Source organism: Emys orbicularis, chromosome 15 (genome assembly GCF_028017835.1).
Source record: "Emys orbicularis isolate rEmyOrb1 chromosome 15, rEmyOrb1.hap1, whole genome shotgun sequence".
Lineage (NCBI taxonomy): Eukaryota > Metazoa > Chordata > Testudines > Emydidae > Emys > Emys orbicularis.
Genome location: NC_088697.1, coordinates 2,166,933 through 2,443,320, shown reverse-complemented (window position 1 = coordinate 2,443,320; position 276,388 = coordinate 2,166,933). Strand labels below are relative to the sequence as shown.

The following is a 276,388-nucleotide window of genomic DNA, read 5'->3' as shown; positions in this document are numbered from 1 at the left end:
GGTTTGGTGGGTTGTGTTGTTTTTTTGGTGTTTTTTTCCCCCCCGTCTCTCATCTCTGTTGAATGTTTCTTTGTAGCTCAGCAACTGTCAGAGGGAGACCACTGAAGAAACATAACATGTCACTAACAGAGAAGTCATAGTGTTTATCAGAATGGTTTGCCCACCGCATTTTGTCTTGCAAGAGGATCAAAGAGCCGAGACGGCCATACCCAGACAGCACTTCCCCCAAGGGAACGGCCTCTGTTTGCACTGGGAAAATCTTTCAAGATGACTGCCATGGCCTTGGCCTCTTCCCCGCTGGTTTTCTATATCGACGCTTTTTTCCCCTCTCTTTAATAACATGTTAAAGTTGTGTGGTGACCTGTAACAATGGGGGAATGCCACGTTCAACCCTAAAGAACCAGAGGGCAAAATGCTGACCCCGGTGCAGTTAATGGGAGTTTGGCAGTGACGGGCCATTTTTGCACACATGAACGAGCCTCTTCTGCTACATACATGTGCAGCGCCCAGCATAATGGGGCTAAGATTTTGACTGGGGCCTGAAGAACTGTAAGTGAATTCTGGCTTAGGATTTATTACCATGGATTTACTACAGCGAGTAATTCTACTGTGGAGCTACTCAGGGTCATATGCACTCCAGCTGATAGTAAACAGAGCAGTCACTCACTTGCAGTAGGCTTTAACGGGTGCGTAGGCCATGGCCTCGCCTTCTGTACAGGGGTGGATTTTAAGGCTGACAAAAATAGCACCTTAATGTTACCATATAGATGTGAGCTTACTTTGGTAGTTCAGTGTACTGTTCTGGGACTTGGTTTCCATATAAATACAGTATAAGTTTTTTTTTATTTTGGAAATTTAAAAAAAATATATATCTTTGGAAAGGTTGTCAAACCGTGAGCTGGAAAAATTCCAGGATGTGCCCAGGTTTGGGGAAACGGGTAGATGCCGCTTTGCTTCTCAGCATGGAGTGTGCGTCATTCTAACCCCTGGCTCTAACACTCTGCCCCTCTATGGCACCGTTCCCCTCTCTGTGAAACAAAAATGATGATAATTACTCACCTGTAACAATACACACCGGTGTCGTGGTGAGGATTAATTAGGCAGTAATGCAGTGCACTGAAGATTAAAGGTTGATGTCTCAGATGGTGTAAACTGGTTACTTACACTGACTTTGATGGAGCTATGTGGGTTTACATCAGCTGAGGACCTGGCTGTAAAGATGTTCTAGAAATGTTAAGTATTAATACCATCAGAAAGATCAGAGCAGCAGCTTCTTCTTCTTCTTTAAACTATTTATTTAGGGAACTTTAAGAAGTTTACAAATCCTTGCCACGTAAATATCAAAAACAAGACAATCATCACAACAGTTAGGTTTTGTTTCAAGAGACATTACACCGGAATATAGTCATCTGATCTTTTTATATTTAACAAGGTGTCACTATATTACAGAGAAAGCACCAATAACGAGGTATGTCTATCTAATGTTAATATTCAAAAAAATTGAACAGGTGTGCTTTTTTTTGTTTTGTTTTTTGGCAAATGAATGTACTTTGAGTACTGAATAAAAGATAACCAGATATCGAAGTATCTATCTGTCCTCTGTTATTTTGCTGGATACATAATTGGTGTGTTAATTTTTCCATAACCACAAATCTCCAATATTTCTTTGAAACATTCCTCGATGGTTGAACTGTTTTTCTTTTTCCAACGACAGGCTACCACTGGTCTAGCAGATGAGAGATTCATTCTTCATTTCCTTTTGTGTGACCATTTCTACTGGAAAGTCCCAGGTAGATCAACCAAAGGGTCGTTCCAAAGCAGCTTCTTTTGGAAACATAGTGAAAGACCCTTCTATTAAAAGTGCGTAAATAAATTTAAAAAATATGTGCAAGATTGCCCGCCATTTTTAAAAAGCAGAACAGCTATATTTAAGGGTATGCTGAACACCCAAGCAATCATAGAATCATAGAATATCAGGGTTGGAAGGGACCTCAGGTGGTCATCTAGTCCAACCCCCTGCTCAAAGCAGGACCAACCCCCAACTAAAATCATCCCAGCCAGGGCTTTGTCAAGCCTGATCTTAAAAACCTCTAAGGAAAGAGATTCTACCACCTCCCTAGGTAACCCACTCCAGTGCTTCACCACCCTCCTAGTGAAAAAGTTTTTCCTAATATCCAACCTAAACCTCCCCCACTGCAACTTGAGACCATTACTCCTTGTTCTGTCATCTGGTACCACTGAGAACAGTCTAGATCCATCCTCTTTGGAACCCCTTCAGGTAGTTGAAAGCAGCTATCAAATCCCCCCCCTCATTCTTCTCTTCTGCAGACTAAACAATCCCAGTTCCCTCAGCCTCTCCTCATAAGTCATGTGCTCCAGCCCCCTAATAATTTTTGTTGCCCTCCGCTGGACTCTTTCCAATTTTTCCACATCCTTCTTGTAGTGTGGGGCCCAAAACTGGACACAGTACTCCAGATGAGGCCTCACCAATGTCGAATAGAGAGGAATGATCACGTCCCTCGATCTGCTGGCAATGTCCCTACTTATACAGCCCCAAATGCCGTTAGCCTTCTTGGCAACAAGGGCACACTGTCGACTCATATCCAGCTTCTTGTCCACTGTAATCCCCACGTCCTTTTCTGCAGAACTGCTGCCTAGCCATTCAGTCCCTAGTCTGTAGCAGTGCATGGGATTCTTCCGTCCTAAGTGCAGGACTCTGCACTTGTCCTTGTTGAACCTCATCAGGTTTCTTTTGACCCAATCCTCTAATTTGTCTAGGTCCCTCTGTATCCTATCCCTACCCTCCAGCGTATCTACCACTCCTCCCAGTTTAGTGTCATCTGCAAACTTGCTGAGAGTGCAGTCCACGCCATCCTCCAGATCATTAATGAAGATATTGAACAAAACTGGCCCCAGGACTGACCCTTGGGGCATTCCGCTTGATACCGGCTGCCAAGCATAGGTTATGGATAAAGGAACTGGATGGCTCAGATAATTAGGGTTGGGCTACAGGGGTTTTATCTGCCTCTAGATTGTGGATTTGAATCTGGACCCAAAAATTCATCCTCAGCTGACAACTCTTTGGCATCTTGTCTGTAGACTGCATCCTTGTCTGCATGTTTGGCGCTTGTCAACCAGGACACATCTCATCCAAGAAATGAAGGACTGACTAGGCCCCGGCTTGTGAAAATTCTTCTTGTGCCAGGTTAGATTGTAAATTGCCCCGAGTCTAGGGGTCCAATCCATTTGCTGCCACTCACCTGTTGGGTGACCATGGACACATATTGGACTGGAAGTGATCTTCTGGATCAAGTCCAGTCTCCTGCTATCACAGGCCACCCCAGCCATATCACCCCGTTCCTCAATTTATCAAGCTTCATTTTAAACCTTCATTTCCCCTCCCCCAGTTAGTCTGCCATGTCTATTCCAATTGTAGGGACTGTCTCTTACTATGCGTTTGTACAACAGGGCTCTGATTCCAGTCGGTGCTATCGCACTAATCAAGGACACATGGCTCTTTTGCAGGTCTGTAAAGTGCCTAGCGCAGTGGTTCCCACGCTGAGGTCCATGGAGAGCTGGCTGGTTATGCGATGCTGGCTCTCCTCCTTGTCTCCAGTTGCTAAATCATCCCAAAAGCAGCTAAAAATACACAGAACATTTCCCTAACATCACTTTTCCATGCCAGCGCCTGCCGTAGCTGTAAGGGGGACGCTCATCAGTGGTGGCAGAGGTGTCCAGGAGTCAAGCTCAAAACCATTTGACCCCCTTCCCGGCGTTTTTGGCTTGCCTCACTGCTGTCTGTCTCACAGATGGGATGAACTCTCCCTGAAGTGACAGAGCCTGGCAGGTCCAAGCCAAGAGACATGTCCGCCCTTCAAATTGCATTTTATCAGCGCACTAGACCCCGGGCTTCCCCGTGGCTCAAAGGGACCACGATTCCCCAAAGAGGGAGGAGGGGAATCTCTCGGGCCCCAGTCAGTGTCACCAGGCTGGGCAGCATCTGGATGTGCCGGTGCTAACCAGCTGCTCTTTATCCCTACTAAGAAGCCACAGCTGACAGCTTTGCTTACGGGATTGTAAAATATAGCAAGTTAGGGTTGTTTCTGGGGAGTAGGCTCAGTGAGTGCAGAACAGGGAGCTCCTGTTCAGAACAGCATCGGCATCATGACAAATCCCAAAAGGATTTAGCCTCCAAGAGAGCCACCTGGGTAGATCTCTAGCGAGGTCCTGGAGGTGGATATTCAGTTTATGTCCATCATTGGCCTGTTCGATACAGATCACCTAAAAACAAGCTGTGCCTTAGAAAAGAGAAGGCATTTAATTCTGCTACAGTTGTCATGTGCCCTATTCCCTGAGTGACTGTGAAATGCTCAGGGAAAATCCAATAATAATAGGGGATTTCAACTATCCCCTTATTGACTGGGAACATGTCACCTCAGGACGGGATGCAGAGATAAAATTTCTAGACACCATTAACGACTGCTTCGTGGAGCAGTTAGTCCTAGAACCCACAAGGGGAGAGGCAATTCTTGATCTAGTCTTAAGTGGAGCACAGGATCTGGTCCAAGAAGTTAATATAGCTGAACCGCTCGGTAATGTAATTAAATTTAACATCCTTGTAAGAAGAAAATACCAAAGAAACCCACCACGGTATTATTTAACTTCAAAAGGGGGAACTACATACAAATGAGGAGGCTAGTAAAGGGAAATTAAAAGAACTGTCACAAGAGTGAAATGCCTGCAAGCTGCATGGAAACTTTTAAAAAATACCATAATAGAGGCTCAAACTATATGTATATCTCCCCTCACAAAAAAGCCAGTAGGAAGACCAAAAAAACCCACCGGCATGGCTAAGCAACAGAGAAAAAGAGGCAGATAGAGACAAAAAGACATCCTTTAAAAATTGGAAGTCAAATCCTACTGAAGAAAATAGAAGAGAGCATAAACTCTGGCAAATCAAGTGTAAAAGTATAATTAGGCAGGCCAAAAAAAAAATGCGAACAACTAGCAAAAGACAAAAACTAAGATCAAAATGTTGTTTCTAAGTATATCAGAAGCAGGAACCTGCCAAACAATCAGTGGGGCCACTGGACGCCTCAGGTGCTAAAGGAGCACTCAAGGAAGACAAGGCTGTTGCGGAGAAGCTAAATGAATTCTTCGCATGGGTCTTCACTGCAGAGGATATGAGGGAGATTCCCACACCTGAGCCATTCTTCTTAAGTGACAAATCTGAGGAACTGTCCCAGATTGATGTGTCAATAGAGGAGATTTGGGAACAAATTGAAAAATTAAACAGTAATAAGTCACCAGGATCAGATGGGATTCACCCAAGAATTCTGAAGAAACTCAAATATGAAATTTCAGAACTACTAGCTGTGGTATGTAACCTATCACTTAAATCAGCCTCTTTAACAGATGACTGGCGGATAGCTAATGTGATGCCAAGTTTTTAAAAAGGCTCCAGAAGAGATCCTGGAAATTACAGTAATTTCAGTACCAGGCAATTGTCAGACACATAGATGAACCCAATGGTGGGGAAGAGTCAACACGGCTTTTGTAAAGGGAAATCATACCTCACTAATCTATTAGAATTCTTTAAGGGTGTCAACAAACGTGGACAAGGGTGATCCATTGGATATTGTACTTGGCCTTTCAGAAAGCCTTTGACACGGTCCCTCACCTAGGGTGATCAAACAGCAAGTGTGAAAAATCGGGACGGAGGTGGGGGTTAATAGGCGCCTATATAAGAAAAAGACCCAAAAATCGGGACTGTCCCTATAAAATCGGGACATCTGGTCACCCTACCCTCACCAAAGGGTCTTAAACAAAGTAAGCTGTCATGGGATAAAAGAGAAGGCCCTCTCATGGATCAGTAACTGGTTAAAAGATAGGAAACAAAGGGTAGGAATAAACAGTCTTAACAATGGAGATAGGCAAATCGTGGTGTCCCCCAAGGATCTGTACCGGGACCAGTGCTGTTCAACATTTTTATAAATGATCTGGAAAATGGCACAACAGTGAAGTGGTAAAGTCTGCAGATGATACAAAATTATTCAAGATACTTAAGTCCAAAGCTGAAAAGTTACAAAGGGATCTCACTAAACTGGGTGACTGGACAACAAAATAGCAGATTAAATTCAATGTTGATAAATGCAATGTGATGCACATTGGAAAACATAATCCCAGCAATGATGGGGTCTAAATTAGCTGTTACCACTCAAGAAAGAGATCTTGGAGTCATTGGGAATAGCTCTCTGAAAACATCCGCTCAATGTGCCGCGGCACTCAAAAAAGTGAACAGAATGCTGGAACCATTAAGAAGGGGATAGATAATAAAACAGAAAATATCATAATGCCACTACATAAATCCATGGTACGCCCACACCTTGAATATTGGGTGCAGTTCTGGTCACTCCATCTCAAAAAACATCTATTAGAATTGGAAAAAGTGCAGCGAAGGGCAACAAAAATAATGAGGGACATGGAACAGCTTCCATATGAGGAGAGATTAAAAAGACTGGGACTGTTCATCTTAGAAAAGAGACAAGTTAAGGGGGATATGACAGAGGTCTAGAAAATCATGACTGGGGTGGAGAAAGTGAATAAGGAAGTGTTATTTACCCCTTCAGATAACACACAAACCAGGGGACACCCAATGAAATGAATAGGCAGCAGGTTTAAAACAAACAAAAGAATTTCTTCACACAACGCACAGTCAACCTGTAGAACTCTCTGCCAGGGGATGTTGTGAAGGTATAACTGGGTTCAAAAAAGAACTAGATAACTTCATGGAGGACAGGCTCGTCAATGGCTATTAGCTAAGATGGTCAGGGTCACCACCCTATGCTCTGGGTGTCCTCAGCCTCTGATTGCCAGAAGCTGGGACTGGTCGACAGGGGATGGATCACTCGATAATTACCCTGTTCTGTTCATTCCCTCCAAAGCATCTTACACCAGCTGCTGTCGGAAGAGGATACTGGGCTAGATGGACCATTGGTATGACCCAGAATCTTCCTACACGCACTATCTGGGAAGGCACAGTGCAACCATGAGCATTATGGGCAAATCGGGCATTGCTGAAAGAAGGCAGAGTTAAGGTTAATTAAGTTTTGTGTCAGTGAATTATTATTCATGTGACATCCTCTTGCCATATCCACATCTTACATCACCGCTGCACCGTCTTTCCTAAGCATGACTTTGTGTGTCAGGGAAAGGACTGATTGTATGACCGTAGGCAAATAACTCACAAAGATTTTTCCAAATTTCTGATTGCCTCGATTCTTAGGGGACAGATTTAAGGATTTTAGGGCCTGCTATTCAGAGGTGCTCAGCAACCCCAGCTCCCTGTGGAGTTTTGAGCCTCTGAAAATCAGGTCTAAGTGTCTCAAGTATCCCATTATTAGAGGACACTTGAAAAGATGGTTGTTAATCTCTCCGGACTGCAGTTTCCTTATTTGCAAAATGGAGACAATATCACAGCCTTCCCTGCCAGCTGGGAGAATCGTGAGGCTCCATTCAGCCTTGCCAATAGTTGATGTTTTTTTCTTAAAGCTCCCGGAGTCACGTGATTCTGAGAGACTCACAGCTTTCGCTTAAACAGAAAAAAATAATCATACATTTCTAGCTCTCGTTGGCGAGGAAAAAAAACTTGAAACCCCCACAGCGGCTCAAAACTCACAAGGCCAATCAGAAGACCCCAAATGTATTATTTTTTAAAAAGTCTCATGATTTTTCAAGCCAATCACATGATTCTGGGGTCCTGACTTGGGGTATTCGGACGACCGGGGCTGGCAAGAAAGTGGGTTGATTCCTCGTCACACCCAGCCAGAAAACATATTCTCGTCTCGGTTGGGGTCTTGGATCTCACATACATCATTTGTCTTGCACATCGGAGCAAAAATGTCCCCTGCCAGATGCTGCCTTGTGGCAATAAAACCTGGAAAGGTGGTAGAAAGATGGCCGGGGGGGAGCAGATAGAGAGATAGTGAGCCAGACAGACGCACGCCTGGGAGATGTAAGGACTCTTCGCCACATTTTGAACAGCGAGAGATTTTTTTCCCCCCCTTCACAGAGCTGTCTCTTTGCAGACAGACACAGGTCAGTGGGCAGGGAGCCCGGCTGCCGTTCACTGAGACAGAAACACCCACTGAGCAATTATCGCACGAGCCCAGTCATCACAGAGGTTACACTGCTCACAGCCTGCCACCACCAGCCTCGCCTGGCTCCTGTCTAACCTCCCCTTTCTCCGGGTGGTCCCCAGCGTGCTGAACAGATGTTTCTTTCCCACGCTCTGGGCCTGGTTATTCTTTGTCTCTGTGGAGCAGATGTCCCTGTGTGGGTAGCCTAGCCTGCCCTCCCTCCGGCAGGAGCCACAAGGTCTATTGGTGTGATCGCCAGCTTGGGAGATCCCAGACGGTGGGTTTCGTTGCCCCCCCCCCCATTGATCCATTGACTTCTTCCACTCTTGCGCCCTGCAGGAGATGATGAGCAATCACGCTCCTCCTAATTGATCCTTCCCTGCAGCTGCGACTTCTGCTGGCCGAGCTCTGGCTCAGCTGTTCAGACATTTTCAGAAGCAATCCCTACCCCCGTCGGCCTTTCCCTGCAGGGCTGAATGAAGGTGATCTGGGGCTCCAGAGTGGTCATGATCCACCCCATGTACAGTGGCAGTTCACCTCCCAAAGAGGCATGAGCCTGCTACCTCACCCCCAGGAACATAAGCGGCATCCTCTTTCCTCCTGGGCAATAGTGGAGGGCCCGACTCCTTGCCAGAGGCAAGCCAGAGCGTATCTGTTTGGGTGGCAGAGTGATTCGAGCCTGCTGCTTTCTCTCCTGCTGCTCACTGAGACCCATGGCAGGGGATGGGGCTCAGGCTCTCTGTAGACTCAAGCAGGACTTGCTGGGTCCGTTATTTTCAGGGCTGTTACCCCCTTCTCAGAGCGATGAGCTCAGGCTCTCTGCAGACTCAGGCAGTGTTGCTACATTGGTAACAGTTAGGGTCACATTTTGAAGGATTGTTTCACAACCATCCCAGCTAGAGATTTACTTCTCCTTCTTCTCACTGCCTGTGATCTGTATAGGCAACACGGGAGGGCGGGAGAATTTCCTTCGCACGCAGCCCCAAGCGAGGTCTCTGAGGACCTGATTTGAGTAGACATCCGGGTTTTCCAGTTTGACGATTTTCACCCTCATCAAAAGGACGTTCTGCCAACGGACGCCTAGAATAGGCCCTGACATTTTGGAATTGATCGAATGCAGTTTTCAAAAATGACTGCATTACAAACAGCCAAACAGAGAAGCGCTATCGAATGTAAGACTTAACATTGCTCAGCCAACGAGTCTCACCCTGTTGGTGTTTTTTTTCACGTAAGGCTCCGGCTCCTGGAGTCACGTGATTTCTCTTTTAAAAATGACATTTCTACGCTTCATGGTGGTGGAGAAAATTTGGAAATTTTTCATCACTTCCTAGATTCTAAGGGCAGAAAGGACAATTGTGATCATTTATGCCTTCTATAACACAGGCCATTGGGCTACCCTGAATTCATCCCTGGTTGAACTACAGCAGGTCTTGCGGAAAAACATCCAACCTTGATTGAAAAACTGCCAGTCATGGAGAATCCACAATGACCCGTGGTAAATTGTTGCCATGGTTAATTCCCCTCAGTGCTAAAAAAAAATGTACACCTTAGTTCTACTCTGAATTTGTCTGTCTTCCACTTCTAGCTTTTGTTAGACCTTTGTCTGCGAGCTTGAAGAGCCCGCTATCGTCACATTTCTGTTCCCTATGTAGGTACTTAGAGACTAGGATCACGTCACCCCTTCATCTCCTTTTCGTTGAACGCAACAGATCGACCTCCTGGAGCAGAGGTAGTCAATAGGTGGACTGCGGGCCAAATTTGGACCACCAGATGCTTTTGAACGGACCCTGAAATCTTTTTATTTCCTTATTATCCTTATTATTTTTTTATTATTTTCTTTGGAGTCTGGACCTTGACCAAGAAATTTGGACCTTGACAAAAAAATAATTGACTATCCCAGGACCTCTCATTCTAAGGCATGTTTTCCAACCCGTTAATCATTCCTGTGGTTCTTCTTTGAACCCTCTCCAATTTATCAACATTTCTTCTTGGACTGTGCACACCAGAACTGGTGCCACATACACAGGGCATGGTATTGAAAGGGTTTTGATTCCTAAAGGGTCAAAAACCGGAAGGAAATATACGAAGAACCCCAGCTTTATTATTTTTTAACACGCTCATGGATTTTAAGCCAATATTGTGATTTTCAGGGCTCGGATACAGGATCTTTGAATGCTTGGGTTGGTGACACTGTATCTTTGTAATATTTTTAGGAACGCTATGCCTGACTCGGTTTCCCCACTTGCTGGGTGTGAAGTGTTTAATTTCTCCTTTGGGACAGAGAGGTAAGGGATGGGCATGGCTAGGCTGGTACGAATGAAGTCTCAGGAACAGAAGATGAACTCCAGGAAGCTTTGGAAAAGAACGCAAGATGATTCGGCCAACACGGACTCTGAGCAAAACTTTGCTTTCCCAGACTAACCAAAAGGCCCCTTTGCAACAGCTGCCCTGGGTCACTGGTTCCATCGCTCCCTAAAGGGGTGAAGTCTCTATCAGAGCAGTCTGGACTCACGTGAATCTGCTGGGAGAATAAACAGCTGCAAGAGGGCCTGGTTTCGGAGTAGTAGCACTGTAAATGGGGTGCTCCCGGAGAAGTTGGACTAAGATCGGAGGCACAGTACCCTGCAAATCTGTGACTACGCATCCCTGATCCCTTTCTGTCCCATTGCTGGGACACCTCAACCGAAACCGCAAAGCATCACCGATGGTGCCACTCACAGCTCATCCGACCCCGATACGCCAGCATCGATTTGTAGTAACGTCTCCCATCGGTGTCCGCATCGACGCTGCTGTGAGTGAGATCCTGCCTCTCTGTTGGTTCTGTGGAGAACTGGGAAATATATTATTTCTTAATAAATACCATTCGCCCCTCAGTGGATAGGTGGAATATTGTCCTGCCTGACAATAGAGAGCAGTGGTTTTCAAACTTTTTTTCTGGCGACCCAGTTGAAGAAAATTGTTGATGCCCACGACCCAATGGAGCTGGGGATGAGGGGTTTGGGGTGTGGGAGGGGCAAAGGGCTGGGGCAGAGGGTAGGGGTGAGGGCTGCGGGGTAGGGCCGGGAATGAGGGGTTCAGGGTGTGGCAGGGGGTTGGGGCGCAGGAGAGGATCAGGGCTCTGGACTAGGGGTGCAGGCTCTGGGGTGGGGCCAGGGATGAGGGGTTTGGGGTGCAGGAGGGGGCTCTGGGTTTGGGGAGGCTCAGGGCTGTGGCAGAGGGTTGCAATGTGGGAAGGGGTCAGGGTTCTGGGCTGGGGGTGCAGGCTCTGGGGTGGGGCCAGGGATGAGGGGTTTGGGGTGCAGGAAGGGGCTCTGGGTTGGGGGGGGGATCAGGGCTGGGGCAGGGGATTGGGGCGCAGGGTTGGGGCACGGGGTTACCTCAGGCAGCTCCGGGTCAGCGGCGCAGCAGGGGTGCTAAGGCAGGCTTCCTGCCTGTCCTGGCACCGCGGTGCTCGGGGTGGAGGCAGCACGCGTAGCCCTGTGGCCCCCCCACCTAGGAGCCAGACCTGCTGCTGGCTGCTTCTGGGGTGCAGCGCAGTGTCAGAACAAGTAGGGACTAGCCTGCCTTGGCCGGGCAGCACCGCCAACGGGCCTTTTAACGTCCCGGTCAGTGGTGCTGACCAGAGCCACTACGACCCAGTGCCTGATATTCCGCGATCCGCTTCTGGGTCGCAACCCACAGTTTGAAAACCGCTGGTATAGAGTTAGCTCAAAAGGAGCTGTTAGCAGAAACCAGGGCAGGATAGGTAAAACAATGACCGAGTTCAAGAGCATCCCCTCAAACGTGTATAGCCAGGAAGGGCTTGGCCCCAGCTCTGTTGAAAGGGCTGTTGGCCAAGGCTGAGTCTGCAGCGGGCAAGTTGGTGTCCAGGGGGAGGAGAACTCACTCCCCTTGCACAGTAACTGGAATTCTTCGAGATGTGTCCCCCTTTGGGTGCATGCGCCCAGGGGTGGCGGAACAGGGCACCCCCCCACTTTTTACCACCTGTAAGGGCGAGTGACTGGGGGAGGGGCGGAGAGGAGCGAGTGGGGGGATTTTGGGGGGTACAGGTGGTGTGGGAGCAGGGCCTCGGGGAAAGGGGCAGTGCAGGGGCAGGGCCTCGATGGAAGAGGTGGGGTGGGGACGGGGCCTTGGGGAGAAGGGGCAGTGCAGGGGCAGAGCCGCGGTTTGGGCGCCAGCGGCCCACCCACTTTTAGGGACCTTCTGCCACTCCCGCATGCGTCCCCATGTGCCTTCGATCAGAGATTTTCGGTAGCAGCACTCGTTCGACCCGAAGACGCGCCCGACACGTCCTCGTGCGCCGTACTGAGGATATAGAGAGCTGCGTGGGCACACCGCCCTCAGTTCCTTCTCTACCGCAAAGTCCTGCCGAGGAAATTCCGAAGCAGAGAGGAAGGAGGACTGGGAGTGGTGCACCCACAGGGGGACACATTTCAAAGAACTCCAGTTACGGCACAAGGTGAGTAACCTCTCTTTCTTCTTTGAGTAGCGTCCTTGGGGGCGCTCCCCTGACTGTCGAGCAATATCCCCACAAAGAAGAGGGAGCTTTTGACAAGAGTCTACTACCAAAGACAGCACTGCATAGCCAACTGCAGCATCTGATCTAGATGCATGAACTAAAGCACAGAGGTTGAAGAAAGTATGTACTGAAGTCCAGGTTGCAGCTCTACAAATTTCAGTAGTTGGAATATCCTTGAGTAATGCCAGGGAAGTAGATGATGACCTTATCGAATAGGCTAACACCCTAGAAGGGAGCTGAATGTTAATAGGAGTCATAACATTAAATAATACTCCCATCTCAAGAGTCTCTGGGTGGAGATTATGGATCTTTTGGATCTGTCCGCAACTGAAAAGAAACAGTCTGGGAGACTTTCACAAAGGTTTGGTTCTGCCAAGATAGAAGGCTAACATCCTTCTGACTCCAAAGTATGGAAGGAGCTTCTTGCCTAGTCTGATGTGGTTTCGGGGGAAAAAAAACAGAAGATGAATGGTCACGTTAATATGAAAGTCCGAAGATACCATAGGTAGAATCTCGGCATGTAGTGGTAGCAATGCCTTTTCCTTGATAACCAAGGTAAAGAGATAGTCTGCCATTAAAACCCCCAGTTCTCCGATCCTTTAGGCAGAAGTGATGGTCACCAAGAAAGCTGTTTTCATGAAACAGGTGAAGCAATGAACACATAGCTAATTGCTCAAATGGATGTTTCATAAGGCAATTAAGGACAAGAGTCAAGTCCCATACTGGAGTAGGTTCTCTAATCTGTGGGAAAAGTTTAATCAATTCTATGAGGAAGCTTTACTTTGCAGGATGAGCAAAAATCGAAAAACCTTCCATAGACAAATGAAAGGCTGTAATAGTGAACCTAAACAGAACCCAGAGGGAAACCTCATCTTTTTAATCCCAACAGGTAGTCCAGGATAGTGGAAAGAGGAGAGTGAACTGGAGAGAGATGCCAGTGGCTACACCAGTGGTGAAATCTTTTCCATTTCTGAAGGGAAGTATTTCTCATCGGCGTACTTCTGCTGCTTACCAATAACAGTTGTACCTCTTTTGAACAGCAAGTCTCCACCCCTGAGAACCATCCAGAAGCCACGCCTGGAGTTACAGAACTTCTAATTTGGGATGAAGTGTTGTCCTGAGACAACAAGCAGCAACTGATTGGAAGCATCCGGGTTAGATGTTTGACGAAGTGGGGGATTTTCTTGTTTGTTTTCTTGTTTTCGGTGGGGTTTCAGTGGTTTGCATGCAGAGGGGGTGGGACTCAGTTTCCCCGGGTGTTACTGGTTTAACGAGGTGAGGGGAGAGGGAGTGTGTTTTGCAGAGGACCGGAGAGAGAACTTGGGGACCCAGCCGATGGCCGGGAGGATGGATACCCCAGCGACCGGTGACCTGGCGACCTGGTGACCCGGAGGCCCAGCTGAGGAGACACAGCCGGTTCTGGCCAGTGGGCGGACAATGGGCTGCAGAGTGAGGACCCAGTGACCTAACCAGCCGGTTCCAGCCAGAGGACAGAAGCGAGGAGAGGAGGCCCCAGTTTACAACCCTGTTTACCTGGAGAGAAGACAATGGACAGAGGCGGGGCTTGGGGCCGGGGATCTCAGATGCCCAGCTGGGAAGCAGGGGGGCTCTGGGCTGGAGAGGGGGAGCAGGCAGAGCCCACCTGGATGCAGAGAGACTGGGATGTGCTGGGCTGAGGGAGGCCAGGCCTGAGGCCCTGAGAGTTTCCTGTGCTGTGTTCAATGCTCAATAAATCCTCCTGTTTTATGCTGGCTGAGAGTCACTCCGGTCTAGAGAACAGGGTTGCATCAACCCCTTCGGGGGTGGAGCCCCCGGGGGTCCAGAGCGAGTGGACTCCCTGAGGGGGCCCACGGCAGAGATAGACGTGCTAAGGCTCAGAGAGGTGTGGCTCCAGGAGGTGGAGGGGCGTGACCCTGAGAGAGAGTGGACCCCCAAGAAGGGCTGTCGCACTGAAAGGGGCACCCCCCACGGACCGCATGGGGCCAAGAGTGGGCACAATCTGTGCGTCCGTGACAGATGTCAAGCAAGACAAATCAGGTAAGAATACCACACCCTGTCTTAGCCAAGTCAATGCCATCAAAATGACCTTGACTTTGTCCTACTGGATCTTGTTGAGAACTTTCAAGAGCAAGAAACCCCCTTGCCTATGAAACAAGGAAGGTCTCTCCTATGGATTGAGGATCGGGCAAAAATTTTTGCACTTTGTGGGCAGTGGCAAAGAGGCTCACTGCTAGAAACCCCCAGGTGAGAAACGTGCTGTTGAGGACTCGTAAATCCAACTCCCATTCTTAATTCTGGGAGACGTGCCTGCTCAGGTTGTCAACCGTGGAGTTCTGCATACCCAGGAGGTAATAAGCTGAGATAACTATCTGGTTAGCTACGCACCAATACCAGAGTTTTATTGGTTCAGCACAGAGTGAAGGGAAGCATGCCCTGCCTGATGACCAATGTAGAACATGCAGGCCGTGTTTTCTGTCGTGATCTTGACAGATTTGGTTCTGATCAGTGACAGGAAGTGAGTGCAAGCATTCCTGACTGCTCTCAACTTCAGAATGTGGATGTGCAGAAGACATTTTTGGGGAGACCATTTGCCCTGGATGGTGCATGATCCTAGATGTGCTCTACCGTTTTCATTAACTGCCTCAATAACCAGGGAATTTGGTGTTGGGTGTAAAAATAAAAACTCTTGAGTCCTTTGCTGGAACATATTTGTTGTCGGCACATTTACAAGTAGGAGGGGCCATAGCTGGAGTCTGCCAGATGGTGCTAGCAGGTTCTAGCAAAGATTAGTTCACAAGAAGGGCCACACATGCAGAAGCTGAAGTATGTAAAATGTCCAGGAGTTTATGATGAGAATTCTGGACCCCTTCTTTGAAGTGTACCAGCGACATGCTTCATCAGCTCCTGGAATTGTCTGAAGTCATCTGCCATGGAAGGTGGTGGAGTCAGTATAGCCTCATCTGAAAATGATGAAATATTTATGTAGCCTGCCACATTCTTATCAACCCTTGCCTTCTGCTCCTCAAAAGTCTCCTCTAATGATTCAGGTTGACAAGGTTGGAGTGAAGGCTGAGAAGGCTCTGTCTAAGCTCCTTACAAGAGTGACTCAGGGCACTTACGACTGTTGATGATATAGGGCTCAGGGTCTCAATAAGGCCACTGGGGGTCCCCATAGGGCATAAGAAGAGGCATCCAACATTGATCACGCCAGAATTGGTAGAAGAATTGCATCTTGCAAAATAAACAGGAGAACCCTGTTACAAAATCTGGTAGCTGGAAGAGTCATCATCAACATATTTCAGGAGAGGTGATAATTGTTCACCCTGGATGGTCAAAGTCCTGTATAAGGAGGTTTCGATGAAAAAATGTGGAGTCAGTGACCCAGAAGATCTTGATACGGACAGCTGTCTGGTGCCGGTAAGTAATGAGGACTCTGGCTTATTCGACCCAAGGAGGTCCTTTGAGTATCTAAACTTCTGCAGTACCAACGGTACGTAGGTAGTTACATGAGGAGGCCAGCTTCAGTACCAAGGCAGATACCAATCTTGAGAGCATCGGTGCTACGGGCCCCAAACACTTGCTATGAGTTCAGAGTCAGACTCTGGTGGCACTGATCTAGAGGTACAGGATGATGGTATAGGTACGGGGATGCAGAAGTGTATGAAGGCATACACTTTTTTGATGTAGACCTACTAGTATGGATATGACCACCCGAAGCTGAAGATGACTTTGGTACCCAATCCTGTTTTGTAGTAGTAAGGCTCTTAGAGGAACTCTTAGATATCATCACGGTGCTGGACCCACTCGGAGCCTGTTTAGAACTCCAGCTCGGACCTGCGATCTCTGGAACATTTTTCTCACTCGGTGACCGAGACTTCTTAGAAGGAGCTCTAGCACTTCTACTTTTCTTGTCAATACCCAGAGACTTTGAACGTGAAGCTCTCTGTACTGCAGTCACTGATGCAGCTCTGCCTCCCCCGGGGTTTTCAGTGTCTGAGACCCAGATGTAGCAGCGATTGTATCCCTTGAAGCTCTTGGTGACCGGGATCAAGCACTAAGTGTGCTCGGAGGCCGGTATATGTGGGCATTCTCAGAGCCTGGGTCAGAGGCTGGTCTTAGGCCTTTCTCTTGAATTGATCTCTCTGTTTTTCCTAGATCTGCTTTTGAAGGAGGAGCAGATCTTACGTTCACCCGGGATATGAGTGTCTCCCGAACAGCAGAGGCACTGGAAACGGCCATCATTGATGGGGATAGTTTCCCAGGAGGAAAGACGCCGCTTAAAGCTTGGCATAGCGCAGAACAAAAAAAGTCCAGAGAAACCCCTCAATTGGAGAAAATAAAGGAACCAAAGGAAAACAACCACCCCAACTAACAACTAAACCAAACTAGTGAACTGTACTAAGTAAAGCAGGCACGCTCGATGCTCCGTCTCAGGACAAAGGCGGAACTGAAGGACGTTCGCCCACACAGCCCTATATGTCCTCAGTACGGGGCGCAAGGAGGTGTGGGGCGCATGCGCAGATCAAACAAACACTGACACCAAAAATCCAAGGCGTATGGGGATGCATGCGCACCTAAAGTAACCGGGAGTGGAGCACCCATAGGGACAGAAGAACGGAGAGGAATGCCGAGTGTGTGGGTCTCGGTTATTTTAAATCCGCTTCTCTGAGCGGTGTGTACCTTGGGGCAAAATAAACCGTGCTTTGCTCTGGAGAACTGGCTTCTGTGTCACTGTATACTGTTACCGCCCCTGGGGTGAAGGAACACGGCTGGAGACTGGCAGGGCATAACCTGGAGAGCCCCTCTGAGAGCAGCTGGATTGCAGAATCCCACCCCAAAGCTGAGGGGAGCATGGGGACCCCGGTGTGTGTGGTGGGGGGGAGGGGAAATGGGGCACACTGAGCCCCCGGCAGCGGGGGAGGGAGAAATGGGGGGCAGACAGAGCCTCTGGCACAGAGGAAGGACTGGGGGAGTTGCAGGGGGTCCCTGAAATAGAGGAGGGGGATGCACAAGGAGTTAGTGGGGGGGACAAGGGATACCAGGAGGGTATGCATGGAGCTTGGCCATCAGAAGCTATGAAGTCCGCACCCCCCAGCTGTCAGATCCAGCCCCAGCTGTCAACTGTGACAGCTGCGGGAGAGGGAGAGGGGCTGGGGGTCAGGGATCTCTGGCAAGGCAGCTCAGTGCTGGCAGATGGATGCTCAGCTGCTGCCATCTAGCGGCCAGAGCAGCTCATTACCTGGCACAGTGGGCGAGGCCTGTGGAAGTGGAAGTGCGTAGGGCCCTGGGATCCCAGCACACATCCAGGATCCATAGGTCAGGCCACTAAACAAATCCACGGGCGAGATGGGCTCACGCATCTCATCCGGGGCAGCAGAGAGGGGCCGGGATACTGGGCTAGATGGGCCCACGGGTCTGATTTAAGGTGGCAGGGAAGGGGTGGGTTATTGATAGGTCCTGATGTAGGGTGACAATTCCTACCCCCCCATCCCACAAGAAACGATCATAACGTCAGTATCGTAACAAAGATTTTATTTCCGTTATGAACATGATAAGTTGGTACAAAACAGCCCCACGGTACCAGCACCGCAAACAGTAACCCTGCATCCGACGTGGAATGGGAGCGACCATTTCAGCTCCCGAACCAGGGCCAATCCTTGGAAGAGCGCAGCACTACACTGTCCGGCGCCTAGGACAGAAAGAACACGGAGACCGTGACGCCTCACTCAAGGACCATCGAGAGGTTGTTAAGAGCAACCAAAGGAAATACCTGCGTAGAGAATGAAACTGTCCCGGGGGACTCTCTGCCACAAGATACCGAGCTTAGAGCAGATTCAGCAAAAGAGTCAATATGGATAAATGAGCACATCCTGAATTACCAAATGAGCTTGGGACGGGCTTATAAACCCTAAACTAAGGGGAACGTCTCCCCATGGGCAGGCTATGCCACAAATGTCCACTAGGGAACATCTCACACCTTATTCTGAAGCAATTGGCCACTGCCACAGATGGGATACCAGGCTTGATGGGCACATGGTCCAATACAGTTTGGCTTGTGCTTTGCGTGAGAGTTGGCAATGCTGGGGGTGGGATAAAGGGGGCAGGACGGGATGAAGCCGGGTGTAGGGAACTCTGCGGAGCTTCGTCCTGCTGCCCGCCCCGGCCCAGCAGGGCTGCGCTACAGCCTTTGAGCTCAGAGAATAGGGTTTTCTTTAGCTCAGCTTCGAGAACCGCAAGCGTCTCCGTGCCAAGGTTCCGGGTTCAAGTCCAGCAGACAGAGCGACCCACCCAGCGGTGCTGCATGACGCGAGCAGGTGGAGAATCCAGGAGGAGAACTGAGAGCTGTTTCCCGGCTTGGGTAGAAATCTCCCCAAGGAAAGGGGCAAACGGGTGGCCCTGACCCCGAGCGGCCCTGTTCCCTGGTGGCCCCGCCCCCGTTACCTAGAACTCGGTGAGGTCGTCATTGAAGTACAGCAAGATACCCGGCGTGTACAGGTCGGTGTCCAAGTTCAGCCGGTAGAACTCTGCGTCCTCGTCTGGGATCTTGTTCTGCTCCAGCGTCTTGTCCATGTCCAGGTTGACGCCCTCGTACTTCCAGGTGTAGCTGGCGGCGTGGGTGTTGTGGGGCAGGTAGCGCCGCAGGATTTCCCACATGGACTCCTCCGCGCACACCTGGGGGGGGGCGGCGTTAGAGACTTACCGGTGCTTGGGGGACTGTTGCCTGCTGGACTGACGGGCCCTCGAGCAAATATTTCTTCCCCCAAACCTCCACCCTCACCCCCCAGGTCAACGAAAGCACCATCTCCCCCCCTGCCCCCGGCGCCCCCTGCTGCTCGCAGGGGAGTTTACAGCCTCCCTAACCCAGCGGCACCAGCCTTGCATAAAGTGGCTGCTGGCTCAGACCACCAACTCCCCCGGCTCCGTGTCCCACCCTGACCTGCTTCTTATATCCCTCCTTCCCAGCATGCCTTGCGACCAAGCCCTCTGCCTCAGGGACTACAACTCCCAGAATCCCCCTGCATCTGGGGGAAACGGTGTCATGGCCGGCCTTAAAGGGCCAGCATGCTACCTCATCATGTGTATTTCAGGACAGGAGCGGCCTCTAAATTGATTAGAGACCCCACTTAGCGCCCCCGCCCCCAATGTCCTGGTAACTCAGGGCCCCCCAAATGGTGCGTGAGGATGGCAAGTTTGCCCAGTGTTGCCACTTGAGCCCCCTGCCCCTCGGTGTGAGGCCCAGCTCACCTCCAACACATGCTCCTGCGAGGTCAGGGTGTTGACGATGCGGACACGCCGGGTCTTAGAAGCCAGGATCCCCACCTCATACTTGCTGTCCTTCCACCAGGGCAGCTCGAAGTCGTTCGCCCAGTCGGAGCGGGGCAGCTGGGGCGGGATGTGGATGAAGCGGCCCTGGGGGGTGTAGTACTTGACGCAGCCCGTCAGCGGGTCCACGTGGGTCTGGATCTGAAAGGCAGGTGGCTCCATTATCAGGGTTAAGGGGGGAATCTGGCTGCACCCCCGGCAACTGCCTCCTAGGTCAATCGACGTATTACAGGCAGAAAAGAATCACAAACTTGCTTAAAGCTGATGGGCCTGCTAAGCGCCATAAATGGAAGGAGCAATTAAATACCCCCTTTGCATAGTAAGAGCTGACTAGGAAGCCACCGCCCAAGGCCTGAGAGCCAAAAGGTTTCCCTGCGACTGGGATATGGATTGGTTGCAGTTGTGCCTGTGCAGGGGTGAGGAAGAAAGCTAGGGGAGCCGTGCTGAGGGAGTCAGCAACGAGGCAGAGCTCTTTGGGGCACAGGACTGGCTGGAGAGGCAGGCTTGGGGATTTCTGAGCAAGGAAACTGCCTGCTGTTTGATCCCAGAAAACAGGATTGCACTACGGTCTTTGCCTGCACTACCGAAATCCCTGACCCGCAGCATCCGACGGGAACAACCCTGAACATCGGCTCATGGCTTGGGCGAAGGGGGCAGCCCCAGGATCCCACCAGATCAGCTGGTCCCAGTCCCCACCGACAGCGGATGATGGATCCCAGCCTCCCACTCCCTCAAGAAGAGCCGCCAACAGGAACATGAGTGTGGGGTTCATGGGGGCAGGGGACAGAGGCATCAGACCCTGAAGCCCCAACGGCTGTGGATCAGGACCCATCGGCAGGTCAGAGAGCCACCTCTGGGGCAGGGCCCAGCAGCTGTTTAACCACATCACAACGGTTTCAGACAGGAAGTGAAGGAGAACCCTGCGCCCATTTCGAACGACCCCATGCTCCGCCAGTTCTCACGTCTCTGGTCTTGGGGTTGAACCAGTGGCTAATGTCCTTTCCCGCCGCTTCCAAGATGGGCCTCAGCAAGACGTCCCCTGGGGGAAGACAGAGCCAGGGGTCAGATGGTGTATGCGGTGATGTGGCGGGCATGCATCCGTGTGGGGCCAGGTTCACGTGGGTGGATGGGGGTGCAGTGGAGGGGAATACGGAGGAGTGCCGCAGGGCATTGTGGGGTAGGGGGTCCTGGCCCACCAGTGTGTGTTGGGGGGGGGGTCCCCCAGTGAATGGAAGGATTCTCATTACCCTTGTGCTATAGGGCCAGTAGGTTCAGGTCAGGCTCTGGGGCAAGGAGGGTCTGGGGGGGTCCCCTGTAGTGCACTGTGGGGAGGAGTGCCAGGAGCATTTTGGGGCTTGGGAGACTCTATGAAGGGTGGAGTGAGTATTGTGTGTGTGTGTGGATCTATGGGAGGCGCCCCAGTGAATTGGGGGGTCTATGGGAAGTGCCATAGTGCAATGTGAGGGGGCATATGGGGGTGCCCGATGGACTGTGGGGGGAGTCCAGGAGCAAGCTGCAGTGCATTGTGGGGGTGCCGGGGGTTGTGGCACCACAGTGCATTGTGGGGGTGTCGGGTGGTGGTACCATGATGCAGTGTGTGTGTGTGGGGGGGTGCTCAGGGATGCCGTGGTGCATTGTGGGGGGGTTTGGAGGGGTTGCACAGCGCATTGTGGGGGGCTCAGGGGGCGCCGCGGGGCATTGTGGGTACAGACCCTTGTGCTGCCGGACCAGCGGGCTCAGGTCATACACGCGGCCCAGGTAGGACACCCAGAGGTCCCCGGGCCGCGCGTGCGCAGACACCTCCCGCGGGGTGAAGTAGCGGGGCTGGAACTTCTCCATCGCGCCGCCCGCCGCCCGCGCTGTCAAGGCAACCGCCGCCCGCCCGCGCGGGGCCTGCCGGAACCCGGAACCCTCCCTCACAAAGCACCACGCGCTCGGGCCACGTGACACTGGAGTGCGCGGAGCCTACCGGGTAGCTCCGCCCCCCGCCCCGCGCAAGGGCCGCTGGTCCCGCGCTGCGCTCGCGAGAGCCGGGCGGGGCGGGGATGGCGGCGCCGGCCGGGCAGCGCGAGGAGAACGGGTGCTGCGGCCGCGGCCCGCACGGGGGCGGGGGGAGCCCCGCGGTGAGAGGGCGGGGCCGGGGGTGAGGGGGCGGAGCTGAGAGGGCAGTGGGGGCGGGGCTGGGGATGAGGGGGCGGGGCCGGGAGGGCAGTGCGGGCGGGGCTGGGGTGAGGGGGCGGGGACGGGAGGGCAGTGGGGGCGGGGCTAGGGTGAGGGGGCGGGGCTAGGGTGAGGGGGCGGGGCCGGGGCTGGGAGGACAGTGGGGGCGGGGCTGGGGATGAGGAGGCGGGGCCGGGACGGCAGTGGGGGCGGGGCTGGGGATGAGGAGGCGGGGCCGGGACGGCAGTGGGGGCGGGGCTGGGGGGGACCGGAAGGGCAGTGGGGGCGGGGCTGGGGGGGACCGGAAGGGCAGTGGGGCGCGGCTGGGGATGAGGGGGCGGGGCCGGGAGGGCAGTGGGGGCGGGGCTGGGGGGACCGGAAGGGCAGTCGGGTGGGGCTGGGGATGAGGGAACCGGGAGGGCACTGGGGGCAGGGCTGGGGGGACCGGAAGGGCAGTGGGGCGGGGCTGGGGATGAGGGGGCGGGGCCGGGAGGGCAGTGGGGGCGGGGCTGGGGGGACCGGAAGGGCAGTGGGGCGGGGCTGGGGGGACCGGAAGGGCAGTCGGGTGGGGCTGGGGATGAGGGAACCGGGAGGGCACTGGGGGCGGGGCTGGGGGGACCGGAAGGGCAGTCGGGTGCGGCTGGGGATGAGGGAACCGGGAGGGCAGTGGGGGCGGGGCTGGGGGGGACCGGAAGGGCAGTGGGGGCGGGGCTGGGGGGACCGGAAGGGCAGTCGGGTGGGGCTGGGGATGAGGGAACCGGGAGGGCAGTGGGGGCGGGGCTGGGGGGACCGGAAGGGCAGTGGGGCGGGGCTGGGGGGACCGGAAGGGCAGTCGGGTGGGGCTGGGGATGAGGGAACCGGGAGGGCACTGGGGGCGGGGCTGGGGGGACCGGAAGGGCAGTCGGGTGCGGCTGGGGATGAGGGAACCGGGAGGGCAGTGGGGGCGGGGCTGGGGGGGACCGGAAGGGCAGTGGGGGCGGGGCTGGGGGGACCGGAAGGGCAGTCGGGTGGGGCTGGGGATGAGGGAACCGGGAGGGCACTGGGGGCGGGGCTGGGGGGACCGGAAGGGCAGTGGGGCGGGGCTGGGGGGACCGGAAGGGCAGTCGGGTGCGGCTGGGGATGAGGGAACCGGAAGGGCAGTGGGGCGGGGCTGGGGGGACCGGAAGGGCAGTCGGGTGGGGCTGGGGATGAGGGAACCGGAAGGGCAGTGGGGCGGGGCTGGGGATGAGGGGGCGGGGCCGGGAGGGCAGTGGGGGCGGGGCTGGGGGGACCGGAAGGGCAGTCGGGTGGGGCTGGGGATGAGGGAACCGGGAGGGCACTGGGGGCGGGGCTGGGGGGACCGGAAGGGCAGTGGGGCGGGGCTGGGGGGACCGGAAGGGCAGTGGGGCGGGGCTGGGGATGAGGGAACCGGGAGGGCACTGGGGGCGGGGCTGGGGGGACCGGAAGGGCAGTGGGGCGGGGCTAGGGGGACCGGAAGGGCAGTCGGGTGGGGCTGGGGGGACCGGAAGGGCAGTGGGGCGGGGCTGGGGATGAGGGGGCGGGGCCGGGAGGGCAGTGGGGGCGGGGCTGGGGGGACCGGAAGGGCAGTGGGGCGGGGCTGGGGGGACCGGAAGGGCAGTCGGGTGGGGCTGGGGGGACCGGAAGGGCAGTGGGGCGGGGCTGGGGATGAGGGGGCGGGGCCGGGAGGGCAGTGGGGGCGGGGCTGGGGATGAGGGAACCGGGAGGGCACTGGGGGCGGGGCTGGGGGGACCGGAAGGGCAGTGGGGCGGGGCTGGGGGGACCGGAAGGGCAGTCGGGTGGGGCTGGGGATGAGGGAACCGGGAGGGCAGTGGGGGCGGGGCTGGGGGGACCGGAAGGGCAGTGGGGCGGGGCTGGGGGGACCGGAAGGGCAGTCGGGTGGGGCTGGGGATGAGGGAACCGGGAGGGCACTGGGGGCGGGGCTGGGGGGACCGGAAGGGCAGTCGGGTGCGGCTGGGGATGAGGGAACCGGGAGGGCAGTGGGGGCGGGGCTGGGGGGGACCGGAAGGGCAGTGGGGGCGGGGCTGGGGGGACCGGAAGGGCAGTCGGGTGGGGCTGGGGATGAGGGAACCGGGAGGGCACTGGGGGCGGGGCTGGGGGGACCGGAAGGGCAGTGGGGCGGGGCTGGGGGGACCGGAAGGGCAGTCGGGTGCGGCTGGGGATGAGGGAACCGGAAGGGCAGTGGGGCGGGGCTGGGGGGACCGGAAGGGCAGTCGGGTGGGGCTGGGGATGAGGGAACCGGAAGGGCAGTGGGGCGGGGCTGGGGATGAGGGGGCGGGGCCGGGAGGGCAGTGGGGGCGGGGCTGGGGGGACCGGAAGGGCAGTCGGGTGGGGCTGGGGATGAGGGAACCGGGAGGGCACTGGGGGCGGGGCTGGGGGGACCGGAAGGGCAGTGGGGCGGGGCTGGGGGGACCGGAAGGGCAGTGGGGCGGGGCTGGGGATGAGGGAACCGGGAGGGCACTGGGGGCGGGGCTGGGGGGACCGGAAGGGCAGTGGGGCGGGGCTAGGGGGACCGGAAGGGCAGTCGGGTGGGGCTGGGGGGACCGGAAGGGCAGTGGGGCGGGGCTGGGGATGAGGGGGCGGGGCCGGGAGGGCAGTGGGGGCGGGGCTGGGGGGACCGGAAGGGCAGTGGGGCGGGGCTGGGGGGACCGGAAGGGCAGTCGGGTGGGGCTGGGGGGACCGGAAGGGCAGTGGGGCGGGGCTGGGGATGAGGGGGCGGGGCCGGGAGGGCAGTGGGGGCGGGGCTGGGGATGAGGGAACCGGGAGGGCACTGGGGGCGGGGCTGGGGGGACCGGAAGGGCAGTGGGGCGGGGCTGGGGGGACCGGAAGGGCAGTCGGGTGGGGCTGGGGATGAGGGAACCGGGAGGGCAGTGGGGGCAGGGCTGGGGGGACCGGAAGGGCAGTGGGGCGGGGCTGGGGATGAGGGGGCGGGGCCGGGAGGGCAGTGGGGGCGGGGCTGGGGGGACCGGAAGGGCAGTCGGGTGCGGCTGGGGATGAGGGGCCGGGGCGATGGAGGTGGGGATGGAGCCAAGGCTGGGCGGGCAGTGGGGGCGAAGTTGGGGGCTGGTTCATGGGGGTCAGTGGGGCTCTGGGGCTGTAGGGAACTGGGCTGGAAGTTACTAGGTCCCTGGCCTATGGAGTGCGGGGGAGGGTCGGGGCGCCAGGAGGTCAGTGGGCGCTCAGGAGGCGGGGGAGGGTAGACGTGCCAGGTGCGGGGCACGGGGGCCCCAGAACCTTTCGGGGTCTCTGGGCCTGGCGGTGCTGAGCTCCCCTCTCCCCCCAGGACTCGGACGGGGAGGCGCCCGACTCCCCCTACGCCCGCGCCCGCCACAAGCTGGAGACGCTGCTCAACAGGAACATGCGGATCCGCATGACGGATGGACGGACGCTCGTCGGCTGCTTCCTCTGCACCGACCGTGACTGCAACGTCATCCTGGGCTCCGCGCAGGAGTACCTCAAAGCCAGCGGTGCGCCGGATGCCAGGGTTTCCCCGCTGGGGGGTGGGAGGGCTGGGAGCCAGGACTCCTGGGTTCTCTCCCCGACTCTGGGAGGGGAGTGGGGGCTGGTGGTTGGAGCAGGGGGGTCTGGGAGTCAGGACTCCTGGGTTCTCTCCCCGGCTCTGGGTGGGGAGTGGGGGGCTGGTGGTTGGAGCAGGGGGGCTGGGCAGGGAGTGACTGTCTGACCCCCCCTCTCGTCCCCAGACTCCTTTGCGGCCAGCGAGCCGCGCGTGCTGGGCCTGGCCATGGTCCCCGGCCACCACATCGTCTCCATCGAGGTGGAGCTGGAGAACCTGGGCAACCCCCAATACCTGTGAGACGCGCCCGGCGCAGGGACCTGCCCACGGGGCGCAGCCGGGCACCGGGACGGGCAGCCGGGCCTCGCTCTGCGCATTAAACCTGGGGGGACCCCGTGCAGCCGCCGCGACCTCCTTTGTGCCACGCGGGTCTCGGCGTCACAGCCCGGAAACAAGCCGGTTCCTTCACTCTGCCCCTCACTCCCGACCCACAGCCCCTGCCCCCCAGCCCTGCCAGCGCCTCTCACTCCCGACCCGCAGCCCCTGCCCCCCCCAGCCCTGCCAGCGCCCCATACTCCCAACCCCCTGCCCCCTAGCCCTGCCAGCGCCCCTCACTCCCGACCCGCAGCTCCTGCCCCCCAGACTTGCCCCCCCCCAGTCCTGCCGGTGCCCCTCACTCCCGCTTCGCAGCCCCTGCCCCCCCAAGCCCTGCTGGTGCCCCTCACTCCCGACCCGCAGCCCCTGCCAGCCCAGCCCTGCCCCCACCCCACCCCTGCCGGTGCCCCCCCACTCCCGACCCACAGCCCCCTGCCCCCCAGCCCCTGCCGGTGCTCCTCAGTCCTGCCAGTGCCCCTCACTCCCGACCCGCAGCTCCTGCCCCCCAGACTTGCCCCCCCCAGTCCTGCCGGTGCCCCTCACTCCCGCTTCGCAGCCCCTGCCCCCCCAAGCCCTGCTGGTGCCCCTCACTCCCGACCCGCAGCCCCTGCCAGCCCAGCCCTGCCCCCCCCCGAACTCTGCCGGTGCCCCTCACTCCCGACCCGCTGCCCCCTGCTAACCCAGCCCTGCCCCCCCCAGCTCTGCCGCTGCCCCCTCACTCCCAACCCGTAGCCCCCTGCTAGCCCAGCCCTGGCCCCCCAAGCTCTGCCAGTGCCCCTCACTCCCGACCCGCAGCCCCTCCTGATTTGTTTCCCCTGCTCCCCCCTCTCCCCAGTAGCACTGTTAACCCCTTCCTGGCCATTGCTGCCCCTGCAGTCCAGGGCTGGGGGACCCCGCTGCTGGCTCCCCAGCTTGGTGGCCTCGGGCCAGGCCTGGCCCCCAGCCCAGCACCTGCTGTTCCCATCAGCGCCGAACAATGGGCCGCTCTGTGCCCCCGGCCTGCCCTTCCCCTGCCGCAGGATGCGCCCCGGGGGAGCCGCTTATCTTATCCCCAGCTGCTTCCCATGTTCCCTGCAGTGACGCCAGCCCCGCCCCCCCCCCTCCCCCGCCAGCCGGCCTGCTCGAAAACATGCCGAGCGGGGACTGGAGCCTGGACGCCTGGGTTCACTCCCCGGCTCTGGGAGGGGAGTGGGGGCTGGTGGGTTAGAACGGGGGGGGGGGGGGGCGCCGGGAGCCAGGACTCCTGGGTTCTCTCCCTGGCTCTGTCACTGATTTTCTGTTGCTTTGGGCACCCATCACTTCCCTCCCCCTCCGCCTCCCTCTCCCCGCTCCTGGCCCCATCTCACCCCAGTCCCTTGTCCCCTCCGCTGGCAGGTTCCCCGTCCTCGGACCTGACCCCTGACCCCCCAGCGGGGGCAGGGCTGCGCGTCCGTGGGTTGCAGGCCCCCTGGGTGGTTCCGGCCCCGACCCCAGCGCCTGGGCCCTGCCTCTGCTCCCTCCAGCCATGGAAAACTTGAGTGTGTTTCCCCGGCGGCTGTTTGCCGTGGAGCCGGGCCAGCCCCCGAGCGGAAGGGCAGGCGGGGGTCAGGGAACGGCCATGGGGGGCTGGGGGGGCGAGGCCGGCGGCAGAGGGTCTGGGCAGCGCCCGGCCCAACGGAGTCCCCGGGGAATAGGGGGGAACCTGCTGGCAGATATCCTGTGGCAGGGAGTTCCACAGGCCCAGCCTGCCTGCCCCCATGGTGGGGGGCAGAAGGGGAACCTACAGCAGATGGGGGGGAGCTCCCCATGGCTGGACCTGAGGGTGGGGGGGTGCCCCCTCCCTTGAGTGACACACAAACATTGGCGGGGGGAGAGAGGAATGAACCTGCTGGATAGAAAAGGATTTTTATTGATAATAAAATGACCCCCCACACATCTGCTTCGTTTGAAGGCCCCACTGCAGCCACCCTAGCCTGCCCATCACCCTCAGCCCCCCACCCCATCCAGCTCAGACCCAGCCCCGCCCCTCCACCCCAAACCAGTCCAGTCCCAGAGACCAACAGCCCCCCCAATCCAGACCCACAGCCCTCCCTAGATTGCCCCTAACAGCCCCTCCCCCAAACCCCAGGCGCAAACGCTGGCCCCCCAACACATTCCCCCCCCCCCCCGAAGCAGCCAGCGGCAGAACGAGGGGGTGTCGCTCACCCCAAACCAGCAGCGATTCCCCTGCCCCCCCAGTCTCCTTGGGGTGTCAGCGCCAAGGGGGGGTCCCCCCAGGCTGCATCTTGCAGGGTGCTCCTCGTTCGCTGTGGGGAGTGGCAGCAGGGCGCCCTCCGGTGTCTCTCGCCTGTGGGGGGGGTCACAGCAGGGCTCTCCGGGCCCCCTCACACCCAGACCTTGTCCCCCGGGGCGTGCGCACGGGCCCGGGGGCAGCACCAGGCCGCCTGGTGGTAGCGGCCGGCGGGCAGGTGCCGGTAGACGGCCAGGCTGTAGGGCAGCAGGCAGTAGCCCAGCTGGAGCCGCCGGGCCAGCCGGACGAAGGCGGCCAGGCCCAGCACCAGGAGCGGCAGCAGCAAGGTGAAGCCGAGCACGAGCAGGGCCGTGGCACCAGCGTCGTGAAGATGGGCCTCGCACGGGGCCACCTGGGCATGCAGGAACTGCCAGGGGGAAGGGGAAAGAGTCAGTGCGTGTGCGACAGGCATGCAAACCAGCCCTGGGTCAGTGTCTGCCCTTGCACGTTTCAGAGCTGGCAGCCGTGCATGCACGCCTGCCGCCAGGGGCTGGCACATGCATGCATGAACGTGCAAAGAGCGGCGCCCTCTTGCCCCCATGGCTTGCACACGCATGGGCACTGAGCGCTTGCACAATTGTATGCAGGTGAGGCTTGCCCTTTGCACGCACATGTGCAGAGGCCTGCACCGCCAGGCAGGGTCCTACTCTCACACACCCTCCGGGCATCACACGTGCAAAGGGACTCGCACGCCGTGTAACTACAGTTCCCCACACGCGTGTGCAACCAGCGTGCAGGAACAGGGGCCGATGTGCAAACACACACACCCGCTGTCTAAGCTCCCCTCACCAAATGCCTGAATGGGTAGCAGCCCCCCCGCCTCCCTTTGTCAGGACTGATCACACTGGGGGGGTCGGCACCAGGAGGCGCTGGCTGCGCCGGGACGGGCTGCCCCGGCCCCATGGGGTTATCGGCCACAACCAGACCCCCGGTCTGCACTTCGTCAGCTGTCAGGCGGGATCGGGGCGGGGGAGGGGAATGGCAGGACGCCTGGGTTCTCTCCCTGGCTCCGGGGCCCGGTGGGGGCTAGTGGGAGCAGGGGGGAGTGGGAGCTGCTTGTCTCAACCCCCCCAGCCCGCCACTGCATTTCAGCCGCACCATCTCCCCCCCGGCCCCATTTCTGGGGCTGCTGGGAATTTAACATTCCTGCAGGGGGCCTGGGCTGGGACCACCCAGAGCATCCGGCAGCTCCATGGGGTGGGGGGGCCAACCCCCCGCAGGAATCCAAGGGCAGCGATATCGTCCCTCCCCGCAGCTCTGCCGGTGCCCCTCACTCCCAACCCGCATTCCCTGCCAGCCCAGCCCTGCCCCCCTCAACTCTGCCGGTGCCCCTCACTCCCAACCCACAGCCCCTGCCAGCCCAGCTCTGCCGGTGCCCCTCACTGCCGACCCGCAGCCCCTGCTAGCCCGGCCCTGCCCCCCAGCTCTGCCGGTGCCCCTCACTGCCGACCCGCAGCCCCTGCTAGCCCGGCCCTGCCCCCCAGCTCTGCCGGTGCCCCTCACTCCCGACCCGCAGCCCCTGCTAGCCCGGCCCTGCCCCCCAGCTCTGCCGGTGCCCCTCACTCCCGACCCGCAGCCCCTGCTAGCCCGGCCCTGCCCCCCAGCTCTGCCGGTGCCCCTCACTCCCGACCCGCAGCCCCTGCTAGCCCGGCCCTGCCCCCCAGCTCTGCCGGTGCCCCTCACTCCTGACCCGCAGCCCCCTGCCAGCCCTGTTCTGTGGGGGGCCCCGAGAGTCTCACGTTGGAGGGGCCCTGGGGGGGTCAGAAAGGGGTGGCTCTATGGTGGGTTGTGGGGGGGTAAGGGGGCACAGAGGGGAGAGGGCTCTGGTGGGTTGTGGGGGGGTAAGGGGCACAGAGGGGAGTTGTGGGGGGCACAGAGAGTGGCTCTGAGGCGCACAGAGGGGAGGGGGCTCTGGTGGGTTGTGGGGGGCACAGAAGGGGGCTCGGGGAGCTCACCTTGGAGTGGCAGAGGAAGCCCAGCCCCAGCGCGGTCCCCGCGGGCAGCAGCGCGGCCGCGCAGACCAGGGTGCAGAGCAGCGCGCAGAGCGCCGCGGCCAGCAGGTTGTGCGCGCTCAGCAGGACGGCGCAGGCCAGACAGTCCAGCGCCCCGCGCAGCTCCGGCTCCGGGCCCCCCGCGCCGTACGGGGGCGGCGGCACCGGGCTGCCCCCCTGCGCCCCGCCGGGCTCCTCCCGCCCGCTCGCCGCCAGGGAGCAGGACATGGCCGGGGGGTCCCTGCGCGGGCGCTGCGCGCTGCCCTTTATAGCGCCCGCGGGCGGCCCGGCCCCTCCCCCGCCGCGTCTGCCCGGCCCCCGCCCCCCCCCCCATCCAGGGGGCAGCAGTGGAGGGGTTGGGGGGGCGAGTCCTGGAACAAGAGGCGAGGGCGGGGGTGATTTTCCTGGCTTTGCTGCCTGGCTCATTCCCCTCCCCCCCTCACCTCCCCCGCCCCATGTGCAAAGGGGGGGCAGGAATTTGTCCTGCTCAGATTCCAAGGATGCTTCTAATTGATCCGCTGCCTGTCACCTCTTCCCCTCAGCCCCCTCCCCCCCAGCCCTGTGCCCCCCCCCCCAGCTCTGCCGGTGCCCCTCACTCCCGACCCGCAGCCCCCACCAGCCCTGCCGGTGCCCCTCACTCCCAACCCGCAGCCCCTGCTAGCCCAGTCCTGCCCCTCCACTCTGCCGGTGCCCCTTACTCCTGACCCGCAGCCCCTGCTAGCCCAGCCCTGCCCCACCCCAGCCCTGCCGGTGCCCCTCACTCCCGACCCACAGCCCCCTGCTAGCCCAGCCCTGCCGGTGCCCCTCACTCCCGACCCACAGCCCCCTGCTAGCCCAGCCCTGCCGGTGCCTCTCACTCCCGACCCACAGCCCCGTGCTAGCCCAGCCCCCCAGCTCTGCCGGCGCCCCTCACTCCCAACCCACAGCCCCCTGCCAGCCCAGCCCAGCCCTGCCCCCCCAGCTCTGCCGGTGCCCCTCACTCCCGACCCACAGCCCCTGCTAGCCCAGTCCTGCCCCTCCATTCTGCCGGTGCCCCTCACTCCTGACCCGCGGCCCCTGCTAGCCCTGCTATACTAACTAAAAATAAAAGTAAAAATAAAGTTACTTTGTTTTCTATGATTAGTGTTGTGTGCAGGGGGAGGGACCCACGCAGGAAAACCGCTTGACCCACGAAGGCTCAGGCTCAATCTGGCACTGACCTGTGTCCGCTCAAGAGAGATCTTGGAGTCACTGTGGATAGTTCTCTGAAAACATCTGCTCAATGTGCAGCAGCGTCAAAAAAGCGAACAGAACGTTGGGAATCATTAGGCAAGGGATAGATAATAAGGCAGAAAATATCCTATTGCCTCTATATAAATCCATGGGACGCCCACACCTTGAATACTGTGTGCAGATGTGGTCGCCCCAGCTCAAACAAGATATATTGGAATTGGAAAAGGTTCAGAAAAGGTCAACAACAATTATTAGGGGTCTGGAACGGCTTCCGCATGAGGAGAGATGAATAAAACTGGGACTTTTCAGCTTGGAAAAGAGATGGCGAAGGGGGGATAGTACAGAAGTTTATAAAATCATGACGGGTGTGGAGAAAGTAAATAAGGAAGTGTTATTTCCTCCTTCTCATAACACAAGAACGAGGGGTCACCAAATGAAATGAATAGGCAGCAGGTTGAAAACAAACAAAAGGAAGTATCTCTTCACACAACGCACAGTCAAACTGTGGAACTCCTCACCAGAGGATGTCGCGAAGGCCAAAACTATAACAGGGGTCAAAAAAGAACTAGAGAAGTTCATGGAGAATGGGTCCATCAATGGCTATTTGCCAGGATGGGCAGGGATGGTGTCCCTCGCCTCTGTTTGCCAGACGCTTGGAATGGGCGACAGGGGATGGATCACTCGATGGTTCCCTGTTCTGTTCACTCCCTCTGGGGCACCTGGCATTGGCCACTGGACCTTTGATCTGACCCAATATGGCCGAACTTATGATCTTATGGCAGTCATGGGCAGTTATTGCTTTAATGATGCCGGGGTAGTTTCAGGTCAGAAGATCCACTTGATCATCCCCTCTGACCGCCCGGGATTTCCTCCCCACGTAACCACAGTCCCCACTGGAGATACTCCGGGGACGGAGCCCTGGGATCCTTTCTGTGGCTTCTTCTCCGCCCCCCTCACCACTTTTTTCCACTGGGCCCAGTGCTGCTCTCAGCTGTGAAGTGGATTCATAGATTCATTAGTAGGGTTTGGCCAAAGCATCTTCCGGGAAATGTTTGATTTGAAGCCACCAAGAGACGGCGAAGACCACGTCACGGCCCAGAGACTTATCGCCCAGCTCCTGAGCTTTGGAGCGTCAACGAAGAAACTCGCCGTTCCGTTTGGAACAAAAAGCAACGAGGCCTTTTCTGTATCTCTGTGAGTTAATTTAATCTTTTTTACATTTACAAAATAAGATTTTTTTTTCCTTTGTCGCCTTACAGTACAGTATAATCCAGGAGGACCCAGACTTCCGCTTGTTTCGTTCAGTGTGTTGGCGAGATGCTGGGATAGGAGGGGGGATTTTCTACAAGGGGAGGGGAAAAGGGACAAGATTCCTCAAAAGGAAATGAACAGAAGTCCCGATCGCACAGTGATTATGGAATTCAGCACCATGAAAAGAGGCAAAAGACTAGAACAAAAAACCCCGTCTCACGATGCCGGGGACGGGCCGAGCTTAACATTAAAAACCAAAAAAAACCGAACGAAAAAATTCCGGCGAGAAACAGACAAATACACACGATTAAAAAAAAAAAAAGGACATTTAAAAAAACAACCCCCGAATGTTCAAATCAACCCCTCAATAGCAACCAATAAATAGAGAAATCATTACAAAAATGATGTATAAATAAAAAAAAATACACAACAACAGAGGACAATTTACAAATTGCAAAAATCTGAGGCCTGGAGGTAAAAAAAAAACAAAAAAGAAGAAGCACCCGACGTGTTTCTGGTTTCAAAACAAGTGAGAAGTGGAGAGGTGAAACCTGGCCGGCGGGGGGAGTTAAGGCAGATTTCTGTCCTGCCGTCCTGGCTCAGTTTCTGTGGATGACCTGAGAGAAGTGTAAATCACGGCTGCGATTGTACGAAACGCTTAACCCAGGGGAAGGCAGCTCCCGGGCGCAGGGTTCCCGCGAAGTCCTGCGCACAGGGCTGGAATCCGAGCACGGTTCCTTGCTCCCCCTTTGCACCATCGTTCGCACAATCGGAGACCCAAGCCGGCGGGAATTGGCTCCTTCACATGAGTTCAGAAGAGAAAAAAAAAGCAAGCCAGGAACACATCGAATAAAAAGACTCCCAAACCAAGCGGCCAGGATATCAGAAAGCAAAGAAGAGTGAGTATCAAACCACGCATGCCCACACAAACCGCCCGCCCCGCGCCAATATATATATAAACCAATGTACAATCTCCCACGGCCACAAACGCACAAAGAGGAAACAAAGGGAAATTCCTGCGTAAAAAACCCGTATTTTTTTTGTTGGTGGTTGGTTGTGTTTTTTTGTTGGTTGTTTTTTTTTTTTGCTTAATTTGCTGACGAGAAAAATGTAAAAAGACGACAAAAAAAAAACAACAACCCAACCCCCTTTCCCCGCTGCTGCCAGTTTCTCAGCCCCCCACCCCGCCACCCGCCCCGCTTCTGCAAAACGAACGAGTTAATGCTCCAAGAGATTCTGGCTGAGCTCCAGTCCGTGTTCTCCTGCGTGCGGCCAATCTCCTGTCCCCGGTTGAAGGCCGGCGTGTGTCTGTCAGGGAACCGCCCGGAGGGCTCTGCCGGCCCCTCCGAGCTGCCCAGGATCCACGTTTGTCCTTTTCCCGTCTCGTGGGCGGGATTTTCTCTTCTTTTTTTTTTTTTTTTTGTGGTTTTTATTATTTTCAAAAAAAAAAAAAAAAAATATTTTTTTTTAAAAGTTTCCCCGTCTCCCCCAAAGGTCATTTTCAAGAATAAATTAAAAAGTTCATTTGTTTGAGTTTCTGTATTCACAGGCTGCTTGCAGATTCGCTCCTCGGATCACGCAGAAGATTGGCTGCTTCTGGGGCTCCGCCCCCTCCCCCTCGTTTCAACAGCAAAGCTGATTGGGCCGGAGCGGTTCCGGTGTAAACAAGAGCTTGTCTGCGATTGGCCACTGGGACAGGCGGTGCCGAGATGTCCCCTCCTTTCCCCAGCGGGGCAGGGGGGCACCGGGGAAGGGGGAGCTGATTCCTGTCTCTGCCCAGGAAGTACCTGGGTGAGGTCTGGCTCATCTGGAGCTGGGGGATCCAGCCTGCAGGTGGGAAGGAAAGAAAGGGTTAATGGGACCCAGGAGTCCTGTGGGTGGGAGCAGGGCACTCCCTCCCCCCAATACCTATCTATCTATCTCAGGGGTAGGCAACCTATGGCACTCGTGCCGAAGGCAGCACGCAAGCTGATTTTCAGTGGCACTCACACTGCCTGGGTCCTGGCCACCAGTCCGGGGGGCTCTGCATTTTAATTTAATTTTAAATGAAGCTTCTTAAACATTTTAAAAACCTTATTTACTTTACATACAACAATAGTTTAGTTATATATTATAGACTTAAAGCAAGAGACCTTCTAAAAACGTTAAAATGTATTACTGGCCCGCGAAACCTTCAATTAGAGTGGATAAATGAAGACTCGGCACACCACTTCTGAAAGGTTGCTGACCCCTGATCTATCTCATAGAACTGGAAGGGCCCTCAAAAGGTCATCGAGTCCAGCCCCCTGCCTTCACTAGCAGGACCAAGTACTGATTTTTGCCCCAGATCCCTAAGTGGCCCCCTTGAGGATTGAACTCACAACCCTGGGTTTAGCAGGCCAATTCTGAAACCACTGAGCTATCCCTTCCCCACCCCACCTTTACGTTTACTCCTGGGGGAATTCTGCACCACTGCGCATGCGCAGAATTCATCTGCCACGCAGAATTCCCCCCCCGCCCCCCCGCAGAAAAAACATTCTGCCTTAAAGGTGCTGCAGTCAGCCCTTTTGCCCACCAGGGGCTGCTGTGGCACAAGAACAGAGAGCAGCTGCTCCCAGGAGGGAGCAGGCCCAGCTGCCGATAGGGAAGAGAAAGAGGATGCCTTCTTCACAGCGCCCTGCTTCTGGGCCAGGTCAGGAGACAGGTGATATGGGGGGACGGACAACATGGGGCACATGGGGCTGCTGGGGTCACAGATGGGGCTTCAGAAGGGCTAGTGGGGGGGGGACAGACTGGGGCAGGAGCTGAATGGGAGTGAGAGTGTGGGGACACATGGGCACAGGGGGAGGCAGGGGGAAGGACACATAGGGATGGGGGAGGAGGTGCAGGGCCACATGGGACGAAGGTGATGGCTAAGTGGGGGCACAGGGACACACGGGGATGGGGGAGGGAGTGGCTGAGTGGGGGTGCAAGGACACATGGAGACGGGGAAGGGGGTGCAGGGTCACATGGGGATGGGGGTGGGATGCAGGGACACATCAAAAACACAGCGCCTGATTTGTTTCTGTTGTATCATTCAGACGTACTTGCTGACAGGTATTTTGAAATAAAGGTCCAAAATAATTGAAACCAGCGAGATAAGATTCTGTGATTTTTCACAATTAAAATATTAAGTTTAAAATATTGACCACAGAATTTTTAATATTTTGGTGCAGAATTCCCCCCAGGAGCATACGTTCCAGTGAGTCACCAGGGAAAAAGGGACCCCAACTGGGAAAATGTGCACCCTGCAGCCCAGTGCCCCCTAGCGCCGCCCTGGGGCCAGCCCTGCCTGCCAGGGGAGAGCGCCCCCTGCTGAGCCCCCCGCCCCGCTCCCTGCCCCACAGCGCCCCCTAGCGCCTCCCCCGCTCCCTGCCCCACAGCGCCCCCTGCCCCTCACCAGGGTGAAGCTGTCGTAGATCTGCATCAGCTCCTCGGTCTTGTACTGCTCCAGCACCACCACGCCATGCAGGGCGGTGCTGCGCTGGCGGGCGCAGTCCTCGCAGTGCACCAGGTACGTGTTCTTGCTGCCGTTCTCGCTCGTCACGAACAGGATATTGAACACCTCCACCTGCAGGGGCGGGATATACGGGCATGAGCTCCCCCTGCTGGCTGCTGGCTGCACCGCGCCTGTCGGAGAGGAGGGTGGCGTAGCACCAGGCCACCGCCCTAATGGAAACTGGGGGCAGGGTAGAGCAAGAAATGGAACCCAGGCGTCCTGGCTCCCAGGTCCCTGCTCTAACCCACCAGTCCCCACTCCGCTCCCAGAGCCAGGGAGAGAACCCAGGAGTCCGGGCTCCCAGCCCCCCCTGCTCTGACCCACCAGCCCCCACTCCCCTCCCAGAGCCAGGGAGAGAACCCAGGAGTCCTGGCTCCCAACCCCCCCTGCTCTAACCCACCAGCCCCCACTCCTCTCCCAGAGCCGGGGAAAGAACCCAGGTGTCCTGGCTCCTGGCTCCCAGCCCCCCACATCCTTTGCTGTGTTAATGAACGTACTAGAGCCAGTCCACAAACCCCGCTCCCTCCAGTGCGCAGTCCCCCACCTCCCCGACCCCATCAGAGGCCGTGGGGCTCAGGCTGGGTGGCCTGGATCATGGCGGTGATTGGGGCACCAACAAGAGAAGCAGCCGGCGCAGTGTCGGGGGAGAGAGCTTTATTTGTACGCTTTGCAAAGGTGCGTTCATAGCCACCGCGGTTACGGGTACAGGCCCCCCCTGAGCCAGGAGCGGAACCCAGGAGTCCTGGTTCCCAGCCCCCCCTGCTCTAACCACCAGCCCCCACTCTCCTCCCAGAGCCGGGGAGAGAACCCGGAGTCCTGGCTCCCGCCCTGGTGCTTTAAGAGGCACATGAGACACTGCGGTCGCACAGCGATGGTGCCAGATGCTTTGCACACTAGTCCGTGCTCTGCAGGTGTCAGGTCTCTGGAGCCAGGGGCTCTCCCTCGATGCCGAGCCCCACGGAGGGTCCCCAGGGATCCCCGGCAGGGTGAGCCACGTCACATAAGCTGGGCTGCGTTTAAGAGCCGCCCGGCCGCTTCTTCCCCTGAGACTGGCTCTGCAGCCGGCCCTGACTGCTGACGGCCGTCTCCGATCCCATCCGGGGCTCCGGCATCCCCCTCTCTGGACACCAAGCGCCCGGTCCTCCTCCTCTTCTCTCAGTTCATCCCTCTTCACCCGTCGCCGATTCATCTGCACCACGTTTAGCCCAGTTGCTCATCCGTCTTCTCCCGGTGTGGCCGCGCGGCTAACCCAGTTCTGCCGTGCGTAGCCAAACCACTCACCTGTCTGCATGGCGGGAAGCCACGCGGCTAATCCATTCCTGCCGTGGTTAGCTAAGTCGCGAATCCACCTGTGTGGCTTTGCCCTGAGTGGCTAATCCACCGGCACCCCAATTACCCGAGTCGCTAAACCGTTTACGCCGTGTCTGACCGGGTTGCTCATCGGTCTGCACAGCATTTCACCGCGTCGCTAACTCTCTGTGTCCCGTTCTGTGGAATCACTAATCCATTTAAACTTTGTTCAGCTGGTCACCAATCAATTTATGCCACGCTGACCAGATTCACCACATGTAGCCGCTTGGCTAATCCGTGCTCATCCCGTTTAGCCAAAGGACGAATCCGTTTTCGGCCTGTTTAATTGCTAATCCACCTACGTTAACCAAGTCACTAGCCACTCTGCCCCCCATTCTGACGAGTCGCTGATCCGTCTGCATCCTGTTTGTGCCGTTCGGCTAAATTCTTTATCCATTTACTCCATATTTAGCATGATGGCTGATTCTTTCACACCACATCTAGCCAAATCTCGACTCCATTTTCTTCCCCTTACGACGAGTCAGTAATCCATTTCCTTCCCATGTAGACAGACTCCTCGCTGATCTGTTTCCACCAATTTTAGCCAAGTCGCTAATCCGGTTTTGCCCCATTTCATCGAGTCCCTCTCGTCATGTTCCTCTTCTGCATTTCGCTGAGTCGTTCGCCCGTTTGCACCACGTTTTGTCGTTGCTCCATTTTTCCCCCATCCGGCCGAGCCGTTCTGCCATCTTCACCCATGATTACGATCCGTCTCTTCCTTTTTCAAAGGCAACGGGTTTGCGGCCACGTGCCCGGGGTATCCAAAAATCGCGAGCTGCCCTTTTTTCTCTCTCTTTTAAACAAACCGCGTTTCATACTCACTGTTTCTGGCTTTTAGCCCATTACGGACCCGTCTCTTAGTGCGGACGAGGTTGACGCCGCAACGAAATCCCAAACTGGATGTGGGACAGGAGGCATTTTACAGAATAAACAAATCTCATGCACAGAGCTCAAACTGGGATGTTGTATTCCCTGCTGCCCACAAAAGTGTCTTTCCTTAACCGTGGATTTTATTAACCATAAACCCTGTCACAGCGGAATCCGAGCTGGGTCTCTGCTGCAGCCACCTCCGAGAGGAGGCGCAGCCAGACGGCAACTCTGCCCAACAGTTCAGGGACAGCAGATCCCATCTCCGACTGAAACGGCAGGTTGAAGATTTGGAAGCAGAAGGGTGCGGGTCGGGCCGGGTCGCCAGCCCTCGAGGCCGAGGGGTGTGGCTGTCTCGGCCGAAGGACGGGAAATCTGGCAACACAGCGACCTCTAGTGCCCTGAGGGTGCTAGAGGAGCTGGCCAGTAGCTAGCGGCTACAGGGGGACCCCCCCTCGCAGCCCCGGCACTCACGTCACACTCGTTGCAATAGTACGCCGGCTCGTCCTTCACCCGGCCCTGGTAGGCGATCTTCTTCCCCGAACGCACCAGGGTCTCCCGCAGCACCTGGCAGTGCTTGATGGACTGCATGAGGCAATACCTGGCAGGGAGAGAAGACGGGGAGCGAGTGAGTGGGATGGAGAGGGAGCGAGACGCAGGCAAGCGCTCAGAGGGGGGAGCTGCCCTAAGTGTCACCGACGCTGCCTGAGTCTGCCGAGAGCCTGACCCTATTTCTCTGAGGGGGGGAGCTGCCCCATGCATCTCAATGGGGTGGTAACTCCCACTCCAATTTCTAGGGGAACCCCACCAAGCCCACCAGCCGGGCTCACAGGGCAGGAGGTAGGGCAGGGTGGGGAGGAGTCACAGGGGCGCCGCTCACTTGATCATCTTGTAGAGGTCGGGGTCGCTGATCTTGACCGTCCGGGCGACGTTCCACGAGACATGGATCATGGGCACGATGGATTTCACGTTCTTCACCTCGTTCCACTCGTAGCGCTCCAGGGCCAGCTGGTATTGATAGGCTGCGGGAGGGGGAGAGGGTGAGGCAGCGTCCGGCAAAATCCTACCCCAGACACAGCCGCAGCCCTGGGGGGGACAGGCCCCGTGCCCCATTCCCCGTCCCCCCTGCAGCCAGCTAGTCCCTGCCCTGGGGCCGGACGGGAGCCGGCGCCCCCTAGAGGGGACAGGCCCCATGTCCCATTCCCCACCCCCCTGAGCCAGCCGGTCCCTGCCCTGGGGCCAGATGGGAGCCGGCGCCCCCTAGAGGGGACAGGCCCCGTGTCCCATTCCCTGCCCCCCTGAACCCACCAGTACCCTCCTGAGGCTGCAGTATGCATTTCTGCCACTTGGTGGAGCCAAATACATGAGAGAAGAACATAAGAACAGCCAGATTGGGTCAGACCAAAGGTCCATGTAGCCTAGTATCCTGTCCACCAACAGCGGTCAATGCCAGGTGCCCCAGAGGGAATTAACAGAACAGGGAATCATCAAGTGACCCATCCCCCGTCGCCCACTCCCAGCTTCTGGCAAACCGAGGCTAGGGACAACATCCCTGCCCATCCTGCCTAATAGCCAATGATGAACCTGTCCTCCATGAACTTCTCTAGTTCTTTTTTGAACCCTGTTATAGTCTTGGCCTTCACAACATGCTCCGGCAAGGAGTTCCCCAGGTTAACTGTGCATTGTGTGAAGAAATACGTCCTTTTGTTTGTTTTAAAGCTGCTGCCTATTAATTTCAGTGGGTGACCCCTAGTTCTTGTGTTATGAGAAGTAGTAAACAACACTTCCTTATCTACTTTCTCTATGCCAGTCATGATTTTATAGCCCTCTGTCATATCCCCCCTTAGTCATCTCTTTTCCAAGCTGAAAAGTCCCAGTCTCTCCTCATACTTAATCTCTCCTCATACGGCAGCAGTTTCATGCCCCTAATCATTTTTGTTGCCCTTTTCTGAACCTTTTCCAATTCCAATATCTCTTTTTTGAGATGGGGTGACCACATATGCACGCAGTATTCAAGATGTCCCTGGAAAAATCATGGAGCAGGTCCTCAAGGAATCAATTCTGAAGCACTTAGAGGAGAGGAAAGTGATCAGGAACAGTCAGCATGGATTCACCAAGGGCAAGTCATGCTTGACTAACCTAATTGCCTTCTATGAGGAGATAACTGGGTCTGTGGATGAGGGGAAAGCAGTGGATGTGTTATTCCTTGACTTTAGCAAAGCTTTCGATACGGTCTCCCACAGTATTCTTGCCACCAAGTTAAAGAAGTATGGGCTGGATGAATGGACTATAAGGTGGATAGAAAGCTGGTTAGATTGTCGGGCTCAACGGGTAGTGATCAACGGCTCCATGTCTAGTTGGCAGCCGGTTTCAAGTGGAGTGCCCCAAGGGTCGGTCCTGGGGCCGTTTTTGTTCAATATCTTCATTAATGATCTGGAGGATGGCGTGGACTGCACCCTCAGCAAATTTGCAGATGACTCTAAGCTGGGGGTAGAGGTGGATTTGCTGGAGGGTCAGGATTGGGTCCAGAGGGACCTAGACAAATTAGAGGATTGGGCCAAAAGAAACCTGATGAGGTTCAACAGGACAAGTGCAGAGTCCTGCACTTAGGACGGAAGAATCCCATTCACTGTTACAGACTAGGGACCGAGTGGCTAGGCAGCAGTTAGGGGTTACAGTGGACGAGAAGCTGAATAGGAGTCAGCAGTGTGCCCTTGTTGCCAAGAAGGCTAACGGCATTTGGGGCTGTATAAGTAGGGGCATTGCCAGCAGATCGAGGGACATGATCATCCCCCTCTATTCAACATTGGTGAGGCCTCATCTGGAGTACTGTGTCCAGTTTTGGGACCCACACTACAAGAAGGATGTGGAAAAATTGGAAAGAGTCCAGTGGAGGGCAACAAAAATGCTTAGGGGGCTGGAGCACATGACTTATGAGGAGAGGCTGAAGGAACTGGGATTGTTTAGTCTGCAGAAGAGAAGAGTGAGGGGGGATTTGATAGCTGCTTTCAACTACCTGAAGGGGGGGGTTCAAAAGAGCATGGATCTAGACTGTTCTCAGTGGTGGCAGATGACAGAGCAAGGAGCAATGGTCTCAAGTTGCAGTGGGGGAGGTGTAGGTTGGATATTAGGAAAAACTTTTTCACTAGGAGGGTGGTGAAGCACTGGAGTGGGTTACCTAGGGAGGTGGTGGAATCTCCTTCCTTAAAAACCTCTAAGGCCCGGCTTGACAAAGCCCTGGCTGGGATGAGTTAGTTGGGATTGGTCCTGCTTTGAGCAGGGGGTTGGACTAGATACCTCCTGCGGTCTCTTCCAACCCTGATATTCTATGATTCTATGTGGACGTACCATGGATTTATATAGAGGCAATAGGATATTTTGCGCCTTATTATCTATCCCTTTGCTTATGATTCCCAACATTCGGTTCGCTTTTTTGACGGTGCTGCACACTGAGTGGATGTTTTCAGGGAACTGTCCACAGTGACTCCAAGCTCTCGGTCTTGAGTGGAAAGAGCTAATTTAGACCCCATCACTTTATATGTATAGTTGGGATTATGTTTTCCAATGTGAATTACTTTGCATTTATCAACATGAAATTTCATCTGCCATTTTGTTGCCCAGTCACCCAGTTTTGAGAGATCCTTTTGTGGCTCTTCGCAGTCTGCTGGGGACTTAACTATCTTGAGTAGTTTTGTATCATCTGCAAGTTTTGCCACCTCACTGTTTACCCCTTTTTCCAGATCATTTATGAATATGTTGAATAGGATTGGGCCCAGAACAGATCCATGGGGACACCACTATTTACCTCTCTCCAGTCTGAAAACTGACCATTTATTCCTGCCCTTTGTTTCCTATCTTTTAACCGGTTACCGACCCATGAGAGAACCTTCCCTCTTATCCCGTGGCAGCTTACTTTGCATAAGAGCCTTTGGTGAGGGACCTTGTCAAGGGTTTTCTGAAAATCTAAGTACACTATATCCACTGGATCCCCTTGGTCCACATGCTTGTTGACCCCCTCAAAGAATTCTAGTAGATTGGTGAGGCATAATTTCCCTTTACTAAAACCAGGTTGACTCTTCCTCAACAAATTATGTTCATATGTGTCTGACAATTTTGTTCTTTATTATAGTTTCAACCACTTTGCCCGGTACTGAAGTCAGGCTTGTAATTGTCAGGATCACCTCTGGAGCCCTTTTTAAAAATTGGCATCACATTAGCTCTCCTCCAGTCATCTGGTACAGAAGCTGATTTAAATGATAGGTCACAGACGACAGTTAGTAGTTCTTCAATTTCACATTTGAGTTCCTTCAGAACTCTTGGGTGATACCATCTGGTCCTGGAGATTTATTGCTGTTTAATTTATCAGTTTGTTCCAAAACCTCCTCTAATGACACCCCAATCTGGGACAGTTCCTCAGATCTGTCCCCTAAAAAGAATGGCTCAGGTTTGGGAATCTCACTCACATCCTCAGCCGTGAAGACTGATGCAAAGAATTCATTTAGTTTCTCCGCAATGGCCTTATCGTCCTTGAGTGGTCCTTTAGGATCTCGATCGTCCAGTGGCCCCACTGGTTGTTTAGCAGGCTTCCTGCTTCCGATGTACTTAAAAACAATGTTGCTATTACTTTTGAGTCATTGGCTAACTGTTCCTCAAATTCTTTTTTGGCCTTCCTAATTGTATTTTTACACTTCACTTGCCAGAGTTGATGCTCCTTTCTATTTTCCTCACTAAGATTTAACTTCCACTTTGTAAAAGAGCCTTTTTGCCTCTCACGGCTTCTTTTCCTTTGTTGTTTAGCCACGGTGGCACTTTTTTGGTCCTCTTGCTATGTTTTTTAATGTGGGGTATACGTTTATGTTGAGCCTCTATTAGGGTGTCTTTAAAAAGTTTCCATGCAACTTGCAGGCATTTCACTTTTGGCGCTGCACCTTTTAATTTCTGTTTCACTAACCTCCTCAGTTTTGTGTAGTTCACCTTTCTGAAACTAAATGCTACAGTGTGGGGCCGCTGTGGTGTTTTCCCCGCCACAGGGATGTTAAATTTATTATGGTCATTGTTACCAAGCGGTCCAGCTCTATTCACCTCTTGCACCAGATCCTGTGCTCCACTTAGGACTAAATCAAGAATTGCCTCTCCTCTGGCGGGTCAGGTGGTCGGTAATATATCTCTCCCGCTATATTCTTACTGTTCGAGCGTGGAATTACTATCCACAGAGATTCTAGGGGACACTTTGATTCACTGACGATTGTTCCTTCATTTGATTCAACGCTTTCTTTCACATCTAGCACCACTCCCCCACCAGCACGACCTGTTCTGTCCTTCCGATAGATTTTGTCCCCCGGTATTAATGTGTCCCATTGATTATCCTCATTCCACCACGTTTCTGTGATGCCTGTTATATTGATAGCCTCCTTTAACACGAGGCTCTCCAGATCACCCATCGTGTTATTTAGACTTCTGTATCCTTTTGGCTGTCTGCCATTACACGCTGTAATTGAACGGGGTTCTTTTTTAGTGGACTGTTTCTGATCAGACGCTGCCTGTATTTGATCATTTTCCGTCCTCACTAGGACATAGAGACTCTCCATTAATAGCTCCTCCCCCAAGGGACGTCTCTGTCCGAACCACGGGCTCGTCCGCACCCGTCAGATGGTTTGAGGCAGGGAGATCCTGCCCTGGTGAGGGGGGGGGGGGGGGGCTCCAGATTCCTTGCCCCGCAGCGTGAACCCCAGCCCCCTCTGCTACCCTCCTCCCGGGCCCCGCAGCCACCAATGTCCCACCCTCTGAGGGCCCCCCCGGTCCCTCTGCCCGCACCTGTGAGGGGCCCGACGTTCCAGGCGATGTTGTTACACCAGCCCGTGGCCTGCACCCAGTGCACGGTGCCTGCGTTAATCCACACCAGGTCCCCGGGGCGCTGGATGAACCGGTACACGGGGATGTTCGACTTGTACAGGTCCTCCAGGATGGGCCACCAGGAGCCCGTCAGGTAGTCCACGCCGTGCCTGCCGGAGGGGGCGAGGGGGTGAGACTCGGAAGGGCAGGGGTCACCAGCACAGCCCCATGGCTCCGCCCCCACCCCTGTGGCCCCGCCCCTGTGGCCCCTGCACTCAGTGCAGAAGGTGCGGATGGTTTCCCAGTAATGCCCCGCCCCAGTGACCCTGGCCCTGCCCCCGATGCTCTGGCCCTGCCCCTGACCTGTCGCAGAAGGCGCTGATGGTCTCCCAGTAATGCCCTGCCCCCAAGGCCCTGGCCCTGCCCCTGAGACCCTGGCCCCGCCCCTGACCTGTCGCAGAAGGCGCTGATGGTCTCCCAGTAATGCCCTGCCCCCGTGGCCCTGGCCCCACCCCCGAGGCCCTGGCCCCGCCCCTGACCTGTCGCAGAAGGCGCTGATGGTCTCCCAGTAATGCCCCGCCCCCGAGGCCCTGGCCCCGCCCCTGACCTGTCGCAGAAGGCGCTGATGGTCTCCCAGTAATGCCCCGCCCCCGTGGCCCTGGCCCCGCCCCCGAGGCCCTGGCTCCCCCCCTGACCTGTCGCAGAAGGCGCTGATGGTCTCCCAGTAATGCTCGTGCACCGCGAACCACTCGCAGTCGCCCGGCCCAATGTTGATGTTCACGGAGCAGAAGTTGTTGTTCTCCTGGTGGCCTGAAGGGGGGGAGTGATGCGCGATGTGAGGAGACCGTGCGTGTTAAGGGGATGGAGGGGGGGGCATTAAGGGGACAGAAGAGGAGAGTTAAGGGGATGGGGGGATGTTAAGGGGAAGGAGGGGGGGCGTTAAGGGGACAGAAGGGGAGAGTTAAGGGGATGGGAGGATGTTAAGGGGATGGAGGGGGTGACGGACCCCCCCCGCCTCCAGGACACTCCGACCCGGCCCAGCCTCTGCTCCCCGCCCCCACACTCACCTGGCGTCCGGCTGCCTGGCACTTTCATGTAGAGCTGCACCGTGTTCATGCCCAGGATGGTGTGACCCACGTGACTCAACATGTTGCCCGTCGACGTGACCCGCATGAAGGCCGGTAGCTTCAGCAGCTCCTGCAGCTGCGGCTTCCACCTGGCAGCGAGGGGGGGAATGTCAGACGGCGTCCTCACCCCCCACCCCACCGAGTTCCCTCTCCCCACGGGTCCCCCTTCCCCCCCACAGAGTGCCCCCCGCCCGGCCCAGTCCTCCTCTCTTCCTAGGGACAGCCTGTCAGAGGGGGGCTCTGCAAACCCACCCACCCCGTGCCCCCAAAGGAGCCGGGCAGGTGCGTCGGGGTCAGATCTTCCCCCCGCCTCCCTGCCCCCCACCCCGGCCCCTCACCGCTTGGCGTCGGACAGGTCGATGTTGGTCCCGAATTTGATGATCTGGTGGGATTTCTGGTCCGCGTTGCTGCTGGGGAGAGAGAGGCTTTATGGGGGTGCGGGGAGGGGTCCCCCGGCTCTCCCTTCCCTCTGTCCCCCCCCCCCTCCAGCTCAGGGATAGTGCTCCCCCACCCCGAAGCCCCGTATCCCTCCCGCAATGAGCGTGGAGCGATCCCCACACAATGAGGTCACGACTGGCCCTGAACAATGGGTCGTGTCCCTCCCCACCCCCACTTCCCTAGAGCGCCCCAAACCTGGGAGTCAGGCCCCCTCCGCTGCGATCCCCTCAAACGCCAGGCAAATGTTGGGACACATCTCCCCACAGACTCCCCCAAGCACAAGACTGCAGCCCCCCTTCAATATTGGGGGTCACTGCCCCCCAACCCGACAATACTGGGGTCACAGCCCCCTGCAATATTGGGGTCACAGCCCCCCACAGCCCCCCCAACACTGGCCCACTTCCTGCCCAGAGGATAAAGGAGCAGGCAGGGCAGGGTATGTAGGGGGGCACCCCAATTCCCTCCCCCCACCCCCATGCTCCCATCGTACCTGGGGGGCGTCTCCGTGGTACTGTCGGGTTCTTCGGCGTCCTCCTCGTCGCTTTCCTTTTCCTCCTGCTCCAGAGAGAGTGCGTCAAACCGGCCCCACCCCACACAGCCCCCTGTCGGCACAAACCGGGCCCCCCCCCACACACCCAGCTCCCCGTCGGCACAAACCGGGGCCCCCACATGTAGCCCCCCGTCGGGACAAACTGGGCCCCCTCACACAGCCCCCTGTCGGCACAAACCAGGCCCCCACACACACACCGTCCCCCGTCGGCACAAACCGGGCCCCCACACACACACAGCCCCCCGTCGGCACAAACCGGGGCCCACACACACACAGCCCCCCGTCGGCACAAACTGGGCCCCACACACACACACAGCCCCCCGTCGGCACAAACAGGGGCCCCCACACACACAGCCCCTCGTCAGCACAAACCGGGGCCCCACACACACAGCCCCCCGTCGGCACAAACCGGGCCCCCCCCCACAATCCCCCATCGGCACAAACCGGGGCCCCCCATCAGCACAAACCAGGGCTCTGCCATGGGCACCCGGCACCCCCCTGGAGATGGGCTCCCCCAGGCGTGCTGACGGAGGGGCCCGGGCCCCCCATTCCCCGCCCCCCGCACTGACCTGCAGCGACTCCTGGAAGGAGGAGGCCTGGTACTGGGCGTACTTGGCGATCGTGGTGTGCGAGCGGCTGCTCTCGCACGGCCACACCTGGCGGGTGCCTGACAGGTCCCAGTTCTCGTCCGAGGGCTGCTGCACCTGGGTGCGGACCTCCACGGCGTGCTCCCCGCTGGCCTCCACCAGCGTCTTCGTGCTGAACAGGCCCAGGTCTGGGGGCGGGGGGATATGGGCGTGGGAGAGAGTCACGGGCCGGGCTGGGCCCCCGTCCCCCAGAGCCCCCCTGTCTGCATCGGCCGTGGGAGAGAGTCACGGGCCGGGCCCCCGACCCTCAGAGCCCCCCCGTCTGCATCGGCCGTGGGAGAGAGTCACGGGCCGGGCCCCCGTCCCCCAGAGCCCCCCCGTCTGCATCGGCCACGGGAGAGAGTCACGGGCCGGGCCCCCGTCCCCCAGAGCCCCCCCGTCTGCATCGGCCACGGGAGAGAGTCACGGGCCAGGCCCCCGTCCCCCAGAGCCCCCCCCCCCCCCCCCCGTCTGCATCGGACGTGGGAGAGAGTCACGGGCCGGGCCCCCGTCCCCCCGAACCCCCCCGTCTGCATTGGCTGTGGGAGAGTCATGGGCCGGGCCCCCGTCCCCCCTGCACCTCCCTCCCCATAGCTCTCCCCCCTCCCTCCCCGGTGAGGCACTCACTGAGGCGCAGGGAGCCGGCGAGCCCCCGGATCACCGTGATGGGGTTCTTGGGGTCGGTGCAGAACTGCAGCAGGACGGGCGAGAAGGCGTCGCGTTTGCTCTCCAGCTGCCGGGGGGAGGGAGCGTGAGAACAGCAAACGTCCAGTATCCCCGTCTGCTCCCAGCCCCCTCCAGTAACCCCAGCCCCCTCTGGTATCCCTGTCCCCCCGGGTATCCCCATCTGCTCCCAGTCCCCTCTGGTGTGTCCCCCGGGCCCCGCCGGTATCCCCGTCTGCTCCCAGCACCCTACGGTATCCCCAGCCCCCTCCGGTATCCCTGTCCTCCCCGGTATTCCCGTCTGCTCCCAGCCCCCTCTGGTATCCCCGTCCCCCCCCCCCGGTATCCCCGTCTGCTCCCAGCCCCCTCTGGTATCCCCGTCCCCCCGGGTATCCCCATCTGCTCCCAGTCCCCTCTGGTGTCCCCCCCGGGCCCCGCCAGTATCCCCGTCTGCTCCCAGCACCCTACGGTATCCCCAGCCCCCTCCGGTATCCCCGTGCCCCCCGGTATCCCCGTCTGCTCCCAGCCCCCTCCACTAACCACAGACCCCTCCGGTATCCCCGCCCCCCCAGACCTCTCCGGTGTCCCCATCCCCCCCGGGTGCCTCCGGTATCCCCATGTGCTCCCAGCCCCCTCCGGTATCCCCAGCCCCTTCCGGTATCCCCGTCCCACCCGGTATCCCCTTCCCACCCCAGCCCCGTCTGTTATCCCCCTCCGATATCCCCATCTGCTCCCAGACCTCTCCGGTATCCCCGTCCGCCTCCAGCCCAGACCCCCAAGCCGGTATCTCCCCCCACATGAGTCAGATCCCTGGGCCCCCGCCCCCTGGCGGCGTCACTCACGTAGATGCTGGGCGTGGGGGGGTTGAGTTTCTCCCGGGGCAGCTTCTCCTCGGCGTTGATGAGGGGTTTGACAGACTGGGCGGCCGACAGATACGACTCCTTGAACTTCCCCTTCACCTTGGCGTGCCTGGGGGGAGAACGCAGCCCGTTGGGGGCGGGGCACGTCCTGGGGCTGGAGTGGGGGGGCTATGGGGCAGGGGCACATCCCAGGGGCCGGGGTGGGGGTGGGTTTGGGGCAGGGGGGGTCCCAGGGGCTGGGGGGTTATGGGACGGGGGCGTCCCAGGGCCCGGGGTGGGGGGGTTATAGACTCATAGACTCATAGACTTTAAGGTCAGAAGGGACCAATATGGTCATCTAGTCTGACCTCCCGCATGATGCAGGCCACAAAAGCTGACCCACCCCCTTTCCCTTGAAGTCTTTAAATTAAGTCGCAGAGAATCCTCCAGCCTGCGACCCCTGCCCTATGCTGCGGAGGAAGGCGAAAAACCTCCAGGGCCTCTGCCAATCTACCCTGGAGGAAAATTCCTTCCCGACCCCAAATATGGCTATCAGCAGAACCCCGAGCATACAGGCAAGATTCTACAGCCGGACCCTTATTTTACCAGCGATGGCTCGTTAATGCCTAATGGACTAAAATCACGTTATCCCATCAAACCATTCCCTCCATAAACTTATCTAGCCTAATCTTGAAGCCAGGGAGGTCTTTCGCCCCCACCGTTTCCCTCGGAAGGCTGTTCCAAAATTTCACCCCTCTGACAGTTAGAAACCTTCGTCTAATTTCAAGCCTAAACTTCCCCACGGCCAGTTTATATCCGTTTGTTCTAGTGTCCACATTAGTACTGAGCTGAAATAATTCCTCTCCCTCCTTGGTATTAATCCCTTTGATATATTTAAAGAGAGCAATCATATCCCCCCTCAGCCTTCTTTTGGTTAGGGTAAACAAACCGAGCTCCTCGAGTCTCCTTTCATAGGAAAGGTTTTCCATTCCTCGGATCATCCTAGTGGCCCTTCTCTGTACCCGTTCCAGTTTGAGTTCGTCCTTTTTAAACATAGGAGACCAGAACTGCACACAGTACTCCAAATGAGGTCTCACCAGCGCCTTGTATAACGGAAGCAGCACCTCCTTGTTATGGGGCAGGGGGCATCCCAGTGGCTGGGGTGGGGGGGTTATGGGGCAGGGGGCGTCCCAGGGGCTGGGGTCTGAGGATCACTGCAATGAAGGGGGTGTAGTGAGCCCCGCTGCCCACTAGGTGGCTGCCTTGTCCATCACTGAACCCCGCTCTGTCCCCAAGATGTTGGGGTGCAGGGCCCAGCGCCCCCCACCCCGTTCCGGCACAGGGCTGGCACCAGGGGCCCGGGAGGCATGTGGAGGTGTTGGGTCCCTGTGTGTTTGGGGGGGGGTTCGAGTGGGGATCTGGGGGTGCCAAGAGGGGGTATGTGAGAGCGCTGCGGGGGTGCTGCATAGGCAGGGGGGAGCTGGGGGTGCTGGCGGGAGGATGTGGGGGTGCAGGTGGGGGGATGGGGCGCACAGGCAGAGAGGACCTGGGGGTGCTGGTGGGTGGATGTGGGGCGCACAGGCAAGGGGAGCTGGGGGTGCAGGCGGGGGGCTGTGGGGGTGCAGGCAGGGGTCTGCAGGGCGCAGAGGCAGGGGGAGCTGGGGGTGCTGGTGGGCAGATACAGGGGTGCAGGTGCGGGGATGGGGGGTGCATAGGCGGGGGGGAGCTGGGGGTGCCGGGTGCCATGGTGGGGGCTCTGGCGGCGGGCGGGGCGCACACAGGCAGGGGGAGCTGGGGATGCTGGCGGGGGGCTGTGGGGGTGCTAGCAGGAGAATGGGGGCGCACAGCCAGGGGGACTGGGCGGATATAGGGGTTCACGCGCACAGGCAGGGGTAATCTGGGGGTGCCAGGCGCCGCGGTGGGGGCTCCGGCAGCGGGCGGGGCCGGAGGGGGGCACTCACTTGCTGGCCCGCACCACGTCGGCGGCGCTGTGGGCGATGGTGAGCTCGGCCAGCGGGAGGCGCCGCTCCTCCACCTCGGAGGCGATGAAGGTCTCCTTGTCCCCGCTCTCCACCTTGATGAGCCGGATCTTGAGCTCCTTGGGGGGCCCCTCGGTGAAGGAGCGCAGCTTGAGCAGGTCGGCCGGGCACACGCCGGCGGGACCCGGGCCCTCCTCCTTGCGGGCGGGCGGGCGGCGCTCGGGCTGGGGAGCGGTGGGCGGAGGCGGCTTGCTGGCTCTGCCCGCCTCGCCCTGGGCACCGTTCTCCCGCGCCTGGCAGTCCGTGCGCTGCGGGTCCAGGTTGCCGAGCACCTGCCGGTTCTTCTCCTTAGGGGCTTTGCCCTCCCGCCGGTGCCGCCGCCCGTCCTTGCCCGCCCGCCGGTGCCGCCGGTGCTCCTTCTCCGGCCGGCGGGGCGGCGTGGCCGGGGGGCGTGGGCGGCCGGGGGGCCGGGCTGGGCTCCCGCCCCGCCCGCTCCACCAGGGTCTCGCAGGCCCGGCTGATTTCTTCCAGCACCTCTGACTCCGTCTTGGGGGCCCGGGGCTCAGGCGAGGCCCCCGCCGGCACCTCGCCCCGGGCGCCCCCAGCCCAGGCCTGGCTTGAGGTAGAATACGGCGAGGAAGACGCCGGCGGCAGCGGCGGTGGCGGGGCCGGGGGCTTCTTCGCCCCGGCGGGGGGCTTGGGCCGGTAGGCATGTTTCTGCCCCTCCAGCACGCTGGCCAGCGACCGCAGCAGGCTGGCCGTGCTGGGCGGGCCCTTCCCTGCCTCCTCCCGCTTGCCGAAGGGGTAGAGCCGGGGCGGCTCCGGCTTGGGGTACTCGAACGGGGGGGCCGGCGGTGGCTTTGGTCTGGCCAGGGGGGGCGGGCCGGGCAGGAGCGGGGTGGGAGGGGGCGGGAAGCCAGGGGGGGGGCCCGGCCTCCCGTTCCTCCTCCTCCCGCCTGATTGACTCGTCCAGCATCTTCATGATGTTGGCCAAGCCGTCGGGCAGGATCTTGGAGAACTCGGGGGGCTCCTCGAACTGGTCCTCCAGGGGCGGGCCGGGGAAGTCGAAGAGGCGCCGGGCCGCCCCGGGGGGCGTTTCAGGGGGGGGGCCCCGGCTCTGGAGGCAGCGTCTTTGGGTAGGAGGCCCTGGGCGGTGGGGGCGGGGGGCTCGGCTGGGGCCTGAAGTTTCCTGAGGTATTTGGGGGGCCGGGGGAGGCCTTGGGGACCCCCTCCCCGCCCTCCGGCGGCCGAGCTTCGCGGGGGGGCGTCTCCAGCCAGAAGTCAGGGGGGCCGGGGGGCTCCTGCTTGGCAAAGGCGCAGTGGTAGGTGGGCGGGGGCGGGGAGGGGGTGGGGGGCGGCGGGGGGCTGGGTTCGCCCTCCCGCCGGGGCGCCCCGGCACCCCTACTCCCCTGGCTGCTGGTGGTGGAATCCTGGAAGCCCCCCCGGGGCCCGGCCGAGTCGCAGGGACCCAGCTGGGGCTCCCCCCCGCACCCGAACAGGATCTCGTCCAGGGGGTCCCCCCCGGCCGCGCCCTCCCCCTGGTCCCGGACGCCTGGGCCCTTCAGCCAGGACAGGGGGGGCGGGGCAGGGCCCGGATCGGGGGGCCCCCGGCTGGCGGAGGAGGGGGGCGGGGGGGGCGCAGGGCCGGCTGGAGGAGGGGCGGGGGGCAGGGCCGGGGGGCGGGCACTCCACGCTCTCCGGGGCCGGGCTGGACGGCGCCGGGGTTTGGTAACGGTCAGGAGCCTGCGGGGAGGAGCAGAGAGATGGCAGCCGATCAGACACCGGGACTCCAGCCAGAACCCCCACCCAAGACACCAGGATCCCCCTGCCTCCCCCAGACACTGGGACCCCAGCCACAACCCCCCCACCCCCCCCAGGCACCGGGACCCCAGCCAGACGACCCCCCCCAGACACTGGGACTCCAGCCAGAATCCCCCGTCCCTCCCAGACTCCCACCCAGACACCGGGACCCCAGGCAGAACCCCCCCCCGCCCTCCCCAGGCACCGGGACCCCAGCCAGAACAACCCCCCGGGCTGGAGAACCCCCCTGCCTCCCCCCCCCAGCCCAGTCCCCCCGTCCCCCCCCAGCCTCCACTCACCAAGCTGGGGCCCGGCTTCCCCCGCAGGATCTTGCTGGTGGGGGGGCCGGCCGGGGGGGGGCCGCGGGGCGTAAGGCACGCAGGTGACGCTGGCTGGTGAGGTGCTGGGGTCCGGCCGCCCCCGGGGAACTCGGCTGGCTCTAAGGTCACTTCCAGTGGAGCGGGCCTGGCTGCCGAGGCTCTCTCCGGAGGGGCGGGGGCCGGGGGGCGCGGGGGGCAGGCGGTGGGGGGGTGGGTGCGAGCCGTAGGCGGGAGCCGGGTACGGGAAGGGGTGGGCGACCGAATTCCTCGGCTCCTGCGGGAGGGAGAGAGACAGTGAGAGAGAGAAAGACGCGGGGGGCGCCGGCTCCCCTCCAGCCCCAGGGTGGGGACTGGCTGGCTCAGGGGGGCGGGGAATGGGCACGGGGCCTGTCCCCTCTAGGGGGCGCCGGCTCCCCTCCGGCCCCAGGGTGGGGACTGGCTGGCTCAGGGGGGCGGAGAATGGGGCAGGGGCCTGTCCCCTCTAGGGGGCGCCGGCTCCCCTCCGGCCCCAGGGTGGGGACTGGCTGGCTCAGGGGGGCGGAGAATGGGGCAGGGGCCCGTCCCCTCTAGGGGGCGCCAGCTCCCACCCGGCCCCAGGGCGGGGACTGGCTGGCTCAGGGGGGCGGGGAATGGGGCAGGGGCCCGTCCCCTCTAGGGGGCACCGGCTCCCCTCCGGCCCCAGGGCGGGGACTGGCTGGCTCAGGGGGGCGGGGAATGGGGCAGGGGCCTGTCCCCTCTAGGGGGCGCCGGCTCCCACCCAGCCCCAGAGGCGGGGCGGGCAGCAGAGAGCCAGGGTTGAACAAGGCCGTGAGTCCGAGGCCCCCCTCCCCTGGGGGCTGCCCCCTGTGGGTTAGGGGGCCCGGGAGGGTGTGGTGGCCGGGGGGACGAGAGGGGGGGTTACCTGTCTCTCCGGCGCAGCCACGTTCTTGCGCTCGGGCCCCCACGTGTCGCCATGGAGGGGGTTCCACAGCCCAGGCTTGGGCTGCTGGTAGTGGGGGGCTCCTGGGGGGGGCTGTCCGGTCACGTTCCCGCTCTGCTTGGGGGGTGGGGAGAGGGGGTGAGCGGGGCCGGGCTCTGCCCTGCACTCAGCCCTGGGCAGCTCAGGGGAGACCCCCCCCCTTAGGGTTCCGCCTCCCCCTCCCTACATCCCCCCTGGGATCCCCCGCCCCCCGCTACCTGCCCCGGGACCCCCTCCCCCTCCCTTCCCCACATCCACCCTGGGATCCCCCACCCCTCCCCCACCTGCCCCTTGAGTCCCCTCCTCCACCTGCCCCTGGGACCCACTCCCCCTCCCTTCCCCACAACCACCCCGGGAACTCCCTCCCCCTCCCCCGCCTGCTCCTGGGGTCCCCCTCCCCCACTCCTCTGCCCCCCCCCAGGCTACCTGCTCGGGGCTGGCACTCCTCCTCCTCTTCATGGGGCTGGGCAGCTCCTCGCTGTGCCCGGGGTGGGGTGGGTGCTGGGCGGGGGGGATGGGCTGCACCACGGGAGGCTCCATGGGGGGCGCCAGCCGCTTCAGCTGGGGGCTGCGCTTGGCTGAGAAATTCCGCTTCTGTGGGGGGCGGGGGGAGAAGATATGGGGGGCGGGGGGGTGAGAGCCACACCCTTGAACCAACCCCAGCCCCCCGGGGGGGGAGCCAATCCTCCCCCCCCCCGCAGCAGCCACCACCCCACCCCCCTCCCGCCGGTCCCCCCAGGGGCTCCCCTCCCCCGCCAGTTCTTCCACAGGTCCCCCCACCTCCAGGGGCACCCCCCCCCGCCAGCTGCTCACCTCGAGGTGCAGGAGGTTCCACACCTGCTGCAGGGGGGGCAGGGCCTTGCTCCGGTGATGGGACGAACCCGAGTGGAAATTCCACAGCTGAGCCTGGCGGGGGGGTGGGAGAGACGTGGGTCAGGGGGGGAGAGTCCGGCGCCAGGGTGACTGACTCACCTCCCACCCCCCACCCCACCAGCACCTCCCTGACCGGTACCCTCCTCCCACCGCCTCCCACCCCCCATCTGTCCAATGGGCCACTCCAGCCCAGAACCCCCCTCCCCCAATCAATCCAATGGACTCACCCGGCCCAGAACCCCCCTCCCTCAATCAATCCAATGGGCCCACCCAGCCCAGACCACCAACCCCCACCCCCCACTCAGGCCAATGGGCCCACCCAGCCTAGAACCATCATCCCCGGTCAGTCCAATGGACCCGTCCGGGCCAGAACCACCCTCCCCCGATCAGCCCCATGGACCTACCCGGCCCAGAACCATCATCCCCGGTCAGCCCAATGGACCCACCCGGGTGTTGCCAACTCCACATAGCAGTCGCTAGGTGTCGCTGTCTAAGCTCTCAAAAGAAGCCAACAATGTCACTGAACAGAATTTCCAGAGAATTACACAGAGAACGACACCCACGCACCCATGCACACACTCACGCACACACCCACAGCCAGGCAAGTACAGTCACAACATCATTCACAACCAGCTCGGTCGTGTTCATCAAATCCGTTCCGCGCTCTTCTGGGCGGTTAATTTCAGCCGAGCCTCCTTTGCTTGCCAGGCAGGGCCCAGAGCCCGGGGTGTTCGCCTGACCTGAGCTCGCCTGACATGAGCTCGTTCGCCTGACCTGACCTGAGTTCGCCTGACGTGAGCTCGTTCACCTGACCTGAGCTCACCTGATGTGAGCTCGTTTGCCTGACCTGAGCTCGTTCGCCTGACCTGAGCTCGGTTGCCTGACCTGAGCTCGGCACTGCAGCCGGCCCAGTAGATTTAAAAATAAAAATCCGCTAGCCGGACCCCTTCCCAGTCCCCGCCTGCTTCCAGGGTGTGATTTCTGACAGCAGCCGGGCAGCTACGCCCAGGGGACAGAGTAAAGGGGAGTCGAAATCAAGCTAGCTCCACTTTTGATCCTGCAGAAAGGGCTTCCGCCCTGGAGGCACGGGGCCCCCCGCCCCACCGGGGCCCATGGCCCTGTCTCATCCCACCCCGCCGTCCGCCCGTGCCGGGCTCCTCGCTGCCTAGCCTCCGGTTCCAACTACGGAGCGGTGAGAAAGACGACGTCTGGGTGCGAACGGGCCGCCCGCTCCCAAAGCACGCCTGGCTTGAATTAGCCCCCCCACAAACATCTTTCCCTCGCCTGCGGGTTCTGGTGACCTCAGCCCAGGAGACGTAACATTGCCCGGGCGTGCGACAGATGGTTGACGAGTGCGCTCGAGCTGCTGGTGAACGCTTCGGCGGACGGCGATGGTGATTTCTCACTGCACAGGCAGAGATTTCGCACGGGGTCACTGGCACACGGATTTGCTCACGCGGGAAAACCAAGAACTCACTAAACCTCGTGACGAAGCCCGGAACCACCACATCCGATTCATGCAAAGGGCCTCTGGGCCCAGACCCCCGCCCCACCGCCCCAGATCACTGCAACGGGCCCCTGGGCCCAGACCCCCCCACCCCAGATCAGCGCAACGGGCCCCCGGGCTGCCCCACCTGCTGCAGGCGCCCGATGCGGGCGCTGATCTCACTGTAGTTCCCATAGTCGCGCTGGTAGCGGGCCGCATTCTGGTAGCACCGCACGGCCTCCTCCCAGTCCTGCTCCGACTCGTAGACCTGCCCCAGCTGCTCCCACAGCTGCGGCTGCACCGGGTCCCGCAGCAGGGCCTGCACGCAGCCGTGGATGGCCTCCAGCTTGCCATGCAGGGGCCGGGGGGCAGAGCTCCTGCGGGGGTGGCAGGGACCGCGTCAGACTCAGCGCGCCCGGCGGGGGGGGGCGGGGCAGGACTCCTGGGTTCTCTCCCCGGCTCTGGGAGGGGAGTGGGGGTCTGATGGGTTAGAGCAGGGGGGACTGGGAGCCCGGACTCCTGGGTTCTCTCCCCAGCTCTGGGATGGGCTTCCCCGCACCCTGTGTCCGGAGATCGAGAGCAGCAACACTTACCCAGAGGGGAAATAGGGTTTGTTGGGGTGCCCGATATTAGTGCCATGAGGTGACGGGAGATGTGGGGGCAGCTGAGACTGTCCGATGCTGGCAGAGCACCTGGGGGACAAGGAAGGAGAGACGGTTAGACAGAGAGAGGGTAAGGGATGAGGTTTCGGGGATGGGGCCCGGGGCCTGTCCCCTCTAGGGGGTGCCAGCTCCCACCCGGCCCCAGGGCGAGGACTGGCTGGCTCAGGGGGGCGGAGAATGGGGCAGGGGCCTGTCCCCTCTAGGGGGCGCCGGCTCCAGCCAGTTCTGTGCCCCCTCCCCCCTCGGGGCCGGGGGGCGCTGGCAGATGGGGCGAGCTCCCCCCGGGGTGGGGGGTGTCCCGCGGACTCACCTGCCGCCCGGGAGCCATGGGCGGGAGTGGCCGGGGTTCCAGGCCCCGCCGCAGCTCAGGCTGCTGAGAGCAAAGGGATCCCGTCCGGCCCGGCCCCCCAGCTGTTCCACGGTGCGATGCATCCAGCCTGCCGGAGACGGGGAGCAGGGCAGGGTTACACGGTGCCTCCGCCACCCCCAGGCAGGGCACACGGTGCAGCCTGCCCCCCCCAACTCCTCCATACCCCCCTCCAACCCTAATATCCCCTCCCCCACCCTCATCCTGCCCCCTTTCTGCCCCAACATCCCCACCCCTCTCCCTGTCCCATCCCCAGAAATCCCCTCCCCCATCCCTCCTCCCACCTTCCCAGACATCCCCGCCCCACCAGACATCCCCTCCCCCCCTCCTCTCCCTGCCCCCAAGTCCCCTCCCCCTGCCAAGTTCCCTCCCCCTGCCTGCCCCCACATCCCCTCCCCCATCCCTCCTCCGACATCCCCTTCCTCACCCAACATCCCCCCCACCCCCTCCCTGTCCCCACATCCCCCCTCCCACCTGCCCCGACATCCCCTCCCCCACCCCTTTTTTTTTTTTTAATGGAGATATCCCATCTCCTAGAACTGGAAGGGACCTTGAAAGGTCATCGAGTCCAGCCCCCTGCCTTCACTAGCAGGACCAAGTACTGATTTTGCCCCAGATCCCCAAGTGGCCCCCTCAAGGATTGAACTCACAACCCTGGGTTTAGCAGGCCAATGCTCAAACCACTGAGCTATCCCTCCCCCTCTTCCTGCCCCCAAGTCCCCTCCCCCTGCCCCCCACATTCCCTGACATCCCCTCCCCCACGTGCCCCCCCACGATCCCCCTCCCCTCTCCGCCCCCCCGTTCCCGGGCCGGGCCTGGCCTCACCACTTCTGCTGCACTGGATGCCTCTGTCCCCCCCTCCGCCCCCTCCGGGGTGCGAGCGACGGGCGGCCCCCGCGGCTCCTTCTGGCTGAGACTCCCCCGGCGCCGTGGGGAGCCGTCACAGCCTCATACACCACTGTGGGGAGAGCGGGGGTCAGCCATGGGGGGGCTGGAGTCACCTCAGGGGGGAGGGGAGAGGAGGGGGAGGGGGGCTAGAGTCACCTCAGGGGGGAGGGGAGGGAGTTGGATCACCTTGGGGGGGAAGGGACGGGGGCACAAATGACTTGGGGGGCTGTTGGGGGGCTGGGGTGGGGGTGGACTCCCCTGTACAGACCCATTCGGGGAACCCCCACCCCTCCCCCACCGCCCCAACTCTTCTCCCAACTACCGAGCACAGAGCTAAAGGGGGGTGGGGTCCAGGCCGGGACGGGGTTAATGGGGGGGGGGCAGGCCAAGACGGGGTTAATGGGGGGGGGAGGAAGTGGGTCCAGGCTGAGACGGGGTTAATGGGGAGGTCCAGGCCAGGACGGGGTTAATGGGGGGGGTAGGGCGGCCCAATTGAGGCACAATGTGGGGGGGAGGGGCAGTTTTACTACTGGCTCCACCCCCCGGCGCGGGGTTAACCCCTTCCACCCCACCACTCCCCCCACCTCCAGGACCCACCTATTGCGACTCTCTCCAGGAATCCGGCCAATCATGCGGCGCCCCCCCTCTGGCTGTCAATCATCATCCCCATCCGTCCTCTAGCGCAGCCTGGAAGAGACCAATGGGAAGCCAGACGGTCACTGAGGGGCGGGGTCCAGGGGCGGGAGAGCCAATGGGAACCGGGGGAGGAGCAAGATGCAACCAATAAGGTGAGTCCGCTGAGATGCAGAGGTGGGGGCGCTTCAGGGGGGCAAACCAGGAGGAACAGCAGGGGCGCCGTGGGGCAGGACTGAGGGGCAACAGGGGGGGCCGTGGGCGGGACCGAGGGGCTGCAGGGGGGCTGTAGGGCAGGACCGAGGGACTGCGGGGGGGCTCGGGGGAAGCTCAGGGCTGGGCTAGCAGGGGCCATGGGGCAGGACTCAGGGGCAGCAGGGGCCATGGGGCGGGGCTGAGGCGCAGCGGGGGGGCATGGGGCGGGGCCAAAGGGCAGTGGGGGGCCCGTGGGGCGAGACCGAGGGGCAGTGGGGGGGCCGTGGGGCGGGGCTGAGAGGCAGCGGGGCGCTGTGGGGAGGGGATGAGGAGCAGTGGGGGGCCGTGGGGCGAGACCGAGGAGCAGCAGGGGGCCGTGGGGCAGGGATGAGGAGCAGTGGGGGCGCCGTGGGGTGGGACCAAGGGGCAGTGGGGCCCTGTGGGGCAGGGCTGAGGAGCAGTGGGGGGCACCATGGGGTGGGACCGAGGGGCAGTGGGGCCCTGTGGGGCAGGGCTGAGGAGCAGTGGGGGGCACCGTGGGGCGGGCACACGGGGCGGACGAAATGTCACAGGGCGACGCAGACAGCGAAGGACCCACACATGGGCTCTGCCCCGGTGCAGCAGGTGGGCGGCGGGGGGGGCAGCCGCCGCCACCACCGCCTCTGTCCCTCCCCGGCCTCCGTGACTCACCCCAGCCCCGTCATGCCAGGCGGATACCGCCCAGACGACACCCCCCCCCTCCACCCCCAACCCCACGGCCCGTCTGCTTCCAGCTCCCGCCCCCCGGGCACCGGAGCGGGGCAGGGGGGGCAGTGGGTGACAGACGTGGGGCACGTGGGCAGGGGGTGCCCCCGCTCTGGGCCCCAGAGGGAGGTGACGCACATGGCTCGGGGGGGGGTTGGGGGCGGAGCGGAGCTAAAAGCGGCTGCGGCCGGGGGGCTAAGTTTGGGACCAGAGCAGGAAGCGGGCGGGGCGGGGCGGACGTACGCTCCCAAGGGAGACCCTGGCGGGACGGCTGCTGCCCGGCACACGCCAGTGACATGCGACACCGCCACGCGTGGACACGCTAACACCACAGACATGCCAACCAGTGACGAGGACATGTAGACACGCCAATGACACATGTGGCAGGGCCGCGTCATGTACTCAAGGCCCCCAGACTCTGCCACCTACTCACGCCCCGGGCACTCTCACTTTCACACACGCGTGTGAGCTCCTTGGGCACGGCGGCACGCTTGTGCGCTGCATGTTTACACACATGATCGTGCCGTGCCCAGCTGTGCACACGTGCTTGGCACATTCACACGCGCCTTCCTCTCCCCCTATATTCCCCCCACGCCGTTGCCATCATGGCCCATCCCGCGCTGTGGGGATTTCGGGGCTGGCCCATGACGCGTGTGCGAGCAGAGAGGAATCGTGCAGCACGACGCCCGTGTCAGACGTGCTTGCTCCGCCCCCCTCCTCGTGACAGTTTATTCACATCCCCTCTGGCCGGCGGCAGGCTTCCAGAGCTGGGGGGCATGACAGGGGGCGAGGGTGTGAATGGGGGAGTCAAGGGGGGGTGGGCCCACAGGAAACCACTTCCTGTGCAAACAGCTGGACACACACACACACACACACACACACACACACATCCCAGCAGGGGGCAGCGCCGGACACACAAACACACACACCCGAGCTGGGGGCAGCGCTGCGTGGACACACATAAACAAACACTCACACCAGCAGTTGGCAGCGCTATGCGCACACACACACACACACCTGCGTGAACACACACACACACACTGGCAGGGGGCAGTGCTGGATACACACACACACCAGCAGGGGGCAACACTGCATGAACACACACACACCCCAACAGTTGGCAGCGCTGTGTGCACACACCCCTGCGTGAACACACACACACGTACACACACCAGCAGGGGACAATGCTGGATACACACACACACAAACTCCAACAGCAGCACTGCATGGACACACACACACACACACTAGCAGTTGGCAGAGCTGTGTGCACACATACACACACCCTTGTGTGAACGCACAAACATAGACACACACACACCAACAGGGGGCAGCATTGGACACACACATACACACACACTCACACAAACTAGCTGGGGCAGCGCTGCATGAACACACACACACACACCAGTAGGGGGCAGCTCTGCGTCAACACACACACACGCTGGGGACAGCACTGTGTGAACACACACACACACCAGCGGGGGCAGCACTGCATACACACACACACACACACCAGCTGGGGGCAGCACTATGTGAACACACCCACACCAGCAGGGGGCAATGATGCGTGAACACACACCCCCACACACCCCAGCAGGGGGCAGTGCTGCGTGCACACACACACACACACACACACCAGCTGGGGGCAGCGCTGTGTGAACACACACATACCCCCCCCAGCAGGCGCCAGTACTGTGTGAACACACACACACCAGTAGGGGGCAATGATGCGTGAACACACACACAGACACACACACACACACCAGTAGGGGGCAGCGCTGCATGCACACACACACACACACACATATACACCAGCAGGCACCAGCACTGCGTGAACACACACACACACACACACCAGCAGGGGGCAGCGCTGCGTGCACACACACAAACACACACCAGCTGGGGCTAGCACTGGGTAAACACACACACACCAGCAGGGGGCAACACTGCAAACACACACACACACACACCAAGAGGGGACAGCATTGGACACACACACTCACACAAACCAGCTGGGGCAGCCCTGCGTGAACACACACACACACACACCAGTAGGGGGCAATGATGCGTGAACACACACACAGAGACACACACACACCAGCAGGGCGCAGCACAGGGTGAACACATCCACACCAGTAAGGGGCAGCACTGGGTGAACACACCCCCACCAGCAGGGGGCAGCACGCCCCCCACCCCTTCGCTCTCGGGCGTGGCACCAGTGACCGGCCGGGCTCCCTGTGAGTTCCGGTGGCGGCGCTGGGCGTGGGCGGGGTAAGCCCGGCCGCCCGGCCCATCCCCGCCACGCCTGACGGAGGGAATCTCCGTCCCGCCCACGCTGGCCGGGAAGCCAAGCGGTGCCCACCGGCGGCTGCCAGGAACGGCGTGAGGCAGAGAGACAACGGCACCTCCCGGTGCCCCACAGCCCGCCCCCCTGAGCCATGGGGCCGGATCGGCGCCCCCTAGAGATGACAGTGCCCACCCTGCCCCCTTGCCAGGTGCCGGGGGAGTTCCCGGGGGTGGGCGCTGGGAAATGACCTCTTCCTTCCCCTTCACGGCTACGTTCTCCGAAGCGGCCCCGGGGTTCCTGTCTGGGCTCTGCCTTTACTAGAAAAGGGAAGCAGCAGCCCTGACTCACACGGGCCGGGGGGGTGGGGGGAGGGGGCAGGGCGGTGGTGATACACTGGCATGCGAGAGCACGCACAAGTGAGTGTGCGAGGGCAGATGCTTGTGAAAGGGGAATGTGCGACCGGGCGGTGGAGGCCGAGCACGCAGGGCACGAGCGTTCCAAAGTGAAACATGCACCGCCAACCCGTCACCGACAGCACGGGCCATGCAAATGAGTGTGCCACAGTGACCGTGCATGTCAGAGTGTGCACGTGTGCAAAAGTGACCCTGCATGTGTGGACATCTGCACCGGTATGGCGGTGCAGCTGAGAGCACGCATGTGCAAATGAGCGTGCACAACTGACTGTGCGTGTCAGTGTGTCTTGCCAAGTGTGCGAGACCCGGTGATGGGTGAAGAAGTCCGTATTTGGGTGTGAGGGTGCATATAAGAATGTGTGTGACAATGCAGATGTCAGGGAGCGTGTGTGCACATGAGGGGCACCTGGGCATAAGCAGAGCCATGCACAAGCCAGCAGGGCCGCACATCTGTCTCAGTGCGATCGTGCAAGTGTGCTGAGCCTTGCGCGTGTCGGCGAGAGTGCGTGCGGGCGAGTGAGAGTGAAGGGGGCGTGAACGGGGGCAAATGTGCACGCGTGTGGGCGCAGTGCCGTGCAAGGGGAAATGGGGCACTAGTAGGAGGGGCACCCCAAGGGGCTGATGGGGTGGGGGAGTGGGGCCTGGCAGCACTAGGGGGCGGGGCCTGAATTGGCTCCGCCTCCTTCGATGAGTCAGAGGTGGGGGAGTGCTGGGGTGGGGGGTTCCCTCCCCGCATGATCACTCCACAGCTTGGAGCATATGGCGGGGGGGAGTTACACAAGAAGACCTTCACAAGCATGGAGCCAGACACGCGTGCGTGCACCGAAAGGAACGCCCACGTGAACGCCCACAACTGGGTGCATGACCAGCCCCTCCCCGTGCATCCCCATGATCCCCACAGTCCAAACCTGCCGCCCCCATATGCTCCGAGCTGCCCCCCTGCACTCCGGGCACCCAGCCCCACTCCTCCGTGCATCCCCTCGCACGGCTGCCGTGAATCCGAGTGAAAGCCGAGCCCGGCCCTAGATCCCGCCTGGGGGTGGGGGATCCAGCCCGTCTGGGAACGGGGGGGGGGGGGGGATTCACTGACGACAGGCGGCGGGGAACCCCCACCCCCTCGGGGGTCAGAGTCACGTCAGTGCTGAGTCAGCGCCGCGCCTGGAAACCCATGTGTGCACCGACCAAAAGACTTATCACAACCGCCCGTCCCCCCGTCCGCCACAGACCCGCACACCCCCACCATCACACAACCGGCACCACAGCGACAGAGAGAGACACACACACCAGGCATCACACAAGGTCACACACACGCAGCATCCCACGGTAACCAGGAAGCATGACAGAGACAGCACCGCAGGGTGTCAGATAGTGTCACTGGATGACCTAGAGACACACAGGCACCCCACCCACACCCGCACAGTATCACTGTCACACACACACACACGGACAGGCCCCCGACACGGTGACACACAGACCCAGTGACACAGAAAGGCACAGACAGCATTTCTCACACACACACACACACAGTTGGTGTCACACACACAGGCAGACCCGCACGCACCGTGACCCACACACACAAACCTTGTCTCTCTCTCTCTCTCTCACACACACACACACACATACACACACACACACAGAGTGAGCCATACACAGGCAGAGCCATACACATGGGGCAAAGTGACACATGGGCAGACCAACACACAGCGACACACATACTCACAAACACGGTGACACATACACAGTGACACACAAACATGGGCAGACCCCCCCCCAGTCAGACATATACAGTGACACACACAGTGACACACTCACACACAATCACTGTCATACACACAGGCAGACGCGTGCACACAGTGACACACAATTACTGTCACACACACACAGGCAGACCCGCACACACAGTGACACACACGGGCAGACCTGCGCACTCACACAGTGACACACACACACAGTGACACGCAATCACTGTCACCCACACGGGCAGACGCGCGCACACAGTGACACACAGACACAAACACAATTACTGTCACACACACACACGGACAGACCCGCGCACTCACACAGTGACACACACGGGCAGACCCCCCCACACACAATGACCCCTCCCCCCACAGTGACCCCCACAGTGACCCACACGCCCAGCACTGGGAAGAATGGGGCTGGCTCACACACACACACACCCCGACCCCTTGGTGCGGGAGGGGGGGCCCAGCAGTCTGGAAGTCCCCGGCCCCCCAAGGGTTAACAGCTCTGGGATTCCCTCCTTCACGTGGGGGGGGGGGGCGGGGACATGACAGATTTCCAGCCCTCCCCGCCCCCCCCCCCAACACCCCCTGCTAGCATGCTGGAGCTGGGTACAACCTTCTTGTAACGGCTACCCACAACAAAACACCGCACAGGCGGCTCTGTGCCCTACGCACACGCTGGGGGACACACAAGGACAGGGCAGAGAGAGACGCACACATTTGGGACGCACAAACACACACCAGAGACACACAAACACACCGGCAAGAGAAAGTCACACCCACACCCACACACACCTTCCCCATACTAAAGAGAGACACTGTCTCACTGGACAACAAAAATCACACGCCAGAGACAGACAAACTCACAACACAGAGGAGTCACACGTGAGTTGAAGAGAAACACAATCACACACCACGCACTGGAGAGAGACAAAAATCACAGCCCAGCACTCGGAGGCCAGACAGGCGCACACCATCTCCCTCCCCAAAACACACTTCTGAGAAACACACACACACACACTGAACTTTGAGACACACACACAATCACATCGTCCTTTGAGCCAAACAGACACACTGTCCACACACACACACACACACACACACACACACAGGTCTTCGAGACACACACAATCACACTTTCAAGACACACACACACACAAAATCATGCCATCCTTCAAGACACACACACACACACAATCACACCGTCCTTTGAGAGACACACACACACTCCCTACACACAATCACACAAAGTCACAAACCCAGGAGGCCTGGGGGGGTCCCGTCACCCGTACTCGACTCACCCCCGGCACCCCCACGAGGGAGACACCGTCGCGCACGCCGGTGGTGGCGCGTGGGGAGGGTTCCCAGCCCGGCCTTACCTCCTGGCCTCCGTGGGGCAGGCGCCCGGTGCCCCCCTCCAGCCAGTTGGGGAAGGGAGGGGGCAGGGTGTGTGTGTGGGTCCCAGGCCCTTCCTGGGCGGGGGGGTTGCCACGGACAGGCGGATGGACAGGCGGATGGACAGGCAGACGGACGCTCCGTGTGCCGCACTCGCTGGCTGCCGGCTCCCGACTGGCTCCGGCGCCCGCCCGGCTCCTCCTCCCGCCCCCCCCCGCCCGGGGTCCCCCCCCCGCCCGCCACGCTGTGGGGGGGGCCAAGCCCGGCCGTGGGTTCCGGACACAGTGACTCAGCTGCGCCCGCCCTTGTCCCGTTTAAAGAGCTGGGTGACATCATCCCCCTTCCCCGCCCCCCTCTTCCTCCGCCCCCCCGGCCCTGCCCCACACGGCTCCCACCCAACCCAGCCCGTCCCCTGGGAACCCCGGCCCCACACAGCTCCCACCCAATCCAGCCCCCTCCCCGCCGGCCCTGCCCCACACGGCTCCCACCCAATCCAGCCCCCTCCCCCCCGGCCCTGCCCCACACGGCTCCCACCCAACCCAGCCCGTCCCCTGGGAACCCCGGCCCTGCCCCACATGGCTCCCACCCCAACCCAGCCCGTCCCCCGTCCCTGCCCCACAAGGCTCCCACCCAACCCAGCCCCCTACCCCCCGGCCCTGCCCCACATGGCTCCCACCCCAACCCAGCCCGTCCCCCGGCCCTGCCCCACAAGGCTCCCACCCAACCCAGACCGTCCCCTGGGAACCCCGGCCCCACACGGCTCCCACCCAACCCAGCCCCCTCCCCCCCGGCCCTGCCCCACACGGCTCCCACCCAACCCAGCCCATCCCCTGCCCGGCCCCACACGGCTCCCATCCAACCCAGCCCCCTACCCCCCGGCCCTGCCCCACACGGCTCCCACCCAACCCAGCCCGCCCCCTGGCCCTGCCCCACACAGCTCCCACCCAACCCAGCCCGCCCCCTGGCCCTGCCCCACACGGCTCCCACCCAATCCAGCCCCCCCTGCCCGGCCCCACACAGCTCCCACCCAATCCAGCCCGTCCCCTGGGAATCCCGCCCCCCACCCTCACCTCCCTGCTTCTCCCCCTAGAGAAACAGACACACACACCCCGGGAGAGCCACACAGACACAGAGCCACACTCTGAGACACAACCACATACACACACAATATCACACAGACGTCGGGGAGACATTACACACACACACTCACAATATCACACACACGCCGGGGAGACACTACACACACACACACACACAGAGTATCACCAACACACACACTGGGAGAGCCACACAGACACAGAGCCACACTCTGAGACACAACCACACACACACACAATATCACACACACACCGGGGAGACATTACACACACACACACACACACACAATATCACACACACACTGGGGAGACACTACACACACACACATACACACACAGGGTATCACCAACGCACACACTAAGGAGACCAACACAGACACAGAGCCACACTCTGAGACACAACCACACACACACACCAGGGAGTCATCACACACACACACACACACACACACACACACACAGTATCACCAACACACACACCAGGAGAGCCACAGACACAGAACCACACTCTGAGACACAGACACAATATCACACACACACTGGGGAGACATTACACACACACACACAGTATTACCAATACACACACTAGGGAGACCCACACACAAAAAGAGCCGCACCCAGTGAGACACAACCACACGCCAAATATCATAGACAACATGCACAAGAAACACAAACACACACATACTGAGTCACAGACCCACGCACAATAGCACAGCCACAAGAGACAGAACCACACACACACACAAAATCACTCACACAGGAGACACAACCACACACCCAATATCACAGACACACACATGCCGGGAGACCCACACACACAGATCCACACACTGAGACACAACCCTCCCCCACAATATCACAGACACAGGAGACACAACCACACAAATGCAACATCACTCACACAAGAGACACAAGCACACACCCACAATATCACAGACACACACGCCGGGAGAACCACACACACACGGAGCCACAGCCACACACACAGAATCACCAACACACACACTAGGGAGACCCACACACAGTGAGACACAACCACACACCCAATATCACAGACAACACACACAAGAAACACAATCCCACACATGCACAATCACTCACACAGGAAACACACACACACACACACACACAGAGTCACAGCCCCACACATGAGACGACCCCCAGGGAGAATATCACACACTCAGGAGACACAACCGCACACACAATCGCAACACAGTAGCACAAACATCACACACAAACGGGAATCACTGAATGGGCGTGCGAAGGTTTCACCCCGGTCCCGTCACCACAGTATCTGGGCACCTCCTGTGTCCCATCAAGCATCATCGGGAAATCAGGGTGTCCCCGCCCCCCGGATTCTGCCTTTTACATGGTCCAGGCTCTACTGGGGGCAGGGCTGGTTTTGGGGGGCACTGGAGGGGGGGGCGGCTGAGTCAAAGCCCCATAGCCCCTCCCTCAGCCCCACAGGGCAGCGTGGGAAATCAGCACCGCCATCGTCCCTTTAAACCAATGCCTGCTGGGGAAGAGCGCCCCCTGCTGAGCTCCCGCCCCGCTCCCTGCCCCACAGCGACCCCTAGCGCCGCCCTGGGGCCAGCCCTGCCTGCCAGGGGAGAGCGCCCCCTGCTGAGCCCCCCCGCCCCGCTCCCTGCCCCACAGCGCCCCCTCACGCCACCCTGGGGCCAGCCCTGCGTGCCAGGGGAGAGCGCCCCCTGCTGAGCCCCCCGCCCCCATCCTTGCCCCACAGCGCCCCCTAGCACCGCTCTGGGGCATTGAACAACTGCACTGAGCTACTCACTCAAATGCTGGCAAATAACGGGTTAATATTGCTGTGGTTCAGGAGTGAGGGGCACCGGCAGGGCTGGGCTGGTAGGGGCTGCGGGTCGGGAGTGAGGGGCACCGGCAGAGCTGTGGGGGGGCAGGGCTGGGCTAGCAGGGGCTGGGTCGGGAGTGAGGGGCACCGGCAGAGCTGTGGGGGGGCAGGGCTGGGCTAGCAGGGGCTGCGGGTCGGGAGTGAGGGGCACCGGCTGAGCTGGGGGGGGCAGGGCTCGGCTAGCAGGGGCTGCGGGGTGGGAGTGAGGGGCGCCGGCTGAGCTTGGGGGGGGCGGGGGGCTGCGGGTCGGGAGTGAGGGTGGCTGGATGCAGCGTGGGGTTAACTCCGGAGCGGAGCCTTTTAAGGTCATGGTGGCTTGAGAGGGCGGGGGGGGGGGGGGGGGGGCTGCGGTCTGTGGGGGCGGGGGGGGCGGGGGAGCGTGATTCATTTGTTCTCCCCATTCCGATTACGCAGAGGAACCTCCCGCCCCCCCTGCCTCCCCGCCACACGCCTTTCCAGCTGCCAGGCCCTGTGCCAGGCGGCTGCTGGGGAGGCGGGAGGGGAGGGGGACAGGGAAAGGATCAGGTGAGGGAGCCCGGATTGTGTGTCGCGTTGGTGCCTGGCGTGTGACCGCACGAGAGAGATGAGTGCACGGGCAGTGGGGTCACTAGAGTGTGTCCCGAACCGTGCCCAGGTGTCTCTGGGCGCGAGACAGACGGGGGGGTGTTGTGTGTGTGTGTGTGCGAGAGAGCGAGACAGTTCACCAGGGTGTGCGCTCATGCAAAGGGGCAGCAGCGGGCACGGGGCTGTGCGGGGTCCCTGTAAACGTGTGTACTTGGCAGCAACCAGGCAGCGGGCGGCGTGGGCACCACGTCTGTCACCGGGCATGTGCCTGTGCGGCCACACGCCTGCCCCTGAGTGGGCGTCGGCGTGAGCATCCGTGTCAGCGCTTGCACGAGCGTGTCCATGCGAGGGCATCTGTGCTGGGAGTGCTCATCCGTGCATGGGCCATGCTGCCTGTTAGCGGCCACCGGTCCTTGCACCATGCAGGGAAAGCTGCTGGCCGGCGGCGCGGGCCGGGCACAGGGGACATGGGGCATGTCCTGCCATGGGGCAGCCGAGATGATGGAGGCAGGGGGCAGCCTGGAGCACTGCTGAGATGCAGCCACCTCTGGGGCGGGGCAGCTGGTTACACGGGGACCCCTCGCGCAGCGCTGAGATGCGGCCACCTCTGGGGTGCGACGTAGGGGTAGTGAATAGCCGCACAGTTGCAGCTGGGGGGCAGGGTGGGAGTGGGGGGCTGGGGTTTCCCCATGGGGTAGTCACCCCGCTCCTACCTTTGCATCTTCCATCCCCCAGGGGCCAAGCTGGCGACGACAGGAGGGTTCAGGGTGGAAGCGGCCCCGTCCCCCGCCCCCCACGGCTACGCCCGGGGGTTGCCCAAGGCAGGACGGGCTGACGCAACGGGCAGGAGCTTGCGCAGAGCGGGCAGGGCCGGGCACGGGACAGGAAGGGAGGGTGCGGCAGGGTGGCTAGGGGGCCAGGCTGGGGGTCAGCAGGGTGCCATGGGGCACGCTCTGACCCACGGCCACGCACCCTGGGCCTTGTAACAATTCAAATGGATAAGAGACAGAACATGACGCCTCCCACAGCACGGTGCTCCCCCAGGCTCCCCCACAGCACGGTGCCCCCACGGCACAGAGCCCCCCCAGGGCACAGCTCCTCCCATTGAGCACGGGCTCCTCTCCCCCCCCCGCCCTGCAACATCCCACCCTGAGGGCGGAGGGGGAAGGTCAATGGGGCGGCCAGGCGATATGGGGCGTCAGTCAGTCACTCACCGCAGTGGGAGGAGCCTCGTCTCCGCTCTCTCATTGGCTGGGCCCCGCTCCGGGCGCATACGGGAACCAGACCAGTAGATGGGGCTGCGGAAGGGGGGGCTACGCCCCAGCCATACTGGGGGCGGGGGCCACTGGTCCTGCGGGGGGGGGGGGAGACAGACGGTTAGAGAGGTGACCCGGGCAAAGGCCTGTGAGTTACCCCGCCCCCACCCCGGGGCAATCCCCATCCGCAGGGGCATGGTGGGAACCCAGGAGTCCGGGACGAGCCGCGAGCCGGGATCCACTCCGCGTCCTATCGGACTATCACGGGGTGGCGTACAAGGGATCCCCGTGCACACAAGCACCCTGCGCTCTTCCCCAGCGGTGGCTGCATCTCCGCGCCGGGCGAGGGGTCCCTGTGTAACCAGCCGCCCCGCCCCAGAGGTGGCTGCATTTCTGCGCCGGGTAAGGGGTCCCTGGGTAATCAGCCCGGCTCCCCGCATCCTAGCCAGTGCCCCTCACTCCCGACCCACAGCCCCTGCTAGCCCAGCCCTGCCCCCCCACAGCTCTGCCGGTGCCCCTCACTCCCGACCCGCAGCCCCTGGTAGCCCGGCCCTGCCCCCCACAGCTCTGCCGGTGCCCCTCAGTCCCGACCCGCAGCCCCTGGTAGCCCAGCCCTGCCCCCCCAGCTCTGCCGGTGCCCCTCACTCCCGACCCACAGCCCCTGCTAGCCCAGCCCTGCCCCCCCACAGCTCTGCCGGTGCCCCTCACTCCCGACCCGCAGCCCCTGGTAGCCCGGCCCTGCCCCCCACAGCTCTGCCGGTGCCCCTCACTCCTGACCCGCAGCCCCGTGTTGTGTTTTGCTGCCCGAGGCCGGTACCTCGGCTCGTGGGCTCCCAGCAGCGCCGGGATCCGGCAGAGATCAGCTCCGCGCCCCACCCCCAGCCTGTGCCCCACAGGTCCAGCTTATCAGGGCAGCAAGCTGGGGGCGGGGGCCGGCTCCGGGCGGCACACCCAGCGGGCAGGAGCCAGATAGCGGCAGGTCTGGGCGGCCAGCACCCGAGACAGACGCCCCCCCCCCTGACTGCCAGCATTCACCCCCACCGTGGGCCCCCCCCGAAGGCCAGCATTCACCCCCTGCCCCACTCGGGGTGGGCGTCCCGGCTGGCCCTTGCCAGCTGCCGGCACAGAGGCGCTGTGTGTGGTGTTGGGGGGGGATTCCCAGCCCCCCTCTCCCCCGCCCCCGACCCAAGGGATAATGAGCCAGTGTGTGCAGACAATGCGGAGGGGGAGGGGAGCCCCTCCAGCTGGGACAAGGGGCCCTTCAGAACCAGGGCGGGGGGGGGGGGAGAGGAACTCCAGCGCTGCAGCTGGCAGAGGGGGCAGGTGCCAGCCCCCCCCCATGTGCCCCCTGCATTGCGGGTCACCACCCTGCACACCCATGGGGGGGCAGAGGGGGATGGTCTGGCAAAGTGCCCATGGGCCCAGGATCCAACTAGCCCCCACTCCCCTCCCAGAGCCAGGGAGAGAACCCAGGAGTCCTGGCTCCCAGCCCCCCCCCCCCCCCCCGATCTAACCCACCAGCCCCCACCCCCCTCCCAGAGCCGGGGAGAGAACCCAGGAGTCCTGGCTCCCCGCCCCCCCTGCTCTAACCCACCAGCCCCCACTCCCCTCCCAGAGCCAGGGAGAGAACCCAGGCGTCCTGGCTCCAGCCCGCCCTGCTCTAACCGCCAGCCCCCACTCCCCTCCCAGAGCCGGGGAGAGAACCCAGGAGTCCTGGCTCCCCGCCCGCCCCTGCTCTAACCACTAGCCCCGACTCCCCTCCCAGAGCCGGGGAGAGAACCCAGGAGTCCTGGCTCCCCGCCCCCCCTGCTCTAACCCACCAGCCCCCACTCTCCTCCCAGAGCCAGGGAGAGAACCCAGGCGTCCTAGCTCCAGCCCACCCTGCTCTAACTGCCAGCCCCCACTCCCCTCCCAGAGCCGGGGAGAGAACCCAGGAGTCCTGGCTCCCCGCCCGCCCCTCGCTCTAACCACTAGCCCTGACTCCTCCCACTACCTGCAGCTCTAGCCGGAGGCTCCACCTCCCCACCAGCTGCTGCCCTGTCCGATGATGCAAGACCCAGTAACCTGGGCCAGGTGATGATGTAACGGCTCCAGGGGGCTGGGGGGGCAGCTGGGCCCGGAGCCCTGGGACCCCAGAAATATTTCAGAGTGAGCCTGAAACCACCGGAGCCTGCGAGGGAGTGGAGCAGAAACTGGGCTGGGGGGCAGCGGATAGGGCTAGGCTAGCTGGGGCTGCGGGTCGGGAGTGAGGGGCACCAGCAGAGCTGGGGGGGCAGGGCCGGGCTGGCAGGGGCTGTGGGTCGGGAGTGAGGGGCACCGGCAGAGCTGGGGGGGGGGCAGGGCTGGGCTAGCAGGGGCTGCGGGTCGGGAGTGAGGGGCACCGGCAGAGCTGGGGGGGGGGCAGGGCTGGGCTAGCAGGGGCTGTGGGTCGGGAGTGAGGGGCACCGGCAGAGCTGGGGGGGGGGCAGGGCTGGGCTAGCAGGGGCTGCGGGTCGGGAGTGAGGGGCACCGGCAGGGCTGGGGAGGGGACATGCCTTTAAAGAGCTCAGTGTGGGGGGGGCAGTTAAAGGGCCGGACCCAGCTGGGACTGGCAGGCTGCCAAGGGCTGGGGATCTCTGGGAAAATCCTGGGGGTGGGCGGGATCCAGGGGCTGGTAGTTCCCGACCCCGCCCAATCGGGGGGGGGGATTCCCGCCGCCTCCCCCCCCACCAGGCCTGGCCTCTGCTTCCCCCGGGACGGCCCCATCCTCCACCCCCAGGTGGGGGTGCGAAGGTCGGGGGGAGGGGCGGCCCCGTGCCCTTTGCCCAGGGAGGCTGGGTGGGGTGAGCCGGAGATACAGGCCCAGCCAGCTCTGGGCACGGGGGTGGGGGCAGGGCAGGGAGCCGGGGCCCCGTCCCCACTAGGGGGCGCCAGCCCCCAGGCTCGGTGCCCGGCTGATGCCAGCTCGGTGCCCCCACCACCACCCCAGCCAGGCCCCTACCTACGGTGATGGGGAAATCTGTGGGGTCAGGCCCTGGGGCTGCCGGCTTTGCTGCTGTTGGGGGTGGGGGTGTGTTAGCATCTCCCCCTTCCCTGGGCTTCTCCCTGCCCCCCCTGCTCTGCCAGTGCCCCTCACTCCCGACCCGCAGCCCCTGCCAGCCCAGCCCTGGGCTCCCCCAGCTCTGCCTGCCTAGTGGGTATGGGGAGGGGGGAATAGACTGAGGCGTGTTCTCTCCGGGGGGCCCTTGGGCAGGGTCTGGCGGCTGTTTCCGGGGGGGGGGGAGGAGACACCTGATTGGTCCGCGCTGCCCCCCCCCAGTCCCTCAGCGATCTGGTGGGCAGGAAGGAAGTCAGGTGTTGTTTAACCAGCCCCCCAGGCCTGGGGGTGGGGGGCTGAGAGGGGCCAGGCCTTGTCCTTCCGTCCAGACCCCCCTGAGGGCCTTGGGCCACATAACCCCACTCCCAAGTCGCTGGGATGGGGGGGGGGTCAGTGGGTAGGGGAGCTGCTCCCACACCAGCCCCACACCCTGCCCCACCTTCTGTACCCCACACAGACCCGGCCCAGGAAAGAGAAATTCACACCTGGGGCCATCTACTGGGCTGCCCAGGGCTGGGCTAGCAGGGGCTGCGGGTCGGGAGTGAGGGGCACCGGCAGAGCTGCGGGGGGCAGGGCCGGGCTAGCAGGGGCTGTGGGTCGGGAGTGAGGGGCACCGGCAGAGCTGGGGGGGGCAGGGCTGGGCTAGCAGGGGCTGCGGGTCGGGAGTGAGGGGCACCGGCAGAGCTGGGGGGGGCAGGGCCGGGCTAGCAGGGGCTGCGGGTCGGGAGTGAGGGGCACCGGCAGAGCTGGGGGGGCAGGGCCGGGCTAGCAGGGGCTGCGGGTCGGGAGTGAGGGGCACCGGCAGAGCTGGGGGGGGCAGGGCCGGGCTAGCAGGGGCTGCGGGTCGGGAGTGAGGGGCACCAGCAGGGCTGGGGGGAGGTCCAGGCTGGGGGGGGGGCTTCATTCCCAGCTGTCCCCCCTCACACAGGAGTACCTGGGCGCGGGCGTTGGGATGCTGCCGGGTGAGGTTGCCAGAGCCCCGGGCTGGCCCCAGGCTGCCCTAACCCTGGGGGCCCGAGGCCAGGGTGAGGGGCTTGCAGCTGGTTCTGTCCCAGGCCCTGCAGGTTGGGGACTGAAGGCAACAGCTGCCTGCTCCAGCCCAGGAAATCTAATCCCCCCCCTCTTTAACCCCCCAGCCAGGGAGAGAACCCAGGAGTCCAGGCTCCCAGCCCCCCCTGCTCTAACCCACTAGCCCCCACTCCCCTCCCAGAGCCGGGGAGGGAACCCAGGAGTCAGGGCTCCCAGCCCCCCCCCCCCCCCCGATCTAACCCACCAGCCCCCACTCCCCTCCCAGAGCCGGGGAGAGAACCCAGGAGTCCTGGCTCCCAGCCCCCCCCCCCCCCCGCTCTAACCACTAGACCCCACTCCCCTCCCAGAGCCGGTGAGGGAACCCAGGAGTCCTGCCCCCCCACACACAGCCAGGGAGGGAACCCAGGGGGGTTCTGACTGCCCCACAATGGCTCACCCCCACCCCCCTGCATCCCAATGCCTCCAATTTCCTACAGCCAAAGCCCCGGGAATCCTTAACAGGGACCCTCCATCTCCGGGTGTGTGCGTGTGGGGGGGTGTCAATTCCTTGGGCCCCCGGGAGTGGGGCACCAGCCAACGGACCTCCCCACACAGCCCCACTCCCCTAATGGGCGTCCCTGGGGCCGGGTGGGAGCAGGTGCCCCCTAGAGGGGACAGGCCCCTGCCCCATCCCCCCCCCCGCCAACCAGTCCCTGCCCTGGGGTCCCCCCATAATGCTGGGAGTTCCGGGGCATCCCAGCGGGGGGGGAGGGCAGGACACCCCGTCTGCGCCCTCCCGCCCCCAAGGTAGACCCAGAACCGGAGAACCCACCTGGGCCCGCCTGCCCCACTCTGCATAGGGGAGCAGCGCCTGTCCCCCGCACCCGGATCTGCTCCTCCCCTGCCAGCCACTGGGGGGGGTCCCAGTACCCCCCCACTTCACAGCCCCCCCTTAAAGCAGAACCCCCCCACACACAATCCCTCTGTATTTAGGGCTTTCAGTGGGGCTGAGTGGAGACCCCCATCCGGGGCGTTATGGGGCAGCTGCCTGCTGGGTGGGGGGGCCCCCCTCTGGACCTCCAACTCCTAGCCAGCCACCCCTGGCGGCCCCACACACGTCCCCCCCGCCAAGGCCTATTGCCTGCCCCCAAACAGGGGTGATAGATCGGCCCCCCCAAATACCCCTTCCAGATACACACACTGTGACCCCCCCAGCGGCTCCAGCGTACCCCCCCCTCACCTTGACACGGGTTGGATTTGGGCTCGGGGTTCCTGGGGGTGCTCCAGATCTGCACTGGGGCCAAGGTCTGAGTCAGCCCCGGGGTGACTCCAGCGGAGTGACTCCTGATTTACACCGGGATCAGAGCCCCGTGACTTCAGCGGAGTGACTCCCGATTTACACAGGGAACCGAAGGAAACGGGCCCAGTGACTCCCGATTTACACCGGGAGGGGGGGGGGAGACGGGTACGGTGACTCCGGCGGAGTGAATCCTGATTTACACCGGGGGGGGGGGGGGAAATGGGCCCGGTGACTCCGGCGCAGTGACTCCTGATTTACACCGGGGGGAGGGGGGAACAGGCCCGGTGACTCCAGCGCAGTGACTCCTGATTTACAGCGGGGGGGGGAATGGGCCCGGTGACTCCGGCGGAGTGACTCCTGATTTACACCGGGGGGGGGGGACGGGCCCGGTGACTCCGGCGTAGTGACTCCTGATTTACACCGGGGGGGGGGGGGGAACGGGCCCGGTGACTCCGGCGCAGTGACTCCTGATTTACACCGGGGGGGGGGGGGGGGGACGGACGGGCCCCGTGACTACGGCGCAGTGACTCCCGATTTCCAGTCGCATCCGGCTCCGCCGCCCGGCCCGACCCTCCCTTTAAAGGTCCCGCGGGCCGAGTCGAGCCGAGCCGGGCCGGGCCGGGCCAGGCCTCTGCCGCCCGCTGCCCCAACAAAGCGGCGGCCCCGATCCCGGCCCCGAACAAAGCCCCCTCGCCCGCCCGCCCGCCCGGCCCTACCTGCGGCTGCTCCCGGGGGTCCCGGCGGGGGGGGGAATCCGGCCCGGCCCTGCCCCACGGCCCGGCCAGCGAGCGCCGCTCCCGTCTCGCCGCTGCCGCTTTTCCCCCCCAGCCTCTCGCCGCTCAAACAAAGAGCCGAGGCGGGTTGTGTCGGGAGCCCAGCCCCCACCCCCCGGCCGAGACAGCCCTGCCCCTCCCCCTCCCCCTCCCCTTCCCCTTCCCCCCCCTTTCCGGCCCAGCAGCCTCACTTCCATCTTCCCGGCACCCCGCCCCCCGCCCGCCCGCCGGGAGCCCCCACGCGCGGAGACCCAGCCGCGAGGGGGGGCACTGCGGTGTGGGGAGAGACGGGGGAATAGCAGGGTGGAGGAGGGGTGCGTGGAGGGGCAGGTGGGGGGGTGGAGGTAGGGGTGGGTGCGTGGAGGGCCAGGCGTGGGGGTGGAGGGAGGGGTGGGTGCATGGAAGAGCAGGCGTGGGGGTGGAGGGAGGGGTGGGTGCGTGGAGGGGCAGGTGTGGGGGTGGAGGGTGGGGTGGGTGCGTGGAGGGGCAGGCGTGGGGGTGGAGAGACGGGTGTGCATGGAGAGGCAGGCATGGGGGGAGGGGGAGTGGCTGCATGGATGGTTGGACGGCTGGGGACAGGGATGGGTGCGTGGATCGACGGTTGGATGGGTGAAGACGGGTGGGTGGCTCGGTGGTTTGACAGGAGGGGACGGGGATGGGCAGGTGGATGGATGGCATGATGGGTGGGGAAGGGGACAGGTAGGTGGATCGATGGTTGGACAGGTGGGGACGGGGTTGGGTGGGTGGATCGATGGTTGGATGGGTAGGGAAGGGGTGGGTGGATTGATGGTTGGACGTGAGGAGACAGGGATGGGTAGGTGGATCGGTGGTTGGATGGGTAGGGAAGGGAATGGGGGAGGATCGATGTTTGGATGGGTGGGGACGGGGATGGGTGGGTGGGTCGATGGTTGGATGGCTGGGGAAGGGGATGGGGGTGGATTGATGGTTGGACGTGTGGAGACCGGGATGGGTGGGGAGATCGATTGTATGATGGTTGGGGAAGGGGATGGGTGTGTAGATTGATGGTTGGGTGGTTGGGGACAGGGATCGGTGGGTGGATTGATGGGTGGATGAGTAGGGAAGGGGATATGTGGGTGGATCGATGGTTGGACGGGTATGGAAGGGGATGGGTGGCTGGATTGATGGTTGGACGTGAGGGGACAGGGATGGGTGGGAGGATCGATGTTTCGATGGCTAGGGAAGGGGATGGGGGTGGATCAATGGTTGGATGGGTAGGGAAGGGGTGGGTGGATTGATGGTTGTATGGGTGGGGACAGAGATGGGTGGGTAGATCAATTGTATGATGGTTGGGAAAGGGGATGGGTGTGTAGATTGATGGTTGGATGGTCGGGGACAGGGATCGGTGGGTAGATCAATGGTTGGATGGGTGAGGACAGGGATGGGTGGGTGTATTGATGGTTGGAGGGGTGGGCATGGGAAGGGTGGATCGATGGTTGGACAGGTGGGGATGCGTGGGTGGATCGATGTTTGGATGGGTACGGAAGGGAATGGGGGATGGATCGAAGGTTGGACGGGTGGGGAGGGGATGGGTATGTAGATTAATGGTTGGATGGGTGGGGATGGGGATTGGTGCCTGGATCTATGGTTGGATGCCTGGGGATTGGTGGGTGGATCGATGTTTGGACAGGTGGGGAAGGGGATGGGGGAGGATCGATGGCATGATGGGTGGGGAAGGGGATAGGTGCGTGGATGGACGGTTGGATGGTCGTAGAAGGGATCCGTGGGTGGATGGATGGTTGGATGGGTAGAGAAGGGGATGGATTGATGGTTGTATGGGTTGGGTGGGTGGGTGGATCGATGGTTGGATGGGTGGAGACGGGATCTGTGCCTGGATCTATGGTTGGACGGGTAAGGATATGGATGGGCGGGGGGATCGATGGTTGGACAGGTAGGGACGGGGATGGGTGGATGGATGGAACAGGGATCGGTGGGTGGATCGATGGTTGAACGAGAAGGGAAGGTGATGGGTACGTGGATCAATGGTGGGATGGGTGCGGACGGGGATGGTTGGGAGGATCGATGGTTGGATGGGTAGGGAAGGGGACAGGGATGGATCGAAGGTTGGATGGTTGGGTGTATCGATGGCTGGACGGATGGGGATGGGGATCAGTGGGTGGATTGATGGTTGGATGGGTGGGAACGGGGATGGATGGATTGATGGTTGGACATGATGAGATGTGGATGGGTGGGTGGATTGAAGGTTGGACGGGTGGGGACGGGGATGGGTGGTGGATCGATGGTGGGATGAGTGGGGATGGGGATGGGAGGTGGATCGATGGTTGGACGTGAGGGGACAGGGATGGGTGGGAGGATCCATGTTTGGATGGGTAGGGAAGGGGATGGGGGGTGGATCGATGGTTGGATGGGTGGGGACGGGGATTGGTGGGTGGATCGATGGTTGGACGGGTGTGGAAGGGGATAGATGGGCTGATCGATGGTTGGACGGATGTGGAAGGGGATGGGTGGGTGGACTGATGGTTCAATGGTGAGGACGGGGATGGGAGGTGGATCAATGGTTGGACGTGAGGGGACAGGGATGGGTGGGAGGATCGATGGTTGGACGGGTAGAGAAGGGGTGGGTGGATCGATGGTTGGACTGGTGTGGAAGGGGATGGGTGGGTGGATTGATGGTTCGACGGGTGGGGACAGGGATGGGTGGGAGGATCGATGGTTGAATAGTTAGGGAAGGGGTGGGTGGATTGATGGTTGGACGGGTGGGGACAGAGATGGGTGGGTGGATCGATGGTTGGACAGGTGGGGATGGGTGGGTAGATTGATGGTTGGATGGTCAAAGACAGGGATCGGTACCTGGATCTATGGTTGGACGGCTGGGGATTGGTGGGTGGATCAATGTTTGGATGGGTGGGGAAGGGGATAGGTGTGTGGATTGATGGTTGGATGGTCGTAGACAGGGATCCGTGGGTGGATGGATGGTTGGATGGATAGAGAAGGGGATGGATTGATGGTTGTATGGGTTGGGTGGGTGGGTGGGTGGATCTATGGTTGGACGGGTAAGGATATGGATGGGTGGGTGGATCGATGGTTGATGGGTGGGGACAGGGATGGGCAGGGGGATCGATGGTTGGACGGGTAGGGAAGGGGATGGGTGGGTGGATTGATGGTTGGATGGGTGGGGAGGGGGATAGGTGGGTGGATCGATGGCTGGACAGGCGGGGAAGGAGACGGGTAGGTGGATGAGTAGATGGACGGGTGGGGAAGGGGATGGGTGTGTGGATTGACGGTTGGATGGTCGGGGACAGGGATCGGTGGGTTGATGGATGGTTAGAGAAGGGAATGGATCGATGGTTCGATGAGTAGGGAAGGGGACGTGTGGGTCGATCCATGGTTGGATTGGTAGGGAGGGGATGGAGGTGGATCGATGGTTGGATGGGTGGGGATAGGGATCAGTGGGTGGATCCATGGTTAGACGGGTGGGGACGGGGATCAGTGCCTGGATTTACTGTTGGACGGCTGGGGATGGGTGGGTGGATCGATGGTTGGATGGGTAGGGAAGGGGATGGGTGGGTGGATGGATGGTTGGACAGGTGGGGATGAGGATCAGTGGGTGTGTCGATGGATGGATGGTTGGGGATGGCTGGGTGGATGGATGGTTGGACGTGTGGGGACGGGGATTGGTGGGTGGATCAATGGTTGGATGGGATGAGATGGGGATGGGTATGAGGATCAATGGTTGGATGAGTGGGTATGGGGGTCGGTGGGTGGATCGATGGTTAGACGGACGGGGACGGGGATGTGGGTGGATCGATGGTTGGACGGACGGGGACGGGGATGTGGGTGGATCAATGGTTGGACAGGTGGGGGAAGGGATGGTGGATGGTTGGATGGGATGAGATGGGGATGGGTAAGAGGATCAATGGTTGGATGGGTGGGTACAGGGGTGGTGGGTGGATGGTTGGACGTGTGGGGATGGGGATTGGTGGGTGGATCTATGGTTGGGACAGGTAGGGGAAGGGATGGTGGATGGTTGGATGGGATGAGATGGGGATGGGTAAGAGGATCAATGGTTGGATGGGTGGGTACAGGGGTGGGTGGGTGGATCGATGGTTGGACGGACGGGGACGGGGATGTGGGTGGATTGATGGTTGGACAGACGGGGACAGGGATGTGGGTGGATCGATGGTTGGACAGGTGGGGACGGGGATGAGTGGGTGGATGGATGGTTGGACGTGTGGGGACGGGGATTGGTGGGTAGATCGATGGTTGGGATGGGTAGGGGAAGGGATGGTGGATGGTTGGATGGGTGAGTATGGGGGTGGGTGTGTGGATCAATGGTTAGACGGGTGGGTGGCTCGATGGTTGGATGGAAGGGGAAGGGGATGGGGGGAGGATCGATGGTTGTATGGATGGGGACTGGGATGGGTGGGTGGATCGATGGTATGACGGGTGGGGAAGGGGATGGGTGTGTGGATTGACGGTTGGATGGTCAGGGACAGGGATCGGTGGGTTGATGGATGGTTGGATGGGTAGAGAAGGGAATGGATCGATGGTTCGATGAGTAGGGAAGGGGACGTGTGGGTCGATCCATGGTTGGATTGGTAGGGAGGGGATGGAGGTGGATCGATGGTTGGATGGGTGGGGATAGGGATCAGTGGGTGGATCCATGGTTAGACGGGTGGGGACGGGGATCAGTGCCTGGATCTACTGTTGGACGGCTGGGGATGGGTGGGTGGATCGATGGTTGGATGGGTAGGGAAGGGGATGGGTGGGTGGATGGATGGTTGGACAGGTGGGGATGAGGATCAGTGGGTGTGTCGATGGATAGATGGTTGGGGATGGCTGCGTGGATGGATGGTTGGACGTGTGGGGACGGGGATTGGTGGGTGGATCAATGGTTGGATGGGTGGGGACAGGGATGGGGGTGGATCGATGGTTGGATGGGATGAGATGGGGATGGGTATGAGGATCAATGGTTGGATGAGTGGGTATGGGGGTCGGTGGGTGGATCGATGGTTAGACGGACGGGGACGGGGATGTGGGTGGATCGATGGTTGGACGGACGGGGACGGGGATGTGGGTGGATCAATGGTTGGACAGGTGGGGACGGGGATGAGTGGTGGATGGATGGTTGGACGTGTGGGGACGGGGATTGGTGGGTGGATCTATGGTTGGGACAGGTAGGGGAAGGGATGGTGGATGGTTGGATGGGATGAGATGGGGATGGGTAAGAGGATCAATGGTTGGATGGGTGGGTACAGGGGTGGGTGGGTGGATCGATGGTTGGACGGATGGGGACGGGGATGTGGGTGGATTGATGGTTGGACAGACGGGAACAGGGATGTGGGTGGATCGATGGTTGGACAGGTGGGGATGGGGATGAGTGGGTGGATGGATGGTTGGACATGTGGGGACGGGGATTGGTGGGTAGATCGATGGTTGGGATGGGTAGGGGAAGGGATGGTGGATGGTTGGATGGGTGAATATGGGGGTGGGTGTGTGGATCAATGGTTAGACGGGTGGGTGGCTCGATGGTTGGATGGAAGGGGAAGGGGATGGGGGGAGGATCGATGGTTGTATGGATGGGGACTGGGATGGGTGGGTGGATCGATGGTATGACGGGTGGGGAAGGGGATGGGTGTGTGGATTGACGGTTGGATGGTCAGGGACAGGGATTGGTGGGTTGATGGATGGTTGGATGGGTAGAGAAGGGAATGGATCGATGGTTCGATGAGTAGGGAAGGGGACGTGTGGGTGGATCCATGGTTGGATTGGTAGGGAGGGGATGGGGGTGGATCGATGGTTGGATGGGTGGGGATGGGGATCAGTGGGTGGATCCATGGTTAGACGGGTGGGGACGGGGATCGGTGCCTGGATCTACTGTTGGACGGCTGGGGATGGGTGGGTGGATCGATGGTTGGATGGGTAGGGAAGGGGATGGGTGGGTGGATGGATGGTTGGACAGGTGGGGATGGGGATTGGTGGGTGGATCGATGGTTGGATGGGTGGGGACAGGGATGGGGGTGGATCGATTGTTGGACGGGATGAGATGGGGATGGGTATGAGGATCAATGGTTGGATGAGTGGGTATGGGGGTTGGTGGGTGGATCGATGGTTGGACAGACAGGGACGGGGATGTGGGTGGATCGATGGTTGGACAGGTGGGGACGGGGATGTGGGTGGATGGATGGTTGGACGTGTGGGGACGGGGATTGGTGGGTGGATCGATGGTATAATGGGTGGGGAAGGGTATGGGGGGTGGATGGATGGTTGGACGGGATGGGAGGAGGATGGGTGGTTGGATCAATGGTGGGACGAAAGGGTACGGGGATGGATGGTTGGATCAATGGTTGGACAGGTGGGTATGGGTATGGGGGGTGGATGGATGGGTGGATGGGAGGGGACGGGGATGCGTGGTTGGATCAATGGTTGGACGGGTGGGTGGATTGATTGTATGATGGTTGGGGAAGGGGATGGGTGGGTGGATGTGGCGACGGGGCTGATAGGATGGATCAATGGTTGGACGGGTAAGGAAGGGGACGGGCGGGGGCGGGGACGGGGATGGGGTGGTGGGTCGATGGTTGGACGGTGGGGATGGGTGGGTGGATCGATTGTATGATGGTTGGGGAAGGGGATGGGTGGGTGGATGGGTGGCGACGGGGATGATAGGATGGATCAATGGTTGGACGGGTAAGGAAGGGGACAGGGATGGGTTGGTGGGTCGATGGTTGGACGGTGGTGATGGGGTTGGGTGGGTGGATCCATGGTTGGATGGACGGGGACGGGGATTTGGGTGGATCCATGGTTGGGGACAGGGATCTAAGCAGGGGGCGCTGTGCTGATCGAGGCAGGGGAGTTACATGGAGGTGGAAGGAACTGGACACTTGTGTGATGAATGCTTTGTGCAGAGCTGGTGAGTATGTGCATTGCACGTATCAGGTCGTATGTATCTGTTTGGAGGGGTGTGCGTGTAAGCGTTGTGTAGCGAGCGGAGTATGTTTCAAGGCACGGAGGCAGCGAGTGTGCATCAGGGGCATATTTGTTAAAGTGTGCGGTGAGCTCCGCGTCTCACATTGTGTGTGCTTTGGTTTTGCGTTGGGTTGTGTAGAAGGTGACGTGTATTTGAGATAGGTGTTAGCTCAGGTTGTGTAGCCTGTGTACCCTATGTGTGTCTGGGGGTGGGGGTGTTTTGAGGGGTGTGTGGGGAGGGTGGAAGGTGTTGTAGGGGATGTGCAGTGGATAGGGGTGTATTCTGCAAGGGTGCAGGTGTGTGGGCAGAAGGGTGACTGTTCTGTGTGTAACTGGGTGGGTGTGAAGCAGGGTTTGTGGTCTATGGGAAGAGTGGAGCATTAGTGCATATGCAGAAGAGGTTTTGTATTCTGTGTGTGCGCGCGCAGCAGGAGATGTGTGTGTGTGTGAATCAGGGTGTGTGTGTGTGTGCGAAGGGGACTTGGGCGGCAGGGTGTGCGTGTTCTCCCGGTGTACGCCCGGCAGCAGGGTGTCTATTCTCCGGGTGTGCGCCCGGCAGCAGGGTGTGTATTCTCCAGGTGTGCACCCGGCAGCAGGGGGTGCATGTTCTCCAAGTGAGTGCGCGTTCTCTGGGTGTGCGCCCGGCAGCAGGGTGGTGTCTATTCTCCAGGTGTGCACCCGGTGGCAGGGTGTGTATTCTCCGGGTGTGCACCTGGTGGCAGGGTGTGCATGTTCTCCGAGTGTGTGCACGTTCTCTGGGTGTGCGCCCAGCAGCATGCTGGGTGTGTCTATTCTCTGGGTGTGCGCCCGGTGGCAGGGTGTGTATTCTCCGGGTGTGTGCCTGGTGGCAGGGTGTGCATGTTCTCCGAGTGTGTGCGATGGGTGGCAGGGTGTGTGTGTTCTCTGCGTGTGCGCCCGGCAGCAGGGTGTTGGTTATTCCGTCTGTGTAAACAGCAGGGTGTGTGTGGTGTGTCTAGGCTCAATGTGTGTGTGTGTGTGTGTGTGTGTGTGTGTGTGTGTGTGTGTGTGTGTGTGTGAGAGAGAGAGAGAGAGAGAGAGAGAGGACAGCTCCCTTTCCCCCCAGATTCAGAAGGACAATCCCCAGCCCCGGCTGGGATCACTCCAGCCCAACACAGCCCCACCCAAACCCTGGCCCCAGGCCCAAGGAAAGGGGGGGAAGAGAAGGGGAATTAGTCCTTTTGGCAGAAAGTAGGGCAGTGGGATCTGGTGGTTAGAGCAGGGGAGGGGGCTGGGAGCCCGGACTCCTGGGTTCTCTCCCCGGCTCTGGGAAGGGACTGGGGGCTGGTTGGTCAGAGCAGGGGGGGAAGGAGCCAGGACTCCTGGGTTCTATTAACCCTTCCCCCACAGCTGCCTGCCCTGTGTGTGTGGACGGGGTGGGGGGACTTCCAAACCCCCTCAGCCCCTGGCTGCAGGCACGTCCGCAATGGCTGATCTCTCTCTCTCTCTCCCCCCCCCCCGCCAGCCAATGGCAGCGCACACAGCCTCAGACAGCCAATGGGAGAGGAGCAATAACAGCAGCTGGGCTGGGAGGGTCTGAGAGTGACCCCGCCTCCTACAGAGCCGCCCCGCCCCTTCCCTGCACGTGCAGGGCACAGCCCCAAGTGTGGGGGGATCAGTCACACTAGGGTGCCCCTCACTCCTGACCTGCAGGCCCTGCCCCCCCAGCTCTGCCGGTGCCCCTCACTCCCGACCCACAGCCCCTGCTAGCCCAGCCCTGCCCCCCCAGCTCTGCCGGTGCCCCTCACTCCCGACCCGCAGCCCCTGCTAGCCCAGCCCTGCCCCCCACAGCTCTGCCGGTGCCCCTCACTCCCGACCCGCAGCCCCTGCTAACCCAGCCCTGCCCCCCCCAGCTCTGCCGGTGCCCCTCACTCCCGACCCACAGCCCCTGCTAGCCCGGCCCTGCCCCCCCAGCTCGCCCGGCCCTGCCCCCCCAGCTCTGCCGGTGCCCCTCACTCCCGACCCGCAGCCCCTGCTAGCCCAGCCCCCCCCCAGCTCTGCCGGTGCCCCTCACTCCCGACACGCAGCCCCTGCCCCCCCAGCTCTGCCGGTGCCCCTCACTCCCGACCCGCAGCCCCTGCCCCCCCAGCTCTGCCGGTGCCCCTCACTCCCGACACGCAGCCCCTGCCCCCCCAGCTCTGCCGGTGCCCCTCACTCCCGACACGCAGCCCCTGCCCCCCCAGCTCTGCCGGTGCCCCTCACTCCCGACCCGCAGCCCCTGCTAACCCAGCCCTGCCCCCCCCAGCTCTGCCGGTGTCCCTCACTCCCGACCCACAGCCCCTGCTAGCCCGGCCCTGCCCCCCCCCAGCTCTGCCGGTGCCCCTCACTCCCGACCCACAGCCCCTGCTAGCCCAGCCCTGCCCCCTCACTCCCTGTGCTGTTCTCAGAGGCAGGTTCGGTTGCGGGGGCCCAGCTGCTCAGAGGATCATGTTCCCTCGGTAGCTGCCCCCCCCCCGGCCCCCGTTTGGGGTTTGTCACCTGGGGAACCAACCGCCCGGCCTGTGTCTGCCATCTGCATCCACCATGCCCGGGGCGGGGGGGAGGGGCTGTAGTCCTCAAAATACCTCCCCACCCTGCCCAGATCCGTGCCCCACAGCACAGCGCCCCCCTGCCCCACAGTGCCCCCAGCCGAGCCCCCCCCCCCCAGCTCCCCTGCTCAGTGCTCTGGGCCTGGGGTCTCTGCTGGCGGGGGGGCTGTTACACAGGATGCAGCTGTAACTGGTGCAACCGCCAGGCAGATGCCAGTTGTGGGGGTGGTCTCGGGTGTCAGCCTGGTGGGGGAGGGGTGCAGTGGGGGGTGCAGAGGGGGAGGTGTTCAGTGGAGGAGGGTGGGGGGGTGCAGAGAGGACAGGGTGTGGGGGTGCAATGGGGGGAGAGTGTGGGGGGTGCAGAGGGGGAGGGGTGCAGAGGGGGAGAGTGTGGGGGTGTAGAGGGTGAGGGGTGCAGAGGGGGGAGAGTGGGGGTGCAGGGGGAGGGCATGGGGGTGCAGAGGGGGAGGGTGTGGGGGTGCAGGTGGGAGGACATGGGGGGTGCAGAGGGGGCGGGTGTGGGGGTGCTGGGGGGAGGGTTGCAGTGGGGGGAGGGTGCAGGGGGTGCAGATGGGGGTGCAGAGGGGAGGGGTGCAGAAGGGGGAGGGTGTGGGGGTGCAGAGGGGGTACGGGGGGTGCAGTGGGGGGAGGGTGTGGGGTGCAGAGGGGGGAGGGTGTGGGGTGCAGAGGGGGGAGGGTGTGGGGGGTGCAGTGGGGGGTGCAGTTGGGGGAGGGTGTGGGGGGTGCAGGGGGAGGGTGCGGGGGTGCAGAGGGGGAGGGCTGCTGAGGGGGAGTGCAGGGGGGAGGGTGTGGGGGTGCAGGGGGGAGGGGCGGGGTTCCGCCGGTGGGGCGGGGGCTCCGGCACGTTCTGGTTCCTTCCTGCTCAGCACTTGGCCGGGTGCCCGGCCCGGGCGGCTATTTATATCCTGTCCCCATGTGCCCTGCACCGGCAGCCGCGCGGCGGGTGGGGGAAGGGGTGGGGCGGGGGCAGGGCCCCTGTGGGGGGCTGGGCCCCACGCGTGTGTAGAGCTGGGGGTGGGGGAGACATGCAGGCACATGCGTGTGTGTTTTGGATGTTAGCGTGTGCAGGCGTGTGTGTGTGTGTGTCCTGCCCCCTCTCTCTGTGGCTCGTGGAGCGTGTTCAGGCATGTTTGGGGGCCGGATTAGTGCCTGAGAGAAGATTACCTTGTGGCTGCCCTCATGTGTACTGACATGGCCCCTGTATGTGTCAGTGTAGCCAGGATGTGTCTTAGCATGTCTGCGTAACCATGGCTGGCATATGTATTAGTGTGTCTTGGCATGTTTAGGCATGTTTGCTAATTTAGGACTCAGTGCAAGCGTGTCCTGCATAGTGAGGTATGCGTTAGCGTGTCTGGCGTATGCAGTGATCTGGGTGGGTCTGTACATACCGTGGTAGTGTGTTTGGTGTGTGTGTTGGCATGGCCGGGGCATGTCACAGCGTGTTCAGGCGTGTGGCTGTACATGGTGTGTTAGCATGTTCGGTGTCTGCGTTGGCATGGCCGGGGCATGTTGAAATGTGTCCAGGCATGTGGCTGTACATGGTGTGTTAGCGTGTTCAGTGTGTGTGTTGGCATGGCTGGGGCATGTCACAGCGTGTCCAGGTGTGTGACTGTACATGGCGTGTTAGCGTGTTCGGTGTGTGTGTTGCCATGGCCAGGGCGTGTCACAGTGTGTCCAGGCGTGCGGCTGTACATCGCGTGTTAGCGTGTTCGGTATGTGTGTTGCCATGGCCGGGGCGTGTCGCAGCGTGTCCAGGCGTGCGTCTGTACATGGCGTGTTAGTGTGTTCGGTGTGTGTGTTGCCATGGCCGGGGCGTGTCGCAGCGTGTCCAGGCGTGTGGTTGTACATGGCGTGTTAGCGTGTTGTCTGTTGCCCCCCCCCATATCCCGACCACCCACGTGTGTCTCCAAGCAGCTGTTTCCCAGCTCCCCTCCCATCACCGAGCAACAAGGCCGAGCCGGGCCCCCATTGGCTGACAGGGCGATGACATCAGCAGCCCAGGCACAATTAATAGGGCGGCCCTGGAGCCAGGTCAGCGTTCCTGCCTCTGTTACCATAGCAACAGGGAAAACGCTGGGCTCCATCCCCCCCCCCCCCCACGGGCCAAAGCCCCCCCCCCCAACCTGTCCCCCCCCCCGTCTCCCATTTCTGGGGGCGGGCAGGGCTGGGCTAGCAGGGGCTGCGGGTCGGGAGTGGGGGGCACCGGCAGAGCTGGGGGGGGTCAGGGCTGTATTGGCAGGGGCTGCGGGTCGGGAGTGAGGGGCACCGCCAGAGCTGGGGGGGGGGCAGGGCTGGGCTGGCAGGGGCTGCAGGTTGGGAGTGAGGGGCACCAGCAGGGCTGGGGGAGGGCAGGGCCGGGTTGGCAGGGGCTGCGGGTTAGGAGTGAGGGGCACCGGCAGCGATGGGGGGCGGGGGCAGGGCCTGGGGGGGGGAACCCCGGGCCTAGGGCAGGCTGGCTCCTGTCTGTCTCTCTGCGGGGGGGGGAGAGATCAGCGGGTCCCAGGCTCCCGGTTACTGATTAACTCCTGCCCAGGGCTCAGGGAGCTGTGGGGGAGGGGACGGGGCCTGCGCCCAACCCTACAATAACAACCCTTCACCGCACGCTCCGCTGGCCAATCAGCATCCTTCACGGCATGGTCCAGAGAAGGTAAACCAAGGCAGAGAGATGCAGGGACTCACCCTCATATAACCCCCAGACCCCTCCTCCCCGTCTCGTACCCAGCCCCACCTCTGTGCCAGGGCCGGCAGGTCTGAGCAGAGTGCTGAGAGCCAGGACTCCTGGGTTCTCTCCCCGGCTCTGGGAGGGGAGTGGGGTCTGGTGGGTTACAGCAGGGGGGGCTGGGAGCCAGGACTCCTGGGTTCTCTCCCCGGCTCTGGGAGGGGAGTGGGGTCTGGTGGGTTACAGCAGGGGGGGCTGGGAGCCAGGACTCCTGGGTTCTCTCCCCGGCTTGCAGGTGGTGGGTTAGAGCAGGGGAGAGTGGTGGGGGGTTGGAAGCCAAGATGCCTGGGGTCCTTCCCCAGCTCCGCCACCGACTATGGGGGAGTTCCTGCCTCTCTCTGTGCCTCTGTTTATATAGATTTCAAGCTCTTTGGCACAAGGGGTGTGTGAAGCTTGGCAGCGCCCGGCGCGACGGGGCCCCACCAGCCTGGCTCCTGCAGCCAGGAAACTGGTTGGCATGAGACTTCATCGCCACCACGCGGGGGCGGGTTGAGGCATTGGCACTGTGAGCCGGTCCCCAGGGCACCGGCTCCTGGTGTCACCTGCCAGGCCCCCCGGCTGGGAGAATGGGCGATTGTGCCCGATGGGGTAACATTGCCTGAGTCTGCAGAGAGCCTGAGCTGTGGGAGGGGGGAGCTGCCCTGAGCCTGTCAATGGGGTGTTAACTCCAGGCCTCAGAGCTCTACATGACCTGAGGGGACTGCCCTCAAGGGGGGGAAAGGGAGCCACCAGGCCCCATGGACCCCCTGGTGAAACCCATTCAGATGGGGGCGAGGCTATGACAGTGGGTGGGGCCACAAGGCACCACCTCCCCCCCAGATGGGGATCCACAGGGTCACATGCAGGGGCCAAATGGAATCGGCAGATGGGCCAGACCAGAGACAGGGATGGGGGATGCAGGGTACCTGGGTTCCATTCCCAGTGCGTGGGAGCTACGGCCCAGCTGTGTGACTCAGTTTCCCCTCCTGCCTTTGTCTAATTGGACTGGAAGGGGTTTGGGGCAGGGGTCTCTGAGCCGCCCCTCACATCAGGGCAGGGCCGGGCACGACGGGGAATGGGTGGCATGACGTAGCTAGCAGTAATTAGTGGGCCTCATCCATTTTCCAGGGCTCTGCGTGACCTGGGCACCGGGAGATCCCCTAGCCGGAGCACCGCAGAGGAAACCGAGGAAGGCCGGGGTGGAAAATCCTCCCCCGCCCCAGCTAGCCCTCTGCCCCTGTCCTTTGGCACACCCGTCACCCCGGCTTTAGGGGGGTGCAGAGCGGCTGCGTTTGCCGGAAAGGGTCACACCAGACCCCTCCAGCAGCAGAGCTGTGCCACAGAACCGAGCCGAGGGCTGACAGGAGGAGCCGGAGAGGGGCCGCGGTTGGGGGGGGGGGGGATATCCCGGGCCCCAAAGGGAACCAGCCCAGCGGGTGCCGAACATGTTCGCACTGGAAAATGGTCCCCAATGTTTAAGCAGGAGGGGGAGGGACCCTTGCAACAAGCTGCCAGAGGAACAGGGCGGGGGGCAGGGGGGGCTGGCCCAGCGTTGGGGGTTCGGATCAGCCGGGAGGCCTGTCTGGAAGGCGCTTTACTGGCCTGCCCCCAGGGGGAGATTCTCTGGCCTGGATCAGTCAGGAGTCCTGGCTCCCAGCCCCCCCTGCTCTAACCCACCAGCCCCCACTCCCCTCCCAGAGCCGGGGAGAGAACCCAGGAGTCCTGGCTCCCAGACCCCCCAGCTCTAACCACCAGCCCCCACTCCCCTCCCCTCCCCGGGTGTCCCACTAGGCGTTTAAGGAAAGTGAATTAAAGGCATTGAAGGAATCTCTGTGCCATGAGCCCAGGGAACTCCCTGGCACTAGATGTCGCAGCTCAGCAGGCTGGGGTGTGTGGGTGGGCTGAGAAAATCACCCAGAATGACAGGAAGGGGGGTTAACCCCCATGCGTCACGGCAGGGACTGGCTGGGTCAGGAAGGGGCGTCCCCCTGCGCCTCGGTCTGACCGAGAGCCGCCCGCAGAGCGCCTCGCGTGGTCGCCTGTCGCCCTCTAGTGGGCAAATGTCAGAACAGTTCCCACCCGTCCCCAGGGCGGGGACTGGCTGGCTCAGGGGGGCGGGGAATGGGGCAGGGGCCTGTCCCCTCTAGGGGGCGCCGGCTCCCACCCGGCCCCAGGGTTCACGGCTCAGCCAGCACTAGATTTCTAACCAACCACGGTGAGGCGTGAGAGCCCCGCCCCCCCGGCTCCCTGCCGCCCGGTTGGCTGAGCGCGGGGGAGATTGAGATCTTGCTGCCCAATCAGAAATGGCTGGAAAACTCACAACTCTGCCTGGCGCGGCGGCGGGCGGGAGGAGGTTCCTTTGGGCGGGGCCAGATCCAGGGGGCGGGGCGTGCGGGTTGGATGCGGGGTTCAGGGGGAGGGGGACGGCAGGTGTGGGTGGGCGCTTCTGAGGGGGGGATCCGGACCCCAGGGAGGGGAAGCCTGGGGGGGGGTCTGGGCTAGATCCAGGCGGGGAATCCGGGCTGGACCAGGGGGCTGGAAGGGGGATCTGGGCCCCCTGCACCCCACCCCCGCCGGCTCTGCCTGCACGGCCCCCGCCCCGGCTCTGCCCGCCCCCCTCCGCTACCCCCCTGCCCGCCCTCTTCCCCCCCCCCCGCCGATGTGACGCATCGAAAGTTGCATCCGCCCCCCCATCCCGTTACCTGCGCGCAGGTCCCTCCGCTGGCAGCCGGGCCGGGGGGGGGGGGCGCCCCCCTCTCCCTCCGCCGCCCTTTGATTGACAGCCGGGCGGCCCCGCAGCCCGCGCCCCCCCCATACCCGGGCGGCTGGGGCGGGGCCGGGCCGTGGCGCAGTTCGGGCCCCGGCTCCGGGCTTCGCCTTGCGGCTCAGGCTGGTTCTTCCTCCGGAGCCAAACCGCCCCGCCCCCTGCACCCCCCCTCCCGCCGGAGGGGGAGTCACAGCGGCTCTACCCCTCCCTCCCCCCGTGTGTGTGTAGGGGGGTGTCAAAGCGCCTGTACCCCCCTCTGTGTGTGTGTGGGGGTGACAGCGTCTTTAGCCCCCCATCTCTGTGTGTGGCGGGGAGGTCACACGGTCTCTAAACCCCCCCGTGTGTGTGGGGGGGTCACAGCGTCTCACCCCCCCATGTATGTGTGGGGGTCACAGCGCCTCTACTCCCCCTTGTGTGTGTGTGGGGGGGTCACAGCGTCTCTACCCCCCCCGTGGGTGTCCCACAGCGCCTCCTGCTGGGGAGACTCATCTCACCTGTTCCCCCCCCCAACGCCGTGGGCTGGGACACCCCCCCATGTGCAGTGAGTGTGTTTACACCCACACCCCTGGTGGGGAGACGCCCGGACAAGGACCTGCCCCCGCCCCCCCCCAGGGCCTGGGCTGCAGCTGGGGAGGGGGCAGGGCGCTGACATGGGGGGTTCAGGGGGATCTCACCCTCCCCAGCATGGCAGAGCCCCCCCAGATTACACCCCCTTGCCCCGCTCCAGCTTGGCTCTCCTGGTGGGTACCACGGCCACTAGCCCAGGGCCCCATGGGGCAGCTGCTCCCCGAGCCCCCCCGGTGGCAAGTCATGGGATTGCTGCGGGCCTCAGTTTCCCCACGCGACAAGCAGCCGTTCCGCTGGGGAGGCCCCGAGCCAACACGGCCCCCGGCTACTGGGGAACGCCGGGGCCTGGGGGGGCAGAGCTGGGTTCGAGTCTGGCCTCAGCAGCACGACGTGGGGACCCGGGAGAAGCTGGGAAACTGAGGCACGGGGACCAGAGACAAATTGCAGCTGCTGGATCAGACTGTGGGCCTGTCCCACCCCATCTCTCCCCGCAGAGCAAACCAACACCCCCCGTGGGTAGGGTCACACACAGGCCCCACGGCGCTCTGCGGAAGGGTGGGTTTATTGCGGGGAGGGGCTCAGCTGTCCAGGCTCATGAGCAGGGCGGTGCCCCGTTTGATCCAGTGGTCGGGGGGGGCGGCGCCGGTCCGCAGCTCCACCCCGATGACGAAGGAGGGGCGCCCGGGGGAGCCAGTCCGGTTCGGGTAGTAATAGCAGGGGCAGGCGTAGGTCCCTGCGAGAGAGGGGGGTCAGGGGGTGGGGCCAGGCTGCCCCCCGTCAGCCCTGCGCCCCCCCAGACCCCTCCCCCTCAGCCCAGTGGCCCCCAACCCCCCGTCCAAACGGGCAGCGCCCACCCAGCCGGTCCCCCATGTGGTCAGCGCCCCCACATCCCCCGCACCCCTCAGCGCCCCCATCCCCAGCCCCTCCCGTCAGCCCTGCGCCCCCAAACCCTCCCCCACACGGGAAGCCCCCCTCAGCGTCCCCACCGCCAAACCCTCCCCCACGGGAAGCCCCTCCCCCCAGCCCCCTCCCCCCACGGGCAGTGCCCCCCCGACCCTCCACCTTTGCTGCTCTTCTTCTTGCTCTCGGCGGGTTTGAAGTGCACCGTGGGCAGGGGGCAGACGAGCTGCATCGGCTCCGCTTCCACGAGACACGAGTTCTTCTTGTCCCAGCCCGCGCCCTCCAGGTACAGCCCCCGGACCCACACGCCGTCCTGTGGGGCAGGGAGCGTCACCCGGCACGCCCCCCGCATCACCCCGGTATAGCCCCCCCCGGACCCACACGCTGTCCTGTGGGGCAGGGAGCGTCACCCGGCACGGCCCCCGCATCACCCCGGTATAGCCCCCCCCGGACCCACACGCCGTCCTGTGGGGCAGGGAGCGTCATCCCGGCACGGCCCCCCCCGGACCCACACGCCGTCCTGTGGGGCAGGGAGCGTCACCCCAGCATGGCCCCCCCATCACCCCGGTACGGCCCCCCCCGGACCCACACGCCGTCCTGTGGGGCAGGGAGCGTCACCCCAGCATGGCCCCCCCATCACCCCGGTACGGCCCCCCCCGGACCCACACGCTGTCCTGTGGGGCAGGGAGCGTCACCCGGCACGCCCCCCGCATCACCCCGGTATAGCCCCCCCCGGACCCACACGCCGTCCTGTGGGGCAGGGAGCGTCACCCCAGCATGGCCCCCCCATCACCCCGGTACGGCCCCCCCGGACCCACACGCTGTCCTGTGGGGCAGGGAGCGTCACCCCGGCACGGGCCCTGGACCCACACACCATCCTATGGGGCAGGGAGTGTCACCCTGGTACGGGCCCCGGACCCACACACCATCCTATGGGGCAGGGAGTGTCACCCTGGTACGGGCCCCGGACCGACACACCGTCCTGGGGGCAGGGAGCATCACCCCAGGTACAGCCTCCCCAATGCCGTCCTGGGGGGCAGCAGGTGTCACCCTGAGCACGGCCCCCCCACGCCGTCCCAGGGGTCAGGAAGGCTTAGGGGGACCCCACCCACACCCATGGGCTCTGGCCCCAGCCACGCACCTTGGGCGGATACACCAGGTTGTTGTCATCCACCGTGGAGACGATGAACTCCCAGGACAGGGTGTCCACCGAGATCTGGAGAGGGGGGGCAGTGAGAGGGGGTGGGACGGCCCCGGCCCCCCATCCTAGGAGTCCCCCCGCCCCCCAGCAGGGCTGGGAACTGCCCCAGGTGCCTCCAGCCCCCACTCTCCTCCCGGAGCCAGGGAGAGAACCCAGGAGTCCTGGCTCCCAGCCCCCCTGCTCTAACCCACCAGTCCCCACTCCCCTCCCAGAGCTGGGGAGAGAACCCAGGAGTCCGGGCTCCCAGCCCCCCTGCTCTAACCCACCAGTCCCCACTCCCCTCCCAGAGCTGGGGAGAGAACCCAGGAGTCCTGGCTCCCAGCCCCCCTGCTCTGACCCACCAGCCCCCACTCCCCTCCCAGAGCCGGGGAGAGAACCCAGGCGTCCGGGCGCCCCGCCCCCCCAGCGGTACCCACGTTGTTCTGGCGGGCGGCCGCCTGCAGCACGGCCGTCAGGAACCCAGTGGGGAAGGTGAAGCCGGAGAGCCAGAAGAGCACGGGGGGATGCGCCGTCTCGGCCCAGCGGGCAAACTGCTCCACCCGCTGGCCCAAGTCCCGGGTCCAGGCGGCCAGCGGCTTCTGCGAGGGGTAGGCCTGCGGGGGGCAGAGCACAGGGGCTGGGGGACGGGGCGGGCACACGGCACAGCTCAGCATCGCTCGCCCCCCCAGCGCTTGGAGGCTTTCACACACAGGGAAACGGAGGCACAGATCACACAGGAGCCCCCAGTCCTAGCTCCACTCCCCCACCCTCTCCAGAGGGGCTCCTCAGACTGGGGGGGTGGGGGTGATAAAGGGGGTGGTGCTTCTCCAAGCCCCGCCCACACGACCCGTGCAGCAGTTGAAGATTTGATGGGGGGGTCACTGGGCTCGGGGGGGGCAGGAACCTTCCCAATCGACCCACCAGTGGCCCCAAAGCCAGACACCCCTGGGCCCCCCAGCCCGTGTGGGAGGGCAGGACTGGGGAGTCTCTGGGCCCCAAGGAAGGGCAGGGGGCACTCCCATGGTGCAGCGACTCCAGCTCTTCCCCCGGCGGCCGGGGGCGCCCTTACCCTCTCCCACATGGGGGGCACACGGGCGTCGAAGATGCAGTTGAAGATCTCTTCCAAGGTGGTGGACATGACCACCAGCCCCTGGATGCCCCTCTCCAGCTCCACCAGCGAGGACCTAGGGGGAGGGCACAGGTCAGGCGGGGTCCCCCTTGGCCGGCCCCACACCCGGCCCCCAATGCTGCCCCCTGGGCCGAGGAGCTGCCAGAGTCGGGGCAGCGTCGGTCGGGGATCGGGAGGTTCCTTGCTCCCCACCGGGATCCCACGTTCGGTTTTCTGACTTGCAGGAGGGCTGGGCAGGGGTTTGCTGTAGTCTGGGCACTGCCCAGAGCCCCGGACCAAGATTGGGGCCCCATCGTGCCAGGCGCTGCCCACACCCCCCCAACCGAGATTGGGGCCCCGTCGTGCCAGGCGCTGCCCACCCCCCCCCCCCGACTGAGATTGGGGCCCGTCGTGCCAGGCGCTGCCCACACCCCCCCCGACCGAGATTGGGGCCCCGTCGTGCCAGGCGCTGCCCACACCCCCCGACCGAGATTGGGGCCCCATCGTGCCAGGCGCTGCCCACACCCCCCCCGACCGAGATTTGGGCCTGTCGTGCCAGGCGCTGCCCACACCCCCCGACTGAGATTGGGGCCCCGTCGTGCCAGGCGCTGCCCACACACCCCCCGACCGAGATTGGGGCCCCGTCGTGCCAGGCGCTGCCCACCCCCCCCCCCGACCGAGATCAGGGCCCCATCCTGCTGCACTGCACAGCCCCACGGAAAGGCAGTCCCTGGGGTGGGGATAACAGCTAAGCTGGACCGGGGCCCGTCCGGCCACGCGAGCCAGGGTTGAGCCTCGTGCCCCCAGGCCCGGCGGTCGTGGCGCTGACCTGATGACCTGCAGCAGGGCGTTGTAGCGCTGGATCTCCTGCAGCAGCACCACGTTGAGGGGCGAAGGGTCGTCGGCCAGCACCTTCTGGGTGCCCCTGTAGTCCAGCTCCTGCGGGATCTTGCTCAGCACGTCGGCCGACAGCTCCAGGACCTGCCGGGCGAGGGGCGCATGAGCCGCGGGCGGGGCCTGGGGGAGGTCCCTGCAGGATGGAGCCCCCCTGCCCCAGAACTGCGGGCAGGCGAGGACCGTGGGAGTGTCCCCGCAGGATTGAGCCCCCTCGTCCCAGAACCATGGGTGGCTCTCTGAGTCTGCAGGCAGCCTGGAGAGTCGGTGGCGGTGCCTGATTGGGAGCAAACCCCCAGGCCCAGCTTGCAGCACCCAGGACCCTCCCCTCTAGAGCGCAGGTGGTACCGAAGCCCGGGTCCCCCTGCCACCGGGTACCTTGTCCTCGCGGCTCTGCCCAGCGGCCCCGCTGGGCGTGATCTGGGGCTGCAGGGACAGTAGGGTCTCGAAGAGGGTCCTGGCCTCGGTGATCTGGGAGGCCACGTCGGCGTTGGGGTGCTGGCCGAAGGCCTCGGGCAGGTCCATGCCGGGCAGCATGCTGATGAACTCCCGGTAGGAGGCCAGGTTCCCGTCCTTGGGGATGTAGTAGGTGTCGAGCACCGACAGCCTGAGGGCACGGGGAGAGTCAGGGCTCGCAATTGCTCGGCCCCCCCAGCCCCGCTCACCCAGCCCCACACAGCCCCCCCACTTGGGCTATTTCTGCCTGCACAGGGCGAGCCATCCTCACAGGAGACCCCCAAGGAGAGGAGCGGGCAGGGAAGCACCCACGAGGGGAGTACAGCTCAAAAAGCCACTGTTACTGCCCTCCGCCTCCTTTGAGCCAGGTCCCTTGGGTGCCCCTCTGCAGTGGTGCCCCACGACCCCACCCCCCACCCCGGCGATTTCAGCATCCCTGCTTTACACAGAGTGAAACGGATTTATTTGGGGGTTGGATCCTATTGGGAGCTGGGGGTCTGGGTGCTGGAGACAGGAGCACTTGCTGAGCAGTTTTTGGTTAAAGTCTGCAGCGTTGGGGGGCGTGCTGTAGCAGGCAGGCGTGTCTGGCTCAACAAGGCAGGGTTCTGGAGTCCCAAGCTGGCAGGGAAAATGGGCTCAGAGGTAATCTCAGCATGTCAGGTGACAGTCCCAAGGGGGCCTCTGTGACCAAACCCGTCATAAACAGGATCCAGAGGTAGACGGGAAGGACAAGGGGGATCCGGATCACGAAAAGCCCAGAACAACTCTCAGATGGGAACAGAACAAACGAAGGGGAAAGCCAGCGTCAACCGAAGCGACACCGACCCAGCCGTGTGAACGAGGCTTGGGGCAGACGGAAGCCAGTTGAGAAGGGACTGAGGGCGGATCGCCGGCGCAGCCCTATGCGCAGGGCGTGTGGGTGGGCCGAACGGGCACCGACACTACTCGCAGGAGGAGGGGTTGAGGTTGACGCTGAGCAGGCCCCGCCCCCGTACTTGTAGAAGGGTGCGGCCAGGCTCTGCTCGCAGAAGTAGTCGTTGATGTAGGTGGTGAGCAGGCGCCGGTCCCAGCTGTCCGTCACGTGGCCCCCGTAGTTGACGCCTGCGATCAGGTACTTGAGGGCATCCCAGGGCGTCTCCTCATACTCGTCCAGGTACAGGCTCAGCAGGTTCTCCGACACCTGGGGGGCGCAGACGGCACCACACCAATGCCACAGGGCCTGCGGCGTCCGCTGGGGTGGGCACCAGGGGCCGCTATTGCCAGGTTCAGCAGAGCGCCTCGCAGGGAGCCCTGGGGCCTTCTGGGGGCCCTGGGGCGTGAGCTGCCTGGCTCTCGTGGGGGTCCCAGGGTCTTGTGAGGGGAGGGGGGTTGTTATTGTAGGTTCCCAGAGAAATGTGTGGGCTGGTTTGTTACTGTAGGGTCTCATGAAGCCAGGCTTGTTATTGTAGGGTCTGATAGGGGAACACACAGGGGTTTGTTGTTGTAGGGTCTGTGGGTGGTGGTGGTGGGGGGTTGTTATCATTGGCTCTGGTGGCGGCGGGGGGTTGTTATCATAGGGTCTGACGGGGCAAACACCCGGGGGGGGTTGTTGTAGGGTCTGACCGGGGAATACACGGGGGAGGGAGGGTTGTTGTTGTAAGGTCTGGGGGTGGGGGTGGCTTGTTATCGTTGGCTCTGGCGGTGGTGGTGGGTTGCTACCATTGGCTCTGGGGGTGCCGGGAGGGTGTTATCGTTGGCTCCGGTGGTGGTGGTGCCGGGGGGTAGTTACCGTTGGCTCTGGGGGTGCCGGGGGGTTGTTACTGTTGGCTCTGGTGGTGGTAATGGTGCCGGGGGGTGGTTACCATTGGCTCTGGGGGTGCCGGGAGTTGTTACCGTTGGCTCTGGGGGTGGGTTGGTACAGTTGGCTCTGGGGGTGATCATCGGCTCTGGCGGTGGCGGGGGGTTGTTACAGTTGGCTCTGGGCGTGGTAGTGGTGGTGGTGCCGGAGAGTGGTTACCGTTGGCTCTGGGGATGCCGGGGGGTTGTTACCGTTGGCTCTGGGGGTGCTGGAGGTTGTTACCGTTGGCTCTGGGGGTCCCGGGGGGTTGTTACTGTTGGCTCCGGTGATGGTGGTGCTGGGGGGTTGTTACTGTTGGCTCGGGGGGTGGGGGTGGTAGTGGTGCCGGGGGGGTTGTTACCGTTGGCTCTGGGGGTGCCGGGGGTTGTTACCGTTGGCTCTGGGGGTGATTATCGGCTCTGGCAGTGGCGGGGGGTTGTTCCTGTAGGGTCTGGCCACGGCCGTCACCCCCCCACCCCGGCGCCCCGCCCACCTCGAAGTCGGAGTCGTTGAAGCCATACACCACGTTCCAGCCGAGCTGCAGGAATTTCTTGCGCTCCAGCAGGACGCTGTGGAAGAAGCAGAGGGCGAACAGCAGCTTCTTGTACTTGGCCGGCTTGGTGCAGCGCCCAAACTGCGGCTCCGTCACCAGCTGGTACAGGCGCTTCATGTTGGCCTTGAGACCCTGCCAGGGAGAGGGAGATGGGGAGGGTCTCAGCGCGGGCACCAGCCTGCCCCTGCCCGGCCGGGACGTGGGGCTCGGGCACGGCTGGCACAGGGCGGGGCGGGCGCCCCTCTCACCGTGGGGGGCTCCGTGGTCATCTTGATGCTGGCCTGCAGGATGGAGATGGGGAAGTCGGGGTGGGGGCTGGAGCTGAGCCAGAGGCGGAAGGCCGGGTGCGGCTCCTCCACCTGCAGCTGCTCCACCAGCTTGTCCAGCTGCGGCATCCAGGACAGCGAGAGGTGGCAATTGGCCAGGAACACCCAGTTCCCTGTCGGCGAGCACAGGGGAGAGACGAGTGGGCCTCCCGGACGCCGGGGTCCGCGCCGGCCGGGCCCAGCCCCTCCCCAATCCCACCCACGGATCCCACCCATGGGTCCACCGGCCGGCCGGGCCCAGAGCCTCCCCGGATCCCACCCACAGGTCCCCCGGCTGGCAGGGCCCCGAGCCTCCCCGGATCCCATCCCTGTGACTCCTGGCCAGGCCCAGCCGCTCCCTGGATCCCACCCCCAGATCCTACCCAATTGGTCCCCGCCGACCAGGCCTAGCCCCTCCCCAGATCCCACCCACGGGTCCCCCGGCCCCCACCCCCAGCTGTACTGGAGATACGGCCTCCCGTCCGTCAGGGTTGTCCTGGGTCAGGCACAGACCCTAGCGGGCTGATCTTTCTCTGGGCTCTGGCTTGGATCCACTGGCTGGGCCCCCATCCCTGTGCCCGCTGCCCCTCAGCCCCAGCCCTGGGGGCACAGGATGCCGCATGGCATGAGGGGCCAGCGAACGAGACAGACCATCAGGGCCTGACAGAGCCTCGGGCAGGGGGTCCCGATTCTTCAGCGACCCCTGGCATCGGGCCAGGGCCCCAGCGTGAGCTCTGCCGTGGGAGGCTCTGGGGGTGGCGGGGAGCACGTGCGACGAGGGTTTTGTGCGTGTGAGGCGGTGGGGAGTGTGTGGATCTGTGGGTCAGATGGCAGCAGAGGCTCCTGGGGCGCTGCCCACCCGTAATGCCAGGGTGAGGTGAGGATCCCCTGGCGCTGCTGGCAGTAGAGGGGCTATGACACACTCACCGTCCCGGACCCCCTCCTGGATCATGCGGGTGGCGATGGGGGCCTGGCCCTGCCCCAGCGACAGGGCGTGGAAGCGCTGGGCCATGCCCGACTGCTCGGCCAGCTGCAGCAGCGAGGAGGTGGGGTCCACGCCGGGGGACAGCACGAAGATCAGGGGGGTCCGGGGCGTGGAGTCCTCCACCACCTGCGGCGGGGGGAGGGAAGCAGTACGCTCTGGGGGGCGGGGGCAGGGATCCTGGCTGCCCCGTGTGCTGGGGAGCTTGTCAGGGGGAGGGTGGCAGGGCAGGAGGCTGGTTTGGGGGGGCACAGAGGCCCATCTACCCTGGTATCCCACCTCCTCCCTGCCCCCCTGGATCAGCCCCACGGGCCCGTCTACCCCGGCGTCCCGCCTCCTTGGATCAGCCCCATGGGCCCATCTACCCCGGTATCCCACCTCCTCGGACCAGCCCCATGGGCCCATCTACCCCAGCGTCCCGCCTCCTCCCTGCCCCCCTGGATCAGCCCCATGGGCCCATCTACCCCGGTATCCCACTTCCTCGGATGAGCCCCATGGGCCCATCTACCCCGGTGTCCCGCCTCCTCCCTGCCCCCCGGATCAGCCCCAGGGGCCCGTCTACCCCGGTGTCCCACCTCCTCCCTGCCCCCTTGGCTCAAGCCCACGGGCCCGTCTACCCTGGTATCCCACCTCCTCGGATCAGCCCCATGGGCCCATCTACCCTGCCGTCCTGCCTCCTCCCTGCCCCCCTGGATCAGCCCCTTGGGTCCATGCAGACTGGGATCCTGCCTCCAGCTGTTGCCTGCACCGGATTATCTCTGAGGAACTGCCTGTTGTGCCATGCTGCGGGTGGGGGGGGTCCTCTCAGGGGGCCCCCGGGACGATGGTTTCACTGCCCTGATGCCAGCACGTGTCTGAAAGGGGGCCCCGGGGTCCTGGGTAAAGGCATCCAGTGGCAGGGAGTTCCGCAGGTTCCCACGTCCGTCTGCCACCGGCCAATCCCTTCACCCAGGGAGGGGGAGCCCCCCCGCCCACTCACCGACTTCATGTTGAGCACGGGCGGTTCGATGAACTGGGAGCCCAGGTTGGAGACGATGAAGAACGTGACGCAGAAGGCGACGCGGTCCGGCCGCAGGGACCGCACCACCAGCATCCGCTGCATCTGGTTGCAGGAGTTCTCCCACTCGCCTGCAGGGGGCGATACGGGGTGGGGAGGCCAACGGTGGGTTGCTGGTGGGGCAGCCCCGTGCTCAGCACACTGTTGGGGGGGGCCCCCCGAGGAGTCGGAGGGAGCCAGGAGGCAGTGGGGAGATAGCTGTGGCACCCCCCACCCTCCCCACACACACACTGCCGCCGCCAGGCATCATCGCTGGGCACGGGGCACCATGCAGCGCACCAGCAGCACCTCCTTTCCCTGTCGCTGTCCTGGACTTACCTGGCCAGAGCCAGGGAGAGAACCCAGGAGTCCTAGCTCCCAGCCCCCCCTGCGCTAACCCACCAGCCCTCACTCCCCTCCCTGCGCAGGGGAGGGAACCCAGGCGTCCCGGCTCCCGTGCCCGCGGCTGACCTGGCAGCAGGGCCTTCTCAGGCTTGGCGCTGGTGTACCAGAGGTGCCAGTCCCGCGGGTACTGCTCGAAGGAGTTCATGATGCCGTGGAAGTTGGTGAGCTTGTCCAGCTCGGTGACGTTGTCCCAGTAGGTGTCGGCCAGCCAGCCGCTGCAGGGGTTGTCCATCTGCCCCTCCCGGTCCAGCACCTGCGGAGGGCAGCTGATCCGGGCACCGTGCGGAGCCAGCCCCCCTGCACCAGGAGGGTGCCGGGGGCCCCAGCAACATGTGCCAGCCCCCAGGGGGCAAATACGGCCAGGACGCCGGGGTTCCTGGGCTAGAACTCACTGTAAAATGGCACCTCCAGCAGCACAGCGCCCCCTAGTGCTGCCCTGGGGCCAGCCCCCTGCCAGGGGAGAGCACTCCCTGTCCCACAGCGCCCCCTAGTGCTGCCCTGGGGCCAGCCCCCTGCCAGGGGAGAGCGCCCCCTGCTGAGCCCCCCGCCCGGCTCCCTGCCCCACAGCGCCCCCTAGCGCTGCCCTGGGGCCAGCCCTGCCTGCCAGGGGAGAGCGCCCCCTGCTGAGCCCCCCGCCCCACTGTGACAAACTGGGACTGTTCTTAATGTGGCCTTTGAATGCTGAGTGGGGAGTGTTGGCTGGGAAGGTTGTAGGGGATGCGGCTAGGATGGTCTGCATTGGGGGATGGGAGACTGGCCGAGGGAAGATACCTGAGCATGTAACATGAGAACCCAGGAAGGGGTCGGAGGCCAGGTGACACCTTTGCCCGGGAAACTGAACAAAGTCTGGGGGAGGAGACGCTGGGGAGAGTTTTTCAGGAGCTGGCTGGTAATGGAGGGAGCCCAGACGGGGCTCTGCCCCCCAATGGGGCTGTGGTGCCCCTGGGACCCCAAGATGGACCTAACTGAGGGGGTCCTGTTGTCTGTGCCTGCAAGACCTGTCTTGGACTGTGTTCCTGCCAGGGGAGAGCAGCCCCTGCTGAGCCCCCCGCCCTGCTCCCTGCCCCACAGCGCCCCCTAGCGCCGCCCTGGGGCATTGAGGTCAGCCCACCCCACGCTGGTGGCAGCTGTGCTGGGGTCGCTCTAACAGCTGCATTTCAAGGGAGGCTCCGTAGGGAGCAGAGGCGGCTCCAGCCCCGTTCCCCAGCAGGGAGGAGAGGAGGGCACCCCCTGCTGGGGAGCAGCTCGCTGCTGCACTCACCACGCCCCCCCGCAGGAAGAAGTTGTACTCGTCCATCTTGAGGTTGCCCGAGGTCTCCAGGATCTTGGCGCACATCTGGAAGCTGAAGAGCAGCTTGTGGCGCTCAAAGAGGCCGCGGCAGGTGAACCTGCGGGGAGAGCAGGGGGTGCTGGCCACGGGGCAGGACGGTCTCCCCTCGGCACCCGCCGCGGGCCGGGCTGGGGGCCGGTCTCCCGTCCCCCGCACCTCTGGCTGCAGCTCCCCATGCCCGGGGACCTGTACGCAGTGTAGGAAGGGAGATCTCTGTACCTGTACCCGGTGTCCCCATACCCATACCTGGCATGGGGGGGGGTCCCTGTACCCAGCGTGGGGGGGTCACTGTACCCATACCCGGCATAGGGGGCTCCCCGTACCCGGCGTGGGGGTCCCCGTACCCGGCGTGGGGGGATCCCTGTACCCATACCCGGCATGGGGGGCTTCCCGTACCCAGCGTAGGGTATCCGTACCCGGTGTGGGAGGTCCCCTGACCCCGGCGCGGGGTCCCGTACCTGTACACGGCGTAAGGGACGGTCCCCGTACCCGGTGTGGGAGGTCCCGGTCCCCGGCGCAGGGTCCCGTACCTGTACACAGCGTAGGGGACGGTCCCCGTACCCGGCGTGGGAGGTCCCCGTCCCTGGCACGGGGCCCCGTACCTGTACACGACATAGGGGGAGGTCCCCGTCCCCAGCTCGGGGCCCCGTACCTGTACACGGCATAGGGGGCGGTTCCCGTCCCCGGCGCGGGGTCCCGTACCTGTACACGGCGTAGGGGGCGGTCCCCGTACCCGGCATGGGAGATCCCCGTCCCTGGCGCGGGGTCCCGTACCTGTACACGGCGTAGGGGGCGGTCCCCATACCCGGCGTGGGAGATCCCCGTCCCTGGCGCGGGGCCCCGTACCTGTACACGGCGTAGGGGGCGGTCCCCGTACCCGGCGTGGGAGATCCCCGTCCCTGGCACGGGGCCCCGTACCTGTACACGGCGTAGGGGGCGGTTCCCGTCCCCGGCGCGGGGTCCCGTACCTGTACACGGCGTAGGGGGTGGTCCCCGTACCCGGCGTGGGAGATCCCCGTCCCTGGCGCAGGGCCCCGTACCTGTACACGGCGTAGGTGTGGTACTCGTTCAGGTAGCGGATCCGCTCCTCCAGTTTGGCGCTGCGGTGGCTCTTGTGGATGCTTATGTTGAACAGGTCGATGTAGGCGTCCAGGGAGAACTGGTACATGGGGTCGATGCGGCCCATGTCATTGAGCACGAAGAAGAGGATGGAGGCTCTCTGGGCGCAGGGCCTGTAGGCCTAGGGGGGGAGGGCGGGAGCACGGCACCTGTCAGCCCCGGGCAGGACTCCCAGAGGGCGCCCACACTGCACCCACACGCCCTCCCGGGGCTCGGCACGTCTCCATTGGCACGGGCCAGCAGCGGGCGTCTAACCGCAATGCGGACGGCCCCTCCTGCCGAGCCATCTGGGCCCGGATCAGGGCCCCCACTCCCTGGGCATGGCTGGCATTGCCAGGGAGCCAGGCTGAAGCCCATGGGGGCAGACAGGCGGGGGGCGCCGGACGAAGCCCCGGCCCCCCTCACCTCGCGGGCGGTGTCGATCTTGATCTCCGTGGTCTCGCTGGTCTCCAGCTGCTCCGTCACCTCGCTGGCCGTCACCTTGGAGGTCTGCAGGGTGTTCACCAGCTGCACGTCGTCCAGCAGCGAGCCGGTGGCTTCGTTCAGCAGCCTGCGGGGACGGGCGGCGGCCAAGGGTCAGCAGGCTCCCGCCGCCCCCCAATCCTGCCCTGTGCCCCCTAAGATACACCGCCCTTCTGTTCACTGGGGAATGGGACACGGGGCCGAATCTCTGCGCTGGGCGAGGGGTCCCTGGGTAACCAGCCGCCCCGCCCCAGAGGTGGCCGCATCTCAGCACCGGGCGAGGGGTCCCTGCGTCACCAGCCGCCCCGCCCCAGCCCTACCTCAGAATCTCGTCCTCCAGCTCCTTCAGCTTGCTCTTGCCGGCCGCGATGTTGAGCACGAGCGAGTCCTTCTGCTCCTCCAGCTCGGGCCGCTCCTTCCGCACCACGGTGCCCAGCAGCTGGGCCTCCAAGCCCTGCCGAGACGAGGGGTGTCAGGCCTGCCCGGGCTGCTGCAGGCTGGGGTTCCCCCCAGAGCAAGCCAGTCCCCATGTGCCCCCCATCTCCAGTCGCCCCCCCAGCCCTGGAGGTTTCAGCCCCCCGGCAGTGACCCCTTACCCCCCAGGAACCGGCCACGCCCCACCTGCTCCTTGACGGCGAAGTTGACGATGGTGGTCTGGGAGGAGGTCTCCGGGGTGTAGTGGGGGTTTGACAGCTTGGTGGTGAGGTAGAAGCGGAAGTCGGGGCTGTACTCCACCTCCTTGTCCGCCAGCCGCAGCAACAGGCGCCCGCCTGGCACACACACGGGGGCAGTCAGGGCCCCCCGAACGCAGCCGGGCCCTGCCTGGGGATGTGAGCAGGGGCCCCAGGCCAACCCCCACTCCCCTCCCAGAGCCGGGGAGAGAACCCAGGAGTCCTAGCTCCCAGCCCCGCCCTGCTCTAACCCACCAGCCCCCACTCCCCTCCCAGAGCCGGGGAGAGAACCCAGGAGTCCCGGCTCCCAGCCCCCCCTGCTCTAACCCACCAGTCCCCACTCCCCTCCCAGAGCCGGGGAGAGAACCCAGGAGTCCCGGCTCCCAGCCCCCCCTGCTCTAACCCACAAGCCCCCACTCCCCTCCCAGAGCCAGGGAGAGAACCCAGGAGTCCTGGCTCCCAGCCCCCCTGCTCTAACGCCCAGCCCCCACTCCCCTCCCAGAGCCGGGGAGAGAACCCAGGAGTCCCGGCTCCCAGCCCCGCCTGCTCTAACCCACCAGCCCCCACTCCCCTCCCAGAGCCGGGGAGAGAACCCAGGAGTCCTGGCTCCCAGCCCCCCAGCTCTAGCCCACCAGCCCCCACTCCTCTCCCAGAGCCGGGGAGAGAACCCAGGAGTCCCGGCTCCCAGCCCCGCCTGCTCTAACCCACCAGCCCCCACTCCCCTCCCAGAGCCAGGGTGAGAACCCAGGAATCCCAGCTCCCAGCCCCCCCTGCTCTAACCCACCAGCCCCCACTCCCCTCCCAGAGCCAGGGTGAGAACCCAGGAATCCTGGCTCCCAGCCCCCGCCCCCGCCCCCGCAGTGGAGGCCCGGGTGCCTGGCCTCACCAACTCTGGTGACGGACTTGTTGAGGATGGGGGCGAGCGAGGGGTCCAGCTCCTCCTGCACGTTCTGGAGCAGCACGGGCGAGCCGAACTGCACGGCGCCCTCCAGCACCCGCAGGTAGTCGCCCATCTGCAGGTCGATGATCTTCAGGCCCTGCAGGGGGCGCCAGCGCCGGGGTGAGCAGTCCGCCCCCCACTCCCGGACCCTCTGCCCCCCCAGCCCTCGCCAGCTGCCAGCCCCCGGGGGCACGGGATGGACAGGAGCCGGGAGGAGAGTGCAGAGGGCACACGGCAGGGTGGGGCCTAGTGGGGGCAGTGGCTCCGGTCAGCTCCGCCCACCGGGTGAGGGGACCCCAGGCACCGCCCCCTGCTGCTCACCTTGGCAGCTTCCATGTTCTTGATCCACTTGGAGGCCTGGCACTGCGGGTCGATCATCAGTGGCCACCTGGCAACGGGGACAGGGGCAGATCAATGGGGCTCAGAGCCGGGCCGCCTCCTGCCGGGATCTCAGCGCCAGCCAGCACCCAGCGTTCGCCCCCCGTCCTGGCCTCACCCACCCCTCTGCCCCCCAGCGCGGCTGGGAAACAGCTGCCATGCCCCACCCGGGGCGAGGGGTCCCTGGGTAACCAGCTGCCCGCCCCAGAGGTGGCTGAATCTCAGCACCAGGCGAGGGGTCCCCGGGTAACCAGCCGCCCCGCCCCAGAGGTGGCTGCATTTCAGCGCCGGGCGAGGGGTGCTGGGCGAGGGGTCCCTGCCCGGGGCAGTGCCTCGGGTGGGGCCGGGGGCAGCGCTGTGGACGGGGACAGGGCATGGGGCAGTGCGTCGGGCGGGGGCAGGGGCGGGGGCAGCACGGTGGATGGGGCCGGGGGCAGTGCGTCGGGCAGGGCCGGGGGCAGTGCGGTGGACGGGGCCGGGGGCAGTGCGTCGGGCAGGGCCGGGGGCAGTGCGGTGGACGGGACAGGGCCGGGGGCAGCGCGGTGGACGGGGACAGGGCCGGGGGTAGTGCATTGGACAGGGCCCGGGGCAGCGCGGTGGACGGGGACAGGGCCAGGGGCAGTGGATCGGGCGGGGCCGGGAGCACTGGAGGCAGGCCGGCGGCCAGGCCAGGTCAGGCCGGGCCCCTCACCGGTTGCCGCGGGTGACGATGAGCCCGTTCTCGGTGGAGAAGGCGTCGGAGGGCAGCCCCTGCAGGTTCCAGGTGCGCACAATGGTGGGGTTGCAGAGGAAGCTGTCGAAGGTGAACCGTGGCGAGCAGGGCACCTGCAGCTCCCGGATCTGCGGGCACAGAGCACAGGGTCACCGGGGCTGCCCGCCCCCCGGCTGTCCCATGGTGCTGGGCTCACAGGGGCAAGCGCCCGGAGCCCAGTGGGAGGACTTGGCCAGCGTGGCTCAAAGGCAGCGAGCCCGCCTGCCCCCTGGAGCCTTGAGGACATGTGGGGCCGGAGGGGGCGACCCCCAGGCAGAGCACCGGGCAGGGACGGCGGCAGCCAGGGCTCTGAGCGCTCGGGGTGCCATGCCCAGGGCCCACGGGTGCCAGACACCTGCTTCATCCAGATGCTGGAGACGATCTCATCGCGGTAGCCGGACAGGAAGGGCCCCATGTAGGACAGGAAGGCAGCGGCCAGCAGGCAGTCGCCCACCACGTAGCCCAGGTCCTCCTCCAGCCCCTGCGGAGACAGCCCGGCTGAGAGCCCCGCGCCGCCGGGAGCCCCGCCCCCCTGCCCCCCTTGGGATCCATGCCCCCCCTGGGAAACATGCCCCCCAGGATCCCCGCCCCCACTGCCCCCCTTAGGATCCTGCCCCCCTGGAATCCCTGCCCCCCCGGGATCCCCACCCCCATTGCCCCCCTTGGGATCCATGTCCCCCAGGATCCTCCACCCCCACTGCCCCCTTGGGATCCCCGCCTCCCAGATCCCGCCCGCTGGGATCCCCACCCCGCTGGGATCCCTGCCTCCCAGATCCCATCCGCTGGGATCCCTGCAGCCCCCTCCACTGGGATCCCCGCCTCCCAGATCCCATCCGCTGGGATCCCTGCAGCCCCCCCCCCACTGGGATCCCCACCTCCCAGATCCCATCCGCTGGGATCCCTGCAGCCCCCCGCCCCACTGGGATCCCCGCCTCCCAGATCCCGTCCGCTGGGATCCCTGCCCCCTGGCCTGGCTATGGCATTGCTGTACCCGAGCCCCTGCCCCCCAGATCCTCCCCACTGGGATCCCTGCCCCCAGCCCCCCTACCTGCACCGTCTCCTCCCAGCGCGCCTTCTCCCCCGCCAGCCCGGACACCAGCTTGTCGGCGCGGTCCAGCTTGATCTCCATCTCCTCGGAGCGCTTGCGCAGGTCCTCCTTCTGCGCCAGCTTCTCCTCGTACTCCTGCTTCAGCCGCTCCAGCTTCTCCGCCACCTGGGGGGGCAGAGCCGTGAGCCCCCCAGCGCCATGCCCAGCCCAGCACCCCCCCCCTCGCCACTGGGCACACCGACCTCCCGCAGCTTCTCCTGCGCCTCGGCCTGCGACGCCTGCTTCTCGGCCAGCTGGGCCATGGCGGCGTTCATGCGGGCACGCTTGGGCTCCACCACCCGGTATATCCGGCCGTACATCTGGGGGGGGGACAGCGAACGGTGAGCCCCCCGCACAGCACTGCCACTGGCCTGGGAGAGGAGAACCCCGGAGTCCTGCCCCGCCCCCCCAGCTCTAACCACCAGACCCCACTCCCCTGCCAGAGCTGGGAGAGAACCCAGGAGTTCTGCCCCCCACCCAGCTCTAACCACCAGACCCCACTCCCCTGCCAGAGCCGGGAGAGAACCCAGGAGTCCTGTCCCCCCCCCCAGCTCTAACCAACAGACCTCACTCCCCTGCCACAGCCGGGGAGAGAACCCAGGAGTCCTGGCTCCCAGCCCCCCCTGCTCTAACCACCAGCCCCCACTCCCCTCCCAGAGCCGGGGAGAGAACCCAGGAGTCCTGGCTCCCAGCTCCCCCTGCTCTAACCACCAGCCCCCACTCCCCTCCCAGAGCCGGGGAGAGAACCCAGGAGTCCTGGCTCCCAGCCCCCCCTGCTCTAACCACCAGCCCCCACTCCCCTCCCAGAGCCAGGGAGAAAACCTGACATTTGTTTCTCTTTCTCCTTCTTGTCTTCAGAGTTTTCACTCACAGCCATCGTCCTGCCAAACCCTTGCCAGCCTGGCACTCCCCTCCCCCAGCCTGGCACCACCTGCCCTCAGCCTGCAACTCCCCTCCCCCAGCCTGGCACTCCCCTCCCCCAGCCTGGCACCACCTGCCCTCAGCCTGCAACTCCCCTCCCCCAGCCTGGCACCACTTGCCCTCAGCCTGGCACTCCCCTCCCCCAGCCTGGCACCACCTGCCCCCAGCCTGGCACTCCCCTCCCCCAGCCTGGCACCACCTGCCCTCAGCCTGCAACTCCCCTCCCCCAGCCTGGCACCACCTGCCCTCAGCCTGGCACTCCCCTCCTGCCACCTCCCCAGCTCCCTCCCCCTGCCTGTGGCCGGCCCCGCCCCTTCCCAAATCCCTCCCCCTATCTGTGGCTGGTGTCTGGCTCCTCCCCTCCACAGATCCCTCCCCCTGCCCGTGGCTGGTGCCCGGCCCCTCCCCTCCTTGGCTGGCACGCCTCCCCTGCCCCACCCGCGCCAGCCCCTCACCTCCATGGCGCGCACCCACATGCAGAGGGACTTGGCAGCGAGCGAGACGCGCCCGATGATGTCGGGCTGGAAGTCGGGCTGGGAGCAGTACCCGCTGATCTTCTTCAGCACCTTGTCCGAGATGTTGTCCTTGTCGAAGTTGATCAGCTGTTTGATGAAGGTGGCCTCACCTGGGGGGGCACCGGGATCAGGGGGGGCGGGGCCTGGGGACTGGCACACGCTGGGCACAGCCTGCCTGGCAATGACCCACGAGGGGCAGCCCGTCTCGGGGCCCAGCAACCCTCTGGGTGCCGGGCAGGGCCCTGCCTGCTCCTCCGGGCTGCTGCTGGGATCCCATTGCACACGGAGCAGCAGGGCAGGGTGCCCACGGTGCGCACCTCACCCACTGCCCACCTCACCCACTGCCCCCCAGCCCAGCGCCAGCCCTCAGCTCCCCCTGCACCGCCTCCTGCGCCCCACCCACTGCCCGCCTCCTCTGCCCCCCAGCCCAGCGCCCGGCCCTCAGCTCCCCCTGCACCGCCTCCTGCGCCCCACCCACTGCCCGCCTCCTCTGCCCCCCAGCCCAGCGCCCGGCCCTCAGCTCCCCTGCACCCTCTCCTGCGCCCCACCCACTGCCCGCCTCCTCTGCCCCCCAGCCCAGCGCCCGGCCCTCAGCTCCCCCTGCACCGCCTCCTGCGCCCCACCCACTGCCCGCCTCCTCTGCCCCCCAGCCCAGCGCCCGGCCCTCAGCTCCCCTGCACCCTCTCCTGCGCCCCACCCACTGCCCGCCTCCTCTGCCCCCCAGCCCAGCGCCCGGCCCTCAGCTCCCCCTGCACCGCCTCCTGCGCCCCACCCACTGCCCGCCTCCTCTGCCCCCCAGCCCAGCGCCCGGCCCTCAGCTCCCCCTGCACTGTCTCCTGCGCCCCACCCACTGCCCGCCTCCTCTGCCCCCCAGCCCAGCGCCCGGCCCTCAGCTCCCCCGCACCGTCTCCTGCGCCCCACCCACTGCCCGCCTCCTCTGCCCCCCAGCCCAGCGCCCGGCCCTCAGCTCCCCCTGCACTGTCTCCTGCGCCCCACCCACTGCCCGCCTCCTCTGCCCCCCAGCCCAGCGCCAGCCCTCAGCTCCCCCGCACCGTCTCCTGCGCCCCACCCACTGCCCGCCTCCTCTGCCCCCCAGCCCAGCGCCCGGCCCTCAGCTCCCCCTGCACCGCCTCCTGCGCCCCACCCACTGCCCGCCTCCTCTGCCCCCCAGCCCAGCGCCCGGCCCTCAGCTCCCCCTGCACCGCCTCCTGCGCCCCACCCACTGCCCGCCTCCTCTGCCCCCCAGCCCAGCGCCCGGCCCTCAGCTCCCCCTGCACCGCCTCCTGCGCCCCACCCACTGCCCGCCTCCTCTGCCCCCCAGCCCAGCGCCCGGCCCTCAGCTCCCCCTGCACCGCCTCCTGAGCCCCACCCACTGCCCGCCTCCTCTGCCCCCCAGCCCAGCGCCCGGCCCTCAGCTCCCCCTGCACCGCCTCCTGCGCCCCACCCACTGCCCGCCTCCTCTGCCCCCCAGCCCAGCGCCCGGCCCTCAGCTCCCCTGCACCCTCTCCTGCGCCCCACCCACTGCCCGCCTCCTCTGCCCCCCAGCCCAGCGCCCGGCCCTCAGCTCCCCCTGCACCGCCTCCTGCGCCCCACCCACTGCCCGCCTCCTCTGCCCCCCAGCCCAGCGCCCGGCCCTCAGCTCCCCCGCACCGTCTCCTGCGCCCCACCCACTGCCCGCCTCCTCTGCCCCCCAGCCCAGCGCCCGGCCCTCAGCTCCCCTCCCCACTCTTCACCCAGCTGCCTCTTGGCTTCGGCCCAGGTCGGCTCGTTGCCGCGCAGGATCATGACGGCCTGCATCACCGTTTCTACCAGCGTGGGCGGGCGCCCGTAGGACTTGATCTCCGTCATGTCCTTCTTGTTGAGCGACTCCAGGGCCTGGGGGGGGGAGGCAGGTTGGGGAGGTGCCCGAGGGGAAGGACCCCGCTGCCAAGGGCTCTGGAGCACCACCCGCAGGACAGACCCCAGAGCCAGAGCAGCCGGGTCCCACCCCTTTGCCCGTTACCTTCATGGCCTCCTCCAGCGCGGGCAGCGCCTCCTCCAGGTCCTTCTGGGCGTTGTCAGCCAGCGTCTTGCACTTGATCTCCTCTGCGGCGATCTTCTCGCTGTTAGCGCCCACCGTCTGGGGAGAGGGGCCAGGCAGGGCAGCCGTGGGGCAGGGGCTTTGCCGAGTCTCCCCTCCTGCCCCACGCCCTCACCACACGTTTGGATCCGGGCCACCCACGCCCGTCAACCCGCGTCCAAATCTGGGACCCCCGCGCCCATCAGCCCGCACCCAGATCCGGGCCCCCCACGCCCGTCAGCCCGCGCCCAGATCCAGGCCCCCCACGCCCGTCAGCCAGCGTCCGGATCCGGGACCCCCCGCGCCCAGATCCGGGCCCCCCACGCTCGTTAGCCCGCGCCCGGATCTGGGACCCCCGTGCCCGTCAGTCCGTGTCCGGGCCCCTCCACACCCATCAGCCCGAGTCCAGATCCGGACCCCCCGTGCCCGTCACCCTGCATCCGGATCCAGGCCCCCCGTACCTGTCAGCCCGCGTCCGGATCCAGGCACCCCCGCGCCCATCAGCCCACGTCCGGATCCGGGCCCCCCGCGCCCATCAGCCAAAGTCCTGATCCAGGCCCCCCCATGCCTGTCAGCTCGCATCCGGATCTGGCCCCACCATGCCCGTCAGCCCATGCCCAGATCTGAGCCCAGCGCCAACCCCCACACCCAGATCCGAGCCCTGCCCCCACACGCATCGGCCCGTGCCCGGATCTGAGCCCTGCCCCCGCACCCATCAGCCTGCGCCCAGATCCGAGCCCAGCCCCTGCCCCAGGATCCAAGCCCGGCCCCCGCCCCTGCCCGCCTCACCTTCTGCTGCTCGTCGGCCTCTCTCTTCTGCCGCACGATGATGACCAGGTACTCCTCGCACTGCTTCTGGAACTCCGCCACCTTCTTCTTGGCGTCCTCCAGCTCCAACGACATCACCTCCACCTTGTGGCGTGTCTCGTCGATCTTGGAGAGCCCGTTGCGCAGCTTGTTGGCCTGGTCCGAGAGCTCCTTGCGCTTCTCCGCCAGGAGCCTGCGGGGAGACGGCCCCGGGGCCCTTCCACCTGAGCCACGCCCCGCAGCGCCGGGCGGGGCTCTCTGCCGGACTACAGCCCCCACGATGCACCAGGGACCCCTCTGATGCATCCCCAAGAGGGGACAAAGCAATGCCTCATGGGAGATGTAGTCTGGCTGGGGCGCCTGGCCTAGAGAGGAGGATGGGAGCATGAGGTGCCCGAACTACAACTCCCATGAGCCACTGTGGTGCCCGTTGCCAATGAAATATTTCAATCTGGGGCTGAAACGACATTTGCCATGGGAAACCCGCCCCGCCTTTTCCCATCAGTTCTGGGCCTCAGCCCGGGGGATGGGGCTACCGGAGCCCGGCAGATCCCCTCAGCTCCCCTGCCCCCAGGGAGACCCCTCTGCGTCCGGGCAGATCCCTTCGGCTCCCACCGGCCCACCCCCGGGGAGACCCCTCCGTGTCCGGGCAGATCCCCTCGCGCTGCCACCGGCCCCTCGGCTCCCCAGCCCGTATCCCGGTGGCCGGCCCGCAGGACCGTGAGGCAGGGACTCACTTCTTGTAGCCCGAGACCAGCTCCAGGTAGTTGGTGGGGGTGACGTAGTTATGGCGCCGGAGCTCCAGGAGCATCTTCTGCGAGTAGGAGGCCACGGACCAGTGCATGGTCACAAAGATCCTGGCCACTTTCTTGTGGATCTGGGGAAGCAGATGGGTCCGGGTCAGTGGTGGGGAGGGGGCGCCCAGATAGGGAGGGGTTGGTGGAGGGGAGGGGGTGCCACCAGGGGCCCTGCTTCCTCCCTTGAGGGAGAAGATGGGAAAGGACCAGCTTTGCAGTAACCGATGTGTCTGCAGGGGGCACGGAGATGCAGCCACCTCTGGGGAGAGGCATGGCTGGCTCCAGGAAGGGGCGCAGACGGACGGCTGGCTCCACGGAGGGGTTTGGCCAGTGATGGCGGCTCCGGGGAGGGGCACGGCGGCTGGCTCTGGGGAGGGGTGTGGCCGGTGATGGCGGCTCCGGGGAGGGGCGTGGCGGCTGGCTCCGGGGAGGGGTTCGGCGGCTGGCGGCTCTGGGGAGGGGTGCGGCGGCTGGCTCCGGGGAGGGGCACGGCGGCTGGCTCTGGGGAGGGGTGCGGCGGCTGGCGGCTCTGGGGAGGGGTGCGGCGGCTGGCTCCGGGGAGGGGTGCGGCGGCTGGCTCTGGGGAGGGGTGCGGCCGGTGATGGAGGCTCCGGGGAGGGGTGCGGCGGCTGGCTCCGGCGAGGGGTCTGGCTGGTGATGGAGGCTCCGGGGAGGGGTACGGCGGCTGGCTCTGGGGAGGGGTGTGGCCGGTGATGGAGGCTCCGGGGAGGGGTGCGGCGGCTGGCTCTGGGGAGGGGTGCGGCCGGTGATGGAGGCTCCGGGGAGGGGTGCGGCGGCTGGCTCTGGGGAGGGGTGCGGCCAGTGATGGCGGCTCTGGGGAGGGGTGCGGCGGCTGGCTCTGGGGAGGGGTGTGGCCGTTGATGGCGGCTCCAGCGAGGGGTCTGGCTGGTGATGGAGGCTCCGGGGAGGGGTAGGGCGGCTGGCTCTGGGGAGGGGTCTGGCTGGTGGTGGAGGCTCTGGGGAGGGGTGCGGCGGCTGGCTCTGGGGAGGGGTGTGGCCGGTGATGGTGGCTCTGGGGAGGGGTGCGGCGGCTGGCTCTGGGGAGGGGTCTGGCTGGTGATGGAGGCTCCGGGGAGGGGTGTGGCGGCTGGCTCTGGGGAGGGGTGCGGCCAGTGATGGCGGCTCTGGGGAGGGGTGTGGCCGGTGATGGTGGCTCTGGGGAGGGGCACTGCGGCTGGCTTTGGGGAGGGGTGTGGCCGGTGATGGTGGCTCTGGGGAGGGGTACGGCGGCTGGCTCTGGGGAGGGGCACTGCGGCTGGCTTTGGGGAGGGGTGTGGCCAGTGATGGAGGCTCCGGGGAGGGGTGCGGCGGCTGGCTCCGGCGAGGGGTCTGGCTGGTGATGGAGGCTCCGGGGAGGGGTAGGGCGGCTGGCTCTGGGGAGGGGTCTGGCTGGTGATGGAGGCTCTGGGGAGGGGTGCGGCGGCTGGCTCTGGGGAGGGGTGTGGCCGGTGATGGTGGCTCTGGGGAGGGGTGCGGCGGCTGGCTCTGGGGAGGGGTCTGGCTGGTGATGGAGGCTCCGGGGAGGGGTGTGGCGGCTGGCTCTGGGGAGGGGTGCGGCCAGTGATGGCGGCTCTGGGGAGGGGTGTGGCCGGTGATGGTGGCTCTGGGGAGGGGCACTGCGGCTGGCTTTGGGGAGGGGTGTGGCCGGTGATGGTGGCTCTGGGGAGGGGTACGGCGGCTGGCTCTGGGGAGGGGCACTGCGGCTGGCTTTGGGGAGGGGTGTGGCTAGTGATGGTGGCTCTGGGGAGGGGTGCGGCGGCTGGCTCTGGGGAGGGGTGCGGCCAGTGATGGAGGCTCCGGGGAGGGGTGCGGCGGCTGGCGGCTCTGGGGAGGGGTGCGGCGGCTGGCTCCGGGGAGGGGTGCGGCGGCTGGCGGCTCTGGGGAGGGGTGCGGCGGCTGGCTCCGGGGAGGGGTGCGGCGGCTGGCTCCGGCGAGGGGTCTGGCTGGTGATGGAGGCTCCGGGGAGGGGTGCGGCCGGTGATGGTGGCTCCGGGGAGGGGTGCGGCGGCTGGCTCTGGGGAGGGGTGCGGCCGGTGATGGAGGCTCCGGGGAGGGGTGCGGCGGCTGGCTCTGGGGAGGGGTGCGGCCGGTGATGGAGGCTCCGGGGAGGGGTGCGGCGGCTGGCTCTGGGGAGGGGTGCGGCCAGTGATGGCGGCTCTGGGGAGGGGTGCGGCGGCTGGCTCTGGGGAGGGGTGTGGCCGTTGATGGCGGCTCCAGCGAGGGGTCTGGCTGGTGATGGAGGCTCCGGGGAGGGGTGCGGCGGCTGGCTCTGGGGAGGGGTCTGGCTGGTGGTGGAGGCTCTGGGGAGGGGTGCGGCGGCTGGCTCTGGGGAGGGGTGTGGCCGGTGATGGTGGCTCTGGGGAGGGGTGCGGCGGCTGGCTCTGGGGAGGGGTCTGGCTGGTGATGGAGGCTCCGGGGAGGGGTGTGGCGGCTGGCTCTGGGGAGGGGTGCGGCCAGTGATGGCGGCTCTGGGGAGGGGTGTGGCCGGTGATGGTGGCTCTGGGGAGGGGCACTGCGGCTGGCTTTGGGGAGGGGTGTGGCCGGTGATGGTGGCTCTGGGGAGGGGTACGGCGGCTGGCTCTGGGGAGGGGCACTGCGGCTGGCTTTGGGGAGGGGTGTGGCCAGTGATGGAGGCTCCGGGGAGGGGTGCGGCGGCTGGCTCCGGCGAGGGGTCTGGCTGGTGATGGAGGCTCCGGGGAGGGGTAGGGCGGCTGGCTCTGGGGAGGGGTCTGGCTGGTGATGGAGGCTCTGGGGAGGGGTGCGGCGGCTGGCTCTGGGGAGGGGTGTGGCCGGTGATGGTGGCTCTGGGGAGGGGTGCGGCGGCTGGCTCTGGGGAGGGGTCTGGCTGGTGATGGAGGCTCCGGGGAGGGGTGTGGCGGCTGGCTCTGGGGAGGGGTGCGGCCAGTGATGGCGGCTCTGGGGAGGGGTGTGGCCGGTGATGGTGGCTCTGGGGAGGGGCACTGCGGCTGGCTTTGGGGAGGGGTGTGGCCGGTGATGGTGGCTCTGGGGAGGGGTACGGCGGCTGGCTCTGGGGAGGGGCACTGCGGCTGGCTTTGGGGAGGGGTGTGGCTAGTGATGGTGGCTCTGGGGAGGGGTGCGGCGGCTGGCTCTGGGGAGGGGTGCGGCCAGTGATGGAGGCTCCGGGGAGGGGTGCGGCGGCTGGCGGCTCTGGGGAGGGGTGCGGCGGCTGGCTCCGGGGAGGGGTGCGGCGGCTGGCGGCTCTGGGGAGGGGTGCGGCGGCTGGCTCCGGGGAGGGGTGCGGCGGCTGGCTCCGGCGAGGGGTCTGGCTGGTGATGGAGGCTCCGGGGAGGGGTGCGGCCGGTGATGGTGGCTCCGGGGAGGGGTGCGGCGGCTGGCTCCGGCGAGGGGTCTGGCTGGTGATGGAGGCTCCGGGGAGGGGTGCGGCGGCTGTCTCTGGGGAGGGGCGCCCAGCCGGAGAATCCTGGGTCCGGTTCCAAGCCCAGGGGAGTCTGGGAGGCCGAATGGGAACCCCGGGGCTGGGCTACGGCCGGGACCCCGACTCCACGCCAGGCCGACTGACTCTGAGCACCGGCTCCCCCAGCCGATCTCCCGGGGGCCCTGGCCTGCCCCCCAGCACACCCCGCGTGCGGCTCTCACCTCCGGCAGGCCCCCCAGGTCCACGCCCTCGAGGTACTTCTCTGCCACCTCCAGCAGCGCCTGGCGCGGCCACTCCGAGAACCAGTCGATGGTGGTGCAGTTCACCAGCGCCGGGTACTGACGGATCCAGTTCCTGGGGGGACAGGGGGGCGCCAAGCTGAGCACTCCCACACCTCTGCCCCTCCCATCCTGCCCCCCATCCCTGGCCTGCTCCCACCCCACCCCCCAATTCTGCCCCACCCCATCCCATCCCTGCCCCGCTCCCGCCCCTGCCCTGCTCCCGCCCCCATTTGTGCCCTGCCCCCTCCCATCCTGCCCCTCATATCTGCCCTGCTCCCACCCCTCTCCCATCCCTTCTCCCTCCCGCTATGCCCCATCTCTTTCCTGCTCCCACCCCCCCCCAATTCTGCCCCACCTCATCCCATCCCTGCCCCACTCCCGCCCCTGCCCTGCTCCCGCCCCATCCTCATCCCTGCCCGCTCCCGCTCCCGCCCCCATCCCTGCTCCTGCCCCGCTCCCACCCCTGCCCTGCTCCCGCCCCCATCCCTGCCCCACTCCCGCCCCGTCCCCATCCTCATCCCATCCCATCCCTGCTCCCGCCCCATCCCTGCACTGCTCCTGCCCCGTCCCCACCCCTGCCCTGTTCCCGCCCCGTCCCCATCCCTGCCCCGCTCCCACCCCTGCCCTGCTCCCAAATCCCCCCCGCCCCTGCCCTGCTCCCAAATCCCCCCCACCCCGTCCCCATCCCTTCCCTGCTCCCACCCTGCCCCCATCTCTACCACGCTCCCACCCCACCATCCCCCTAGCTCCCGCCCTCACACAGCTGTGAGCTCCTAGCTGTGCTCCCCCCCCTTTAGGTCCTGGCTGCCGGTAACTCCCGAGCTGCCCACCAGGGGGCGCTATTTCTCCAGGCAGCGGCGCAGCTCCGGGCCCCTCACCTGAAGGGGTCCCCGATGGGGCTGAGGCAGACCACCACGTGCAGGTTGTTCCGCACCCTCTCAATCAGGTAGCCAAAGAGGCTGTCGGCCGTCTCGGGGATGCCATCGGCTCGGGCCGCGTCCAGGATCATGGACTGGATCTGGGACACAAGGGAAGTGTCTGCAGCTGGGCACGGAGTCCTGGGCACTGCCCCTTACAAGGGGCCCGGGCCCACCCACCCCTTCCAGCCACCGTGGGCAGCACCCACGCGCCGGCTGCCGGGGGGGGATTGGGACAGTTCCTCCGGGGAAACAGGGGCGAAACTGCACATCAGGCCACAGCTGTGTGTAGGAGACCAGGGCTGGGCTAGCAGGGGCTGCGGGTCGGGAGTGAAGGGCACCAGCAGAGCTGGGGGGGGGGGGCAGGGCCGGGCTGGCAGGGGCTGCGGGTCGGGAGTGAGGGGCACCGGCAGAGCTGGGGGGGGGGGAGGGCCGGGCTGGCAGGGGCTGCGGATCGGGAGTGAGGGGCACCGGCAGAGCTGGGGGGGCAGGGGGCTGTGGGTCGGGAGTGAGGGGCACCGGCAGTGCTGGGGGGGCAGGGGGCTGCGGGTCGGGAGTGAGGGGCACAGCTGTCGCAGGGAGACCCCTGGGCCCTGCCAGCCCCTCGCCCGTGGTGCCCCCCAGCCCGGCGCTGGCGCACGCTCGCACCTCCTCAAACTCGTCGGCCTTGTAGAGGTTGGGCACCTCCCCGGAGCTCAGGATGTTGTTGATGTCCTCCAGGAAGGAGTCGTCCATGATCTGAGTGTCCACGAAGAGGAAGGTGGTGGGTTTCAGGTCCACCCCTGCCTGCCGGTACAGCTTCTTGATGTCTGTGGGGAGAGGCCGGGGGGCCGTCAGCTCCCGGGGGGCTGGCCACGCGGGAGGCCGAGGGCGGGGAGCAGGCCGGGGGGCACTCACCGTCTCTGAACTCCTGCTTGCGGTAGTGCTTGGTCACCTCGATCTGGAAGGTCTGGTCCTCGCAGATGGAGGAGGCCAGGCGTGCCAGGCTCTGCCGCCCGCTGCCCCCGATGCCCACCAGCAGCATGTTCCCGCGCGGCTGGCCGATCACCCGCACGATCCGGGTAACTGCCGGGGGAGCCGCTGGTCAGAAGGGGGCAGCCCAGGGCCGGAGTGGGCTGCCGACCGGTAGATCAAAAGGCTTGCATTGCATGCTGGGATTTTTCCTCCACCAAAAGTGGAGGCTGCGGTCAGCTCCCTCCATGGCACCCGAGGTGGTGTAAAGATTTAACTCCGAGAGATCTCGAAGAGCAAGGGGCCAGGACTCCTGGTTCCCATCTGCCGTTCCACTGCTGCCCTGAGCGGTGTGCCTCGGTTTCCCCCGTTTGGGGAGACGTGGGCGGCCTGCTTGGTCACGTGGGGCTCCGTGTCGGTTCACTCAGGGGCGAGCAGGTTCTGATCTGCAGCCAGGTGCCAGGGCTGGGCTGGCGATGGGGAGTGAGGGGCACCGGCGGGGCTGAGGGGGGAGCCATGGTGGTGCCTGGCAGGGGCACGGTGCGGGAGGCGCCACCCGCCCCGGCCAGCGTCACTCACTGTGTTCGATGGCATCTCTGAAGAGCACGAGCTGCATCTGCACCACGCCGGGCGTCTGGTTGTACTCGTCCAGCGCCCGCTCCATCTCCAGCTTCAGGGCCGACAGGTCCACCAAGTCCTCGTACACCCGCGGCTCCCGCATGAAGTCCCCTGGCCGGCAGGCAAGAGGAAGGGTCAGTGCTCCCTGTCTGGGTCACCGGCCGGCACGGACCCCGGGAGTCCTGGCTCCTAGGCCTGAGTCCCGCTCTAACCACTACAACCCTGCCCTCCCCTCCCAGAGCCGGGGAGAGAACCCAGGAGTCCTGGCTCTCCCCACTAGCCCCGGAGCGGGGGCTTGGCAGTGCCAGTCAGACCGCCAGGCCTGGCGCCCCGCGGCGCTCACCGAAGATGGGCGGGCGCTTGCTGGGGCAGAGGTTGTGGAAGGTCAGGTCGAAGAAGGAGCCCAGCTTCTCGCTCAGGAGGGCGACGAAGGCGTCCTTGTCGGCCGAGTCCACCAGGCGGTCGGAGAAGACCCTGCCGAGAGAGGGGGCTGGACTCGCACGCCGGGGGTCGCCCCACCCCCAGGAGCAGGGAGAGGCCGGGCCCCACGTGGGAGGAAAGGGGGGGGGCATCGTCTCACGGGACCCCCGATGCCACAGGAGGACCCAGGAGGCTGGAGGCGGGGCGCGGTGTGGCCGGCCGTGGGGGGAGGGGAGATGCCCGCCGGCACCGGGATGGCAGTGCCCGGGAGGCTGGAGGCGGGGCCCGGCGTGGCCGGCCATGGGGGGAGGGGAGATGCCCGCCGGCACCGGGATGGCAGTGCCCGGGAGGCTGGAGGCGGGGCGCGGCGGGGCCGGCCGTGGGGGGAGGGAAGATGCCCGCCGGCATCGGGATGGCAGAGCCCGGGAGGCTGGAGGCGGGGCGCGGCGTGGCCGGCCGTGGGGGCAGAGGAGATGCCCGCCAGCACCGGGGTGGCAGTACCTGGGCGGCTGGAGGCGGAGCGCGGCGGGGCCGGCCGTGGGGGGAGGGGAGATGCCCGCCGGCACCGGGATGGCAGTGCCCGGGAGGCTGGAGGCGGGGCGCGGCGTGGCCGGCCGTGGGGGGAGGAGAGATGCCCGCCGGCACCGGGATGGCAGTGCCTGGGAGGCTGGAGGCGCGGCGCGGCATGGCCGGCCGTGGGGGGAGGGGAGATGCCCGCCGGCACCGGGATGGCAGTGCCCGGGAGGCTGGAGGCGGGGCGCGGCGGGGCCGGCCGTGGGGGGAGGGGAGATGCCCGCCGGCACTGGGATGGCAGTGCCCGGGAGGCTGGAGGCGGGGCGCGGCATGGCCGGCCGTGGGGGGAGGCTCTACCTGAAGCACTCGTGAATCCACAGGCGAGTGAGGCTGGGCTTGGTATCGTGGAAGTCCTTGTGCGCCCGCAGCATGCCCTGGAACACCTGCGCCAGGGGCAGAGCCTGAGCCACCGGCTGGGGACCCTCCCCCGCCCGGGGACCCTCCCCCGCCCGCCCCGCCCCCCCAAGCTGCTCGCCTGGGCCAAGCCCTTCCCCAACACGGGTCCCAAACGGAAACAGCCCCCTAGAGGGGACAGGCCCCAGGCCCATTCCCTGCCCCCCTGAGCCAGCCAGTCCCTGCCCTGGGGCTGGGTGGGAGCTGGCACCCCCTAGAGGGGACAGGCCCCAGGCCCATTCCCAGCTCCCCTGAGCCAGCTGTTCCTAGAAGCCTCTCGCCCAGAACCCGTCTGCGTGTGGCTGCTCCTGTGACGGGCAGGACGGGGACCCGACGTGCAGGACACACTGAGGGGCTGGCACTGGGCACCAACACCAAACCTCTGCTGGATTCCTCCCTGTGCCAGCCCCGCTCATGCCAGGGGCCTTCTGTGCCCCCAACCCCCGTGTGTGGGCACAGCAGATACTGTGAGCGGGGCCCCCTGGCTCCATGCTGGGCTCGGCTCTGACCCAGGGGGCGAGCGGGGCACCAGCCGGGTACCTTGGAGATGTCGCGCAGGTTGAAAAGGTAGTGGATCTTGGCGGGCGTGGGCAGGAACTTCTGCACCACAGCGTGGTACAGCTCGACCGTGGCCTCGGTGGTGACGTTCCCAAGCGGCTTCACCGCCTCCTCGAAGTTCTGCAGCTTCTGGTTGAGCATGGTGCCGAAGATGCGCCGGATCTGCGTCTCCTGCGGGGCGGCCAGAGCGGCACCTAGCGCCAGTCGCTCTCCATCCCGCCCGCCTGTGGGTCCCCCCGTTCCCGGTGCAGGAGAGAGGGGATGCAGCTGACTGGGCTGTGGGCATCCTGGGGGCTGAGAGGCCTGGCACCCACCTGCTCTAAGGAAGGGGTGCCCAGGGGCAAATGGCACCAGGGAGAGGGGGCCCCAAGGCCCAGCTGTTGCACAAAGCTGCTCTGATTCTGCTGCGTGGCACGTGGCTAAGCCGTCCTTACCGTGGGGAAGGTCATGTTGATGAGGTTGAATCTGCTCTGAAGCCGGCCGGATATGACGGTTCGGCCGCCCCCCGGGGGGCCCATGGCCGCCATCAGGAACATGTCCTGAGGGGAGACAACCAAAGTCAAGCGAGGCCTTTCTTCTCCCCCCAGCCGGAGGGGCCCACGGCGCGAGGGGGGCGGCACGGCTGCCGCATACTAATAGCACTGCAGCGGCAGCGCCCGGCGCTGATGTCTGCTATGGCCCACGCCAACTAGATTCCGGGCACAGGCGCCCACCTCAGCAGGTGCCCTGTCCGCATGGACTGTCAGAACGACCTCCCCGCGGCGCAGCCGCCATCCCCGCCAGCTTTTCCCACCGGGATGGGGCGGGGCTCTTAAGTACCCGTCCCAGGAGGGGGTGGGACAGTTCTCTGGCCTGTGCCAGCGCGCCTGTCCGGCTTTGGAACCCATCCAGCTAGTACCTGGAGGAGAGCAAAGCGCTGCCCTGGGCCCCGGCGCTGCCAGCTCCCCCGGCCTGCAGGGACTCCGCCTCCGCCGAGCTCCCCTGGCCTGAAGGGGGAACGCGCTGAAGAAAGGGGGCAGGCCCAGCAGGTGACACAGCTGAGCCCCTCCCCGGGCAGCGAGCCACGCAGCGCCCGGCAGAGAGGCAGCACCGAGGGGGCTGGGGTTGGCACAGCTCAGTGCTGGGTACCCCCCCCAAATGAAACTGTGCAGAGACCCCTCGGAGAAGTGTTTCCAGGGGCCGAGCCAGCCGCCCGTCTGGCTGCAGGAGAACAGTGCCTGGGAGGACGTGCCCGCCCGGCCGAGACGCAGCAGGTGCGAGCCATGGGGCTCGCAGCCCAAGCCACGGAGGGAGCCAGGCGGGCAGCGACGCAGACCGGCGGCGCCGGGCTCCTCACCTTGATGTATTTGATGGTTTGCTTCTCGCGGTCGTACCAGAAGCCGTAGTCGATCCAGAGGCGCAGCAGCTCCAGCGGGGGCTGGGAGCCGAAGGCGTCCTTGGCTGGCATGTTGAGGTCATCCATGAAGGTGATCATGCTCTTGCCGCCCATGGGCACGTAGACCCCCTTGGTCCTCTTCTCCACCCGGCTCTCGATGATGTTCTGCACGTTGTTGGATGTGGTCTGGGGGGGGGGGGGGGCGAGGTTGAGCAGGGACCTGAGTCCAGGGACGGCAGGGGGCTTGCGGCTCCATGGGACGGGCCCAGGGCCCAGCCCCACCCAGGGGTCAGCCCTTCCCCGTGGGCCAACAGGCACGTCACTGGACTGAGAGCTTGGATGTGACTGCCAGCCTGTGACTACCCGGTACCTGCCCAGCCGCCAACGCCTGCCCGGCACCTGCCCAGCCTCCCCCTGCCAGCCAGTGACTACCCGACACCTCCCCAGCCTCCCCCTGCCAGCCACTGACTGCCCGGCACCTGCCCAGCCCCCCTCTGCCAGCCAGTGACTACCCGGCACCCGCCCAGCCTCCCCCTGCCAGCCAGTGACTACCCGGCACCCGCCCAGCCGCCAACGACTGCCCGGCAACCACCCAGCCTCCCCCTGCCAGCCACTGACTGCCCGGCACCTGCCCAGCCTCCCTCTGCCAGCCAGCAACTGCCCGGCACCCACCCACCAGCAACTGCCTGGCACCCATTAGCTCTGGGAGGGGAGTGGGGGCTGGTGGATTAGAGCAGGGGGGCTGGGAGCCAGGATTCCTGGGTTCTCTCCCCGGCTCTGGGAGGGGAGTGGGGGCTGGGGGGTTAGAGCAGGCGGGGCTGGGAGCCAGGACTCCTGGGTTCTCTCCCTGGCTCTGGGAAGGGAGTGGGGGTTGGTGGGTCAGAGCAGGGGGCGCTGGGAGCCAGGACTTCTGGATTCTCTCCCCGGCTCTGGGAAGGGAGTGGGGGCTGGTGGGTCAGAGCAGGGGGCGCTGGGAGCCAGGACTTCTGGGTTCTCTCTCCGGTTCTGGGGAGTGGGGGCTGGTGGGATAGAACTGGGAGCCAGGACTCCCGGGTCCTCTCCCTGGTTTGCTCTAACTCAAGTGTGACCAGAGCTAAGTCCCTTCCCCCCCACATTTGCCACTGTTTCCCCTGCGTATAAAGGGCTGAGGATACTTCCCTCCCTCGAGGGGGCTGTGCCACTACATGGCTCCATCACCCCCCTGGCCCAGCACCGGGGGCTCTCCGTGGCCCTGCCCCCCAGGCCCGGCACTGGGGGATCTCCGTGGCCCGTTACCTGTGCCGACATGTTGACGGTCAGCACGGCCCACTTGGTGTTGTCCAGGGACTGCAGCACGCTCTGGGCGATGGAGGTCTTCCCGGTGCCGACCGGGCCCACGAGCAGCACTGGGTTCTGATTGGACACCAGGGCGTTCACCAGGTAGTTGTAGCGCACCGTGTCCACCGTGGGGACGATGATCTTATAGAAGGGGGCGCTGGGGAGAGGGGGACAGATGGGGGCATCAGCCCGAATCATAGAATCATAGAATATCAGGGTTGGAAGGGACCTCAGGAGGTATCTAGTCCAACCCCCTGCTCAAAGCAGGACCTAATCCCAACTAAATCATCCCAGCCAGGGCTTTGTCAAGCCGGGCCTTAAAAACCTCTAAGGAAGGAGATTCCACCACCTCCCTAGGGAACCCATTCCAGTGCTTCACCACCCTCCTAGTGAAAAAGTTTTTCCTAATATCCAACCTAAACCTCCCGCACTGCAACTTGAGACCATTACTCCTTGTTCTGTCATCTGGTACCACTGAGAACAGTCTAGATCCATCCTCTTTGGAACCCCCTTTCAGGTAGTTGAAAGCAGCTATCAAATCCCTCCTCATTCACTTCTGCAGACTAAACAATCCCAGTTCCCTCAGCCTCTCCTCGTAAGTCTTGTGCCCCAGCCCCCTAATCATTTTCTTTGCCCTCCGCTGGACTCTCTCCAATTTGTCCACATCCCTTCTGTAGTGGGGGGAACAAAACTGGACACAATACTCCAGGTGTGGCCTCACAAGTGCCGAATAGAGGAAAATAATCACGTCCCTCGATCTGCTGGCAATGCTCTTACTAATGCAGCCCAGTATGCCGTTGGCCTTCTTGGCAACAAGGGCACACTGCTGACTCATATCCAGCTTCTCGTCCACTGTAACCCCTAGGTACTTTTCTGCAGAACTGCTGCCTAGCCACTCGGTCCTTAGTCTGTAAAGTGAATGGGATTCTTCCATCCTAAGTGCAGGACTCTGCACTTGTCCTTGTTGAACCTCATCAGGTTTCTTTTGGCCCAATCATCTAATTTGCCTAGGTCCCTCTGTATCCTATCCCTACCCTCCAGCATATCTACCACTCCTCCCAGTTTAGTGTCATCTGCAAACTTGCTGAGGGTGCAGTCCACGCCATCCTCCAGATCATTAATGAAGATATTGAACAAAAACGGCCCCAGGACCGACCCTTGGGGCACTCCACTTGAAACCGGCTGCCAACTAGACATGGAGCCGTTGATCACTACCCGTTGAGCCCGACAATCTAACCAGCTTTCTATCCACCTTATAGTCCATTCATCCAGCCCATACTTCTTTAACTTGCCGGCAAGAATACTGTGGGAGACCGTATCAAAAGCTTTGCTAAAGTCAAGGAATAACACATCCACTGCTTTCCCCTCATCCACAGACCCAGTTATCTCCTCATAGAAGGCAATTAGGTTAGTCAGGCAGGACTTCCCCTTGGTGAATCCATGCTGACTGTTCCTGATCACTTTCCTCTCCTCTAAGTGCTTCAGAATTGATTCCTTCAGCACCTGCTCCATGATTTTTCCAGGGACTGAGGTGAGGCTGACTGGCCTGTAGTTCCCCGGATCCTCCTTCTTCCCTTTTTTAAAGATGGGCACTACATCCCCGAAGGGATCATCGCGCTGGATCAGACCAATGGCCCCATATCCTGCCCCTTCCTTGCTGCGCCGGGTCCATCCAGCCCCATATCCCGTCCCCTGGCTCAGGCCAATGGGCCCATCCAGCCCTGGATCCCGCTCCGGTGACACTGCACCCCATATTCTTCACAGTGATATCATGATGACATCGTTATGATGCAAACTAAGTCATGTGAGAGGTCGTTGGAAAGGTGATGATTTGCTGAATAGGATTATCCTATTTGTATGTGTGACGAACTGGGACTGTTCTTACTGTGATCTGTAAGTGCTGACAGGGGAGTGTGGCTAGGATGGTCTCCATTGGGGGATGGGAGAATGACTGAAGGGAAATACCTGAGCCTGTAACATGAGAACCCAGGAGGGGGCTGGGGCGAGGTGACACCTTTGCCCGGGAAACTGAACAAAGGCTGTGGGAGGGGTCGCTGAAGGCAGACTCGGGGAAGCTGGCTGGTGAGGTGGCTGGAGGCAGGGAGGGCTCTGACCTCTGGAGGGGGGCTGGGATGCCCGAGGACCCCAAGATGGACCTAACTGAGGGGTATCCTGTTGTCTGTGCCTGCACGACCTGTCTCGGACTGTATTCCCGTCGTCTAAATAAACCTTCTGCTTTACTGGCTGGCTGAGAGTCATGGTGAATCGCAGGAAGCCGGGGGTGCAGGGCCCTGAGTCCCCCCTTACTCCGTGACAGTATGCATGTAGGATTTTTGTATCTGAAATTATGAATATTGACAATGTCTCTGCATTGCCGGTGTAGTTACACCTGGGGAATGCCCACTAGCCAAGATGCTCTCATTCTAGACAGTGGGTGGGGAATGGGCCATTAGGAAAACAAATAGGCCTTAGGAGAAGCTTATCTCCCTTCCTGTGAACGCTCTAAGGTGGATAGAAAGCTGGCCAAATCAACGGATAGTGATCAATGGCTCCATGTCCAGTTGGCAGCTGGTATCAAGCGGAGTGCCCCAAGGGTCGGTCCTGGGGTTGGTTTTGTTCAACATTTTATTAATGATCTGGATGATGGGATGAATTGCACCCTCAGCAAGTTTGCAGATGACACTAAGCTGGGGGTAGAGGTGGATTCGCTGGAGGGTCGGGATTGGGTTCAGAGTGACCTAGACAAATTGGAGGATTGGGCCAAAAGAAATCTGATGAGGTTCAACAAGGACAAGTGCAGAGTCCTGCACTTAGGAAGGAAGAATCCCAGGCACTGCTACAGGCTGGGGACCGACTGGTTAAGCAGCCGTTCTGCAGAAAAGTACCTAGGGGTTACAGTGGACGAGAAGCTGGATATGAGTCAGCAGTGTGCCCTTGTTGCCAAGAAGGCCAACGGCATACTGGGCTGCATTAGTAAGAGCATTGCCAGCAGATCGAGGGACGTGATTATTTTCCTCTATTCGGCACTTGTGAGGCCACACCTGGAGTATTGTGTCCAGTTTTGTTCCCCCCACTACAAAAGGGATGTGGACAAATTGGAGAGAGTCCAGCGGAGGGCAAAGAAAATGATTAGGGGGCTGGGGCACAAGACTTACGAGGAGAGGCTGAGGGAACTGGGATTGTTTAGTCTGCAGAAGAGAAGAATGAGGGGGGATTTGATAGCTGCTTTCAACTACCTGAAGGGGGGTTCCAAAGAGGATGGATCTAGACTGTTCTCAGTGGTGGCAGATGACAGAACAAGAAGCAATGGTCTCAAGTTGCAGTGGGGGAGGTTTAGGTTGGATATTAGGAAACACTATTTCACGAGGAGGGTGGTGAAGCACTGGAATGGGTTCCCTAGGGAGGTGGTGGAATCTCCATCCTTAGACAAAGCCCTGGCTGGGATGATTTAGTTGGGGTTGGTCCTGCTTTGAGCAGGGGATTGGACTAGATACCTCCTGAGGTCTCTTCCAACCCTAATCTTCTATGATTCTATGAACGCTCCAAACAGCTTGTGGACGGGGGAAGCGGTAGACGTGGTATATCTTGACTTCAGTAAGGCTTTTGATACTGTCTCACATGACCTTCTCATAAACAAACTAGGGAAATGCAACCTAGACAGAGCTACTATAAGGTGGGTGCAGAACTGGTTGGAAAACTGTTCCCAGAGAGTAGTTATCAGTGGTTCACAATCGTGCTGGAAGGGCATGCGTGGGGTCCTGCAGGGATCGGTTCTGGGTCCGGTTCTGTTCAATATCTTCATCAGTGAGTTAGATAATGGCATAGAGAGTACACTTATAAAGTGTGCAGATGATACCAAGCTGGAAGGGGTTGCAAGTGCTTTGGAGGGTAGGATTAAAATTCAAAATGATTTGGACAAACTGGAGAAATGGTCTGAAATCAATTGGATGAAATTCAATAAGGACAAATGCAAAATACTCCACTTAGGAAGGAAAGGACAGTTACCTGTTCCGTAACTGGCGTTCTTCAAGATGTGTTGCTCAGGTGTATTCCACTATAGGTGTGCATGCTTGCCACGTGCACCGGTGCCGGAAGTTTTCCCCTTAGCAGTATCCGTAGTGGGGGAGCACCGCTGCGACCCCTGGAGTGGCGCCGGTATATTGCACCATAAAGGGGGCTGCGTGCTCCCCCCACCCTCAGTTCCTTCTTGCCAGACAACTCCGACAGAGGGGAAGGAGGGTGGGACGTGGAATACACCCGAGCAACACATCTCGAAGAACGCCAGTTACGGAACAGGTAACTGTCCTTTCTTCTTCGAGTGATTGCTCATGTGTATTCCACTATAGGTGACTCCAAGCTATCCGTGATGGAGGCGGGTAGGAGTTTCAAGTGTAAAAAAATGTTTAGGGGTTACCTGGGCGGAGCACCGCCCTACCAAACCCAGTGTCATCCCTTGTCTGGGAGACGATCACATAGTGCAATGAGAAAGTGTGGACAGAGGACCACGTAGCAGCCCTTCAGATGTCCTGAATAGGGACATGAGCGACATTGGCCGCGGATCTCGTCGAATGAGCCTTCACTATAGGAGGTGGGGGAACCCCTGCCAGGTCATAACAGATGCGAATGCACGAAGTGATCCAGTGGGAGATCCGCTGGGTGGAGACTGGTCGCCCCCTCAATGAAAGCAATGAAAGCAATGAAAAGCTGTGGGGACCTTCTAAAGGGCCTGGTTCTGTCCAGGTAAAAGGCCAGCACTCTACACACGTCTAACATGTGCAGGCGGCGTTCCTCGTTGGAGGAATGGGGCTTAGGACAGAGGATCGGGAGGAAAATATCCTGATCCATATGGAAAGCCGAGACCACCTTCGGCAAAAAGGCAGGGTGAGGGCGGAGCTGAACCTTGTCTTTATGAAAGACCGTATAGGGCGGTTCAGAGGTCAGGGCCCTGAGCTCGGAGACCCGGCGGGCTGAGGTGATAGCCACTAAGAACACCACCTTCCACGACAGGTGGGACCACGAACACGTGGCTAACGGCTCAAAAGGAGGCCCTGTGAGGCGGGAGAGTACCAGGTTTAGATCCCAGAGCGGGACCAGGGGTCTGGCATAAGGGAATGCCCGATCTAACCCTTTCAGAAACCGGTCCATCATGTGATGTGAGAACACAGACAGGCCCTGCACCGGGGGATGGAAGGCCGAAATGGCTGCCAGGTGCACCCTGATGGAGGAGGGCGCCAGGCCTTGGGTCTGACAGGACAGGAGGTAATCGAGGACAAGCTGGATAGGGGCGGAAGAGGGAGAGGAACCTCTATCCCTCGCCCACATAGAGAACCTACAGGGCCGCCCAGGGGGGGGGTTAAGTGGGGCAATTTGCCCCAGGCCCCGCAGAGGCCCCCACGAGAGTTTTTCGGGGCCCCTGGAGCGGAGTCCTTCACTCGCTCCGGGGGCCCTGGAAAACTCTCGTGGGGCCCGGGCCCCCGGAGCTTTTTCCGCTCCGGGTCTTTGGCGGCAATTCGGCGGCAGGGGGTCCTTCCACCCCGGGACCCACCGCCGAAGTGCCCTGAAGACCCGCGGCGGGGGGTCCTTCCGCCCCGGGACCTGCCACTGAAGTGCCCTGAAGACCCGCGGCAGGGGGTCCTTCCGCCCCGGGACCCGCTGCCGAAGCGCCGGGTCTTCAGCCGCAATTCGGCGGCGGGGGGCCCCAGGCCCCCTGAATCCTCTGGGCGGCCCTGAGAACCTATACCACTTAGCCAGGTAGGTTCGCCGCGTGGAGGGTTTCCTAGTTTCCAGCAGGACCCGTCTCACATCCTCAGAACACCTCCCCTCCTCCTCATTCAACCATGAAGCAGCCAAGCTGTCAGATGGAGCGCGGCTAGGTTGGGATGGAGGAGGCAACCTTCCTCCTGGGAGAGGAGGTCCGGGCGTAGCGGTAGTCTGCAAGGAGGGGCTGCTAAGAGTTGCAGCAGGGACCTGTACCAATGCTGACGGGCCCAATCCGGGGCTATGAGGATCATCCTTGCCCCATCTGACTTCACCTTCTGTAGGACCCTGTCTATTAAGGGGAAGGGTGGGAAGGTGTACAAGAGGGGCCCCGACCATGGGAGCAGGAACGCATCCGATATGGCCTCTTCGCCCTCTCCTGCTCTGGAGCAGAATCGAGGACACTGTCGATTCTGGGCGGTGGCGAACAGGTCTACCTGGGGAGCACCCCACTGTAGGAAGATCCACCTGGTCACCTCCTTGTGCAGGGACCACTCGGGTTGCTGGGAGAATACCCTGCTCAGGTGGTCCGCGAGCGTGTTGCTCTTGCCGGGCAGGTAAAAGGCCCGAAGGAGTATACTGTGGGCTATACAAAACTCCCACAGGAGCTTGGCTTCCTGGCATAAGGCCCGGGAACGCGTGCCCCCCTGTTTGTTGATGTAGTACATGGCGGTCGTGTTGTCCGTGAGGACTCTGACCACCTTCCCCTGTATGTGGTGGCAAAAGGCCACGCATGCCAGGCGTACGGTCCTGAGCTCCCTGACATTTATATGCAGGGTTAGGCTCCTCTGGTGACCACATACCCTGGGTCCTGAAATCCCCCACGTGGGCTCCCCAGTCCAGGTCCGAGGCGTCCGACACTAGATCTAGTGAGGGATGAGGCTCTCGGAAGGGGATACCACGGAGCATGTTGCTCGAGAGGGACCACCAATGGAGGTCTGCCACCACCCTGGGCAGCACTGTGACAACCTTGTCCAGGCCGTCCCTGGCCTGGGAGTACCAGGAGGCCAGCCAAAGCTGGAGGGGCCTCATCCGAAGCCTGGCATGTCACACCACGTAGGTGCATGCTGCCATGTAGCCTAGTATTTGAAGGCACACACGTGCCGTGGTTATTGGAAAAGCCGTGATGGAGGTGATGAGAGCCTTGAGCGTCTCGAACCTGTCCCGTGGGAGGGAGGCCGTGGCTACTCGGGAATCTAGCAGCGCCCCTATGAATTGTATGTGCTGGACTGGGAGTAACGTGGATTTCTCCTCATTTACCAGTAGGCCTAGAGCCCCGCAGGTGTCTAGCAGGAACTTCATCTGCTGCTGCACCAGAGCGCGAGACCGGCCCTTGAGCAGCCAGTCGTCGAGGTAGGGGAAGATCTGCAGCCCTTGCCTCCTGAGGTGGGCCGCCACCACCGCCATACACTTTGTAAATACCCTGGGGGCAGTAGAAAGGCCAAAGGGGAGGACCGTAAATTGGAAGTGGTCCTGACCCACCAGGAAACGGAGGTAGCGCCTCCGAAAATGTGGATGTGAAAGTACGCATCCTGGAGGTCCAGTGCAGTAAACCAATCCCCCTGGTCTAGGGATGGAATAATAGAGGCCAGGGACACCATGTGGAATTTGCAATGCACCAGAAACTGGTTGAGGTTCCGCAGGTCGAGGATGGGCCGAAGCCCGCCCTTCACCTTGGGGATGAGGAAATACCTGGAGTAAAAACCCTTGCCCTGGTATTCCCGAGGTACTCGTTCCACCGCTCCCAGAGAGAGGAGGCGCTCTACTTCCTGGTAAAGGAGTAAGGCATGCTCCGGGGACCCGTCCGGCTGCCCGGACGGGGGACAAGTGGGAGGGGCTGAAACAAACTGCAGCTTGTACCCTTGGGAGATGGTACTGAGGACCCATTGGTCCGACGTGATATGGGACCATCGCAGTTGGAAGTCCGATAAACGGTTTAGAAAAGGTAACTTATTAACTGGGTGGGGGGGTACACTGGCAACAGGCCTGGTGACCCCCCTCAACAAGTCAAAAACGCCGTTTTCCCTGCCGTTTGGCCTTCGAGGCCCTAGGCCATGGGGCCGAGCGGGATTGGCGTTGGGACCGACGTCTTTGATCCCTCTGCCGCTTAGGCGGGGGTTCATATCTGCCCCTAGCTTGCGGAGCAGAGGGTTGAGGCCTGGGTTTGTCCTTAGCAGGCGGGATGTAGAGGCCTAGCATCTGCAGGGTAGTACGGGAGTCCTTCATCCCGTGCAGACGGATGTCTGTCTGGTCCGCGAAAAGGGCCTTGCCATCAAACGGCAGGTCCTGCATTATGGACTGGAATTCTGATGACAGCTCCGAAAGCGAGAGCCACGCCGCCCATCGCATGGAGACAGCGGTCGCCATCGAACGAGCGGTTGTGTCTGCAGCGTCCGAAGCCGCCTGGAGAGCCGCTTTGGCAGCAGTCGCACCCTCTTCAACCAACGCCCTGAACTCCTTCACCTCCTTGTCAGGAATGAGGGGCTCAAATTTGGGGAGGGATCCCCACAGGTTAAACTTGTAGCAGCTCAGAAACCCCTGATGGTTGGCCACTTTGAGCTGGAAACTCGTTGACGAATAAACCTTTTTACCAAAGGCATCAAGTCTACGAGCATCCTTGTCCTTTGGCATGGGCGCGGGCTGGCCATTCCGTTCACGGTGGTGGACCGACTCAACCACTAGGGAGTTTGGAGCTGGGTGCGTATAAAGGTACTCGAGACCCCTCGCGGGGACGAAGTACTTCCTCTCGGCCTTCTTGGAAATAGGCCCAAGAGAGGGCGGGGTCTGCCAAAGGCCAGTGGTGATGTTGGCAACTCCCTGATGGAAAGGAAGCGCCACACGCCCCGGTACCGAGGAGGCGAGGACATTGAAGAGGGTGTCAGAGGGCTCCTCCATCTCCTCGGCCCGGAGCTTGAGGTTGGCTGCCACCCTCCGAAGCAGCTCTTGGTGGGCTTTAAAGTCCTCCTGGGAAGAAGGAGGCGGTACCGCAACCAAATCGCCCTGCGCCGAAGGGGTGGGCGGCGCGGCACCTTCAGCGGCTAACGGCACCGTGGGCTCCCCATCCAGGTTCAGTGCCGGAGTCGGTGCCGGAGGTTCGGCACCCACGAGTTGATCTCGGTGCCGTGAAGGTGACGCGGGTCGGTACTGAGAAGCTCCAGCCATGGAGCGAGGGCCTGGCTGCGCAGGTGCCTGAGGCCACGGTGCCCACTGGCACCACTGCCATGCCAGGGCATGGCCTGGAGCAGAGGCGCATCAGGCGCCGGCAGGGCAGGCTGGTCCTGCGGTGCAGTGCGGCCCTGGGAGAGACGGCTGTGCGCCAACGCTGAGGTGCGGGAGGAGCACACGGTGCCGTAAGAGCGGCTGGAGCGGTCCCGATCGTGACGACTCCTTCCCCGAGACTTCGACCTAGAGGAGGTCGAGACATATATGTCCGAGGAGCTGTCCCTGGATTCATTGCGGCGCCTGTGGCCACGGTGCCTCGGTGCCGGGGACTCTCGGGACGCGCCACAAGCATGGTGTCTGTGACGGCGGGCGCCCGAGTAGGAGCATCGGTGCCGACGGCATCGCGACCTGTCCCTCTCGGACTCGCTGGAAGAGGAACGGCGCTGTCTCTTGCCTCCTCCTCGACGGCGCTCAAGGCCGGAGGAGTGGGATCCGCTCTTGGAAGAGTCCAGACGCGGAGTCGACGCGGGGCTCTAATAGGCACCTCGACCAGGGAAGGTGCCTCGGCCTCCGACACCTCCGGGGAGTGCTGATGGGCGCCCAAACGTGGCTTTCCACGGGACCGGGAGCCCGACTGCGGCGGCGCTCCCGGCACCAGAAGTGTCAATATATCGCGCGCGGCCTGAGCTGCCTCCAGCGTCGAAGGCAGGTGTACCTCCGGTGAGGCTCACATGGACGGGACTGGACTACTCCGCTCAGTGCGAGTCGGAGGTCTCTGTCCCGGTGGGGATCGTGGGCTGCCCAACTCGGGTCTGGCCTCACCCCTGTTCTTCTCCCGGCGCCGCTGAGACTTCCCTGGCTTCTTAGCTGGGGAGCGGTGCTGTGACGTCGACGGTGCTTCGCTGCGCACCGAGGAGGCGGTGCCCGGTGCCAATTCAGAACGGTGCACTGGAGGCGCCTCACCACGTGGCGATGACGCGGAGCCCGGCGCGGTGTCAGATCGATGCGCTGGTGCCAGGGCCAATGCCGACTCCATTAAAAGAGCCCGGAGTCGGATCTCACGCTCCTTCTTCGTCCGTGGCTTGAAGAAGCGGCAGATCTTGCACTTCTCACTAACGTGAGACTCGCCCAGACAGCGAAGACACTGATTGTGGTGATCGCTTCTGGGCATAGAATTGCGACAGGAGTCGCACGACTTGAAGCCTGGGCCACGGGGCATGCCCCGAGCCAGGCACTCACGAAAGAAAGTTCAATAACGGAGAGAGATCAGTGAACCGGATACCACTAAGCTAGATACGCTGCAGCTACGCTAAGCTGGAGCAAGTTCCGACTACCTTCACTGGCGGCAAGAAGGAACTGAGGGTGGGGGGAGCGCGCAGCCCCCTTTATGGCGCGATATACCGGCGCCACTCCAGGGGTCGCAGCGCTGCTCCCCCACTACGGATACTGCTAAGGGAAAAACTTCCAGCACCGGTGCACGTGGCGAGCACGCACACCTATAGTGGAATACACATGAGCAATCACTCGAAGAAGAACAATCAGAAGAACAATCTGGAATGAGTCCTGCAGAAAGGGATCTGGGGGTCTGGTGGACCACAAGCTAAATATGAGTCAACAGCGTAACACTGTTGCAAAAAGAAGGAACATAATTCTTGGCTGTATTAGCAGGAGCGTCGTAAGCAAGACACGGGAAGTAATTCTTCTGCTCTACTCCGCGCTGATTAGGCCTCAACAGTTCGGGGCGCCACATTTCAGGAAAGATGTGGACAAATTGGAGAGAGTCCAGAGAAAAGCAACAAAAATAATGAGGGGTCTAGAAAACATGAGCAATGAGGGAAGATTGAAAAACTCGGGTTTCTTTAGTATGGAGAAGAGAAGACTGAGAGGGGACATGATAGCAATTTTCGAGTACATAAAAGGTTGTTACAAGGAGGAGGGAGAAAAATTGTTCTTCTTAACCTCTGAGGATAGGACAAGAAGCAATGGGCTTAAACTGCAGCAAGGGCAGTTCAGGTTGGACATTGGGAAAAATGTCCTGTCAGGGTGGTTAAGCACTGGAATAAATTGCCCAGGGAGGTTGTGGGATCTCCATCATTGGAGGTTTTTAAGAGCAGGTTACACAAACACCTGTCAGGGATGGTCTAGATACTTAGTCTTGCCATGAGTGCAGGGGACTGGACTAGATGACCTCTTGAGGTCCCTTCCAGCCCTACGATTCTATGATGGCTGGTATGACTCTACAAGGACATGTGATGTGACCACATGTCTCTAGACTCCATCTTGGGATGTCAGTAATTTTCCACAGACCAGTCTCGGAGCCAAGCTTTGACACAAAGGGCTAAAAGCTACATAAGGGAGGGAGTGACATCGTCTGGGGTTCTTCACGCCCTACCCAAGACTCCTGGAAACACCTGAGGAACAAAGACTGACCTGAGGGAAGTGCTGGACCCAGGCTAAAGGGATTTTTAGCCTGTGACTGGAGCCTGGGGATCCAAGTGGTAAGCAAGTGCAGCTTGCCCTTTAAGGATCTGCAGCCTGCTTGTATCATCTCGTAGGGTGAGGATCTGCTATTCAGAGCCGATCTATGTAGTATATTGAGCTTAGTTTGCGGTTTTTGTTTATTTTCTAGGTAATCGGCCTTGATCTGTTTGCTATCCCTTAGAATCACTTAAAATCTATCGTTTGTAGGAGATTCCCAGAGCGTGCGCTTCTCCCCCCAGCTTAGGACCCCCACTTCTCCTGCTCAGACTGGCTCCAGCTAAGGTGATGGGAGCCCAGCCCAGCCCCCCATCTCAGCCCCCAGCGGCCAGTTACTCACTTGGATGGGTACCTCCACATTTTGGGTAGCTTGTCCTCAAACGAGGCCCAGTTCTTCCTCTTGGGGTCGACAAAATACTCGTAGACGGTGTCCTGGAGGGAGCAGGGAGAGCCCGTGAGGGGCCCGGGCCTGGGAGCACCCAACGCGCGGCCAGGACAGGAGCCGGAGCTGGGGCCCATCAAGGGGATCAGGCCCTGGGCTCAGCAGAGCCTTGGAGCTGGGGACTACGGAGGGCTTGAGGTGTCAATGCCGTGAAGAGAGATGGGAGCGGGGCAGGAATGGGAGGAAATGACATGGAGCTGCTCACCCCCGGCAAGCGCTGTCCCTCTTCCCTTCCCCTATTGGCCATTCCCCTCCCATCACCCTCTTGGCTCTGCTCTGGTCACAGCACCACCGTTCCTCTGGGCTCCCTCGTGCCCACAGAGAGGGAGGTCGCCTGCGTGGGGAGACGCGCCAGGGACCTTGTTAGGGAAGGAGCCTTCCATCTCTCGCAGGTAGCTGTCAATCTTCTTCCTGCCCTCCTCGTCCACCGCCGCGCACACAGACCAGATCATGCTGAAGATGAAGTACATTTCCACCACTGTGGTGTAGTTCTCGCCATCTGCTGGGTTCACCTGGAGAGCAAGAGATGGGAACCTCGCGCTGAGCTGGCTTTCTAACCTTACCGCAGGCTACCAGAGCATTCCCCATAAACACGCATTGACACACCCGGGACATAGGGTGACACAACAAGAAGTGTTCTATATTGATGTACCCAGAACATCAGGATGCACAGTGGGAGCTTTCTAGGTTGATGTACCCAGAACATCAGGCTGCACAATGGGAGCGTTCTAGACTGACGTACCCAGAACATCAGGCTGTACCATGGGAGCGTTCTAGACTGACATACCCAGAACATCAAGCTGCACCATGGGAGCGTTCTAGGCTGTCATACCGAGAACATCAGCTTGCATGATGGGAGTGTTCTGGGCTGATACAGCTGGAATGTAAGGCTGCATGATGAGAGTGTTCTAGGCTGGCATACCCATACCCTGAACCCTTAAATCAGCAGCTATGATGGGTGAGTTGTAGGTTGACACACCCAGAACCTTTAAGCTCTGTGAATCAGTCTTTATTTCTTCTCTCCCTACATGGTACTTGTGTATCCTCCAAGCTCAGGAGGCTTTGCTGGCCAATGGTACCAGAACATAAGAATAGAACATAAGAACGGCCAGACTGGGTCAGACCACAGGTCCATCCAGCCAAGTATCCTGTCCACTGACAGTGGCCAATGCCAGGTGCCCCAGAGGGAGTGAACCTAACAGGTAATGATCACGTGATCTCTCTCCTGCCATCCATCTCCACCCTCTGACAAACAGAGGCCTGGCTAATAGCCATTAATGGACTTAACCTCCATGAATGTATTGCCCCGGCAGTCGGGGGGACGAGAACACGGAGAGGCTGAGAAACAAGGGTGTGCCAGAGCGCTAGCTACTAGGGACGATTCTTAAACCAAACTGCTACAGAAACCCCCTGCTCTGGATTCCGAAGGGCCGGCTTCCCAGTTCCCACAGCTGGGTACCTCTGTTGATTTAAGCAGAGTCACTCCTGGATTACGCCAGTGGAAACACAGTCAAGGAGTGGAGCTCATGCTGATTACCATGCCCAGACACACACCAAGGGGTACCAGGGGTGCAAAGGAGCCCGCCAGTGCTCCGAGCGATGGTAGCAACAGGCGGAAAGGCAGCCAATGAGAGCGCGAGGGCGGGCTCCCGCCCGCTACCTACCCCATTCTCTGGGGTGGCCAGAGCAGAGAAGAGCTTGCAGAGTGACACGATCCCGCTGTACTCGGGGATGGGGACCAGCTCCTCGCAGTTTTCCTTCTTGAAGGTCAGCATCTTGTCGATGAACTTGTCAAACATCCGCTGCAGAGCTTCCGTCTCCCCCTGAGGAGTGAGGGGCCCAGAGCAAAGCTCCCGCACGGCCGGTTTGGGCTATTCCACTCCTGGGTCCCCCACCACACCCGACCTGCAGCCCCTCCCCCAGCTCCAGCCCTGGACTCCCCCTCACTCCCAACCCGCAGCTCCAGCGCTGGGCTCACACCCCCGGCTCTGCCAGTGCCCCTCGGCCCAACTCCACCACCCCTAGCGCTGCACTGCGCCCCTGTCCCATTCCCTCCACACTCCCGAGGACCTTGGGGCGCTTCTCGATCCAGGAGTGGACGTAGGGTTTCCAGCCCAGGTCGCTGTAGTCCGTGTAAACCATCCCGCAGCGGGAGACGGTGGCGGGTGAGGCCACCGCTAGGTTTTCCACCTCGAAGAGCAGCGAGACCTAGAGAAGGGACAGGATCAGTCAGGGCAGCGCGCGGCCTTCCTGGCCCCGGCCCCAGTGCTCAGAGCCGCCCCCGGGGGAACTTGCCTGCTCGGGCATGGAGATCCGCTCCCCGTTGATCAGGGTCAAGACTTTGTTGTCGTCCATGACCGAGTTCATGCTCTCGATCCACAGGGTGTCCACCGGCCCGTCAAACAGGATCCACTTCTCATCGGGCTTCTCGTCTAGCGGGACCGGGCGAGCAGGGGAAGCCCCCTTAGCGCTCTGGGAGGAGCAGCAAGGGGAGCTCCCCACCCTTGCCCCAAAGCTCTGCCTCCCAGCCCTCTCTGCTCCCCCCGATCTGCTCCCACTGCCCTCAAGGTGCCCTCGGGCCTCCGACCGCAGCGCCAGGTGCTGGGACAGGAGATGAAATGGAGATGTGCATGTGCCATCCAGGGATGGAACAGGGGATGCGGGTCGGGAGTGAGGTGCACCGGCAGAGCTGGGCGGGGCAGGGCTGGGCTAGCAGGGGCTGCGGGTCGGGAGTGAGGGGCACCTGCAGAGCTGGGGGGGCAGGGCTGGGCTAGCAGGGGCTGTGGGTCGGGAGTGAGGGGCACCGGCAGAGCTGGGGGGGCAGGGCTGGGCTGGCAGGGGCTACGGGTCGGGAGTGAGGGGCACCGGCAGAGCTGTGGGGGGGGGCAGGGCTGGGCTAGCAGGGGCTGCGGGTCGGGAGTGAGGGGCACCGGCAGAGCTGGGGGGGCAGGGCTGGGCTAGCAGGGGGCTACGGGTCGGGAGTGAGGGGCACCGGCAGAGCTGGGGAGGGCAGGGCTGGGCTAGCAGGGGGCTGCGGGTCGGGAGTGAGGGGCACTGGCAGAGCTGGGGGGGCAGGGCTGGGCTAGCAGGGGGCTGCGGGTCGGGAGTGAGGGGCACCGGCAGAGCTGGGGGGGCAGGGCTGGGCTAATAGGGGCTTGGGGTCAGGAAGGGCACACACACACTGCCACACGAACCGAGACTCAGTGACACCTCGCCCGGGCATCACGTGTGAATTGGAACCAGAGCCCTGGCAGGCACCGGCCCCATCCTCCTTCCCAGGTGCTGAGCCAGCCAGTCCCCCCGGCGGCTCCCGCCACCTGTCACCTCGCTGTCATACTGAATTACCAGCGATATTGGGGTCAGGCCGAGGCCCGCCCCCTTCCCCTTCTCCTAGTAACAGCAGAACTCTCTCACATGCCACCGCAGCCTGGCACGCACACGCCACCCCCTCCGGCATGCAAACCGAATCTCCTGGGCTCCCGTGGGGAGACCCGGCCACAAGCCATGAGACTGCGGGTCGCTGAGCAGCCACGCACGGCAGGGGCTCCCCCACGCGGCGCCGGTGGGTACAGCCTGGCATCTGGTGCCCACGCAGCGCAGCACGCCGGGCCCGGGGCACAGCTCCCCGCGGCATGCTGCTGCAGCACGGTGCACGGATGAGAGCACCTCCCCTCCCGGCGCTGTTTGCGGAATGCTGGTGCCAACCGGCGGCACCAGCCGGCACGCTCTGGGGGCACCCCAGCACCCGGGCACAGCCAGTCTCCCAGAGAGGGGCAGGCCAGCGGAGAGATTGGAACAGACAAGCCAGAGTGAGGAGCAGAAAGCAGCACACGGGGGTTTGGCAAAGCCACCAAGCCAGGCTGGGAGCAGCCACCCCTCTGCCCAGTCCTATCGGCTGTGCCCTTCCCCTGGGCACGGCCCCCCGCTCTTATCGGCTGTGCCCTGCCCCCCCTCTGGCCAGTCCTATCGGCTGTGCCCTGCCCCCGGGCACGGCCCCCCCCCTCTGGCCAGTCCTATCGGCTGTGCCCTGCCCCCGGGCACGCCCCCCCCCCCTTATCGGCTGTGCCCTGCCCCCGGGCACGGCCCCCCCCTCTGGCCAGTCCTATCGGCTGTGCCCTGCCCCCGGGCACGGTCCCCCCCTCTGCCCAGTCCTATCGGCTGTGCCCTGCCCCCGGGCACGGCCCCCCCCCTCTGCTCACTCCTATCAGCCGTGCCCTGCCCCTGGGCACGGCCCCCCCCCCCGGCCAGTGCTATCGGCTGTGCCCTGCCCCCGGGCATGGCCCCCCCTCTTATCAGCTGTGCCCTGCCCCCGGGCACGGCCCCCCCTCTGGCCAGTGCTATCGGCTGTGCCCTGCCCCCGGGCATGGCCCCCCCTCTTATCAGCTGTGCCCTGCCCCCGGGCACGGCCCCCCCTCTGGCCAGTGCTATCGGCTGTGCCCTGCCCCCGGGCACGGCCCCCCCCCGCCCACTTCTATCAGCCGTGCCCTGCCCCCGGGCACGGCCCCCCACACCCACTCCTATCGGCTGTGCCCTGCCCGCGGGCACATCCCCCCACCCACCCAGTCCTATAAGCCGTGCCCTGCCCCTGGCCATGCCCCCCCCCACTCCTATGGGCTGTGCTCTGCCCCCATCTCTGGCTGCAGCTCACTCCTGGCCCTGGCTGTGGCCCTGGCCCCGGAGCCCGTGGGTACCTGCGCAGGCCGCCCTCATGACGCTGGACAGGATGCCATCTGTCCACTCGCCAGTGCTGAGGTCGTACTCTCCATACAGCTCGCCCAGGGACACGGCCTTGGGGTTCAGGGGGAATTCCTGCCGGTGCCAGCGCCCGCCGGAGGGGAGAGAAGCACATGGACATCACTGGGGCGGGAAGCCAGGGACCCCCGCCCAGCCCAGCCACGGATCCCAGCCCCCTGCCCCCGCCCCCCGGCGCCAGGGCAGTCTGTGCCCCCTGGAGATGGCCCCAGCTCCCCACCCACGGGCGGTGCAGGCCCCGGCCCCGGCAGCACCCACTGACCCGGACGAGGTTGTAGGCGGCGTCCCCGCTCCGGCACAGGGCGGACATGGTGGCCTGCAGGGTGCGCCAGGTGACCGTCTTGCCGCTGCCCGTGTTGCCCACGATCATGGTGGAGTGGCGGGAGTTCTTGGTCTCGTAGAGCTGGATGACCTTGGTGATGGTGAAGGGGATCACCTGCAGCCCCATCCCCTTCAGCTCCAGCTCGATGGCTTCCTTCAGCTGCAGAGACAGGGCCGGGCCTGGGGTGACGGGCCCCAGCCACAGAGCGGGGAGCCCGGGATGGGGCATGGCCCGAGGCAGAGCCTGGAGCGGCCCACTCCACGCCTGGCCTGAGCTCGCTGGGCATGTCCCCAAGATCCCGCTCCCCTCCCAGAACCAGGAGAGAACCCAGGAGTCCTGGCCTCCAGCCCTCCCCCCCCCGCTCTAACCCCTAGACCTTGCTCCCCTCCCAGAACCAGGAGAGAACCCAGGAGTCCTGGCCCCCAGCCCCCCTGCTCTTACCCCTAGACCCCGCTCCCCTCCCAGAGCCGGGAAGAGAACCCAGGAGTCCTTGCCTCCAGCCCCCCAGCCCCCGCTCTAACCCCTCGACCCTGCTCCCCTCCCAGAACCAGGAGAGAACCCAGGAGTCCTGGCCTCCAGTGCCCCCCACTCTAACCGCTAGACCCCGCTCCCCTCCCAGAACCAGGAGAGAACCCAGGAGTCCTGGCTCCCAGCCCCCCTGCTCTGACCCACCAGCCCCCACTCCCCTCCCCGAGCCGGGGAGAGAACCCAGGAGTCCTGGCTCCCTGCTCTCATCCACCAGCCCCCACTCCCCTCCCAGAGCCAGGGAGAGAACCCAGGAGTCCTGGCTCCCAGCCACCCCCTGCTCTAACCACGACACCCTGCTCCCATCCCCGAGCTGGGAACAAAACCAAGGACTCCGGGCTCCGCGTCCCCTGCGCTCTGGAAGGAAGTGCCTCGGCAGTGCAGCCTCTTGGCACTAGAGGGCGCTGGGCTCCATCTCACTTGGCTCCTTGGCTCCAGCCCCGGGGGAAGGAGCCCAGCTGAGTGGCCGGGCCGGCTAGCTGACCTTCCCGTAGTCAATGACCGGCGACTCGATGCCCGGGAAGAGGTCCTGGACAATGCCGTTGAAGAGGGGCACGTCGACTGAGGCGAGCTTGGCAATATTCATGTCCTTCATGGCCATCAGTAGGATCTGAAAGCCACCAGGAGAGCCAGGTGAGCCGGGCACCCTCGGGTGCCGGGGATCCGGCTGGCACACTGACTGCGTCGCTCCACACGGCCAAACCGCCGGCAAAACTCCCCTCCAGCACTGCCCGTGCCACCAGGAGAGCCAGGGGAGCCGGGCACCCTCGGGGTGCTGGGGATCCGGCTGGCACACTGACTGCGTCGCTCCACATGGCCAAATCGCCAGCAAAACTCCCCTACAGCCCGACACCGCCTGGCACGGACGCAGGATCCCGGGGGCACCTCACCTCTTCGTCGGTGATGTCGGGGTGCACCCTGCGCTTCTTCCCGGCGTAGCGGAGCAGTGACGTCAGCGCCCGCAGGCCGAAGTCGTAGTGGTCCTGCTTGGACAGCTGCTGCACTGCCAGCGAGTACAGGGTGTAGACCTTCTTAGCCAGGAGCTGGGACAGAGCGGAGCCCGTCAGCGGGGGGCGAGGCAGCCCGGGGCACACTGGCTCCATTTCGGGGGGCAGGGGCACCAGGCTTCGGAGGGGGCATCTCGCTAAGAGCCCCGGGAACCCCCACCTCATCCCAGGCTGCCGTCCCCTGACCCTCTTCTAACAACCACGGCTCCAACCTGGGGCCATACCAGAGCCAGCACCCCCAAGAGCAGAAACCCCCTCACCCTGGCCAGCCGGTCCCCCAATCTTGGGGCCAGATGGGAGCCCATGCCACCCACACGGGAAAGGCCCCAAGTCCCATTCTCTGAGCCAGCCAGTCCCCCCAGTCTGGGGCCGGATGGGAACCCATGCCACCCAGATGGGAAAGGCCCCATGCCACCCAGACAGGAAAGGCCCCATGTCCCATTCTGTGAGCCCGGCAGGGACTGAACCCACTGACCAGGCCACGAGCGCTCCCGAGGGCGACTCTCTGAGACCCGGCGGCCCCAGGCCCGCGAGTACCTTACAGTTGCTGAACCCTTCTCCGAAGAGGATGATCTCTGCGATGAGCGTGGAGTCCGGCACCACCATGGAGATGGGGCGGAACATGGACTTGAGGTTGTCGGGCAGCTCTGTGCGTCCGGCGTAACCTGCCCCATGGCACCCAGCAGCACGTTAGCCTTGGCCACCTGCCATCTCCGCCCCGCTCCCTTTACCCCGTCCCCAGGCCTGGGACTCTGAGCCGAGGCCCCTGCATAGGGACAGGCTGGTCTTGTGTTGTTCCCTAGTGGCTGTGTGGTGCCCATCTGAACTCTGAATGGGGAGGGGGCCTGCCACGCCCGAGCCAGCGACTCCGCCAGCGAGAGAGACCTTTCCGTGGGCACGCCCGTGTCTCCTACCTGGGTTCATGGTGATGAAGATGCCACAGGACCACACCAGCTTGATCTTATGGCCCTCAAAGATGAAGGAGGTCATGTTGGCGGCCAAGGCAGAGAGAATGGAGAGGATCTGCTGGGCCACCACAGACAACACCTCAATGTTGATGCGGTTGAACTCGTCAAAACAGCCCCAGGCTCCTGTCTGCGGGACGAGAGCAGAAAGGTGGGGGTGAGGCTGCAACGGGCAGGTTCCCCCATTCACACCCTGCCCCACACCTCACCCTGCCCAGGAGAGGGAGTTGTGTCTAAGAGTTAGAACATGGGGGGCCAGCAGCCAGGGCTCCTGGGTTCTGTCCCCAGCTCTGGGAGGGGAGTGGGTCTGGGAGTCCCATGGGCTCTGGAGCCAGTGCAGTGGCCTGACCCCTTACCTGAGCCAGGCCCGAGTACATGCGCCCCATGGATTTATAGTCCAGGCCTTCGGAGCAGTTCACTACAATCACATACATGCCCAGGGCCTTGCCCAGGTCTTTCACAGTCTCCGTTTTCCCTGTGCCGGCAGGGCCTTTGGGAGACCCTCCCCGGTGGAGGTGGAGGGCTGTGGTCAGAGTGATGTAGCACCTGGAAAGAGAGAGGGGAGATCACACATCAATCTCCCTGCTTTCCCCAGCCCGCCCCCAGGCCATCTGCCCCTGGGATCTCCTCTCTCCCTCACTCTCATGTCCACTCTGCTCTTCTCCTGCCCATCCAGCCCCTCTGCCTCGGGAAACAGACCTCAGCTGAAGCCATCATGAAGCCAAAAAGGGGGGGAGGGATAGCTCAGTGGTTGGAGCATTGGCCTGCTAAACCCAGGGTTGTGAGTTCAATCCTTGAGGGGGCCATTTAGGGACCTGGGGCAAAAATCTGTCTTTGAGCAGGGGGTTGAACTAGATACCTCCTGAGGTACCTTCCAACCCTGATATTCTATGATAAGCTCAGCAGTTAGTCCCTAGCTCTCCTGTGGCACTTTCTTCAGGAGATCTCAAAGCACGCGGCCTCATCAGCTTCACTGTCAGGGATCAAGCGATCACCTTAACTTAGCCAACGAGCTCTAGGTGCCTCTTGTGATCCCCCTGAACTCCCAGCGCGCCCTGGGGGGCTGCCGACCGCCCCGGAGCGGCAGGGGCTGGACACACCGTGCCTGTACCTGTCGGTGAGCGGCGTGATGACCAAGCGTCCGGAGTTCCCCAGGTACTCGTAGCCGTAGGGGAACTGGGTGTTGGTTTGCCTGATGACACAGTCGTCCAGATCCTGCCGGGGGAAATGGGGGGAAGTAGAGCCAGGCCTCTGGACTCCCCCACCTGCCCATGGGGCTCCCGTGACAGAGAGCAAGCAGGCACCAAGGGAGAGACTCATCAGACTGCAGAGAGGACGGCTGTGCAGGTCCCGGGGGAATCCATCTGGCAGCCCATGAGGTCAGGTTCATCCCCTCTCCTGCCGTACCCGGGCACTCTGCAGACACAAACCCGTTAGCCCTCTGACCGCCCCCACCCGGGGAGGTGGGTCATATCGCTGGGGAGAAAAGGAGGCACAGCTGGAAAAGGGGCTTGGCCGAGGCCAGGTGGAGGTGGAGCTGCGGAGTTCCCAGCTCCACATCCCGTGCTGAGCCCACTGGGCCGCGCTGCCACCTCAAAGGAGAGATGAAAAGCAGGGAGCAGGGCTGGGGGAGCACCGGACATGGTGGAGAGCTCCGCAGGGACCCGGACTTGGGCAGTGCTAGTCCCGGGGACTCTGTCTCAAGCGATGGAGCTCCCACCAGGTACTCCCTGGTGAAGGAAAAGGCCCAAGTAGGGACCATCGAATTGTGGAGGTAAATGCGTGGTTATGCAGGTGGTGTCGGAGAGAGGGCTTTGGATTCTTCGACCACGGGATGTTGTTCCGGGAAGAAGGATTGCTAGGAAGAGATGGGATCCACCTACCGAAGAGAGGGAAGAGCATCTTCGCAGGCAGGCTGGCTAACCTTGTGAGGAGGGCTTTAAACTAGGGTCACCGGGGATGGTGACCTAAGCCCGGAGGGAAGTGGGATATCAGGAGGAAACGCAAGGAGGAGGGTGCAACAAGGGAGGCCTCCTGATTCATACCGAGAAAGCAGGGCAATTGGCTAGTTAGCTTAGGTGCCTGTACACGAACGCACGAGGCCTGGGAAACAAGCAGGAAGAATTGGACGTCCTGGCACAGTCAAGGAGCTATGATGTGACTGGAAGAACAGACTTGGTGGGGTAACTCACATGACTGGAGCACTGTCATGGATGGGTAGAAACTGTTCAGGAAGGACAGGTACGGGAGAAAAGGTGGGGGACTTGCACTGTATGATTGCTCAGAGCTCCAGTATGAAACTGGAGAAAAACCTGTTGAGAGTCTTTGGGTTAAGTTTAGAGGCGAGAGCAACAAGGGTGATGTCATGGTGAACGTCTGCTATAGATCATCAGACCAGGAGGAGGAAGTAGACGAGGCTTTCTTCAAACAACTAACTGAAGTTTCCCGATCAGAGGCCCTGGTTCTCATGGGGGACTTCAATCCCCCTGACATCTGCTGGGAGAGCAATACAGCGGTGCACAGACAATCCAGGAAGTTTTTGGAGAGTGTTGGGGACAACTTCCTGGTTCAAGTGCTGGAGGAACCAACTAGGGGCCATTCTCCTCTTGACCTGCTGCTCACAAACAGGGAAGAATTGGTAGGGGAAGTAGAAGTGGGTGGCAACCTGGGCAGCAGTGACCATGAGATGGTCGAGTTCAGGATCCTGACAAAAGTAGCAGAATACGGACTCTGGACTTCAGAAAAGCAGACTTGGACTCCCTCCGGGAACTGATGGGCAGGATCTCCTGGGAGGCTAATAAGAGGGGGCAAGGAGTCCAGGAGAACTGGCTGTATTTTAAAGAAGCCTTATTGAGGTTGCAGGAAAAGACGGTTACTCACCGTTGTAACTGTTGTTCTTCGAGATGTGTTGCTCATATCCATTCCAGTCAGGTGTGCGCGCGCCGCGTGCACGATCGTCGGAAAACTTTTACCCTAGCAACACCCGGTGGGTCGGCTGTGGAGCCCCCTGGAGTGGCGCCCTCATGGCGCCGGATATATACCACAGCCGACCCAGCGCCCCCTCAGTTCCTTCTTGCCGGCTACTCCGACAGTGGGGAAGGGGGGCGGGTTTGGAATGGATATGAGCAACACATCTCGAAGAACAACAGTTACAACGGTGAGTAACCGTCTTTTCTTCTTCGAGTGCTTGCTCATATCCATTCCAGTCAGGTGACTCCCAAGCCCCACCTAGGTGGCGGGGTCGGAGTGAGACATCGCTGTGTGCAGAACCGCTGACCCGAAAGCAGCATCGTCTCTGGATTGTTGCACCAGCGCATAGTGCGCCGCGAACGTGTGCACCGAAGACCACACTGCAGCTCTACAAATGTCCTGGATCGGGACTTGAGCCAGGAAGGCAGTCGAGGAGGCCTGGGCCCTCGTGGAGTGAGCGGTGAGGCGTGGCGTCGGGACACCGGCCAGGTCGTAGCAAGCACGAATGCAGGACGTGATCCAAGAGGACAGGCACTGTGAGGAGACCGGTGAGCCTTTCATCCGGTCGGCCACCGCAACGAAGAGTTGCGTCGTCTTCCTAAACGGCTTTGTACGGTCAATGTAGAAAGCCAGGGCCCTGCGTACGTCCAAAGAATGCAAACGCTGGTCTTGACGAGTAGCGTGTGGCTTTGGATGGAAGACCGGGAGAAAGATGTCCTGGTTTACGTGGAAAGGTGAAACCACCTTCGGAAGAAAGGCAGGGTGGGGGCGAAGCTGCACCTTGTCCTTGTGGAACACCGTGTATGGGGGCTCGGACGTCAGCGCTCTGAGTTCAGAAACATGCCGTGCTGAGGTAATGGCTACGAGGAAGGCCGTCTTCCAGGATAAGTACAGGAGCGAACAGGTCGCTAATGGTTCAAACGGGGGCCCTGTGAGCCTGGAGAGAACGAGGTTGAGGTCCCACGTTGGAACCGGCTGGCGTATTTGTGGGTACAGCCGGTCCAAGCCCTTGAGGAATCTAACGACCATCGGGTTAGAGAAGACCGATGACGGGAGTTCTCCTGGGTGGAATGCCGAAATGGCGGCGAGGTGAACTCTGATTGAAGATATCGCCAAGCCCTGCTGTCTTAGGGACAGGAGATAGTCCAGTATGAGAGGGATAGCTGCCTGCAAGGGGGACGTAGCTCGTTGCTGACACCAACAGGAGAACCGCTTCCACTTGGCTAAGTAAGTGGACCGTGTAGAGGGCTTCCTACTTCCCAGCAGGATCTGCTGGACGGACTGCGAACATTGTTGCTCCGTCTGATTCAGCCATGGAGCATCCACGCTGTGAGGTGGAGCGATTGTAGGTCGGGGTGACACAGACGGCCGTGGTCCTGGGAGATGAGATCCGGACTCAAGGGGAGCGTGATCGGCGCTTGAACCGACAGCTCCAGCAGTGTGGTGTACCAGTGCTGCCTCGGCCAAGCGGGAGCCACTAGAATTACTCGTGCCTGGTCGGTGCGGATCTTGAGCAGCACCCTGTGGACAAGCGGAAATGAGGGAAAGGCGTAGAACAGGTGGCCCTTCCACGTTAGAAGGAAAGCGTCCGACAGAGAGCCTGGAGCTCGGCCGTAAAGGGAGCAGAATGCGTGGCACTTCCTGTTGGCCCGGGATGCGAATAGGTCGACCTGGGGAAATCCCCACCTCCGGAAGACGGAATAGATGATATCCGGGCGAATCGACCACTCGTGCGTCTGGAAGGACCTGCTGAGACGGTCCGCCAGCGTATTCTGGACTCCAGGCAGGAATGATGCGGTGAGATGGATCGAGTGGGCGATGCAGAAGTCCCACAGGCGAATGGCCTCTTGGCATAGGAGCGATGAGTGGGCTCCGCCTTGCTTGTTGATGTAAAACATGGCCGTGGTGTTGTCGGTGAGGACCAGCACGCAACGGCCCTGTAGGAAGTTGAGGAATGCCTGGCAGGCTAGGCGCACCGCCATCAGTTCCCGGACGTTGATGTGTAGGGCTAGTTCGGATACGGACCACAGGCCCTGGGTATGACGCTCCCCGAGGTGAGCGCCCCATCCTAGAGATGAAACGTCCGTGACTAGGTGGAGGGAGGGTTGTGGGGCGTGAAAAGGCACTCCTGCACAGACCACTGCGCGATCCAACCACCAGGTGAGGGAGGTCAAGACCGAGGGCGGGACCGTGACCAGCATGTTCAGGTCGTCCCGGTGAGGACGGTACACCGATGACACCCAAGCCTGTAGTGGGCAAAGCCGTAGTCTGGCGTGGCTGGTTACGTAGGTGCACGAGGCCATGTGACTCAACAGGGTAAGGCATGTCCTTATGATGGTGAACGGAGATGCCCGCAGTCCGTGAATGACGCGTGCGATGGACTGAAAGCGGCCTTCTGGCAGAATGGCTCGTGCACTTCTGGAGTCCAGGATCGCTCCAATGAACTCTATTCTCTGTGTTGGCACCAGAGTGGACTTCTCTCTGTTGAGTAGAATGCCCAGCTCGTGGAAAGTCTGTGTCACCATGTGGACGTGAGCTTGAACTTGGTCCCTGGTGCGGCCGCGCACCAGCCAGTCGTCCAAATACGGGAACAGCTGTACCCCTTGTCGGCGAAGGTATGCCGCGACGACTGCCAGACACTTTGTGAACACTCTGGGAGCCGAGGACAAGCCGAAGGGAAGGACTGCGAATTGGTAGTGCACCTTGTTTACTACAAATCGCAGGAAGCGCCTGTGAGGCGGATAAATTGCTATATGGAAATAAGCGTCCTTCATGTCGAGGGCGGCGAACCAGTCTCCAGGATCCAGCGAGGGAATAATGGTCCCCAATGATACCATGCGGAACTTCAACTTTACTATGAATTTGTTGAGTCCGCGCAAGTCTAAGATGGGCCGTAGACCCCCTTTCGATTTGGGGATCAGGAAGTAGCGGGAATAAAACCCCCTGCCCCTTAACTCCTGCGGAACCTCCTCTATGGCTCCCATAGAGAGGAGCCCGAAAACCTCCTGTGTAACGAGTTGCTCGTGAGAAGGGTCCCTGAAGAGGGACGGGGAGGGGGAGTGGGAGGGGGGGGGGGGCGAGGAAAATTGGAGGGCGTATCCCCTCTCCACCGTGCGAAGGACCCAACGGTCCGATGTTATAAGGGACCAAGCACGGTGGAAACGGGAGAGGCGATCCCGGAAGGGGGGAGATGAATCCTGGGTGCTGGCTCTGGTGCCGTCCTCGACCGCACCTTCAAAAGGCTTGTCTAGGCCCTGAAGGTGGTCTCGGCTGGCCCTGGTTCTGACCGGGTTGAGGGCCGGTCGACCGTCGCCTACCGCCTCGACCCCGCCTCCTGGCAAAGTCCTGTCTCGGGCGAGGCGGGGGAGGGTAGAACCTCTGAGGCTGGGGCCTGAAGGGTCTGCGCTGTGGACCTGGGACATGCATCCCCAGAGAGCGCATCATCGTTCGAGAGTCCTTAAGGTTTTGGAGCCTCGAGTCTGTCTTTTCCGAAAACAGGCCCTGACCCTCAAAGGGCAAGTCCTGGAGGGTCTGCTGCAGTTCAGGTGGCAGGCCCGACACCTGGAGCCAGGAGGTTCGCCTCATAGCTATACCCGACGCCAGGGTCCTAGCGGCCGAGTCGGCTATATCCAGGGAGGTCTGTAGGGAGGTGCGTGCCACCCGCTTACCCTCCTCTACCAAAGTCCCGAACTCTTCCCTAGATTCCTGGGGAACCAGTTCCTTAAACTTCTCCATGGAGGACCAGGTGTTAAAACTATATCGGCTTAAGAGCGCCTGTTGGTTGGCTGCCCTAAGCTGAAGCCCCCCCGCGGAATAGACCTTGCGCCCGAACAAATCGAAGCGCTTAGCGTCCTTCGATTTTGGCGCTGCCGCCTGCTGGCCATGGCGCTCCCGTGCATTTACTGATGAGACTACCAGCGAGCACGGTTGAGGGTGAGTGTACAAGTACTCGTGGTCCTTGGAGGGTACAAAGTACTTCCTCTCCACGCCCCTGGCCGTAGGCGGAATAGAGGCCGGGGTTTGCCAGATGGAGGTGGCATTAGTCTGAATGGAGCGAATCAGCGGTAACGCGACCCTGGATGGGGCGTCCGCTGAAAGGATGTTCACGATCGGGTCGTGAACCTCCACGATCTCCTCCATCTGGAGGTCCATATTGCGCGCCACCCGGCGCAACAGGTCCTGGTGGGCCCGGAGGTCTATGGGGGGCGGGCTCATGGCGGATGTCCCCGCTACCGCCTCATCAGGCGAGGAGGAGGAGGATACTCCCGGTGGCAAGGGGTCCAAAGGCAAGTCTTGCTCCAGGTGCTCCTGGAGCTGGGCCTCGCTCGTCCCAGGGTCTATGGCCTGCGCCGGAGTGGGCACTGGAGCCTCCATGCCCCCTGGCGGGGGGCGGGAGATGGTGGCCTCCGGGGCTCTGGGCTCAGAGCGTGCCGAGCGGGAGGCAGACGGTGGGGCCCCTTGGGCTTGGTGATAGGCCCATGGGGTCCAAAAGGACCAGTGAGCAGGTCCCTGCGTAGGGTCCTCTGCCATGTCCTGCGAGTGGCCGAAGTCCGCCGAAGCCGCCTGCCCCTGGGGAGGGTAGGCCGATCTAGAGGCCCCTTCAGAGGAGTGGGACGCGGATCTCGACGGCCATGGCGGTGCCGAACGCGATGCATCCGTCCCCAGCTGGTGCGGTGCCGGTCGGTGCCGGTCGTAGGACGATCTGTCCCAGCGTGCCGGAGATTGGTGCCGGGATCGGGATCGGTGCCGGTAGCCGCGCCGGTGCCGCGATCCGGATCTGGAGCGGGACGACGATCGCGACGACACCCGGTGCCGGGAGCGGTCCCTCGATCGGCGCTCATACCGGTACCGGGAGGTGCGCCTCGAGTCCGATCGGTGCCGGCGGTCGCGACGGTGCCGAGATGTGGAGCGGCGCCGCGAAGAGGACCTCGACCGCGAGTACGACCGGCGCCGAGGTGATAGTCGGCGCCGGGACTCCGAGCGGCGTCGGGACCTGCTCCGAGACCTGGAGCGGTGCCGAGAGTCCACGGTTGGGGACGGTGGGCGCACCAGTGCAGGCTTGCCTCTCGACTGCACCATGCGCGGAGCCACCGGTGCCGGGAGCTGCGACGGTGCCGGCTCCGTGAGTGCGATCAGGTCCCTCACGGTAGTAAATGTCTCCGGAGTCGAGGGGAGACAAGGTTCCACCACCAGCCTAGGTGGTGAAACGGTCCGTACCGGACTCAACGGCCTCGGTGCCGGAGTCGACGGTGTGGCCGCCTGCTTTTGGCGGTCCAAAGGCGGACGCGGCTCTACCCCCGGCACGGGGGGAGCCGGCGTCTTCAGGGCAGCAGTGTCCTGAGCCTTGCGGGCCTTTTTATGGCGCCGAGTCTCTTGAGGTGGGTGCGGTGCCGAAGTCTGCCGGTGCCGGGAGGACTTGTCCGCGGCGCCGGTCGGGGCCGCTGGGGCGCTGCGCACCGACGCGCTCGGTGCCGGGGCCGGGCGCGCCGAGGGAGGATCCGGGCTGAGCGCCGCCTCCATGAGGAGCTGCTGAAGCCGAAAGTCCCGCTCCTTCCTCGTTCGAGGCTTGAAGGCCTTGCAGATTGGGCACTTATCTGCGTGATGGGCTTCCCCGAGGCACTTCAAGCAGGAGGCGTGCGGGTCGCTTGTTGGCATCGGCTTCGCGCAGGACGCGCACGGCTTAAAGCCAGGAGCCTTGGGCATGAGCCCGGTATGCTCCGGGGGGGAAAAAAGGGGGGAGAACAACCCCCTTAACCCCCGCTAACAATTTACAACAACTACAAACTAAATAACAACTATCTAAAGAACTCTAACTACTATACACAACTATCTAAATGAACAACTATCTACAGAAATAAGCTAGAAGCTAGGGAGTGTGGATACCAGCTATGCTGTGCTCCACAGTTCCAACGACCGTCAGGGGCGGTAAGAAGGAACTGAGGGGGCGCTGGGTCGGCTGCGGTATATATCCGGCGCCATGAGGGCGCCACTCCAGGGGGCTCCACAGCCGACCCACCGGGTGTTGCTAGGGTAAAAGTTTTCCGACGATCGTGCACGCGGCGCGCGCACACCTGACTGGAATGGATATGAGCAAGCACTCGAAGAAGAACAAACCATGTCGATGTGCAGAAAGAATAATAAATATGGCAGGTGACCAGCTTGGCTTAACAGAGAAATCTTCGGTGAGCTTAAACACAAAAAGGAAGCTTACAAGAAGTGGAAACTTGGACAGATGACTAGGGAGGAGTATAAAAATATTGCTCGAGCATGCAGGGGTGTAATCAGGAAGGCCAAAGCATAACTGGAGTTGCAGCTAGCAAAGGATGTGAAGGGTAACAAGAAGGGTTTCTACAGATACGTTAGCAACAAGAAGAAGGTCAGGGAAAGGGTGGGACCCTTACTGAATGGGGGAGGCCACCTAATGACAGATGATGTGGAAAAAGCTGAAGTACTCAATGCTCTTTTGGCCTCAGTCTTCACAGACAAAGGCAGCTCCCAGACTGCTGCACTGGGCAACACAGCATGGGGAGGAGGTGAGCAGCCCTAAGTGGTGAAAGAAGAGGTTAAGGGCTATTTAGAAAAGCTGGACATGCACAAGTCCAATGGGGCCGGATGCGCTGCATCCAAGGGTGCTGAGGGAGTTGGCTTATGTGATTGCAGAGCCATTGGCCATTATCTTTGAAAACTTGTGGCGATCGGGGGAGGTCCCGGACGACTGGAAAAGGGCAAATATAGTGCTCATGTTTTAAAAAGGGAAGGAGAATCCGGGCAACTACAGACCGGTCAGCCTCACCTCAGTCCCCGGAAAATCATGGAGCAGGTCCTCAAGGAATCCATTTTGAAGCACTTGGAGGAGAGGAAGGTGATCAGGAACAGTCAACATGGATTCACCAAGGGCAAGTCATGCCTGACCAACCCGACTGCCTTCTATGAGGAGATAACTGGGTCTGTGGATATGGGGAAAGCAGTGGATGTGGTACACCTTGACTTTAGCAAAGCTTTTGATACGGTCTCCCACAGTATTCTTGCCAGCAAGTAGTATGGATTGGATGAATGGACTATAAGGTGGATAGAAAGCTGGCTAGATCGTCGGGCTCAACAGGTAGTGATCAACGGCTCGATGTCTAGTTGGCAGCCGGTATCAAGCGGAGTGCCCCAAGGGTCAGTCCTGGGGCCGGTTTTGTTCAATATCTTCATTAATGAGCTGGGTGATGGGATAGATTGCACCCTCAGCAAGTTTGCGGATGACACTAAGCTGGGGGGAGAGGTAGATACGCTGGAGGGTAGGGATTGGGTCCAGAGGGACCTAGACAAATTGGAGGATTGGGCCAAAAGAAATCTGATGAGGTTCAACAAGGACAAGTGCAGAGTCCTGCACTTAGGATTGAAGAATCCCATGCACTGCTACAGACTGGGGACCGAATGGCTAAGTGGCAGTTCTGCAGAAAAGGACCTGGGGGTTACAGTGTATTTGTTCCTATTTTCTCTTTCTAAACTTCTTCTCCACTCACACTAAACTTCCCTCCCAACTGGTCCCAACTGGATATGAGTCAGCAGTGTGCCCTTGTTGCCAAGAAGGCTAACGTCATTTTGGGCTGTATTAGTAGGAGCATTGCCAGAAGATCGAGGGACGTGATCATTCCCCTCTATTCGGCACTGGTGAGGCCACACCTGGAGTACTGTGTGCAGTTTTGGGCCCCCCACTACAGAAGGGATGTGGACAAAGTGGAGAGTCTCCAGAGGAGGGCAACAAAAATGATTAGAGGGTTGGGGCACATGACTTACAAGGAGAGGCTGAGGAACTGGGATTGTTTAGTCTGCAGAAGAGAAGAATGAGGGGGGATTTGATAGCAGCCTTCAACTACCCGAAGGGGAGTTCCAAAGAGGATGGAGCTCGGCTGTTCTCAGTGGTGGCAGATGACAGAACAAGGAGCAATGGTCTCAAGTTGCAGTTGGGGAGGTCTAGGTTGGATATTAGGAAACACTATTTCACTAGGAGGGTGGTGAAGCACTGGAATGGGTTCCCTAGGGAGGTGGTGGAATCTCCATCCTTGAAGGTTTTTAAGGCCCGGCTTGACAAATTCCTGGCTGGGATGAATTAGCTGGGGATTGGTCCTGCTCTGAGCAGGGGGTTGGACTAGATACCTCCTGAGTTCTCCTCCAACCCTGATATTCTATGTTTCTATGATTGTATATTGGACCCTGTCCCTGGCAATGGACACCGGGGGCAGCCCATAGGGGAAGGGAGGGGGTGAAACAGAGCTGGTGGCTGAGGCAGCTGGCGAGAGCGAGGAGGAGAGAGGTGGCTGACGGCCCAAGCAGGACAGCAAACTACAGGGAATTACAGGAACATTGGAGGCAACATCTTCCCCTCTGCTCAGTGCAGCTGCTGAGGTGGAACAGCAGGGGGCAGTGATGCGGACGAGGGCGTGTAGCTAGGACTGATTCTGCCCCACAGGGGGGCGGCAGAACTAGCCCCACATACACACATCCAGCCAGCAGGGGGCAGTGTGAGCCTCACTCACTCAGAGGCCAGTCCATCCTCACCTTGTCCCAGTAGAGGCGGAGCTGACTTAGCCACTCGAAGGACGTCACGTCCATCAAGCTGCTCTTGTAGAGCTTTTCTATGACATCCCGCGCGTGGATTTCCACCGTCACCAGTGCGACGATCTTCAGGCGCATGATCTTGGTCAGGCTGCCCCGGATGGCCTCCGAGTATTTATTCAGCAGGGACACCTAGCGAGGAAACAGCCAGTGGTCAGACGTACGCGAGGGCGTGGAGTAGTGAGCAGTGTGCACACGTGTGCGAGCACGTGAGCATGCCCGGGAGGGCCAGTGACGGCGTGCGAATGCGTGCATGGCTAGTGCCGCGCTCTCCCCTTCACCTGCTTCTTCTTCATGACCTTGAGGAATTTCTTGTCACCTCGCTCCTTGCAGTTGGCCAGGCACTTGGTGACGTCCGTTGTCCACTGGATCTGGCTGGCAGTGATCACCATCTGCAAGAAACGAGGAGTGGGGTGGAGGGAGGGGCACTGGCAAATCCCCTCTTCCCCAGCCCCCCTGAGCTCGGTTCTGGGGAGCCCCCTGCCCATAGACCTCCAATACCCTAATCCTAGAAATGACCATTCGTCCTGGGCCCCACGTCCCTCTTCCTCCGCCCGGCCTGATCACTTAGGAATGCCTTCCCCCCAGCCTAGGGGCTCTAAGCACTTTACCCAGGGGGGGTCAGGGTCACTGGATCCCTTTTACGCGGCGGAACACTGAGGCCCACGCCGGGAAAGTGATTTTCCCAGCTCTGGCAGAATGAAATCCAGGGTACGGAGCCCGGAGTTCTAATTCCCTAGTGCCTGCTCTAATGCCTAGGACCCACTCCCCAGAGCCGGGAAGAGAACCCAGGAGTCCTGGCTCCCAGCCCCCCTCCTCTAACCACTAGCCCCCACTCCCCTCCCAGAGCCAGGACGAGTACCCAGGAGTCCTGACACTCAATCCTCTACTCTAAATTCTGAACCCTCCTCCCCGTGTTCAACTGAGTGGCTGGGCTGAGGCTCACCAAACTCATTTCACGTATGACCTGAGTGTACCAAAGGCCTGATCCAACCCACAGCAATAGAAAGACTCCCACTGACTTCAGTGGAGCTGGATCAGGCTGTAAAGCCAGTCCCTGTGGCCCAGAGGCCATCCCGAGCTGCTGGCCGAGCCGCGGCCCCCCGTGCCCTGGAGGCGCAGTAGTCACCTGTCCGGCCCACTCTTTCACCCACTTGTCCCTTTTCGTCAGCATCTTCTTCAGGGCCAGGCGGCAGTTTCTCAGCAGCTCCTTCAGGGTCAGGCGCATGGCCCGCTCCACGTCACACAGCCACTCCTGGGAGGCAGGCAGACGAGGGGCTGAGGGGACGTCTAGGGGGGTTCCCCCTGCCCCCTCTTCAGGGCAATGCAACCCGATTCCTTCGCACCAACTTCATCTCCCTCGCAAAGCAGGCGCCACCGACCCAGGGCCTGGCGCCGGGGGGCAGAGGGGATTTCACAGCGGAGGTCTGAAAGGGGAGAGGGGCTGGCACCCGCAGCGGGAAGGCTGCCGCAGACCCAGGAGCGGGAGTGATTTTGAATTGGATCGGACCAGAGCTGGGGAGCCAGCGGAGGTGCCCAAGGACGGGCTGGTGCATGGGGGGGGAGAGGAACCAGGATTGGGCTACCCAAAGCCCCAGCTCCCACCGCCCAGAGCTGGCCCAAAGAGCCCTCACCTCCACGGGCCCTTCCAGCAGCACAGAGTGGGCGAACTCCACGTACTCCCCGTCCAAGGAGTACATGCCCACGGCTTCGGACTTGTTGCCCATTCCCACCTGAGAAATGAGAAGACTCATGACCATCTCCGAGTGCCTCCCGGACTCCCGTGCTCCGGGTGAGGTGGGCATGAAGATCAGGGCCCGAGGGCGGGCCAAAGGGGGGGGGAGGGGTTTGGGGGCTCAAATTCAGAGGGGCTGGCAGCTGGCTGTACCAGGGCAGAAGCTGTCCCCTTCTGCTGTAACCACAAGGTCACCCTCCCCATCCAGAATCTGTTTAGACGGGTTCCCTCCTCCGGTACTGAGATGCAGCCACCTCTCGGGGTAGCTGTTTATACAGGGGTCCCTCGCTCAGTTCTGAGGTGCAGCCACTCTGCGGAGGTGCATGGCGACTGCTACCAGCTCCCCCGCATTGTTAAACAAGACACGAAGGAGAATCCCCTCTCTGGCTTTGGGGAAGCCGGATGGCACCACCCAGGTTGGGATTTAGCCAAGGCCCTGGGGTTGAATGGGGAGAAGGACCAGGGGCAGGAGGAGGCTGGGCCTGGGGCTGACTCCGGACCTTCTGGATTTTGAGGGACTTGATGTTGTCAAAGCACTTCTTGAGGTGGGGCTGGACGGCCTCGGGGTTGCGCGACTGGCCCAGGATCTCCAGCAGGTCGTCGTTGGACAGGAAGTAGAAGCGGGGGAAGATGTGGCGCTTGGTCTCCAGGTACATGTCCAGGGATTTCTGGATCTCCTCCAGGGCGCTGTTCATCTCCACCAGCTTGTCCAGGAGGCCTGGGGGGAAAGCGCCACGGGCCCCCTGACTCCTGCTGGCCCCACCCCAGCCAGGTCACATGGTCCCTCCCTTGGCCTTCAGCAGCAAGGTCAAGTCCTGGCCCGCCCTCTCCGCCCCCCAGGTTCTCCTGAACCCACCTCCTTCCATCCCTGATCCCTGCTCCCCGCCCCCATGCGGCTCCGAGTCACCCTGGCAGATCTTCAGGGGGGGAGCCCTGTTGTCTCCCGGCCTCAGCCCTAGGTGTAGTGAGTTTGATCAGCCTCAGCCCCAGACCTCAAGGTGCTGCAACCTTTCATCCTGCAAGCAATGGCCTCGCTTTCCATTTGGACGAGAAAGTGGCCACAAGCAAGATCAAGCCTTTTAAAGGGGGCTCTTCTGTTTAACTGGCGACGGCCCCTCCGGAGCCCCGCACTCTGCTCCTGCAGCACATGCTAAGGACCGAACCCCATGCTAGGGACCTGGGCTCAGCGCTGACCCAGAGGAGAATGACCCTCAACTCCACCCTCTCTCCCTGGGGCTTAGAGCCCTAGCACTCCACTGGGGTCAGCGCTGGCTGAGAGGGGAGAGCGCCCCCTACTGAGCCACCACCATGCAGCACTGAATCTCCTTTGGAGGCCTCTGAGCCAGTTACTCAGAGTCATAGAAGATCAGGGTTGGAAGAGACCTCAGGAGGTTTCTAGTCCCACCCCCCTGCTCAAAGAAGGACCAATCCCCAACTAAATCATCCCAGCCAGGCCTTTGTCAAGCCTGACCTTAAAAACCTCTAAGGATGGAGATTCCACGACCTCCCTACATAACCCATTCCAGTGCTTCACCACCCTCCTAGGGAAATAGTGTGACGAAGTGGGGGATTTTCTTGTTTTTTCTTGTTTTCGGTGGGGTTTCAGTGGTTTGCATGCAGAGGGGGTGGGACTCAGTTTCCCCGGGTGTTACTGCTTTAACGAGGGGAGGGGAGAGGGAGTTTGTTGTTACAGAGGACCGGAGAAGGGAATGTGGGACCCCAGCCAATGGCCTGGAGGATGGATACCCCAGCAACCGGTGACCTGAGACCCCGACCCAGAGACCCAGCTCAGGAGTTGCAGACGGTTCTGGCCAGTGGGAGAACAATGGGCTGCAGAGTGAGGACCCAGTGACCTAACCAGCCGGTTCCAGCCAGAGGACAGAAGCGAGGAGAGGAGGCCCAGGTTTACGACCCTGTTTACCTGGAGAGAAGACAATGGACAGAGGCGGGGCTTGGGGCCGGGAAGCTCAGATGCCCAGCTGGGAGCAGGGGGGCTCTGGGCTGGAGAGGGGGAGCAGGCAGAGCCCACCTGGATGCAGAGAGACTGGGATGTGCTGGGCTGAGGGAGGTTTCTGTGCTGTGTTCAACTCTCAATAAACCCTCCTGTTTTACGCTGGCTGAGAGTCACTCCGGTCTAGAGAACAGGGTTGCATCAACCCCTTCGGGGGTGGAGGCCCGGTGGGTCCAGAGCGAGTGGACTCCCTGAGGGGGCCCACAGTGAGAAACAGGCGTGCAAAGGCTCAGAGAGGTGCGGCTCCAGGAGGTGGTGGGGCCTGACCCCAAGAGAGAGTGGACCCCCGAGAAGGGCTGTCGCACTGAAAGGGGCACCCCCCACGGACCGCACAGGGCCAGGAGTGGGCACGATTTGTGAGTCCGTGACACATAGTGTTTCCTAATATCCAACCTAGACCTCCCCCACTGCAACTTGAGATCATTGCTCCTTGTTCTGTCATCTGCCACCACTGAGAACAGCCGAGCTCCATCCTCTTTGGAACCCCCCCTCAGGTAGTTGAAGGCTGCTATCAAATCCCCCCTCATTCTTCTCTTCTGCAGACTAAACAATCCCAGTTCCCTCAGCCTCTCCTCATAAGTCATGTGCTCCAGTCCCCTAACCATTTTTGTTGCCCTCCGCTGGACTCTCTCCAATTTGTCCACATCCTTCTTGTAGTGTGGGGCCCAAAACTGGACGCAACACTCCAGATGTGGCCTCACCAGTGCCGAATAGAGGGGAACGATCACGTCCCTCGATCTGCTGGCAATGCTCCTACTAATACAGCCCAATATGCCGTTGGCCTTCTTGGCAACAAGAGCACACTGCTGACTCATATCCAGCTTCTCGTCCACTGTAACCCCTAGGTCCTTTTCTGCAGAACTGCTGCTTAGCCAGTCGGTCCCCAGCCTGTAGCAGTGCCTGGGATTCTTCAATCCTAAGTTCAGGACTCTGCACTTGTCCTTGTTGAACCTCATCAGATTTCTTTTGGCCCAATCCTCTAATTTGTCTAGGTCACTCTGGACCCTATCCCTACCCTCCCGCATATCTACCTCTGCTCCCAGCTTAGTGTCATCTGCGAACTTGCTGAGGGTGCAATTCATCCCATCACCCAGCTCATCAATGAAGATGCTGATCAAAACCAGCCCCAGAACCGACCTCTGGGGCACTCCGCTTGATACCGGCTGCCAACTAGACATCGAGCCATTGATCACTACCCGTTGAGCCCGACAATCTAGCCAGCTTTCTATCCACCTTATAGTCCTACTCCTACTGAGCAGACTCCCCTCAGGAGCTAGAAACGAGAGGAGATCACTGCTCTCGGAGGAGGCTCAGTGGCAGGAAACAGGGCCTAGGCTGGGTCCGGAGTGTAAGGTGGGAAGAGGCAGCTGACTTGTGGCTGGGGTCCGGAGAGAAGGGGAGCAGCAGCTACCTGGGAAATGCGTCCCGCGCAGCGCGTTGTTATCCTTGTTCAGTCTGTCCATGATCGTCTTCCAGCTGGCGTTGATCTGATCGAAGGAGGCCGACTCCTGGGGCAGCTGCTTCCGGATGTCTTCTCCCAGGAAGATGTTCTGTGGGGGATTGGCACCAGAGAGAGAGAATGGCCCAGCCCATCATTAGTGGGGAAGCCTGGCCCTGCGTGTGAGCCCCTCAGGGATGCTGAGCAGGGGGCTGCTCACCTCCAGGTACATCCACTGCCTCTGCACGGTCAGCACCATCTCGATCACCTCCAGGATGAGCGAGAGGCAGCGCTCCCAGCGGTCCACCTCCTTCTCAAAGGGCTTGACGAAGCGCGAGGCCTTCATGGTGGAGAGGGAGACCTGGTTATCCTCCAGCGCCTGGAACACCTCGTCCGTCCCCCTGCGGGAGCCAGGACCAAGAGGTCAGTGGGAGGCTGAAAGGCCTGGGCTTACAACAAGCAGAGCGGCTATGGGGCACTCCCACCAATGTGCCTTTGGGGGCACGCCGCCCATGGCCCATTCTGCCCAGGGCCTCTCTGCAAACGCTGCCCACAATGGGGCTCGGTAGGACAGCAGTTCTGTCCTCAAATGACGCCCCAAACTCATCTCATGCAGGGCCACAGAAGAGACATCAGAGAGGAAGAACTTTCACTTCCCTAGAGGGGAAAGGCCCTGTGTCCCATCTGGCCAGCCAGTCCCCCCCGCCCTGGGGACAGATGGGAGCCAGCACCCCCTAGTGGGGAAAGGCCCCGTGTCCCATTCCCTGCCCCCACCTCTTTTCCCTGCTTCCCAGGCGAGTCCCCCAGCCTGGAAGTCTGGTCTGCGCTCTTTCGTCCTAGCCATACGAGTTGACATTTGGCTGTGTTAAAACACTCATTGTTTGCCAGCAATCCAGATCACTCCCTGGCTGTCCCTTGTTCCTAGTCCCCCTAGACTAACACCAGTTTCTCTCTCTCCCTTCAGGCACAAACACATTTTCATCACAGAGCTGAGCAAGCCAGCCACGCGCAAGCCCTGCAGCTCCCAGGTATTAACCCAATCACTGAGGGACACCCCTGCTGCAGCCAGCAACTGCAGAGGTCAGGACGTCCTCAGCAAACTCACTCCCTGCTAATAAAACTGGGTTAGTGAGAAAGACGGAGGGGAAATCTAAAGGCCACGGCCTGCCCTGCTGTTCTGATCTTCTGGAATGAAAGGAAGTCATGCTTAGTGGCTAGTGCCGGGACTCAGAACTGCTGGGCTGTGGAAGGGGAGTGGAGACTAGCAGTCAGAGCAAGAGGACTGGGCGTAGGACACTTGGGCTCTGTGAGGACCAGGGGAGCCTGGTCTGGTGGTTAGAATGGGAGCTGGGAGGATTCTAGTCTCAGCTTTGGGAAGGGAAGGAGGTGTTCAAGGGAGGGTCTATCTACCTGTACTCAGACAGACAGAGAAACAATTAAATAAACCAGCTTTTCCCCCTGGTAACGAGCAGGAGACCACACCCTGCCATGCTCAGCTGCTTGTCTACCCAGGAACCCTGCCCCCCACGTCTCTCCTGTCAGTGCTGCACGGCAGACCTTTGGAAGCCCTACCTGAGGCGGTGGTGTCCCTTGTCCTTGTACGGCACAATATCTAGCAGCACGACATCCCAGGTCTTGGCGATGGCTTGCAGGGCCTGGGAGAAAGACAGGGATGGACAGCATGAAATACACAGGGAAATCTTACCACGTTTGGATGATTTAGTTGGGGATTGGTCCTGCTTTGAGCAGGGGGTTGGACTAGATGACCTCCTGAGGTCCCTTCCAATCCTGATTCTATGATTGACTGGGGCTAAGGTCAGAAAGGAGAGGCCATGCATCTAATGTCAGAACTGAGCCTGGGATCTATTCCTGGTTCGGGGAGGGGAGGTAGTGGGTTAGAGCCAAGGAGGTGCGGGGGGGGCGTCAGGATTCCTGGGTTCCATTCCCAGATCTGAGATGGGAAGTTAGAGAGAAGGAGGGGAGCTGAGACTCCTGGGTTCTACTCCAAGCGCCAAGCAGGAACATATCTAATAGTGACTGGGAGTCAGGACTCCTGGCTCCAGATGATAGTTGGCAAATCAGTGCCAAATATGACCGTGGGTTTTGCGATGTGGACTCCTGTCCTGCTAAGATCTGGGCAGAGACATTCAACATCTGCTCAAAAAGAGCCTGTGAAATGAATGAGGAAAGAGGGACAGACAGACTCTACCAGCTCGATAGACAGCTCCTTGGAGGCCGACGCAGAGATCTCACTGATTTTCTCCACGTGTTGATCCAGGCCGAGCTCCACAATATTCTCCAGCCTGAAATCTTCAGCATCCTGGTCAAACGTCCTGAGGACCAAGTCCTTCACCTGATCCCAATGCCTGCAGGGAAGCCACCGACAGCATTAAACCAGGGAATGGACAGGCCCTCTCTGCTGATAAACCAGGATCAGTTCTAACCCCTTCAGTACACAGACTTGGCCAGCCCCAAGAAAGGAAATCAGTACGCTCTCCACCATGGAAATGGAGATGGTCAAATGGTTGGCCGCTCCGGGATAGGAAATGAAACGAGGTTGGAAGGGGCCTAATGTGGGTTGCTCCAACTGTAGAGAAGTTGAGGGAGTCGAGGCTACACTGATGAGGGCATATTCAGCGGAGACCGGGGAGCTATATCACTTGGATGGCTCTTTCAGTGACTGTGGATGGAAGAAAACCAAGGGGGAAAGCGAAGACTTGGCGGATGGCCCGGATATCAGCAGACCTCAAAAGATCAGTGTGCACTGATGTATGATCACCAACTTTGGAAGAAGGCTATAAATGTTGCTAACCTTGAACAGGGAAGTGGCAAGAAGGAAGGGAGAAGAGTTCTCTACCCTTCAACCCCAGAGATCTCGGTTCCCACAGCATGCAGGGAACAGCCCCCCGGCCCGGGCCCATGCACTCCCACAAGCAAAGTGAGGCGATAGAGGGGCTCGAGGGAGGCTGCATACATTTCTAGGTACTTCAGCACCACCCAGATAAAGCCGGTGAGAGGAAATTCAAAGCCGAGCGACAGAACCAGTCCTGGGAGCGAGGCTGGGAGGGACGGGGCTAGCTCTGTGGACCAATAGAGAATGCAGTAGGCTGCACTGCCCCCAGGTGTCCAAGGGCCATTTGGAGCACCACTCCGAGAGCTGGGATGAAGGTGATGCTCCAGGCTCAGTGGTCAATGGGTTATTAACCAGCGCCCATGTGTGGGCTTGTTTGAAGGGCGCCGCACGGCAGGACACTGGAAAAATAAGCTCTTCCTCCTTCCCAACCAATTGCGGCCTCTTTCCCACCGCCCCACATCCACACACCTCCCCCTGGGTGCAGGCGTGGTGTCGGGCAGTGAATCACCAGTGTTAGGTAGGAGAGGAATTCTCCCCCACCAGCTCGCTAATGAGCGTATGTTCGTGTGGGGCTGACGAACGAGATCAGAGTTGAGCCCCTTTGCTTTTAACTCCCCAAGGAGGTGCAAGAACCATGTGGTAACAAACCAGCTGTGCTGGCTGATTCCTCCAAGGGAACAGACTTCATGTCTGAGCCGCACAACACCCAGAGCCAAGCACATGGCTAGGACACCAGGAACAGTCATACGCAATCTAGCAGCTAGAGCTCCAGGGTTCTAATCCCACTCTGGGAGGGGAGTGGGGGCTGGTGATTAGAGCAGGGGGGGCTGGGAGCCAGGACTCCTGGGTTCTCTCCCTGGCTCTGGGAAGGGGAGGGGGGTCTAGTGGTTAGAGCAGGGAGCTGGGAGCCAGGACTCTTGGGTTCTCTCCCCAGCTCTGGGAGGGGAGTGGGGTCTGGTGGTTAGAGCAGGGGGGGCTGGGAGCCAGGTCTCCTGGGTTCTATCCCCAGCTCTGGGAGGGGAGTGGGGGCTGGGGGGTCAGAGCAGGGGGGCTGGGAGCCAGAACTCCTGGGTTCTCTCTCCAGTGCTGGGAGGGGAGTGGAGGCTGGTGGGTTAGAGCCGGGGGGGGCTGGGAGCCAGGACTCCTGGGTTCTCTCCCCAGGTCTAGGAGAGGAGTGGGGGCTAGCGGTTAGATCAGGGGGATTGGGAGTCAGGACTCCGGCGTTCTATTCCCCAGCTGTGGGAGAGGAGTGGGGTCTGGTGGTTAAAGCAGCAGGTTAGGACTCCTGGGTTCTCTTTCCTATTGGGGCAGGGGAGTGTGGTCTGGGGGGGGGGGGATGCTCTCAGGACTCCCCAACCCTACCACTCACTCTCTGTGACCTTGGGCACATCCCTTCTCGTCTCTGGGCCTCCCGGGAACAGCGAATTTACCCAGGCCACAGAGGGGTTGGGAAACGTCTTTCTTAAATGCGGGCTAAGGTGCGCGAGCTCCTCAGAAGACAGGAGCTAAGAAAGGCAGAGGACGATTCATTCCCTCGGTGGGATCCTGCCCCATCACAGACAGACCCAGGGGTGCAGTATCCCGTATATTCCTCCCCGGAGGAGCAGCTTTCAGCCACTCTCCAGAGGGCCAGCAAAGCGCATGCAGACGGTGCCCTCGGACGAGCCGGACCTACCTCTCCCGCAAGGCCGGGTTCCTGAGGTCTGAGATCAGAGGCATCGTCCTCTTAAACTGCTCGACCTTCGCCTTGGAAGTCTCGATAATTTCCCAGTTCCGATCCTTTGGTTGGAAAGGAAACAACGCCAGGTTTGGGGGATGGGGGCTCGGCAGGGATGGGGGAATACTTTGACGTGCATCACCCCCACCCCCAGAACGTCCCGCACAAGAGATCACACTGGGAGATCCTCTGCACCACGTCTAATGAGGACAGGAAGTGAGGGCCCTACAGCTGCACCAGCCCTATTGGTTCTCCCAGCACAATCCCACAGTGCCCCTCCACTGACCTCCAGCTAAGGTCTGCAGGAGCAGGGAGCAGAGCTCTAGGAAAGGCCCCCTTCTCTGCTGTCCCCAGTTCCCCAGCCGTCCCCCTCCAAAGAGCCCTTCCCGTACACCACAAGGGGACTGGCCGGCAGTGCCGGGCCACGGGAGCCTCTCTCTTACCTTGAGCTCCCGGCTCAGCTTGTTGAGCTTCCGGAAGAGCCCATAAGCCGTGGTCTCCATCACCTCCGTTTGCAGGGTCTTGAAGCTTCCTGTCTTCCACTCGTTCCAGTGGTCTTCCCACTCTTTGGTGATCTCCCACACCTGCTGCAGGTAGTCCAGCTCCTGCAGGGCACCACACAGAGAGAGCTTAGCCACAGCTGGAGAGACACCCGGGCCCACTTTCCTGCCAGTCCACCAAGGAGGAGAGGGGAGCTAAGGCCTTGGAGGTTCCCACCTTCTCGAGCTTCTGCAGGTCTTTGGAAGCAGGCTGTTCGATTTTGAAGATGCCCAGGTTGGAGCGCAGGGTGCTCTCCTCATCCTTCATGGTGGCCAGCAGCTGCCGCATCGCCGCGATCTGCTCCAGGGCTGTCTCGCAGCTCACAGCACAGGTGAACGGACCTACACAACAAAGAGCTCAGCGGCCTCTGCCCACGCGGCGCTTCTTCTGAATGACTGGGCCATCGGCCAGGGACCCTTTCCCTGCGCTTGGAGAGGTCAAGGGAGGCTGAACGAGGAAGTGATTAGAGCATGGAAGTGGGAGCCAGGACTCCTGGGTTCTCTCCCCGGCTCTGGCACGGGAATGGGGTCTAGTGGTTAGAGCAGGAGGGGCTGGGAGCCAGGACTCCTGAGTTCTCTCCCTGGCTCTGGGAGGGGAGCAGGGGCTGGTGGGTTAGAGCAGGGGGGGCTGGGAGCCAGGACTCTTGGGTTCGCTCCACGCTCTGGGAAGGGAGTGGGGGCTGGTGGGTTAGAGCAGGGGGGGCTGGGAACCAGGACTCCTGGGTTCAGCCCCGGCTCTGGGAGGGGAGTGGGGGGGGGGTTAGAGCAGGGAGGGCTGGGAGCCAGGACTCCTGAGTTCTCTCCCCGGCTCTGGGAGGGCAGTGGGGGCTGGTGGGTTAGAGCAGGGGGGGCTGGGTTCTGATCCCAGCTCTGGGAGAGGAGTGGGGTTCAGTGGTTAGAGCAGATGGAGCTGGAAGGCAGGATGCCGGGATTTTATTCCTAGCTCTGGGAAGGTAGTAGGGTCTAGTGGGTTGGAGCAGGGGATGGGGGTAAAGAGTCCTGGGTTCTCTCCCCATCTGTGGGCAGGGAGGGCAGTCTGGTGGTTAGAACAGTTAGGGCTAGGGGGCAGGACTCCTGGGTTCTATGTCCTGCTCTGGAACAAAAGTGGGGTCTAGAGGGTTTGAACAGATGGGGCTGGGAGTCAGAATTCCTGGATTTTATTCCCAAGCCTACAGAGCATGGTGAAAGCTCAGCAGTGCTCGGTTTCCTGAAAGGTTGTTCGGTGAGGAGGTACGGGACAGTGATTTACAAGAGGACAAGAAAAATTAAGGGCCGTACTAGTAGGGAGGAACATTAGATTCAAACTCACTATCTGTAAATAGCTCAATCTACTGAACCAGTTTCTTCAAACCTGGCATGTTCTGCAGGTCGCACTGAGATCTAGACAACAAGCCAAATATGGTGTTTCTAGCAGGAGCAATTTTGGAGTTCACCGAGGCCTCTGTTCTGTGCGTGGCGCCACCCCTCACCTTTGGTGCCAAAATCCTGCAGAAGGACCTGGGCCTTTTTCTTGAAATCGTCCGCAGAATGGATCAGGCCCGTCTTGAATTTCTCCTTGTGTTTCTTTAGCATGACATCGCTCTCCAGGATGCACTGCTGGAAGGACAGCCACTCCGAGTTGAGCGCTCCCAGTGTCTGCAGCACCTGGCACAAGGAGAGGGAAAAAGATGTGTTCTCCCTCCAAGGTTACCGCGGCTTCCAGGAGAAGGCTGGGCACGGTGGGGTCCAGAAATGTGGCTAGGAACCTCCTCCACCCCCACGGCACGGGGATCTCATCCATTTCCCTGGGGCTGGGCAGGACTCAGGTAATTTCTACAAGTCATCGAAATCTCTGCCAGTTACAGTAAAAGCTTTTTTATCCGGCGTATTGGGGGAATGGAGGGTGCCCGTAAGTGAAAAATTCCAGTTAATTAAGTGAGAGGGAGTTTGGGTGCGGGAGGCGGTGTGGGGCGCGGGCTCTAGGAGGGAATTTGGGTGCGGGAGGGGGCTCAGGGTAGGGGCACGGGAGGGGGTGCAGGTCACAGGCTCTGGGAAGGAGTTTGGGTGCGGGAGGGGGCTTGGGACAGGGGTTTGGGTGCGGGAGGAGTTTCGGGGTGCCAAATCCAGGGGGCGCTCACCTCGGGCAGCTCCCCGCAACCAATGACCTGTCCCGGCTGCTCCTAGGCGGCAGCACGGCAGGCGGCTCTGCGCGCTGTCTCCACCTGCAGGCACCGCCCCCACAGCTCCTATTGGCTGTGGTTCCCGGCCAATGGGAGCTGCGGAGCCAGCGCTCAGGGCAGGACGGAAGCAGTGCAGATCCCTTTGGGGTCTGGGCCAGCGTGGCAGGGGTCCATACTTACCCCCTCGTCCACGGCCACTTCGTACTTCTCCAGGATGGCAAACTGCTCGTGGATGGGCGGGATCTGCCCCTCTAGCTTCGGCAGCTCATGCTGCAGGGTGTCCAGGAGCTGCAGGCTTTGGCCCAGTTCCTCCAGCGTCTGCGGTGGCCGGCTGACTCTGTGGGCCAGAGCGGGGAAGAGACGGAGTGAGCCAGGACTGGGTCAAATGACGGGGGCTCTCTTGTGCCTGCGCATTCGTTCGGACTTGCCACAGCTGCTCTGCTCAGGGAAAGGCATTGATACTGCGAGCCAACACTGGTCCTCTCCATGGGGGCCAGCAAGGGGAATGGTCCGAGCCAAGGCGGGGGCCCTATTTAATAGCAAGGGGCCAGCTGACCACTCCACCGTAAGCTGCCGAACCTCAGAACCACAGAAGGGGTGAGAGATCAGACCCGGAGAGGGGATGTCTTGGGGCTTTTGCTATTTTCTGTTACTCTCAAGTGCTTTAAGAGTAAAATCACTGTGGTTAGGAAGTTCCTCTGCTGAGCCTGGGTTCCTCGCTTTCCTGCCGTGTTTCTCTCTGACGGGGTTAAACTAGGAGCCCAGAGTGCCCCCTAGATGGGGCTTTGCAGGACTGGAGGGCTTGGCTGGACAAGGGCATGCCATGTCCCAGGGAAAAGCGTCAGCCAGGGCTCCAGACTCCCAGAGCTAGAAACAGTGATTAGACTCTACCCAGACCCCGCTGGCATGGAAGCACGTGGGACCCAGAGATGGTGATGGTACAGTGGGTAACTGGGCCAGTTTGTAACAGGAGAACTCGCATCGGTGGGGAGAAGGGAAGGCCAGAGAGGAGCCTGCCCAGGGAGAAGGGCATGGGCTGTCTCTGCCCCAGGGTGAGGGAAGGCCTCACTTCTTGGCGTTCTTCTGGAGGTAGGCGTACAGCTCCTGCAGCTGGGTACTGGCCATCTCGTTCAGCAGGTTGGTGAGCTTGTTCTGCCACTCGTTGCAGTGCTGGACCACGGAGAACTTGAGGTGGGAGCAGTCGAGCATCACGAACTGGATGTTCAGCACCGTCTCCTCCTTCTGCACGTTGTTGGCCACCTCCATGTACCTGCCATGCACAGACACAGACCCACCCTTCAGCCAGCTGCTCAGTGCAGAGCGGGAGGGCCGAGCTCTCCGGCGCACACATCCACGGGCAACGGAGGAGAATCCCAGGGGGACTCTCTGCATGGAGGTGACTCGTTGGGATTAGTTCCTTCACTGGAGACACTGGAATTCACACAGAATGGATCAGAGGAGAGATCGTCAGATCCGTCTCACCTGAGCTACAGGTGCCTTGTGGAAAACCAGCATGGCACTAGGGGGCGCTGTGCTGGAGACAGCTCTCTCCTCGCAGTCTGTGCTGACGCCAGTGCCCTAGCATGCACTAGGGGGCGCTGTGCTGGAGGGAGCAGGTTGAATGGGCCCCTAGGGGGTGCTGTTCCCTCAGAGGCAGTGCTGACGCCAGTGCCCCAGCATGGCACTAGGGGGCGCTGTGCTGCAGGGAGCTCTCTCTCCTCAGAGGCAGTGCTGACGCCAGTGCCCCAGCATGGCACTAGAGGGCGCTGTGCTGCAGGGAGCTCTCTCGCTCCTCGCAGTCAGTGCTGACGCCAGTGCCCCAGCATGGCACTAGGGGGCGCTGTGCTGGAGACAGCTCTCTCCTCGCAGTCAGTGCCGACGCCAGTGCCCCAGCATGGCACTAGGGGGCGCTGTGCTGCAGGCAGCCGTGTAGTTAACCCAGTAGCCGAGTTCTCCGTTTTCAGTCAGTACACGTCTCCCCCCGCCCCCCAAACTCCTGCCCATGATACAGAGGCCGTGCACCCTCATGCTCATTAAAGACCACCTGGGCTTATTGAGAAATCAATAGCATTTCTGGTATTGGTAGCTCCTGAGTGAGCGGGGGGGGGGGGGCAGGGCACTGGTTTGGGGGGGGTTACGGCTGCCATGTGGGGGGTTCACCAGCACAGCTCCACGCCTAGCTGCAAGGTGTCCAAGTCTTCTGATATGCCAAGGGGCCTCTTGTCCTCCCGCCTCCTGAATTAATGTTGTCTCCCGCATGCAGCGGCATCCATCGACACCAAATTCCAAAATTCAACAACATTGCCCAGGGCCGCCTGCGTCAGCCACAAATGTGCACCAGCCTAGGCCGCGGAGCTACGGGCACCCGACTGTGGCCTGGCCACTTTATGGCCAGGCCAAACCCGAGTGGAGCCAGGTCACAAGACCATTCACTCCAATTTGGCCTGGCCGTCATCACAAATCTCCTCGAAATGATTCTGAAAAATGTTGGTCAATACTCCTAGATGGCAGCACTTCCTGCTTCCAAGCCCTTTGTGCTTTAGCCCTCATGCCAGTCTGGTGTCCTAGCAACCTGATGATTCCCGGGGAAGGTGACGACCCAGAATGCATCTGACCAATTGTGCAATGCTATCCCAATCCATCTGGAATCCTGCAGGGATCAGCTGATCAGAACTGATCACTAATGTCATTCCTTAAATTTCTCCCACTGGTGTTATCCCTAACTCACAAGTTAGTAGTGTAATCTACTGAGTTCAGTTAGGTTCTCGCTTAACCTATTAACCAGGGCTAGATTCCAAAGGGGACACCACTGAATCTAGAGGAAATAGATTACATTTTACCAACGAGATTAGATTTTAGACTCGATCAGAGATTAGTGCCGGGGTCCCCAACGTGGTGCCCGCTGGGGCGTCTAAGTGCGCCCGCGTACTGGCCGGCGGATGAGCATCTGCTGAAATGCCGCCGAGAAGCAGCGTCATCCAGAGGCATCGCCGCCGAAATGCCACCGATTTTCAGCAGCGTTTCGGCGGCGACGTCTCCGGATGACACTGCTTCTAGGCGGCATTTTGGCGGTGACGCCTATTGACGTTGCCGCTTGTCAGCGGCATTTCGGCGGATGCTCGTCCGCCGCCACGGTCCTCCGTGGCTTGTCATCTGGCACCCGCCAGATGAAAAAGGTTGGGGACCACTGAATTAGTGGATTATAATCTCATCCAGCAGAGAACATTTGGATGGAGAAAGCCTAAATGCAACCAGGAGCTGCCCCGTGTGGGATTCTGAAGTTGCCTCAGGCAAAAGGAGCATTTAATAAAGGAGCAGGGAATGCTTCATGGCGATGCAACAGGAGCAGCCGCTGTGAGGAAGGAGAAATTCGCTCCCTCCAAACGATTTGTTAATTGAAACGTGTTTTGATGTCTTTGCTCCTGACTCATCCAAGCGAGGTCAGCAGGTGGAGGACAGTTCCAGCCCCGAGGGATCTTATTAAATCTTCCGGACTAGTCCATTAATTAATTCCCTGTCTCCAGGTCACTGGAAACACAAGGCCGAACTTTATTAAACAAGGAAACCAAAAAGGGCCCCAGAAGAGACAGAGGCAGAGAGGGGCACCCAGCTCTGGAGAACAGGCAGAGATGGATGGGGAGGCACCGTCCCTCCCACCTCTCTCTAGTTGCGGATACAAATTTACCTCCGGCCTGCACTGAGCCTGAAAATTGTGTGTGTGTCAAACGCTGAGTCAGCACAGCACCCGGGACGGGAAAATGCTGCTTGTGCTGAAGAAATTAATCCTGCATCACTCCTCCGAGCAGCTGGTTTTCAAGTGGGCCTCGTTCTGGGGCTTTGTTCCACCTTCTGGCTCACAACTGGGCCATGCCAAGGCGGGAGGCTCGGATCACGCTGTGGAATCGCTCTTTCCGGGGCTGCTCTAAACGGCTTTGGGGGCTTTAATGGGGAGTTTTTCTCCGCACTGTTGAAACGCATTTGAGGAAGTGGAGAGTAGAAAGCCCATAAGCGGCCTTGGAAACTAAAGTATCCCACAGGCAAAAATGCAATTGGTTTAGGGAGTGGTTACAGTGTAATAACAACCGACGCCAGGGCCCGGCTCACAGCATGGCTCTCTCCTGACCTGCTTACAGCACGAGTCCATTGCTAGTCGTTTGTTATCTTCCTTCCGAGACTGAGGAAAGCAAACCAGAACTGCCAAGACACATCCAGGCCTCAACTGCGGAAGTGCCTGATCTCACTGCTGGAACGCCTCACCCCATTAGTGCTTTTCCTCCGTCCCAGGAGGGCAGCATCTTTATCCCCATTTTCCAGAGGGGGAAACCAAGGCAGAGAGGTGCCCGGACTTGCCCAAGGGCACCCCGAAGGCTAGTAACGGAGCTGGGAAAAGAACCCAGGTCTTGTGAGTCCCAATCCGGTGCTCTGTGCGCCGGAGAAGAAAGGCTTCTAAGCCAGCCACTTGTCGCTAACAGAGCCCTCACCGCGATGCCTGCAGGGAAGCTATAAAAAGGATCTGATTGTCTGTGTTTCTCTGACTCTTAACAACAACAACAACAAAAATTGCTTGCGACATTTGCATGTAAACAGACTTTTGCTTTCTTAAGAATTCAGCTGCTCCTGCTGCTCCCTCTCCCAACCCCGTCATTCACACAGCGCGGAAAGCTAGCCACCTCCGGGGCGGGGCATGGCCCCCCACACCAGCACACACCGCGGTGGGCCACAGCACGTTCCAACAGGAAGCGCAGGCAATACCGCGGCGGTTGAAACAGCAGGGGCGATTTCGGGTGGCAGAATGGAACCGACCCACCCACGCTGCTCCCCGGCACCTCCCGGGGATCAGCGCCATCTGTGGGGAGAGTGCCCCCTACCGACCCACCCGCGCTGCTCCCCAGCACCTCCCGGGGATCAGCGTCCCCTAACGACCCACCCGCGCTGCTCCCTGGCACCTTCCGGGGATCAGCGCCCCCTACCGACCCACCCGCGCTGCTCCCCGGCACCTCCTGGGGATCGGCGCCGTCTGTGGGGAGAGTGCCCCCTACCGACCCACCCGCGCTGCTCCCCAGAACCTCCCGGGGATCAGCGCCCCCTACCGACCCACCCGCGCTGCTCCCCAGCACCTCCCGGGGATCAGCGCCCCCTACCGACCCACCTGCGCTGCTCCCTGGCACCTCCCGGGGATCAGTGCCCCCTACCGACCCACCTGCGCTGCTCCCTGGCACCTCCCGGGGATCAGCGCCCCCTACCCACGCTGCTCCCCAGCACCTCCTGGGGATCAGCGCCGTCTGTGGGGAGTGCGCCCCCTACCGACCCACCCGCGCTGCTCACCAGGACTCTGATTTTCCTTTGCATCTCACATTCAATATTGAACAGGGCAGGCCCGGCTTCTCTTGTGAACTATGTCCATTTCAGAAGGGCAAGAGGGTGGACTTCCCTGAATCTGAAGGCTCTTGGCCCTCATCAGTACGGGTACAAGAGACCCGTCTGGTCAACAAGGGGCATGCAGGATTCGAGCATCCATGGACACAGGTCCTCCCTTACCGAGCAGTGTCTGCATCGAAGGAAGACACAAGTGGGTTGAGGTGCCGGTAGCGGTTAATGAAGGAGTCCTTGTTGACCTCCCAGATCTCCCGGTAGACATCCCAGGTCTTCAGGTACGCCTGGAGGTGCGTGGCGTTTGCTTGCATGCCCCCACTGATCAGTGCCTGGATTTTCTTGATATCCTCATCACGCTCTGAGTGAGGAGGGAGGACAAACAGGACAGTGACCAGCTGTTTCGATGCCCAAACAGCCAGTCCTAGTCCATCAGAACCCCTTGCTTCTCTTCCATGCTGGTTCTGCCAAGCCTCACCAGCCCGCTGGGAAATACTGTCCCTGTGTTAGAAGGGGAGGAAACTGAGGCACGGAAATGACTTCTAGGGGATTGGGTGTGCGCAGGCAGGAACTCATTCCATGACAGATGTAGGCTATATTCAGGCTAAGCCAGCTACCAAGTGCCACGGAGAGAAAATAAATAAAAATAAAGTGTTAGCGGCGAGGAAACTGAGCTAAGGGAAAATGTCAGGCTGGGGAATCGTCTCCTCCGGGGATAGGGTGGGAGCTGATTCGTTGTGGTCTGAACACAGAGGGCATCGCTACACTGGCTTTTCAACCCCCCAGCGGCGAATCTCAGAGCCCAGGTCTACCCGGGAAGTGCCTAACACGGGAACAAGACAGTGTGGATGCACAACTCGGCAAGGCAGCTGCAGACTCCCCCCAGGTAGCGCGTGAGAGCAGGGGGAGGTCTCCTTACCCACGAGGACCGAGATGGGATCGCGGTGGAATTTGCGTTTGGTCAGGATCTCCGGCAGGTGGCGGAAGACGGAGATGCTGGCGATGAGGTGGCTGCTGATGTCATTGACCATATTCGCGAGCTGGGCCAGAGTTGGGGAAAACTCCACCTGGAAACACAAAACAGCAGGTCCGGTGGAGAGAGGAACCCAACCCAGAAGAGGGGCAACGACTGCTCAGCGAACCCAAAGCGATTCACGGGGTGAGCGCTGGAAAATCTATTCCATTCCCACGTCTGCAAAAGCCCTTGCAGTGGCAGGCTGCAAGATCCCGGACCTGAAAATCCTGTCATTCTGATTTCCATCTTGCTTCCCCACCTCGCTCCCACGCACAGCAGCTCACTGCTTGAGGAGTGCTAGAGATTACAGGCCAAACCCCCCAGTCCGACAGCTATGCTTGGGGCAAGACCAGGGCAAAGGTGGCCCAAAGCCACCGTTATGGGTCTCTCGCTCGTGGGGCTGATCTGCACTGGCTCATACCTCCAACACAAGACTCAACAATCCTACAGTAGTGGTCAAAGGCACCACGGGTCCATACTGTCAGCCAGGAAGCGCTAGGCCAGGCCACAGGGATGATGGGGCCATGCTCCCTTGTCCCCTGGACACCCCCCATGCAGCAGAAGCCCTTAGGGTCTGTCTACACTGCAGTGGAGAGGTGTGACTGCAGCATGTGTAGACATACCTGAGCTAGCTTTGATCGTTCTAGCTAGCTCTGGTAACAGCAGTGAAGCTGTGACAGCACGGGCAGCTGTCGCCTGTGGATGTACCCAGGGTCCTGGGTGGGCGGGATTAGAGGGAGAAAGAAAAGCAAGAAGGTAATCCGACAGCCGGGATTTTAAGGTCAAGTATCTTGTGCCAGGACGAGGCTTGAAGTGAACGTGTTATCCTGGCACGACCGAGCAGCTGGGAATCCCAGCCTCCATTTCTGACCCTGATGGCATGCGTAATATTGGCTCTTCCCTCTCTCACTGGCCCTTGGTCGAGCGGTGCTTCTGCGGGGACACTAATTCAGGACTGAACTCCCCACCACCACCACCCCGACATGCTGCTAATTCCTGGCAGGGACCTTGGGGCGGGGCTCAGCTGGGTGTCTGAGGGCTGCAGTGGAAGGGCTCACCTGTGCAGATGGTGCCGGGTAGTTGTCCTGTAGGATCACCTTGACCCTGAACAGGGGGTTAGGCGTGGTCTTGCCATCTCCATTGATGGCTTTGGAGAGTTCCAGTAGGGACCATTTGACGTTGAGCCTGAAGGCCTCTTCCATCATTCTGTTCATCTTGACGGTGTAGGCCATCCAGTACTGCTGCACCTGAGGGGAGAAACAAGCCGGCTGAGAAAGGCAGCGAAGACAAGGAGGAGCCAGCAGAGCGAGGGACAGCCAGGGTAAAAGACAGTCAGGGCTGCAGAACTGTGCTCCTGGCTCTGGCCACTGGCCCTTCTGGCTGCGAAGGTGACCTTCGCTGTGTGACCCAAGTAGCTCCTCGGTCTGTCCACCTTGAAGAGCTGTAACTATTTCACTGCCACTCATTGAGATAGAAGCAACCAGGGAATGTCCTACTCTGTTGTCGGAAGTAGTGCCAGATACCGGGGCACGGGGACAGGGTAAAATGGAGCAGCTAGACGCTGGCACGATTTGCTGGGGGCAACTCAACCTCCTCCTCCCTAATCTAATGTCGCCTCATGCCATGCCCAGAGGAGCCCTATGCCCACAACTTGCTGCAGAAAGAAACTGAGGGCCATAGAATTTAAGCCGTAAGGGCCTGCTGTATATCACAGACCATTACATTTCACCCAGCACCCTTATACTGAGTTAGACTAAAGTACCTCAGTCTTTGTAAGACTAAACTGTTGGGTCCTACAGGGTGTGACGAAGTGGGAATGTTCTTAATGTTTTCTCTGAATACTGTGTGGGTGCCTCAGTTTCCCCTTTGCAGTTCTTAAGTATCAAGGTGGTGGGATAAGGGGGGATGATTGTTGCAGAGCCCTAAAGGGCCAGTGCGATAGTGTCTGCACAGAGAATGGCCGACACCCTGTCTCCTGGCCACTGATGGCCTGGGCCCCTCCCCTGCAAGGTGCCAACTGAAGGTGTTGGAGAACAAAGAGATCAGGTGGCCTCCTGGCCTGGGAAAGAGACAAAGGCCAGAGGAGGGGCTGGAGAGTTTCAGTTTGGAGCTGGCTGGGGAAATGGAGGGAGCCCCAGGGCTGGGGTCTAAGCTCCCTGCCCCCCAAGATAGACCTGACTGAGGGGGTCTTGTTGTCTGTACCTACAAGCTCCGTGTTGAACTGTGTTCCTGTCTTCTAATAAACGTTTTGTTTTACTGGCTGGCTGAGAGTCACATCTGACTGTGGAGTTGGGGTGCAGGACCCTCTGGCTTCCCCAAGAGCCCCGCCTGTGCGGACTCGCTGCGGGAAGCGCACGGCTTGAAAGGGGAGGCTGGATGCTCTGAGGTCAGACCCAGGAAGGTGGAAGCTGTGGAAGCTTCTTGCCCTGGAGGGGGTGGTGCTGGAAGGAGGCAAGTGAATGGAGTCGGGTAGGTAGGTGGGTGGGCAGGGACAGCCGTTGGAGAAGAGGGAGAAGGTCTCTGCCACATTGTCCAGAACACAGGTCCTTACACAGAGATCTCTGGACAGAATCAAAATGAAGCACTGCATGCTGGGACCCGCGCCCAGAGCACTGCCTGCTGGGAGCTGCCTGGTCCGGGCCTGGCCTTACCTCAGCGCTATCGTGTTTGAAGACTTCATAGGTTTGCCGCATGATGTTGATGACCTCCTCGTGGATACCCATCAGCTTCTGCTGCACCCAGGCCCGGTGCTCCTTCTGGTCCTCCTCAAACTCCAAGTCGTTGTAGACCCGCTTGCCGGTGATCCGCACCAGCAGTGCCTCGCTGATCTGCTGGGCACTGCGAGCGATGGTCAGGGTGGCTGCCTTGTATTCGTTCACAATGGTCTGCACCTGAGGGCCAGGGGCAGCAAGGCGGGCTCAGGGCAGGGCGCACTCCGATCAGGCACCTTAGGGCCCCAGGGTTTGACGGAGGTGAAACCCGACCAGCAACACCAGGGGGGTGTCATCTGCCATGCTGGGTTCTCTGCTCCCTACCTCCACAGATGCGTATTAAGCAGCGAACACCCGTGTTCTGAGTTTCTCCTACTCCACCTAAGCCTAGGCAGACTGAGCAGAGTACGGATCAATGGGACGCCGGCAGCTGGAGACCCCTTAAGGATGGCGCTTTGGGGGCAACGGAGGCCAGAGGAAAGCTCACCTTGCTGGCGTGCAGTCGGCACTCACTGATGAAGGCCGCGCTGGCCCCTTTCAGCGACCAGTGCAGCTTCTTCAAGCCGGGCTGGATCTTCTTGTCCAGGTATCGGATCCGCTCCTTGAACAAGGCCCTCTCCTCCGGGGACAGCATCGCAATGATCCTAAGGAGGGCAGACGAGGAAGGCTTCCAGCCCCATCAGCAATTCAGATCTATGTCATGCATTCCTCCCCCACCAGCCCACAGAACGGGCCTGGCTCCAGACGGGTGAGTCCCCAAGGTCCGATCTGTCTTTCCGATCACCTCCCAGACCGTGCCGGCTGCATCTTTGAGCTTGTTAACTTCCCGGCCTGGCTGGGTGACTTCCCCTCCCCCCGGGCCCCTGTTTCCCCATCTGTAAAATGGGCCTGCCCTCCTTTGGAAAGCACTTTGAGAGGTAGGGATTAATATTATTACAGATCGGCTGAAAGGAGGTTCCAACGGGGGTCATCGCTCTCCTCAGTCACTAGGGCCAGGCCGGGAAGTTAACAAGCTCAAAGATGCAGCCGGCACGGTCTGGGAGGGGATCGGAAAGTCAGATCGGGCCAGGCTGTGACCAGACCCCAGTCTGACCAGGACGGTTTTGGGGGGGGTGGTGGAATTCCCCCCCCCCCCCCCGTCCCAGCCCGGGAGGATGTGGATCACCCAGTTACATCGGTTCCAAGCCAGCCTGACACAAACACTCCCGCTGTGGTCACGTTAAAAACACACTTGCCAAAACGAACCTCTTTCAAGCAACACTTTCTCCGCAGAAAAACACCCCCACGTCACACTTTTAAAAATACCGGAGCCAAGCAAACTGAAACCCTCCCCCCACCCCCACCCCCCGACAGTTGAGTCATGAGACAGCTCCGACGGATGGTGGTACCAGAGCGGTAGTGGTGAAGCCTGACTCACGGTGCGTCCCCCACGCAACCTCCCCCCAGAACACACACACTCCCCCAACCGATGGGCCTCGGCTCTTCTCCGGAGGGACCCGCTCCAGCAGGGAGAGGGAGTTCTGGCTGCCAACGCGGGGGCCAATCAGCGTCAATTCTCCTGGTGGGGTTTGTGATGGGGACATCTGTTCTGCTAAGAACTGGATTCAGATCCCATCCCCCTACAATCCATTTACACGAGGGCCACCAAATGGGAATGACTTTCAGTCACTGCTGAAATAGAGAGACTAGAGCAGAGGCCTGGGGGCCACATCGGGTTTCCGAAATTGTATGGAGGGCCGGTTAGGGGAGGCTGTGCCCGGCCCCCGCCCCCTATCCGACCCCCCCTGCTTCTCGCCCCGACGGCCCCCCTGGGACTCCTGTCCCATCCAACCCCCCCGGGACCCGTCCCATCCAACCACCCCTTCTCCCTGACTGCCCCTGGAACCCCTGCCCCTGACTGCCCCCCGCCACCCCATCCAACCCCCCCCTTCCTGACTGCCCCCCTGGATTCCTGGCCCATCCAACCACCCCTTCTCCCTGACCTGCCCCTGACTGCCCCCCGCTGCCCCTTCCAACCACCCCCTTCCTGACTGCCCCCCCGGGACTTCTGCCCCCATTCAACCCCCCTGTTTCCCACCATCTGACTGCCCCGACCCCTATCCACACCCCTGCCCCCTGTCCACCACCCCGAACTCCCCTGCCTCTATCCAACCCCCCTGTTCCCCACCCTCTGACTGCCCCGACCCCTATCCACACCCCCGCGCCCTGTCCACCACCCCAAACTCCCCTGCCTCTATCCAACCGCCCTGTTCCCCACCCTCTGACCGCCCCGACCCCTATCCACACCCCCGTCCCCATCCACCACCCCAAACTCCCCTGCCTCTATCCAACCCCCCACCCTGCTCCCTGCCCCCTTACCGCGCTGCCTGGAGCTCCAGTGGCTGGCGGCACTACAGCCGCGCTGCCCAGAGCACCAGGACAGGCAGCCGCGCCGCCCGGCTGGAGCCAGCCCCACCACCGCGCAGCACAGAGCACCGGGTCAGGCCGTGGCTCTGCAGCCGCGCTGCCCGGAAAGAGCTCACCTCCCCGCCGCCCAGAGCCTTGCAGGGGAGGGGCCGAGCCTCCTGGGCCAGGAGCTCAGGGGCCGGGCAGGAGGGTCCTGCGGACCAGATGTGGCCCACAGGCCGTAGTCTGGAAATCAGGCTTCTCTCTGCTCACTGATGCCTAGAACAACAGGTAGGCGACAGGCTCTGTGTCCCACTCCCAGCCGTCTGCTGAACAGCACGGCCAATGCCATACAGAGCTCAGGCCCTGCCTCGGAAAGCCGAGAGGGGGCCGACCAGCAGCGGCAGGGCAGGGATGGCAAACCTGTTATAGTCCCGGGCAACCAGGAGCAGGTTCTCGCGGAGGTTGCGTAGATCCTCCTTCCGGTCGTAAACTTCCACCACGTAGTGGGGGATCTCGAAGAGCAGTCGCTCCCAGTAATGGATTTCCACAAATAATTTCAGCAAGTCCCTGCGAAAGGAAGCAGAGGCGGTCGCGAAAGGCCTGTCTCACCCAGCGCCAGCCTGAGCCTGCCCCGCCTGGTCCCGCTTACTTGTCAAAATTAATGTCCAGCATGCCGCTCTTCTCGGCGCTGGGGATCAGGAGCGGGGTGTCCAGGCGTTTCAGGCTGTCTTTGTCCAGGGTCTGCGCCCACTCCTGGAAGGTCTTCCTCTCAATCTCGTCCATGGCCTGGACAAGCAGCTGGTAGGCCTGAAAGCTCTCCTCCCCGGTCCCAATGTGGGGCAAGAAGTGGGCATTCGAAAGACACTGCAAGGCAGACGGAGAACTCCAGCCAGTGTTTCTACTTCCACTGGGGAGGAACTGGGGGGAGCAGATTTTGCACAGGCGGGACAGAGGACGTTAGCTAGGAAGACGGTTCATGGGGGCAGGGACTGCACCTCGATCCTGACTCCTCCCCCAGCTATTCCAGTCCTGAAATCCACTCAGCTCTGCTGATGTCCTTCATTCCTGACACACAGTCCCCCCAGCTATTGCAACTCTGGACTACACACACACAGACGCACACACCTACCTCTGCTGATGCCCCTCAGTCCCCACTCACAGACCCCTTGCTGTCCCAGCCCTGCACTCCCCAAACACTGCTAGGTCATTAGTTGATTGCTTGGGGAACAAGTGAAATCCGAAGATAAAATTCTCACTGGACGGTCAGCTCTTGCCAACCAGCGCGCACACACGGAGCCGCTCAGTCATGCGATAAAACAAACGGCGTTAGGGCAACCAAGAGCCATTGACGAGCAAGTGCCAAGGCTGCTTCGAGCCTCCCGGTGTAGGGTTCTGCAACACCGTGCTGCTGGAGGTGCCCTCTTTCAGCCCACCCCTCTCCCCCTGCTTGTTCCCCTCTCCATCCCTGGACTCTCAAGGGGTAAAAGATGGTTACTCACCTTTGTAACTGTTGTTCTTCGAGATGTGTTGCTCATATCCACTCCAGGGGGCGCCTCAGCCGACCCACCGAGTGTTGCTAGGGTAAAAAATCTTCCAACAATCGTGCACGCAGCGCGCGTACACCTAATTGGAATCGATATGAGCAAGCACTCGAAGAAGAACAGAAGAAACTGAGGAAGGCGGAGGCTGCATGACCCCTATATAACTACAGCCCCAACTGGGATGCCCCAAGAAAGCGTTCTTGAGGCCCCAGCCGGGCTCCACTCGCTGGCGAGTTCCAACGCTGTGCAGAACCCAGCACAAAAGCGGGAATATGCAGAGGGCACTGGGTAGAAAAGTGGTGTCCTGGCCAACTTGGGTGACTCCTTCAGCCGGCCACGGGCTTCTCCTTTGCGTCCTGTTTTAAACTGCTGAGCAGCAACACTGTTAAACAGCAGCTGTGTCCCACACCAGAGGCAGCTGCATTTCAGTGCTGGGTTAGTGACAGTGGCGTGTGACTGGCAAACTCCTGCAAGGCTCCACCCCAAGCAGCGAACCAGCTGAGCGGCGAACAGCAGAGGCTAACAGAGGGAGTTTGCCTGGGAGCTGTCCAAGAGGAGGTACGCTAAGTGCTGCATTAGGGGGACTGTGTTGGTGAGTATCTGAGTGTCTGTTGCTGGGACAGTTTGTCAGTTTGACCGTGTGCCTGATTGCTTGCTTGTTTGTTTGAAAAGTGTGAATTGGGAGTGCTTTGTTCCAGGTGGGCCTGACTGGTATATAAGTGCAGTCAGCAGCGAACCAGCTGAGCGGCGAACAGCAGAGGCTAACAGAGGGAGTTTGCCTGGGGAGAGCTCACTGAGGCTTTCATCTGCGGGTTTCTCTGAGTAGTTCCTGCAACAGCTGAGGAAGCTCTAAAGAGGAAGGTGATATGGAAGGTGAGCAATCAGCTGTTGTAACCTGCACAGGTTGTGCCATGTTTGTCTTTCTTCCACAGGACAGAAGCGACTTTGTCTGTACAAAGTGCAAGCTGGTCTCCATATTGGAAGAGAAGGTTCGAGGTCTGGAGAAACGAGTATCGACACTGCGTTGCATAAGGGAAAATGAAGATTTCCTGGACAGACGTCAGGAGATGCTTCTACGGCCACAATGTTCTGAAGATTCAGAGCAGGCGCAGCAGGGACAGAAGGACGGTGAAGAAGTTTGGCAGCATGTGACTTCCAGAAGGAGAAAGAGGAGCGTCCATGGACCAGCAATGGAGATACAGGTGAGCAATCGTTTCCATGTTCTCTCTACAGGTACTAATGCGGAGAGTGGACTAGATGACCCATCAGAGGGAAGGGGGCAGAAGGAGACTCCACCGATTGGAAGGCAAAAGATGCACTGTCCTAGGGATGGGGGTTCCACGACCACCACTCCCAAGAGGAGGAGGAGGGTGGTGGTGGTCGGGGACTCCCTCCTCAGGGGGACTGAGTCATCTATCTGCCGCCCCGACCGGGAAAACCGAGAGGTCTGCTGCTTGCCAGGAGCTAGGATACACGATGTGACGGAGAGACTGCCGAGACTCATCAAGCCCTCGGATCGCTACCCCTTCCTGCTTCTCCACGTGGGCACCAATGATACTGCCAAGAATGACCTTGAGCGGATCACTGCAGACTACGTGGCTCTGGGAAGAAGGATAAAGGAGTTTGAGGCGCAAGTGGTGTTCTCGTCCATCCTCCCTGTGCAAGGAAAAGGCCTGGGTAGAGACCGTCGAATCGTGGAAGTCAACGAATGGCTACGCAGGTGGTGTCGGAGAGAAGGCTTTGGATTCTTCGACCATGGGATGGTGTTCCAAGAAGGAGGAGTGCTGGGCAGAGACGGGCTCCACCTAACGAAGAGAGGGAAGAGCATCTTCGCCAGCAGGCTGGCTAACCTAGTGAGGAGGGCTTTAAACTAGGTTTACCGGGGGAAGGAGACCAAAGCCCTGAGGTAAGTGGGGAAATGGGATCCTGGGAGGAAGCACAAGCAGGAGAGCGCAAGAGGGGGGGACTCCTGTCTCATACTGAGAAAGAGGGACGATCGATGAGTTATCTTAAGTGCCTATACACAAATGCAAGAAGCCTGGGAAACAAGCCGGGAGAATTGGAAGTCCTGGCACAGTCAGGGAACTATGATGTGATTGGAATAACAGAGACTTGGTGGGATAATTCACATGACTGGAGTACTGTCATGGACGGATATAAACTGTTCAGGAAGGACAGGCAGGGCAGAAAAGGTGGGGGAGTTGCGTTGTATGTAAGAGAGGAGTATGACTGCTCAGAGCTCCGGTATGAAACTACAGAAAAACCTGAGAGTCTCTGGATAAAGTTGAGAGGTGTGAGCAACAAGGGTGATGTTGTGGTCGGAGTCTGCTATAGACCACCAGACCAGGGGGATGAGGTGGACGAGGCTTTCTTCTGGCAACTAGCAGAAGTTGCTAGATCGCAGGCCCTGGTTCTCATGGGAGACTTTAATCACCCTGATATCTGCTGGGAGAGCAATACAGCGGTGCACAGACAATCCAGGAAGTTTTTGGAAAGTGTAGGGGACAATTTCCTGGTGCAAGTGCTGGAGGAACCAACTAGGGGCAGAGCTTTTCTTGACCTGCTGCTCACAAACAGGGAAGAATTAGTAGGGGAAGCAAAAGTGGATGGGAACCTGGGAGGCAGTGACCATGAGATGGTCGAGTTCAGGATCCTGACACAAGGAAGAAAGGAGAGCAGCAGAATACGGACTCTGGACTTCAGAAAAGCAGACTTTGACTCCCTCAGGGAACAGATGGGCAGGATCCCCTGGGAGAATAACATGAAGGGCAAAGGGGTCCAGGAGAGCTGGCTGTATTTTAAAGAATCCTTATTGCGGTTGCAGGAACAAACCATCCCGATGTGTAGAAAGAATAGTAAATATGGCAGGCGACCAGCTTGGCTAAACAGTGAAATCCTTGCTGATCTTAAACGCAAAAAAGAAGCTTACAAGAAGTGGAAGATTGGACAAATGACCAGGGAGGAGTATAAAAATATTGCTCAGGCATGCAGGAGTGAAATCAGGAAGGCCAAATCACACTTGGAGTTGCAGCTAGCAAGAGATGTTAAGAGTAACAAGAAGGGTTTCTTCAGGTATGTTAGCAACAAGAAGAAAGTCACGGAAAGTGTGGGCCCCTTACTGAATGAGGGAGGCAACCTAGTGACAGAGGATGTGGAAAAAGCTCTTGTACTCAATGATTTTTTTGCCTCTGTCTTCACGAACAAGGCCAGCTCCCAGACTGCTGCACTGGGCAGCACAGTATGGGGAGAAGGTGACCAGCCCTCTGTGGAGAAAGAAGTGGTTCGGGACTATTTAGAAAAACTGGACGTGCACAAGTCCATGGGGCCGGATGCGCTGCATCCGAGGGTGCTAAAGGAGTTGGCGGATGAGACTGCAGAGCCATTAGCCATTATTTTTGAAAACTCATGGCGATCGGGGGAGGTCCCGGATGACTGGAAAAAGGCTAATGTAGTGCCCATCTTTAAAAAAGGGAAGAAGGAGGATCCGGGGAACTACAGGCCAGTCAGCCTCACCTCAGTCCCTGGAAAAATCATGGAGCAGGTCCTCAAGGAATCAATTATGAAACACTTAGAGAAGAGGAAAGTGATCAGGAACAGTCAGCATGGATTCACCAAGGGGAAGTCGTGCCTGACTAACCTAATTGCCTTCTATGAGGAGATAACTGGGTCTGTGGATGAGGGGAAAGCAGTGGATGTGTTATTCCTTGACTTTAGCAAAGCTTTTGATACGGTCTCCCACAGTATTCTTGCCGGCAAGTTAAAGAAGTATGGGCTGGATGAATGGACTGTAAGGTGGATAGAAAGCTGGCTAGATCGTCGGGCTCAACGGGTAGTGATCAATGGCTCCATGTCTAGTTGGCAGCCGGTTTCAAGCGGAGTGCCCCAAGGGTCGGTCCTGGGGCCGGTTTTGTTTAATATCTTTATTAATGATCTGGAGGATGGTGTGGACTGCACCCTCAGCAAGTTTGCAGATGACACTAAACTGGGAGGCGTGGTAGATACACTAGAGGGTAGGGATCGGATACAGAGGGACCTAGACAAATTAGAGGATTGGGCCAAAAAAAACCTGATGAGGTTCAACAAGGACAAGTGCAGAGTCCTGCACTTAGGATGGAAGAATCCCATGCACTGCTACAGACTAGGGACCGAATGGCTAGGTAGCAGTTCTGCAGAAAAGGACCTAGGGGTCACAGTGGACGAGAAGCTGGATATGAGTCAACAGTGTGCTCTTGTTGCCAAGAAGGCTAACGGCATTTTGGGCTGTATAAGTAGGGGCATTGCCAGCAGATCGAGGAACGCGATCGTTCCCCTTTATTCGACATTGGTGAGGCCTCATCTGGAGTACTGTGTCCAGTTTTGGGCCCCACACTACAAGAAGGATGTGGAAAAATTGGAAAGAGTCCAGCGGAGGGCAACAAAAATGATTAGGGGTCTGGAGCACATGACTTATGAGGAGAGGCTGAGGGAACTGGGATTGTTTAGTCTCCAGAAGAGAAGAATGAGGGGGGATTTGATAGCTGCTTTCAAGTACCTGAGGGGGGGTTCCAGAGAGGATGGAGCTCGGCTGTTCTCAGTGGTGGCAGATGACAGAACAAGGAGCAATGGTCTCAAGTTGCAGTGGGGGAGGTCTAGGTTGGATATTAGGAAACACTATTTCACTAGGAGGGTGGTGAAGCACTGGAATGCGTTACCTAGGGAGGTGGTGGAGTCTCCTTCCTTGGAGGTTTTTAAGGCCCGGCTTGACAAAGCCCTGGCTGGGATGATTTAGTTGGGAATTGGTCCTGCTTTGAGCAGGGGGTTGGACTAGATACCTCCTGAGGTCCCTTCCAACCCTGATATTCTATGATTCTAAGCTGCCTTTCCATGGCCTCTTAAGCGATCGTTATAGCTTGTAAAGCGCTTTGAGATCCTTCCCGATGAGAAATAGGAGCAGGAGGTATTTCTGCGTTCCAACAAGAGCTATGTTCCGGGACTGATGCAGCCCACGACTGTATGACTAACGCCTCATGCAGCGCAGAGAAACAGGAGCTACGGGGTGTTTGCCAGACACAGGAGAGGTGAGCCCCACAACGCCGAGCCCTGCGTTGGGCAGGTAGGAAAGGCAGAGGTGATTTTCAGACCTAGATTTGGCAGTTTCAAGCCTGCACGTCCTGGAGGGTTTGTGATTGATGCTGGAAACGCTGTTCTGTTGTTACACAACGTATAATTAAACCTGTCAAAGGAACTCACTGACAGAGACTGTTATTGAGGCAAATAGTCAAAAACAGATGAGGTAGTTAGATGAATAAAAACAACATCTGCCATGACAATTGCTCGGGCAGAAATTCCAAGTCTTCAAGATACAGGGAGGAAGGGGGTCCCCGGCTGAGCGACAGGATGGCTTCAGCCATACATACACTCCCCCAAGCAACACCTGATAGTGCTGGCCTGAAACGGGGTGGCATGTTACACCTGGAAGCAGTAGGTGTTGGTGTCTAACTGGGTTTTCAGTCCTGCCCTCTCTCTCTGACGGGCAGACTTTGGGGTGTCTCTCCAGTGTCTCTCGGCACTGCCCCATAATCAGCTGCAAACAGGCCCCCAAGGAGAGCTCTGTCCCATTCACCAGAGGTAGAAAGGGCCCCTCACGTGGGGGCATGAGACAGGGAGAGATGGACGCTGGAACAGGGGTCTTGCCACAGACGTGGGATCCTCACCTTTAGGGGTCTGTCGATGCGCCGGCGCAGAGCCCGCAGCCAGTGCGCCAGGCCTGAATAATGGCACATGTGCGGCGGCAGGAACGGCAGCTTCTTGCTCAGCTCCTTGTTGACCAGGGAGAGCTCTCGGTTAAACAGCATGTAGACGTCCACGGCTTTCTTGTCAAAGGTGCGCTTGATGGCCTGGGGGAGGGAAGAGGCCAGCGGAGCCCCACAGGGGTGTGAGGCGCTGGGCCAAAGCCACTAGCCCACGCAATGCAGCAGCTGCACCAGCAACCCACTCCCCATCTAGGGGCTGGTCCCCCCAACTTCCCTGGAAGATGCACTCGTTGACATAACCTGTCAATACCCCCGTACTCCCCAGCTAACCAGTCTGGGAGCAGCCCTCCCACAGCTCACAACAAGCCTGCACCCCCTGACGGCCATGTCTGAGAACTGCCCCCACTCAGAACCACCTGGTCCAGAGGCTGTTCCCCACGGACACCCCAATCTCCCCTATTCCAGGAGCTTCCAAACTTCCCAGCTAGCCAGTCAATAGCTGGCTTGGAGTTTGGCATCTGTGTCTGGAAAGGTTACTCGTCTTCGGGACACAGTGCTCTGCCAGGGTCCTGGCACCGGCCCCGTACCTCTCGTGCGGAGAGGTGGTGGAAGATGTCCTGGATCTCCACGCCATGCTCCACGTCCCGCACCGTCTCGAAGGCCGAGGTGATCAGGTTTTGGGTCATCACCTCCAGGTCTTTGACGCCAGAGCGGAACCTAGCATGTCAGGGCGGCGGGAAGGGAAACAGCAAACAGAGGACACAAATTCACCCCCACCTTGCTGGGACAACACCCCCCCCCCCCCCAACAGGCCGTGTCTCCACTTTTCCCAGCATGCCTACCACTCACACAGTCTCGCCCCCTGCAACGTATCGCCCCCACCCAGGAGTCGACTCCCTGTCCCCCTGTCCACTCATCCACCATCCCTTGCTCTGTGACAGCGGATCCGTCTGTAACCTCCTGCCCTCTCGACCTGACGATACGGAGGGAGTGCCTCTGTGACACGGAGCTGACTCCGTTCTTCCACTGCTGGCCACGGGGGTAGGAAATGGGGCCAATCCGTCCCTGCCAGCTCAGGCCCCTGCCAATGCTCTTAGTCCAGGCCTGACCCATGCAGTCTCAGCACACTGGGCTGACCCCCATGCCCACTGCGAGAGCTGCCAGAGGGGGAAGACTCTGCCACCGGGGCCTGCGAGCCAAGGGCCCCCTCTCACCGGTTAAAATCCTCGTGCCAGAACGTGTTCTTCACGTCCAGGATCCCCCCCTTCATGTTCCGCAGGGTGTGCAGGTGCTTCTGAAAGGTCTCCTCTATTTCCAGCAGGTTCCGGGTCATCTGGGGACCCCGGTGCCCAAAGAAACAGGGCAGTGGGGTCTGCTTCCCGTCCTCCCAGCGGGCGAAGTGCTGCTGGCAGTCGCAAACCTGTTGGCAAGTGCACCGCCGTGTTATCGGGTTTGCCTTCCCATTGCTCGGCATGAATCCCACCCTCACCCCCATTGACCGGCTGCGGACACATTTCTAGGCTGTGGGAGCACCTAGTGGCTGCTGGGAGATGTAGTTCAACCCCATCCCATCTTGGCAGGGCAGCCACCCACCCTCATGTTATTATCGTTATCTATATAATAAGACTCCAGGGTTGTCACCCGTCTGTGTGTCACTCTGGAGCCTTGAATGTCTGTTGAGTCAGTGAGGAGGGATGGAAACACCTACAAACATGCTTGGGAGCTCTTGCTGTTCAGAATATCACCAGGTTCAACCATCACTGGGGTTTGCCGTCTGCTACCGCCCAGTTTTTAAGGTCCCAGCTATTCTGACTTTATGAATTACACCCGTGCAAAGCAAGGCATGTATCTGCCATGCCCAGAGTCCGTGATATCAACCAAACATCTGTCAGGGAAGGTCTAGGGTGCAGAGGTGGCCCTTGAGTGCAGGGAACCGGACTGGAGGACCTCTCCAGGTCCCTTCCAGTCCTACAGGTCTATGATTCAACCACCACCCTTACTTTACAGCTAATTTGCATGCAACAATTTAATTGGCTGTATGAGACACATAGTGGATTCCTTGGCCCAACTGCCACACCCATGTGACAGCCCAGGCTTTCAGCTACTCATTTATCATAGAATATCAGGGTTGGAAGGGACCTCAGGAGGTATCTAGTCCAACCCCCTGCTCAAAGCAGGGCCAATCCCCAGACAGATTTTTGCCCCAAATCCCTAAATGGCCCCCTCAAGGACTGAACTCACAACCCTGGGTTTAGCAGGCCAATGCTCAAACCACTGCACCTAGGAGCTCCGGGCACATCCTAGGACCCCACTGTGCTTAGGTGCTCTGCAGCCAAGAACAAAAAAGACAGTCCCTCTCCCAAAGATCTTACAATGTAAAGCCACAGGTAAAGTCTACACTAGGAAATTAGGTCACTAGGACAACTCAGAGGTGTGAAAAATCCACACCTCTGAGCACCGGAATTAAACCGGCCTAACCCCAGTGTAGACAGAATTCTCCCTTCAAGCTAGCTACCCTCTCTCGGTGAGGGGGAGCGTCTGCGCCGACTGGAGAACCCTTCCCACCAGCATAGGTAGCATCTTCACCGAAGTACCGCTGCAGAGTTTGAAGTGTAGCCAAGCGCTGGGGCTGCCTGAGTCTGCAGAACAAGGCGGGCGCCAGGACCACATGCACGATGTGCTGCTGTTGCATGCGCTGCGGGGAAGGAGCGTCTGCCCCAGTTGCCCACACATCCCCACCAGAATGGGGCACTGTCGTGAAAGCTACCTGGAGTGGCAGGGACGACCAGACACTCTGAAAACTCCAGCTGATGCAGAAGGCTGCGTTCCCACCATCACCCGGGCTGGCTACCTCCTTGGTGAGGCTCCCCACTGTGACATAGGGCTGGGTACCTCCCGCGCAGCTCCCCACATCACGCTCTTGTGCTTTCGGTGTGGGGAGCGTTTGATGCCAGACTGATCACTACACAGCACCTGCTACTTGTCTCAGGCACGGTACGAACCGCTGAGCGCCAAACCGCTCTGTCATGGAAACAGATGGATTTGTCCTGCTGCACCTGAGAGCAGCCGTTGGCTCCAAGTAAATGAAACACCAGTAATTGTCAGGCTGAGATGCAGCCTCCTCTCACGACGACGGCAGGGGGCCAATGCTGCAGGGAGATTATCATCCCAGGCCACGTCCCTAGTCCTGTCACCGCAAGGGGGGAACCACGTGCCGCTGCCACGTACCTCCAGGAGGTCTTTGCAGCGCTGAACGAAGGCGTCCACTTGGGCGAAGATGCTCGTCTGGTCCAGGACCCAGCCTTTCCCGGAAAGCCTGTTAGAAGTGCGGAAGGAGAAAAGGTTTGTCATGCCCCACGGCCGCCTCAGAGGCAGGCACCGAGATGGGGAGTAGATTCTCCTGGGTGGGCATGTTAGCTCCGTCACTTCTCATAGGCAGCAGCAGGTCTATCGTCCAGGGCCCTGCAGAGAAGGCAGAGCCGCGCCCTGGGGACAGAAGGCAGTGCCCTGCTGGCACAAGGGATAGGAATGTCACCCAAGCATAGGCGCCGACTCCGTGGGTGCTCCGGGGCTGGAGCACTCACGGAAAAAAATTGGTGGGTGCTCAGCACCCACCGGCAGCTCCCCGCCCCGCCCCGCCCCCCCTGCTCCAGCTTACCTCTGCCTCCTCCGCGAGCGTGCCGCCGCGTCCTGCTTCTCCCCCCTCCCTCCCAGCACTTGTGCCGCGAAACAGCTGATTCGCGGGGCGGGGAGGAGGGAGAACGCGGCGCGCTGGGGGAAGAGGCGAGGCTGGGGCAGGGGTTTGGGGGAGGGATCCAATAGGGGCAGGGAGTGGGCGGAGTTAGGGCAGGGACTTTGGAGATGGGGGCGGGGCCAGGGGCGTTGGGAAAGGGGCGGGGGCACCTACTGGCGCTGGAGAAAGTTGGCGCCTATACACCCAAGAGTTTCCTCGCTCACAGACCTCAGGCTCTGGGGTCTGGGATGTGACTCCCAGGATTTTGCACACGGGGGGGGAGGGATAGCTCAGTGGTATGAGCACTGGCCTGCTAAACCCAGGGTGCTGAGTTCCATCCTTGAGGGGGCCCATTTGGGGATTGGTCCTGCTTTGAGCAGGGGGGTTGGACTAGATACCTCCTGAGGTCCCGTCCAACCCTGATCGTCTATGAAATGCATGCTATTTGAATTGAGAATCCGCCCCCAAAGGGCACATCAAGCCTGCAGACCCTCTCAAGAGCGCCCCAGGAAAGAATGGGAGAGCTCACAGCCTTTGAGGTGCCCCAGAATCTCTTCCCACTGACAGGGCTGTAGGAAAACCCCGGGGCCTTATCCTACCCAGGAGCTCTGGGGAGATCACAGACCCTGAGAGCAAAGCTTGAGTACCTAATCCCCACTCAGCTGTATTTGCCTGGCTTGCGCGCTAATGTCTTTGTCTTATAAAATATTGATCCAGCCCGACAAAGCTGAACCTGAAGCCGACAAGTAACACTTAGGCTTAATTGTCAAGGACCAGGCGCCCACTTAAACATCCCTAATCATAATGATAGATTCTGGTTTCTACAGCTCAGGAGAAGCAGGGAAGGAAGACTGGAGCCAGTCAGAAGGGGCTGGGGACTGGGACACGGGGCCTTTCCCATCCAGCTCACTGGTTCCACTCATCCCCATCTCCCAGCCACCGAGCGGATTTCAGTTTGTCCCTAGTGGGCTGCACGTTTCTGGCCCACCTTTTGGCAGTCTGGGCAAGGTCCCAAGAACTGAACAGGCCACCCAGACTGACATCAGGGCTGCAGCAGGGAGGGGGAAGACAATACCCAGGTGGTCCCCACTCTGGGGACATCCAGAGGAGTCGCTAATCTGGGCTCTTTCACGCATTCCCTTTACATCCTTCCGCTGGTTCTGCAGGGCGCAGGCTGTCCCGCTGCCCACCTGTTGTGCATCTGAGCTGCGTACAGGTAACAATCCTTCCAGGCGTTCATACACGAGATACAGTCGTGGAGCGACTGTCTGCTGGATACCACGTAACCCTCAAAAATCCGGTCCAGGGAAATGTCTTGGCAACACATCAGGATAATTTTGTTGCTCATCTAAGGAGAAATGATTCAAGGGTCAGCACAGCTCTGCCTGGGACTCTTAAAGTAAACAAAGACTCTTCCTGGGCAATCATTCTTAGCAATAACGAGTCCAGCTCTCCATGAAGTTCAATGGCAACACACATCAGAGTGACGGGAAGAAATGATTTGGGGCAGAGGATAATTAACCTGAGGAACTCGCTGCCACTAGATATAACTGAGGCAGGGAGCTTGGTAAAGTTCAAAGCCAGAGGAGACTAAGAATAGTCCCTAGGTGGGCTCCATCGCATCCCTGCTCTAACCAAGTAGACCCCACTCTCCTCCCAGAGCCGGGGAGAGAAACCAGGAGTCCTGACTCCCAGCCCCCCCTGCTCTAACCACTAGCCCCCACTCCCCTTCCCTCCCAGAGCCAGAGAGAGAACCCAGTAGTCCTGACTCCCAGCCCCCTGATCTAACCACTAGCCCCCATTCCCCTCCCACAGCCAGAGATAAGACCCAGGAGTCCTGGCTCCCAGCCCCCTGCTCTAACCACTAGCCCCCACTCCCCTCCCAGAGCCAGAGAGAGAACCCAGGAGTCCTGACTCCCAGCCCCCCCTGTTCTAACCACTAGCCCCCACTCCCCTCCCACAGCCAGAGATAAAACCCAGGAGTCCTGGCTCCCAGCCTCTGCTCTGACCACTAGACCCCACTCCCCTCCCAGAGCCAGGGAGAGAACCCAGGAGTCCTGGCTCCCAGCCCCCCCGCTCTAACCACTAGACCCCACTCCCCTGCCACAGCCAGAGATAGAACCCAGGAGTCCTGGCTCCCAGCCCCCCCCCCTTGCTCTAACCCACTAGCCCCCCACCTTTCGGAAGAGGGCTGTGATTCTCTCTCTGGTATTGTAGTATGGGGAGTTGACCCATATGATGCGGACGAGGCTGATGAGGTGGGGCAGCTTGTCAGGGATGTCTTTGGGCCGCAGCGTGGACAGCTCCTGGAACGGCTCTTTCAGGATGGAAAGGAAGTGGAGGTTCGACTGCGCTTGCTCAGACCCATCCTGCAAAGCAATCACCGAGGGGGAGAGAAAAAGGACTCATCTCACCCGGGTTTCTAGCAGGCGGGCTAATCCTGAGGACCCAGGGCTAGTGGGCTCCGAGTGAAAGCAGGACGCTCGGCCTGCAGGGTTCCAAGGCCCAAGTTAGACTCTCGAGGTCTTTTCGGTTCCTGCACCGAAGTAAAACTGCATTCCCTCTCCAGGGCTTGAGGGACATCGGCCGAGCTGTGTGCGCAGAGCCCCGGACTGGACCAGGAGCAGTGCATGTACAGATGGGGGTTACTGTAGGGATCCCCTCCCTTTCATGAGCCAACATTCGGCACATGTTTTTACAAAGTGGGACCCAGCTCTGGTCCACTCCTCCCCGCTCAGCCGGGCCCTGTCTCCACCCCTACCTGTATCTGTCTGGCAAGCCTCTGGAAGGGTGCCACGTAGGAGGACTTGGAGAGCAGCAGGATGGACTCGATGTGCGTCACTCCCTGCCTGCATAGCTGTTTGCTGATCTCAGACAGGTCGGTGCAGCGGTTCGTCCAGAACTCAATCTCCTCCAGCGGCCCCGTGCTCTCCCTGCTCTCCACCGCCTCCTGCGCTCGCAGCACCTCCTTGATCTGCCGCGTCCAGTGGATCATGGAAGCTGGAACAAAGAGTCAGATGAGGCCGAAGGCGTTAGGGGTTTAGACATCGCTGATTTTAATGGGCGCTAAATACCTTTCTAGCTCTGGGCTTTAGCGCCCAGGACTGTCTGACAGGGTGTGAGAAGCGTTAAGGTTAAGGTTGAGGATTTTCCTTTCTGTTTCTCCGCCCTGGCATGATAGGGACATTCCACTGTGGTGCCGAATAATGGACCCCGGTGGAATGTGGTTTGAGCAAAGGAATGGGGCATCTGGACGCCGGGATTCTGTTTGCAGCTCTGGGCGGGGAACGCGGCCTGGTGATTAGAAACGGGGGCTAAAATTCAGGACTCCTGCGTTCTAACCCACGTCAGCTCTCTGGCCTCCTGTTTCCCTCTCTGCGAACTGCAGGCGATGATATCTCCCTACTTCAGAGGCGGGTTGTGAAGCTAAATTTTTCATTAGTGTCAAGAATGTGATTCATAAATGCCCAGGGAGCAAAGCTGGGGGGGTGGGGGGGGTGCTATTCTAGTATCACTGCTGTGATCCAAAACACACTGTAAAACAGATAGAAACTGCCGTAACAAGCTCCTCTTCACCCCAGGTGCAGCTGCAGAAAGCTGAGCAGAGCGGTATCGCAAAGACGAGGGGACCTACGTGGGCGAACCCTAGAGGAGATTCGCTGCACCCCAGGCAGAGCGCCGAAAGGTGCCGGATACGTGAGTGCACCGAACTAGGAAGTAACCCAAGTAACTGACCAGATGGCAGCAGAAGGAAAAAGTTTATTTGAACTCAATTAACTACACTTGCGACTTCCCCCCTTCCACAGAGTGGAAGCTGCTAATAGTCACAGTGCGCCAATCGAAGAGTTAGGAGCCCAGGATGAGAGCAGCAATCTCGGCACCAAATTATAGGGATAAGATAATCACGCAGCCCGGCCATTAGAATAGCCAGGCATCGCTAAGTACTTGATAACAGCGAAGACGTAGTCATAATGGAAGCTACCCCCAAGGTGTCCAATTGGATGTTTCACCCAGACACATATTGCCAGGCATAATAGCTGGCCCTGCAAAGATTTTAGTGGGGACTGTGCTGGGTTTTGTGGAACACACAGTCCTTCTCATTATGGGCCATTCATGTCCACTGCATACCCTCCGCGTCTCCTTAGCAGTGGGAGTTTGTTCATGGTTCAAAAGAAACATGGGCAGGGGACACTTTTCAGGGACATATTTAACTTTTGTCAAATCTCAGATCAAACGTGTTCTTGGGTTTTATAACATTAACATTGCAATGGAATCAATGAGAAATCAGCTCCCTCGACCCAAACTCAATTCTTTTGACTAAAAGAAAGACACAGGGTATCTCGGGACGCACATATCTGCAAATGGGGCCCGCCTTGGCCAGACAAGAAGTCCTGTTCACGTCACTGGCACCGCTTGCATTAGGAACAATAGGGGAATTTAGCCACTGACGAGCCAAATCCAAGCATAGTTTTCGCTTTATTACTTATAATCAAGACATATTGCATAAATAATTCAATCTACAGCTTTTGACTTGTCCTGAGCGATCCATTCAATTGAATTTGCGTATACAGTAACAGAAGACTCAAACCAAGTCCCTCGAGCCCAGTATCCTGTCTCTGACAGTGGCCAAGATCAGATGCTACAAAGGAAGGTGCAAAAATCCCTCTAAATAGGCAATTATGGAATAATCTCCCCGTAGAGGACGTTTCGGTGTCCTGAAACATGAGATTGTATAGCTCTTATACATGTTTTATGCTATTTAATGTAACCGTAGAGGGTCTCGTTAGCCATAGAAATGTCAAATCCTTTTGAAATTCAGCAGAACTTAATGGGCCCAACGAGATACTGGGCCAGTGAGTTCCACAGTGGAATTACACGTTGTGGACATATAGTGCCCAATGGGTTACTGCTCAGTTTCACTGGATGTCTCTTCCCTCAGCACTACAGTGCCGTGAGGCTATAGATACGTTAGACAGGCCAGGTAAAGCACTACATACAATGTACTTGAGGAAAGCTACACCACCACCAGATTGATCATCAAAACACACGTAGCTATATAACAAATGAGCCTGGCTGGCGTTCCAGCTGCCTGCGGGTTGCTCGGGATAAGGGTGGAGGGACACGGGCTGCGGGAGGGAGGGAGATCAGGGCGAGAAGGGAGCTGATGAGAGCCACGCAGATGAGGAGCTGAATCATTTAACTGCTTTTTCCGGTTTGCATTGGTGGGATACGCAGCCAGTGCTGAGAGAGAACGGTTTTCGTGGGGGATAGAGGGTATACATGCTCGCTTTATGTAGCAGCCGCACCATTATAATTAACTTGAAGTTATTAATTATTATGAATTATTTCAATTAGAGTAGTGCCTACAGGCCCCATCGGGGAGCAGGATTCCATTGTTCTAGCTGCTGTGTTTTTCTGTGTCGGGTGCAGCACTTGAGCCTGCAAATATTCACACGGGAGTAAATATCCTAACTATATAAATGGACCACTCGTGTGAATGAAGTGACGCGTGTCAAACTGAACACCCATGGACTTGGGGCTTAGACTGTCACTTCCCGGCTTTCCTCTAGGGCCCTGAGCCAGCAATCTGAGCCGTGCAGAGAGCCCTCTGCGCTCGGGGGGGGGGGAGCCCCATTCATTTCAATGGGACTCCACACGGGCGTAATGGTAAGCGGATCCGAGTGCAAATGCAGTGCTGGTGCTTAATAAAGCTCGTGCCCCGAGGAGCTCTTGATGCCAACCAGCAGAGGGGTCCATAGGGGTACAGAGCCCCCCTGACTTCACCGCAGAATGTCAGGTAAGGTCTCTAACGAATCTCCATGCTGCCCTGGCTAGCGTCACCACTGGGAGAGGTATGCACGGCAAATCCGTGAGGAGTTCCGTACACATGCTGAAAAGGATGTTCTCTGGGTCTTGTGAGTTAAAGGCAGGTTACCCTGCCTGGAGACACATTTCCCCCAGCAGGCAGGAGACACTTATCTCCTAGTGGGGCAGGAAGGCATTGTGTAGCATACAATAGAAGTTGATTTGCATACTGGGTCAAATACTAATGAAGAGTTAGTGGAGACTTGAGAAGGAAAGTAAGAGGCAGATGTAAACAGTGCGGGGAGGGGGGGAGACACCCTGTTCTTCAAGTGAAGATCAAAAGGTCTGGTTTAGTACAAAAGGGGTGCAGATAAACCCCCACTGAGGAAGTCAACTAACCATGGGTTTACTTCAGGAGGCTTGGCTGAAAATTCTAGGAAGAGGGCTTGGGGAAGCTACTTTCTAGGGAAACCAGGGAATTGTGACTAAGTGGGACTGTTCTTAATGTTCTCTCTGAATATTGTGTGGGTGCCTCAGTTTCCTCTATGCAGTTCTTAAGTATCTAGGTGGTGGGATAAGGGGGTGTGATTGTTGCAGAGCCCGAGAGGGCCCGTGCGATGGTGTCTGCACAGAGAATGTCTCCTGGCCACTGATGGCCTGGGCCCCTCCTCTGCAAAGGTGCCAACTGAAGGTGTTGGAGAACAAAGCGTTCAGGTGACCTCCTGGCCCGGGAAAGAGACCAAGGCAGAGGAGGGGCTGGAGCCTTACAGTTTGGAGCTGGCTGTGGAAGGGGAGGGAAGCCCAGACTGGGATCCCTGGCCCCCAATATGGACCTGACTGAGGGGGTCCTGTTGTCTGTACCTGCAAGCTCGGTTTTGGACCGTGTTCCTGTCGTCTAATAAACCTTCTGCCTTACTGGCTGGCTGAGAGTCATGTTGAATCGCAGGAAGCCAGGGGTGCAGGGCCTCGTCTCCCCCACACTTCTTGACAGGAATATCTTGGGAGTTAAAGGTATGCACTAAAAACTGTGCTATGGTTTTGTTGTATATGTAACCATTTGTTTCCAGCATTCTTGCTTTCTCTCATTTGCATCTCTGTTCTTTGATCATAAACTAATTCTTGCTTTCACTATAAACATATCCAAGTGGTATACGTGAAGCAACTTGGCGATCTGACGTTGAATCTCCCAGACTGGTGTGTGCGAGTCCTTTAGCACACCTGAGAGCTGGGTGAGCGTTCGGTGAATGGGTGCTGGGAACTCCACAGCGATGCTCAGTTGGCGTGCGCCTACTGCTAACCTGTGCAGAGAAAGCGAGCCCGGCGGGGGCCCGGAAGGTGGAACGATCAAAGGCATTTGATGGTCTGTCTCCTGCTCTCTTTGGGTGATCTTTTTTGAGTGCTCCCCAATTTTTCTAGCGTCACTAACCCTTCCCCCCACAAAGTTCTGGCTGGGGACTAGTCAGGCATCCCTTTGCCACAAGTCAATACCAGAAAAGTTATTTTAACCGCACCAGTCATGAATAAACAGAGCGCTTTCCCCTCCCACTCGGAACCCACATGGCAGGGCCTGGACTGATCCTGCCCAGCCTCACATCCTCCAAGGTCATGAAATCAAGGCCCACTTTATGCCCTGATGCCCGGGAGAGGCACCTGAGGACAGTGCAGCGAGTCTGTCCCCAGGTTCTGGGGAATGCAGAGTCCCGCCACGGAGCCGCCCCAGCTGGTCTCGCCTCTGCCTAAAACTTTTTACTGCCTGATGGCCACCAGCTCCTTGAAGACTATCTAAAGTGAAAGCAATAACCCTGCCAAAGGATCCTCTGTGCTCCGCCGAGCCTCTCAGAAATTGGGAATGATGGATGCAGCTCATATGCTGCTGGAGGTTAATTCACTTAGACTCCACGCACTGCGATTCTCACCGGCTCCTCTGTGGAGTTTATCCCGCCACCCAGCCCCTTTCCCATTACATCGATCCCGTTATTGCTCCCCTCTCCCAGGCCAGGCAGCACGACGCCCCCCCGAGAGCCAGGCTGGGGAGTTACTCACTTTCCAGTCTCTGAACCAGTGCTTTGTCCTTCACTACCACTTCGGGCTTCATGCTCAGGGCTTCAATGGGGATGTAGAGCACCGTGCGGCCCTTCATTTTCGAACGGGTATCTGGAGAAGGGAGAGACAGATGGAGTGCTGGGACACAATCAAACCCTCTCTCTGGGTCCTCTCTCCTGCATTGGCTTTGGGGCTGGGGGGCAGAAGAGGGTTTATTTTCTCAGAGGAATCGGAGAATGGCACACGGGGCCTTTCACCTCTAGGGACCAGCTCCAATCAGGGAACGCTGGCTGGCTCAAAGAGGGTCAGTGAATGGGATACGAAGCCTTTCACCACTAAGGACCAATTCCACCCTGGCCCTCGGTCAGTGGTGACAATGATGAAGCGGGTGAGGTAGGACCTTCGGCTCTGTGGAGCTCAAAGGCTTGTCTCAGAAACTGGTCCAACAAAAGATATTACTTCACCCACCTTGTGTCTCTCATATGCTGGGACCAACACACACTGCAAACAACAGTGGTGCCAAACTCATTCTCCTCTGAAGGCCGGAAATCATAGAAGATCAGGGTTGGAAGGGACCTCAGGAGGTATCTAGTTCAACCCCCTGCTCAAAGCAGGACCAATCCCCAACTAAATCATTAATGGCACTGTGCAAAATCCTGCCGAGCACCCCGTTTTCTACTGGGGACATCATCGGAGTCTCCGGAATAGGAGAGCCCAGAGCAAGCCAACAAGTGTGTAACAAGAAACTGGCCATCCTGGTGGAGAGAACCAGCACTGCGAGGCAGCTCAGAGGGAGAGGGCATCGCTCACTCTACCTGTGAGAGAGGTCATGAAGTGGTATATTTCCGAGAAGAATTCGTTCTTGATGCTCTCGGGCCAATTGGTGTTGTGGAAGAGGCGGGGGAGGAAGACACTATTGAGAATTTGCACGAGGGAATCAATGTAGGGTCTCCGGACGGTGCCAAATTGCACTGTCTTCTGGAAATTCTCGGCGGTGATCTCGGCATTCTCATGGCGGATGAAGTAGGTGAGCTGTTTCTGCTCCTGTGATGAACAGCCAATGACAGGGTGAGGTTAATTAGCAGCAGGCTTTGCTGTATCTATGGGGAATGTATCTATGGGGAATGCATCTATGGAGAATGCGTCTTGTCCCCACACCCAACACGCAGAGTTAAAGCAATGGGCCGTAGGTTTGAAACATAATCAGAGCAAGGAAATGATAGTCATGAACAAGATACGATGAGCTGGCCTGGCTTCTGCACCTCTCTTACCTGTTAGAATTCCCTGAGCATCTCAGCCAACGAGTGAATAAAGGAGAACGGGCTGACATCATGTATTTAGCATTTCAAAAAGCTTTAGGCAAAACCCGTCCCAAAAGGCTTTTAAGGAAACTAAGGCCCGGAGCCTGCAAACATTTATGCGCGTGCTTAATTTTATGAATGTGATGAGCATGCCATGGAAGATACCATGCTGAACCACCAGGTTCCCCTCAACATCCCCTGCAGCACAGCGCCCCCTAGAGCTGGGACATTAGGATCAGCAATAACTCATAGGGGAGAACTAGTCCCAAACCTGGTTAGCTCACGAGGCCAATAGGATGACAGCACAAACTGATACGACTGCAGCCCCTCCACGGGAACTCTTGTAGGATCTAGGCAGCATGGTGCCAAACAAACCTGATGTGGCATGGTCTGCTCAACCTTCAGTCCAGCAAACTCATCTATGTAGACGACGAGCAATTGCTTACTGACATCCTTCAGAAAGAGATCCAGGGTTGCAGCATGCTCTTCTGTCCACATGTCATCCCTTAGGCCGCTCAGGACCACCCGGCTTCGGATGCAGGGTTTCTGGGGAAAGAGGACAGGACAGTGACAGCCTTAGCAAAGCCAAGGAGAGATGAGGCAGTGGTTTCTGTGAGATGGACACCGGCTTCTCTCCGAACTGGACTGAAACATACAGACATGGCCTTCCCATTTCACAGAGCGGGCCTGAGAATGCCCATCAAATGAGAGTGGATTCTCCTCCGCACCAACCTGCACTGCATTGGGATTGGATACCAGAAAGTGAAAGCCTCCTGATCTCATTACAAATCCTCATTAGCCAATCGCTGTCCCCTGAGGCCCCGCAGGAATGTATAGGAGAGGCTAATTTGTCAAAGTAGTTGAAGGACAATCAAAGCTTCCATAGCTTTCTGGGCTAGGCTGTTAGGCAACCTGATTCCTGCTGGGGAGGAGAAGGTAAGAGACAATAAAGAGCCAAAATGTAAGGAATGAAAGCAGCAAATTCTGAGCTGGGCAGAGCAGCTGTTTGGGTTTGGAAGGGTTTTTTTAGAACAGACATTAAGCCTTGTCTCCATTTCTCATTCTCAGGAGCGTCGAAAGAAAACCTGGGAATTAGGATCAAATTGAGGTAACATCTGGCATGAAAGTTTAGAGCCAGATGTTACCTGCATTAATGTGACAAAACTCGATTCTGTGCCACCCTCCTTCCTTCTATCCTTTCTGTTCGGGGCTCTGAGTGAGGAGCCATCGGGGCTGGGAGGCGCCTGATGGCAGGTGAGAACACAGTTCAGAAACGGCATTGCATCCAATCCCTCCGTGTGACTGATCGGAGAGGGGAGGATGGATTAATGTTCATTGCCAGTAATCATCATCAGAATCACTTACGGGGCCATCAAATCTGGAAGAGCTTTGCAGCGTGAAATGCAACACTCGGAAGGGGGAACGAGGCAGCCATTTCACCGTTCCACAGGGAGTTTGAGACAGAAAATGAAGGTGGATTCCACATCCAACTGCAGTGGCAGCGGGGAATTTAGAGCGGTAAAATGGGATCACCTGAGCTGGAAGCTGGCCAGGACATCAAGATAACATATTAGTCGTTCCATGTATAGGAAAGTCTTGTATTTGATGGCCGTCCTTTCTCACCCCAGCCCCATCATGGAGGCTGCATCATCCTTTCGTGATATTACGGAAAGGGAATGTCATATGCATGAGTGACACAATGGCCCACAAAGCACATCGGGGCCCTCTGACCTACCAGATCCACCTCTTTTTCCTCTGGGATGGTGACTGCAACCATGTCTGCCTCACCTTCTCCCCCGCCATTGCAAGGTCCGAGAGGACTGATTCCTTGGAGAAGACAAAATGTAAAGACACAAAAAATAAGGGGCTCTTCTCTGAGCCTTGACACTTTCCCCCTCCTTTAATGACTAGTGAGTTTAGCACGGGTGGAAGGTGTCAACTCGACAGGCCCTGGAGAATGAATCATAGAAATGTAGGACTGGAAGAGACCTCAGCAGGTCATCTAAGTCCAGTCCTCTGCATTATTCTAGACCACCCTGACAGGTGGTTGTCTAACCTGTTCTTAAAAACCTCCAGACAGAGATTCCACAACCTCCCTAGGTAATTTGTTTCAGTGCTTAATTAGGAAAAATTTCCTAACTGGAAGGGTAATCTCCCTTGCTACAATTTAAACCCATTACTTCTTGTCCTGTCCTCAGTGGATAAGGAGAACAATTTATCACCCTCGTCTTTATAACCACCCTTGACGTAGGTGAAGACCCCTCTCAGTCTTCTCTTCTCCAGACTAAACAAACCTGATTTTTTCACTCTTTCCTCAAAGGTCATGTTTTCTAGACCTTTCATCATTTTTGTTGCTCTCCTCTGGACTTTCTCCAATCTTTCCCGAAGTTTGGACACTGTACTACAGCTGAGGCCTTATCAGTGCTGACTAGGGTGACCAGATAGCAAGTGTAAAAAATCAGGACGGGGTGGGGGGGTAATAGGAGCCAATATAAAAAAAAGCCCCAAATATCGGGACTGTCCCTATAAAATCGGGACATCTGGTCACCATAGTGCTGACTACCGTGGAAGAATTACTTCTCACCCCTTGCTTACAATACTCCTGCTAATACATCCCAGAACGAGGTTTGCTTTTTTTTGCAACAGTATTACCTGGCTGACTCATATTTAGCTTGTGATCACCTATAGCCCCTAGATCAGGGGTAGCCAACCTGAGCCTGAGAAGGAGCCAGAATTTACCAATGTACATTGCCAAAGAGCCACAGTAATACATCAGCAGCCCCCACATCAGCTCCCCCACCCTGCTCCCAGCACCTCCCACCCACCGGCAGCCCCGCGATCAGCACCTCTCCCTCCCTCCCGATCAGCTGTTTTGCGGCGTGCAGGAGGCTCTGGTGGGGGGAGGAGCAAGGGCACGGCAGGCTGAGGGGAGGGAGCGGGAAGGGGTGGAGTGGGGGCAGGGCCTGTGGTAGAGCCAGGGGTTGAGCACATTGGAAAAATGGCGCCTATAGCTCCAGCCCCGGAGTTGATGCCTATACAAGAAGCCGCATATTAACTTCTGAAGAGCCGCATGTGGCTCCGAAGCCACAGGTTGGCCACCCCTGGCCAACATCTTTTTCCGCAGTACTCCTTCCTAGGCAGTCATTTCCCCTTTTGTATTTGTGCAATTGATTGTGCCTTCCTAAGTGGAGTACTTTGCATTTGTCCTTACTGAATTTCATCCTATTTATTTCAGACCATGTCTCCAGTTTGACCAGATCATTTTGAATTCTAATTCTGTCCTCCAAAGCGTTTGCAACCCCTCCCAGCTGGGTATCATCCACAAACCTTATAAGTGTCCTCTGTGCCACTCCCAAATCATTTATAAAGACATTGAACAGAAGACCCAGGACAGATCCATGCAGGACCCCACTTGATTTCCCCGGCCAGCTTGACTGTGAACCGTTGATAACTACTTTCTGAGTACAGTTTTCCACCAGTTGTGCACCCACCTTGCAGTAGGTTCATCTAGGCTATATTTCCCTAGTTTGCTTATGACAAAGTCATGAGAATCAAAATCCTTACTAAAGCCAAGCTGCAGCGCATCTCCTGCTCTCCCACATCCACAAGGCTTTTCACCCAGTCCAAGAAAGATATTCTCTCTGTGTATCCCCAGAGCTGGAGGCAAGGGACGCTTATGTCCCCTCTCCAAAGAGCTTTACTGTGAAGGGGCCAACGAGGACATCTATTAGTACTAGTTGCTATGAGGTTTTACCCGTGTGGCTGGTACTAGGAACTGGACTCAAACTCCTACATAATTACACACAGGGGCCCCGGAATCACAGAATATCAGGGTTGGAAGGGACCTCAGGAGGTATCTAGTCCAACCCCCTGCTCAAAGCAGGACCAATCCCCAACTAAATCATCCCAGCCAGGGCTTTGTCAAGCCAGGCCTTAAAAACCTCTAAGGAAGGAGATTCCACCACCTCCCTAGGTAACCCATTCCAGTGCTTCACCACCCTCCTAGTGAAAAAGATTTTCCTAATATCCAACCTACACCTCCCCCACTGCAACTTGAGACCATTACTCCTTGTTCTGTCTTCTGGTACCACTGAGAACAGTCTAGATCCAGATCCAGATCTAGATCCAGAATGGCTGCCAGAGGGGAGCACTCAGTCACCACTGAGCCACCTTGGAAGTGGTGCCTTCGAGCTGAAAGCCTCGGTATCCTATTCCCCGATCTTGTGAAGCAACCCATTCGCCCTGACCTGAGGCCAAACTGGAACCAGCGCCCTCGATATGAAAGACCCAGTGTCCCATTCCCTGAGCCAGCCAGCCAGTCCCCATCAACCGGAAGCCAAATTGGAACTGGTGCCCTAGATATGAAAGTCCCCATTATCCCATTCCCCAAACCCCTGAGCACAACAAAACAGCTTCATTAGTAACCGACTATTCCATTGTCATGGCACATGGAAAGAGAGAGGAGGAAAAGGAAACAGGGCTGTAAGAAGAGATGAAGGCTCATGGATTTTGGAGCACTTTGTGATGAGGGTTCCTAAAGCACCGTGAGCCTCCCTCGAGCCGAGTGACAAGGCCGCCTCCTGAGCCTTTCTAACACATTAGGTTACGGAAGCGTGACGTACAGCTAAATGTTTCTGTTCCTGAACGTCGGCACTACGAATGCGACACCCTGTAAACCCAGCAGAGAGGGACCTCGGGGACACTTACAATGTTGTCATGAAGCGTGACAAATTAACCGTCAAGCTGAAACAGAAATGCTCGAATATCAACTCTTTAAATTAACTGTCCCCCACCCCCACCCCCTGCTCCTCAAATCAAACGCAGTGGGACACGCCACTGCCCATAACGAGCCATCATTTGTGTTTCAATTACACCAGCATCCAGAGTGAGGCACCCTCTGCTCAGAGCGAGGGAATGAAGAACAGTCGCCTTCTGATTGGCCACGAATACTTTTCCTTTATATGAAACTGTTAACAAGCGAATTTATGGGTTGGTGAAAGGTGCCAGCTTGGCCTTCCCCGGACATGGAGTCCTTCATTTATCACCAAAGCGGGTACGGCAGCAGAGTAAACTTCTCCCCCCAGTTCGTACACTGTCCACATCAGTGTGCCGCAGCCAGGGGAATCCCTTGTAGGGGAAGACAAGAGTTAATCTACCTGGGCTAGATTTTAAAGGTATTTGGGCGCCTAACTCCCACTGATTTAAAATCGGTGCCTATAGCCCATTTGCCTTTGCGTCTCCGCCGGGCTGCCAGCACCGGAGCAGACGGTGGTGATAATCTTAATGTGGAACTGACCTGAATTCATTTCACAAGTGGGCAATCGAATGGCATCAGGTGGGTATGAATTCCACCCACGCCAGTTCTACACCCATGACCCAGAGGTGGAAGAGACCAAGCTCCACCTCGTCCCCGCCATGAGCTAGCGATCCCCACCCTTTAGCATTTTGTGATCATGTTTAAAAGTTGCTTTGGAATTTCTCTCCATTTGAATTCACAGCTAAAAAAACAGCCAGCTAGAATCCGACAGAGCGATGTAGCAATCTGCTCACTCAAACAGACCCACCCGAGGTTCTGCATTTCTAGAGCATGTGCCCTAGTCACAGAATCAGGGAAGTGAGAGATGGAAAGCTATCTTGCCCAGGTCCAGCACAGAGCACCCCAAAATTCGGGCATTTAAGGTCTCGTCTAGGAGACCCCCCACACAAGGTGTCCCTGTAGCAAACCCCCCTGTAATCATCTACGGATCAGGTCTGAAATCTCTAGGGACTCAAATCCTAGGAAGGTTGTTTGCTCCCTCCACATTTCGGAGCCCAGGCAAGGTCTTGTTTGCTTCGCATGAGTATTAATGATCCAGGGGGTGCTTTCTGTAAGAGTCAGGATTTGCCTCAGCTAAAATGTCCTTTCCCCCCACTCCTCTCTGCTGCGCTATACTTCAGAAGTGGCTGCAGTTCACCGGGGAAATTAAATCCAAAGGGGAGCAAGATCCACACCTAGACATCATCACTCCCAGTGCTAATTAACAACTTCCAGGGGCATAACTACCCCACCCAGAGCAGAAAAAAAACAAGACTAGAGCAAAACTTAAAACACCACTGGAGACATCCAAAACAATGAGTTAGACCAGTGGTCCCCAACCTTTTTCGTCTAGTGGGCGCCAGACGAGCCACGGAGGACCGTGGCGGCGGACGAGCATCCGCCGAAATGCCGCCGACAGGCAGCAACGTCAATAGGCGGCGGCGCCGAAATGCCGCCAATTTTCGGTGGCATTTCGGCGGCGAAGCCTCTGGATGACGCTGCTTCTCGGCGGCATTTCAGCGGATGCTCGTCCGCCGGCCAGTACGTGGGCGCACTTAGACGCCCCAGCAGGCACCATGGCGCCCGCGGGCACCGCATTGGGGACCCCTGAGTTAGACTGCTTCAGGCCTATCGCACTAGCAGATACTTCACTACAGTAAGACGTGCAAAGCTGAGGCTGATTCTCAACAAATACAGAATCAGTGACCATAAACGAGATGTGGAAACCGGGCGCCACGGTTCCAAGCTAGAGAGAAGTGACGGTGCCAGCCAGCGTGACACAGGAGGAGAGACTGAGACAGAGAGACTTCCTACTGCGGTGTCTGAAATAAGAGGGAGTACCAGAGAAATGTCCTCAAACTATCAGGAATCACACAAGCCTTTTCATCCCAAAGCTAGAGCAGCTTTCCACTGCTAGGAGCTGAGGGAGAGTCTCCTTTCACCCAAGTGCTCGGGGCCTGAGCTTCTGGGGCAGGAGGAACTATGGGCCAGGGCGGGATTGTCCACAGCCGACTAGCCCATTCTGCTGCAACTACACTGCTACTCTTAGCAAGCCAACTCAAGTAATGCTAGCTTGGGTATGCCGCCCCGTGCCGTCATCGTCCCTCCTGACTGCTGTGCACGCATTCCCTGAGTTCTAGATCTGCCTCTGCTGTGCGGCTCTGAGCCGCCACCGTGCCCAGCGCAGGACCTCCTGGCTGTCACTAGCCATCACCTGTTCAAATCCAGGCGCCTCTAATACTCACAGCCCCATTTTAGAAATTCGGACCCCGATCTTCAGAGGGGCTGAGAATCCCCAGCTCCTAACAGCGCCAGCGGGCGTTGGGGGTGCTCTGCAGCTCGGAAAATCAGGCCCAGGGTGTCCCAATATAAGAACCCAAAAAAACAAGTGGCCACCTCTGAGGGATTCGTTACCGTGAACGGCTAGCTAGACAAGGTGGGTGAGGCAATATTGGACCAACTTCCGTTGGTGGGAGCGACCTGGGACAGACATGGCTACAAAAATGGCCAGAGAGAGACAGACAGGCCAGGGGAGACAGCTGCCAACAGGGGAGGTCTGGTTTACATCTGGCCCTGATGACTCAGAGTACGTCAAGGGGGACCAGCAGGCAGTCAGGCCATGCCTGGGTGCTGGTGTTACAGACCTAATCTTTGCTCCCTTTCATCTCGTCTTCTGTTTCATGCTCCCTTGTCCCTAATCAAACCCTCTACACTTGCTGACTAAAACCCTCCCACGGCTTCACCTCCCAGGGAGCAGGCCCGTGGAAGTGCTTCCCAATTCAGCCAGCGTTCAGCCGCCTGACAGGGGATGTCATTTCACTGACTGTCGCAGCAGACTGGATTGGAGCAGAAGCTCTGAGCAGAGCTGGCTTCGTGCACGTTACATTAGGCAGCGATGATCACTGGAACGTAAGAGCTAGCGTGAGCTCCGAAGAGCTGCTGCTGGAAATCCGGGTGGGTTACTGTGGTAACACACTGAAGGGAAACAATTTGAGGGGGAGGGGGGGCTCACAGACCTGGTTAAGATAAACATCTCCAGCTAGGAGTTTTAAATGATAAGTCTGAAGAAAGGAATGATTGAAAAGACAGCATAGATCGGGAGTCCAAGACTGAGAGACAGCTTTTCACCTCTAGCGCATCAGTTCCAGTATTGTCTCTCATGTGGGGGGACCAGCTGGTTTATGGGGGGCAAGGAATGGGATATAGGGCCTTTCACCTCTAGGACACTGGTTCTGATCCAGCCCCACATGGGGAGCGCGGGCTGGCTCTTGGGAGGCAGGGAACAGGACACGGGGCCTTTCACCTCTAGAGCAGTGGCTGCATCTGGCACCATGTCCGAGATGATTGGTTAGTTTAGGGCAGGGTCCCCAACGCGGTGCCCGCAGGCGCCAGTGCACCCGCCTACTGGCCGCCGGACAAGGAGCCGCCGAAATACCGCTGAGAAGCGGCAACGTCAAGAAGCGCTACCGCCGAAATGCCGCCGATTTTCGCCGGCGACGCCTCTTAATGACGCTGCTTCTCGGCGGCATTTCGGTGGCGACGCCTCTTGACTTTGCTGCTTCACGGCGGCATTTCGGCGGCTGCTTGTCCAGCGGCCACGGTCCTCGGCGGGTAGTCGTCCGGCGCCCGCCTCACGGAAAAGGTTGGGGACCACTGGTTTAGGGAGTGGGATGAAGAGCCTTCCACAGCTACAACCGCAGTTGTAATCCAGCCCCAAGTTTTTTACAAAAAAACCCCCAAATATTAAAACGATTGTAATGGCAGCTGGGGCTGGAGGGTGCCCATAATGAACAAGACTAGCAGATGTCTTCAGCTTGCCTGTATCTTTAATAGGGCAAAGGGTCGGGCTGCGCTTCACTCCCTATACCAGGAGGCCAGGAAGGGAACACTGGGTTTGATTTAACAAGGCGAGGCCTACACTCAACATTTTTATGTCCGGTGTAACTTCCCACCCTCACAGCTCCAGCAGTGCATAGAAAGGACCCAGATTGCTGCCTGGGTTTCAGCCAGCATCTCCTGTGGACCTGTAGTTACACCACCGCACTAGGACCCACGAGACCTGGCTTCTATTCCTGGCTCTGCCCGAGATCTGATGTATAGGCGTGGGCAAGCTCCCGTGCCTCTGTTTCATTCTCGCTCTTGTCTAGCGAGACTGTTAGCTCTGCGATGGGGACTATCCCTCACCCGGTGTTTATACGATGCAGCACTGCAGGTGCGACTGTCATCATAATAGACTTGCTGAGAGCAGGTTAGCTCAGCGGTTTGCCACCTTTTTTCATTTGCGGGACCCTGAACATTTTGGAATGGAGGTGCGGCCCCCTTTGGACATGATAGACAGTCTGCGGACCCCCCATGGACCACAGGTTGAAAACCATTGTTCTATGGGAACAACCTTTCGCGGATCCCTTAGATATAGTCTGTGGACCCCCCGGTGGACAACAGGTTGAAAACCACTGGGTGAGACGAATTTTATGGTGACTAAAATGCCTAAACCCTGTCCAGAACAATGTTGACACAAGAATAAAAGGGAGAAAGAAAGGAATCTAGGCTGGAAATGAGAAGAAGGTTTCTAACTCTAACCCGACCTTCCTCCTGTGGTTTCCTCATCTGGAGTGGGCCGGATTTTGAAAGATCTATCTCCTAGTGGGGTCTAGGTGCCTGGGCTTAGCACAACCCAGGTCTGAGATTCTCACGGTGCCGGGAGGTTCTGGAACAGCCCCCCAGTAGGAATAGTGGGGGCAAACAACCGAACTACACCTCTACCCCGATATAACGCGACCCGATATAACACGAATTCAGATATAACGCGGTAAAGCAGTGCTCCGGGGGGGGGCCTGAGCACTCCGGTGGATCAAAGCAAGTTCAATATAACGCGGTTTCACCTATGACGCGGTAAGATTTTTTGGCTCCCGAGTACAGCGTTATATCGAGGTAGAGGTGTAGTTTGAAGCTGGAGCATGATAAGTTTAAACGGGCTATGACAGGGTGACCTGGGACTGGACTCCATGACCCAGGAGGACCTTGTCAGTCCTATGTACAATGGTGGAGCTGCAACAGTCAGAACACTGGCGGGGAATTTGAAGGGCCTGCAGCTCTCATTGACTTCAGCTCAGCACTTGAAAACCAGGCCCTAAGAGAGTAGTGTAGACAAGGCCCAAGAGGCTGCAGTCTGGCCAAATGTCTGGTTACTGACATGACCTTTGCACCCGGGTTTGGTACAAATGAGGGTCTATAGAGCTAGTGGCCGGATTTGCCGAGGTGCTGAGCACTTGTGACTCCCAGGAAGCCACGGGGTGCGCAGAGAGTTGGATCATCGGCGCAGCAGGCAGCGCTAGTGAAGGGTTTGGGGAAATACCAGTCTCCTCCGGGGGTGGTGCCAGCAGACCCACTTCACTATCCGATACCAAGGAGGGTCTCCGCGCAGCACTTTTGCGCTGCTTTTTGTCACCGGGCGCGCCGCGGCGGCGAGCACTCATCGTTCACCAAAGGCTCTGTGAAAAAACCAAACCTGTATTTAGGAAACTGACTGCATAACCGGAAGGGAAAACAGTCGAACAGAGCAGGTGGGACAGAGAGTCAAAGTCCTATTCCCAGCTCTGGGAGGGGAGTGGGATCTAGGGGGTTAGAGCGGGGGGCTGGGAGTCAGGACTCCTGGGTTCTCTCCCTGATTCTAGGAGGGGAGTGGGGTTCCCCTGCCCCTCCCGCACCTGCAGCTCCCCTCCCCCACAGCTACCCCCACCTGCCCCTTCTCCTCCACTTCACAACTGCCCCTCCCCCATAGCTGCCCTTCCCACTTCTCTGCCCCTCCCCTCACCTGCCCACCTCTCCCCCAGCTGCCCTTTCCACCTGCCCCTTCCCCCACCTACTCCCACCCTCTGCAGCCTACCCCCTCCCCTCACTGGCCCTCTCCCCCACACCTACCCCTCCCTCTGCAACCTGCCCCTCACCTCACCTCCACACCCACCCCTCCCACTTCCCACCGCCCCTGCTCCCACAGCTACTCCCCTCACCTGCCCCCTCTCCTCCCCTCACTCCTCCGCCATGCCTCCCCCACCCCTTCACATGTGCCCCTTCCCTCACCTGCCCCCTCCCCCACAGCTACCTCTCCCACCTGCCCCTCCCCTCACCTGCTCCCTCCCCCAGATACCCCCTCCTTCAACCTAACCCCTCCCCTCACTCCCCCCACACACTTCCCACTCCCCTTTCCACCTGCCCCTTCCCTCACCTCACCTGTCCCCTCCCCCAGCTACCCTTCCCACCTGTCCCTTCCTTCCTCTGCCCTCTCCCCCAGCTGCCTCCTCCTTCAACCTGCCCCTCCCCTCACCCTCCCCTTCACATCTGACCCTTCCCTCACCTGCCCACCTCTCCCCCAGCTGCCCTATCCACCTGCCCTGTCCCCCACCTACTCCCTCCCTCTGCAACCTGCCCCTCAACTCACCTCCACACCCACCCCTCCCACTTCCCACCTGCCCCTGCTCCCACAGCTACCCCTCCCACCTGCCCCTTCCTTCCCCTGCCCTCTCCCCAGCTACCCCCTCCTTCAACCTGCCCCTCCCCTCCCCTCACTCCTCCACCATGCCTCTCCCACCCCTTCACATCTGTCCCTTCCCTCACCTGCCCCCTCCCCCAGCTACCCCCTCCTTCAACCTGCTCCTCCCCTCCCCTCACTCCTCCACCATGCCTCCCCCACCCCTTCACATCTGTCCCTTCCCTCACCTGCCCTCTCCCTCACAGCTACCCTTTCCACTTGCCCCTTCCCTCCCCTGCCCTCTCCCCCAGCTGCCCCCTCCTTCAACCTGCCCCCTCCCCCACACACTTCCCCCTCCCCTTCACATCTGCCCCCTCACCTGCCCCCCCACACAGCTGCCCTTCCCACCTGCCCCTCCCCTCACCTACTCCCTACCTCAGCTGACCCCTCCTTCAACCTTCCCCTCCCCTCACTCCCCCCACACTTCTCCCACCCCTTCACATCTGCCCCTCACCTGCCCCCTCCCCCACAGCTACCTCCCCCACCTGCCCCTTCCCTCCCCTGCCCTCTCCCCCACACACTTCCCCCTCCCCTTCACATCTGCCCCCCCTCACCTGCCCCCTCCCCAACCTGCCCCCTCCCTTCACTCCCCCCACACACTTCCCCCTCCCCTTCCCACCTGCCCCTCCCCTCACCTGCTCCCTACCCGAGCTGCCCCCTCCTTCAACCTGCCCCTCCCCTCACTCCCCCCACACTTCTCCCACCCCTTCACATCTGCCCCTCACTTGCCCCCTCCTCCACAGCTACCTCCCCCACCTGCCCCTTCCCTCCCCTGCCCTCTCCCCCACACACTTCCCCCTCCCCTTCCCACCTGCCCCTTCCCTCCCCTGCCCTCTCCCCCAGCTACCCCCTCCTTCAACCTGCCCCTCCCCTCTCCTCCCCCCTCCTTCAACCTGCCCCCTCCCCTCACTCCCCCCACACACTTCCCCCTCCCCTTCCCACCTGCCCCTTCCCTCCCCCAGCTACTCCCTCCTTCAACCTGCCCCTCCCCTCCCCTCACTCCCTCCACACACTTCCCCCTCCCCATCACATCTGCCCCTTCCCTCACCTGCCCCCTCCCCCCACCTCACTCCTACCCCACCTCACCCCTGCCCCGCACGCGCCGCTCCAACTCGCCCCTCGGGCCCCTCCCACCCACAGTGTCTCCCCGGGCAACCGAGCAACGGACGCTGCGGGGAGGAGCGCGAGCCGGGGCGGGAGCCAATCAGGAGAGGGCCGGGGGAAGGAGCGCGCGCCGCTTGAGTGGCGGTTGGGGCGAGGGGAGGGGAGCGCGCGCCGCTTGAGTGACAGTGGTGAGGAGGAGCGACTGGGATGGGAAGCCGCCCTGTCAATCCTACCGAGAGAGGCGCCTGATTGGAGAACCAGGAGGAGAGCGGCGGGAGCAGACGGGATGGGTGGGACTAGGAAAAACTGTCAATCTTACCCAGGGAGGAAGCTGATTGGCGGGATGGGGGAAAGGGGTGGGAAGAAGGAGAGTGACCCCTCAAATTCCCTGAGGAGGAATTCAATCCTCCCCCCCCCATACCCCTCAAGGTCTGGATAACAGCTCCCATCATGCAGCGGGAGTGGGGTGCCTATGAGAGCTTGGCAATAGTCCCAGAATGCATTGCACCGACGGAACAGGAGCAGAGCTGTACCTGAATGTGAGCGAAGGTCCCAGAATGCATTGCTCCACACACTACGAGGCGCAACCCCGGAGCGAAGGTCCCAGAATGCATTGCTCCGCACACTATGAGCCGCAGGCCCAGAGCGGAGCTCCCAGAATGCATTGCTACACACACTATGAGCCGCAGGCCCGGAGCGAAGGTCCCAGAATGCATTGCTACACACAGTATGAGCCGCAGGCCCGCAGCGGAGCTCCCAGAATGCATTGCTACACACACTATGAGCCGCAGGCCCGCAGCGGAGCTCCCAGAATGCATTGCTACACACACTATGAGCCGCAAGCCCGGAGCGGAGGTCCCAGAATGCATTGCTACACACACTATGAGCCGCAGACCCGCAGCGGAGCTCCCAGAATGCATTGCTACACACACTATGAGCCGCAGGCCCGGAGCGGAGGTCCCAGAATGCATTGCTACACACACTATGAGCCGCAGGCCCGGAGCGGAGGTCCCAGAATGCATTGCTACACACACTATGAGCCGCAGGCCCGCAGCGGAGGTTCCAGAATGCATTGCTACACACACTACAAGCTGCAGGCCCATGGAATGGGAACACTTTATGTACCCCGTTTCTTGAGACCCTGGAGCCAGCCAGTTCCCCTGATTGGACCTAGCCCCCTGCAGAGGTGAAAGGCCCTTTATCCCCCCATCCTCCTGGCTCTGCTATCCTGGGACTTTTCCTGCTCCCCAGTCACTTACTGCAAGAAGCGCCATTCACGGGGTGCAGTACATCCCACCTCTAACACCAGTTGTCACGGAGTCACTGGGCGATGCTCTGGAACTACTCCATACGAAGCCAGGCAGGACTCTGGGGGAGCCTCCTCTCTGTGAGCAGACTGTCTCCAGGGCAAGAAGCTTACACGGCTTCCACCTTTCTGGGTCTGACCTCAGAGCATCCAGCCTCCCCTTCCACACTGTGCGCTTCCCACAGCGAGTCCGCACAGGTGGGGCTCTTGGGGGAGCCAGAAGGCCCTGCACCCCAACTCCACAGTCAGACGTGACTCTCAGCCAGCCAGTAAAACAGAAGGTTTATTAGACGACAGGAGCATGGTCTAAAACAGAGCTTGTAGGTACAGAGACCAGGACCCCTAAGTCAGGTCCATCTTGGGGCAGGGAAGCCAGAGCCCCTCTGGCCCAACCCTCCATATCCCCAGCCACCTCCAAACTGAAACTCTCCAGGCCCTTCTCTGCCTTTGTCCCTTTCCCGGGCCAGGAGGTCACCTGATCTCTTTGTTCTCCAACACCTTCAGTTGGCACCTTGCTGGGGAGGGACCCAGGCCATCAGTGGCCAGGAGACAGGGTGTCGGCCATTCTCTGTGCAGACACCATCGCACTGGCCCTCTCGGGCTCTGCAACAATCACACCTCCTTATCCCACCACCTAGATACTTCAGAACTGCATAGGGGAAACTGAGGCACCCACACAGTATTCAGAGAAAACATTAAGAACATTCCCACTTTGTCACACCATCCCCACACACGCCATCTATCCACCCACCCATCCCCATACACAGCTATCCATCCATCCGTCCGTCCCCGTACACGCCGTCTATCCACCCACCCATCCCCATACACAGCTATCCATTCATCCGTCCGTCCCCGTATGCGCCATCTATCCACCCATCCCCGTACACGCCATCCATCCATCCATCCATCCCCGTACATGCCATCCATGCATCCATCTATCCATTCATGCCCGTACACGCCATCCATCTATCCATCCATCCCCGTACACGCCATCCATCCATCCATCTCTGTACACACCATCCATCCATCCATCCATCCATCCCCATACATGCCATCCATCCATCCATCCATCCCCGTACACACCATCCATCCATCCATCCATCCCCGTACACACCATCCATCCATCCATCCATCTATCCATCCATCCCCGTACACACCATCCATCCATCCATCTATCCATCCATCCATCCATCCGTCCGTCCCCATACACACCATCCATCCATCCATCCTGGATTCTCCCAGCTCCCTCCCCCTCCCAACTCCTGTGATTCTGCTCCCACCCTTGTTCCCCCCGCTGCCCCACCCAGTGCTGACCTCACTCCCATTCCAGCCAATAGGGTGGCAGAACAGCTCCCATGCGGAAGGCGCCAATGTGACATCGCCCGTTTACGTACGGTTTGCAGCAGTCGGTTACCGGCCCCCCGGTGCCGGCGACAGGACCCCGGCGTCCGAGTCCCTGCCTCCCACTTGCACCGTGAGCAGAGCCGGGCGGCATGGGCAGAGACGGGGTCGGCCCTGGCGGGGGGTAACCCTGGATATAGTGGGGAAACCACCCCAGATCCAGCGCCCCCTAGAGGGGACAGGCCCCTGCCCCATTCCCCGCCCCACTGAGCCAGCCAGTCCCCGCCCTGGGGCCGGGTGGGAGGCAGCTTCCCCAAGAGGGGACAGGCCCCTGCCCCGCTCCCTGCCCCCCTGAGCCAGCCAGTCCCCGCCCTGGGGCCAGAGGGGAGCCGGTGCCCCCTAGAGGGACAGGCCCCGTGCCCATTCCCTGCCCCTCTGAGCCAGCCAGTCCCCGCCCTGGGGCTGGATGGGAGCTGGTGCCCCCTAGAGGGGACAGGCCCCTGCCCCATTCCCTGCCCCAGCCAGTCGTAACGTGGCCATTGGTTGTCTCTCTCTCCGCAGGCCATGGCCACCCACGTGCCCCTGCCCCCTGGCCTGCCCCAGCTGCTCAAAGCCGGCACCAGGTACTTCTCCGGCCTGCAGGAGTCGCTCTTCAGCCACATCACGGCCTGCCGGGCCCTGGCCATGTGCCTGCGCACCTCGTACGGGCCGCTGGGCCACAACAAGCTGGTGATCACCCACCTGGGCAAGGCCCTGTGCACGGCCCACGCCGGCACCATCCTGCGGGAGCTGGAGCTGGAGAACCCAGTGGCCCGGATGCTGGGCGCGGCCAGCCAGGCCCAGGAGGAGGAGACGGGCGACGGGGCCAACGCCGTGGTGCTGCTGGCCGGGGCGCTGCTGGACAACGCCGAGAAGCTGCTGCGTGCCGGCCTGCCCGTGGCCGCCGTGCGGGACGGCTACGACGCGGCCTGCAAGGAAGCCGTGCGGCTGCTGCCTGGCCTGGCCTGCCACGCACTGGCGGATCTCCGGGACCCGGCCGGGGTGGCCGGGGCCCTGCGCGCCGCCATGGGCAGCAAGCTCTTCGGCTACCAGGATTTCCTGGCCGGGCTGGTGGCCCGGTGCTGCGTGGCGGCGCTGAGCCCGGAAGGCGCCTTCGAGCCCGATAACGTGCGCCTCTGCAAGGTGCCAGGGGGCGGCATCACCGACTCCTGCCTGCTGGAGGGCATGGTCTTCTGCACCGAGGCCGAGAGCCAGGTGCACCAGGCGCACGAGGCCCGGATCGCCGTCTACTGCTGCCCCTTCGGCCTGGCCCGCAGCGAGACCAAGGGCACGGTGCTGTTCCAGGGGGCGGCGGAGATGCGGGCGTATGGCGACGCCGAGGAGGCGCTGCTGGGGCGGCGCGTCCGGGCCATCGCCGAGGAGGGGGCCAGCGTGGTGGTGGTGGGTGGGCGGGTGGACCCGCTGGCCCTGCACTACGCCGACCAGCTGGGGCTGATGGTGGTGCGGCTCGGCTCCCGGCTGGAGCTGCAGCGCCTGTGCCGGGCTGTGGGCGCCGTCCCGCTGGCCAGCCTGGAGCCCCCACCGCCTGGCGCCATAGGGCACTGCCAGCGCGTCTACCTCAGCGAGATCGGAAGCACGGCCCTGGTGGTTTTCCGCCAGGATGGCGGCGCCTGCCCCATGGCCACCGTCCTGCTGCGGGGGGCCACCCACGAGCTGCTCTGCAGCCTGGAGGAGGCGGTGACAGACGGGCTGAACACCTACAAGGCCCTGGTGAGCGACCGCCGGCTGCTGCCCGGGGCAGGGGCGGCGGAGATGGCCCTGGCCGTGCGGCTGGCCACACTGGGCACCTACCTCCCCGGCCCGGAGCAGTACGGCATCCTGGAATTCGCCCAGGCTTTGAAGATCCTGCCAGCGGCGCTGGCCGAGAACGCGGGGCTGCCGGTCAACGAGACCATGGCGGCGCTGGAAGCCCTGCACCAGCTGGGCACGGCCACCGCCGGTGTCCGGCCGGGCGAAGGGGGGGCTCCCACCATGGACGCTGCCCAGGAGGGGGTGCTGGACTCCTTGCTGGTCAAGGAGAGGGTCCTCCGCCTGGCGGCCCACACGGCCACCACCCTGCTGGGCGTCAGCCACATCCTGGTGGCCAAGAAGAGCGGGGGGCCCAAGGTCCGGGGGGAGAACCCCAACTGGGACCTGGAACCCGACGCCCTGGAGTGAGCCGCTGTCAAGGGAGAGGGGGCTGCCCCGCGGCCACACGGAAACGGGCCCCCGCCGGCCCTCCGGCTCCTGCCCCCCATCCGCCCGTTGGCACCCCAATAAACAGCTTCTCACCGCGTTACACAGACTCCGCTGTCAGTCCTGCCCTCCTCCCTCCCCGTCGCGCCGGGCACAGCACAGACCCCCGAGTACCTCCCAGGGGAGAGCGCCCCCTGCTGAGCCCTCCGCCCCACTCCATGCCCCACAGCACCCCCTAGCACCACCCTGGGGCCAGCCCTGCCTGCCAGGGGAGAGTGCCCCCCGCTGAGCTCCCCGTCCCGCTCCCTGCCCCACAGCACCCCCTAGCACCGCCCTCGGGCCAGCCCTGCCTGCCAGGGGAGAGCGCCCCCTGCTGAGCCCTCTGCCCCGCTCCCGGTCCCTAGCGCCCAGCCCGCCCTGCTCTAACCACCAGCCCCCACTCCCCTGTCAGAGTCAGGGAGAGAACCCAGGAGTCCTGGCTCCCAGCCCCCCCGCTCTGATCAACCAGCCCCCACTCTCCTCCCAGAGCTGGGGAGAGAACCCAGGAGTCCTGGCTCCCAGCCCCCCCCCACATTCTACCAGATGGGGAGGGGAGACTTTACCCCTGGGGGGCTGATGGGGGTGGGGGAGGAGGGGCTGAGCGGACTCTCCAGGGGCCGTAATTAAGCCCAGGCGGGAGACGTGCCCTTGATTGCATTTCCCTTTAAACCAGCGCTAATGACACTTCCCTTCCCTGTCCCTAGGCCCAGCCCCACCCGCCGCCGCAGCTAAGGATGGGGGGGCAGTGACACCCTGTCTCTATCCCCACACGCACCCATCTCTTCCCTCTCCCCCCATGCCCCCCTCCTGCCCAAGCCAATCCTGCCCCAAATCTTGGGGGTTTCCCCTTCCCCAGCCCCACTCCCCCATGTGTTGTGGCACCGTAACTATAACAACCCGGACCGGGGGGGGGGGCTGCCGGGGGCTGGGGGGAACTGGATCTTGCCGAGGCGGGGGGATGGGAAGGGCCCGGCGCAGAAGTTAAACATTGATGGCTGGGAAAGGTTGGGTCCCTGCGGGGGCACATGCCAGGGTCGCCCTGCCCGGCTACGAGCCGACCCCCCCCCGGCCCCGCGCCATGGGGGCCCTGGGAGCCGGCCTCTGTCAGCCGTCAATGTTTAACTCCTGCGCCGGGCCCTTCCCAGCCCCCCGCCTCCTCGGGGGGGGGGGGGGATCAGCGGGGGAGGGGGCGGGATGTGCCAGGCCGCGGGGGGGGGGGCGGGGGAGGGCAAAGACATGAATCCCCCACATCTGCCTTAGACTGAACAATGGGGTCAGTGCCAATGGCTGCCGGTGCCCCTCACTCCGGACCCGCAGCCCCTGCTAGCCCAGCCCTGGGCTCGATCCAGCCCTGCCGCTGCCCCTCACTCCCGACCCGCAGCCCCCTGCTAACCCAGCCATGGGCTCCCCCCAGCTCTGCCGGTGCCCCTCACTCCAGACCCGCAGCCCCTGCTAGCCCGGCCCTGCCCCCCCCCCCAGCTCTGTCGGTGCCCCTCACTCCCGACCCACCCACCCCTGCTAGCCCAGCCCTGCTGGTGCCCCTCACTCCCGACCCGCAGCCCCTGCTAGCCCAGCCCTGGGCTCCCCCCAGCCCTGCCGGTGCCCCTCACTCCCGACCCACAGCCCCTGCTAGCCCAGCCCTGCCCCCCCGCAGATCTGCCGGTGCCCCTCACTCCCGACCCGCAGCCCCTGCCCCCCAGCCCTGGGACCCCCGAATGGCTCTGTCTGTGCCCCACAGTTGAGCTCAGGATGGGCCGGGCCGTGTGGGGGTGGCTGGAACCGGCTGGCTCACAGGCGGGGGCCTGTCTGTAGAGCTGTTTGGGGCCTGGGGCGGCGGGGGGGGCGCTGGTCTCACTCCTTTCCCAACAGCAGGAAGGGAACCCAGGAGTCCTGGCTCCCAGCGCAGACAGGCCCAGGGGCGGGGGCGGGTTGGGCCCGTCTCTGGTTTCCATTTGATTTATCCCCTTTTTAATGAAGCTGGATTCCAGCCGTCGCCTGGCATCTCACCACGATAGGGGGCGGGGGGGGGCTGTCAAGGAGAGACCCCCCCTTCCCCCTTCCCCCCACAGCCCCCTCCAACATCCCCCTCCTCCGCCAGCCCCCCAGGCCCCTCCGGCTGCGTCTTGTTCACACTCGCTGGGTTCTGCATCGCTTTGTGACACCTTTCCTGACGCCTTCAGAGACACCCCCCCAACCCCCCGCCTCCACCTGCTCCCTCCCCCCACCCCCTGCTCCCCCATATCCCCCACCCCTTGCCTTCCCAGCAGCCCCCTCCTCACTGTCCCCCTCCCCGCGCAGTCACCCCCTTCTCCCCCCCGTTAGTTAGTGCCCCTCACTCCCGACCTGCAGCCCCCGCTAGCCCAGCCCTGCCCCCCGCCCCAGCTCTGCTGGTCCCCCTCACTCCCGACCCGCAGCCCCTGCCAGCCCAGCCCTGCCGGTGCCCCTCACTCCCGACCCACAGCCCCTGCTAGCCCAGCCCTGCCCCCCACAGCTCTGCCGGTGCCCCTCACTCCTGACCTGCAGCCCCTGCCCCCCCAGTCCTGCCCCCCAGCTCTGCCGGTGCCCCTCACTCCCGACCCACAGCCCCTGCTAGCCCAGCCCTGCCCCCCACAGCTCTGCCAGTGCCCCTCACTCCCGACCCGCAACCCCCCGCTAGCCCAGCCCTGCCCCCCACAGCTCTGCCAGTGCCCCTCACTCCTGACCTGAAGTCCCTGCCCCCCCAGTCCTGCCCCGCAGCTCTGCCAGTGCCCCTCACTCCCAACCCGCAGCCCCCTCCTACCCCCATCCCCGTCTCTCCCAGCCCCCAGCCCTGGTGCCGGGCTGGCCCGGGAGTGTGGGAAGCCGGGGACATTTGCAGACTGCGCCCCCCCCCCCCCCCCCCGCGCGTGTGATTGATGGGGATTTTTAATTAAAACTCGATATTTTCTCTCCTCTATTAAATGTCTGTTTCTAGGGAACTCCCCCCCCCCCCCGGCAGCCTGACAGTGCCGGGCCTGGCTTCTCTCGCCCTGTTTGCTGAGAGCTAATGTCCCCCCCAGCCCCCCCCGCACACTCCGGCCCCAGCTGCAGCTGGGACGCTACAGAGACCACATGGGGCCTGTCCCCTCTAGGGGGCGCTGGCTCCCACCTGGCCCCGGAGCGGGGACTGGCTGGCTCAGGAGGGGCGGGGAATGGGGTAGGGGCCTCTCCCCTCTAGGAAGCGCCGGCTCCCATTCCCAAAAATGAGCTGCTGGCGGGGGTTGAGGGGCACTGGGGGTAGGCGATCGCGGGGGCGGGGGGGCAGTAGGTTATGGGGGGGCAGAGGGGGAGCTGGCTGCCGGGGCGGGGATGGGGTTTGGGGAGCTCACGGCTGCGGGGGGCCGGGGAAGCTGGCAGGACGACGCCCCGCAGGAACCAGAGACACTGATTGCCAGACACGTACCTGCCTCCGAGGGAAGGGGCTGCCACCAGCCCAGACCCCACCCCCGCCTCGAGCCCAGACCCCGACATCTCCCCCGCTGCTAGCCGGGACCAGGAGCCAGGACCTCGACCCCTCCCCCGCTGCTAGCCAGGACCCCAACCCCAACCCTAGCGTAGGCTCCAGCCCCCCAAACCCAGACCCATTAACCCTGAGACCCCTAACCTCTGAGCCCCACCCCAACCTCTGACCCCAGACCCATTAACCCTGAGACCCCTAACCCCTAACCCCCACCCCAACCTCTAACCCTGGTCCCTAACCCCAATTCTTAACCTCTGACCCCAACCCCTAACCTTTAAACCCGGCCATAACCCAACCCCCAATCTCTAACCCTGCCCTCTAACACCTAACTTCCGACGCCAGCCATAACCTGTGACCCCTAACCTCTGACCCCGATCCCTAACCCCAACCTCTACCCCTAACATCGGATCCCGACCCCTAATCTTTAACCTGGGCCACAACCCGACCCGCAATTTCTAACCCAGACCTCTGACCCCAACCCCTAACCTCAGCCCTGACCTCTAACCCTGCCCCCTAACCCTTCACCTCTAACCCGATCCGTAGCCCTCACCCCTAACCTCTGACCCTCAACCCTGATCCCTAGCCCCTCCCCCTAACTCCAAACCCAGCGCTGCCCCGAACAACCCACCGCACCGGCCGGCACCCCCTGCCTCCCCCCATCCCCAGTGTGAGACCCTCGTCCCCCAGCCCCTGCCTGGGGCAGCCAAGATCCCATCCCCCAACTCTGTGAGTTCAAGTCCCCCCAGGCCACGCCGAGCGGCTTGGTCGCTGCTCCCCACCTGGGTGCCCCTCCCATCGCCCACAGGAGGTCACAGCTCGCTCCCGCCCCCTGCCACGCCCCACTGAGCACCGGGGCACAACCGCCCCCAGCGGGCCCAGACCCTCGCCCAGCGTGCAGCCAATCACTAGGGAGCTCTGGGGGGGGGGGTGCTGTCCCCCGGCAGCCAGTGCCAGCCCCAGGGCAGCCCCACACGCCCCTCCCAGAGCTCGGGAGAGAACCCAGGAGTCCTGGCTCCCAGCCCCCCGTACTGTAACCCACCAGCCCCCACTCCTCTCCCAGAGCCGGGGAGAGAACCCAGGAGTCCTTGCTCCCAGCCCCCCCTGCTCTAACCACCAGCCCCCACTCCCCTCCCAGAGCTGGGGAGGAGAGAACCCAGGAGTCCTGGCTCCCAGCCCCCCGTACTGTAACCCACCAGCCCCCACTCCCCTCCTAGGGCCGGGGATAGAACCCAGGAGTCCTGGCTCCCAATCCCTCCTGCTCTAACCCACAGGACCGCCCAGAGGATTCAGGGGACCTGGGGTCTTCGGTGGCAGGGGGCCTCCACCGCCGAACTGCCGCCGAAGACCCGGAGCGGAAGACGCTCTGGGGGCCTGGGCCCTGCGAGAGTTTTCCGGGGCCCCCGGAGCGAGTGAAGGACCCCGCTCCAGGGGCCTCGAAAAACTCTCGTGCGGACCCCCCGGGCGGCCCTGCTAACCCACCAGCGCCCACTCCCGTCCCAGAGCCGGGGAGAGAACCCAGGAGTCCTGGCTCCCAGCCCCCGCTGCTGGTGGGAAGGCCAGGGCCATGGGGAAGGGAAGTTGCTGCCCCCCCCAACCCCGGGGCCCATGGCATCTTCCTCAGCATTTTCATGTGTTGCCCGTTGCCAGTCGCCGGGTTGCCGCAGTTACCGTTGCCAAGTCAGCCGGCCTCATCACCAGCCCCTCTGGGGTGGGGGGTCTGGGGCGGCTCTAGGCTGGGGACAGTCTGCAGTCCCCGTGGCCCAGTCACTATCTGTCTGGACCCTGACCCCCAAAATCCCCCTCCCATGGTCTGCTTCCCACATTCCCCGAGGCCCTGCCCTGCCCATCACTCTGTACCCCACAGCTACACCCCACTTCCCCTGCCATGCTTCCTGGAGGGGGGAGAACCCAGGCATCCTGGCTCCCAGCCCCCCCCTGCTCTGACCCACCAGTCCCCACTCCCCTCCCAGAGTCGGGGAGAGAACCCAGGAGTCCTGGCTCCCAGCCCCCCCTGCTCTAACCACCAGCCCCCACTCCACTCCCAGAGCCGGGGAGAGAACCCAGGAGTCCTGGCTCCCAGCAACCCCCCCCCCCATCACGGCAGGTCACTCTGACAACTACAGGCTACAGCTGGGCAGTGGCTGCACATGCAGCTGCCAGGTATCCCACTAGGGGGCAGCGTTTCCCCAGGACTCTCGCCTGCCCCACATATTTGTGCCAAGGGGCGATGGGTGAGGCTGGGCCGGGCTCTGCTCCGGGCCTGGCCCAGCCCGGCTGCGGGGGGGAGGGGAAGAGACCCTGTCTGTCAGGGGGGCCCTGCAGCGCTGGGGGGAGGGGAACAGAGTGAGAGGATAGATAGATAGATAGATAGATAGATAGATAGATAGATAGATAGATAGATAGATAGAGGGGGTGGATGGGGATAGATAGATAGATAGATAGATAGATAGATAGATAGATAGAGGGGGTGGATGGGGATAAATAGATAGGGTGTGTTGGGAGGGATAGATAGAGGGTTGTCTGGAGATAGATGTGGGGGACGGGGCGGGCGGGGGGACACTGCTGTACACACGCGGGGAGGACGGGGAGAGATGGGGCGGGTGGGGGGGTCACTGCTGCACACGTGGGGAGGACGGGGCGGGCGGGGAGAGATGGGGAGGACGGGGCGGGCGGGGGACACTGCTGTACACACGCGGGGAGGACGGGGAGAGATGGGGAGGACGGGGTGGGCGGGGGGACACTGCTGTACACACGCGGGGAGGACGGGGAGAGATGGGGAGGACGGGGTGGGCGGGGGGACACTGCTGTACACACGCGGGGAGGACGGGGCGGGCGGGGAGAGATGGGGAGGACGGGGTGGGCGGGGGGACACTGCTGTACACACGCGGGGAGGACGGGGAGAGATGGGCAGGACGGGGCGGGCAGGGGGACACTGCTGTACACACGCGGGGAGGACGGGGAGAGATGGGGAGGACGGAGCGGGCGGGGGGACACTGCTGTACACACGCGGGGAGGACGGGGCGGGCGGGGGGACACTGCTGTACACACACGGGGAGGACGGGGAGAGATGGGGAGGACAGGGTGGGCGGGGGGACACTGCTGTACACACACGGGGAGGACGGGGAGAGATGGGGAGGACAGGGTGGGCGGGGGGACACTGCTGTACACACGCGGGGACGACGGGGAGAGATGGGGAGGACGGAGCGGGCGGGGGGACACTGCTGTACACACGCGGGGAGGACGGGGCGGGCGGGGAGAGATGGGGAGGACGGGGCGGGCGGGGGGACACTGCTGTACACACGCGGGGAGGACGGGGCGGGGCGGGGAGAGATGGGGAGGACGGGGCGGGCGGGGGGACACTGCTGTACACACGCGGGGAGGACGGGGCGGGCGGGGAGAGATGGGGAGGACGGGGCGGGCGGGGGGGACACTGCTGTACACACGCGGGGAGGACGGGGGTGGGCGGGGAGAGATGGGGAGGACGGGGCGGGCGGGGGACACTGCTGTACACACGCGGGGAGGACAGGGCGGGCGGGGAGAGATGGGGAGGACGGGGCGGGCGGGGGGACACTGCTGTACACACGCGGGGAGGACAGGGCGGGCGGGGAGAGATGGGGAGGACGGGGCGGGCGGGGGGACACTGCTGTACACACGCGGGGAGGATGGGGAGAGTTGGGGAGGACGGGGCGGGTGGGGGAGACACTGCTGTACACACGCGGGGAGGACGGGGCGGGCGGGGAGAGATGGGGAGGACGGGGCTGGCGGGGGGACACTGCTGCACACACATGGGTGGGCGGGAGGACCGATAGCTAGCCGGGGGGCACCCCCCTACATAGGTGTCTATGGGGCTGGCTAGTTCTCCTCTCTCCTGGCAGCCAATACTGGCCCCAGGGCAGCCGTTCCAAAGCTGAGGCTGGAACCCAGGCGTCCTGGCTCCCAGCCCCCCCCAGCTCTGAGCCCGAGTTAATTCTCCATGTCCCTCCCAGCCCCTGCCGGGCTGGGGGAGGGGAGGGGAGAGATTTAAAGAGACAGGAGTGGATGTGGCCACCTCATGTCCACATGTCCAGGGGCCTCCACCCAGCCGGGGCCAGCCCCCCCCCAACCACTAGACCCCACTGCCTGCCCAGAGCTGGCGAGAGAACCCAGGAGTCCTGGCTCCCAGCCCCCCCGGCTCTAACCCACCAGCCCCCACTGCCCTCCCAGAGCCGGGGAGAGAACCCAGGAGTCCTGGCTCCCAGCCCCCCCCTGCTCTACCCACCAGCCCCCACTCCCCTCCCAGAGCTGGGGAGAGAACCCATGAGTCCTGGCTCCCAGCCCCCCCTGCTCTACCCACCAGCCCCCACTCCCCTCCCAGAGCTGGGGAGAGAACCCAGGACTCCTGGCTCCCAGCCCCCCCTGCTCTAACCCACCAGCCCCCACTCCCCTCCCAGAGCCGGGGAGAGAACCCAGGAGTCCTGGCTCCCAGCCCCCCCTGCTCTACCCACCAGCCCCCACTCCCCTCCCAGAGCCCGGGGGGGGAACCCAGGAGTCCGGGATCTCTGCACGGGGGGAGGGGAGCGGGATGGTGCCTACAGGCCGCTTTACTCCGCAGTAGACAAACATGACCTAATTGGGGACTGACCCCAGGCGACCCCCGGCTGGCAGTGCGGACCTGGTGCTCGCTGATCTAATAGCCAGTCCCGTCCCTCGTTAGCAGCACACCCCCCCACCCCACTCTGTGCCCCCCACATCGCTCCTGTGAGGGTTGGCGGGGGGGGCGGGGGAAGTGGTTTAGAACAGGGACAGCTAAGTGCCAGGACTCCTGGGTTCTCTCCCGGGCTCTGGGAGGGGAGTGGGGACTGGTGGGTTAGAGCAGGGGGGGCTGGGAGCCAGGACTCCTGGGTTCTCTCCCCGGCGCTGGGAGGGGAGTGGGGACTGGTGGGTCAGAGCAGGGGGGGCTGGGAGCCGGGACTCCTGGGTTCTCTCCCCGGCTCCGAGAGGGGAGTGGGGGCTGGTGGGTTAGAGCAGGGGGTCTGGGAACCAGGACTCCTGGGTTCTCTCCCCGGCGCTGGGAGGGGAGTGGGGTCGGGTGGGGTTAGAGAAGGAGGGGCTGGTAGCCAGGACTCCTGGGTTCTCTCCCCGGCTCTGGGAGAGGAGTGGGGGCTGGTGGGTTAGAGCAGGGGGGGCTGGGAGCCAGGACTCCTGGGTTCTCTCCCCGGCTCCAGGAAGGGAGTGGGGGCTGGTGGGTTAGAGCAGGGGGGGCTGGGAGCCAGGACTCCTGGGTTCTCTCCCCGGCTCTGGGAGGGGAGTGGGGGCTGGTGGATTAGAGCAGGGGGGCCGGGAGCCAGGACTCCTGGGTTCTCTCCCCGGCTCCGGGAGGGGAGTGGGAGCTGGTGGGTTAGAGCAGGGGGGGCTGGGAGCCAGGACTCCTGGGTTCTCTCCCCGGCTCTGGGAGGGGAGTGGGGGCTGGTGGATTAGAGCAGGGGGGCCGGGAGCCAGGACTCCTGGGTTCTCTCCCCGGCTCCGGGAGGGGAGTGGGAGCTGGTGGGTTAGAGCAGGGGGGGCTGGGAGCCAGGACTCCTGGGTTCTCTCCCCGGCTCTGGGAGGGGAGTGGGGGCTGGTGGGTTAGAGCAGGGGGGGCTGGGAGCCAGGACTCCTGGGTTCTCTCCCCGGCTCTGGGAGGGGAGTGGGGGCTGGTGGGTTAGAGCAGGGGGGCTGGGAGCCAGGACACCTGGGTTCTGTTCTGCGTCACTCCCCACCCTCCCATCCCCGACCCGGGGCCTGATCCTAACCAGTGCCCCCTCGAGGGGGAAACACCCCACCCCACCCCCACGAGCTGCCCATCCCCGGTCCCCCACCCCCACCGCAGCTTCTGCAGCTACTTCTGCCGCTAACCACGTTGCGTGAGGCCGTTATGTGAACGGATCTGACAGCAGCCGCCGCAGCCCCCCCACTGTCTCCCCCCCCCCAGGGCAGAGTCTGTCCCATGCACCATGGAACTAATGAGGCTTCTCACCCCCACCCCCCCCCCACATGCAGCCCCTCTGGTGTTGGGGGAGGGGGGTGGCAAAGGCCTGGCTTAGATCAGCTGGGAACAGAGACAGCCCCCCCATCACATCCAGCCCCCCCCCCCCCCGCCCCGTCACATCCAGGGCCCTTGTCAGGGTGAGACAGGGACAGGGACATGGGAGGTTATTTCAGGGGAGAGAGACACCAGGCAAAACGCACAAGGCAGAGCGAGGGGGGGAATGGGGCAGGGGCCTGTCCCCTCTAGGGGGCGCCAGCTCCCACCCGGCCCCAGGGTGGGGACTGGCTGGCTCAGGGGGGCGGGGAATGGGGCAGGGGCCTGTCCCCTATAGGGGGCGCCAGCTCCCACCCGGCCCCAGGGTGGGGACTGGCTGGCTCAGGGGGGCAGGGAATGGGGCACGGGAACTTTTCTCTCTCGGGGGCACCAGCAGTGATCCGGCCCCAGGTGCCCCCCAAACTAGGGATATGAATCCCCAGTGAATATTCCCCCCTTGCTGAGAGAAAGGGGGCAGTGGGTGGGGATAGAGAGATAGATCAATGGGAATAGATAGGGAGACAGACAGGGTGCTTATAGGAATAGACAAACAGACAGGATATGAACGGGAATAGATAGATAGACAGACAAGCAGAGGGTGCGAACGGGAATAGACCGACAGACAGACAGACAGGCAGAGGGTGCGAACGGGAATAGACCGACAGACAGGCAGAGGGTGTGAACGGGAATAGACAGACAGACAGACAGACAGGCAGAGGGTGCGAATGGGAATAGACCGACAGACAGACAGGCAGAGGGTGCGAACGGGAATAGATCGACAGACAGATAGACAGACAGAGGGTGCGAATGGGAATAGACCGACAGACAGACAGGCAGAGCGTGTGAACGGGAATTGACAGAGAGGCAGAGGGTGCGAATGGGAATAGACCAAAAGACAGACACAGAGATAACCGAGCAGGAGGGATGTATTTTTATATATTTTCCAGGAGTGAAATTCCAGTCTCAGCAGGTCCCAGGCGAGATATGTGCAGGGTCGATGGATATAACATGTCTTTCCACCCCCCCAACGCCCCCCACCCAAGTGCCCCACGCTGCCCCGTGGCTGGTCTCTGCAGCAGACGCATCTCGATTCCCTGCTGGGCTCAGCCTGCACCTCTGGAGAGCCCAGCAGGGCCCCTACATCATCCCGGGGACCGGCTCCTGCCTAGGCCAGTTCATCCCACCTGGCCCCCCGGGATCCAACGTCCCCTCGAGCCGGCCCGGCCACAGTTTCACTGCTTCACCGTCGAAACTTTGTGCCTAATTTCCTGTGTGAACGTGTCTAGCTTCAGTTTCCAGCCGGAGCTCCGCCAGGATCATGACCGCTGTCAGCCTGGCTTGGCCGGACCCCTCTCCACCATCCCCTTACCAAGGCGCAGGGACGACTCGTCCCCATCCCTTTTGGCTTTCGGAGGCGGCTTTCTCGGGCTCGGCTTCGGAGGGACCCGGACACCTTTCAGACCTGCTGTATCCCGCTATCCCCTGGCGACATGGGAGGCCGCGAAATCAAGCGTGGGGAGGGGGTTGGTTTGTGTTCATGTAGACCCACCCAAACCCAGAAACTTCCCGCAGCCCGCTGGCAGATCCCAGAGGTGGAACATGCAGGGGGGAGCGGCCCTGAACTCTTAAAAAAATAGATTCACACGTTACGAGGTCAAAATCACTTCTATAGTCCTGTTTATCGTACTGCTTTCCCAGGAGACGAGGCCTCTGGTGAAATATCTCTTCTCTCTCACATCACCCACCAAAGCCAGGGGGCAGAATCACAAGTGTAACCACCCCCCCTGGGGCTCCCTCGTGAACTCACAAAGGAAAAGGGGGCGGGGGAGAGACGGGTAGGAAATAACCAACGGCGTCCAGACGGATGCACAAGAACCTCTATAATGCATGTGATCGGACAGTAAATTCCACCAACAAAAGCTAAGAAATTCCCAGGTCAAAAAACGTCGTTAAAGCCCGCAAAGATCCGTGCCCCCCCCTCGCCCGCCCACTTCTTTTTCTCCTTGAAGCCATTTCCGGGCCCAAAACAGGAAGTCCCCCCCGAAACAGGAAGTCCCCATCCAAAAAGAGGAAGTCCCACCCTCGCCGGAGTCTCTTCCTCCACCTCATTTCCTGGTGGGCGATATATCACTTCCTGTGGCTTAACGTTCGCTTCTTGCTGAATGGCGAGGGGGGTTGAAAAATGACGAGCCCACTCCCATACCTCCATGCCTGCCCCCCCAGACGAAAATGTCTCTCTGATAAAGGGGGGGTGGGGGGGGCACATGCGGCTGGCAGCCATTTTTGTTGAGTCACATTTTCAAACAGCGACATAGAAAAGGTCCCAATGGTTGAAATAACCAAACCTTTCGCCCCTCCCTCGAATCCCACCCCCACTACACGTGAACAGGGACTGGGTGTGTGGGGGGGTAAAACTGCCCACATCAGTCCTTAGGACAGGGGGAAATCTCCTGAACAGGGCTGATCTCCCCTCACCCCACCCCGGGACATAACACTGCTGCTCCTGGCCTTCCCCCTGACCCCACAGACCCCCATCCCGAGGGGGGAAGAGGTAGGACCTGGCCTGGAAGGGATTGTAGGGATGGGAGGAGCGGAGCTGGGGGGGGTCTGGAGAAGGGACCCGCTCCGAGCCCCCCCCACATCAGTGCCAGAGAGCAGAATGGCACTGGGACCCCCTTGGCCCCCATTAACCCTGTCAGCGCCAGAGTACAGGGCCCCCCCATCTCTGCTTTAACCCTGTCAGTGCCGGGGGCTCTTCACACGAGGAAGAATCGGGAGTGGGGGGCATCCGTCTCCGTCAGCACTGGGGGGGGCTGTCCGCATTGGGAGGGGTCGCCGTCCTGGCTCCTTGTGAACCCCGTCAGCACGGGGGGGGGGCGTCCATATTTGGGGGGAGAGGCATAAGTCCATAGCCAGCGCCGGGGTGGGCCCGGGCCCCCCTTCCCCCTCACACTTTGTAGTAGATGTTGGCGGGGCTTTGGGGGGGCATCTCCTGGACAATGTAGACAGGGTGCCCGTAGTCCCCGCTCACTTTCTCATAGTGGGGGCAGAAAGTCCCGTCCGACGTCCGTAGCGGGATGATGATGTCGCTGGGCTCCGACCCGTTGTTGTTCCCCCCCCCCGCCGGCACCGCCCCGTTTGGGGCTGGTCAGGCTGCTGAGCGAGAGGGGCGGGAGGTGGGTGTCACTCTGCTTGGCCCGCCGCCGGCGCCAGCATACGGCCCCCGTCACGCCCGCTGCCACCAGGGCCACGAAGGCGGCGCCTCCCGCCGCCCCGGCCACCACGGGCACGTTGGACTGGGGCAGGGGCCCGTTCGCGCCCCCCGCCGGGCCTGTCGCGTTCCCAGCGCCTGCAAGGGAAGAGAGAGAGAGAAAGGGCTCAGGGGAGAGAACCCAGGAGTCCTGGCTTCCAGCCCCCCCTGCTCTAACCCACCTGCCCCCACTCCTTCCCAGAGCCGGGGAGAGAACCCAGGTGTCCTGGCTCCAAGCCTGCCCCCTGACCCCGCTCTGACCCACTATACCCCACTCCCCTCCCAGAGATGGGGAGAGAACCCAGGAGTCCTGGCTCCCAACCCCCCTGCTCTAACCCACCAGACTCCACTCCCCGCCCAGGAGCCCAGGGCCGGGCTAGCAGGGGCTGCGGGTCGGGAGTGAGGGGCACCAGCAGAGCTGGGGGGGCAGGGCTGCACTAGCGGGGGCTGCGGGTCGGGAGTGAGGGGCACCGGCAGAGCTCGGGGGGGAATGGCACATGGGCCTTTCCCCTGTAGGGGGCACTGCCCAGGTTGCTCCCCCTCTGGGATCCGGGGTGGGGCTATCGAGCCAGCCCCCGCCCCCCCTTGCTGGGTGTGAAGGGGTTAATGGCTTGTCGCTCTGGCCCCGGCAGGCAGAGGCTGATGCCTGTAAAGGACCCAGGTGTCCTGGGCTGGGGGACCCGTCACAGAGACAATTAGCTTCCTTAACCCACTTTGACAGACAGGAAGGGATCAGAAACCCCCCTGGGCCCAGCCAGTCAGCCAGCTGCCACCATGAACAGGGCTGGGAGCCAGGACGCCTGGGTTCTCTCCCCGGCTCTGGGAGGGGAGTGGGGGCTGGTGGGTTAGAGCAGGGGGGGCTGGGAGCCAGGACTCCTGGGTTCTCTCCCCGGCTCTGGGAGGGGAGTGGGGGCTGGTGGTTGGGGGCGGGAGCCAGGACACCTGGGTTCTGTTCCGAGTCACTCCCCACCCCCCCATCCCTGATCTGGGGCCTGATCCTAACCACACCCCCTCAAGGGGAAACCCCCCCACCCCACCCCCACGAGCTGCCCATCCCCGGCCTCTGGACGCGCGTGGTCGGGGGAGCCATCTGGTGCAGACGGGGCAGATAGAGCGCACTGGGGGAGGGGCAGGGACCCCCAGTGCTGGGTGGGGAACAGGGCGGGGGGGGGCAGCTCCGTACCTGCGCCGCTTTCCCTGCCGGTGTCTGCCCCGCCCAGCGTCCCGCGCTCCTTCTCGGGCGGCGTCTCCGGCCCCGATTTCTGGGACTTGGAGCCCGTGCCGGGATCTGGGGGGCAGAGAGAGAGAGAGAGACCTGCATGGGTGGGGGGGAGCGACAGGTGCTCACAGACCAGAGTCCCCAACACACTCTTCCCCCTGGGTGGGTGCAGAGTCCCCCGTACCCCACTTCTCCCAGCCCCCTTCCCCTCTGTGTGCTGCAGTACCCGGCCTGGCCAGGAGCGGGCGCCAGTCACCACTGCAGTCTATGGGAGGCAGGGCCAACGCCCTCACCCCCAGCCCTGCCGGTGCCCCTCACTCCCGACCTGCAGCCCCTGCTAGCCCAGCCCTGCCCCCTCAAGCTCTGCCGGTGCCCCTCACTCCCGACCCGCAGCCCCTGCTAGCCCAACTCTGCCGGGTGGGGAGGGGGGAAGGGAGAGTTGAGCAGAGGCTTCCCCAGAGGCTGTGGGTCATTCACCCCAGTTCGCGGCCCAGGGTAGGGCAAGCTCCTCCCCCTTTCCCCTCTCCCACTCGCTACTTCCCCTCCTCTTCCCACCCTGGCGCTGCAATCATGCAGCGCTAATTAGCTCGTTGGAGGGGCTCAGTGGCAATCAGCCAGATCAACCCAGATGGGAGAAAGGCTTCCAGAGCCGGGGAGAGAACCCAGGAGTCCTGGCTCCCAACCCCCCCTGCTCCAACCCACTAGCCCCCACTCCCCTCTCAGAGCTGGGGAGAGAACCCAGGAGTCCTGGCTCCCAGCCCCCCCTGCTCTAACCCACCAGCCCCCACTCCCCTCCCAGAGCCAGGGAGAGAACCCAGGAGTCCTGGCTCCCAGCCCCCCCATGCTTTAACCCACCAGCCCCCACTCCCTTCCCAGAGCCGGGGAGAGAACCCAGGAGTCCTGGCTCCCAGCCCCTCCTGCTCTAACCCACCAGCCCCCAGTCCCCTCCCAGAGCCAGGGAGAGAACCCAGGAGTCCTGGCTCCCAGCCCCCCCTGCTTTAACCCACCAGCCCCCCACTCCCCTCCCAGAGCCACGGAGAGAACCCAGGAGTCCTGGCTCCCAGCCCCCCCCTGCTCTAACCCACCAGCCCCCACTCCCCTCCCAGAGCCAGGGAGATAACCCAGGAGTCCTGGCTCCCAGCCCCCCCTGCTTTAACCCACCAGCCCCCACTCCCCTCCCAGAGCCGGGGAGAGAACTCAGGAGTCCTGGCTCCCAGTCCTCCAATTCATGCTCCCTGCCCCACAGCGCCCCATAGTGCCGCCCTGGGGCTAGCACCCCCTTCCGAGCCCCCATCACACTGAATTCTCCCCCCCACACACACAGCAATTTTGTGACTTACGCTGCCCCACTTTCAAGACGACTTTCATCCCCTTTGACAGGCAGGCGCCACCCCTCAGGTTCTCCAGCCCCTCCTTGGTGCCGTCCGATGTGGCTGTGCGGAGAGACAGGGACATCAGAGCGGGGCGGGGGCAGCAGGGGGCGCTCTCCCCTGGCAGGCGGGGCTGGCCCCAGGGCAGCACTAGGGGGCGCTGTGGGGCAGGGAGCAGGGCGGGGGGGGGGGACTCAGCAAGGGGCGCTCTCCCCTGGCAGGCAGGGCTGGCCCCAGGGCGGCGCTAGGGGGCGCTGTGGGGCAGGGAGCAGGGCCGGGGGGGGGGGACTCAGCAGGGGGCGCTCTCCCCTGGCAGGCAGGGCTGGCCCCAGGGCGGCGCTAGGGGGCGCTGTGGGGCAGGGAGCGGGGCGGGGGCTCAGCAGGGTCAGTTGGGGGGGTCAGGGTTGCTCTGCGGATGGACGCTGTATGTGACGTGTGTGTGTGTTGGCTGGTGGGGTGTGTGTGTGATCTCCCTGTCACGCCCCGCCGTTTACGTGTGGGTCTCTGACCGCGGCGTGTGTTGGGTGCGTGTGGGGTGAGGCTGTGTGAGCTCGTTGTAGTTCTGTGGAAGGTGAAATTAGACCCTGGTGCTTATAGTTCAGACACACACACACACAGAGACACAAACACACACACACACACAGACGCACACACAGAGACACACACAGGGCTAGATCTCTCTCTCTCTCTCTCTCTCTCACACAGACACACACACGGACACACGGGCCTAGATCTCACTCACACACACAGACTGTGTTACTAGGTCACTGTTGTGCTGCTCTCAGCAATTCGCCTCTCGACCCGACCCGCAGGGACAGCGCAGCCTCCAGCCCGGAGCCCCCCATCCCCCATGGGACCCATTAGTCCGGGCTCCCAGCCCCCCCCCACCCCCATTCTCTCCCCAGCTCTGGGAGGGGAGTGGGGGACTGGTGGTGAGAGCAGGGGGGCTGGGAGCCCATTGGGAGGTCAGTGCTGAAGACGAGCGGGGGTGGTGGCCCGGACGCCGGGGTCCCCAGGGGAGCGGTGTGTGTGTGTGGGGGGGGTTGCATGCGTGCGGTGACAGCAGGTGCCGGGGGCGCCGGCAGGACGGGCCGTCACATCGCGTTAGCCGCGCAATGGCCAGGCCCTTTCACCGCCAAACATGGGGGGGTCCGTGCTCAAAGATGCCGGCTCCCTGGGCCAGCGCCCCCACGCAGCCAGTCTTCCCCACAGACCCCCCCATCCCCTCCATGGCTCCCTGCCCCCCAGACCCTCCCACATGCCCCTCTATCGCCCACCCCACCCCCACAGACACCCCCACACATTCAGCCCCCCGATGCCCCCCACCTCGTAGGCTCCTGGCACACACGGAGCCGCAGCCCAGCGACTCCCCACCCCCCCACACCTCTCCGTGCCCCCCCCTTCAAAACCACCGGCCCTCAGCCACTGGCCCTGGTCTGTCGTCGTCGTCCCCCCCCCCCCCCCCGCACTGGACCCAGGAGTCCTGGCGTGTTTAAAGATCTGGAACAAACATTTGTGTATTAGATATGGCCACCTCTGAGGTGGGGCGGCCGGTTACACGGGGACCCCTCGCCCGGTGCTGAGATGCAGCCACCTCTGGGGCGGGGCGGCCGGTTACCCGGGGACCCCTCGCCTGGTGCTGAGATGCGGCCACCTCTGGGGCGGGGCGGCCGGTTACCCAGAGACGCCTCGCCCGGTGCTGAGATGCGGCCACCTCTGGGGCGGAGTGGCAGGTGACACAGGGACCCCTCGCCCGGTGCTGAGATGCGGCCACCTCTGGGGCGGGGCGGCCGCTTACCCAGAGACGCCTCGCCCGGTGCTGAGATGCGGCCACCTCTGGGGCGGAGCGGCAGGTGACACAGGGACCCCTCGCCCGGTGCTGAGATGCGGCCACCTCTGGGGCGGGTGGCTGGTGACACAGGGATCCCCTCGCCCAGCGCTGAGATGCAGCCACCTCTGGGGCGGGACGGCCAGTTACCCAGGGACGCCTCGCCCGGTGCTGAGATGCGGCCACCTCTGGGGCGGGCGGCCGGTTACCCAGGGACGCCTCGCCCGGTGCTGAGATGCGGCCACCTCTGGGGCGGGGCGGCCGGTTACCCGGGGACCCCTCGCCCGGCGCTGAGATGCGGCCACCTTGGGGGGGGGGGGGGGGCTTGTTATCCAGGGATTTTTTACCGGGGGGGGGTTCCGGTTCTGTCACTTCCTGTCCTACTTGGCACCTGACCCCCCCCACTTCCCCCCCTCGTGTCTGGTTGGGCAGAACAATCATCTGACAAGAATCTGGGTCAGCTCCTCCCCCTCCCCCACCAGGCCCTTCCCCCCACCATGCTCCTGCCCCCCTCCCCCCCGCATCTCCCCCCCCTCCACCCTGCCATCTCCCTTCCCTGCTTCTCCTGGCCTCTCTCTCTTCCCCCCAGTGCCCCCCCCCAGGAATCCCCTCTAGGCCCCTTCACTCCCCCCACCCACACCAGTAAAAACCCCAACACCCCCCAGGAGACGCTGGGGCAGGTGGGTGATAGCAAAGGGGGAGGGGAGGGACAGGGAGGGAGGGGGAAGGGTGGGAATGGGGGGGTGGGGAAGGGGAGGGGTGGGATTGCGGGTGGGAATGGGGGTGGGGAGGGGCAGGGAGGGGGGAATGGGGGTGGGGAGGGGCAGGGAGGGGGGAATGGGGGTGGGAATGCGGGGTGGGGAGGGGCAGGGGGGAGGGGTGGGAATGGGGGATGGGGAGGGGCAGGGAGGGAGGGGTAGGGGTGACGTCGAGCCCCCATGAGCCCCCCCCGCTGAGCCCCCCTTCCCCGCGTGGGGGGGCTGCAGCCTCTCTGGGGTGGGGTCGGGGGGCGGTTGCCGTGGCGCGGTTGCCAGGGTGCCCGGAAGTCACTGGTTTATTGGGAGACAGTTGCCATAGCGATGGGGGAAAGACCACCAGGGCCTATGATGGGAACCGCGGAGGGGGGGAATAGATGTGTGGGGCCCCCCACCCCTCCCCACCCCCCCGAGGGGCAACGATTGCCCCCCCCCATGGGGCCCTGCTGATTCCAACCGGCCCCTCCCCCCTGCTCCCCTCCCCCTCTTACTGCCCCTCCCCAGTCCTATCCCCTCCGTGCTGCTCCCCCCCCGGCCCCCCCGCCCGTGACCCAGATGTCAGGAAGCGTCAGCGCCTGGATGTCAAAAGGGAAAATATCCCGGAGCAGACGCCAGGCTCCGGGTTCTGGGGAGGGACTGCTCAGCCCAGGCCCCCCCCAGCCCCATCTCGCACGCGCCCTGTTTCGCACGCGCACGCACAAGCATGTGCAGCAGCAGCCGGGGGACGAGGCCTTGTGCCGTCTATAGGGAGGGGGCCAGGTTAGTGTGCAAGGAGAGCGGGCGTGCGAGAGCCTGTGGGTGGCAGAGGAGGGTGCGGTGCCCTGGGCATGTGAGTGTGCATGGAATGGAGCGTGCAAGAGGTTGAATGTCCAGCCTGCGTGTGTGTGTGTGTGCGAGAGACGGAGTGTGTGAGGGTGTGAACGTGCAATGGGCGGGTTTGAGGGAGTAAATGTTCACCCCGTGTGCATGCCAGGGACCACTCGAGCGTGCGAGGGGCCGAACAGCTCTACCATGTGTGCAAGAGGGGGATGGTGCATGGGTGTGAGTGTGCAATGGGCCACAAGAGTGTGCGAGAGACCAAACAGCCACGCCAGTGTGTGTGTGTGCACCAGCTTGAGCGAGCGGGCCAGGAGGCGTGTGCAGGCCCTGGTCTGAGGGGGGTGAGCAAGAGGGTGTGCAAATGTGTGTGCAAAGGACCAAGTGGCTACGAGTGTGCGACAGAGGCCATGGCCAGAGGGTTGGCGCGCAAAGGTGAAAGGTACCCCAGGCGTGTGCAGGGGAGTGAGTGTGCAAAGAATGAGGGGCATGCAAGGGACTCTGTGTGTGTAAATGCACATGAGGGCCTGAGTGTGTGAGGAACATTTTGGGGAGGAGGAGGGGGCAGTCTGAGTGTGCAAGCAAACCGAGCTATCCCCTTGCATGCCCACCCCGTTCCACACTCACACCAGTCCATGTGCACACACCCTTGCACGAGTTTCCCCCCGTGCAAGGTGCCTTGGTCTCTTGCACGCTCACCCCCTGACATGCAAACGCCTCCTCTTGAGAGCCTCCATCCCATGCAAACAACCCCCCACCCCTAGGACACAACACTGGACTCGGGGGGGTCACCCCACGACTCCAACTCTGCCCCCAACTTCTCAGACCCTGTGATCCCGGCTGGGAGCCTGCCACTGTCACCCCAGGCACAGCCTCGGGAGTAGGGGGGAGCCCAGGGCTGGGCTGGCAGGGGCTGCGGGTCGGGAGTGAGGGGCACGGCAGAGCTGGGGGGGGCAGGGCTGGGCTAGCAGGGGCTGCGGGTCGGGAGTGAGGGGCACCGGCAGAGCTGGGGAGGCAGGGCTGGGCCGGCAGGGACTGCGGGTCGGGAGTGAGGGGCACCGGCAGAGCTGGGGGGGCTGCGGTTCGGGAGTGAGGGGCACCGGCGGAGGTGAGGTTGGGGGGGGGCGGGAGAAGCCGACAGATGCCAGCGGCTCGTGGGCGGCGAGCGATTGACTCTGCAATACACAGCGTAGGAGGGAAGGAGACAGACAGACAGAATGATGGACAGATTGTGTTGGGGAGCAGAGAGGAGCTGGATTTCACAACACAGAGCCTAAGAGACAGGAGCCCCCCCTCCAAATCCCAGCTGACCGACCCCCACCAGGGACCCCCACCAACTGCATCTGTTGCCCGGCGCTGAGATGCGGCCACCTCTGGGGCAGGGCGGCTGGTTACACGGGGACCCCTTGCCCGGCGCTGAGAGGCAGCCACCTCTGGGGCGAGGCGGCCGGTTACCCAGGGCCCCCTCGCCCGGCACTGAGAGGCAGCCCCCTCTGGGGCGGGGCGGCCGGTTACCCAGGGCCCCCTCGCCCGGCACTGAGAGGCAGCCACCTCTGGGGCGGGGCAGCTGGTTACCCGGGGACCCCTCACCCTGCGCGGAGATGCAGGAGGGAAATGTATCAGACCTGGCTCCCAGCCCCCCAAGCTGGGGGAGAACCCAGGCGTCCGGGCACTCACTGATGATGTAGTAGTCCTGGTTGCTCTTGAATTCGTGGCCCCACAGGTTGGGGCTGAATTCCTGGAACTTGATGGTGAATCGCACGTCGTGCTCGGGCCGGTCGCACGTCAGCAGCAGGTTGGGGGCCCGCAGGATCTCGCATGCCCGGGCCTGCTCACCCAGCACCAAGTACAGCTTGTAATATTCGTACTCCTCCGCTGAGAAGGGGCCTGGCGGGCGGGACCGCGGGCAGATCAGGTCCAGCCGGTCGCCGATCTGCGGGTACAGGACGTAGCCGCCCGCCGCCTGGAACCTGCCGGAGATGGGGCGTCAGAGAGGGGACCCCAACCCGCGTCCCCCTGAGCCAGCCAGTCCCCGCCCTGGCGCCAGAGGGGAGCCGGCGCTCCCTAGAGGGGACAGGCCCCTGCCCCATTCCCCGCCCCCCTGAGCCAGCCAGGCCCCTCCCGACAAACCAGCCACCCACCTGGCAGCAGGGCCCCTCCCGGCCCTCGTCTATGTGAAACACCCATCCCCTCACCCCCTGCTGCCCCCCTCAGCCCCGCACCTGGGGGAGCCACCTAGACCCACCCCCGCCCAGAGTTGGGGGAAAGATCCCAATCAGCTGCCTCTGGTCCCCGAGGGACCCCTCACCTGACGCGGAGATGCAGCCACCTCTGGGGCAGGGCGCAGCTACTACTCTAGTGGTTTGGGGGCGCGGGCCTGGGAGCCAGGACTCCTGGGTTCTATTCCTGGCTCTTGGAGGGGAGAGGGGCTAGTGGTTAAAGCAGGATGTGGGTGGGCTGGGACTCAGGACTCCTGGGTTCTCTCCCCGGCTCTGGGAGGGGAGTGCGGGTTGGTGGGTCAGAGCAGGGGGGGCTGGGAGCCAGGACTCCTGGGTTCTCTCCCTGGCTCTGGGAGGGGAGTGGGGTCTGGTGGGTTAGAGCAGGGGGGGCTGGGCGCCAGGACTCCTGGGTTCTCTCCCTGGCTCTGGGAGGGGAGTGGGGGCTGGTGGTTAGAGCAGGGGGGGCTGGGAGCCAGGACTCCTGGGTTCTCTCTCCAGCTCTGGGATGGGAGTTGGGTCTAATGGTTGGGGGGCGGGGGCTGGGAGCCAGGACTCCTGGGTTCTATTCCTTATCTATGCCAGAGTCAGGGCTAGAACCCAGGCGTCCTGACGGCCACAGGCCTTTAGCCCAAGAGCCGATGTAACGCCGAGGGGCAGGATCGAACCGGGGACCTCTGGAGCGTAGAACATGAGCCTCTACCGCATTTTCTCTCTAGGACCGGCGGCCTGATTTCGCGGTTCCGGGGAATTTCCCCTGCGTTTCCTCGGCCAGCCCGGGCCCCGTCCAAGCCCCGTAACCCCCCCCGCCCCCCCCCCGGAGTCTGCACATATCGATACGGGCCAGAGCAGACCATCACGCCCACTGCCCCCCACCTCATCCAGCCCTCCAGGTCCCCTCCCGCCCTCCCCACGCCACCGCAAAGCAAGATCTGAAAATCGTCCGCCACGCCCGGCGGCCTTTGATCTCTCGGTCCCCTGCGAATCCCGCAGAGGCCCAGGGTTCTCTCTCGACTCTAGGGGCAAATCCTCGGCCGGCGAAGACGCAAGAGGCCCTGAGTTTTTCAGTCAGATGCCATGCTGGGGCGCGAACCCTTCGTCTTTCCCACTGGCACGTCTATCTTGACTAAGGGCAAGTGATTTGAGAGGACGCTGGCGTTGTAATGCTGCTGTATCGCTCAGAGGGGCAGCTGGTTTGCGGCTTAGCTATCTGGTCAGAAGGCTGGATTTTTCAGCGCTTCAAGGGGCACTTTTGTGGCTGACGGACTTAAAAAACAAAGTCCGGTCTCTCGAACACAAGCGGAGGTCGCTTTGAAAATGACCCGGGCGCTGCTCCCCACCCCAGAGCCAGCTGCATCGGAGCATTAAAGGTCTGATCAGAAGTCACACGAATCGGTGTCGATTCCCGGCTGCTAAAGTCTGATCCGTGTACCTCCTGGATGTTAAAATATTCATTTGCGATCAGACCCGCTCAAACAGATGGGGCCTGCCTCTAGTTAATAAGAGAAACTCATTTTCAGCGGCTTGGCGCATCCGTCGGGCATTGCATTTGCCTTCTTAATTTTAAGCAAACGACAGCATTCGTGAGGAATAACTCCACCAGAATAACTTCTGGCCAGCTTCATCAAAACCGACAGCGATGACCGAGAATAACCACCCGACTATTTCCTGCGTCCTTCCGGCCTGGGCAGCTAAAAGTTGTCCCAATGGCTTCCAAAACCAGGATTCGGGGGCAGGAGTTTGCGGGAGAAATCTGAGCTCTGGCTGGGAAAGGGAGTCCCAGATTTTTCTGCTTTTGGAAAACGTCCGGTTTGAAGATCATTCCAAAAAAATCAGTCGATGGATCCTCGCCGGATTGGACGCCGAAAATCTTCATGGAACCCCCCTCCCAAAATGGGGCTATTGGATGGTCACAAATACGGTTTCTGGCTGGGCTGCAGAAGCTCCCAGAAAAAAACTGGTGCCAAGGGAAACTCAAGAGAGAAACCGGTTTGCGGGGAGCCCGTTCCCTCCAGCCTCGGGTGTCCCAATCCCCTACCACGCACACACAGAGACACGGCTCGTGGTCCCGGGAGATTTAGAAGCCTTCCACTGAGTCTCAGACCACTAGGTTCCAGTTTCCCCCAAGGGGTTTAGGCACCTCGTTCCCATTGATTTCGCCAAACAGCCCAAGCGGTGCTTAATTTTTACATTCGCGACTGATGCAGAGGTGCCGGGGCTCTGCCCAGCCAAGCCCTGGCCCAAATTAAGCGCTGGGCCCGAGTGATCTTTGAAAATGGGACTTGGTGTTCAGGGTTTTTTAAAGCCGGTCAACAATTTCCTAGCCTTAGGCCGGTCAGGCGATCGGCGTGTGTGTGTGTGTTTATATATTTATATAGGAGTGTTAGAGATCTAAGCTTGTGCGTGTGTCCAAGATCATGTCCTAAGCAAGCCAATGGTTTGCTTTAAAAAGAAAGTGGTGTTAAAAAAATGACAAGACGTATTCCCAGACACACACACTGCCCGCTCCCCAAGAGACAGCAACATTGGTCCTCATACGCCAATGTTGCCAGCGGCTGATCTGGTCTGATACGTTCATTCTGCGCCGTGAAATAAATACATTTTAAAAATAAAGCGGCCTCTCTTTTTATTCTGTTTTAAGAGCCACACATCCCTTGGATGTGGGGATGGGGGGGAGGTAAAAAAACCAGCCAGGACGCTGCCGAAAAACACCCTTCTCCCTCGATCTGCAAGGAGAGGCCGCTGGGAGACAGTGAACCCCTTTTTCAGGCCTGGGGGCTGGTGGAAAAGATTTAGACAAATAGATCCATTAGCTCGAGTATGTATTTGTTGCTAGGAAGCGCTGCCACACGCTGATGGGAGTAATTGTCGCGTTGACGAATGCTCCATATTTCTGGCAACCAGGCTCCATTCTTCGCCAGTCTGTCAGACCCCCGAAAACTTTGTCGTTTGCTCCGGAGGGGGAAGGGGGTTTTGATTGAGCCCGGAGCAGATGCAAGACTCGGGTGGTTTCGATGGATCTCGTGTCTGGAATGATACGGCCAGGACGGAAGAAAACGTATCTTCCAGATCCACCCGGGCAGAGAGAAATGCCTGCTTTGACCTATCGGCCCCCATAAAGCGCAGTCCAGCAAACAGAGGCCCGTGTGCGAAATGAAAAGGATCCACAGAGCCCCACAACACAAGCCAAGACCCAAAGGTCAGTTTCAAGAAGCCGTCTGGAGCGGGATAAATTCATATATTCTGCTTTGAGCAGAGGGTTGGACTAGATACCTCCTGAGGTCTCTTCCAACCCTGATCGTCTGGGACACCCAGTCAGTTGTGTCAAGGGGATATCAAACTACACACAACTTTAAGAAGCTGCCAGTATAAAGCTAAAGAAACACACACGCACACACACAGAATAACTAATTTTAAGGGCATCCCCCCCTCCCCGTTCGACACACACACACACACACACATGCTTGATCTACACAGACATACACACTGAAGGCACCAAAACCAACACCCACAACTCGGAAGATGCACATTTATAGACCGCACCGGCGGAGAGCACCACTCATTTTCAAAAAAAGCCAACGCCAACCCAAAATCCGCCGTTCAAGAGGCCTACCGCAAATTCACACCCATCTCCGGTTTGCCTGCACAAACTTCACCAAAACACCGCAATATCTCTCTTACACACACACACTCGCTCTCCTGCGCTGGACAGCGTCAAAAGGCCACCAGATATTTTTCCCCTTAAAAAACAAACACCTCTCACCTTTGCACTGAAAACACCGATTTGTCCAGAATTAAAAAAAAAAAATGTATGATGATTATAAAAAGCAAAAACAACAATCCCCCCCCCCCCGCGCTCTGATTTTGTTAAATAAAACATCGTCCTTGATTTGGGGGGGGGGGGGAGGAGGTCCCACTCCCAACACACTTTCCAGGAAATGGGTTGACTGAAGAGGGATAAAGGGAAAGAAAGAAAAGTTTGACAAGCGGATTAAAGGGCAGACTTTTGAGGGTGAAACTGACACAGGTCCTTATAAAACGCTTATCAGTTACACTTGAAATTGACTAGATTGGGGGAAATGGAAAAAAATGCAATTTCTTTTTCCCTTCACTTCCCCCCCCCCCCTTTCTCCTCTGGGATTTGCAGCCCCAAAATGAACCACGATTTAAAATTTGGGCGTGCCTTCCCTCTTCCCCCCCAAACCCATCCCCTCTTTATAGCAGAAAAAGCAGCAAGAAACCAAGCGAGTTCCCCCCCTTCCCCACTTACTTTTTATTTGCTGTATTCCAGTATATAGGCTCCAGGCTCACAGCTGATATAACCCACAGTTCCAGCAAGGAAAACAGTAACCCTATAGAGACTCCGAGCAATGAAGTCCTCAATGCCATGACTGCAAAGGAAAAGGAATGTTTTTACCCCTCCTCTGTGTTTTCTTCTTGAGATTCACACACACACACACACAAATCAAGAGGCTCCCAAAGACTTTGCCCCCCTATCTGCCAGCCCTAGGCTAGATAAAGTTTTATGGATTTTTCGCCCCCCCGCCCCGCCTGGATTTTTCATGCCAGAACTGGAAAGTTGGTTGTTTTGTGTGTGTGTGTGTTGTTATTTTCTTCAAGATCCTAATGCCATCTTCAGCCTTGGAGAAAAATACATCTAGACACACACACACAAAATTCGCCTCCACTTCTCTTGTGTATGTCTTTCTGGTCTGATCTCCTGAGCAGGGAGGACACAGAGTTGTAAAACACAAGGAAGGGAGGGAGGGGGAAGGAATTCATTTGAAAGCCCCCTCCTGGACTCCTTGTCTTTGGTGAGGTTTTTTTTTTCCTTCTTCTTCTTTTCTTTCTCTTTTTTTTTGAAGGTTCGGCATTGAGTAACTCCAGAGATGAGGACAGAGAATGGGAGTTAGCAGAGAGGAGGAGGAGCAGGAGAGAAGAAGTGGTGAATGGGAAATACTGGAGGAAAGAGAGAAAGAGAGAGACAGGGGCACACACACACACACAGAGACTAGGACTGGAGTCTGGACTTTAAGGAAGACGTGGAATCCGGATTCAGGTATAAAATTCTCCCCAGTGAGTAGCACACACATAAACCAGCAGAGCCAGCCAGCAAGGTTGCTTGAAGACAGGAATATTTTGCAGCTCAGTTCGCTCGGCCTCTCTGCTTCCCTGTCAGGACTAATCAGAGACACAGTCGCTTCTTGACCAAAAAAAAAAAAAAAAGAGAGAGAGAGAGAGAGAAATCAGGGTCCTTTTCCCGAGCAGCTTTGCGCAGCGACGAAACAGAGAAATGTCGCCAAGCCTCGATTTATTCGTCAAATGCCCAGCCCGGTTCTTTGTGTGTAGGGAAAGGTGGATTTGTGTTAGGAAGTCACTTTTCATCCGGTGAGGGAGACCGTTTTTTTAGGGGGAGGAAGATGCGGGGTTGGAAATCGGTCTGGGATCAGAAAGGGACCCAAGAAACAAATCTTCCGATTTTGGCCCTCGGAGCAGGCGGGATGGGTTTTCGTTGGGGCTCCCAGGCCAGAGAGTCGGGGAGCGTCTGGGGCCTGGGAAGTGCCTTGCTGAAGCAATATTTGCGAGGTGGGATTTCTCCGTGAGAATCGGGGGGATCAATTAACCAAGCAAGAACCCCCCTCGATTGCCAAATCTGGTTGGAGATGAATCCAGTGGCTTTCGAAACCTAACACAGATTCGAAGGCCATTTCCAAGCCGCTGGGCCCATCGAAGAGTTTCCCCGGGGGCTGTTCCTTTGCCGAGAACAATTCGCGGATGTTAAACCGGCCGGGAAACCCTTTCATTAAAAATTCAATCCGGGATCTCCGGGGTTCGCTCGTTTTAAGGGCAGTGGCGGATCCTACAAACGGGCGGATCCTTGCGGCCGAGGGGCTTTCCCGAGACAGGAGTTGCCCGGATTGGGATCTTTGACTGGGCCTCTGGGATTTCTCGGCCCGTCGGGCTTCCAGGGTTTTGATGTTCGCTGCGGTGGGGGGGTCAAATGGGCCAGGTGGGATCCGGAGGCCGAGGCGGGAAGCCAACCAGCATTAGCAGGCATTATTGGGGTTCCCCGACGGGCCTGGGGAAAAGGGGGTGTGATTTTAGTGTCAGGAGCAGGGAGGGGGATTTTTGACATGTGGCTCTTGAGCCGGGGAGCGAACCCAGGAGTCCGGGCTCCCGGCCCCCCCTGCTCTAACCACCAGCCCCCACTCCCCTCCTAGAGCCGGGGAGAGAACCCAGGAGTCCCGGCTCCCAGCCCCCCCGCTCTAACCCACCAGCCCCCACTCCCCTCCCAGAGCCGGGGAGAGAACCCAGGAGTCCCGGCTCCCAGCCCACCCGCTCTAACCCACCAGCCCCCACTCCCCTCCCAGAGCCGGGGAGAGAACCCAGGAGTCCCGGCTCCCAGCCCCCCCGCCGCTCTAACCCACCAGCCCCCACTCCCCTCCCCGAGCCGGGGAGAGAACCCAGGAGTCCTGGCTCCCAGCCCCCCCTGCTCTAACCCACTAGCCCCCACTCCCCTCCCAGAGCCGGGGAGAGAACCCAGGAGTCCCGGCTACCAGCCCCCCATGCTCTAACCCACCAGCCCCCACTCCCCAGTCCTGGCTCCCAGCACCCCCCTGCTCTAACCCCCCAGCGCCGGGAGAGAACCCAGGCGTCCGGGCGCCCTGCAGGGCAGGCCGGAGCAGCATAGAGCTGAGTTTGCTTTGGGGAAACTGTGATTTGGATACAAATCTTCGCAGCATGTTGTTCCCAAGGCACAATCCGCAGCTGCGTGAAGCCGTCTGCCCCCGTGTGCCGCCCAGCTCCCGCCGCGAGCCAGGAGCCGCTGATGGGACTTCGTGTTTAACAGACTCCCCAGCCCCACTCATGTCATGCGGGGCGGGGGGCTCAGCAGGGGGCGCTCTCCCCTGGCAGGCGGGGTTGGCCCCAGGGCGGCACTAGGGGGCGCTGTGGGGCAGGGAGCGGGGAGGGGGGCTCGGCAGGGGGTGCTCTCCCCTGGCAGGCAGGGCTGGCCCCAGGGCGGCACTAGGGGGCGCTGTGGGGCAGGGAGCGGGGTGGGGGGGGCTCAGCAGGGGGTGCTCTCCCCTGGCAGGCGGGGCTGGCCCCAGGGCGGCACTAGGGGGCGCTGTGGGGCAGGGAGCGGGGAGGGGGGCTCGGCAGGGGGTGCTCTCCCCTGGCAGGCAGGGCTGGCCCCAGGGCGGCACTAGGGGGCGCTGTGGGGCAGGGAGCGGGGGGCTCGGCAGGGGACAGGGGTGGGGGGTTGGGGGGGCTGTAGCCCACAAGAAGGGGGGGGGGAATATTTGCCCAATGCAAACAGAGGCTGCTGGCACCATCTGGTGGCCGAATCTGTTATTGCAGCGAGTTTGCACCAGCAGCCGGGACCGGGGTAGCCAGGAGCTGCCCCCACCCCGTCCCCTCCACTCCCCACAGCACCCCCTGCTGGCAGGGGCCGGGGCAGGAGCAGCCAGGAGCTCCCCCTCCGCCCCACACCAACTGGGGGCATTTCTCCAGCCCCGATCTCATCGCCCACTGGCTGGGGAAGAGGCCGTTTCGCCCCCGAACCCCACAGCCACACACCCCCTGCCGGGGGAGCCAGGCACGTCCGGAGCCAGCTGGGGAAGGTGGGATATTGGGACAAGCAGGGACAGGCACTGGGAGGGAACGAGCCAGAGCTGCTGCGCGCCAGAGAAAAAGGGGGAATTAAATCCCGTTCTGGGAGAGCCCAGCCTAGTGTGTGTCATAGCCCCCATACTGCTAAGAGACCAGGGAGATTCCTCAATTCCTATCCCACACCCCCTATGCTGAGATCTGCCCCAACCCAACCCCCCATGTTAATTAATCTAGCAGAATAAACAACCCCCCCCCCGCGCAAAAAAACAGAACCTGTTGGCAGAGAGAGACCCTACAATAATAAATCATTAGATGGTTTGAGCACCCTGCATACTTGCCCCTCTTTGTTACTGTAGGGTCTTATGAGCACCGGCAGTGGCTGTCACTTGGTTATCGTAGGGTCTGCCAGAGCCACAGTAGGCCGCCCCCGTCACTCCATAGCGGCAGGCCCACGGGCCCATCTACCCTGGCATCCCGGCCCCTGCCAGGATCAGACCCAGCAGCCGATCTAATCTCAGGTCTCTCCCCACCCCTCGACCCCTCAGGGAAGGGAGTGGGGGCTAATGGGTAGAGCAGGGGGGCTGGGAGCCAGAACTGCTGGGTTCTCTGCCCGGCTCTGGGAGGGGAGTGGGGGCCAATGGGTAGAGGAGGGGGGGGCTGGGAGCCAGGACTTCTGGGTTCCCTCCCCAGCTCTGAGAAGGAAGTGGGGGATAGTGGTTAGAACGGGGGGGGGGGGGGTTGGGAGCCAGGACACCTGGGTTCTCTCCCCTACTCTGGGAGGGGAGTGGAGGCTGGTGGTTAGACCAGGGGGGCCCCTCCCACAGCCAGGACAGAACCCAGGAGTCCTGGCTCCCAGGTTGGGATGGGAACCCAGGAGGCAGGGTCCCTTTAAGGAGGCAGGGGGGCTCCTGTTGCCCCTGATCCCGTCTTTGTGACATCAGAGGAGGTTGCTGTGGCAACCGGATGCTGCTAGAAACAGGAGACTCAGGTGGGGAGGGAAGGAGACCCGAAGGTGAGCTCTTAAAGGGACCCCGACCCACAGGAGGAGAGCTAGGCGGGGGGGGGGGGGGGGGGGCAGGGCTGGTTATGCCGGGGACCCCCTGCCCGGCGCTGAGATGCGTCCACCTCTGGGGTGGGGCAGCTGGTTATCCAGGGACCCCCTGCCCGGCGCTGAGATGCGTCCACCTCTGGGGCGGGGCAGCTGGTTATCCAGGGACCCCTCGCCCGGCGCTGAGATGCGGCCACCTCTGGGGCGGGGCGGCGGTTAATACAGGGACCCCTCGCCCAGCGCTGAGATGCGCCCACCTGTGGGATCTATCCAAGGATTCCTCCCCCCCCCCCGCTGCCCCCACGGAGCCCACCCCCCTCCCCGCTCCCAAACCCAGGTGTCCCGACTCACGACCCCCCGCCCCAGCAACCTTTCGACGGACACTCGCGCCAACTCCCCCGGCCCGCTGGCCCCTTCCCTCCTGCATGGAGAGGGCTATTTACCCATCTCCAGCTGTGTTTGGACAGCCGCTGCCAAGACAAACCAGCCCCACGCTGGGCCGCCCGACCCCAGACAGCGGCTCTGGGGTGGGTTTCACACGCCTGGGGTGGGCGTGGGGGGGCAGACCTGCCTGCCCCCCGTTACTGGGACGACTGGGGGGGGATACGGGGCAGGTAGACCGTGCCCCCTTCTCCGTCTTCCTTCTTTTCATTTTCCTCAGGGACTTGGTCAATTCCCCACAGGCGGTTTGTTATCGTAGGGTCTCCTGGTTGGTTGTTATGGTAGGGCCTACCAAAAGGGATGAAATCCAGGGAACCCAGAGCCCAGGCCCAGTGCGAGGGGCGTGGGGGCTAGTGGTGAGAGCAGGCTGGGGTGGAAGTGCCCCCGGTCGGGGTATCGGCCCCAGCTCTCGTCCATCACCCACCCCCCAAAAACGTACAGGGGGATGATAAAAAACCCAAAAGTTTTATGGCTCCGAACGAGCCGGCAAATAGACACAAAGCCGAGAGCATTATGTACAGATCCCCCCCCTCCATCTTCCCCCAACCTCAGCCACCCCGAAATCTCCAGCCGAGCCCCCCCGCCGCCCTTTCTGAATCATCCGGTGGCCACACAGTCCGGGCAGGCGGCATCACGGGGCAGGGATGTGCCCCCCGCTCTCCCCACACCACCACAGCTGTAGGCAGTTCTGGCCGCGGGCTGGGCGCTGGGGGGGCCCGGGCCCCACTTCCTCGTCCTCCTCACTGCTGTCCCATGGGTCCGGGAACTCGCGCTGGCCGGACGCGCTGGCCAGCAAGGGCAGGCTGGGGTGCAGGCTGGACAGAGGGGAGACAGGGTCAAGAGGGGGCCACCGGCTCCTCCCCCTGCCCCGCTCTAACCAGTAAGCCCCACTCCCCTCCCACAGCCAGGGAGAGAACCCAGGGGTCCTGGCTCCCAGCCCCCCCTGCTCTAACCCACCAGCTCCCACTCCCCTCCCAGAGCCAAGGAGAGAACCCAGGGGTCCTGGCTCCCAGCCCCCACTCCCCTCCCAAAGCCGAGGAGAGAACCCAGGAGTCCTGGCTCCCAGCCCCCCCTGCTCTAACCCACCAGCCCCCACTCCCCTCCCAGAGCCGAGGAGAGAACCCAGGAGTCCTGGCTCCCAGCCCCCCCTGCTCTAACCCACCAGCCCCCACTCCCCTCCCAGAGCCGGGGAGAGAACCCAGGCGTCCGGGCTTCCCGCCCGCCAGTACCTGATCCCGTTGACGCAGTCCCGCAGGGCCTGGAATTGCAGCACGGGTCCCAGCACCGGCTTGGGGTCTCCTGTTGGGGGCTGAGCCGTGTCCCACACCGAGACCAGCCCCTCCGTGGTACCGCTCAGCAGGAACTGGCCGCTCCTGAAAGGGGGACGAAGACACCCCATCTGGCGCTTAGAGGATGCAGCTGGGGGGGGGGGGGGGGGGCTATGGCTCCCAGGGGTCCTTGGGCTCCCACACTGGCAGTGGCTGGGTGTGCCAGGAGGCCTGGGTTCCATCCCCAGACCCCAATAATTATCTGAAGGGGCATTATTAGGGGCGTTACAGTAGCAGCGAGACCCCCCCCGTGCCAAGGGTGGGGTGGCCCCGTCGCCCAGAGCCCCACCCAGCCCCTCCGCGAGCGCCGCTCCCCGCCCCACGGGCAAAGGAAGGAGCCTTATCCCTCTTCTACCGGGTGGGGAAACTGAGGCAGATGGGGAAACTGAGGCACACAACCGCAAAGTGACTCGCCTTCTCTCGTATCGAGGGCGTGTGCCATAGCTGGGGGAGAGAACCCAGGAGTCCGGGCCCCCAGCCCCCGCCGGGCAGGGATGCGGAGGAAGGAGGGAAAATGTGTGGAGGGGTCACTCACGGCTCTAGGTCGAAGTAGAGGCGCTGGTTGGTGGCCACGGTGCGGTGCATGGAGAACAGGACCCGGCCCGGCTGCCGCAGGTCCCAGCACAGGATCTCGGGGTCCTGTGGGACAGGAGAAGCTGTGAGCGCCCCGGGACTCCACGCCCCCCCCCCCCCCCAGCAGCCGCTTCTCAGGCCCCGCCCCCGCTCCACGAGCTCCGCCTACCTTGCGCCCACCGGTGAAGAGCTGGGTGCCATCGGGGGAAAAGAGGGCGTGGGTGACGCCGCCCCGGTGGCCCTGCAGCATGGCCAGCGGCGCGCCCTCGGCCCGCGAATACAGCCCCACCGTCCGGGAGTAGGAGGCGCAGGCATAGAGGGGCTGGGCCGGGCTGAAGGTGATGCAGGAGATGATGCCGCACTGCCCCTGTTTCTTCACTGCATTGGGGGAGGGGGAAGGAGAGGTTAAAAACCCCCAAATGACCCCCCCCAGAACAGCCCTCCCACCCCCTCTACTCAGTGCCGGGCCGTTCACTCTGGAACCTAATGGTGGGTGGCTGGGAAAACGGACACCGCCGAGACCTAATTCCCTGGGGTGGGTTTGACCCAACGCGCCCCCTCCGCATACCCTGCCTGCCCCCCCCCAAAAAAAAAACCTGGCCAGGGCGTTAACTCTGGACCCTAATGATGACGGTAAACTGCCAGCTCCCCGTTTCACCGCAGAGAGGAGGGGCCGTTCCTCCACAGCCTCCCTGAGCTGAAAGGGCAACTTCAAATCTTGGGGGGGGCGGGGGGGGGGCGTATTAACTCTGGAGCCCAATGATGGCAGTGAGACACCTGATGCCTATTTCACTGGAAGAAGGGGCGTAGCTGGGGTTGAGACAGACACATTTCACCCCCACGCAAACCCCAGTGGTTTGTTAACTCTGGAACCTAGTGATGGCCAACTGACCGATTAACAAAGATTCGCAGCAGTGGCAAAGTGTTACCTCTGGAAGCTAACAACGGTGACAAATAATTCCCTATTTCTCTCCAGGAGCCCAATCGTCACCCCGAATCCGCCTTCCCTGACCTCCACGGGGCCCCTCCTTTCCCTGCCATGGAAGTGTTAACTCTGCAACCTAATGTTTTTTTCACAAAGCCAGCGCTGTGGTGCCATCAGCTGGGGTGGTGCCGGGGGGGACTCACCAAAAGTGGGACGGCTCTCGCACACCCGGCCCGGGCGCTCCGTCTCGAACACCCGCACGGTCTTATCGAACCCGCAGAATAGCTGGGAGCCGTCGGGGGTGAAGCAGAGGGAGTGAGCGGCCGTCAGCTCATCCTGGGGACAGACCCACAGAGAGGGGCGTCAGGACGCCTGGGTTCTCTCCCCGGCTCTCGGACGGGAGTGGGGGCTGGTGGTTAAAGCAGGGGGGGCTGGGAGCCAGGACTCCTGGGTTCTCTCCCCAGCTCTGGGAGGGGAGTGGGGGCTGGTGGTTAGAGCTGGGGGGCTGGGAGCCAGGACTCCTGGGTTCTCTCCCCAGCTCTGGGAGGGGAGTGGGGGCTGGTGGGTTAGAGCAGGGGGGGCTGGGAGCCAGGACTCCTGGGTTCTCTCCCCAGCTCTGGGAGGGGAGTGGGGGCTGGTGGGTTAGAGCAGGGGGGGCTGGGAGCCCGGACTCCTGGGTTCTCTCCCCAGCGGTGGGCGCGGGGGTGCCGGGCGCCAGGCTCTGTACGCACCAGGTGGTTGTAGCTGCGGAATGTGGCCCGCAGGTCCCCGCGGAAAGCGTCCCACACGTGGACGGGGTTGTCCCGGCTGCTGCTGGCAAAGCTGCAGAACCACAAGAGAGGCAGAAATGTGAGGGGGGGGGGGCAGCTGGGGAGTGCAGGACGGTGGGAGCCGGCGCCCCCTAGAGGGGACAGGCCCCTGCCCCGTTCCCCGCCCCCCTGAGCCAGCCAGTCCCTGGCCTGGGGCCGGGTGGGAGCCGGCGCCCCCTAGAGGGGACAGGCCCCTGCCCCATTCCCCCACCCCCCTGAGCCAGCCAGTCCCCGCCCTGGGGCCGGGTGGGAAAGAGCTCCACCCCCTTCCCCGTGGGCCAGCAGGGGGAGCCCTCGCGGGCCGCGGCATTTACAAGCAGGTGGGTGGGTCGGCGGAGCTCATCAGCGGGAACCAGCAGTAGTCGTAGACGGTGTCTCCCTCGGCCATTCGCAGCACGGGGCTCTGCGGGGAGAAAGACCCACGGGCAGTCAGGCCGCCCCTCCGGGGGGGCAGGACTCCTGGGATATCTCCCCGGCTTGGGGAGAGGAGTGGGGGCTGGTGGGTCAGAGCTGGGGGGGCTGGGAGCCAGGACTCCTGGGTTCTCTCCCCGGCTCCGGGAGGGGAGTGGGGGCTGGTGGGTAGAGCGGGGGGGCTGGGAGCCAGGACTCCTGGGTTCTCTCCTCGGCTCTGGGAGGGGAGTGGGGGCTGGTGGGTAGAGCAGGGGGGGCTGGGAGCCAGGACTCCTGGGTTCTCTCCCCGGCTCTCGGAGGGGAGTGGAGGCTGGTGGGTAGAGCAGGGGGGGGGGAGGGGGGGGAGGGGGGGCTGGGAGCCAGGACTCCTGGGTTCTCTCCCCGGCTCTGGGAGGGGAGTGGGGGCTGGTGGGTAGAGCGGGGGGGCTGGGAGCCAGGACTCCTGGGTTCTCTCCCCGGCTCTCTCGGGGGAGTGGGGGCTATTGGGGGAAAAACGGCTCCGCACCCACACACCCATTGCACAGCACAGTTCCACCCCACACAGGGGGGGAAGGTGACTGTCCCTTTAAGAGCACTCCCCCCTTCCCCTCCGCCCCTTCCCCCCTACCATCTCGGCCACGGCCCCCCACTCCTGGCCGTAGAGCTCAGGGGGCAGGTTGTAAATGCGCAGGGTGTTGTCGGCGCTGTTGGTCAGGAGACAGGAGCCGTCGGGGGCCCTGCGGAGAGGGGGAGGGGCAGAGCCAGGCCGTCAGGGTGCCCCTGTTCCGGCCCAGAACGGGGGAGAGAACCCAGGCGTCCTGCTCCAAGCCTGCCCCCCTCCCCCGCTTTAACCACCGGACCCCACTCCCCTCCCAGAGCCAGGGAGGGAACCCAGGCGTCCTGCCTCCCCAACCCCCCCCCCCGCTCTAACCACTAGACCCCACTCCCCTCCCGGAACTCAGCTAAAAAATCTCCTGTGCCTCAGTTTCCCCTCCTACCCATGTGTATTTAGGCTGAAGGCCCTGTGGGGAAAGAACTGCCCTGAGCACCCAGCCCACTGTGGGGAGCCCACCCCCCATTCCAACTCGGGGTCCCCTCAATCCTCGCCAGTGGTGTCCATGCAGCACCCACTATGAAATGTGTCTGGGACCTGCTCCTGGCCTGGGGCTCTGTCCAGCACCGAGGGGGCGGGGGGTATCCGATCTTCTCAAGGGGGCTCTGTGTGACACTCAGCACCCGGGGGGGGGGGGGGGGGGGGCAGCCAATCCCTGATCAGAGTCCCGGGATGTGACCCCAAAGATCTATGCCCCCCCACCCCCTCCCCGACACCAGGGCCCGGCCCAGCATCCTACCACTTGCAGCCCTTGAGGAAGTTCTCCGGCAGGCAGCCGTATTCGCCCCAAGCGCCCGTCAGCAGTTTGGGGGGCCCCAGGAACTCGTAGCCCGGCAGGCTGGGGGGAGAAAGAGGGGGAGACACTGCTAAAGAGGTCACCCAGCCCCTCTGGAGAGAACCCAGGCGTCCTGCTCCCAGCCCGCTCCCCTCCCTTGCTCTAACCACCGGACCCCAGTCCCCTCCCAGAGCTGCAGAGAGAACCCAGGAGTCCTAGGGCCCAGCTCCCCCGCTCTAACCACTAGACCCCACTCCCCTCCCAGAGCTGGGGAGAGAACCCAGGAGTCCTGGCTCTCAGCCCCTGCCGGCCGTTCTAAGCATTGACACACGCCCGGCCTCGAACCACCCCAGTGGATCAGGCCACCCCAACCCAGCCCCCGCTTGGCGCCAGCGACCAGATCCAGGCGCTCCCCGCCCCACTGAGGCTCCGTGCGTGGGGGGCCCATGCCCACGCCCGGCGCAACGGGGGGCCCGGCTCGTCGCTCTGGCCCTTACTAGTACTCCTCTTCCCACTCCGGTCCCGGTCCTCCGTCCTCCGCCACTTCGTTCCCTGCTTCCGCCAGCCCCTCTCCGCCAGCTGGCTCCCCGCCTGGGTCCTCCTGCGGCATGGATCCCGCCCCCGGCGCCTCGCCCCCAGGCGAGCCATTCTGCCGGGCCAGCTTGGCGGGCGTCTCTGGGGACCCGGCGTCTCCCCTGACTGGATCATCCACACAGGCATCGCCAGCGAGCGTCTCTGCCTCCATCGCCCGGGGGCTCAGCTGGGCTGGCGTCTCTGGGGACCCAGCGTCTCCCCTGACCGGATCATCCACACAGGCATCGCCAGCGAGCGTCTCTGCCTCCATCGCCCGGGGGCTCAGCTGGGCTGGCGTCTCTGGGGACCCAGCGTCTCCCCTGACCGGATCATCCACACAGGCATCGCCAGCGAGTGTCTCTGCCTCCATCGCCCGGGGGCTCAGCTGGGCGGGCGGCGGGGAGCGCGGCCGGGGACGTGTCTGCTCCGGCGGGTGCTGCAGCGGCCGACGCGCCCCAGTGAGTCGAGCATCCCCAGAGCGTGGGGCGGGGGCGCCTGGCGAGGCAGGAGACAAAGGGTTAATGGCGGGAGAGAACCCAGGAGTCCTGGCTCCCTGCTCTAACCCACCAGCCCCCACTCCCCTCCCAGAGCTGGGAAGAGAACCCAGGAGTCCTGGCTCCCAGCCCCGCCCCCCAGACCACGTGTCCCTCTTCCCGGCTGGAATCTGGGCTCTTACCCCGGATAGCCGGGGAAGGAGAAGGGTGTTGGGGTGCATGGACGGGCCCACTCCCTCTCGGGGGGGGGGGATATGGACGGGACCACTCTGCCGTGGGGGGGTTACATTGACGCGTCCACTCTCTCCCATGGGGGGGGAGATGGACGAGACCACTCTCCCGTGGGAGGGGGGAGATGGACGGGCCCACTCTCTCCCGGGGCGGGGGGGTGGACGGGCCCCGTTACCTTCCAGGTTCTCACTCCGACAACACGAGCAGCTCAAACGCTGGAGGCGGCCATGACAGCGCCAGGCTCCGCCCCCTCGGGGAGATCTCGCGAGACTTGCCTGGAAACTCCGCGAGACCTGAAACCCTTGCTCTCACGACGCCCCCGCCCACCGCGGCTTCCCCCACATCCCGCGAGATCTGAGCTGCTGGCCACACTCCTCCTCAAATCCCGCGAGATCTCAGGCCTTGGCCACACTCCTCCAAATCCGGCCCCCCAGCTCTGCCGGTGCCCCTCACTCCCGACCCGCAGCCCCTGCCAGCCCGGCCCTGCCCCCCCCAGCTCTGCCGGTGCCCCTCACTCCCGACCCGCAACCCCCGCTAGCCCAGCCCTGCCCCCCGCCCAGCTCTGCCGGTGCCCCTCACTCCCGACCCGCAACCCCCGCTAGCCCAGCCCTGCCCCCCGCCCAGCTCTGCCGGTGCCCCTCACTCCCGACCCGCAGCCCCTGCCAGCCCGGCCCTGCCCCCCCCAGCTCTGCCGGTGCCCCTCACTCCCGACCCGCAACCCCCGCTAGCCCAGCCCTGCCCCCCGCCCAGCTCTGCCGGTGCCCCTCACTCCCGACCCGCGGCCCCCGCTAACCCAGCCCTGCCCCCCGCCCAGCTCTGCCGGTGCCCCTCACTCCCGACCCGCAGCCCCTGCTAGCCCGGCCCTGCCCCCCCCCCCCCAGCTCTGCCGGTGCCCCTCACTCCCGACCCGCAGCCCCCGCTAGCCCAGTCCTGCCCCCCCCCAGCTCTGCCGGTGCCCCTCACTCCCGACCCGCGGCCCCCGCTAACCCAGCCCTGCCCCCCGCCCAGCTCTGCCGGTGCCCCTCACTCCCGACCCGCAGCCCCTGCTAGCCCGGCCCTGCCCCCCCCCCCCCAGCTCTGCCGGTGCCCCTCACTCCCGACCCGCAGCCCCTGCTAGCCCAGTCCTGCCCCCCCCCCAGCTCTGCCGGTGCCCCTCACTCCCGACCCGCAGCCCCTGCTAGCCCAGCCCTGCCCCCCCAGCTCTGCCGGTGCCCCTCACTCCCGACCCGCAGCCCCTGCTAGCCCAGCCCTGCCCCCCCAGCTCTGCCGGTGCCCCTCACTCCCGACCCGCAGCCCCTGCTAACCCAGCCCTGCCCCCCCAGCTCTGCCGGTGCCCCTCACTCCCGACCCGCAGCCCCTGCTAGCCCGGCCCTGCCCCCCCCCAGCTCTGCCGGTGCCCCTCACTCCCGACCCGCAGCCCCTGCTAACCCGGCCCTGCCCCCCACCCAGCTCTGCCGGTGCCCCTCACTCCCGACCCGCAGCCCCTGCTAGCCCGGCCCTGCCCCCCCCCAGCTCTGCCGGTGCCCCTCACTCCCGACCCGCAGCCCCTGCTAGCCCGGCCCTGCCCCCCCCCCAGCTCTGCCGGTGCCCCTCACTCCCGACCCGCAGCCCCTGCCAGCCCGGCCCTGCCCCCCCCCCAGCTCTGCCGGTGCCCCTCACTCCCGACCCGCAGCCCCTGCCAGCCCGGCCCTGCCCCCCCCCCAGCTCTGCCGGTGCCCCTCACTCCCGACCCGCAGCCCCTGCCAGCCCGGCCCTGCCCCCCGCCCAGCTCTGCCGGTGCCCCTCACTCCCGACCCGCAGCCCCTGCCAGCCCGGCCCTGCCCCCCGCCCAGCTCTGCCGGTGCCCCTCACTCCCGACCCGCAGCCCCTGCTAACCCGGCCCTGCCCCCCCCCCAGCTCTGCCGGTGCCCCTCACTCCCGACCCGCAGCCCCCTGCTAGCCCAGCCCTGCCCCCCCCCCAGCTCTGCCGGTGCCCCTCACTCCCGACCCGCAGCCCCCTGCTAGCCCAGCCCTGCCCCCCCCCCAGCTCTGCCGGTGCCCCTCACTCCCGACCCGCAGCCCCTGCTAGCCCGCCCCTGCCCCCCCCCAGCTCTGCCGGTGCCCCTCACTCCCGACCCGCAGCCCCTGCTAGCCCGCCCCTGCCCCCCCCCAGCTCTGCCGGTGCCCCTCACTCCCGACCCGCAGCCCCCTGCTAGCCCGGCCCTGCCCCCCCCCAGCTCTGCCGGTGCCCCTCACTCCCGACCCGCAGCCCCTGCTAACCCAGCCCTGCCCCCCACCCAGCTCTGCCGGTGCCCCTCACTCCCGACCCGCAGCCCCTGCTAGCCCGGCCCTGCCCCCCCCCAGCTCTGCCGGTGCCCCTCACTCCCGACCCGCAGCCCCTGCTAGCCCGGCCCTGCCCCCCCCCAGCTCTGCCGGTGCCCCTCACTCCCGACCCGCAGCCCCTGCTAACCCGGCCCTGCCCTCCCCAGCTCTGCCGGTGCCCCTCACTCCCGACCCGCAGCCCCTGCTAGCCCGGCCCTGCCCCCCCCCCAGCTCTGCCGGTGCCCCTCACTCCCGACCCGCAGCCCCTGCTAGCCCGGCCCTGCCCCCCCCCAGCTCTGCCGGTGCCCCTCACTCCCGACCCGCAGCCCCCTGCTAGCCCGGCCCTGCCCCCCCCCAGCTCTGCCGGTGCCCCTCACTCCCGACCCGCAGCCCCTGCTAGCCCGGCCCTGCCCCCCCCCAGCTCTGCCGGTGCCCCTCACTCCCGACCCGCAGCCCCTGCTAGCCCGGCCCTGCCCCCCCCCAGCTCTGCCGGTGCCCCTCACTCCCGACCCGCAGCCCCTGCTAGCCCGGCCCTGCCCCCCCCCAGCTCTGCCGGTGCCCCTCACTCCCGACCCGCAGCCCCTGCTAACCCGGCCCTGCCCTCCCCAGCTCTGCCGGTGCCCCTCACTCCCGACCCGCAGCCCCTGCTAACCCGGCCCTGCCCTCCCCAGCTCTGCCGGTGCCCCTCACTCCCGACCCGCAGCCCCCGCTAACCCGGCCCTGCCCTCCCCAGCTCTGCCGGTGCCCCTCACTCCCGACCCGCAGCCCCCGCTAGCCCAGCCCTGCCCTCCGCCCAGCTCTGCCGGTGCCCCTCACTCCCGACCCGCAGCCCCCGCTAACCCAGCCCTGCCCCCCGCCCAGCTCTGCCGGTGCCCCTCACTCCCGACCCGCAGCCCCCGCTAGCCCAGCCCTGCCCCCCACCCAGCTCTGCCGGTGCCCCTCACTCCCGACCCGCAGCCCCCGCTAGCCCAGCCCTGCCCCCCGCCCAGCTCTGCCGGTGCCCCTCACTCCCGACCCGCAGCCCCTGCTAGCCCGGCCCTGCCCCCCCCCAGCTCTGCCGGTGCCCCTCACTCCCGACCCGCAGCCCCTGCTAACCCGGCCCTGCCCTCCCCAGCTCTGCCGGTGCCCCTCACTCCCGACCCGCAGCCCCTGCTAGCCCGGCCCTGCCCCCCCCCAGCTCTGCCGGTGCCCCTCACTCCCGACCCGCAGCCCCTGCTAACCCGGCCCTGCCCTCCCCAGCTCTGCCGGTGCCCCTCACTCCCGACCCGCAGCCCCTGCTAACCCGGCCCTGCCCTCCCCAGCTCTGCCGGTGCCCCTCACTCCCGACCCGCAGCCCCCTGCTAGCCCGGCCCTGTCCCCCCCAGCTCTGCCGGTGCCCCTCACTCCCGACCCGCAGCCCCCTGCTAGCCTAGTCCTGCCCCCCCAGCTCTGCCGGTGCCCCTCACTCCTGACCCTCAGCCCCCACTAGCCCAGCCCTGCCCCCCCCCACTCTGCCGGTGCCCCTCACTCCCGACCCGCAGCCCCCACTAGCCCAGCCCTGCCCCCCCCAGCTCTGCCGGTGCCCCTCACTCCCGACCCGCAGCCCCTGCTAACCCAGCCCTGCCCCCCCCAGCTCTGCCGGTGCCCCTCACTCCCGACCCGCAGCCCCTGCTAGCCCAGCCCTGCCCCCCCCAGCCCTGCCGGTGCCCCTCACTCCTGACCCTCAGCCCCCACTAGCCCAGCCCTGCCCCCCCCCACTCTGCCGGTGCCCCTCACTCCCGACCCGCAGCCCCTGCTAACCCAGCCCTGCCCCCCCCAGCTCTGCCGGTGCCCCTCACTCCCGACCCGCAGCCCCTGCTAGCCCAGCCCTGCTGGTGCCCCTCACTCCCGACCCGCAGCCCCTGCCAGCCCAGCCCTGCCCCCCCCAGCTGTGCCGGTGCCCCTCACTCCCGACCCGCAGCCCCTGCTAGCCCAGCCCTGCCGCCCTCACTCCCGACCCACAGCCCCTGCTAGTCCAGCCCTGCCCCCCCCAGCTCTGCCGGTGCCCCTCACTCCCGACCCGCAGCCCCTGCTAACCCAGCCCTGCCCCCCCAGCTCTGCCGGTGCCCCTCACTCCCGACCCGCAGCCCCCTGCTAGCCCGGCCCTGTCCCCCCCAGCTCTGCCGGTGCCCCTCACTCCCGACCCGCAGCCCCTGCTAGCCCAGCCCTGCCCCCCCCAGCCCTGCCGGTGCCCCTCACTCCTGACCCTCAGCCCCCACTAGCCCAGCCCTGCCCCCCCCCACTCTGCTGGTGCCCCTCACTCCCGACCCGCAGCCCCCACTAGCCCAGCCCTGCCCCCTCCAGCTCTGCCGGTGCCCCTCACTCCTGACCCGCAGCCCCTGCCAGCCCGGCCCTGCCCCCCCCCCAGCTCTGCCGCAGCCCCCCCTCCCATTTCCTGTTTTTCGTAACTCTGTGGTTTGCGTTTGCTTGTGACACTGAAGGGCCTTTCCGGGGCCGGGGGCAGGAACCATTCGCACTCTGGTTGCGCCAGCAGCCCCCACGCTCCTGGGCCTCCCCTCCCCCAATCCCCCACCCCGGTCCCCAGCTTCCATGCACGGCCCCCTCCAGGTGACAGACCGATGGGCCCCTCCATGGAGGGGGATTGGAACCTATTGGGTGCCTCAACCCCTCCCCCCCTCCAGGGATGACCGGGACCTCTGCTGGGGGGGGGCTGGGCTGGAGGGGGGTAGCTGGGGGGGGGCTGGGCTGGAGGGGGGCAGCTGGGGGGCTGGCTGGAGCCTGAGGGCAGGTCCCAGTCGGGGGGGGCCTGGCTGTAGTTGCGGGGAGGCCGAGATGGGAAGGGGGCTGGTTCGATAGCGGGCGAGGGGGAGGTCTTGGCTGGGGATGGGGCACGAGTCGCGTGGGGGGGGTGTCTGGGGGCGAGGGGGGACCCACCTGGGAGGGGAGGCTCATGGGGGGGGTAGGTGGAGCTGGGGGGGTGAGGGGGCCCAGCCGGGGCAGGTAGCTGGCTGGGTGGGGGGGTTGAGTGGGGGGGGGCAGGTAGAGCTGGGGGGTGTGGAGGTTGGCTGGAGGGGGGGCAGGTGGAGCTGAGGGGGAGGTTGGCTGGAGAGGGAGTTGAGTGGGGGGCAGGTGGAGGTGGGTGGGGAGGGGTGGCTGGCTGGAGGGGGGGTTGAGGGGGGTAGGTGGAGCTGGGGGGGAGGGGAGGTTGGCTGGAGGGGGAGTTGAGTGGGGGGCAGGTGGAGGTGGGCGGGGAGGGGTGGCTGGCTGGAGGGGGGGTTGAGGGGGGGTAGGTGGAGCTGGGGGGGAGGGGAGGTTGGCTGGAGGGGGAGTTGAGTGGGGGGCAGGTGGAGGTCGGGGGGAGGGGGCCCAGTGGGGAGGGGAGATTGGTTGGAGGGGGGCAGATGGAGCTGGGGGGAAGGGGGGTTGAGTGGGGGGCAGGTGAAGCTGGGGGGGGCAGGGAATGGGACACAGGGGCCAGGGGGCCCAGCCCGGTCTCCGTAAGGACAAAGCCGGAAGGTATCTGTGACGGACCCGCTGGGGTGGGGGGAGCCCTGCATAGCTCCCCCCCCCCCCCTGGTCGCTGAGCTCCCGAGCAGATGGGGGCACGGGGGGGGGGTGTTTGGCAAGTGGAATCATTTTTTATTAGCAGGTAACAAACCCACAGCAGAGCACCCGGGCGAACCCAGCCCCCCGCCACCCCCCCTGCTCCCACCCGGGACTGTAACAAACGGGATGTGTCCTCCAACGCCCGCCTGCGGCTCCCCGGACGCCTGGGTCCCTTCCTCCCAGGCCTGCTGAGTTCCTCGGCAACTCCCCGGACGCCTGGGTCCCTTCCTCCCAGACCGGCCAAGTGGTCCGGGCTGGGGCTGTTTGCTCTGTATTCCTGTCGCTGCCGGGCTTCGGACAAAGCCAAATAAGAACCCAGGAGTCCTGGCTCCTCCCCCACCCTTGTTCCAAGCCACTAGACCCCACTCAGAGCTGAAGAGAGAACCCAGGAGTCCGGGCTCCCAGTCGCCCATCCCCTGGGGCATGTTTGTTCACCGTGCCCCATTCGCCACCTTCACAAAGTTTTGGGGCTGGAATTTCCTTAGTTTTTTGTTGTTTTTGGGGGGGGGGGGTTGGTTGGTTTGGTTCAGGCTGCCCTCAGGGGCGCCCCCTGGTGGCCAGGGTGGAGTCCTGCGCCCGCCCCAATGATGAGACCCTTCCAGGATGTACCCCAAAATCACAGCCCTGGGATTGCCCCGGACTTCCTGGGCGCCTGGGTCCCTTCTGGCCAGGTCCCTCTGCAGCTCCCCTCTGCAGGTCCCCTGGGTTCCGTCCAGCCGAGTCCCTCTGCAGCTCCCCGGATGCCTGGGTCCCTTCTGGCCTGGTCCCTCTGCAGCTCCCCTGGGTCCCTTCCGGACGATTCCCTCTGCAGCTCCCCGGATGCCTGGGTCCCTTCTGGCCTGGTCCCTCTGCAGCTCCCCTGGGTCCCTTCCGGACGATTCCCTCTGCAGCTCCCCGGATGCCTGGGTCCCTTCTGGATAATTCCCTCTGCAGCTCCCCGGATGCCTGGGTCCCTTCTGGATAATTCCCTCTGCAGCTCCCCGGATGCCTGGGTCCCTTCTGGCCGAGTCCCTCTGCAGCTCCCCGGACGCCTGAGTCCCTTCTGGATAATTCCCTCTGCAGCTCCCCGGATGCCTGGGTCCCTTCTGGCCGAGTCCCTCTGCAGCTCCCCGGACGCCTGGGTCCCTTCTGGACGATTCCCTCTGCAGCTCCCCGGATGCCTGGGTCCCTTCCGGACGATTCCCTCTGCACCTTCTTGGACGCCTGGGTCCCTTTTCTAGCCGAGTCCCTCTGCAGCTCCCCGGACGCCTGGGTCCCTTCCTCTCCTGGGGGCGGGGGGGGGGGGGGGGTGGTGGCCGGCCCTCTACAGGCGGACCAGGCCCAGGAACGTCCCGTGTGGGCTGAGATCTAGCGACGCGTTGGCCCGGGGCACCCGGAGACTCAGCTGGTCCCCGCGCTGCAGCTGGAAAACGCCTGAGGGGGGGACACACATCATCATGGGCTGGGGTCTGGACGGCTCCCTGCTGCCCCCCCCCCCGTTCCCTGTAACTGCCCCCCCCAGTGGCTGCACATTCCTCCCCCCGGGGTGGTCTCCCCCCCCCAGTAGCTATAACACCCCCCCCCCCTCACCTCCGCTGTAACAGCTGTTGTAAGCCTGCTCCGGCTCGCGGGGCATGCTCTGGACACACCGCAGCAGGATCTGCCCCGGCCCCCCGGCCGACGCCCGCCACAGCACCTGCCCCATGGTGAACGTGGGATCGTGGAACAGCACCTGGGGGGGCGGCAGGGGAGAGGGGCTGAGGGTTGGACTGGGGGTCCCGGGGCCCGTCCCCTCTAGGGGGCGCCAGCTCCCATCCAGCCCCAGGGCGGGGACTGGCTGGCTCAGGGGGGCGGGGAATGGGGCAGGGGCCCGTCCCCTCTAGGGGGCGCCGGCTCCCACCCGGCCCCAGGGTGGGGACTGGCTGGCTCAGGGGGGCGGGGAATGGGGCAGGGGCCTGTCCCCTCTAGGGGGCGCCGGCTCCCACCCGGCCCCAGGGCGGGCACTGGCTGGCTCAGGGGGGCGGGGAATGGGGCAGGGGCCTGTCCCCTCTAGGGGGTGCCGGCTCCCACCCGGCCCCAGGGCGGGGACTGGCTGGCTCAGGGGGGCAGGGAATGGGGCAGGGGCCTGTCCCCTCTAGGGGGCGCCAGCTCCCATCCAGCCCCAGGGCCGGGACTGGCCCTTACCTGGCTGTAGATGAGGTACAATCCTGTCTGCTTCACGGCCACGTCCGGACCACTCACTTCCAGCGCCGGGCCCTGCTGCAGGAAAGGCTGCCACCAGATCTCAGTCATGTCCCCCTCATCTGTGGGAGTGATGGGGGGCTGTTAGCACCCCCTGGCTCCCAGCCCTCCCTGCTCTAACCACCAGCCCCCACTCCCCTCCCAGAGCCGGGGAGAGAACCCAGGAGTCCTGGCTCCCAGCCCCCCCTGCTCTAACCCACCAGCCCCCACTCCCCTCCCAGAGCCAGGGAGAGAACCCAGGAGTCCTGGCTCCCAGCCCCCCTGCTCTAACCCCCAGCCCCCACTCCCCTCCCAGAGCCGGGGAGAGAACCCAGGAGTCCCGGCTCCCAGCCCCGCCTGCTCTAACCCACCAGCCCCCACTCCCCTCCCAGAGCGGGGGGGAGAACCCAGGAGTCCTGATGGTCAGCGTGGGTCACACAGGCAAGGGGGATGCTGGGGTGGGGGGTGGGGATGACGACTCACTGTTGGTGGAGCGATGGCTGGGGGCCAGGTGCAGAACCGAGCGTTTCCCTAGGAGTCAGGTGGAAAGACAGAGACAGTGACTCGCCAGTTCCCCTCCCCTCACCCCTGCGCCCCTTTGCCCCATGGCTGCCAGAGCCTGGATCTCCCAGTGGGCTCGGAGCCGCTGGGAACTTTAACAGCCCTACCAAGCGGCACTGGGATCCCACCTCTGCCACGAAGCGGTGTGAACCTAAGGGCTTGTGTGATCTCCCCAGAACCGCTGCCTGCACCTGGGTCAGAGCCCGAGGTCTCCACCCCAGGGGCCAACCCCGGAGCATCTCCCCCCGCACCACAAAAGATATCAGCTCAACGGGGTGATCCACTGCGGGGGGCGCCGGGGCAACAGCTATTACCAGAAACTGACCTGTGTGACGGAGCAGGGAGCGGGGCGGACTGACCTGGGAATGTTGCAGGGGGGTTACATTGGGGGTGGGGGGCTTCCCTGGAAGGAAGCTACCTGAGCTGTAACCTGAGCCAGGAGGGGGGTGGGAGAAATGACACCTTCTGCCCGGGAGACTGAACAAAGGAGAGGAGGAGCAGAGGGGAGGGGGAGAGAGCTGCTGGAGGAGTTTTTAGTTTCAGTTTGGGCTGGGTGGTGGAACGCAGGGACCCCCAAGGCTGGGGTGTAAGCTCCCTGCCCCCCAGAAGGACTTGACTGAGGGGTCCTGGTTGTACCTACAATCTCTGTTTCAGACTGTGTTCCTACTGTCCAATAAACCTTTCGTTTTACTGGCTGGCTGAGAGTCCCGGTGAATCGCAGGACGCCGGGGGTGCAGGGCCCTGAGTCCCCCCATACTCCGTGACAACTGGTGGCAGCGGTGGGATGTACTGCACCCCGTGGACGGCGCTTCCTGCAGTAAGTGACTGGGGAGCAGTAAAACGAAGGGGGATCGACGGGGACCAGGTGGGCTGAAGAGTCAGAGAGAGACGGTTCAGGGGGCGATTAACCCCTGGGAGTGTGTGACCAGCGAGAAGGACTGTTGCAGTAACAGGGTCCCCCGGGGGATCGCAGCGAGCGGTCCCGGGGCGGAGGAGTCTGCAGCTCGACCCTGGCAGAGAGGGGGTGAGCTGAAGAAGGGCTGGCACACTAGGGGTCCCCCGGGAACGGTGGAAAGCGGAGAGCACAGGCCGGCGAGTGGCCAGCAGGAGGATGTATGCTAAACGCTTTAAGAGCGACCTGGTGGAGCTGTGCAGGCAGAGGGGGCTGCGCATTGGGAGGTCCACCAAAGAACAGCTCATTGCCCAGCTGGAGGAGAAGGGTCGCTTGGATGAACCGAGCCCTGTCCCTGAGGGAAGCCGCCCGGCGGATGCAGCGTGAGCCCCGGGGCCTGACATGGCTTGGAGGGGGCAGACTGCTGCCGAGGACATCCCGAAACCCTGCCTACCTATACCTAGGGGAGGGGTTTGGGGAAGCCCAGCGAATACCGAGGGCACCCTGACCCCGGCGGCCAGCAGGGGATCGTCCCGGCGGAGCTCCCCGTCCCTGGAGCAGATGCGGCTGGAATGTGAATGGGAGATGAGACGGGAAGAGCTCGAGTTGAGGCAGCAAGAACTGAAGGAGGAGCGGGAAGAACGGGAAAAGCAGCGGGAAGAGAAGGAAAAACAGTGTCAGCATAGGCTGGCGTAGAAGGAGAAACAGCGTCAGCATGAGCTGGAGCTGGCCAGACTGAGGAGCAGTGGGGCCCCGGCTGCGGTGAGCGAGGGGGGACCCAAGACTGCAAAGAGCTTTGATAAGTGCTTCCTGGCCCAGCGTAAGGAGGGGGAGGACATGGATACCTTCCTGACGGCCTTTGAGAATACCTGCGAGATGCACAGGGTTGACCCTGCAGACGGGCTCCTACACGGCCATCGAGAAGGAATGCCTGGCCATGGTGTGGGCCCTTAAGAAACTAGAGCCATATCTCTTTGGGCGACACTTCACCGTGCACACCGACCACTCTCCCCTGACCTGGCTGCACCAGATGAAAGGAGCCAACGCCAAGCTCCTGAGGTGGAGCCTGCTCCTGCGGGATTATGACATGGACGTGGTCCATGTGAAGGGAAGTGCCAACCTGATAGCGGACGAGTTGTCCCGGAGAGGGGGCCCTGAACTTCCCCGGGTCACTGGTCAGAGTGACCCCGCTCAGTTCAGTCTCGAAGGGGGGAGAGATGTGATGGAGCAGGGAACGGGGCGGATTTGACCTGGGAATGTTGCAGGGGGGTTACATTGGGGGTGGGGGGCTTCCCTTGAAGGAAGCTACCTGAGCTGTAACCTGAGCCAGGAAGGGGGTGGGAGAAATGACACCTTCTGCCCGGGAGACTGGACAAAGGAGAGGAGGAGCAGGGGGAGGGGGGAGAGAGCTGCTGGAGGAGTTTTTTTTTTCAGTCTTGGGCTGGGTGGTGCAACGCAGGGAACCCCAAGCTGGGGTCTAAGCTCCCTGAACCCCCCAGAAGGACTTGACTGAGGGGTTCTGGTTGTACCTACAAGCTCTGTTTCAGACTGCGTTCCTACTGTCCAATAAACCTTCTGTTTACTGGCTGGCTGAGAGTCACGGTGAATCCCAGGAAGAGGGGTGCAGGGCCCTGACTCCCCCACACTGCGTGACAACCTGGGAGGCAAAAATTGGAAATGGAATCCAGGCCTCACCGTACTGCAATCAGGAGTGACTCCGGATTCACCCGGGGAGGCAGCTGATATCCGCAGCTGGCCTTTCCCCTGCTGAGTTTGTCACTTTCTACTTTCATTTCTCAATATCCCGTTCCCCCACCACACACACCACACACAGCCAGCTCCCGCCCTGGGGCCGGATGGGAGCCTGCGCCCCCTAGAGGGGACAGGCCCCGTTCCCCACCCAAGGGTGGGACACCTGTTATCAGCTGCAGCCACTTGTCACTTTCACTTCATCCCCAGCCACTCACTGTGTTGCTGCCGCTGGTCCTGCTGCCTTGACTTCCCCTCGGAGCCCCTTTTCCCCCTTCGCCAAACCACGGGGGCCTGGACCCCCACAGCCAGGGAGGACTCCAGCTCCCCGGGCCCCTGAACCAAGAGCAGACAGGAGAGGGTTAGCCCTGGAAGAGATCCCCTGGCGCCAACCCCCACTCCCCTCCCAGAGCCAGGGAGAGAACCCAGGAGTCCTGGCTCCCAGCACCCCCACTCTAACCCACCAGCCCCCACTCCCCTCCTAGAGCCGGGGAAAGAACCCAGGAGTCCTGGCTCCCAGCCCCCCCTGCTCTAACCACCAGACACCACTCCCCTCCCAGAGCCGGGGAGAGAAACCAGGCATCCTGGCTTCCAGCCCCCCCCCCCCCCCCGCTCTAACCACCAGTCCCCACTCCCCTCCCAGAGATGATGAGAGAACCCAGGAGTCCTGGCTCCCAGCCCCCCCCTGCTCTAACCACTAGGCCCCACACCCCTCCCAGAGCTGGGGAGAGAATCCAGGAGTCCTGGCTCCCAGCCCCTCCCCCCGCTCTAACCACCAGCCCCCACTGCCCTCCCAGAGCCGGGGAGAGAACCCAGGAGTCCCGGCTCCCAGGCCCCCCTGCTCTAACCACCAGCCCCCACTCCCCTCCCAGAGCCGGGGATAGAACCCAGGAGTCCCGGCTCCCAGGCCCCCCTGCTCTAACCACCAGCCCCCACTCCCTTCCCAGAGCCAGGGAGAGAACCCAGGAGTCCCGGCTCCCAGGCCCCCCTGCTCTAACCACCAGCCCCCACTCCCCTCCCAGAGCCAGCAGTAATTGGGTCGCTCTGCACATTCCTTTCCGCCATGTGGGGTTTTCCCAGGGAGGCGGGTTGTTTCCGCCTCCTCGCCTAGCGCTAAAGGTCGGTGCCAGGTTTGTGGTAGCGGCTCCCCCCAGCCCCGATGGGGGGGGGGGGGCGGCTTAATCTTTAACCCTTCAGGGGTCTCCTCCCTCCCGGCTGCTGCCCCGTGGAGGACAAGGGGGAAGCGAGAGCAAAGCAGCACCTCGGATCTTCCCCGGTAAGTTTCACCTGCCCCCTGCACCTCCTTCCCCTCCCAAAGCCGGGGAGAGAACCCAGGAGTCCTGGCTCCCAGTCCCCCCTGCTCTAACCCACCAGCCTCCACTCCCCTCCCAGAGCCGGGGAGAGAACCCAGGAGTCCTGGCTCCCAGCCCCCCCTGCTCTAACCCACCAGCCCCCACTCCCCTCCCAGAGCCGAGGAGAGAACCCAGGAGTCCTGACTCCCAGTCCCCCCTGCTCTAACCCACCAGCCCCCACTCCCCTCCCAGAGCCGAGGAGAGAACCCAGGAGTCCTGGCTCCCAGCCCCCTTCCTCTAACCCACCAGCCCCTCATGTGGATCAGCTTTGGGGGGTCTCACCTGCGTCTCTCCAGGGGGCCTGGTCTCTCCCCTCCTGGCGGCCGTCAGCTCCCCCCGGAGCTGGATCAGTTCCCCCCGCAGGGCTCCCAGGTGGGCCTGCTGGGCCATAAGGGCGATGACACAGGCCAGCACCCCCAGGGCCGCGGCCCCCCCCAGCCACAGCCCCCCCAGAGCCTGGCGCCCCGGGGCCCCGGCCATGAGGGCTGGGGAGCGTCACCTCCCCCCTGGCTTTTCCCCCCACCTGATGCCCCCCCAAGCCCACTCCTGGAGCCCCCCCTCGGTAGCTGCTCCCCCAAATTCCTGCCCAGATACCCCCAAATCCCCCTTCCAGAGCCCCCCCTCCCTAGCTGTGCCCACAGATCCCTGCCCAGATACTCCCAAATCCCCCTTCCAGATCCCTCCACTCCCTCCCTAGCTGTGCCCACAAATCCCTCCTCGATACCCCCAAAAATCTCACACCCAGAGCCCCCTCCTGCTCCCTAGCTGCACCGACAAATCCCTCCTTGACACCCCCAAAAATCTCACACCCAGAGCCCCCTCCCCCTCCCTAGCTGCGCCCCCAAATCCTCTTCCAATCCCTCCCTGACACCCCCACACATCCCATTCCCAAAGCCTCCCCTCCCCCTCCCTAGCTGCTCCCCCAAATTCCTGCCCGGACACCTCCAAAATCTCCCCTGGCCTGTTCTCAAAGCCACCCCCCGAAAATCCCCCTGCTCACGCCCCCCCCCCCAACCTCTCCGGAGCCCAGTGAGGCCTGGGTTGACCTAGGGGGTGCAGCTGGGATCTGGTGGGGGCCCCTTTGCAGGTTCCGGGGGGTGGCCGGCGAGCCCCAGGCTGTGGCCGGCTAGTGGCGGGCGCTGGCGTCTGGGTCTTGCGTAAGGGGACGTGGGGAAGAGGGCGTGGGGGGAGGAAACTGCCGGGTGCCCGGGGCCTTGCCAGCTGTATCCGTCTGCCAGCTGGCTGGGACCGTTAGCCCCCCCACAATGGCGAATGGGTGGGGGTCCCCCTGCTTCAGATCTCTGTGGGTTGCCCTGAGGTCCCCCCCAAATCTTTCCCCCCTCCTGCAAAATCCCCCCTAAAGTCCCTCTCTTGGGAAGTCCACAAAATCTCTGCCCCCGAAACCTTCCTCCCCTGGGGAGGTCACCCACAAGTCTCTGCCCCCCAAATCTCTCCCCCAACCATTACCCCCTCTGTGGAGGGCACCCCCAAGTCTCTGAGCTCACCCTGAATTTTCCAGGGACCCCCTGAATTCATCTGCAAATATCCGGCTCCCCCTTCTTGCCTCAGACCTCCAGAACTCAAAGTCACCCCCTGATTTCTATCTCCCCGCCCAAAATGCTTGGCTTCATTCGTATTTGCATAGGAAGGATGAATGCACTCAGGTCCCAGGGTGTTAGCAACAGCTGGGAAACTTCCCTGCCCCCCTGAATAGACTATAACCCAGGAGTCCAGGCTCCCAGCACCCCCTGCTCTAACCCACCAGCCCCCACTCCCCCCCCAGAGCCGGGGAGAGAACCCAGGAGTCCCGGCTCCCAGCCCCCCTTGCTCTAACCCACTAGCCCCCACTCCCCTCCCAGAGCCGGGGAGAGAACCCAGGAGTCCGGGCTCCCAGCCCCCCCGCTCTAATCCACCAGCCCCCACTCCCCCCCCAGAGCCGGGAAGAGAACCCAGGAGTCCTGGCTCCCAGCCCACCCTGCTCTAACCCACCAGCCCCCACTATCCTCCCAGAGCCAGGGAGAGAACCCAGGAGTCCTGACTCCCAGCCCCCCCTGCTCTGACCACCAGCCCTCACCCCCCTCCCAGAGCCGGGGAGAGAACCCAGGAGTCCTGGCTCCCTGCCCCACCCTGCTCTAACCCACCTGACCCCACTCCCCTCCCTCGCACTGGGCTACTGCCTATCCCACATCTGCCTGCAGCCCCCTCCCAACCAATATTCCCCTTGTGCCTTTTAAGCCTAAAGCAGTTGCCAGGTTGGGTACCCAGGGACCCCTCGCCCGGCACTGAGATGCGGCCACTTCTGGGGCGGAGTGGTGGTTACACGGGGACCCCTCGCCCGGTGCTGAGATGCAGCCACCTCTGGGGCGGAGCGGCTGGTTATCCAGGGCTCCCTCGCCCAGCGCTGAGATGCGGCCACCTCTGGGGCGGGGCGGCTGGTTACCCAGGGACCCCTCGCCCGGTGCTGAGATGCAGCCACCTCTGGGGTGGAGTGGCTGGTTATCCAGGGCTCCCTCGCCCAGCGCTGAGATGCGGCCACCTCTGGGGCGGGGCAGTGGTTGAGATAACCCGTGTTCAGGCTTTCTCAGGAATTGAAGTGTTTGATCATCAGTTTGTTCTGGTGAGTGCGAACACAAGATAAGCTACTGCAGGCCTGAGCCAGCCACCCACGCGGCCGCCGGCTCCGGGAAAGCCATCGATTGAGGCCTGGTGGCCTTCACCCCAGGGGGTAGGATCAAGGGGCCCTGGCGGGGCTGGGCTAGGAGAGGCCAGGGGCTGCGGGTCTGGACCAAGAGGGGGCAGGGAGCGGAGGCCTGGAACAGCAGGGCGGGTAGCTAGGTGGTGTATGTCATGATGGATGGAGGGGGCCGTGGGGAGGGTTGGCCGGCTCAAGGTCGGGAGTAGACAGATACAAGGTGTAACCCCCCCCTTTCTCCCCACAGTATCATGTGATCCAATGAATGAGCAGCATTCACCGGGGCACCTGGCTGAGCGTGATTCTATTGAGGCTTGCCTCAGTTTCCCCAAAACAGCACCCCTCCCCCCCTCGTCTGGCCTCTGGTCTATTAAGCCCTGCATGAAGCCTTTCAAAAGAAAACTCACACCTGTTTCTCTGAGGCCAGCCGCCTCCTCCCTCGGCCCCTGGCTTCCTGTTCTGCCAGCACCTGTTGCCTGGAATTTGGCCTCCCTCTGGGCGCCGTCTGCCAGCAGCCGTCTCCGCCTTTATAAGCTGCCCCTTTTTGGCAGCTGGTAATGCGTCTAGCTGCCCAGGACTCCGCTCCCCTTCTCGCACCCCGTGACAAACCGGTTCACGGCTGTTTTGCTCGACAGACGGCCCCGGCTGCGCGGACCGATCTGGCTTAGCAGAAGGAGCAACTAAGTGCACCATGTGTGTAGCGAGAGATGAAACCGCGGAAAGCCACCGCCCAAGGTGCTAAGCCCTGCGGATGGAGGGGTTTCCCTGGGACCAATGGTTAAGGGCATGGGCCGAGGGATCGACGGGTCGCTGCTGTGTGAGAGAAACAGAAAGCGATGGAGGCACAGAAAGCCAGAGAGGCAGGCGGGGCGGATCACCCGGAGAGGAAGTCAAGAGACAGAGCTCCTTGGGGCACAGGACCGGCCGGAGAAGCAGCCTGGGGATTTCTGAGCCAGGAAGCCAGCTGCGGCTGTCAGTCTCTGCCATGGCCAGGGAGGTGGGCCGGTGTTGGGCGTTCATGGTAAAATAAACGGGTGGGTGCCGAAAAATAAACCTCAGTGGGACCGTCCACTTCTTCTCCTACGCGAAACACCCCTGCTCGCATATAGATCTAGGGAGAGAACCCAGGAGTCCTGGCTCCCAGCCCCCCCTGCTCTAACCACCAGATCCCACTCCCCTCACAGAGAACCCAGGTCAAGCAATTCGCCACAGACGAGGCCACGGCATTTTAATTCTCCTTTTAATAATCGTTTCTGGTATAAAATACTCTGTGTCCCGTGAGTCCCGCACCCACCCCGCACGGGCACCGGTGTGTGTGTGTGTGTGTGTGTGTGTGTGTGTGTGTGTGTGTGTGTGTGTGTGTGTGTGTGTGTGTGTGTGTGTGTGTGTGTGTGTGTGTGTGTGTGTGTGTGTGTGTGTGTGCCCCGCCCCCTCCATGGGTGGGCGTTCATTGTCCCGCCCACCCACGGTGCAGCCAATCAGGCACCGGTGGTCCTGGCGTGCTATTGGCCGCCACTGCTGTCGAGTGGTGGGCGAGGCGGGCAGGCCAGCCAGCCGAGAGCAGCCGTGTGCCCCCTGGTGGCTGCAATGGGCACTGTGCCCCCCCCCCATGTGCCACTTTCCCCTGCTGTGGGGGTCAGGGCTTTGGTTGGGTGTTTTATCCCCGCGCTGAGCGTTGGGGACAGGAAGAGCCGGGGAGAGAACCCAGGAGTCCTGGCTCCCAGCCCCCCCTGCTCTAACCCACCAGCCCCCACTCCCCTACCAGACCCAGGGAGAGAACCCAGGAGTCCTGGCTCCCAGCCAGCCCCCCCCTGGTCTAACCACTGGACTCCACTCTCCTCCCAGAGCTGGGGATAGAACCCAGGAGTCCTGGCTCCCAGCCCCCTCCTGCTCCGGCCACTCAACACCACTGCTCTCCCAGGGAACCCAGGAGTCCTGCCCCGCCGCCCCTGGCTCAGTGCACCTGGAAGAGGCCAAAGAAGGTGAGATAGGGCTCAGCCTTGAGCCTCACGTCGCGGATGGTGCGGAGGCGAAGGACAGAGCGCGGCTGGAGGAGCAGGAGCCCAGAGACCTGGCAGACGTGCAGCTCGGGGTCCTGCGGGCCGGCGCTGGTCGGGGGAAACTGCTCCAGGCACCGCAGGGCCAGCACCCCGTCCACCACCACGTCCAGCTTGATGTACACTGTCCGCCCCTCGTTGAAATGCACCTGCCGGGGGCAGAGGGGGTCAATAGAACCCAGGAGTCCAGGCCCCAACCCCCCAGCTCTAACCACCAGCCCCCACTCCCCTCCCAGAGCCGGGGAGAGAACCCAGGAGTCCTGGCTCCCAGCCCCCCCCCCCCCCCCGCTCTAACCCACCAGCCCCCACTCCCCTCCCAGAGCCGGGGAGAGAACCCAGGAGTCCTGGCTCCCAGCACCCCTGCTCTAACCACCAGCCCCCACTCCCCTCCCAGAGCCGGGGAGAGAACCCAGGAGTCCTGGCTCCCAGCCCCCCCCCCTGCTCTAACCCACCAGCCCCCACTCCCCTCCCAGAGCCGGGGAGAGAACCCAGGAGTCCTGGCTCCCAGCACCCCTGCTCTAACCACCAGCCCCCACTCCCCTCCCAGAGCCGGGGAGAGAACCCAGGAGTCCTGGCTCCCAGCCCCCCCCCGCTCTAACCCACCAGCCCCCACTCCCCTCCCAGAGCCGGGGAGAGAACCCAGGCGTCCGGCTGCCCCTCACCTGGCAGTACAGGTAGTACAGGCCCTTCCGGAGGACGTCAAATTCCCCGCTGGCCGGATTGTAGTTCAAGGGTTTCGTGGCATTGAGCGTCTCCTCCCAGCCCCGGATGGTCCCGTCAGGCCCTGGCATGGTGCAGGAGGGGGAAGCACAGAAGGGGGGGGCAGGTGTATTACACATTAGATTCCCCCCCCCCCCCCCGCCGCCCTCAAGACTGAGGGCTGCCCTGGCCCACCCCTCTGCCTGGCTCCCCCAGCCCCACTCCCACCTTCTCTGCCCCCATTCCCGGTTTATAATAAGCTGCCCCCGATGTATTATCCTCAGGGTGTGGGGCTGCCCCCTGCTGGCTGCCCTCGGAACTGCAGGGCGCTCAGCCTGGGGAGGGACGTTTGTCCAGGTACCAGACTCCCCACCCCTAAGGTGGCGGCAGGGGAAGCGCAGCTAGACTGAAAGCTCCCAGCACCCCCTGCTCTAACCACCAGTCCCCACTCCCCTCCCAGAGCTGGGGAGAGAACCCAGGAGTCCTGGCTCCCAGCCCCCTCGTGGAATCACGGGCTTCACACAGCCCCTCCTAGAATTACCTGAATTGATCCCAGCTGGGTCCTTTGGCAATTGCACTGAAACAGAGACCAACATGAGCCGTTACTACACTGGGGGGCGCAGGGAGCCAGGGCTCCTGGGTTCTCTCCCCGGCTCTGGAAGGAGAGTGGGGGCTGGTGGGTCAGAGCAGGGGGGGCTGGGAGCCAGGACGCCTGGGTTCTCTCCTGGGCTCTAGGAGGGGAGCGGGGGCTGGTGCGTTAGAGCAGGGGGAGCTGGGAGCCAGGACTCCTGGGTTCTCTCCTGGGCTCTAGGAGGGGAGCGGGGGCTGGTGGTTAGAGCTGGGGGAGCTGGGAGCCAGGACTCCTGGGTTCTCTCCCCGGCTCTGGGAGGGGAGGGGCTGGTGGTTAGAGCAGGGGGGCTAGGAGCCAGGACTCCTGGGTTCTCTCACCGGCTCTGGGTGGGCAGTGGGGGCTGGTGGTTAGAGCAGGGGGGGGGCTCAAAACCACAATGACTTAACCAGCAACAAGCCACCTCCAAATATGTGTATATATATTTTTTAAATCCACCACCTCCCGATCCCAACCCGACCGGATGCCTCCCAGGTCTCTCACCTTTATAGTGTGCAGCAACAGGTTTTGAGCGAGGCCTCTTCCCCCTGGACACTGCCGAATACAAGCAGGGAGAATCGCACTTACCTTTATGCCGTATGGGTCTCATGACACACACAGGCGCTATATAGCGAGCTGCCACTAGGGGGCAGCATTACATGGAGATGCATATGCAGACAACCACAGAATCCGCCCCCACTTCCCTCCCACAGCCCGGGAGAGAACCCAGGAGTCCTGGCTCCCAGCCCCCACGGCTCTAACCCAATCAGCCCCCGCTTCCCTCCCAGAGCCGGGGAGAGAACCCAGGAGTCCTGGCTCCCAGCCCCCCCGCTCTAACCCCCCGCGGTGGGGAGGGAACCCAGGAGTTCGGGCTGCCAGCCCCCCTTTGCCGGGTTGGGGACAATGCTGGGGGTTCACTCACCCGATCTCCTCTCCCGCGGCGCTTCCTCTTGGTCCAGGTGCTGCAGGAACCAGCCCTGGGGGCTGCGGCCAACAGGGGGCACCAGCTGGGTGGGGGACAGTTGAGTGAGGAAAGGGTTAATGGGGGGTGTAAATGACACACACACAGCCCCCCCTGCAGCCCCCCACAATCTCTGTATTGCAGGAGCCCACCCCCCCTAAATAATACACTGTCTTGGGGGGTGGGAGCCAGTTCTGGCTGGGAGGGGCCCAGTCTCAGGAAGGGGGGAGTAGCGGAGGCGGCGGGAAGTTACCCCATCTCTGTTCATGGCCCATATCCCTCAGGGCGGGGGGACGACCCAGTCTCCCCCACCTCCCTCCGGGGTCCTGGGCCCCCTCCAGAGAAGGAGTGAAAGAGAGACGGAAAGAGTGAAAAAGTCCATGAAGAAAGAAAGAAAAGGGGACAAATAAGAAAGAAAGAAAGAAAGAAAGAAAGAAAGAAAGAAAGAAAGAAAGAAAGAAAGAAAGAATAGGGGCTGAATGAGAAAGAAAGAAAGAAAGAAAGAAAGAAAGAAAGAAAGAAAGAATAGGGGCTGAATGAGAAAGAAAGAAAGAAAGAAAGAAAGAAAGAAAGAAAGAAAGAAAGAAAGAAAGAAAGAAAGAAAGAAATGGCAGGAAAAGATGGGTGAAGGACGAAAGAGAAAAACCAAGAGAAAACGAAGCAATGGAAAAAGAAGAGAGTGGGAAAGAAAAGGCAAAGTGAAGAGAGAGGGCAGAAGGCTGAACGTGGGACGAATGAGTGAAAGACAGGAAGGAGAAAAGCAGAAGAATGAACGAAAAAGGAGCAAAGGGCAAAACAAGCAAACGCACAAACAGTGAATGCATGGAAGAGCGGAAGAATGTAGGAGGAATGGAGAAAAACAAGAGAAGAAAGAAGAGAAAGGAAGAATGAAAAAGTCTATGATGGAGGAAAGCAGAACACAGAATCAGTGGAAAGAAGAATGAAAAGAGACAAGAGGACGAGTAAAAAGCAGAATGAAAAGGCTGAAGGGAGAAACAAAAAGAAAGCACAAACAAAAGAAAAAAACAAGAGAATGAAAAAGAAAAGGAGAAGAGACGGGAAGGCGAACAGGAGAAATGAGAAATGAATGAAGAACTGAACAGACAAAGGAGGGAAGGAAAGAAAAGCAGAGGAAAGAACGAAGAAGGCTGAATGGATGAACGAGAGGAAGACAGAAAACGGAGAAGAAAGAAGGAAAGTGAAGGGAAAGGAGAAGGAACGCCACAGGGCTGAGAGGAAAGAGGAACGGAAGACGGGACAGAGAAAACCAGAGAGCAAAGGGATGAGAGGAAGAAAGAACAGAGAGAGGAAAACGGAAAGAAAAGGAGGAATGAGAAACTCAAGGATGAAAGGAAAAGAGCGGGAGAAATGAAGAGAGAGAGAAGGAGAAGAAAGACGGAAGGAAAAAGCAAAAGGGAACGAAAACGACTGAGAATGTCAGGGAAAGAAGAGGAGAAAACCGACCCCAGAGGGAAGGGAGCCGGTGTGGGGAGGAGGGCAGAGAGCCGGTATGGGGCGGGGGGTGGAGGGGGGGGAACTGGCACCCCAGACATACCAGCTCCAGCGCGCCCGGCATCTCCTCCGGCAGCTCCTGGCAAAAGAAAGAAACAGATGGAGTCAGACCAACGCTAGGGGGCGCTGTGGGGCAGGGAGTGGGGCAGGGGGCTCAGCAGGGGGCGCTCTCCCCTGGCAGGCAGGGCTGGCCCCAGGGCGGCACTAGGGGCCGCTGTGGGGCAGGGAGTGGGGCGGAGGGCTCAGCAGGGGGCGCTCTCCCCTGGCAGGCAGGGCTCGCCCCAGGGTGGCGCTAGGGGGTGCTGTGGGGCAGGGAGCGGGGCGGGGGCTCAGCGGGGGGCGCTCTCCCCTGGCAGGCAGGGCTGGCCCCATTGCCCTATAACCCAGCCTGGATTCAGGGCGGTGTCTCCTGGGCATCTCAAGGTCTGGACCCGCTGCCGCCCCACCCTGTCCCCATGGCCAGAGAGGCAACAGCCTCCCCCCACCCAACACATGGGGAAACTGAGGCACGGGGTGGGTGGGGGGGCACGCACAGACCCTTCCATCCTGGAGGAGAGAGCACCCATGGCTGCAGCCAGTGGGTGGGGCGGGGAGATCACACATCAGATCAAGGCACAGAAGGAGGTGTGGGTGTGCTATTGTGGGTTTGTGTGGGTGTGTTTGGACAGTGTTGTATGTTAGAATGTTATGTGCTTGCATAATAAGTGTGGGTGGGTGTGTATAGTGGGGTGTGTTTGCAGAGCTGTGTGTGTGTGTATCAGTGTGTGCGTGTGTAGCGGGGGGGTGTCTCCAGTGCAGTGCATGTGTGTGTGTAGTGGGTGTGCGTGGGTGTAGCAGTGTGTGCGTTTGCAGAGCAGTGTGTGTGTGTAGCGGGGGGGTGTTTGCAAAGCTCTGTGTGTGTTTGTGTATGTAGCAGGTGTGTGCAAAGCAGTGTGAGAGCGTAGCGGCGTGTGTGCTTGCGGAGCAGTTTGTGTGTGTAGCGGGTGTGTGTTAGCAAGGTAGTGTGTGTGTGTGTGTGTTTCTAGAGCAGTGTGTGTAGTGGGGTATGTTTGTAGAGAAGTGTGTGTAGCGGGGGTTGGAGAGCAGTGACTGTGTGTAGTGTGTGTGTGTGTGTGTGTTTCTAGAGCAGTGTGTGTGTGTGTAGTGGGGTGTGTTTGTAGAGCAGTGTGTGTGTGTGTGTGTAGCGGGGGTTGGAGAGCAGTGACTATGTGTGTTGTGTGTGTGTGTTTCTAGAGCAGTGTGTGTGTGTGTGTGTAGTGGGGTGTGTTTGTAGAGAAGTGTGTGTAGCGGGGGTTGGAGAGCAGTGACTATGTGTGTAGTGTGTGTGTGTTTCTAGAGCAGTGTGTGTGTGTGTGTGTGTAGTGGGGTGTGTTTGTAGAGCAGTGTGTGTGTGTGTGTAGCGGGGGTTGGAGAGCAGTGACTATGTGTGTATGTGTGTAGTGTGTGTGTGTGTGCTTCTAGAGCAGTGTGTGTGTGTGTGTGTAGTGTGGTGTGTTTGTAGAGCAGTGTGTGTATGTGGTGGGGTGTGTGTTTCCAGAGCAGTATGTGTATGTGGCGGTGTGTGTATTTGCAAAGCAGTGTGTGTGTGTGTGTGTATGTGTGTGTTTCTAGAGCACTGTGTGTGTGTGTGTGTGTGTGTTTGTGTAGTGGGGTGTGTTTCTAGAGCAGTGTGTGTATGTGGCAGGGTGTGTGTTTCCAGAGCAGTGTGTGTATGTGGCAGTGTGTGTGTGTGTGTGTAGAGCGGGTGTGTGTTTGCAGAGCAGGGAATGTGTGTGTTGTGTGGGTGTGTTTGTAGAGCAGTGTGTGTGTGTGTGTGTGTGTAGCGGGTGTGTGTTTCCAGAGCAGTGTGTGTGTGTACTGTGTGTATGTTTGTAAAGCAGTGTGTGCTTATGTAGCGGGGTGCGT

At 61.9% G+C, this 276,388-nt stretch overlaps 10 protein-coding genes across 10 annotated transcripts in view; 2 read left to right on the top strand and 8 right to left on the bottom strand.

The window, feature by feature from the left end:
- Positions 1-18,172: 18,172 nt before the first annotated feature.
- On the bottom strand, positions 18,173-21,863 carry LOC135889282 (cytochrome b5 domain-containing protein 1). Its single transcript, XM_065417124.1, has 5 exons — positions 21,693-21,863; positions 20,943-21,019; positions 19,903-20,121; positions 19,099-19,329; positions 18,173-18,346 (listed from the first exon to the last, which is right to left on the bottom strand). The coding sequence occupies exons 1-4, from the start codon at positions 21,817-21,819 to the stop codon at positions 19,099-19,101; spliced, it is 654 nt and encodes a 217-aa protein (XP_065273196.1). The 5' UTR covers positions 21,820-21,863; the 3' UTR covers positions 18,173-18,346.
- Positions 21,864-22,025: 162 nt separating this feature from the next.
- NAA38 (N-alpha-acetyltransferase 38, NatC auxiliary subunit) lies at positions 22,026-26,117 on the top strand. The gene is made up of 3 exons (XM_065417372.1): positions 22,026-22,103; positions 25,442-25,625; positions 25,860-26,117. The coding sequence occupies exons 1-3, from the start codon at positions 22,026-22,028 to the stop codon at positions 25,970-25,972; spliced, it is 375 nt and encodes a 124-aa protein (XP_065273444.1). The 3' UTR covers positions 25,973-26,117.
- Positions 26,118-28,410: 2,293 nt separating this feature from the next.
- Positions 28,411-30,535, bottom strand: TMEM88 (transmembrane protein 88). Its single transcript, XM_065417315.1, has 2 exons — positions 30,272-30,535; positions 28,411-28,683 (listed from the first exon to the last, which is right to left on the bottom strand). The coding sequence occupies exons 1-2, from the start codon at positions 30,533-30,535 to the stop codon at positions 28,411-28,413; spliced, it is 537 nt and encodes a 178-aa protein (XP_065273387.1).
- A 6,955-nt stretch (positions 30,536-37,490) lies between these two features.
- KDM6B (lysine demethylase 6B) lies at positions 37,491-57,089 on the bottom strand. The gene is given in 23 exon segments (XM_065416984.1): positions 37,491-39,105; positions 39,385-39,526; positions 44,319-44,506; positions 45,032-45,146; positions 45,404-45,552; positions 45,802-45,873; positions 46,392-46,456; positions 47,021-47,226; positions 47,705-47,810; positions 48,583-48,709; positions 50,541-51,007; positions 51,009-51,488; positions 51,490-51,669; positions 51,671-52,192; positions 52,194-52,301; positions 52,658-52,717; positions 52,719-52,952; positions 53,580-53,711; positions 54,063-54,230; positions 54,450-54,542; positions 56,144-56,372; positions 56,589-56,687; positions 56,968-57,089. Coding segments are annotated over 23 exon segments (4,272 nt in total). The 3' UTR covers positions 37,491-38,897.
- A 35,304-nt stretch (positions 57,090-92,393) lies between these two features.
- Positions 92,394-200,961, bottom strand: DNAH2 (dynein axonemal heavy chain 2). Its single transcript, XM_065417371.1, has 84 exons — positions 200,920-200,961; positions 199,560-199,730; positions 198,699-198,927; positions 197,884-197,994; positions 192,797-193,035; positions 192,213-192,404; positions 187,517-187,722; positions 186,890-187,019; positions 186,264-186,446; positions 179,679-179,893; positions 179,450-179,596; positions 177,129-177,285; positions 176,582-176,821; positions 174,989-175,177; positions 173,835-173,982; positions 173,084-173,276; positions 168,615-168,815; positions 167,726-167,882; positions 166,856-167,030; positions 165,565-165,728; positions 165,291-165,452; positions 164,806-164,909; positions 162,486-162,642; positions 161,849-161,931; positions 160,497-160,677; positions 160,250-160,388; positions 157,328-157,545; positions 156,727-156,825; positions 156,222-156,347; positions 155,374-155,484; positions 155,036-155,224; positions 144,630-144,733; positions 143,875-144,064; positions 143,468-143,648; positions 143,091-143,218; positions 142,437-142,589; positions 142,031-142,156; positions 140,962-141,180; positions 140,639-140,756; positions 138,243-138,379; positions 138,018-138,155; positions 137,612-137,770; positions 136,307-136,459; positions 135,846-135,937; positions 124,067-124,265; positions 122,753-122,977; positions 121,851-121,955; positions 121,399-121,587; positions 120,763-120,848; positions 119,816-119,946; positions 119,434-119,583; positions 118,801-118,968; positions 118,552-118,712; positions 117,865-118,004; positions 116,927-117,059; positions 113,228-113,367; positions 112,473-112,683; positions 111,627-111,743; positions 111,358-111,499; positions 109,565-109,734; positions 108,392-108,508; positions 108,150-108,314; positions 107,457-107,582; positions 107,042-107,190; positions 106,294-106,360; positions 105,919-106,069; positions 104,983-105,131; positions 104,682-104,815; positions 104,305-104,449; positions 103,821-104,020; positions 102,712-102,838; positions 101,517-101,703; positions 100,989-101,137; positions 99,955-100,138; positions 98,971-99,161; positions 98,663-98,854; positions 97,349-97,533; positions 96,276-96,504; positions 95,833-95,984; positions 94,965-95,079; positions 94,333-94,509; positions 93,857-93,931; positions 92,878-93,028; positions 92,394-92,548 (listed from the first exon to the last, which is right to left on the bottom strand). Exons 1-84 carry the CDS (start codon positions 200,959-200,961, stop codon positions 92,394-92,396), a joined length of 13,095 nt encoding a protein of 4,364 aa, XP_065273443.1.
- Positions 200,962-205,556: 4,595 nt separating this feature from the next.
- LOC135889503 (T-complex protein 1 subunit theta-like) lies at positions 205,557-216,476 on the top strand. Its single transcript, XM_065417370.1, has 3 exons — positions 205,557-205,636; positions 207,366-207,591; positions 214,821-216,476. Exons 1-3 carry the CDS (start codon positions 205,557-205,559, stop codon positions 216,474-216,476), a joined length of 1,962 nt encoding a protein of 653 aa, XP_065273442.1.
- Positions 216,477-228,998: 12,522 nt separating this feature from the next.
- On the bottom strand, positions 228,999-241,894 carry EFNB3 (ephrin B3). The gene is given in 6 exon segments (XM_065416937.1): positions 228,999-229,172; positions 229,174-229,400; positions 230,485-230,589; positions 231,861-231,953; positions 236,967-237,259; positions 241,776-241,894. Coding segments are annotated over 6 exon segments (1,011 nt in total).
- Positions 241,895-247,236: 5,342 nt separating this feature from the next.
- WRAP53 (WD repeat containing antisense to TP53) lies at positions 247,237-252,862 on the bottom strand. Its single transcript, XM_065416933.1, has 10 exons — positions 252,516-252,862; positions 251,983-252,081; positions 251,259-251,367; positions 250,555-250,643; positions 250,163-250,253; positions 249,635-249,767; positions 248,676-248,884; positions 248,469-248,572; positions 247,835-247,978; positions 247,237-247,420 (listed from the first exon to the last, which is right to left on the bottom strand). The coding sequence occupies exons 1-10, from the start codon at positions 252,860-252,862 to the stop codon at positions 247,237-247,239; spliced, it is 1,509 nt and encodes a 502-aa protein (XP_065273005.1).
- A 7,643-nt stretch (positions 252,863-260,505) lies between these two features.
- Positions 260,506-266,435, bottom strand: TNFSF13 (TNF superfamily member 13). Its single transcript, XM_065416942.1, has 6 exons — positions 266,238-266,435; positions 264,822-264,939; positions 261,885-261,932; positions 261,366-261,484; positions 260,772-260,913; positions 260,506-260,615 (listed from the first exon to the last, which is right to left on the bottom strand). The coding sequence occupies exons 1-6, from the start codon at positions 266,433-266,435 to the stop codon at positions 260,506-260,508; spliced, it is 735 nt and encodes a 244-aa protein (XP_065273014.1).
- Positions 266,436-270,601: 4,166 nt separating this feature from the next.
- Positions 270,602-276,388, bottom strand: part of TNFSF12 (TNF superfamily member 12) — a 7,248-nt gene continuing 1,461 nt past the window's right edge. Inside the window, exons 2-6 of the mRNA XM_065416943.1 lie at positions 274,527-274,562; positions 272,933-273,017; positions 272,515-272,565; positions 271,367-271,488; positions 270,602-270,853 (exon numbers count right to left, since the gene is read on the bottom strand). Of these exons, the coding sequence (XP_065273015.1) occupies positions 270,602-270,853; positions 271,367-271,488; positions 272,515-272,565; positions 272,933-273,017; positions 274,527-274,562 (546 nt within the window). The remainder of the gene's footprint in view (positions 270,854-271,366; positions 271,489-272,514; positions 272,566-272,932; positions 273,018-274,526; positions 274,563-276,388) is intronic.

Excerpts from the sequence above, each read along its gene's own strand:
- LOC135889503 (XM_065417370.1), top strand. The coding sequence starts at position 205,557 with ATGGCGCCCGCGGGCACCGCATTGGGGACCCCTGAGTTAGACTGCTTC. Across the intron at positions 205,637-207,365 it reads CTAGCAGATACTTCACTACA|GCGCCAGTGCACCCGCCTAC; the intron begins GTAAGACGTGCA and ends CGGTGCCCGCAG. Across the intron at positions 207,592-214,820 it reads GCGGCCACGGTCCTCGGCGG|GCCATGGCCACCCACGTGCC; the intron begins GTAGTCGTCCGG and ends CTCTCTCCGCAG.
- LOC135889282 (XM_065417124.1), bottom strand. The coding sequence starts at position 21,819 with ATGGAGAAGTTCCAGCCCCGCTACTTCACCCCGCGGGAGGTGTCTGCG. Across the intron at positions 21,020-21,692 it reads GCTGGTCCGGCAGCACAAGG|GGGACGTCTTGCTGAGGCCC; the intron begins GTCTGTACCCAC and ends GTCTTCCCCCAG. Across the intron at positions 20,122-20,942 it reads TCAACCCCAAGACCAGAGAC|ATCCAGACCCACGTGGACCC; the intron begins GTGAGAACTGGC and ends CCTGCCTTTCAG.
- TNFSF13 (XM_065416942.1), bottom strand. The coding sequence starts at position 266,435 with ATGGCCGGGGCCCCGGGGCGCCAGGCTCTGGGGGGGCTGTGGCTGGGG. Across the intron at positions 264,940-266,237 it reads GGCCCCCTGGAGAGACGCAG|GGGCCCGGGGAGCTGGAGTC; the intron begins GTGAGACCCCCC and ends CTCTTGGTTCAG. Across the intron at positions 260,616-260,771 it reads CAACAGCTGTTACAGCGGAG|GCGTTTTCCAGCTGCAGCGC; the intron begins GTGAGGGGGGGG and ends TCCCCCCCTCAG.
- NAA38 (XM_065417372.1), top strand. The coding sequence starts at position 22,026 with ATGGCGGCGCCGGCCGGGCAGCGCGAGGAGAACGGGTGCTGCGGCCGC. Across the intron at positions 22,104-25,441 it reads GGGGCGGGGGGAGCCCCGCG|GACTCGGACGGGGAGGCGCC; the intron begins GTGAGAGGGCGG and ends CTCTCCCCCCAG. Across the intron at positions 25,626-25,859 it reads GGAGTACCTCAAAGCCAGCG|ACTCCTTTGCGGCCAGCGAG; the intron begins GTGCGCCGGATG and ends TCTCGTCCCCAG.
- WRAP53 (XM_065416933.1), bottom strand. The coding sequence starts at position 252,862 with ATGGAGGCAGAGACGCTCGCTGGCGATGCCTGTGTGGATGATCCGGTC. Across the intron at positions 249,768-250,162 it reads TCCGCAGCTACAACCACCTG|GATGAGCTGACGGCCGCTCA; the intron begins GTGCGTACAGAG and ends GTCTGTCCCCAG. Across the intron at positions 247,421-247,834 it reads GACTGCGTCAACGGGATCAG|CCTGCACCCCAGCCTGCCCT; the intron begins GTACTGGCGGGC and ends CCCTCTGTCCAG.
- DNAH2 (XM_065417371.1), bottom strand. The coding sequence starts at position 200,961 with ATGGTTGCAGTCACCATCCCAGAGGAAAAAGAGGTGGATCTG. Across the intron at positions 143,219-143,467 it reads CTTCATCACCATGAACCCAG|GTTACGCCGGACGCACAGAG; the intron begins GTAGGAGACACG and ends GCCATGGGGCAG. Across the intron at positions 104,021-104,304 it reads AGATCGACACCGCCCGCGAG|GCCTACAGGCCCTGCGCCCA; the intron begins GTGAGGGGGGCC and ends CTCCCCCCCTAG.
- TMEM88 (XM_065417315.1), bottom strand. The coding sequence starts at position 30,535 with ATGTCCTGCTCCCTGGCGGCGAGCGGGCGGGAGGAGCCCGGCGGGGCG. Across the intron at positions 28,684-30,271 it reads GCTTCCTCTGCCACTCCAAG|TTCCTGCATGCCCAGGTGGC; the intron begins GTGAGCTCCCCG and ends TCCCCCTGGCAG.